The 285,091-nt window shown below is 39.6% G+C and overlaps 2 protein-coding genes and 1 long non-coding RNA gene across 14 annotated transcripts; 2 read left to right on the forward strand and 1 right to left on the reverse strand.

Annotated features, from left to right (window-relative positions):
• The first annotated feature begins 11,362 nt into the window (after positions 1 to 11,362).
• Positions 11,363 to 141,877, forward strand: ITGB6 (integrin subunit beta 6). Of its 10 annotated transcripts, none has more exons than XR_009351931.1 (19): positions 62,437 to 62,591; positions 62,701 to 62,776; positions 63,545 to 63,624; positions 66,537 to 66,741; positions 67,360 to 67,606; positions 79,683 to 79,848; positions 81,099 to 81,260; positions 84,096 to 84,191; positions 103,521 to 103,610; positions 110,558 to 110,692; positions 110,908 to 111,325; positions 115,983 to 116,205; positions 118,651 to 118,748; positions 123,591 to 123,710; positions 129,537 to 129,703; positions 135,777 to 137,660; positions 138,002 to 138,143; positions 140,267 to 140,336; positions 140,817 to 141,877. XR_009351931.1 is itself a non-coding variant. In XM_059167209.1 (18 exons), the coding sequence occupies exons 4-18, from the start codon at positions 62,716 to 62,718 to the stop codon at positions 135,873 to 135,875; spliced, it is 2,367 nt and encodes a 788-aa protein (XP_059023192.1). In that variant the 5' UTR covers positions 11,363 to 11,571; positions 61,561 to 61,642; positions 62,126 to 62,178; positions 62,701 to 62,715; the 3' UTR covers positions 135,876 to 137,939. The 10 variants fall into 10 exon arrangements, 4 of the variants coding, with proteins under 4 accessions (XP_059023192.1, XP_059023189.1, XP_059023191.1 ...); XR_009351932.1 differs by having other exon boundaries at positions 140,270 to 140,336; XM_059167209.1 differs by lacking the exons at positions 62,437 to 62,591; positions 138,002 to 138,143; positions 140,267 to 140,336; positions 140,817 to 141,877 and adding exons at positions 11,363 to 11,571; positions 61,561 to 61,642; positions 62,126 to 62,178 and having other exon boundaries at positions 135,777 to 137,939.
• LOC131827177 (uncharacterized) lies at positions 38,945 to 41,013 on the reverse strand. The gene is made up of 2 exons (XR_009351933.1): positions 39,929 to 41,013; positions 38,945 to 39,513 (listed from the first exon to the last, which is right to left on the reverse strand). It is a non-coding gene; the product is annotated as an uncharacterized LOC131827177 (long non-coding RNA).
• An 18,276-nt stretch (positions 141,878 to 160,153) lies between the features above and the next one.
• On the forward strand, positions 160,154 to 284,579 carry PLA2R1 (phospholipase A2 receptor 1). 3 transcript variants are annotated; one of them, XM_059167213.1, is made up of 32 exons: positions 160,490 to 160,569; positions 180,310 to 180,530; positions 185,706 to 186,089; positions 188,518 to 188,691; positions 199,545 to 199,718; positions 204,006 to 204,119; positions 204,652 to 204,795; positions 207,323 to 207,517; positions 208,790 to 208,947; positions 211,958 to 212,056; positions 217,066 to 217,178; positions 218,416 to 218,499; positions 232,541 to 232,713; positions 244,937 to 245,139; positions 246,872 to 247,017; positions 250,280 to 250,364; positions 252,558 to 252,690; positions 253,267 to 253,302; positions 253,790 to 253,947; positions 260,151 to 260,215; positions 260,469 to 260,572; positions 262,116 to 262,255; positions 270,483 to 270,600; positions 271,262 to 271,392; positions 271,744 to 271,891; positions 275,314 to 275,552; positions 277,094 to 277,262; positions 278,684 to 278,824; positions 279,342 to 279,458; positions 280,988 to 281,164; positions 283,460 to 283,492; positions 283,614 to 284,579. In XM_059167213.1, the coding sequence occupies exons 3-32, from the start codon at positions 185,807 to 185,809 to the stop codon at positions 283,826 to 283,828; spliced, it is 4,269 nt and encodes a 1,422-aa protein (XP_059023196.1). In that variant the 5' UTR covers positions 160,490 to 160,569; positions 180,310 to 180,530; positions 185,706 to 185,806; the 3' UTR covers positions 283,829 to 284,579. The 3 variants fall into 3 exon arrangements, with proteins under 3 accessions (XP_059023194.1, XP_059023195.1, XP_059023196.1); XM_059167211.1 differs by lacking the exon at positions 180,310 to 180,530 and having other exon boundaries at positions 160,154 to 160,569; XM_059167212.1 differs by lacking the exons at positions 180,310 to 180,530; positions 218,416 to 218,499 and having other exon boundaries at positions 160,154 to 160,569.
• Positions 284,580 to 285,091: the final 512 nt, after the last annotated feature.

A 285,091-nucleotide genomic window follows, 5' to 3' on the forward strand; every position in this document is an offset into this window, starting at 1 on the left:
TTAGGGGACGCACAAGCATATGAGTGCCAATATAGCAAGGATACGTAACAAAAGCATGACCTAAATAAAGAGGGGCAAGACCACCTAAACACTCTCTCCTGACATTCTTGTCATTTCCGCATTGCCAACCAGTTCCGTTTTTACCGATCAGAATTCACTCAGAAGCGGCTGCTTCCCTCAACGGTTCCTGTGCCTTCTGAGAGGTGAAGCTGTCAGGCAGACAAATGAAGTCCTCGGTAAATCTGTCATTGCCAGAATGGAACTAGGAGCAGATGTCCAAAGACTTGATGTTCCTTTGTCACTCCTGCTGTGAAAATATCGGAATGTGTAACAAAGTACTGTTTTGGTTTGGGCTGGTTAATCAAGCCAGGTGTAGGATATGTTTTAAATAGCCTCATTTTAACTTTGTTTACCCTCTGTCAGATGTTCTGCATATGCTAGATTGTGGATTTGCAAACACCTGTGTCGTTTTCTGACCCAACCCCAACCCCCACCAGAAGTTGGAAACTCTTTTTTATATTTATTACTTTCTTCCCAGAAGCGTAGGCAGGAATCCCATTATATCTGCTTTGTTATACACTGTGCTTCGACACAGACCTGAGGCCATGAAGATTGTTTCTGGCACTCTTGCCTCTTATTTTCTTACTTGAGAAATACTGAAGGAACATCTTTGATTCTCGCTATATAATTTTTTCCCTCGTGTTTAGTTCTGTCTCAAAGAGAACACTTTCTGTTTCCCTCAACTTTTACTCTTCCAGTGATTCTTTTGTCTCTTTATTTGGTTTATAATTTTTTAATATACAGAAGTTTGAAGCAATTTATAGGAAACACAAAAAGCACATTTAAAAACCAGTGCTTGGGGGGTGCCTGGGTGGCTCAGTGGGTTAAAGCCTCTGCCTTCGGCTCAGGTCATGATCCCCGGGTCCTGGGATCGAGCCCCACATTGGGCTCTGCTCAGCAGGGAGCCTGCTTCCCCTTCTCTCTCTGTCTGCCTCTCTGCCTACTTGTGATCTCTGTCTGTCAAATAAATAAATTTTTTTTAAAAAATTTAATATATAAATAAATTAAAAAATAAAAATCAGTGCTTGGGAGGTTAACAGTGAAAAGAGAAGGTGAGAACAGAATGTAACTCTGTATGCCAAAAGGCCTCCACCATCCCTATAGTCAAAGTGCAACAATTTTGAGTTTCCTAGCAGCCAAGATGTAAAAGGAGAAAGGCACATACATCTATAATTCTTGTCAATGGGAGCAAAGCCCACCTGATCCTCTGGAAAAAGATAATATTTATTAGCCTTGTATAGAGACTCCTGCAGGAGGCACTGGATAGTGTCCACCATATTCCTCTGCCCATACAGCAACACTTTACTCAGGCTGTTTCAGGTAGGGCCCCTCCACGAAAGCCAAGAACAGTATATCAAAGCACCATTCCATGAAAGTGACTCTGGAAGGCTGTAAACTTGTAATAAACATTCTCAGTTAAGTCTCCTCTCAAATGTTCTTGTGTACTTCTTCCCTCCCACCACGCCCACTGCTCGGATTCCGAAGTTCAGAATGTCTTGTGACAACACAAACATTCCAGTTGCTCCTTTCACTTCCACATTCAGCCCCTCAGATAGAAAACGATGCAAGCTGGTTGTCCTACGGCTTACTGAGAGCTTCTAGTGATCCCCACCGCCCTGCCAGGTTTCTTTCGTTTAACCTGAAGCAGCAGCGAGGATTCTAAGTCACTGGGCTGTACTCAGTCCTCTGGCAAGGCCTGTGACTTGGGAGGGAGAATCATGGCACCTTCCATTACCTAATACTGCAGCTTTCTGAGGACCCTCAAAAATAACAATGTGGGGCGCCTGGGTGGCTCAGTGGGTTAAGGGTCTGCCTTCAGCTCAGGTCATGATCCCAGGGTCCTAGGATCAAGCCCCACATCGACCTCCCTGCTGGATGCAAAGCGTGCTCCCTCTCCCGTTACCACTGCTTGTGTTCTCTCTCTCTCTTACTGTGTCTCCCTCTGTCAAATAAATAAATAAAAATCTTTAAAAATAATGTTTCTCTATTCTTCTCTTAGATGACCCCTGAGAGATGAGGAGAGTGCATAAGGAATTTCAGGGATGTTGAGGCACAGCCCTTTATGACCCACCATAAACACAAAATTTTTCATGTTTTTTCCTCAATTAGTGGGAATTTTGTGTTCCCCCTTATAGTTTTCCCATTTTCCCCCAAATGGTTGTACCATCCCATTCATTTATTAATTTTTTTTTTAATTGTAAAACACAAAAGTTGTGAGTACACTACAAAGAAGCTTTAGCCTGATTTGTTGGAGAGCAGCTTACCAACCCAGGGTCCACTGTCCTCTACAAACAAGGACATTCTCCTACATGACCACAATACAACCACCACAAGGAAGAAAATAACACGAAGACAGGACCAGCTATCCAAGCAACGTCTTTGTAATCAAAAGATCTGGTTCAAAATCATAATGTTGCAGTTAGGGGTCGTGTCTTCACTTTCCTTCAGTCTGAAGTCGCCCCTCCGTCTTTATTAGACTTTCATGAGTCCGGGAGAGAAAAGAAGATAATAGAATCCATTGCCTGGCATGGCCCTCCCAAAGCCCAATCTTTATCCGAATGACCTCTTTGTTGCATGTGCCCCTGTTGCCAGCCCTGCTCTTGTAACTTCGTCCCCTGCTTAAAATCCTGCACCAGCCTGCCATGATGAATGCCTTGCTCCCCAAGACCTCATTTCCCCCTCCAGCCACACCCCATCTTGATCTTTAAAATCTCAGAAAACTATACCCTACACCTTTGCCCCTTTTTGTCTGACTTCTAGAATATCCTCCTCCACGTGGATAACTCTATTTATCCTTCAAGAGTCAACCCAGTATCTAATCTTCCTGAGACTAATTAGGCAGATTGGGTCCCTGTGACTTCCACCCAAATTGAGAAATAAAATATGAGGCTCCTCTCGGACACCCTCTCCCCAGTGACTTTTCACAGCCATGAACCCCTCTTCCCACTCAGCAAGTAACACTACACACACTACAGAGGATTCCCCGCCTTGCTTTGCTTCAGGTTTCTGCTACCCAAATAGGCATCCCTAAAACCCACAGTTGGGCTTTGCCTGTATTTGAACCTCATGTAAATGGCATTGTGCATTAGCTATTTTGTTGTGTCTTGCTTCTTTCACTCAATATTATATCTTTCAGATTTCATCATGTGTTTTTGCACAGCTGTAATACATCGGTATGGTGTGTATTCCATTGCATGAACATACCAAAGTGTGTCCATTTTATTTCTGATAGACATGGGAGCCCTTTCCAATTCTTGGCCTAGTGTCAATGCCCTATGACAGAAATGCTCGCACCTGTCACTTGGCACATTCGTGCATGGATTTCTGCAGGGTCTATGCTCAGGAGTGAAACTGCTAGATCACGGGTATGCCTAGCTTCGGTTTTACAAGATAATGCCAAAATATTTTCAAAGTGGTAATCACAGACCCTAGGATCAGATGAAATAACTTTCTTACAAAGACCTCTAAGATTTCAAAAAAATAAATAAAAACAAACTAACAAAGCTAACGTGAAAGCCAGTAGTAAAAGCCCAGAGGGTCAGTGGGTGAGTACTGGGAAAGATCAGAAATCGGGGTGAGGAGCCACAGCTGAGGGGGTCCAGTCTTCACAGGCAGGGTGGGTGCTGGGACAAGGGTATGAGTAGGATAAATGGCTTCTCATGGTGAACGCTGAAAAAGAGCTTCCCTTCTTTCTACTGAAAAGAAGGAACTGGGCTTTGCCAGCAAAGCTGGATGCCTTGGATGTAGTGGCTTCCACAGACAACCATTGCCACTGGGGGACTCACTAGGCTACTCTTGGGTGGCACCCACATCTCCCCCATCTACCCAGTCCCACTGGCTCCCCCCCACCCAGGCCCAGTAGTAGCCTCCACTCCTGGCCTGACCTCAGGGAGCATGGGTCTCTCACAGGCTCGGCCCCTCAAGCCCAACGAATCCCTGCAAGTAGCCTGATGTTACCACCACCTGGGAGGGATGTGGAAATTCTTCCGACCCTCCACTCCTCATTCACTGACAGAACTTGAGAGGGTGGGGCAGATGGATGGTATGTCTGGACATTATTCTGATGCTGAAGCTGAAGGGGTAGCCGTATGTCCTCCTCCTGGCTGTATGGAGAAGTTGGGACCGTGTCTTCATCTTCTTTGGGTCCTTCCTTTTCCCAGCCCCACTCCCGAGCCTAGCAAAGTCCCTCACACACAGGGTACCAAGCCGGCCACTTACCCAAACAGCAACTCTATAGCCCCTGGGGACAGAGGAGGTACCCCGTCTTAGAACTCCGTGTGTACTGGTCTTAGGACTCTATACCGCCACCTGCCAGAAAATCATCAGAACAACCAGACAGCTCCACAGTGACCACAGGAATGTACTCCCCCAGAGTTGTTCTCACCATAACCCACAGTCTGTCTGTCTGACAGGTAAAAATCCAGGTTCTACTCAAATCTCATGTTTGCTAATAATTCCAGACTCTTAAAATGCAGTTTACCAAGAGATGCTAACAAGGAACAATTGTCTACAAGAACACTCATTACTCCCTTCAGGCGAGAGACCCACAAATAGTTCGGATCAACCAGAGACGCTGGCAAAAGGGGCTTGATTGATGTCCTGAAATGGCCAGTGACAGATGTGAATTTTGCCATAGCTTAAAGATTTTTTCCATGTGGAACTCGAGGGGCTGAGAGTTTGAAGACTAGAGTGGACACAAATCAACGTGTATCCTTCCAGTTGTCTGTGTGAGGGTCTGGGACAAAGGGACTGAGGGCGTGTTGACCAGGATGACCCTGAGCCCGGGTCACTGCACAGGGTCATGCAGGGTGTGTTTGGCTGGGGAGGGTACCTCCTCTGTCCCCAGGGGCTATAAGAGTTGCTGTTTGCTATGCACTGAAAGGATTGCTTATTCCATGGATGCCACCTTTCTCTCATTTGACCACCCACAGGAGATGTCTTTTTCTAATTCTCACAGGGGTAAGTGCTGTGCAAGACATTCATTGTTGCCACAAAGCCAAGCCTCATCTCAGCAGTTCTCTGAAACTAGCATTCCGGTGCTATCCTCATGGCTCATCTCACCATGACTTCTTTCCTTCCATGTTAAATTATTTATAACCCTATGGGGTCAATGACATTTCTGTTTTCTAAGCTCAGCACAGTGACTTGGTGAGCTGGGTGTTCTCTCTTTTTTCCTCCAATTTGTTCTTTTTAACTCTCGAGGTCCTAGAAGACTGACCTTGGGGGGAGGGGGCAGCATCAAGCAGGATCCCTGGCCTCTGGCTTCCTTTGGGTTTGGCCAATGCCAAGTCCCAGCAGAGAGCTGCTGGACTGGAGGGAAGATCCAGGGAAGCTTATTGCCCCGGCTTCCTCCGCGTGGGCCACAGGTTGGCTTGGTCCCTGTCATGGGTTGAATTGTATCTCTTCCCTCCCCCCATAATTCGTATGTTGAATAATATGTCCTGGTACCTCAGCATGTGTCTGCATTTGGAGACAGGGCTTTTAAAGAGGTAATTAAGTTAAAATGAGGTCATTGGGTGGGCCCTAATCCAATGTGATTGGTGTTGTCATAAGAAGAAATTTGAACACAAACCCACACGCATAAAGCGAAAGCTATGCAAAGACACAGGGAGAAGATGGTCATTTACAAGCTAAAGAGAGCAGCTTCAGAAGAAACCAGCCCTGCCAGCACCTTGAGCTCGCTTGGACTTTCAGCCTCTAGAACTGTGACAAAATAAATTTCTGTTGTAACAGCCAGCCAGTCCCGGTACTTTGTTAGGGCATTCTGAGCTAACTTACTACAGTCCCTCTACCAAAATCGCAGGGGCAGACCACACTCCTGCTTCTAGAAACGCAGTTCTCTCCCTAGGCTTGGGTCACCGCTCTGTCCCCAAGATCCCAAGCCTGGGGGAAGGAAGGAAGGTCTCCCTGCTCTCACTGCCCCACTGGTTTCCCTTTGCTACCCACCTTCATTAAACTCTCTTCAGCTACCTCATCAGCGTGCCCCAGGAGTTACTCACAGGAGCCTTGACCCATCTCTTGTCTCTCTCACAGTTTGCCTCAGTTGTTCCTACTGTGTAATCCTACCTCCTCAAAACACACCAGAGCAGTTCACGAGGCACTGGGTGAGGGTGAGATGGACCCTCTGCCACTGTACTTTGTTAAAAAAAAAAAAAAAAAATTGAAATCTATGATGACAGGAAGCTGTTGGAAGATGCAACACTGTGGTGAGCCTCGCCAAAAAGAAAGACTCCAAGTCTGGGCAACCCAGGTAAAGCTGACATTGTACCAGTGAGGAAGAAAGCAGCTGTTTGAGAAGTCCATGCTGTGGAGAGACTACTTAGCAAATGGACATTGATAATTGTTTCAGCCACTGTCTAAGTTTGTTTCTGAAAATAGTGCTTCCTCTGTGAGAAAATTCTGGTATGTACACATATTTAATATTGGGAAGTGGGATTTTTCTAAATTATTTAAAAATCATTCAAATGGATAATTTCAGAGGGCTTCAACCATATCTATCCCTCTAATTTATAATGTATCTATTTATAAAAATGTGTGTCAACTAGGCTCCCTTGCCTTCTGACTTTCTCTGGGTTTGGTCAATAAGAAGCACTTTGGATTAGAGAATAAGAGCAGTTGATTGATGCTAAGGAAGTTGGAAATTTATTGGTAAATTTTCAACAGAACCTTTGCATTAGCTGGTGTATGGGGCCAAAAACCCGAGTCACTGATGAAGTAATTACCGACGACAGTGTGCTTCTTGCATTATCTTTGGAGGTTGTCTTAGCCGTGAAAGTCACTAAAACTGGGGATTAAAATACACTTCGCTTAGACTCAGACTTCTGAATCCTTATCACCAACCTTTTCAAGTGACATATACTCAGCTCCGTCACATGTAAATATGAAATGAGCAGATGACATGAATAGTGTAGTAAAGCAAAAAGGTTTTTTTTTTTTTTAATACCAGGAAGAAAACACCGAACTTAATATTGTTTCATCTTTTAAAATTTTCTCTTTGTGTGTTTTTAACTAACGTATTACTTCAATACTACATGTATATTCATGAAAAAATAACAAGTCTTGGGAGTGTCTGCTTAAAATCTTTTACTGATTCTGGCGAACCATCCAGAAAGCTTGGAGACCACTTAGCATGAAAGTATAAGGGGCTGGAGAAAAACAAAAACAAACAAACAAACAAACAAACAACAACAACAAAAACACACCAGTGGACCCAGAATCTTAGAACTCCAGATTCACAATTCTGTTTGGTTGGAACCATTTTCAAGAAAACGAAGGGGGGAAATAGGAAAGAATGTGTGAGGGAAGGACAGCCAGTGCCTACAGCTTTCCATGTGAGCTAGGACAGTCCATTCATTTGGTTGAGCCTTGCCTCTCAGAGAGTTTTGGAAATATTTGGAATGTCGTGGGAGGCCCAGTAGTAAAAACCTAAAAGAAAGCCTTCCAAAAGCAACAGGCAAGGTCAGCCCCTCCCCGGCTCCACCTCCTGGCCAGGGCTGAATCCAAATCCACTTCTCAGCACTGAAAGATGCCCCAAAACAGTTTCATCTCCCTACAGAAGGTTCTAGAGGAAATTATCTGAATGCTTGAAAAATCCAGCCTTCTCTGCAATTATCTAAACGGAGCTGCTCAGTGATGTTAACAAGACATCCTTTCTACTATCCATATTCAGAGTCATATCTGTGTGAAATAAGTATTGGGGATTTGTTGTTTTGTCCTTAATGTCCATTAAACGGTGGTGTGAGCAGCTGTTAATGGGATTTGTCATCTAGGTAAGGTGAACCTATCTGAGTTTTGTTAAACTCCATTATTCAGCCTCCTTAGTTTACAGGAGACCTTCTAAATCTCAAGAACCTCCAGCTGAAAGGAATCACAAACTCCTTGGCCCAAGTCACACACTGGGAGGCCAACACTGGTGGACATCACTGTTGTACTCCATCCTGGGACCTCCATCCTGGGGTTTCCTGCTTTCCACCCCTGCAAAGAATAAGATGGCTGCATGATTGCAAGTCATTTTTCCATGACGACCTTCCAAATGGATACCAGGGGCATCCACACCCCCTCCGACCGGGAGGCACTTGCCATTTGTTCACATAGTACATTCCAGCAAAACTCAACTTTTCACTGTAAGCACACACTTTGATCCGTTTGGCTTTTTGACAAATGAAGGTGAGGGCTTGGTTTACTGAGGCTCGCCTACTCTCCGGTATAATGCCAACAGGTTATTGGGCCTTGTGGCAGGCTTGTCTGTCCTGTTCTGTCACCAGGGCAATTCCCATCTTGGCTGGAGAGCTGAGAGTGGAATTTTAAGTATGAATTTCCTTGTGTTTATTAGACTAAAGTCAAAAGTCCACATTCTGCTTCAGATATGCGTGAACAACTTCCACTGAAGTTACTCGTGTATATCTGAGTTTAGTTAAAACTCTCCAACACTCAGTTGCCACTAAATAACATTCCTCTTTAAAACAAACAAGCAAACAAACAACTTTGTAATGTGCCTGTGGGAGTGAGAAACAGCATGTGTCAATTAACCAAAAATTCACTGAGTTTGAGGAAAGGTTCAACTTTTAAAGGAACAAAGCCATTTGGACAGTCCTGTTCACTTCCACCTCTATACGTACCCCACGCAGCCTCTCCAGGCTTATGCTGGAGGCTCACTCGCCTAGACCCTCCTGGCTTTTAGGGGCAGCTGTGGAAGAGTGCAGCACACCCGCCTGGATTCAAGAAGCAAGGTCACGTCCTAGCTCTGATAATAGTTGTACAAACTTGGGCAAGTCACTTAATCTTGACCTTGTAAGGTTATTGTGTGAATTCAGTAGATAATGGGTGTTAAATTTGTTTTTTGGTTCAAAAGTATTTTGCCTGTTTTAGAAGGAAAAAATGTAAACAAATAATCAAAATCCCAATAAGGATGGAGGCAGTGGGGAGAAACGGAGAGTCAAACAATGGTAGCGCAAAGATGTGTTGGTATAATTCCCATGGAAGGCATCCACAGTGCACATTGCATTATTTAGATGCAATATTTAAATGAGTACGTAAAATTGTCTTCTTTGATCCAATAATTCCACATACGAGAATTTGTCCTAAGAAATACAAAAAATAATACTAGTAATGATGATGATGAAGGGCAACTTCTTTGTATAAACATCTTCTTTACAAGATTTCCTGTCACGGAAAACAACCTAAATTTTAAGCAAATAAAGGAATGTTTAAGCATACCATTACAGGCTTAGATGATGCTTAGAGTAAGTTCTTACTATGATAAATGAATTAAACAATGGACTCAAGGCATGCATTCTGTATGATCACATCCTTGTCAGAAAAAAACAAAAGCATTAAAAAGAGCCAGAAGGGAAAAGAGCAAAATCATCAACAGTAATGGGTAGAAGGAAGCCAGAAGTTGCTTTGGACAGGACTATATGAACTTTCGACCCTCTTTGCATTCCTAATACCTTATACATAGATGACACTCAGGACATACTAAGTATATTTTTTAAGTGCTCTACCTTAGCTCCTAATTAACTAATTAACACTCTGCTCAACTAACTTTCCAATTGATCAAAGCTTTACCTTAATTAGCCTTGTGAAATAGTTTTGAAATATTTTTCCCAGTGGTTTCTTCTTATTTTTCCATTCAGCTATCTGTAAGATCATAGACACTCAGGAACTAGTACATTTGGCACTTGGTCAAATAACGAGAGCTTGGATTTAGCCACTGAAGTATCATAAGGCGCAACATCAAAGGAATTTTCCAAAGTTGCTCCCTACATACAGCCCGGCCCATGTCATTTGATTCTCAAGAATGCTGAGCCCAGCAGCAGAGCAGCCGGGGATGAATGCCCGTGGCAGGGAGGCCAAAGCATGCATTTTCATCAACGGGAGAATGGGTACAAGCCAAACAAGGAACGGACGGTACACTTTAATGGTAGGTGGCAGTTTTCAGAGAAAACCTGTCAGTGTGTCATAGCGAATTATACATAAGGAGGGGGAAACAATTATTAAAACCTCCTTAATTTACAGAAATAGAATAAAGCATCCAAAAGAGGCAACTGTGTCTCCTCACAGATGAGTTTACTTAATGAGCAGGCTGAATTAAAAGCTCCTCGAAGGTTCCTTGGGATCATAAACGTTAGAAATGAAAGGTGGTTTGTAAATCTTCTAATCATCCACCATACACAAGACACACATTCTTTATAGACAAGAAGAGAGCTCAGAGACTTCAGGAATCTTTCTGAGATCAAATAGGCAGTAAACGGTAGAGTCGGGGTTCAGAACCCGGTCTCGCGGCTCTCTGTCGATCTTGTTTCCATATCACTCAAATGCCACATGGCTTGAAAGCCGCCAGACCTCCACCCACACCGCACAGTGTGGCACAACACAAAGTGCTTTGGAGACAGACTGAGGTTTAAATCCTAACCCTGTCACTTACTAGCGTGTGACCTTGGGCAAGCCAGCAAATCTTGAGAGCGAAGCCATCGGCCCACCCCAGAGTGCGGGGGTAAGAATGTAGTGAGGTAATGCATCTCCAGTCCTGAGCGGGGGGGGGGGGGGGTCTGGCCTCTCACGCCAGCTCTGTGAGTGGCACCTCGCAATACAGTCATATGACCTCCTTGAAGGCCAACCCACAGCCCCCCAATTTTGGCCTCAGCCTCCGAGGAAGAGTGTGGTCCAAACACTCCACCCTACTTCACAAAAGCGGTAGGGGTGTTGCTTCTCAGCTGTGCCCAACAGGAACAAATCCAATCCAATCTGGATGGTTTAGTGTTTGGCACCATCTTTAATACTAATCTCATCAGTTTTTATTTTCATTTTCTAGTTTCTCCAAACAAGCCATTTTTAGAGGTTGGCGGCTTGAAACCAGAGCTGCCAATAAGATAGACTTATCTTGAAAGCACCAGGATCCTTCTGAAGGAATATAAATATAAACAACACACACGCTACAGGAAAATCTGATAGGAGTTTGCTCGTTGGTTTGGATGCCAGCTCAGCTCCGAACTTGCCCTTTACTATTTTGGAGTATTAAAATCTATATGTGTTTCATGTCCCAGCCACCCTGCCATCCATTAGGTTTGAATGTCCTTTGGGGAATGAACTTGATCCCCGCCAGCCCCCCTCCCAACCCCGCCTTACTTTTGGTCTCTCTCCAGAGCAGCGAACATGCTGGCATAGTTCTACCATTTGTCAGCCAGAAGTCTGGTTACACATTTGCTCGTCAATCTAAACCTAACCTATTCTCATACGAGCACTTGGGGTTTCATGTAAATCAACCAGACATTCTGTCATTCACCAACAATATCTCTCCATAGTAGACTACACCAATGTGCCTCCATGAAATATTTCACTATGTTTGTGGAAGAAATATTCAAATGAACGTGCTTTTTCAGGAATGGTGACACCAGAATGTTCTAAATCTGTTCATTACCACAAGGATAAATGGTATTTCTGCCAAAGACTTGATAACGGGTGCAGTAATGCATCTCAGCACTTTCTGAAATTAAAGGTCTGCCCTGAGAGGTAAGTAGTATAATGCATGACTAACAACGCAAACCCAAACTTGGGAGCTAAGTTTTCCTTGTCCGTGTAATCGATCGTTTCCGACAGATGCTGCCTTAGGAAGTTCCTAACACTACTTCTAGCCCCTAGGTATTAACGTCCAGGTGAGGCTGACCCCCGGTTTGTAAAAGGGTGTTTCCTTATTAATTGAGCATGCTTTCTTGTGATTTTTCTTACATTTGAATTCACACACACTTTTCACAGCTGTACTTCAAAAATCTGCTATGGTTTAAGGGCAGTATTTCATGGAGTTATTAATTCATCATTAAGGAAAATATTTTAACATTAGTTGAATAGTGTCTTAAGCAGCTTTTTAAGGTACATGTTTCTGGTTATAGTGATTAATTTGTTAATTCTCTGAATAATGGGCAGTTTGACTCTGGCCTTCACTAAGTCTTTTGGCATTTTCAAGAGGTCACAAAGGAAATATAGAACTGGGAATTTAAACAAGAAGAATTATCAGTTCTCATCGAAATGTGCGTGACATTAGGTCAGTTAACTTCAGTGTTACTAGATGATAAAATGATGTTTTATGTAGACCTAATTCATGAGAACTATGGAAAAAATGAAAAGGGGAGCGCTGCCAGTCTAGGATATTTATAAAGAGCTCATTTTATTCCTATAAGTATCTGAAAATGCCTGGTATCATTACTATTCACTTTGAGCACTGGAAGTATGACTATCAGTGCTATAAAAAAAAAAAAAAATCCAATATCTTTGAACCGTTATCCATCCAAAGAATGCATCCTCTAAAATTAAAGACTCACAGAGTTCTATCATATTGGCTGTCAACATGCCTAAAATGGACAGAATACAGATTCTGATCAGAAAGTAATGGTTTTCCTTTACTGTTTTGGATTCTGAATAGGCTCAGCAGATCATAGTTAAAGTTTTTTAGCACTGGGTTTCAAACATAAAGTCACTTGGTCACAATATAAAGATTAGTGTGTACCTAAGTGAAATTCTGTCCTTGGGGAAATGCAGAAATACCCTCCTTCTCAGTCTCTTCGTTCCTGTGCATTCCGAGGTGGCCTTTTCCTCTATCTGACTTACGCCCTCTAGTGTTTTCTGGATGAAGAACAAGAACTAAAGCTCCATTTTTACACAAAAAACATTATTGCAATTTCTCAATATTTTCCCCAGTTATCATACACAAAAACACACTTACCACCAGATGTTTTGATGTGAACACTGAGTGACTGCAAGGATTTTTTTTATTTAGTTATTTTACAGAGGAAGACATCACAAATAGGCGGAGAGGTGGGCAGAGACAGTGGGGGAAGCAGGCTCTCCACTGAGCAGAGAGCCCAATGCGGAGCTCGATCCCAGGATCCTAGGATCATGACCTGAGCTGAAGGGAGAAGCTTCACCCACTGAGAAACCCAGGCACCCCAGGATTTTTTTAATCAGAGAGTCTCAAACTTAAATTCCTGTATTCCAACCTCCGCTCCCCAAAGCCGGTATTGACTTCTAATCTGTCAGGGTTACATTCCTTCTCTGCCTTTGAACTCTTATATTCTAATTCATTTTTATTGTGATAATCAGAAGGGGGAAAGAATCTCTAAAGAACTAAGGCATGCAAGCAGTCATTTCTTTGACATACGTTCCAAGAATAGAACATTGACGCTTTGGTTCTTCTAAGTTACCCAAGAGGTTCAAGGAGTTTTGCCTTAAGAGAAAAGTTATGAGTTTTTTTAAATAGCTTTATGGAAACACTGCATATATTCTGCCATAGAAGCCCTTAATCAAACCAGGAAGAGTATCTTCTTGGGAAATGTACTGTTTATGGGCACTTTTTCTTTACAGAGAAGAAAATATACTTCCAAAGCTGTCAGCTGCCGTTGCTGCAACTTTGGAAACCAGCCACAGCTGATGTGAGAGCTAACTATAGGCCAAGGTCATCTGGGGATCTCCCCAGCCTGCTTACAGAGGTGGCACCCATGCCTCATTGGAGTGCATGGGTTTGCCAGTCCAGCCCAGGGAGCTATTTTCAGTTGGAGTTCCCACAAGCAGGCCCTTGATCGTCCTTCATGCAGCTGGCAGTCACTTTTATACTTAACCATTCTCAACTATCATCTGCTTGATATACTGGCCTCTTTTCCCCTTTATACCATCCTGCCTGTTTCCAGAACCCCCAGAGGGGGTTCCTAGGTATGACCAATGTTAATATTCAAAGTGACCTTTACTGATCTTTGTTGAACAACTCAAAACTTACTGATGCATATGACTCTACTTGGTCAAATCACTTCAGCCAAGTGCCAGAGCAGGAAGCCCTCAGGCTTCCTGAGCTTCCCCCTTTAATGCCATCATCCGCCAGCCTCTAATCCCTGCTCTCCTCCTCCAAGTCCACTGTCACTACATTTCATCCACTTTTGCCTAGATTGCTGAAATAACTTTCCAACCAATCTCTTGCCTCCAACTCACCAACATTCCACCACTGGTTAGATTTCAATATTACAAATCAGAATACATAACTCTTTTTTTTTTTTAATATAAGATTTTGTTTATTTATTCGAGAGAGAGCATACCAGAGAGAGAGAATGCGAGTGCGTGTGCGCAAGCACAAGCAGGAGGGAGGGGCAGAGGGAGAGGGAGAAGCAGACTGCCCCCCAGTGGGAAGCCTGATGACGTGGAACTCAATCTCAGGACCCTGGGATGGTGACCTGAGCCTCAGGAGGATGATTAACCGACTGAGCCTCCCAGGGGCCCCTGGAGTGCGTTACTCTTCTGTTTAAAACCATTCCTTGGTTCCCATCACCTACCAGATAAATCTGATGCTCTCTAGATTAGCATTCTGCCTCCTTTTCTAGGCTCATCTCTTATCATTCCCTTCATGCCCTCTTTCCATCACTCCCTTCATCACATAAATACCTCCCCTCCCTCAAACCCATCATGCTCTCCCATGTCTTCAGATCTGTCTAGGGATCTTATCTCCATAGTGATCTTCTATATTTATTCCATCAAGATTCAGTTTGAACATTATCTTTTTGATGGTGCTTTCCCTGACACTCTCCCAAAGCTCCCCACTGAGCTCATACACACGTGTGTGCACTTGTCCCTCCACCTGTGATGCTCCATAGGCCACTGTTGACTCTTGGTTCTTGTATCAACACACACACACACACACCCCACAGACACACAGATTTTGGACTCTATAAGACTATGAGGCTCTTTATGTAAGGATATTATATTATTGATTTTTTGTGTGTGTTTCCAACATCCACAGCCATACTTAAAGCAGTATATACATTTTGTTGTATTAATAAAAATAAAAATCTCACAAACAAATCATCCAGTCACATTCAGAAAAGGGTATTTTAATTTAAGTCCTGTCTTTACCTATGCCCTTTGTTAAACAGAACTTGATTTAGCAGGTTTCCAGCTGAGTTGTGGTCTAGGGACCCATACCTGTGCTTCAGGAAAGTGCCAAGAGAAGAACTACAAAAATATTGGGGACCAGGGAATTATGTCAGAGGAAAACAGTCAGGAACAAGGATGTGCTAGAGCTGAGCTGGGCTGTGCTCTCCAATGAACACAGTTCAATTCTGGAAGTCTTTGGAACCAAAGGAGCTATTAAAATTGAGACAGACACCATGTATGGTTCATGCATATTGTATGCCTCTAGGCTTTCTCTTCTCTTACTTACATCCCTTTATCCTCTGTTCATCCATGCAAATTCTCAGCTTAGATAAAGACTTAACCTGGTAACTTTGACTACAAGATCAATTACAAGCATGGTTCTTACTTTTGCCTTTCTAGGTTAGTTGGCCCCCACTGCTCCCACAGAGTTCTTCCCAAGACAAATACTTCTTCAAGAGGCACCAAGGTTGAACTAATCTCTGCCTACCTTAGGTGATATTTGGGAGTCACAGTTTATGACCCACAGTCTTCTCTGTACCTGCTTGTCACACCAAGTATCAACATGCCTTAAGCTCTGCTCAAAACTCAAGCAGATGTTGATCCTTAGTAACTGAAAACTTGACTCCTAAACTCTTCTGGCTCCATATCTAAACTTCTCTTACTCTTCGTCTTTCAAACTTTCCATTTTTTCATTATCTTATTATTTTAAAATAAAGTTCCTAAGCTTTGCTTTATGTGCTGGAGCTGTGGCGTGGGCAATAAACGAGATGAGCACAGCCCTTCTCTCAAGAGCTTGCCGTCCAACGATCTCTCTGTTGTCCCTTGAATCTGACCTATATGTAGGAATCTGCCTATGTGCACTGACTATGCTCACGCCTGCCATCCCTCGGGGACTGCGTGAATTCTTATAATTCATCAAGATTCCATTCAAGTCTTCCCACCAATGCCTGGTGTTGTCTCTCTCTTACAGCAGGGCATGTTAAGAACTGGCTAAACTCCATATCTAAGGATGCTGTTCCAGTGATGATCTAAGAAAGCCTCTAGTAGTATCTCCAAGGGCTCTGTCATACCTACAATGTGTATCAATTGTAGATTTTGATACACAAAGAAAGGGCATGCTTACGCCTTATGTGAATAGCATGTGTGGGTAAGAAAGATATCCAACCACAGAATCAAAATGTATTCGTTATCTTTTGCTACATAGCAAACCACACCAAAACTGAGTAGCTTAAACAAGTATTTATTATCTTAGAGTTTTTTGAGTTCACAAATGCAGAAGCAGCTTAGCTGGGTGTTCCTGGCTCAGGGTTTTTCATATAGCTTCAGTCAGGATGTCGGTCAGGACTGTAGTCGCAAAGCCTTGATTTGAGTAGAGGATCTGCTTTGAATTGGGCTCACTCACATGGCTGTGGGCAGGAGACTTTGGTTCCTCACCATGAAAGCCTATCAATAGGCTGCACAGGCATCCTCAAGACATGGCAGGAACATCCCTCAGAAAGAGCAAGCCAAGAGAAGAAGGAAGTCACAGTTCCCTTAGGACTTAATCTTTAAAGCCACCCACCATCACTTCCACTTTATTCTATTTATTAGAAAGAAGTCACTAGGTTCCCCTGTACTCAAGGAGGGGAATTAGGCTTCCTTAAAGGAAGGAGTATTCAAAAATTTTGTGAATATATTTTAAAAACATGGAAGCTGCTAAAGAATCTTGAAGATTGGGGCTGTGGGCTACTTCTAATCCTAAGGTGTGAAAGACACAATTTCCTAGCAGTCTGAATGACAACTCTTATGAGTTTTAGTCAACAGAAGTCATTATTATAAGCCTGCTCCAAAACTCAATGAGATCCTAGGCCATATGAAAAACCAGATGCCATCTGGGGGTGAGGAAGTGAGTCATGCCTATTCTACTGTGTTGGGGTAAGATCAGAGCAGAGAGCTGTACTCACTTTGGGGTGTCACATGGAGGCACACACCGGGGCCCATGTGGGAGACAACAAATAGGGTGGTCAAGAAATTTCGAATCGTGTCTTATAAAAGGTTGTTGAAGGAACAAGAGAAGTTTAAGTCAGAGAATCCCTAGGTATGCTGTGGTCATTATGCTCAAGAACATGAAGAACTTTCATGTACAGGGATAGGCTTGTTCCATTCTCCTTGTGCTGCAACCGGAACCAGTGGGCTGAAGTCATGGGAAAGACACTTTGGATCGATGTAAAGAAGGCATTTCTAAAGTCGAAACTTACCTAAGGTGGAAGCAGCTACCTTCAAAGGTGACTGGTATTATCAGAGGCATTGAAACAGTCAGAGGGCTGACTTGGTGTGTAGGAGGAGGAAACTAGTGCAGTGGCCTTGCATAGAGATTATGTGATCTCACAGGCACTTTCCTCATGTCACTGTGGAGTTGTCATATATCTCAGCATGAAGTAAATTCATAGCAGTACTCAGACTCTGTTCTTCAACTGGATTGGAGAGCAAGGCATGTTTTTGGTTTTTCAAACAAGGATCACTCACTAGTTCACATTTCTTTGACTTGGAAATTTGGGCTGGCCTCAGCTGGTTGGTTCTTCTGCCAGTCTCATCTAGGCCAGATAGTTGATGTAGGATGAGCCTCACTCAGGTGACTGGTGGGTAACAAGTTGTCACTGGGGCTTTGAGCTTCTTTTTATGGTGCTTTCATGGATCCAGGGAAGCAGGAGCTGGTAAGCCACAATATGCCAATGATTTCAAGTCTCTACTTATATTATGTTTCCTAATATTCAATGATCAAAACAAGTTACATAGTCAAGCCCAGAGTCAAATAGATTTCTTGATGGGAGGAGTGCCAAAGAGGCCAGCACACAAGAAAGGTATTTATGATCATTTTGCAATCGACTACAGAGACCTTTTCAAAATTACCTGAATGAAGCCTAGATCTGATTTTGGAGACCCCTCTGCTTTCCTTGAGAATAAAAACTCATCCATTTGTGCATTACTCTGCATAATCCAGACACAGGAAGGGTGTTCTCTCTGTCATGGTGAGCCCAATGCCAATATGGAGTAACCATTACCCAACAGCCAGGTACGAAGAGCTCAGACCATACCTATGAGTGGACAAAATGGGGGAAACCCCAGCCTTCAGGAGGAGCGTCCCAACCACTTGGGGGAAACAGAAGGACAAAACAAACTTAAAGACATCTAAGGGACCAAAATAGCAACATACTCCATGACCTGTGTAGGGAAGAATGGTGTTTTTGAGGAATTTGAAGATGTATTCTGGGACCTCATTTTCACTCAGCAAAAGAGCAACATGGTGCTTAGTAAGTGGCAGCTCCCTGGTAATAATCCCCAAGCTATGCATCTGGACACAGTCCCACCACTTCCATGGAGCTTTTCCAATTGTTTCTTAACATTGAACTCTGCCTTTGGTGGCCATTTGAATTGGCACTTGCCCTACTGTTGTCTTACAGGAGAGTCGAAGAAGATACCTTTGTCTCTATTTAAAAAACGTAAAAAACTAAAGACAGACCAACAGGGCTGTGATTTTGTAGTGAAAAGACTATTCCTATGTATTAAATATACAAAGAAAATGTATCTGTGTCCAAAAAAATACCTTAAGGAGCTGTCATGTAACAGCTTCAACCTTCATCCATGCATGTTGCCTACTTGGCCCCTGTAGTCCTCTGAGTTTTCCACTCTTGATGAACAAATATTCACTATATTTTCCAAGCTAAGTCTTAAATAACTTGTAAGATTTTGCTTCTTTCTGTACCCTTGGCTTATAAGTGTAAAATGAGATGGGGAAGTTTTCAAAAAATATTTGATTGACCAAATGATAGCATGGAGTCAAGTTTTGGGGAGAAAATAAAGATGAGGGGAAAGGACTCCCTTCTTCATTTAGACACTGTTTTGGCAAACCCAAATGGCTGATTCACATCTAATCATTGTATTTTAAGCAGGGACAGCTGGAGCTTACTGCGTGCCTCCTGCCCAGTCTTGATTCTTTCTATGAAGGCAGGAAACAGAAGGGCTCTGCGTAGTGCAGTCACAGACACAGTCAGAGACAAACCACTGCCATGGAACGTCACAAGGAAAGGCTTGTTGACCCAGTGATGGCATTTGGGAACCACATGGAGGCACATGCTAAGGACCCTGGGCAGCAGCCCTCTCCCTTCATCTTTTGGGAGTGCAGGCTGAGGAACAAGGCTCCCTCAGTTTCCTAACAAATGACCTATTTCAGTGAAATAAGAAAGGGAGGGGTGCCCCACAGTTGGTCAGTCAGTCGTGTGCCAAACTGTAGCGATGTCAGTATTTCATGCCACTCATTCAGTTTCACAGAAACTCGCCCTGGCTTTTTCCCACCCGTTTTAGTAAGATTGCAGTTGTAAATCAGCAAGAGTGTCCTGGAGCCTCCTGCTTCAGGTGGCTTGTGGGGGGCAGTCTAAGAGGGAGAATCTTCAGAATAATTTAGAATGTGAGTTTAAGAGGAAAGGTCAGTTTTGCTACTTAGAACCAGAGAACTGCCAAACTTGGCTATGAGAGATGCTCTAAATGGAGCCTTGGCATTTGAATTTAAAACATCTTAAAAACACGGTAGTGCATACTTGTACTACCATGGGACTGAGTTTGAGTTCTTAGCTCTGACCTCTGAACATCCTCTAAACTGGGGAGGCCCTTTAATAAAAATCCTCTTTGGAGTGGTAAAATCCTTTTTCACTCTTAAGAAGAGTTCCATTTGTAGCTCCAAGAGGAACATAGGGTAGGTGTTGTTTATTTCCCACATCCTCCAGCCCCTGGCAACTACTTTTCTACTCTCTGTTTCCATGAGTTTGACTTCTTTTGTTTTTTAAAATTCCAGATGTGATGGAACTAGAGATTATATTGCGCTAAGTGAAGTAAGTCAATCAGAGAAAGACAACTATCATATGATCTCACTCATATGTGGAGTTTAAAAAACAAAACAGAGGATCACAGGGGAAGAGAGGAAAAAATAAAACAAGATGAAACCAGAGAGGGAGACAAACCATGAGAGAATTTTCACTATAGGAAACAAACTAAGGGTTGCTGCAGGGGTGGGGGGCGGGATAGAGGGATGGGGAACTGGGTGATGGGCATTAAGAAGGGCACGTGATGCCATGAGCACTGGGTGTTATACAAGACTGATGAATCACAGACCTCTGTGTCTGAAACTAATAATACATATATGTTAATTACTTGAATTTAAATTAAAAAATAAAATAAAATTCCACATCTGAATGATAACCATGCAGTACTTGCCTTTCTCTGTCTGACTTACCTCACTTAGCATAATGTCCATCTGTGTTGTCACCAATGGCAGGATCTTCCTCTTCCTCATGGCTAAATACTATCCTTTTGTGTGTGTATATATATATATATATGTGGGTGTGTCTGTGTACCACATCTTCTTTATCCATTCATCTTTTGATCGGTGGTTTCCACATCTCAGCTATTGTGAATAGTGCCACAACGAACATGGGAGTGCAGGTATCTCTTCACTATCCTATTTTCATTTCCTTTGGATAAGCACCCAGAAGTGGGAGTGAGTGCTGGATCAAATGGTCGTTCTAATTCTTGTTTTTCCTAGTCCTACCTCTTAATAACAGTGGCAAGGTCCTTTGGGAAGTAATTTAACCTTTCTGGGCCTTACTCCATCAGTAAGAGATGGAGTTCTTTAGGAGAGTAAATGAGAAAGAATTTTGTAAAGTGTTAAGAAGGCTCAGTTAGACACTGGATGGCCGGTCACTCTCCTGGCCTCTGCAGAACCAGGGCTACAGCCTACACGCATCCTGACTCAGCAGCTAGCCTAGTGCCTTGTTCACTGCGTTAGTCTGTATTTTCCTCTGACATCAGACTCTCTGAACTGAGGACTGGATTGATGTGAGGCACAAGTTAAGCAGAGCATGGATCTATCCATGGATAGTTGGATAATGGATAGTTGGATAAGTGGATAATTGGATCTATCCACTTCCTACTGCCCCTATTCAGTCTACCCTGCAGCTCCTCCAGATTTACATAATCCCCAGTAAGGCCCAGGCACAAGCAAGACTCGTAGGCATTCTTTTTATTTATTTATTTTTTTTAAGATCTTATTTATTTATTTGACAGACAGAGATCACAAGTAGGCAGAGGCAGGCAGAGAGAGAGGAAGGGAAGTAGGCTCCCCGCTGAGCAGAGAGCCCGATGCGGGGCTTGATTCCAGGACCCCGGGATCATGACCTGAGCCAAACGCAGAGGCTTTAACCCACTGAGCCACCCAGGCCCCCCATCAGGAAGCATTCTTTAATGGAAAGACACTAAAGCAGGAATCTATTATGGCCCCACTGTTGGGAAGCATGAGTGGGAAGGGCACGAGGGGATTTGGACACAATCCATAGATTTGGCAACAATCCACACATGTAAAATTCACTGTAACTCCCTGCCTAAAACTCTCTGCTTTGGCCCTGGCCCATACCCTCAGCAGACCTGCCTCTTCTCTGGGCACCAGATGAATGCTTCCATCTCAGTAGGGTCACTGTTAAGTTTCACCACAGACACATTTCACCCCGCCATGATTTCTGCTGCACAATATCTCTAAAGTCTTAAAAAGGACCCTCTATGGACTTAAAGAGGAAGAACACAGACTCTGGGGACAAAAGCCAACCCCCTTTTATAATTGCCTCATTCTTGGCCAGTCCCACGGTACCGTTTTTTATCAGAAGCCACTGGGATAGAAAGAAACAGCTCAAGTAATATTTAACTCTGCTCACACTGTTTGCTTTAATTATTAACATTTGGCAGCCAGAAGAAATAACAGCACTTCATCTAGACACTTAAGAAAGAAAAAGGAACAGCTCACACCCCAGCCTTTATAAAATGTTTGAGCAATCGTCTTGGATGGGCACATGCAGTCTTCACACATACCAGCAAACACTGTGAAGTGTGATGACTGATTCATTCACTGTGCAAATATTTATTGAACTGGCACCGTTCTAGGTGCTGGCAATACATCGATGAGCAAAACAGACAACAATCTCTGATCTTCTGGAGGTTATGTTCTAGTAGGAGGTAGAGGAGGCAAATATTCAACAAACATGATAAATAAGGAAATTACATGGTGTGTTAGGAGGTAAGAGAGAAAAATAAAGCAGGGTAAGAGGGATGGGAAGTGACGGTAGAGAGCGGGCCCATATAAATGGGGTGGTCAATGTTGGCCTCATTAACTGGTGACAGTATAGCAAAGTCTTAGAGGAAGAGAAGGAAGCCAAAAGTATCTGGAAAGTGGTGCTAGAGACAGACAGAATAGCCATTGCAAAAGTCCTGGGGTTGGAGCATTAAGTGGAGTGTCAGTAGAACATCAAAGAAACCAGTATGCCTAGAATGGAGCGGATGAGGAGGAACATACAGGAAATGAGGTCATAGAGGCAACAGTGACCAGAGAGGTAGGACCCTGTAGACTGATGTATAAGCTTTGTTTTCTTTAGAGAAATGAGGCCATTGGACCCTTTGGGGTAGAGTGATCTGACAGGATTTAAACGGATCCCATTCTCTATGATTTCATTATATGTTCAGGCAAGGTCACGGAGATGGACCTTTTGCCTGGAAAACAAGCACTCCCATTGCTTTTCCTCCAAGATGTTCAGAGTTGACCAGCTTCCTGGAGGATACATCAGTATCCTCGACAGAACGGAACTCCTCTGTGGCTCCCTCAGGACTCCCTGCCCCTCTGGAAGCAAAGCCCCATCACCTTTATCCCAGCCTCACCTAGAGATGGACAGAGAAAAGGAAAAATCTCTTCTTTCCCTGTTTGCAGCTCCCCAGTAATTCAGACCCCACCTAGCAAGAGCCATTAGAGCTAATTAACGACCCTCCTTTCAGTAGGTGTCTCCTCACTATGATTAATTCTCGGTCAGAGACAGAAAGCTTGTTCCATTATGGTTCTTTTTAAAAAATTATTATTATTCAGGCTTCTAATACTGGCATGAACTGCGGGTGAATTTTTGAAGTCATGTTACTTAGCTGTCACAACTAGTAATAGAAAAATTCAATTTATAAAGAATTAGGAGAGGCAGGAGAGGCACGCTCTTCGGTTTAGAACAAAGGAGATCAATCCTGACACAATGGCAGCATGACATCCGTGGACTTTGAAGATTCCAGCCTTCCTCTTCATTAATTAGAGAGAATCAAGAGTTCTGGTGGTTAATTATTTGCAGAAATCACGCTCTGCAAAAGCAGATGCCAACTCCCTCCAGCCGCCCCCAGCAGCGGCTCCGCATGCTAATTAAACTGCGTGTCAGTCCCAGGAGTCGTCTGGGTAGGCAAATACACACTTGGACGACCACTGCCCTCCGCCACCCCTCAGGCTTGGGCAGGGCCGTGGGACTTCCTCATGCGGGTACCCTGGAAGGCCGACCCTGTTCTGCATGGACTCCCCTGGATAGGTCGTGCTTTTAAAATCCGCATTCAGAAACCTAAGATCCAAGTCAGCTAGAATCTGCTCTTACAAAATGTGTGCTTCATGGGAGTCAAGGGGTCAAGTGTATTTGCCAACAGGATCCGTTGGTACTCTTGTGTTGCCCCCCACCACTGCTGCTTTGTGCCAGAGTTGAACAGTTTTCATTAAAAAACAAAACAAAGCAATTTCAGCTTTTAATGTCCTAATTACAAAGGTAATACACATCCTTTGTATCAAACTGAAGCAATGTGGAAGTGTACAAAGTAAAAAGTGAGGGCGCACACCAATCTCACCCTCCTGAGAACCATGATAAGGTTTGCAGTTTTGCGGCTTTCCTTCCAGAGTCTTCAGGCTGGAGTCTTTGAATTCTTTTCTGACCCATCAGGAACTGACGTCTTTTAAAATTATTATTATTAATTATTTATAATAAAATAATAAATATTAATAATAATAATAAAATAATAATTAATTATTTTTATTAATATAATGTATTATTTGCCCCAGGGGTACAGGTTTGTGAATCGTCAGGTTTACACACTTCCCAGCTCTCACCAGAGCATATACCCTCCCCAATGTCCATCACCCCACCACCCTCTCCATACACCCCTCCCCCCAGCAACCCTCAGTTTGTTTTGTGAGATTAAGAGACTCTTATGGTTTATCTCCCTCCTGATCCTATCTTGTTTCATTTTTCCTCTTCACATGACCTTTTAGCAACCCAGCTGCTTTTTCTGTACCCATGAAAGCCACCGCTGTCCTGCTTCTATGTTTCCACAAGATTCCGTGGCAGACTTAACACCAGGGCAAACTCAGCTCAAGAGTCTTGCCATTGGCCTTGACCACATGGACTGGCCATAAGAAAGCTCTGGCCACTTCATTGGGCGATCTGTATCTTTCTACACTGGACACGAGAGGTATATCAGACAACCCTGTCTTGGTGTTAGCCATGCATTGGCAACTAAAGATACTGAGCCCAGTCTTTAATTTGACAATGGATATTGTTGGAAAAAGAAAAGATGCACACTAGAAAAGCCATCAGCACTATTGAAGTAAACAGGTGCCTTTCATCTGCTCATATGCCAAGGGGAGGGAAACAGAATGCAATGCTGTTCTTCCAGAAATAGAAATGTTGCTGAAGTTAGCCCAGGAGCCTCATGGACCATGGATGAGGCAACAGACAAAGTCACATCTCTAACCTGCCTTCCCAGGCATCAATTTCTGGGGGAACATATTCAGAGGACTTCCTCTCTAAAGCTGAGCAGGCTGAGGCCTGTAGGGGTTTGGTCAGGATTCAGGAGAAGCTGCGGGCAGCAGAACGAGGTGGCTACCTGGCAGGCCTTTCCTCAGATACCCAGACCGCCCTGGGTGTTTTGACATTTGCTGGCATTAAGAACCTGTGGCCGCTTCACAGCCCATTTATTTATTTGAGGTATTTGAAACTCTCTCTGTGGGGCAGCTAAGGTTGTCATATTAGCTTGGCAGACATCAGACTTTCTCTCAGGTTACCACGTCATTCTGACCACCTTGAGGTTACCAACTCTAAACAGCAGGAAACAAGTTTTATCTACATCTTGATTATGGCATGTGTTAAAGTCATTTGTGATGATCTCTCCTCCTGGAAAGTCGTCTCCATGACGGCATGTGTTTTAAGCATTTGGGAGCTGCTAGCACCTAGCCAGAAATGGGGTATTGGTTTTGAACTCAGTTTTACTGGGTTTTTGTATTTGTTTGGTGGCAGGTTTTCTGTGGCAGTGGTGGTAATTGTTTCCATGTCACTTGGCACAAGATATGATGGTTAGATTTCCGTGTCATTTGGTTAGGCTTGGTTAGCACCCAGTTATTCAATCAAACATTAATCTAGGTGTTGCTGTGAAGATATTTTGGATGTAAGATTATCATCTACAATCAGTTGACTTTAAATAAAGGAGATTACCTTTAATAATGTGGGCAGGCCTTATCAAGTCACTGAAGGTGCTATGAGCAAAACTGGAGATTTCCAGCAGAGGAAAAAATTCTAAGTCAAGACTGCAGTATCAGCTCCTGCCTCCTGGGTTTCCTGGATGCTGGCTTGCCCTGTGGATTTGGGGTTTGCCAGCCCTCACAAGCATACAAGCCTAATTCCTTAAAATAAATACCTATATGTCTATATCCATATCTAAAACCTCTTACTGGTTCTGTTTCTCTGGAGAACCCCAACGGATAATGGATCTGTGTAGAACACACCATTCTTTCGTTGATTCCTTCATTCCTTCATTCATTTCTTCAGTTCACTCCATAAATATTTTTTTGAGTCCTTACAAAGTGCTCGGCATTGTGCTAAGTGCCAGAAATAATGGTCGAAAGAGTCCCAGATCTCGAAGAGAGCTTTTGTTTAAGGCAAGTCCAGGGCGGTGCTGGAGGTCTCCTAAAGAAATAAACCCAGCCTAAAATCTGCAGGAACTAGACACAGACGGTGAGTCACCTGCAGCTGCCATGGCCTGGGGCAGGGACAGAGACAAGAAGGAATAAAACATTTTTGCCCAGGCATTCAGGGCACCTGGTTTCACCGTGCCAAGAGAGAAAAGAGAGAGAGAGGGAGGGAGAGGAAAGAAAGAAAGAAAATGAAAGAAGGAAAGGAGGAGAAAAAGAAAAAAGAAGATGAAAACTCAGTGGGGAGAAAAAGAGATGTTCAGGGTGGTTTTTCTGGATACAGTCAACCTTAAGGATGAAAAAACTTTCTTCCCCTCAAGGTACTGACTCTCCAGAACTCCCCCGCTGGCTGTGATGGGATGACCTCACCATGACCTCACTTCCTTGTCAGGACCCCTGAGGATTTCTCCTCTGCCCAGAAGCTTCAGCAAAAGGCTGGCTTTGAGTTCTGTCCCTGCACCTTGAACAAGCCGGCCCACAAACAGTGCTTCTGGGCATGAGCAGGATGAGCCTTCATTCTGAAGATTGAAAAGCGGCACCTTTTAAACTGGCTTTTAAAGGAATATGCTATCCGGATGTCTCTAAGTTTCAGGTGAAAAAAAAATTTAAGAGAAAGCAGTGTGAAAGGGAACAAACCAAAAGATTCAAAGAGAAGCCTGTGGGAGGATTATTAACTTTCGTATAAGCCAGATCATTTCCTAACCAGGTGTAGCCCCTTCTAGCCCCAGCGCTCTCACTCACCATGACTCTCCTCCTCACTCGAGGACAAAGTAGCAAGAAGAGAAGTCAAGGCTCAGACGAGGCATCTCTGCCCCTGTCAGCAACCCAGGGTTCGGGCAGTACTGGGTGAGCCCACAGAAAAGTCTTTTGTGAATAAGAGAAAACTTTCCTTAAAAACTTGGACTGCCATCTGTCATGAGATGGTATTTTTTTTTTTAAAGATTTTATTTATTTATTTGACAGGCAGAGATCACAAGTAGGCAGAGAGGCAGGCAGAGAGAGAGGAGGAAGCAGGGTTCCCTGCTGAGCGGAGAGCCCACTGTGGGGCTCGATCCTAGGACCCTAGGATCATGACCTGAGCCGAAGGCAGAGGCTTTAACCCACTGAGCCACCCAGGCGCCCCGAGATGGTCTTAATCAGTATAGGAATCTACAGTGACTAGGATTTAAAGATTGCCCCCTGGGGTCTGGCAAAGCACAACCGTGTGTGGTGGACCTGGAAGTATCTGTGCTTCCTCTCTGGAGCTCCAGCACCAGGCCATGCTCGTTTCCCACACTTCAGGAAGCTGTGCTTGGGACTTGCTCAGTTTAGCTAAGAAGCATCCACAGCTTCAGATCTCTCCCTAAATGGGACTGAATCCCCCAGGGTCCTCCCTGGGGGCTCACTTGGGAGTTGGGGGACTCCAGAGCGAAGAGCCGCAGAGCTACCCACCTGGCACCAACATGTGGTAGAATCTTCCAGGTTCACAATCATCTTAACCTTGCTCGCAAGGGTCTCCTCTTGCGAAGAGAACCGCGAGTATCTTCCTGGTTAGTTATTTACCTAAGAATCTCAATAAACCTAACACTTCCTTGGCTGAAAAATAGTCAACTAATTTTGATGAAGTTTCATCAGCCAACAATGAAGCCCAGAGCTGTGATGGGCAGCCCAGACATCCCTGTTCCACGCCCTCTTCAGGGACTTGTCTGAGGGCAACAAACGCCCGGGCAAGGCGTGCTCCTGACAAATGATTTTTTTTGTACTGGCTACTTGGGTTCCATGGTCCCTCACAGCCTTGGCTCTGAGGAGACAGACCAGGAGAAACCTTCCGCGTAGGCTTGACTTGATTCATCTGGACTTTGTCATCATTCCCCTTTTTGGAGAGAGAAAAATGGTGCTCACTTCATCCTTGTCCTGCCCTCCATTACAGTGGTCTGTTCGTGTGATCTGGGGTGGAAGAGGATGCTTACTACTTTGAGAGAGACCCGACTCAGTGTTAAGTGGGCCCCTTTCCCAGGGGGCAGGTGTACTGCCGTCAAGCCCTCTCCTCTTTCCCACTGAGTCTTTGATTATCCACATTTCTCACTTGTACTGGCAGACAGACCCTTTTATTCTTTTATTTCTGGCCTGACAGCCTTGTTAGTAGAAGGCAAGAAAAGCTACTTGGGTGTATGTGTGCCCTTGGCAGATGCTGTTGCCTTTTCTCCAAATATTCAAGGCTGTTTTCTAAGCTTATCACCCATTCCCAGGAGAGGTCTTTTCCTTCAGCCATTCCCAGGCTTCTGGAAGGAATTGCTGTAGAGGAATAGCCAAAAGGAAGACTTTTTTTTTTTTTTTTTTTTAAGATTTTATTTATTTATTTGAGAGAGAGAAAAAGAGAACACAAGTTGGGGGTGAGGAGGGGCAGAGGGAGAGGGAGAGGGAGAAGGAGACTCTCCGCTGAGCAGGGAGCCCGACCCAGGGCTCCATCCCAGGACCCTGAGATCATGACTGGAGCTGAAGGCAGCTGAGCCACCCAGGCACGCACCGCCATAATGAAGACTTAACAAGTGGTTGGGAGAGAACATTAGGCGCTGGTGCCATTTTTGAGCATGATTGTGGATGCAAAGGCTGTGGGGAGGTGAATCGCCCACTAACTGGGTGATTGGAGATATCAATCATAATTCCTGCTTCATAAGGTTACTGAGAACTTTAAATGAGATAAAGGTGCATAACGTGCTTGATGCATAGTGGGTGCAAAATGAGTACTGGTTTCCCACTCTTAGAAGAGTTCCGTATAAACCCATGTAGCGTGCCTCACTTGAATGGGGTGGCTTCAAGCAGGGCCCCTGGAAACAGGCCCTGGGCTTGAAGCTCTCATCTGCCACTTACCAGCTGTGTGGATTCAGTGTATCTCTTATCCTCTCTGTGTCTTATTTCCCCACCTTTAAAATGGGACTGATGGCAGTGGTGCTTTCCTCAGAGGATCTTTTGCAAGGACTATTCCAGAGCAGTGCCAGGTATGCAAGAAGTGAAGACGTAAGTTGACTGTTACTATACTATGTTATTATGCTAGTGATTGTTATTCCATTTCTGTATGTGCATGAGTTACAACGCCATCTACAGTTTATTCCATACCTCACAAAGAGTCTCCCACACCAGTGTCGTCCAGGATAACACTCCGCAATTATGCGCTTCAAATTTCTAAGTTTACCAGGTATTCATAGGTGCTTTGTGAAAAAAAAAAAAGAAAAATAGATCTGTAGTTAAAGAAATATGTAATTCTTTGACTTAATGGTGTTAAACAGGTACTTTTACTGCAGGACGTCACAGATCATTTCACACGCTGACATCCTTCAGGTGGAGGTCTCTCCATCCTACAGTTCCTCCCAGACCAGTGTCACCAGGACACACTTTGGGAAGTGCGGGCCTAAGATCAGACAAAGAAAGGATGAATTCCCAGGGATGGGACTAGAGGAGATTATGCTGAGCAAAATAAGTCAAGCAGAGAAAGTCAACTATCATGTGATTTCACTTATTTGTGGAACATAAGAAATAGCATGGAGGACATTAGCAGAAGGAAGGGGGAAATGAAGGGGGGTACTGGAAGGAGAGACGAACCATGAGAGCCTGTCAAGACTGCCTTTTTAGAAGGATGTAGGTTTCTCATCTAGATATCCATAAAGAAAGGGAAAATGCGGGACACCTGGGTGGCTCGGTCAGTTGAGGGTCTGCCTTGAGCTCAGTTCATGATCCCAGGGGACTGGGATTAAGTCCCACATCGGGCACCCTGCTCAGCAGGGAGTCTGCTTCTCCCTCTGCCTGCTGACTCCCTGCTCTCTCTCTCTCTGACAAATAAATAAATAATTAAAATCTTTTAAAAAAGAGAGAAAGAAAGGGGAAATGTTTCCATGTCATTCAGGGATATTCGAATTGTGACAAATTCAATACTCTTGGAATTATTCGTTTGCTTGTTCTTGTTTATTTGTTTTTTAAATTAATGTTATAAATTATCTTTATGACTTAGGTTAGGAAATAGGATCAATATGAATATGAAGGTTTTTATCTCCTTCTTGCCCACAGAATATCTAAGGCAAGGTATTAATACACCATGTTGTGACGGAGTTTCACTCTTCTTGCAAATGGGAGCTAGAGAATTCTTAGGTCTTCATTGCTTCAGAGATAACAGAAAGAAAAGTATATAAGAACCAGGAGATACCTGGTCCTGTCATTATCTAGCTAAGTCATGGAGTCAGTCCCCTAGGACTGTTTCCTCATCTCTAAAAGGTGGACAATAAATCTGCTCTTCCAATTTCAATCCATTGACAGGAACAAATAGAGTAGAAATGAAATTGCTTTTAAGTCTTGAAAGAAAGACTTGAAAATCCTAGAAGACATGGTGTTATAAATTACCAAAAAGTTAACTCTGCAATATTAACATAATCTGGATAATTTGGAAAAGCTTGATCCTCTTACTTCAGCCAGGAAAGTCCCAGGTTTTAAGCAAGAGTTGAAATTATTCAGAATCTGCTATTTGTTTTTGAACCATTATCAATAACATAAGCAGGCAGCTTAAGTCTTAAGTGCTATAAAATATATTTGTAAAAGGAGAGGCCAGAAAGAACAAATGCTGGGTTGAGTGAATGCTAAGTTCCTATCTGCATTTTTCCTACAGTCAAGTTAGGTCATTCACACTTTAAAATTGGGAAGAGGGCCCATGTATTTCAAGTATGACCCTGATGGAAATCTTTCCATTAGAATAGAGAACTTCTCTCCCTGTGGGGCCTGACTCAGGTGTCTAGAATGTATGCTTGCTCATAAATAGCAAGAGTGTTCAGCACTGTGATTATTTTTCTCTACCTGGGTTGTTTGGAGAGTTCAGTTCACTCTGGGTAAATGATTAGTGTGTATCCTGGTAGAATATAATGTGTGAGGGAAATTCACGAAAGATATTAACCATTGGTGCTATTCCCCTGGCCAACAGAGACTAGTATGGGTACAGCCCATTCTGCTCTAAGAGTTACTTACACACCTGGCATAGTTATTTCAGGTCATCAGGGTTCTTTCTCAGAAGCAAACCTTAGGGGGCAGAGAGAAGACAATGTCTGTTGTTTTAAAATATCTGTGGATAGAGAATCAGGAACCCGACATTCTTATCCTGAGTGAGGGACAGTGTGACTATGGGTAAGCCACTTGTCCTCTCTTGACCTCAGTATCTCATCTATAAAGGGAGAGGATTCTTCGGCTGTACAAATGTCAAGAGACAATGCCAATTTTATAAGTACTACCTGTCCAGGTTGCCACACTTCTCACCGTGTGGACCTTATCTATAGGTAAATAAAGAAGTAGAAAATGAGGCCTAGTGGGCCAAATAAAGCCCTAAAGCAGATTTTTATAAGCTCTTTATAATAATTGTTTTAACGTTTTTCTGTCATTAAAAATCCTTAGAAATCAGAAGACATTGCATAAGAAAGTATATTTCTGGTTGCTCTTGAAAAATCAAAAATCTGGTTGCATTGGGCTCAAATCCAAATATGGCAAAAATTAGCTTGAGCTGGGTGAGGCTGTTCCCTATGGATCAGGCTTCTGTTTGCCATAGTCCCCACCACTCCCTAGTGATACCTATGCCTGGTCTCCTTTATGCTATCCTTCTGATCCCTTTAGACACTTGAAATTATGATCCTCACCCTAATATATCTCTCCTGATCCCAGATGCATTATTTTCCACTTTCAGGACCTTTTATGAAAGTAAATTTTCTGCGGAGAGATAGAGAGAGAAATCCTTAACACCCTCGTATAAAGTCAATGAGCAGATGATTGTTCTCCAGAGAGGAGGATCTCAGGGTCCTAGTGAGGAGGAAGGAGGGCTGAGAAGCTGGGAAATACCAGTGGAAGAGTAGAAGATCAGGTAGAGAAGTTCTGCAGAACAGAAATATCATGCAAGTCATAAATAAGAGCCACTTACACACCTGAAAAATTTCTACATTAAAAGAAGTAAAAAGAGGGGCGCCTGGGTGGCTCAGTGGGTTAAAGCCTCTGCCTTTGGCTCAGGTCATGATCCCAGAGTCCTGGGATCCAGCCCCGCATAGGGCTCTCTGCTCAGCAGGAGCCTGCTTCCTCCTCTCTCTCTCTGCCTGCCTCTCTGCCTACTTGTGATCTCTATCTGTCAAATAAATAAATAAAATCTTAAAAAAAAAAAAAAAAGAAGTAAAAAGAGATAGGTGAAGTTCTTGGGCAAACATACCCCAAATATCTTCATTGCATCGTGTGATCAATTTAAAGGTTATTAATGAGATATTTTATATACTTTCCACACAAAGTCTCTGAAGTCCAGTGTGTATTTTATACACGTAGCTCTTCATCATTCATGCTAGCCACATTTCAAGTACTTAACAGCCTCACGTGGTCATGGTTCCCATAGACGACAGCACAGACCTGGAGAACCAACTTAGCAGTGTTGCCTAGAGCTCTTGCTAGCTACGTAGCATTCAAAAGGGAAGCACATGGATTGAAGGCTCACTATGCATTATATGAAATACAAGTACAATTTGTTTTCATTTGTATGTCTCACTAAAGAAAGATAACTAGAGCAGAAGGTAAATACCATTGAAACGGTATCGAAACGCATCTCCTACTATTGCATGGTCCCACGGACTTCATATTTTTTAGGCTCAGTTTTCTCATCTCTAAAGCTAGTAATAATTGTATTTACCTTAAAAATTTTCTGTAAAATTTATGAAAATGTTTTACAAACTGTAACTATGGAGGTTTAACAAAAAGAACAACAGCTGTGTTTTTTTGAATGCTAGCCTCTGTGCTAGAAACTTGGCATGTGTTGTCTTCATCTTTTTAATATCTCTATCCAGTGGTATTATTATGCAGATTTTAAAAGGAGGAAACTGAGGCTTTTAGAAATTAAATATCTTGTGCGAACTCACATAGGTAGTGAGTGACAGAGCCAAACTATGGTTTTGAAAACAAATAATACCAGATTATATCTATGGTATTATTTATTCTGCATACAGAGCCAGAGCAAGCAAGGGAGACACTTCACTTTTTAAGACACTTTGGTAAGTACTTTAAAGATGAAAAAGCTGGAGCCTTATAATTATATCCAGGATCACATGTGTGGCGCATGTGTGGCACATGAATGGTTCTGGGAAATTTGGAATTGGACAGTCTCTAAAGTCATCATTCTGGTTTTAAGTCCATTGAACCTTCTGAGCGAAAGGAATCTTCTGATTATTGAGACTACTTTTTAATTCTAAAAAATGTAGAATAAGTCCCTTTGAGGTTGAACCTCTTCAATGGATGGAAATGAATGCATAGGGTTGGGAGGTGAATTTGTCACCATTGGGTGATTCTGCCCCTTCTTTCCTTAAATAACTTCAGTATGAGTCCGTCCCAAGTCATCCCATTTCCTAGGAATTGTGTTATCACTTCTTTAATAAGATGCTTCATCATCAATTATCTCAGTTCCAGCCTGACTCTTGCAAATATAGATAAGAGAAATGATTTGTCACCAAGTTCCTCCACAACTGTACACAGACTCTGTGTGAACTGAGGCATTGTTGCCACCAGAGAGATGTTGTTTCCACCCCAGCAAATGACATGAATTGTTAGTATCCGTTATTTTCAATGTGTCTTGGCCAAACCACCTTCCCAGGTGGGTCCCTCCTCCTGCATGCACACACTAATCCCTCCCTTTGTACACCCTGTTCCCACTGCCTGGAGTGTCTTGCCCTACTCTCTCCCATCCAAGTCATGTTTGTCTTTCAAGGATCATTTAGCCGAGGTCAGGATCCTGACAAGTCTATGCTGCATCTTTTCTATGTCTTCCAAACACCCTCCGCTCCTCTCATCTTAGCCCATCTCACACTCTACCATGTTTTGTCATGGAATTTGAATAGGAACTTAGTTCCTGTGTGTATTTTCAGCCAATTAGGTGAAGGTTTCTGGAAGACAGGGGCCGAAATTACACTTTAGCAGTGCTTAACACATTTTATTTACTAATTGCATATACTTATTCTGTACAATGAGACTGGGTCTATAATAGGTGTCTAATTTCTGTTGAATTAAATAAGTTTTAGATTTGAAAACCATATGAGAGTAGTTATTCCAGAGGTAACAAAGCTCTGCCATAATTTCAAGGTTTTTTATTGTCTCATTCTCCTTTCCTCTCTACCCCATCTCTGTAGACCTTGAATGTGAGTTACTAAATCTTGCCATATTTCCATTTTTACATCTGTTTAAGAGTACTTTGATAATGCTACTTCTTACTTACAATACATATTATTAATATCCTCAAGCAAAAGACTGAATTATCTCACAAAGTGTGTGATCAGCATAACATGGAAAGCAATAAAACCGGTATGGATATAGAAAAACTTTGCTCCAGGTGAAAATGAAAAACTAATTGAAAGCAATGACTCAGTCATCTGCATTTTTCCTGGTATAACAAAGCAGCATGAAATGTACGGTGGCCGTGGATAAATTCTTAAAGCCCTTCCAGGTAATGAGTAACTATGTGTGACTAAGACAGAATTAGGAGAAAGTCTCAGACATTGGGAGAAAAAAGTCCCCATGACTATTTAGTCCTGGATACTCCCAGTTCTGGGAAAGATTATTATGTCCTTAGCTTAAGTGACATCAGCATTTTTTATTTGTCAGTAAGTACCTGAAAGAAGCAGCTATTGTCTTTAATTTAAAAGAAAGAGCAATTATAAAATCCAGAGATCTGGAATTTCCTTGAGCTCCCTCAAGGTCCTTATTTCATACGTTTACCCTTTAGTGGGGATTTTCATATTTTCATAGAGATGTATTTGTGAAATCAGCAAACACTGGGACAGAGTGAATGTTGGCAAAGCAGAATGTCCTTCCAGGTCTAGGTTTTCAGGTCCTTAAAAGGACAGACTGAACTGGCAGTCTTCACAAGAGTAGGCACTCCGGTTTACCTTTAAGTTAAACAAATTACATTCCAATGTGAAGACTGTTATCACAAGTCCCCATGCCCAGCCCAGCTCCTGAACTCTCCCTCCTGCTGCCATGGATATTTTATCTGGTAAACAGAACTATTGGCTACTTCAATGCACTCGACATGCCTTGGGCTATTTTTAAGTTATCTGACTCTCTAGCCTGTGGAATTGGTTATGGTTTACTTCCAAAAGCTGTTTTTAAAAAAAAAATCTGGAACCAATTGATTCTTCTAGCAGATTTTCTCCATGTTTCTCCTATACCTGTACATACAGGGAGAGGGGGTGGTGGAAGTGAAGGAGGAAGGAAGAGAGGAAGAGGGAAATGCTCATGCCCCTTTCCCCTCTCAAACCTGGAATAAGCAACCCTCCAGATACTCTGACAACCACCCTAGCTGAGGCCACCCACATCCTAAGCTGGTAAGGGGCTTGGTTCCCTCCCTTGCCAGTTGAGAAATCCTTCTGGAGTCCCATCTTTTCCTCAGTCTCCACAGCCAATCAATAAGTACTGTCAGCTCTGGTCCCAAAGATCCTGAATCTGTCTGTGGTCCGTGGTCTGACCATAGTCACCTGGTCACCATCCTCTCCCATCTGTCCTACCATATCAGACTCCCATCTGATCACCCTGCTACTTTTTGCTCCTCTAAAGTTCATTCCTCCCACAGAAGCTTATATTCTCTTTTTAGAACATAAATCAGATTATGAGGCTCCCCTGTTTCAAATTCTAATTGCTTCCCGTTCTGCTTAAAACAAAAACCAAATGTTTCTCCTGCCTCGGTGAGCTCTCTACCCCCGGGTCTCTCATGATGACTGACTGACCTCTTATCGCAGCACCCTCCCCTTCCCTGGACATCTTGTATTCTTCCCATCATCAAGGCTCCCAGAGCATGCCTTCTATCCTTGACTGTGCTGTCCCTCTGCCTGGAACCCTCTTTCCTCTGATCTTCATATGGGTGGTGTCTTCTTTGCGCTAACATCAACTTGTGGTCACCTCAGGGAAGCCTTCCTTGGTATCCATCTCCAAAGGAGTCTCCTTGTCACCCTACCATATCATCCTCAAGCAACTCTCTGCAGAACACTTATCACAGTCTGATATTTTCTTATTTATTATTTTTATTTAATTTCTTTAACATTTCTCTTTCCCCACTAGGCAATCACTTTTTCACTCACCCTGTATCTCCAATGTCTAGGACAAAGCCTTTAAAGAGTAGGTGCTTTTAAGTAGATTTTGAGTAGATGACTAGACAAATAATAAATGTCATGGCCAGTAGCCATTCATTAATGGTATCTACGGAGCATCTACAGTATGTAAGGTTTTAACCTTGTATTACAATGACATGGCCAGTTTTAATTTAAGTATAAGCTTCACCACATTATCACATTTGATCCTTGTGGGAAACTCTGAGGAAATTAGGGGAAAGGAATGAAAGACACTTGCTGCCAAGAAGCTGTACGTTGCTTTCTGTCTAATGCCAGAAAAAAGAATACGCATGTTAGGGACTCAGTCCTTTCATTGTAGCAGAGCCAGCTAAGCCCAAGCAGATATCAGACATGTGAGACCAGGACCCACCAATAGTTTCCAAGCATTTATTTGCCTGGTTGATCTGCATCATCTTGTTTCTCAGCTGATGGTACAAGGAAGAGTTTAAAGAATGGGGAGGGACGCTGAGGGTGAAATGAGGGGGCCCAGCAGGGCTTGAACCCTCAGAAGGCAAGACAAGAGCCAGAAGCTGAGGTGCTATTTGCAGGAAAGAATTTGGGATCTTTGAGCACAAGTGGAAAAGCTTTGGGACTCAAGGTATAAAACATGGCCCAGGGTTGAGGGTGTTTTTCTTTCTCTTGCAAGGAATGAATGCAGTGTGCTCGCAACATGAGCAACAATGGCCAGGAGCACAGAGCTCAGCGGAGCTCTGCCCGTGGCCAAGGGCCGGGGGGCAGCTCTGGGGTGTTAGAACACAAGGACACTCTACCATTTCCCTCTGAGCAGTGCCAAAGTCCCAGGGTACTGAATGCACCTCTAGGCCACTGTAAAGTTCTGCATGGCCTCAGTACCCAAAAGCACACAGAGGCCCTGGCTAGCAGCCTAGCACCTTGTGCCAGGCAGGGCTAAGTCAGGGACTTGGGCCCTGTGCAGACATGTTTGCGCTCAGGGCACCAGCAGAGTATAGTTTCAAATGACCATCAAACCATGTACCCCCACGAGTGGCAAACTTTGTTTGAGTATACTTAATACATCCTGCAGACTTACCCCAAAAAGGAGGGAGACTTTGAGAGAGGATGCATGGAGGGCTAGCATGTGGAGCCATCAGCCAGCAAAATGTAGGTGAAAATATGGTCTAATTGGCCCCCACAGGCTGGTGAAGCCTGGGGACATTTGGTTACATACTTGCCAAGGAGGCTCAGTAAACAGGTTCAGACCTACTCATTCGGGAGGCAATTAAGTAACAATGCCAAGGGGAAGCCAAAGGCAACAATGGGCAGAACAATGGTTCTACTGTGGCACCCAGCCCTTTGTGGGCTGCTGGGGGCGGGGGTTACTGTCAGCCCACTGGCCACTCTGCCACTATGCTTAAGTAGGCATAATTAATTAACAGGAGCTAATTGTAATGGCTTCTGCCTAAGGGGTTACATGCTGCATAAGTTTACAAAATATGGAAAATAGTTTCCTTCCCTGCAAGGACACTGTCAGTCCAACAGAAAGGTGCCCCGGAATTGTAGCAAAAGGGTTCAATTCAGACTGGGTTTCTAAAGTTCTCTATTTAGGAGCCGAATATAAAACACATGTAATTGTCTTCCAAATCACCAGCCAGAAATTTAGCTCAGTATAACCTATGCATTCTTCCATCCTCAAAAGCCTCCCTGAGATCTGTTGCATGAGAGAATGGACTTGCAGCAAGAAATGAATGTTCTTTCTGACTTGGTAGCTCATTTCCAGAAGTGAAACCATGGAGGACAACATAGAGGAGGCACATTCCAAATGACATGGAGAAAATCAGTTCCTTTCCCATTAACATTCCCAGGAAAAAAATAAAACAATTCTGCTTTATAGAGCTGAATTCAAGGTAAAGCAAGATTTTAACAAAACAATTCTACCTGTGTGGTGGTCTAGCTGTCTCCACTACAGAAAAGATTCGCATGGTTGGTTTCATTCTGTTCGTTGGAAAGCTCTGTGAGTACATGTGAGCATACAGTCTGTGGGGCGTGTGCAATATTAACAGAATGACAGAAACCATTACAGTCTACAGCCACAATGGTGAGCACTATGAATGCCATGCTAAGCAACTAGAATAAAGCTCATCAATGTTCAGGATGAAGACTTAAAAACAATGGGCCTTGTCACCATCGAGCAGCCCAGGAAGTTTGGAATGGCCATGAAAGAAAGCCCTAGATCAGTGTGGGGTTGCGAGAAAGCTGGATGTTGTGCCTGAATAAGATAGTCATGTTCACAATGTAGTAGGTGTCTGCTGGAGCAGAGTAAGGAGCTCACAGCCATGTCTCATTTACCCCTCCCTACGGTCTCCCTGGGGCCACAAGGTAGACCATCTAATCACATTGTCCTATATGCAATCCAGGTAGGATCACCAACAGCTCAGAGAGTCTGCCTATCTCTGAGCTGACTTCACCAGTGAATCTCCCAGGGATTTTCAGGTGACCTCAGAAGGCCTTCAGATCGCAGCATCTTGGGGCGGGTTCGGTATACAATAATCATTACTTTGCATCATTACAACAGTTATGACCAGGAAGGGAATGAATCCTTTAGGAAACATGTCTATCCTTAAGGGATAGCCTATACTTCTAGAGAATTCAGGCAGCCCCAAGATCCTGACTTCAATTTCATATGACATATTACAGCTATCCAGATACCCAAGATGACTCTCAATCTCAGATATTCTGTTACCTTGCCTGGCGAGTACCTCCTGGGCAGCTCTCGTCAGGGCTTAGTGTTTGCCATGGGCGGGGAGTATGGAACTGCCCTAGTTAGAGAGCAAAGTTGAGGTTCTTTCCATCAACTGTTGCTCCCCAAATAATGGTGGCTCATCTGTGCCCATCACCTGGGAGCTGAAGGTGAGCCCTCACAGAGGCAGGAGATGGTTATGCAGACCCTGAGGATCCAGGTTTAGGAAGGAAAGGACCAAGTCAGTCAACAAGCCAGAAATCCTTACCCACTCTCCCTGAGTCGAGCCATGCTAAGCTTTAAATAAATTTAATCCCATTTTTCTCCCACCACTTTTCATTTTTATTTCTTGCAACCCATTGAGCCAGAAGCAGAATGGTCAAAACATTTCCAGTGAATCTGAATTTTCAGGGTATTCACAGTCCACCTGGAAGCAGCAGGAAGTGGGATTTATAGATCAGTGTTACCCGGCAGGCAGTTTCCCAAGCCTCAGCATTTGGATTTGTTTTTAATTAAATAAATGTGCAAGCTTAATGGGACTGGATCTCTGGATCCCTGGAGGTCTCCCAATAAATTGAGATAAGATCCTTAACCCAGAGGCATTAGCATCCCCTAGAAAGCCCCGACAGGTGGGCGTTTCAGCGAGTGGGAAGGATGATTGCAGAGTGAAGTAAATCCCTGGGAGGTCAGAAAGTTCTTGGCAGGCGTGGAGAGTACCACGAGGTACTATGAGGATAGAAGGAGAAGGTTCTCACAGATGAGGAGCTTTTCAGCAATGGAGAGGCAGCAGCCATAAAAAGCATGGCTCTTTCTGCTTGGGCTTGAATTCCGGCTCCTGTCCTCATTGGCTGGCCAAGAGGGGACTTGGATTCTCTAAGAGAAGCTTCCTGGTCTTAGAACAGGGATAAAAATAGTACCTCCATCAAAGCTTGCTGTGTGCAAACCTCGAATGGCTTCTGACTTAAGAGCCTTATCTGTCTACACCAAACCACAAAATTCTTCTACTCAAGACCCTCCAGTGGCTCCCATCTCATTGACCGGAGAATGCAAGTGCTCTCTGAGACCTGCAGGGGCTGGCTGTCCGCTGGCTCTCTCAACTCCACCACCTTTCCCGAACCCTAGGTCCTAGCCCCACTGGATGGCTTGTAGTTTCTGGCACACAGAGTAGCCTGACCTCCTCTCTCCTCAAACACTTTGAATAGGTTCCCTCCCCTCGAAGTGCCCCCATCCCCGTGCCAGGCTCCTCTCTCAGGATCATCTGAGGCGCCATGCCACCTCCATAGAGAAGACTACATTGACCACCTGGATACAACAGCCAGCAGCATTTTCTCCAGTGCTCCCTAAGTACGAGGGGAGGGAAGAACAGCAGGCTCTCGGCTTCCTCCACAGGTCTCCCAGCTTTTTCTTGGTGGTTGTTTCCAAAGTCTATGATGTTTGTAGATACGAAGAATGAAGTGGTGGTCTCAACCTCCAGTTAACATCTGTCATCCCAGCGGCTCGCCACTCCATGTCTCTTGCTCCCGAAGCTGCAGAGAGCCTCTCTGGCAGCACCCATCCTTGGCCAGTTTGAGTTTCTGCCAAGGTGGCAGCCAATGCCTGCTTCCAAGGCCTACGGTTCGCAGGGGCCAGAAGAGAACAGGGTGCCATGCAGAGAGAAGAAGGGCTCCTCTCCCAGACTCTTGTCCCTGGGCCCTGAGGCAGTTCACTGACCACGCCTCCCCTCGCTCACTGCTTCATTTATTGAGCGGTTTTATCTGCTTTGGCCATCTGCCCTGTGACCAGAGTTCAGAGTCCTCAAAACTGGATGAAGAATAAAGGACACACAGTCCCTCCACCTTCCTCTCTTTGTTCACTCCTCCAGCATTTCCCCCTCCAAAAGGAAAGACCAAAGCTCTGGTGCATTTCTACGACAGTGGAGACATATCCACATTTGTAGACAGATCCATAGCAGGGTACATGCATGAGGAAAGGGGGTGTCCAAGTAGACTTAAGAATGCCCACACGATGTCTTTATCCACGATAGAAGATGGCAGCCCTCCCTCAAGACACGGTTGCCATCTCCCAGACAATTGTCATAAAGAAGAGGCAGATCTACAATGTCCGCCATGAGAATTGCATTTACCCAAGATTAACACCTTCTTTCCAGTGCCTGGCACACTGTGCGCAGTCCGTAAAGTTCGACCCATTCCATTTGTCACGCTCGTCAACATCGGAGTCACAGTGAGCCATCAGGCCCCTCCCACAGCTCTTGGTTGTTTGCAAATAATCCTCCCAGCCTCTCTCTTTCTTCATCTACAAAATCAGAACAAGGACACTGGAGGGCAGAAGGGTCCCTCCTGGCCCCCAGACCACCCCCACCACGGTCCAGGTATCAGCCTGGTCCTCTGGCCCTGCACCAGGTGGCACAGAGGGGAGTCCGTGAGCCAGGGGGCAGGCAGGGGGAGGACTGGTGCTAAACCTGGCATTCCTTGTCCTCCAGGTTCTGCTGAAGAGCCAGCAAGTTAGAAGGGGCTCTGACTCCTGACTTGACGCCAATTATTATCAGCATGACTTCGGGCAAGTTTCCTAATCTCTCTTAACCCTAAGCACCAGTTACCTTATTCAGCAAAAGGAAAGAACAGAATTGACTTCACTCTACCGGTCAGGGCCCCAGCAGGAGACAGAAACACCACCAGTTATCTCAACAGAAAGAACAAAGCATAAAGAATTGTTGACTGGGTACAAACAAGGCTGTCAGTAAGGAAACGGAAAGTGTGGAAAGATACATCCAAGAGGTCACTGAGATAGCAAATGTGGGAAGTGGCTACCACCCTGGGGATTATTAAAACTTAGACACTTAAGGACCGAAGGAGAGCTCCCACGGGGCTGAGACTCAGATCCCTGAGCGGGAACACCGCTGGGCTGGCACTGGGGGGTCTCTGGATGGAGGTGAGGAGGCTGGTTCTGCAGGTCGCAAAAAGAGCAAACTGGATTTGTTACTGGACTGTGTTAATGGAATGAGCTCCACTGCCAGGGTGTGGAGGCGTCACTGGGGAGACACTGGAACAGGAAGCAGACAAGAAGCAGCAGGTCCTTTTCCCACCCCCAGCCTTGCAGCTTCCCTCTAGTGGCCCGTTGGCGGAGCCTACCATGAGGCGCTGCCAAAGCAGAAATGGGGTTTGTAGACTCCCAGCTTCAGCAACACAAACTGGGTAGAGATGGCCGGGTCTGGAACTCTGAGACATTAACTTAACAAATGGCCCATCCATAGTTGGGATTAATCAAACAAACAAACAAAACCATATATAATGTTTAGCCCAGGGCCAGGCACACAATATGTGCTAAATATCCTTATCCTTATCTTCCTCCTCCTCCTCATTATTATGATAGACAAATGGGCTTGGCAATTAGATGGAAGATAAGGCAGGGTCTGTGGTGGGTTGATTGTGAGACCAGAGATTAATTTCTGGATTCCTTTTTTGGAAGGATCACTGATTATAGGTGTAAAGGACAAACATGGTATCAAATATAGGAAGTCGATAAGTTAGTCATGTGAACTGACCTCTAAAATGTCCATCCCTCTTCATTCCCATGGCCCTGCATGACATCACACCCCCTTCACCTCTTTCCCAAATTCACTAATTCTTTTCTCCCACCTCCAAACACCTAAATCACTACTCCAAGCCCAGTGGTCATTCCTACTGACTGCCTTCCCATCCTTAGATTCCCGATGCCTATAGGGTAAAAACTAAATTCCTATGACTAACATTAGCACACTTAATGATCTGGTTTGGGAGCCCCAGAAATGCTACCTTCCTTTGGATCTAGCACTGCCCTTCCAACACAAAGTTCAGAATAGAAGAACGAGGAATAGCAAGGAAGTCTGGCTAGACCTCAGGAGTCTCCTCTTGGATGTCCTGACATCAGCTCTAATTCAGAATGTCAGGAAGAGGAATAATATCCCTTTGCTTCTCACCCACCCCTAAAACTTTAATAAGTGCCTCATCACAGCTGAGGTAACATCCTAATGTCCTCGGCTCATGAAGTGCAGCTCTCCTCTTCTTCATTAAATTAGCAACTCCTTTCTCCCTCTTTGTTCTCTTCAATATTGTCTTCTTTTATAGCTATTGGCTGTATCAGTCAAGTAAGGCTAAAATAAGCTGCAGTAACAAAGACAACCAATCTCAAATCTCAGTGGGTTTATTTCTCACACATTGTTTATTTCTTACACACATCGTATGTAGGCTTTGGGACAATGGGAGCTCTACTCTACTCCCTTTTCAATCCAGGATCTAGGTTTATGAAGCAGCTCCTCTGAGGAATACTACTAGTTCATGGTTAAAGGACATGAAAAGATAGTGGAACCTCCCAGTGGCTCTTAAAGCTTCTGCTTACAAGTAGCATGTATCACTTCTACTCAGATTTCATTGGCCAAAGGCCACATGGCTTCTTCTGAGCTCAGTAGAAATAGATATATGATATTCATTAAATTGAGGTCACTGCAAATCATGGGGCCAAGACTGACATCAGTGGTCATGAATGTATTAAAATTAGTATTTTGATCAATAAAACAATCGACTATACCATCTTCACCAAGGATCCTATCACCTCACACCTGGATTTTTAAATCTCAGGGGATGACTCATCCTAATATAATCTGGCCCCAATAGAAGTGTTCCCACAGATCCTTTGGGGTCTCCCTGCTTCTAGTGTTTCCATTTAATATCAAGAGTGAAGTGGCTGCCATTTTATTATTTCCTAAATGCTATTATCCTTTTGTCATTCCCTTGCTCAGAACCTGCAGCAGCTCCCTATTGCCATGCAGTTCCAATCTATATTCTGCAGCCTGATGTTCAAGGCTTCCATCAACTGATCCTCCCTTTAATGTCCAACTGCAGTAATGTAGCGATGCCCCCAAAAATAGATCCAGCCAGGGGTCTGATGCTTTTCTACACGACTACTCCAAGATTTTGCTTGTGGTATTAATCTTGCTCCTGCTTTCCATCCTTGCCCTACTCTCTCTTTTCCAACAAGTTTATATCTTCCAATTTCTTTAAGAGTTGTCTCAAATCTCATCTTCAAACACAATGCTCTTGAATAACTACTCTTCACTCTTTATCCTGCTCAAAATTCAGAATTACAGCTCAATCTATGTTCTGTTTTTATTTTCTCCTTCTGGAATCATTGCAAATTGCTGTGGGAAAAGACATTGTGGATTTTCTACTCCACGTATAGCACCTCTGCTGAATTTAGGCACGAGGAAATTAAGACTTAGGAAAAGAATGAACAGAAATGTCACTAATTTGCTGAGAGACTAAATGGGGATGGAAATTAAATCTCCTAGTACCTTGTTACTATTTTTCCCCTACACCAGTTTGTCTCTTTTAATTTATATCTATTTCTTCAACTAGATGATAATCTTTTTTAGGGTGGGGATGCTTCATTATATTATCTGTTTTGCAAGACCCTTGACAAATACTGTCTCTAATCTAACAACAATATTGCAGAGTAGCAATTATTCTTATTTTACCAATGAGAAGACTAAGTGTTAGGTAAGCCAAGATATGGGCCCAAATCACCAGTAAACGATAAAACCGTGTTTATTGAATGCCTACAGAAATGGTGCCAGATCTTACTTAAAAGAGATTAAAATACAATTTACTTAAAAATAAATGTCTCCACTTTAACATAGTTCTTAATAAATCCTAAAAGAGTAATATACTCAGGACTATGGAAATTTGTGGAGGACTGATATTGGGCCAAGGTATCAGGAAAGAGATTGGACTTGAGCGTGATAATTCAGGGTGCACAGAATACGTACAATCTAAGCCGATATGGTGGATGGGTACATTCATTTCCAGCAAGGATAGGGGTGTTGGCAGAAACTGGTAAAATGGGTCTTTGGGAAATTGGGAAAGACTTGTTTTTCAGAAACTATAGTTTTCATAGGAGAGTCACGTAGTATATATTATAACAAAAGACTGGGGCAAAGTAATGGAAGGCTTTGAAGGCTAGGTCAAGATTTGGGGGTTTTATTCTATATGTTATGGAAAATCTCCAAAGATGGTTGACTTTTAAAAGTAGTGTTTAATCCAGCGTGTATTATGTGAGGATGTAAAAAGGAATGAGAGAGAAAAGACCACTTATAGACCACTTAGAGTGGATTAAAGACCTCTTTAACCACCTACTTTTTAACAGAGAAGACTGACATGGGGGTGGGCAGGTTTTAGAGGCTGATAGAAATCATATCGTTGGCTCAAGAAATAGCTGTTGTTTGTGGAAGAGGGAGGAAGTTAGATAAGTAAAATACAGATTTGTTTTAAGTTGCTCATCCAATACAGTTTTGTTTCCATGAAAACGTGAATGGAAGTTGAGGGTACGGAAGCTAATGGAATATTTCCTTGAGATGGGGGGAGGTAGAGTCTATTCTTAGAGAGTTAAAAAACTTTATACCTCCCAATCCCATCTTCGCATTACATGGTCTTCAATAGTAATTCTTCCAATGAGTTTTTTGTTTGTTTGTTTTGTTTTCATTTTGCTCTCTTCTTTCATTAGTAAATTCACAGTTCAGTGAGCATCCATGTGGGGCTAAAATTGTGTTCTTTTCAAATTACTTGCTTCAAAGTTTATAATATTTCTTCTTTTTATAAACATTATCAGCAACTTTTTTTCTATACAATTATTTGAAAAAATTAAAATGAACCAAATTTATTTAACTTAACAAGATACTCAATTTGCCTGAACTTTAATAAACAAAAATGGCACTTCCCCAAATGGAAATATGGACCACCCAGACAAAGCAATGTACAATAGCTTAAATTTAAAATTTTAATTCATCATGGGGCGCCTTAGGTGGCTCAGTTGGTTAAGCAACTGACTCTGGTTTCATGATCTCAGGTTGGTAAGATCAAGCCCAGCACTGGGCTCCAAGCTCAGTATGACATCTACTTGAGATTCTCTCTTTCTCCCTATGCTCCATTCTCTGGCTCACACACTCTCTCTAAAACAAAATAAAATGTTAATTCATCAACTGGCATATGGAAATTCAAATGTGAATCACTACAGGTAATTTAATGAATTCATACCTACAATGAGAGTTTTTTTTTTTAAGTATAGATTGAATAAATATTGGAGTTATTACATATGCATAACCCAATACATTAATCATTGGAGTTATATTTTCTTTAAAAACTTCCTTTTTCTTTTTTTTTAAGATTTTATTTGTTTATTTGGCACACACAGAGAGAAATCGCAAGTAGGCAGAGAGGCAGGCAGAGGGGTGGGGTAAGCAGGCTCTCTGCTGAGCAGAGAGCCCTATGTGGGGCTTGATCCCAAGACGCTGAGATCATGACCCAAGCCGAAGGCAGAAGCCTAACCCACTGAGCCACCCAGGTGCCCGAGAACTTCTTATTTATAACTCCGGCATCATTGTTGGGATTCCCTTCTGGCCCTTCTCAAAACTTAGAGTTTTCCTTAACTTTGGGATTCAGAGACATCTGGAAGTATTGGCCTAAAGAACATCAGTGGTATCAAAACATAACTCCCAACTAGTAGACCTTAGTTTGGAAACTCCAAGTCATGCTCATTTTACCTTCCACGGGGCCAACTTGTACATTTAATTGAATAACCCAGGAATAATGATGTGGCCTACATCTGTGTATCTGATGTTTTAATCTCATTTTGGGGATAAAAAAAATGAAGATAATTTTGGATTTTGGAAGGTCTAGAAAAAGAGTCTTCAGCCTGCATGATGAATGCCGTTCCTTACTTAGGGGTTCTAAACTTTTTTTGTGTGGCATGGACCCCTTTGGCAGTCTAATGAAGCCTATGAATCTCTTTGCAGAAAAAAAATGTTTTGAAGTCCTAGGCTAATATATATATATGATTAGAAAATAAGCCAATTAGATTGAAACGTGGTTATCAAAATACTGAGAAACAAATTTATGTTATAGTAACGCATGTCCCTCTTTTTTAACACTTTAAATAATAAGGTCCAGAAGCAGGTCTGAGGATTCTATGATTTTGACACAATGACCATTTTTTACATCATTTTGTGATATCTGCTACAAACATAAAGTGATATGGAAAATATGTGTGATTTCTCCTGGTGAGAGTTAATGGGTACTACTAATATGACAGTGGTTTGTTGTCTACATTTATAGGAAAGAAATGTCTCATTAGAATCTGGGAATAGTGCAAATTTTTTTCCATTTCAAGGTCACAGACCCTCCCCCCTTAAGTTCTGTTAGTGGGAAGACCTTGGGTTAAGAACACCTATGTTAAAGGATTGTTTCTAAGTAAAACACAAGCTGCCAGGGATTTTACAGACCCCTACTCACGCAGCATGGAGGTGACCCTACTGTCACTCTGGGAAGGGGTCCACTGTGCTTGCTCACCACTGTAACCAGCCCCTAGCATCACGTCTCACCCAGAGCAGATGTTCATTGCAGATATATTGATTGATTGTACGAAGACAGAGTTGGAGAGATAATAGAAGAGATGGCACTTGACTTTTGAAAGTCCTTTCTGCCCTAATGTTCTGAGACTGTGGCTCTGTGACAAATGCAGAAGGAATTTCACTGAAGCCAGCTCTGAGGGCTATGGCTGCCAGAAAGTGACCGCAGGAGACAGTGCGGGGAGGGGGTAGAACAGCAATGCAGAACAGCAGGGGCGAAGTGGGCCGGGTGTTGAAAACTCAGCAGTGAGTCTTAACTCCATCCCTAAGATAAAGATCCAGATCAGAAAATGGGGCTGCCACATCCAGCGACCACAGAGGGTAACCAAAGGGCAGAGAAACAGCTGAGGCTGCCCAGCTGTTTTTGGGGGGTTTTTGGTTTTTTTTTTTTTCTCTTTTCTTTTCCTGCTGCATGTCTATCAGCAAGGGGAATGGACAGGAAATTCATTCATCAAGATTCTGGCTCATAATTCTCTTGATGAGGAGATTATTTGTAAGCCTAAAGTCTTTCTATGTTTCTGACAAGAGTCATTAGTGGAAAGTGTTGATTGAGGGTGCCCCCCACCTCTAGCCCCTAGAAAAGAAAGAAGGCCTAATTCACACAGCCTTGTAAAGCTCCTGTCAGGACAGTGTTGGAAATTAAGACAAACATAATGTAAAGCAATTGTTAAGGTTAATAATAGTTGTGAACTAGACACAGATGAATGAATTTATTTCAGTTGAGACATTTATTTATTTCAGTTGAGACAGTTAACACTTTTGTATTGGGGGCCCTCGCGTTAGACAAAAGAATAATAAAAATAGCTATTATTTTTCAAGTAGGCCTATCATGTATCAGGTAATTTATGTAATTCTGTAATACTCACAACAAGCCTATGTGCTTACTAGCCCCTGTAGTGGGTTAAATGGTGGCTGCACCAGAAGATGTGTCTACCTAGAACCAGTCTGTGAATGTGATCTTATTTGGAAAAAAGTTTTTATAGAGAAATTAAGGATTGTGGGATGAGCTCATCCTGGACTATTTGGGTGGATCCTAAATCAATGACAAAAGTCCTGATAAGAAGAGGGGATGATCCAGACAGAGGAGAAAGCTGCGGGCAGATGAGGTATTAGTGCCGTGGGTTGCTAACTCAAGGAAGGTCAAGGACTGAGGTCAGCCACCACAAACTAGGAGAGAAGTATGGAACAGACTCTTCCTCATAGCATCCAGAAAAAAAAAAATCAACCCTGTCAACATGTTGATTTCAGACTTCTAGCTTCTTGAACTTCAAGGGAATAAATTTCTATTGTTTCCAGCTTCCTGGTTTTCTCTAGGATGTGCTCTAGGCTCTGAGAATCAGGGAACTATTGCTCTACTGTTGAAAACTGCCCATGAGACCGTGGCCAATCACTAACTAGCTAAGACCTGCGTCAGGTATGCTCACCCCTCTACTGCCTGACCAGACGCATCACTTCAGTAATTCAAGTTGAAGTAATCCCATGAGGGTAATAAAAATTCAGTATGAAGGTTAATCCCGTGCCTGGAATCAGAGTGCCTGGATTTGAGGCCAACTTTTCCACTTAGTAACTAGGAGACCACAGGCAAGTTATTTAAACTCTCTCTGTGCCACATTTTTTTTTTTCTTTTGTATGATGGGAAGAGCTCAAGAGGAGCCTAAGGAAATATAACAACAGGTGTAATGTGGTTTCCTGTGTGGGATTCTTGAGCAGAAAGAGGACATTAAGTAAAACCTGAGGAAATATGAATAAAATATGGACTTTAGATAATAATAGCATATCCATATGGGTTTATTATTATAACAAATGTACCATAATAATATAAGATGTTACTAATAGGGAGTAATAGGGATCCCTGGGTGTGAGGCATATGGGAACTCTCTCTTCTAATCAATCTAAAACTGTTCTAAAATATAAAATTAAATTAAATATTGTTATTTAAATGGGGAAACTATCAGTACCTTGCCTCACAGTGTGAAACTAAATTTAGAACAGTGCATGGCACATTGTAAGGGCCATCATTTGCTACTATTGTCTTAGGATTCGTGTCAAGACCAAGATAATTTTGTTTCCCATGTTCCATGAAACAGGCTAAATAAGTCCCTTCAAAAGTGAGATAGATGGTGCTATAATGTTAGAGTAAGGTTGTCTGAAAATGTTGTTGCAATTCTCGTTTTATCTCACTCCAAAGCTAGGTGAAGCTAAATAAAGTCACTAAACATTCTCTTATACCTCAGTATTTCTTGGTTCTTAGATTGTCAAACTGATTTCTGACAACCATCTTACTATCTGCATGCAGTTCAAATGAATAATCCAGCTTATTTATCTGTGAACTAGAAAAAATACTTGTAAATATAGCTTTGAAACATGTCTTCAGGTGTTAAAAAAATGTTACTGGCTTCCCTGTTTTAAAAACATCTCTACCACATTTTACCCTTTCTTGGAAAATCAGGCAGACTGAATTATAGTGACTCTTCCTCTGCTATGTTGACACCCCACAAGGTAGTCAAATTATTCGTTTCTTATATATTCATGTAGATTCTCATCTCAGTGAAATAACATTTTTATTCCTGAACAAAACTGACCACTGTAGGAAGTGAGGCTTCTTGGGGTGCCTGGGTGGCTCAGTGGGTTAAGCCTCTGCCTTCAACTCAGGTCACGATCTCAGGGTTTTGGAATTGTGCCCACACCCAGCTCTCTGCTTGGCAGGGAGCCTGCTTCCCTCTCTCTCTGCCTGCTTCTCTGTCTACATGCGATCTCTCTCCCTCTCTGTCAAATAAATAAATAAAATCTTTAAAAAGGAAAAAAAATAAAAGAAGAAGTGAGGCTTCTCATGAGAATGATCGTGTTGAGGAAGGACGTCTAGATTCAAGCAGATTGTTCCCACCTCACCTGAAGCCACACATCCAAAGAGTTTGAGTCAGTAGGAAGGAAAGCAAGCTTGGGACAAAGTGTTGCCCACTTTCTCACCTATCCAAAGGAGAAAACGCTGTTGTCTTAGAGGAAACTACTCTTTTACACCTTCTGCAAGCAAGACAGGCTCAAGGGTCCACAGAAGAGAGCTTGAGGATGGAATGCCGTACTAACGAGAAATAAGCAAAGGGTGGACACAAGCCAGAGTGGGGATCCTCTGCGTCATAGGGGAAGTAGCAAGCAGTGTTTCATAAGGGAAACCAAACCAGGTCATTCAGTACAAAAAATATTTTAAATAACCAAGGTCAAGGCCTGGGTCTGAGTTTAGAGATTTATGAGTCATTACTACCCCAAGTTCTTATTCTGAACTGTCATATAAATGGACTCATTTTTTGGACTTCCCTGAGAAAGAGAATTTTCTCCAAGAAAACCCATCTTGAAAGGTCTTTGAATGAGATAATACATTCAAATTGCAGCAGGAAACCAATTCACCAGTGGATTCTTGGGAAATCTGACTATAATGCTTAAGTTTGATTCTGGATCTCCTCAACAGGATCTTAGGTAAAATTTCACAAAACTTTCAATATCTCTATTCTTTCTTCTGGCACTTCTGAAACTATTAGGTGGAAATGGATCTAGGAATGCTAATAAGTACATGAAGAAAAAAGGCTTTCCCTAAGCAAACAATTTTTTGTTTAATTGGCTTTTTAATTGTTAAACAAAGGTAAGCAATTTTCTTCACTGTGGGGCATCTTAAAGTGTTTAAAAGGTTAATGAACACTGTAATTTCTGATACAGGAGATTTGATCCTCTGCATTAACTAAACTATAGGAACATTTCACCATCAGGGCAAGGATTAACAGCTCTCTTCAGAACAGACTTTGAGAGGTAATACTGATACATTATTTTGATCTGAAGTCCATACTTTATTCAATGCCTCTTCCTCCACTGACACCCATAGAAATAAATCATTCTATTGGTTAACATTTAAATCCTGTCTTCCTCATCCTTAACTGCCCAAAGTTTAGACCCTACACCATCTCAAATTAATTTACACCATGCAACAAATATCCAGTAATCCACGAAGGTCTAGGCTGAGACCAGAGCCCACAACTGCCTTTTCCAGGAGTTCCTCTATTAATGCTCAAGATGTCATAATTTTATCAATGTATAGCAATATTTGCCAAAAAACAAACAAAAAAAACTCTCCTAAAATATTTGCAGCTAACACAAATTTTCTTCTACCAAAAAACTTCCATTACATGTGTTTTAGTTGGAATTTTAAAACTTTGAACTCCTTGATATGAAGAAAATTATTCACTACTTTAAAAAATGTTGAAATTATGGTTGAGCCCTCTGCTGTACTGGGCATCAGTTACAACCCTGCAACACTTTCCTCGGCTACCTGGCCCAGGGAAGGACTACTTACAGGCACAGCTTCAGCCAGAGAAATTCTGAGACAACAGGATGCAGGACAGATGGGCTATTTTCATAGTTCCTCAAAGTACCCCACATCTGACAGCTCACTCAAGGTGTATTTTGTCTGAAAGTAATCATGTCCAGCAATGCAGGGATTCATTCCTTCATTTAATTTATATGCCAGCTGAATTTGTTTGTTTTTTTAAAAAATTTATTTATTTATTTGAGAGAGAGAGAGCATGAGCCAGGGGAAGGGAGAGAAGCAGGCTCCCTGCTGAGCAGGGAGTAGGTACTGAATCCCTGGACTCTGGGATCATGACCTGAGCCAAAGACAGACGCTTAACCGACTGAGCCATCCAGGCACCATGAATTTGCTTTTAAAGACTTTTCATCTTCCTCCTTTTCCAATTTTTTTAAAGATTTTATAAGTATTTTTTAAAATTTTTTTAGAGATTTTATTTATTTATTTGACAGACAGAGATCACAAGTAGGCAGAGAGGCAGGCACAGAGAGAGGAGGAAGCAGGCTCCCTGCTGAGCAGAGAGCCTGATGCGGGGCTCGATCCCAGGACTCTGGGATCATGACCTAAGTTGAAGGCAGAGACTTTAACCCGCTGATCCACACAGGTGCCCCCCCCCTTTTTTTTTAAGATTTTAAATTTTATTTATTTGAGAGAGAGAGCAGGAGCTTTGGTGAGAAGCAGGACAAAGAAACAGACTCCCCGCTGAGCAAGGAGCCCAGCGCAGAGCTCGAATCCCAGGATCCTGGGATCATGAACTGAGCCGGAGGCAAATGCTTAACTGACTGATGACCCAGATGCCCCTCTTTTCCAGTTCTTTAGACATCACCATGTTAACAACATTTTGAATAGTTTGTTAGAATAATTTATTGGTTAGCCTTTTTAACAATTCCTTAAACATAATCATTGGTGACCATTTCTCCCAGCTTTTTAGAAAATAAAAACCTCTACTGTTGCAATTGCATGAATTACATCTTCAAGGTTAAAAAAAAAAAAGTCCAGAATCCTTCTATTTTGCAAGATTTTTTAAAAATTAAAATGTGCCCATCTCACCTGCCTTTTTACAGTGCCCTAATGAGGAATTATATTTTTAAAAAATCTGTTAGGGCAGACTCTTTCGCTATTGGAATTCATCCCAATGGTCTACCTATGCAGTTAGAGAGGACTGTGGGATCATGGGGATTTTCCAAGCTTTTTTTTTTTTTTTTTTTTTTGCTTCTCAAATGCCAAGACATGGAGAATTCAAGAGCAGAGATGCCAGCCAATCGGACTTTCACCAAGCTGAAGGAATGTTAACAATACAAGTATGTAGACCGTCTCACCATGAAGCACTTGCCTGCATTGTTCTGACCCTTCCTATTCTGCCACAAAACACCTTCTGCACAGTTACAATTATACATGACTGTACAGGTTATTACAGCCAACTAAAATGGACCATGACTCTTACTATGGGCAGACCTTATCTCTTATCTCTATGACATGTCTGGAGAAACCATTGATGATGGTTATCAAGCAGAAATGTTCATTATTCTTGGAGTCTCCCTAGAGCCCTGGATTCCTCTCCTTTCCTACACAAGACCCATTAGTAGATCCTGTCTATCTTGGAAGTATGTCCAGAATCTAACCACTTCTCACTACATTCCTTGCCCGAGCTTTCATCATCTCTGGCCTGAACTACTGAAAAAGCCTCTGATAGGTTTCCCTGCTTCCGTCCTTGTCTGCTCAGAGTGATCCTCTCAAAACATAAGCTATGTTATGTCTCACAAAACCCCATAAGAACTTCTCTTCTCTATCAGAATACAAATCCAGAGTCCTACCCATGGCCCACAAGGCTCTCCTGAGGAGCTCCTCACTGGCCTGCCCCAGTACCTTCTTAGGTTCACCCACTCTATCCAACTCAATCTTACCACCCACCTTGTCTGTTCCCAAATACCATGCCCTAGGACCGTATACTTGATCTTCCTCCAGACAGCCCTGTGTCTCTCTCCTTCACTTCCCCAGAGAATTGTGTCATTCCACGTTATCAGAGGTTCCTCTGGCCACCCCACCTCAGTCATTTCCTGACCCTTCACCATTCTTTATGTTTCTTAGCATGTACCACCGACTTAGCATATATATCATTTATCTTTGTTTGTGGGCTTATTGTCCATCTCTTCCAGGAATGTAAGCTCCGTAAGGAAGAGATTTTGTCAGTTTTAATCAATGCTGCATTTCCAGAACAGTGTTTGGAACAGAGTAGGATCTCCATAGAGAGTTGCTGAATGAGTATGTGAATGAACAAATAAATAAATCAGAATCCATTTTTACCAGTAATACCACTGCCCATTGCAGCCCCAGAAATAAGAAATGGTGCTCGTCAGAAAAAACATTTGCTTTGAAATGTTGGTGCTCAGAAAAACCCGAATTATATAATTAAATGTTGGTGCTCAGGAAAAAACAAGGAATCCTAACCTCTAGTTAAACTATTTGAATTATCTTTTAAAAAGAAAAAAAAAATACTTAGTTTTGCAAGCTGTGAATGAGTAAATCACTTTGCAATCTGTGTGTTCGTATGACTTCTTGCCATGCCATACCATTCACTTCATAGATGGGAAAAAAGGGCAGAAAGAGAGTTCTGAGTCAAGTTAGAATGAACTCCTATTCACCGAGATTTTATGAAAAATCTCATCATTGGAATTTGCCCACAAACTAAAATGCAGAAGGAGCTCAGTTCTTTAAGCGTTCAAAATTATTTCGAAAACCTAAAGTGAGTGAGTTTCCCAAGCAGGCCTCACATGCAAGACGGACATCAGACTTGCTAAGTGACAGCTATCTTCCTTGAACCAAGTGTGACTAAGCCCTGAACTTCAGAGTTGGGTGGAGAGGGACTGCCGCTGGAGGAGGAGGAGTTAATCCTGAGTCATTTCCTGGCCACAGGTCGTGCCTGCGACCGCCCTCTCCTGGACACAATGCCAGGCGTGGATCCTACAGGCAGGGTCAACGTCCGCTGAAAGGGCAAGGCAACAGGCTTTGTTTCGTTTGCTTTTAAGTGATTGTACCAGACTTCAGTCAGAGAAGGAATACAAAGGATTGTGTGATCCAGGACCACATTTCTGTCTCATTTCTGCTGGTGAATGATCCAAGGATGAACAACAAAACAAACCGAAAGGAAGACAGCTGGATACAGAGATCAAGATGGAACACAGAGTCTCGAGGTTGAGACGCAGACATGTCTTAAAGTTCCTTGGGAATTTCATTTCTTGATGAAAGCTGCTTGATGATTCTATGAACACCTTGTGTCTATCAGGAGGCAGTGGGCCTGGTGATGCTAAGTTTGGGTTGGAGGGAGCGTTCTATCTCCAAGGCTTTGCTGCCTGAGCAGCTCTGGGACACTGGGCCGTTTACAGAGCTTCTCATGCCTCAGGCTCCTCATCTGGTAAATGGAAATAAAGTAGTTCCTACTTCATAGAGATATTATGAAAATGAAATAAGGCAATATTACCAGATGTTTAATAGCGCCTGGCAAATAGGGAAGAGCTCAATAACACTAACTACAGTAAACATGAATCCTGAGTGAAATCAGAGGGGGTTCTCCATGAAGGGAATGAAGGCTCCTCTGAGGTCCCACCGTGTACAGGTGTGGGGGAGAAGCTGGGGGGCAGTAGGTAGCTCCAGCTGAGGGCAGAAAGCCAGATAACCATCGGGAAGCATTTCTGGTAAACTCCCTGCCTAAGGAGATATCTAGAAGAATGGGACTAGAATCTCTAAGCCTTCCGTAGTTTGTCATATTTTCTTTTCTTTCCTTCTCATTTTAATGATAATAGACCCTTTCATACCTAATTTATTTCCAGTTCTGCATTCCTTTTCTTTTTCTTTTCTTTTATTTATTCTTTTTTTTTTTTTTTTTTTTTTTTTTAAGATTTATTCATTTGTTTTAGAGAGCAAGCAAGCATGTGAACAAGAGGAGGGACAGCGGGAGAGGGAGAGAGAGAATCCTCAAGCCAACTTCCTGCTGAGCACAGAGCCTGACCCAGGACTCATGACCCTGAGATCCTGACCTGAGCAGAAATCAAGAGTTGGACCTTAACCAACTGAGCCACCCAGGTGTCCCCACATTCCTTTTCTTAAAGAAGGCCCCAAATCATATCATCTTTAGGCTTTTCACAACTGGATTCATCCCACAATTATATAATTAAATCTTCACCATATTCTTGAAAAGTAGCTATTATCTCCATTTCTCAGGCTGGAAAGTGCTCAGAGATCAGTGATATCCCCAGCAATATACCATAGAACCTGGAAGGACTGCAATTTGAACCCAGGTCTCTCTATATACAAAATATCATTTCTTCCCACTAGACCCAACTTCCTCCCATCGTGAGCATCACAAAGACTTCAAAAAGCGAGCTCCAGACTCAAACCAACCCCGTGTTCACAGCAGCCATTATTCACAATAGCCAAAAGGAGGAAACAATTCCAATGGGTATGGACAAAGAGTAGATAAAACAAAATGTGCTTTATCCACACAGTGGAATATTATCTCTGAAAGAGGAATGAAATTCTAAAGCATGTGGATGAACCTCGAAAATTTATGCTAAGTGAAATAAGCCACACATAGAAGTCTTCATTGTATGGTTCTACTTTTGGCCAGTTACCTAGAGTAATGAATTCATAGAGGTAGAAAGAAAGAGTGGGGGTTAGCGGGGGCCAGGGACACAGGAAGTTGTTATTTAATGGGTACAAAGTTTCAGTTTGGGATGATAAAAATTCTGGAAAGGGATAGTAGTGAAAGTCACAAAGCAATGTGAATGTACTTAATGTCAATGAATTGTACATTAAAAACGGTTTCTGTGCTAGATTTTATGTTATATATATTTTACCACAATAGAAAAAGTGAACTCGAGACTAGAATGTAAGGTCTAGGCCACTAAAAATTTCTCTAACATTTAATACATGTGGACATTATGCACCAGGATGACAGGAGACTGGTCCATATCCTCTTTAAAAGAATTTTTTTGAAAGCCTTGAAATATGAAGGCATCATTTTTCAAGTGGATACAAATGTATCCTGTACTTTGCAAATGACACACACCTGCAAGTCATCCATAACATGTTGCCAATGCCCTTCCCTGCATTGTATCACACAAATAGATACATCAGGGTTGGACCCTAAGACAAAGCACCCACTTCCGTCTTCTTTCAGCTACTCACTGTGAAACGTTTTCCTAGAAAGACAACTAGAGGTAGACCTGTCACTGGTACTTGAAGTAAAGCTGGGAACACAGCAAGACCATCCCCAAAGCTAGAAGTCCTCACTAAGGTCCCAGGGTTTGAATTGGATACCAGCCAGGTCTACTTAAGAGGGCTTTGAGGTGCCCTGGGGCTGGCCCTGCTGGGCTCTAGATCGTCACTCTCTGATGTTGAGTGGCTATGTCAGGAGAGACCCAAGCCAATTACAGTGAGTCAGATGGGTTCATATGGCTTCCTGAAGTCAGGGCTCAGCTGAGGACAGCCCATTGCCAAATCTCAGAAGTTGAGGCTCGTTGAAGGACAGAAGTGCAGGCGTGCTTCCCTGAGCTGTGTTACTCTACCTGCCCCCAGCTCAGAGCCTTTGAAGAAGATCAGACTTCTAGAAGGAGTCAGAGCCCCCAGGCTGGGGCTATGAACAATCGGGACAGTATAATTCTGTGAGCCTAATCAGCCTATATAACAATGTACATGGTGTGACAGGATCTTTTGAGTTTAAAGAATAGAGACTCGCTTGACTACCTGTAAGTAATGGGAATTTGTTTCAAGGATACACATTGCCCTAAAAGAGACAGGGTCCTGGGAGACCTAGGAAGAGTCAGGCCTCAGAGAGATTCAGATTTTATTTATTTATTCGACAGAGAGATCACAAGTAGGCAGAGAAGCAGGCTCCCTGCTCCTGAGAGAGGAGGAAGCAGGCTCCCTGACGAGCAGAGCCCGATGCAGGGCTCAATCCCAGGACCCTGAGACCATGACCTGAGCCGAAGGCAGAGGCTTTAACCCACTGAGCCACCCAGGTGCTCCCTCAGAGAGATTCAGTCTGGAAGGGCATTTGGGATCTATAGCAATTCTTAGCCTGGGCCATGTTCCTTTCTCCTTGACAGAGTAAGTTTGCCAACCTGACTTTGGTGTCCTGTTCTGGCCTCTGGGTCCCTTCTCTGCTGCTTTGACTATGGCACTCTTGACCCACCATCTCATTTTCTGTCCATTATAGCTTTCCTCTGCCTTGGGCCTCTTCCTCCTCATACCTCCTTGTAGCTGTTAATTCCTCCTGTCATCGACCCCCCTCCTTGAAGTCATGTTCCCTCCAAACTGAGTGTACTCCCTGCTAGCTTCAGGTCCCAATACCAAACCCCTGATTTTTATTTAGTCTTTCTTTCCCAGTTCAGATTTCATATGTAAAGGAACAGAGGTAATTAATCTGGGTGCCTTGGCTAAGGGGACACAGTTTTGTTTTTTTTTTTTTTTAAGATTTTATTTATTTATTTGAGAAAGAGACAGTGAGAGAGAGCATGAGCGAGGAGAAGGTCAGAGGGAGAAGCAGACTCCCCGTGGAGCTGGGAGCCTGATGCGGGACTCGATCCCGGGACTCCGGGATCATGACCTGAGCCGAAGGCAGTCGTCCAACCAACTGAGCTACCCAGGCATCCCAAGGGGACACAGTTTTTATCCAGGATACCTTATGGGCTGCTGGTTACCTCATGGAACAACTCGGGTCACTCCCTCCACAGGGGTACAGAGGATTGATACTTTCCAGGAAAAGGCACCAATTACCACATCTTCAGCAAGAAAGAATGTTTTTCTATACTTTATAGCCTGTAACAAATTTTCAGAGTGGTGCCAAGGTGAAAACAAGTGGATGGACATTTTCTTGTAGCATTGTTCTACTTTTTATTTTCTCTTATTTTTTCCCACCCTGCTTTTTAAGCTTTTTCTCAGCTTTCATCACAATCCAAGCAAGGGATACCTCTTCCTTCTCCTAATTGCATTTGTAGCTCCCAAAAGCATTCATTCATTTTCTTACCGATTTATTCATATCCATGGAGGGCATGCTTATAAGAGATAAAAGCCTAGACAATGAAGACATAAAATTCATCCACTGACTTGATAAATATTAATTCACTACCTGCAAAGTGCCAGGCTTACGCCATTTGCTGGGACTATGAAGATAACTAAGACACAGTCCCTGCCTGATGTATAGTAAGAATTCAGTGAATACTTGTTGGATAAGCAAGTGCCTTAAAGGAGCTCCCAGCTTCGTGGGCAAGAGACGCCAAGTATTAAGCAATTACAAGCAGAGTAAAAAAGGCTGTCTGGAGAAAGTCCTTGGGAAGAGGCCTGGAGAGACCACGAAGGTCCTCCTGTGGGCGCTCGTGTCTCCGCTGAGACATGGCAGTGAGCTGAGCTAGCCAGTGAGAAAACTGAGGTGAAGGTGGGGGGCTCCAGGCCCCACAAATGGCACAGGCAAAGGCTTGGAAGTAGGGCAGGGAATGAACCTCGAGGGGCTGCAATTAGAGACAAGGTATGTAAAGCCGGCAATGATGATTTTAAGACCTGGGAGGGAAGTCTGTACATGGGATGGTACAGGGTCCTCAATTTAAACACAGGGTCATGCTGAGCATCTGGAATTCCCCCAGGCCCTTGATGCTGCCTGTATCCAGTTGGCGGAGGGATAGGTAGATGGTCTGGACCTGGTGTGTACCACTCCCACTCATATTCCACTGGCAAGAGCTAGTCATTGGAATTCTCTTTAACTGTAAGACAGGCTGGGAGAGATAGTCCGACTGTGTTCCCAGGCACAAGAGATTTTTGGCACCAGTTAGAACCTTAGAAAAAAGGTTCCAGGAAGTGGTCACATCCAGAGTTGTACGGGCATCCTTGATCCCAGCTCATTGCCGGGAAGGGCAGTGGGCAGACAGACTACTCAGTGACCAGAGCATCACTAGTCTTTCCACGGTCCATCAGGTGCTTCAGGCAGTCTGGTTGTAAGATCTTCGCTTCCAAAATGAGATTTGACAAGTGCATGTTCCATCTATAGAAAAAGGTAGATTTCAAGTAGAAATTGTCAAGAACTATGAAGGCCTTGAGATTTTCCTTGCAGGCTAACAAGAGAGCTCATCACAGATTCATGGATGCTGGTAGACACAAGGGGTGCCGAGGTCAGAGATAAACAGCTGCGTAATTCACACCAATAGCGGCGGCTGGAAGGGCAGCACTTTCTTCCACCAGTTCCCCAAGGTCAAGTCCCACGAGGTGACACCAAGGGAAAGAGCGGGCACCTGCACATGTGATGGGCCGTGTTACAACAGAAGAGCCCTGAGTTTAGGGAAACTGAATGCTTTATACTGGGCCATAAGCATGCCTGTTCTAGAGGGTGACAAGATCTCTGTTTTCCAAAGCTGTAAGCAATCTTTTCTTGGCCTGACAGACCGTATCCCTTCAGACACCCTTGAAAAGAGAATCTAGAACAAAGGCAGTCAGCGCCTCTGCTTGCAAGACACGCAGAAATGTGAGAGATATTTGGAGAACTCTCTTCCAGGAAAGAGGTTCCTTTTTAGCCAGGAGTGTTCTTCAGCCAGCAGCTTTCTTTACCGGATCCTGCTCCCCCTGACCTCTAGATGTGGGCCCATCCCAGGCTCAGTTCTCAGAGCCCTTCCTTATCTACACTCCTTTCCTTGGGATCTCATTCAGGCTCTTCCCTTTAAATCCATGTTGATGATCCCAAATTGACAGTTTACCCTTCAACACTGCCCCCACTTCCAGACTCAGTGAACTGCCTATGTGGCATCCTCCCTTCGTTATCTTGTGGAAATCTCGAGCATAATATTATTGAGTCCCATCCTCCACAGGAAAACGGATCTTTCCCCAGCGTAACCCCTCTTAGGAAAGACTATTAGACATTCAGTTGCTCAGGCCAAGAATTTCTCTTTCTTCCGTATCCACGCCAATATTCCATGAGCCTATTCTGTTTTCTTTTCTTTTTTTTTTTTTTTTTAAGATTTTATTTATTTATCTGTCAGAGAGAGATAGCACAAGCAAGTGCACAGGCAGGGGGAGCGGCAGGCAGAGGGAGAAGTAGGCTCCGCACTGCCTGATGCGGGACTCAGTTCTAGCACCCCAGGGTCATGACCTGAGCTGAAGGCACATGCTTAACTGACTGAGCCCTCCAGGCATCCCAAGCCTATTCTGTTTTCAAATTATAACGTATGTCTGAGCACTGCTATCCTTCTATAGTACCATATCCTAGTCTCAACCACCTTGTCTCTTAGACAACTGCCGCAAATTTCTAATTGGCCTCCTACCATGTCTTCTCACCGTGCCCCATACATTCTAACCTCCGTGGCAGCCAGAGTAATTCTTTTCAAATGTAAATCATATAATATTATTCTGTTTCCAACCTTCCAATGACATTCCAAACGCATTTACAGTAAAATTCAAGGTCAAAACGACGTACCCTCTGAACTCTGCCACTAAATCGACCCACGAGGCTACCCTTCCTCTCCTTTCTCGTTCTCACGGTCTTTGAAAATGCTGAGTGTGAGGCTATCTCACGGCCTTTACACTTTGTTGCCCAAGTCAGTTAGGGCTCTGTCAGGTGTCAGTTGAGCAGAGAACTCTTCTTGACTATCCTAAATAAAATAACACACCCTCACTACCCCCCTTTCCTTTTAGCCAGCTTTATCATTTTTCTTCACCTTTATTACTGCCTGATTTTAAGCAGCAGCTTAGAGTTTATGTTTCATGAGTTAAGAACTTGGGTTTGTTTACTGACATATCATCTCTGCTTCTACAATGATACCTGACACAGAGTAGATGCTCAGTAAGTATTTGTTGAATGAATGAATCAACGGATGAATGAATGAATGGATGGATAGATGAAAACAGTTACTATGAGGTCCGAATGTAGAGACAATATCAGGGGCATAGATATTTTATGCCTCAATCTCTTCTTTAAGCTAAATCAATTGATTTCATACCGTGTTTTTCTCCCAAAAGGCTTATCTTTCAGCTCTTTAATAATTCTGGTTTCTCTCTACAGGATTCTTGCCATGTTCTTTCATGTTCGTGTGTATGATGGAGTTCAAAATTGAACATAGCCTTCTGAGAAGAACCTGAGCAGTCTATAATTAGTTTTCTCTCTCTCCACAGGATTCGCATGCTTGTCTAGAAATACACCTTTAAAAGCTAATCTCCCAGGACAAACGCCCAGCCACAAAGAAGCCTGTCCAAGGTCAGACAGTTTAGAGAGTAACAAAGCGAATATTTGATTCTTACCTGTTTGGAGTTTTTACAAATCCCCATACATTCTCCTGAATACATTGGGACGAATATATAATCAACCTCATGAATTTAGCCATAGATTGTATCTATTTTAAATTGGCCTCTCTTCCTTTTAACCACTGATTACCTGCAATGTGCCAAGTGGTGAGCTAGAGGCTGGGACAGAGAAAAGAGCCCTTGGTCCCTATCCAGAAGGACGCCAAATCCTGGGCACCTATGTGTCTGTTTCCATTGTTGTTGTTGTGAAGTTATCTAATCTGGTTCTAATTTCATTTTCATATATTATATTTATTTCCAATATCACTTCTTAATTAAGGATTCTATACTCATGGAAAGAATATCTTTCATCCGGTTTGAAAAGCAAGGGAGCACAGTGTTTTACTTTCCCTAGCCTGCCTTCTATTTTAATAGTGAAATAATTTTTATTTTTCAGAGTTCCTTTCAATTATCTGCGAAGGATTTAACAATGGAATACAGAAATCTCGGGTATATTCCTTTAGTTCATTTTTAAAACCCTCCTTACATATAACTTACATGTTTTTGTTTTATTTATCACCTTTACTGTTGCTACTGAATTAAAATTATTTTAGGAACAACTTCAGATTATATTTCCATTGCTTTTCTGACATTTTATTGGTCAACATTTCACTAAAGATATCAACTTTCTCTAGGATGCAGAGAGACTAAGAGAACTCCCACAAAAATTTCTACTGAATGAATTTCCCCACCTTCTTGGTGATTGTACACCTGCTTTCCTTATAAGGAGAACAAGGAAGTAAATCATGTTGAAGTTGCTTTTAAACACAGCTTTCCTTCTTTACCTGTCCAGGTAGCCTGTTTTCATTTCAGTCTTAATGAAAACTTTTAAATTTACATCTCAAGGTTCTTTCCAAAGCAGTGTAAGTAGTGTTTAACATTTTAAACCTCAAGAAAGAAAGACTTTTTAACGATGTTCAGCTTTGGTCTTATAACGCTGAAGGTAATTCATTTTTTAATCTGTCTGCACAGCGAGAACTGAAACGAATGGGGATCGAACTGCTTTGCCTGTTCTTTCTATTTCTAGGAAGGAATGATCACGTACAAGGTAAGACCCAAGCTCTCCGATATATTGCTTTCGTGGTACGCTTGACAAACCTGTCATTTGGTTCAGAAACTGTATCTGAAGTCATTTTTTATTTGATCTGTTCGATCGCTCGTTTGCCATTGAACAAACGCTTTAACATATTACAGGCAGAGGCAGGGCTGTTCCCACAGCTAATGCTCTAGGCTTCAGGTAAATAAATACAAAGGTTGCACAGGCATCTTAATGAGGAGAATTAAACAGCTTAACTGCACAATAGGGCTCCTTAATTCCTTAGTGACAACCGTCTTGGTTAACTTTTCTAGCTATTCTATCGACAGGGTCTTCCACTTAAGAGAAATAATCCCGAGAAAGAAAAACTTACTTTAAAAATAAAAAATCCATTCGTCTGTTGAATTAAAAAAAAATACATTTAAGAGAGACGCATTTTTTATTGGTAGCAAATAATTTTTAAAAATTGAAGTGGGGGAAGTGAATGAGGATAATAAACATAACAAGTGGTCCTAAGTTTGTGAAAGTTGAAGTAGTTTTGTATTTTAGGAAAAAAAGAATGATCCCTTTTGGCTAAAAAGACATATGTCTTCTCTATGGGGCAGACATGAAATATGAACTTTTTAACAAATTGCTAACCTTTTAAGGACTGATCTCTGAAGGCTAACATCAACTCTGATGTTGCTTCGTTCGAGCACATTAAGAACTAGACTTCTTTCTCGTAAATGAAAATGAATGTGAGTCTGCTGAATCCTTGTGTCTTGCTGGGTTTAAACACAGGTGGCTGTGCCATGGGAGGTGCAGAAACCTGTGAAGACTGTTTGCTCATTGGACCTCAGTGTGCCTGGTGTTCTCAGGAGGTAAACAAACCACCGCAGTGTGCTGGTAAAACTGCAGTTACGGGTTATGCGGCTTCCCTCGGTGATTGCTCTGGGAGTGTCCTGCCTTCTGTAGGGAACAGGAGTGAGACGAATAGGGAAAGGAAAATAAAAGCATCAATAGCCCACAGTGCCATTCATGTGATTACCTCCAGAAACAGCTTGCGGAGGTTGCGAATGTCAAATCATTGTGAAAATTACCTATCTGGGTTCCTTTATTTAACCTAATTCCTCTTGTTATTTTAAAGTCATTTCTCACTGGTTACGTGTCAAATACCAAGGCTCTGAGTAATCGGAGATCTTGGAGATGATATTTTCTAAAGTTAAATGTACATAGGGCTTCAATATCATAATTGCGTTCCATCTGGGAACCAGGATCCCCTGGGAACCACAGCTAGGCTCTAAGAGAAATCTTCTAGGCTTGGGGCAAATTTCACTGCTCAGACAGTATCCAGTTCTTTTTAAAAATTAAGCTTTCATGAGTTGGTGACTGTACCACACCAATGACAAAGCCTGAAACGGACATTCCTTATATGATCAAACTGAAAAGTATGTGAAAGTAATATAAGGGGTGGGAGCATGGGTAACAAGGAATCCCAAGTGACTGCCTCCTGTGGCCCTGAAGAACAGTCTGTAAATGATTCCTGGTAAGAAAGAGCTGCCTTAACTCTTTCTGGATTTAAAACAGTTCTCTACTGAATCTCATAAAGAACATCTAAGCGTAAATGAAAGCACACAAATACCAGGTTCAGCGAGAACTGAGTAACAGGCTCAAAGGGGAATAAGCCTGGGTGCCTGGCCCAGGAGGAAGGGGAGAGAACTATTAAGACTCAGATTCCCAGGCTGAATGTATTTCATGGAGGAAGGCCTCACAGTATGAACCAAGCTTACTCCCCCACTACTGCTTTGACAGATGGGCCATACGTAACTGTGTGAAAGAATTATGCTTTTTTTGAGCTCATGTATCAAAAGCAGTTTTGAGAATATACCAAGAGGGAAAAACCCATGTATTTTTTTTTATGTTGACTTCCTGCAGAAGACAGTATTAGTTGCACGCCAGAGACATAAAACAACAAATCAGTCTAACTGTAGGCCTACCTGTAGAATTTTTATTTAAATGCATTTTTTTAAGAATTCATTTAAGAGAGTTTCTTAAGTTACTATTGATAGTTTTACTTGCAGATGATACATATTAGCCAAATCACTGTTGATTTTTTTTTAAACATTTTATTTATTTATTTGAGAGAGAGAGAAAGTGTGGAGGAGCACAAGTGCGGGGGAAGGGCAGAGGGAGAGGGAGACTGGGACTGTGACCTGAGCTCAAGGGAGACACTTAACCGGAGCCACCCAGGCACCCTACGAATCACTACCAGTTTTTAAGGCCGCATTTTTCTAAATGCTCTCTAATAGTAGTAGTAGTTGAAGCAACTGAAGCAAAAAGTACATTAGGCCTCTGTTTAGAGCAGATTGAAAAAACAGGTCTAATGTTAACACCACCTCTGACGCGCCGGCCAGCACTGTGGTTACAGGTGGTAGCAGCAACACTTGCTGAGAGGCATCCTGAGGCCTTGTCAAGCCACTGTTTGCCTTGGACATATCAGAAGAAGTTACAGTGTTCGCGATGCTTAGTCCAGGGCCTCAAATATGCACGGGGCTGGCTGGCAGATAATGAGTTATATTGTAAAAAATCAATTTCAGGGGAGCCTGGGTGGCTCAATCTGTCAAGTGTCTGATTCTTGATTTCGACTCATGTCATGATTTCATGGTCATGAGACCCAGCCCCACGCAGGGCTTCACGCTCAGCAGGGACTCTGCTCGAGATTCTCTCTCTTCCCTTCTCCCTCTGCCCCTCCTGCCATGCACACACTCTCTTTCTCTCAAATAAATAAATGGATCTTTAAAAAATGAATTTCAGAAGAAATGTAATTTTTTTAGTTGGAGAAATAGCTAGCGTGGCTTAGAATTCTAAGAGATGAGGAAAAGCAATATGCACATTGGTTTGCTTCTTTTCAAGCATGCGAGTCAATAAGCCTCAGGCTTGACTTTGCTTAGAGCTAAGAGTACCTCTAGAGCAGCCTTGGCTCTCAGGTAAGACAGGTCAATGTTGCAAGGTTGTACTGGCCACATCTCTGCCTGGAAACATTCACTTCGCTGTCTCCTGGTAAGACACGGATCAGAAGGGGACTGGGAAACTTCTGAGTCCTAGACAGAAAGGTGGTGGCCCTTTTATGCCACAGTCTCTTTTGCTTCCCACCTCCAAATCTTGGAGAGAAGTTCTACAAGACCTTGAACTGAAACACTTTCAGACACGGAGTTTGAAGTCCCCAAGAGGCCGACTTCAGCGAAGTAAGGCTGCAAGAGTGGGGGTAATGAGGCATCCACGAATTAAACCTCAACAGAGAGCTAGATAGGGAAATGTCACCATCTTTTGCCCTTTCAGACCCCACAGGAAAGCCTGTCTTTGCCACCAGATTTGGTAATAGACATACTGAGAGCTACGACAGTCCCGGAGCCTATAGGTCAACCCAAACAGATAAACCTATGAGATGATATTAACTCTAGAACCCAACTGTTTCAAGGCTCTGGTCACGGCATAGAAGAAGAAGTGAACATTAAAAACAAAATGGCAACACCAACAAATAAAAGACTGTTAGGAGAATCCAGCTGAGTCTAGTTAAAAGGAGATTCCGATTTTACTTGGAATTTTACTGGCAGAATTCTCTGGTTATTCTGCTGAAACTTAATTTTAGACCTACAATTAACATCAGGCACATGGGAATATGATATACTGAGTATGGCAAGATACCTAACTAGCAAAACAAGCCAAAAAAAAATTTTTTTTTGTCCTATAAACAAATGGAGACTTGTCTTCTTTTTCTTTGTCTTTTTTTTAGAATTTTACCCATCCATCTGGAGTTGGAGAAAGGTGTGATACCCCAGCAACTCTCTTAGCTAAAGGATGTCAACTCACTTTCATCGAAAACCCTGTCTCCCAAGTAGAAATACATACAAATAAGCCTCTCAGTGTAGGCAGACAGAAAAATAGTTCTGACATTGTACAGATTGCGCCTCAAAAGTTGACTCTTAAATTGAGACCAGGTATGTTATAATTTCCAGGAGCATTGGCTCATGTAATACATCTCATGCCACATATGGTAATACCACTATTAAGCTAACATATCTTGTACCATCTTACATATCATTGATTATTTTGACTCAGATTTCCCATTCTGAAGGAAATAGAGAATCACTGGCCTAACACTTTTCTTCATTCACATCGGTCACTTGCACTCCAAACGCGTTACTAAAATAAGCTTATCTAATAGTAAGCATTTGAATTACTCAAATGTTGTTAAGGCTTACCTCACATTTCTTTAAGCGTTGTAATGTAGCTTTAAACTCCTCTTTATGTTCTTCTCTTTTGCTAAAACCACATACAAAAAATTCAGCTTATCTTCCATCTAAATGGATGCTAGCTCTCCCAAGGAGATATAAAATATCCTAACTTTTACCTCCTTCAGTAGCTCTAAACTCGCTGCTGAGAGATTCTCATGGGCTCATTCACTTGTAAACTTTACCAGATAGTTTATGAAATCCTGAGTATCTTCAACTTCAGTTCTCACTGAAATGAAATAGCCAGGTGACCCAGTAATTGGCCGCTCACGAAGAAGTCTCAATGTATTTTCATGGATTTGTTTTTCTCCGGGGGCTTTGCAGGCAGTGAACAGACTCTCCAAGTGCAAGTCCGCCAGACAGAGGATTACCCAGTGGACTTGTATTACCTCATGGACCTCTCGGCCTCCATGGATGATGACCTCAACACCATTAAAGAGCTGGGCTCTCTGCTTTCCAAGGAGATGTCTAAATTAACCAGCAACTTTAGACTGGGCTTCGGCTCTTTTGTGGAAAAACCCGTCTCCCCTTTTGTGAAAACAACACCAGAAGAAATCGCCAACCCTTGCAGGTAAGTAAATGATTCTCTGGCATTGTGGAACACTGATTTTCTGTAAAGATAGCCCCACTCTGAGCTGCACTTGGCAGGATCTTGCTAAGTCCCTGGCTTTTCCCGCCTGCCAGGTTGGATCTCAGCAGCTCTCTCAGTTGCCTGAGTTTCTTGAAACCAAGTTGACCTCATCTTAATACCCGGTTCTAGTCTTGGGTTCTTGTAGCATTCTCATGTCTGTCTTCCTGTGTAGAAGCTTTTTCAGGATGTGGCAAATTTGACTTTGTGTTTTTTAGACTTAGGGAAGCAAATTTTTCACTGTAGGTACCAATGGCCTGTGTCCATCCCAGCGCCGCAGAGATACTCTAGGCCCAAGGACCACCACTTTTTGAGGGTATTGGACAGTAATTCACACTTTCTCAAGGTATCTTTCTCCACTGCAATGACTTCTGCCAAAATAACAATTTGTGCAGCTTCGTCTGACATACTTTGGGAAATGCGGATTTCTCTTTCTGTTTGGAGAAGGACTTGGCAACCTTCATTGCTATCCAATTCGGTAGGAAATGAAGCATTATGGACCCCACTATACCCTGTTATTATCAACTGTTAAAACCATTTATTATCTGGATGATTGTCAAGGGCAAGTTGCTTTGTGATGGCTTACCTGTACAGTTTATGACATATTCAGAATCAAATTATTCAATATCTTTCTATAAAGATCTACCATTTGCTCTGTGCCAGACTCTGTGCTGAAGGTTTCACATACATGACCTCATTCAGTCTTCATAATAACAGCAGTTGAAAGCAGGTTTTATCATACCTATACTCAGAAAAAGTAACAGAGGCTCTGCCAGGTTAGTAATTTTCCCAAGGCTGCATGACTCATCAGTGATCTGTACCAAGTCTAGGTTGATCCCAAACCAAGGCCCTTTCTACTATGAATCTAGTGTAGGTGCAATGACTTTCCAAAACTATATTGACTTTTAATACTTGTATACACCTAAGGCATCATCTCTAAAAGACAAGCACCTTTATAATACCATTTAAAAACATTTCAGTGTGGTTCTTAACAATAATCTAACACAGTCAAAATAATTTCACCCTGAAAGGAATTCATCCCTGATTATAACTGTTAGAAACTGTGTTTGGTTGCAAACATCAGGGATAGTAGCTTATAAAGGGAGAGTTTTTTTCTTTCTCACATGAACGGAGTCTAGAGAAAGGCAATTCAGGGCTGATATGGCAGGTCTCCACATCAGGGATCTGGACCTTTTCTGCTTTCTGCTCTACCATATTGGCTCTTGGATTTTATCTTCAAGGCCTAAGGAGTTTTCAGGGATATTATTCAAAACTTCTTCATTGTAGGCAGAAAAGAAAGAGGAAAAGAGGGGAAGATCAATAAAGGGCACTGTCTCCCCACCTTTTATTTTGAGGTATAGTTGACATGTACCAAGATGCACACATGGAAAAGCTCAGACTGATGAGTTTTGACAGTTGAATATACCAACGTAATTACTACCTAAAACGTGATGTAAAACATTTCCATCACTTCAGCAAGTTTCTTTGTGTGTATTATAGTCAGTTCTACTCCCCCAGAGGTAATCGTTTTCTGAATTCCATAATTTAGATTGGTTTTTGCCTATTCTTGGATTTCATATAAATGTAATAATACAATATATACAAATTATTTCTGGCTTCTTTTGTTCAATATAATGTTTTTGAGATTCATCCGTAATTTTGTGTTTATCAGCAGTTTATTCCTTTTTGTTTTAAGTAATAGTCCACTCTGTATTTACTACACTTCACTTATTCATTCTTTCATTGAGGGACATTGGGGCTGTTTCCCACTTTTTGGCTATCATGAAAAATGCTGCTATGATTGACCACTTGCTTATAAATCTTTGTGTGTAGGTATGTTTTGTTCTCTTGGATAGATACCTAGAATTGGAATTACTGAATTGTGTAATAAGTGTCACTTTAATCCTTAAAGGAACTATCAAATTTTTTTCCAAAGTAGATGTGCCATTTTACATTCCATCAGCAATGTGTGAGGATTCCAATCATTCCAAATCCTTGATAACATCTAGTATTGTCAGTCTTTCTAATTTTAGCCATTCTAATGGCTGTGTATCTTACTGTAGCTTTAATTTACATTTCCCTAGTAACAAATGTTGTTGAGCATCTTTTCATGTGTCTTTCTCCCATTCTCATATCTTATTTTGGGAAGTATCTTTTCAAATTTTTTGTCCATTCTTAAAAATTAGATTTTCTTCTTAATATTGTGTCATATGAGTTCTTTGTATATCCTGGATAAAAGCTCTTCACCAAATCTATGCTTTATAAATATTTCGTCCCAGTTTGTGGGTTGTGTTTTTATTTTTGTAGTAATGCCTTTAGCCAAGCAAAAGTTTCTAGTTTTGTTGAAGTCTGGTTTGTCAATTTTTAAAATCTTTGCCCAACCAAATAACCCAAATTGTCTTCCTTTTTTGACTCTAGAAAATTTATGGGTCAAGCTCTTGCATTTAAGTCTATAATCTCAAATTACTTTTTTATGTTTGGAATGAGGGAAAGGCTTAGATTTGTCTTTTGTTCCCATGCAATTATCCAATTGCTCCAGCACTATTTGTTAAGCAAGATTTTCCTTTCCCCATTAAATTATCTTTATGCCCTTTTTAATAAGCAATTGAGTGCGTATGTATTAGTGTAATTCTGGACACTTCATTGTGACCCACTGACCCACTGAATCACACCCATGTAAACACCAATGTCTTCCTATCTTTATTACTGCAACTTTATAAAAAATCTTGAGATCAACAGTATAAATCCTCTTTGTTCCCCTTTTGTTTTGCTATTCTAGATACTCTGCATTTCCACAGAAATTTTAGAATCAGATTGTTGATTTCTTCAGAAAAACATGCTGAGATTTTGATTAGAATTGCACTGAACTCATAGGTCAATTTAGAGAGAATGGATATCTTAAAAATACTGAATGTTCCAATCATTACATATGACACACTTTTCCATTCATTTAGATATTGTCTTCTTTTTCTCAGAAATGGTTTGTCATTTTCAAGATAGATATCCCACACATCCTTTGATTTATTCCTAGGGTTTTTAAAAAATATTATGGTTAATGGGTTTTCTACTTGTTGGTTGAAAACATACAGAAACGCAGTTGATTTTGCGTACTCACATTGTATTCTGCAACCTTGATAAATTTTGTCATTGGTTCTAGTTTGACTTTTTTATAAATCCTAAAAATTTTCTGTGCACTTAATCATGTCATTTCTGAATAACAACTTCTTCCTTTTCCAGTTTATATACCTCTTCATTCTTTTTCTTGCCTTATTGCACTAGTTAGGGTTGTTTTAAAGTGGAGAGAGATGTCACTTATGTTTCTTGTGATTTTAGGAGAATATCTTCAACATTTCACCATTGATTATGTTGTTAGCTAGTGGTTTTTTGGAATCCTTTTATGAGATCAAGGGAGTTCCCTTCTATTTCTTTTTTGGGTAAAGTTTTTTTTTAATCATAAATGGATGTTGAATTTTATTTCCTCAATATAAGGAGTTTTGTCAGAAAGTTTCCCCACCTCCTTATATTTGTATCTCATTGGTAGACTTTGTTACATGGCTACAGCTAGTTGCAAAAGAAGCATATTGTTACCCCCAATAAAGCCAGGATTCTGTTAGTAGGGAAGGGGAAAAAATGGATCTTTCTAGCACTTCCAACAACACTGAACAAATAGATTTCTAGAGAACAGATTTATGCTGTATAATAAATAGTAAGGTATGATTACTGTTATCAGTTGTTTGATCACTTGTAAAGTGAAATAAACTTTGTTTTAACACCTCCTAATTATTTAATACAAAAGCATTTCTAATTCTCTACGCCCCCCCCCCTTTTTTAATCAGAAAAAGTCGTACCTGTTTAAAATCTGTATTATTTAGGTCTTAGGGTAGCAAGTCTAGCAGTGTAGTTTCATTTAGGATTTCAAAGTGTTACCTCTGTCTCAAAGGGCTTGTTTAAAATCATTCTTTCTGTCACAGGCCAGATAAAATGTAGGAATATGAAGTACAGTAATGACAGTGGGAAACAATGCTAAGGTATGTTGCTAGAGAAAACAACTAAAATTAACAAATAAATGGCTCGGCTAAGTGGGCAGCCCATCATCTAACAAGACCCTGCCTTTAATCAGATTCCTAGAAAAAAGAGAGAAGTTTGGCTTTTCAAAGCTCTGACTGCTTTTCATTCATGCATTCTTTTATTCATTCATTCAACAAAAATTTACTGTGCTCCAACTATGTACCAAACATTGTGTTAGGCATGGGGATATCTGGAAGAAAAAGATTTGCACCCAATCCTCAAAAAGTTGAAATTCTTTGGGAGAAAGCATGCAATATAGCATGTTGATATAAGAGCATGGGTTTGACAGTCAGCCCTGGATTTGGTTTTGATTCATCTACTCACTTATAATTTATAACTCACTTATAACACTTATAGATGAGATTTTCACCCTCAAAGCTTTAGTTTGGAATAACCAGAAGAATCACACACAGTGGTCAGAAGGATTGGGTGAGGTAATGAAGAATGAAGAATTTGGTACTAGCCTTGACCATGAAGTGCTCCATAAATGGTACTTACTAGCAACACCAACAGAGTGAAGTTAGGGGGAGAGCAGAGTATGGTATAAAATGTGGTGAATGGGGTCCCAAACAAGGATCATACAATTGATCTCTTGGAAGGTCAATATTTTCCTATTTCTTAAAAGGTATTGCTTTTATTCTTATTGACAAAACCACCATTAGTTGGGCACCTGGGTGGCTCAGTTGGCTAAGCAGCTCCCTTCGGCTCAGGTCATGATTCCTGGGTCCTGGGATCGATCCTGACTTCAGGCTCGCTGCTCAGCAAGGAGCCTGCTTCTCCCTCTCCCTCTGTCTGCTGCTTCCTCTACTTGTGCTCTCTCTCTCTCTCCCTCTCTGTCAAATAAATAAATAAAATCTTCAAAAAAAAAAAAAGACCATTAGTTAAAATTATAAATAACAATTTCTTTCCCACATTATATTTTTCCTTGCCCATCACATTCTTAATTCTTCCACTTTCTCTGTCCAGATACTACCTCCCAGACATATACACACCAAGAACTTAAATACATAAAAGTCAATCCTTTGATCAATCCAAACCTTATAATTATGGAATAAAATGTTCTTTAGTAGGAAGGCAATGAGAGGTAGGAGGAAAGAGTGTGAAGTTTTTCAGACCTGGGTTTAAATCATAACCTTAGACAAACAATTTACACTCTATGAGCTTGGTCTCTTCTCTTGTAAATGGAGATAATAATATTCACATCCTAGGATAATTGTGAAAACTGAGCTAGTTTAGAACATAACAAACAAGTGTTAATTTTCTTCCTCTCATCAACTCTTGGTATCTCTAGTTATTTTAAGCTGGAGTCCTCAAACTTTTAGATGTCAGGACTTTCTTACACTTCTAAAAATTAAGACCCCAAAGAGCTTCAGTTTATGTGGGTTATATTTATCAATATTCAGCATATTAGAAAAGTAAAACAGAAAATTTTAAAATAATTATTTATTGAGTCATTAATAATTACAATAAGAAACACACAGCACATTACTATGAAACTGCTACTATAAAACTGCATCTTTGTTAAAAAATAAATCTATTTTTCAAAACAAAACAAAAAATTGGGCACCTGGGTGGCTCAGTAAGTTAAGCCTCTGCCTCCAGCTCAGGTCATGATCTCAGGGTCCTGGGATCAAGTCCCACATCAGGCTCTCTGCTCAGCAGAGAGCCTGCTTCCCCCTCTCTCTCTGTCTGCCTCTCTGCCTACTTGTGATTTTTCTCTGTGTGTGTCAAATAAATAAAATCTGTAAAAATAAAACAAACAAAAAAATTAGCAAGAAGAGTAACACAGTTTTATGTTTTTACAAATCTCTTAAAATAGCTGGTCTAATTAAAAAAAAATGACTAGATTCTCATATCTACTTTGGCATTTAATTTGTTGCAATATTTGTTTTGGTTGAACTCCATGAAGAAAGTCAAACCTCACATAGATACACAGTTGGGAAACAGAAAAGCATTTGATTTCTTTTTACAATGTCTGTGGACATTCTTCTCTGAGACTATGTTCAACCTAGATAAGAGGGAAAAGCTAGTTTCAAAGGGTATCTGAAACAATGTCAAGGAGCTGTTCATAAAGCCATTGGTCAGTCTTGCACATTTTTAAAAAGAGATTATATTTATTTGTTTATTTGAGAGAGATCTTGCAAGTAGGGGGAAGGGACAGAAGGAGAGGGAGAAGCAGAGAAATCCAAGTTTACTGTGCTGAACAAGAAGCCTGGCGCAGGACTAGATCCCATGACCCATGAGATCAGACATGAGCTGAAACCAAGAGTCGGAAACTTAACTGACTGAGTCACCCAGATGCCCCGTCTTGCGCTTCTAATGGCTCTTTTACTTATGTATGTGATTTTGTAATATGCTTCAGCCATTTGGAAAGTATTGTTTCAGTGAATTGTGCAGATCTTCCAAGTTTCATGACACAGTATAAAAAAAGTCACATTTGTTAATTTCACCATAAATCTCATCAGATTAAATCTTGAAGTAATGACAAGCTATTGATTTCATGAGTAGCAGATTAAAGTTTTCCAAATTTTAAATTTCTAGTTACCTCAAATTTTATCATTGGCAACAAATACTGACAGTTGCTTTCTTTGAACTGACAGGCTTTCTTCATATTTAAGAACATGCCTGCTAAATACCCAAGTTGGAATAATAGTTTGGCTGTCATGTTTGGCATGTGAAACATGTCCAGGTAAAACCGTTCTATTAAAAAAAGGGCCAGTTCAGCTCAAACAACTGCAAAAATTTTTCCCCATTATAAACTTTCTACTTTGGTGCTACAGAAATGTTATATGTGTATTTACCGTGAAATATTTATTTATTTATTTATTTTTAAGTAAGCTCCATGATCATGGTGGGGTTCAAACTCATGACCCAGAGATCAAGAGTCACATGTTCTACCAACTGAGCCTGCTAGGTGTCCCAGGAAGAAAAAAAAAAAAAAAAAAAATATATATATATATATATATATATATATTTTATAAACATGTATTCAAGGGTATAGACTTATAAAATTAATAACTTTTACTGTTTTACCAAGCATAATCAAGTGCAATTAGCAATTTTGTTATGATGATAAATACTTGCCAGGAAAAATCCCATGCACCACTAGCCGGTTGCCAGCACTGCTTTGATCCATGTGAAAGGCAGCAGTAGCTTTACTCATCATTGCCTTTGCAGCATCAGTGCAAATGTCAACACAGTGAAAAAGACAAATAACATCTTTTATTATTATTAAAAAATAATTTGACCTGAAGGTCTCTCTGAAAATGTCTCAGTGACCTTTGTGGGTCTGTGCACCACATGTTTAAAACCTCTGTTTTAACCTAATCTCTAAAGCTTTTTGGAGTGGCTTGCTTTCTTTATCTTCCTTGGATGTAGAGTCACTAAAAAATTTTATTTCACCACGTAAGAACACTGAAGTGGCTTACGCTTTTAAAGAAATTTCCTTAGGCTGTTATCTAAGATGCAGTAACAAGAATATATTTTTCCATTGTCATGTTTGTAGATAGGTTGTAATGTACATTTAAAAATATTTAATAGCACAAAGGTCAGAGTTTCTTCCTCTATCGAACCCTGTGAGAGATTTCTTTCTTAACATAATTCCTCATGTGCTGTGTTTTGTTTGTTTTTTAATATGATACCAACAGTGAGGGATTCATTGTAGTTTTGCAAAAGAGGAAGCAGAACCATGAAATGCTTATATTTCTTATATGTACACACACATAAATATATATGAGCGTACAGAACAGTTTCTTATTGCAAAGATAATACAAGCCCATGTGAGAATGCAGACAAAAAGAGGAAGAGGAAAATTATTTTTAATCCCACTCAAAAAGATGGTGTTGTAGTCTTAGTTTTTGTATATTTATTTAAAATTCTAACAAAATATAGTCTTTTTTATATTGTGTTTTCTAATTATTCTGCATTTTAATGTAAATCTATTGTTACCTAGGTACTCAAAATCAAATTATTTTGTAATGAGTACCTACTTCCTTCAATTGCTATGCTAAGAAAGTATCAGCCAAATATAAGTCTCTGTTAGAAGAAGGACTCTGATCAAAACAGGGGAGTCTCCAACCAAAATTTCCTGGCATGACCCAAGTCTGACATTCTGCTTTGCTTTAGCTGCATGGGTCTCCCAGCCCATGAATCTGTTTACTGAATTAAACTAACTTTTCTTTCCACTTTCTAAAAAGCACAGAGTTCTAGTAGGTTCTATCTAGTAATTCTAAACCACAGAGTTCAATTTTTTACAAAAAGATAGGAATGCGAATTCTTTGGTTTCAAAAGATGCTCAAATGCCATTTTGGTCCAGTGTGAACAAGCCGACCCAAATAAAAGATTAAGTTAACAATTTCCAAGAACAGTTAGATTATGGGGACAGTGGCTCACCTCACATAGTTCCATACATTTTATCTCATGTAACCTTCACAAGAACTTCGTGAAGTAGGTAGTATTATCAGTCTCATTTTACAGATGAGGATACTGAGGCCCAGCAGTGGTAAGGGACTTGCCCAAGAATAAAAAACTATTCAGTCCTTTTATTCTAAATTGAATGAATTTTCTTCCAGCACACAACTGCACTAAATGCTAGCAGAGCAATTAGAACAAACACTAACTCATTGCCATTTAATAGGTAACAACTGAGAAAAAAAAAAGTAACAATTGGAAAAGGAAATTAAACCTCCTTCTCATATAATTCTTAAAATATCTCTCACATTTTAAGGTTGAAAAACATTTGACTGCATAAAAAGTTTTAAGGTATATATCCCCAAACAGCATAAATAAAATTAAAAGACAAACCACAAAGACAAAATGTTGATATTTTTAAGAGAAAAGTTTCTTAAAATTAAGTTAGAAAATAAAAACCAAGAAAATGAACAAAAGATATAAGTTGGCAATTGGCAAAAGAAGAAATACAAACTGTCAATAAATATGAACAAATGAGTGGTCTTAGTAGCAATAAAATGGAAATTAAAGATTAAATTAAGATGCCATTTTTAACTAATCAACTGGTATATTTTTGTTTTGTCTTGTTTATTATTTTTTTTTATATAACTGATACAATCTTCTTGGAAAGGAGTTTGCTAATATGGATCGAAAAGTAACTCAGCAGTTTCCTTTGAAAGAATCAATTCTAAGCAGAGATACAGTCTACAAAGGTGTATGCAGAAGGATCACTGTGTTATTTAATTGCAGAAAGATTTATTAAATAAATTTTTAGTAATAGATTATCAAACTGTGATACATCTCATACTATTAAAATTTATGTTATATTATTCTTTATACTCTTATATTAACTCAAATTTTCCTCGGTTAACATGTATGATTACTTTAATCAGGAAAAAAAACATGATTCTAGAGGTAGTGTTGATCAAATCTATGTTCTGTCCTCAAGTCTGTGCTAGACTCTGTATAAAATTAATTCATGTAAAAAGTGACAGTAATGTTTAGTAAGTAAGTACCTGAAAAGCACATTGTGCTGTGTACTTTGCATATTTTATCTCAGTCAGGGCTTACAATGATCCTACTAAGTTGATACTATCTGTGGTCAGCATTTCCGAGCTTTAGTGAAAGCTAATGCAAGATATTAAAAATAAGAGAATGAGATTGCCTTCTGAGAATTAAAGTTAAAAATAATGAGTCAGAAAGGAAATACAAGAAGTTCTCTAGAAGCTATAGGTTGGCGCATGGGCCCACCAGGTGAGGTGTCTTGGCAGAGCTGAAAGATTGAACAGGCCTGTAGGCTACTCATAGGAGGTTAGGGGAATGCCAAGAAAGAGCAGTCATGGAGGCAAGTATGGGCCATAACCATCCAAGAGCTTTAGCCCAGGCTTTTGCAGAGTTTCCAGTCCTGTCAGCTAGTAGGGCGTCCCAAATTTTTGTTAGCTGAGAATGCTGACTGCAGGTGAGGGAGAGCCAGATATGATCAAGGACATCCATTCTGGAGATGGTTTTCTTGGGACAACTTAGGCTGCTGAGATCTTCCAAATCCCCTTGTTCTGAAGCCTGAGGATATTTGGATTATGACCTACTTTCCATGAAAGTCTACCAACAGGAAGAAAATAACTACCTTTACAGACACCAGCATTTTGGTCCCAGGAGAGCTCCATTTCTCAGTGTAAACAAATCCATAGTCATTTTCTGATTTGTGTAGTTGATTCTCATCACTCATGGGAGTATTGCTCTACAAACTCTCTGAACACTGACTTAGCCAATGCTAAAACTGCTGCTCCGAGGGGAAACACAAGATTAGGCTCATGTGACCTCTGGCTATTTTTTTTTCCCAATTGATCAATATATATCTTTATTTTCTGTGTTTTTCTTTTTAAGGACAACTTAACACGTATTGTTGATTCATTAGCATTGTACTCACAGCCAACAACACTGTATAAGTCATGCCAGCACAAAGCTTATTTAACAGATATATTTTCTCTGTAAGGCCCATAACAGACTTCTTGCACTTGGGAACACTAGACAACAGCACTACACTTGAGGGCCATTCTAAACAGCAAAATCACCAACAAAAAGCCCAAAAATGAAAAAAAAAAAAAAAAAGAAAGAAAGAAAGAAAAGAAAAAGAAAAAAGGCACCAAATAGACCATGAAAGGACACTTGTTTATAGTTTGAGAGCTGAAGCAGAACACAGAGCCTTGTTTTACCTCAGTGAACCAGGTGACTCAAATTTTTTGCCAGTCTGTGTGTGTACATGAATGAATCAGAACATACGGAAGGTATTGATTTGGAGGTTAAAATAAATATTAGTGAGTATTGTGAAGAAAAAAAAGACTGACTGTATACTTCAGGCAGATGAACTTGGTGAACAGAAGCCTCAGTCTGAAAGATGCTCCAGCTTTCCTGTGCTCACAAGACAGGCTCCTGAACGTAGAAAGCTGTTCTTGTAGGTGTCAACCTGCTCTCTCCAGCTGGCATAGTGGAACCACACTGGGGGCCAGTCTTTTATCTCTGTACTTTTATATACATGTTTCTCAAACATTAGAATGCATCAGGAAGATTTTACTGCATCACGGAACCCATCCCTCACATGTCTCACTCAGTAAGTCTGGAAGAGTATCCCAGATTTTGCATTTATAACAAGTTACCAAGTGATGTTTGTGTGGCTGGTCCAGAGACTGTACTTTGAAGACCTCTGCTCTATACCATTATCTCCATTGTATAAATGTACACCCGAAGCTCAGAGGAGTGAGTAACTTGTCCAAGGCCTCATCCACAACTACTAACTGGCTTTCAGAATAAGATGTGGCTGAATTCAAAACAGCTTTTTCTGTTCAACTGCAATAACTTTGGGGCAGATCTCATCCTAACATGGTATTTCTCCCATATGTCAACTGTTTTAAGTGGTAGTTTTATTCCTAGCCAGGCCCACAACAGTCTGTTCAGTCATTGTTGAGTTGAGCTCCAGAACCAAGAGACCTGCTATGATTTGGGGGCCCTTGGCAGGCAGAGTTGGGAGTACAGGAAGGAGCAGAGTAGAAAGAAGACGGGTATCTTTCTCAATCTTGCTACAAGGTGACTCATACTTGATAACAGCTTAAGCTATCAGAATACAAAGGAATTGTTGTCATCAAAGAAACTTAATGGTAGATTTTGGTTGAGAAGCACTAGAAGGTAGTGATTACACACACACACACACACACACACACACACACACACACAGGAGTGGAGAGTCTGACCTGATTATCTGTTATCTGAGCTTGAGCCAAAATAAACACACAGTAAGCACTAAGTGGTAGCTAATACGGTCAATTTGGAAGGGGTAAGTGGGAGATGCTGAAACAAGCTTAACCGGGAGACTCACAGCCAAGTTCCCGAGTCAAGCACTTGAGGAAAATCCATCTTCACTTAAGATGAAGTTGCTCGGCTACTAGGTCCATTACTTGTGTGCTGTATCATATTTCATCAAGAACATTTTTACGTCTTACTTTTGCAGTAGTATTCCGTACTTCTGCTTACCTACATTTGGATTCAAGCACATTTTGCCATTGACGAATGATGCTGAAAGATTCAATGAAATTGTGAAGAATCAGAAAATTTCTGCTAATATTGACACACCAGAAGGTGGATTTGATGCAATTATGCAAGCTGCTGTGTGTAAGGTAGGCTGAGGGCTAACAAAAGTTGCATCTCTTATCAGCAAGTCTATTTTGAAAAGTTTAGATAACTATCTTTCCTTTAATTGCCATATTTCTACATTTCTTAAAACACAAAATTTCCAAAAATTTGTAATTCAGTCATGTTGAAACAGATACTTTTTTATGTCTGATATTCAAATGATCTAATAAAATTATAGTAGTGATGGGAAAAATTGTTTAAAACAGTAGTCATGTATGATTAATTTTCAGAGATCAAGATTAGATTAGTTTTTGAATTAACCTTGGTAAAAATAAAAATCAGAAGTAGAAATTACTGACTTAGTAGAAACTAAAAATGCTTTGTATTGGTATAAACTTCTACATAAATTTAAGATTATGATTAATAAGATTAGGTATCTATTGTTTTGAACCAACAAAATAGGTAGCAGAAGCTATGTTGTCCCTACAACAATGCAGGAACACCACTCCTCTTTGACAATCAGGTATCCAAGGGAATGATTTCCCTTCTTCAGATGATAGCTCTTCCTGGAAAATACAAGGAAACAGACAGGGCTGAAAGTCCTGGGAAGTGGGTGGCCGGCAAGGTATTAGGGAAGGAAGGAAAAAATAGGGTGGGTTGGCCATGCCAGGATGAGCTTTCCTTCCACTAGTTCTTGGACTAATATCAATTAAAGGGGAGAGCTCTACTAAGAAACAGCCAACAGACCATCTTAGAAAGCCATACTCTGGAGGTCATACTTTGATAGTCAATTATTACCTTTGTATTACATTTATAATTTTTGTATGGTATCAGTAGAAAGAGGAAAATGTGCTTAATTTTGGGTGACATTTTAATAAAACAGGCATCCTTTAAGCCCATTGTGTATTTCATTCTTACCAGTTTGCTTCAGCTTGGATTTGGGATAATCTACGACCTCCCTCATTCTCTCTCCTCATTTTTCGGGTACATTGAAATCTGGACAGTAAAAATAATTAGCTATGTACAAGTCAAGATCAACTGGATAGTGATTATAGTGGAACTATTTTTTCTGAAGCATAAATCATCTGAAAGTGTTATCCAAGAAAAAGCAACTGTCATAGAATTTTGTGTTTTTAATACATTAATAATTACCGATTTACAATAGATTTAAAAAGGTCAAGATAGATCAGCAATATAGTTTTCATCGTCTGAATGTATCCAATCATGATTGATCTGCTCTCAAGAAATGCCTGCCTCTATCCCATATGACCCAAATGTTTCTTTCTCACCGTAGGAAAAGATTGGCTGGCGGAATGACTCCCTCCATCTCCTGGTCTTTGTGAGTGATGCCGATTCTCATTTTGGAATGGACAGCAAACTGGCAGGCATCGTCATTCCTAACGATGGGCTCTGTCACTTGGACAACAAGAATGAATACTCCATGTCAACTGTCTTGGTGTGTAACCTGCACTCTACATGGTTTCCAGGGCTGCATGTAGGCAAATGAAACAACACTCACTACAACACACATCAGAATAACCCACATTTGGTAAAAACTGCACATTTTCTGCTTTGAGATGAACAAATTCCCCTATGAGCTTCCTACGGGAACACACACGGGGAGTGGTATGTGAGAAGTTTGGATCTACTATGGCTTGAATGACCCCAGAACCTCCTTCATTTTTCAAAGAGCCCAAGGTCAGTAAAAAGCAGTGCAGTTAGCTCATTCTGTTCTCAAAGACAGTTCCAGAAAGGGGGTCTGAGGCCAAAATAACAATCATCTAGGAGTTTTTGTGAATGATGGGTCCCAGAGTTGTTCCCCCTAATAATATCATACTTTTAGGCACCATGGTGCTTCATGGGGAACAGCTGTCAAGTACTGCTTGGCTGGTGTTTATTCACATTTGGCTTATTTTTGTCATATAAAATTTAAAATATTTTTTAAATGAGGGTAACATTAAAAGAAAAAAAAAAAAAAGCTCTTGACTTGTGCAAAACTTTCAGAGCTCTTTGACATACATGATCACATTTAATGTTCCCCAGAACCCTGGGTATCTAATAGTCCTTATAGGAACTGTGAGGCTTTCACACAATGTGCATGTGTTGTTCCCTCTGTCTGGAATGCCTTTCCCTCGGAGGCTGCTGAGAGACTCTTAATTATCCTTTAAAAGCCAACTCAATGATGACCTCTCCCAAAGAGCACTTTTTGACCTTTGCTGAGCCGCAAAGTGATCAACCCTCCCCTTACTCTAGTACATAGATGTCTTCTTACCCATCATTATATGGAAATGTGTTTGCTTATGTTTGTCTGTCTTTCTCTACTATGCATTCCTCGGGACCAGGACTGGTGTATAATCTCTATTTCCTGCCAGCACAGTACCTGGAACACAGTGGGTTTTGACTATGTATGAAATAAAATTAAATTATGAAGCAGCAACCTGGGAAGGTCATATTATCTCCATTTAACACTTGGGAAAATATGACACAGAGAATTCAATTCTTAAAATGACAGTGCTATAGAGATGTATGTGAGAGAGAAAGAGAGAATACTAATATCAGATTAGAAAAACTATTCTCTAAAAAAAGAATTCAGTGATATATATATATATATATGAATATGAATGGATGACATGGATCTCTTTTTATTTATTTATTTTATTATTTTTATTATTTATTTATTTTATTACTTTTTAATTACTTTTTCTTACAATCATTCAAATATCCCATTAATAGACATCTTGGAAAAAGCAGGATCATAGAAGCAAAGATGACTTATTGCTTAGTATGACTCTCTCATCTAATAAATGTTCAATTAATTGTTTCTCAATAAGTTGCTACAAATGCACAGAAGTCTTGGGTTATCTCCATGCTTGCCTACAGCACTGGACTCGGTTCCAGGGGCCACTAAACTATCGGACATGGTCCCTGGTCTTGAGCAGCACACACATAATATAACTGTGTGAATTAAGCCAATTGATCTAGGTCAAATAGAAAATGACACTTGTCCACTTATGAAGGGCTTCATGGTATGATCCTTGCTACAGCCCCACAGCAGCTAAAAGTACAAGAACCTGGAGATAGGAAGGGCCAGCGTAGGGGGAAGTCAGGCTTAAAGGTGAAGAATTCTTGGTGTTGGGGTAGTTAAAAAAGCATCTGAACATGTCAGACTCTGGAAGATTTGTATTATCTGGATTCTACTACTGTTTACCAATAAAAATCCAAATAAGATGGCAAGCGTGTATTATACAGCCAGATACGCAGTTGGGTCATTTACCTGAGTATTTTAGGCAAAATTGTACTTTTCCCTCAATTTGAATCTTGGGTCTAACAAAGATATTAGACAGAATTACTCCCAGACTGCAGAGAATATGTGAACATGTTAGTGTCCAGGAAGGATTATTTCCTTCACTTTGGCTGACTTCATGATCAACGTATTCTTAGTTTCATTGTTTTTAGGCTTCTTTTTCATTTGAGTTTCCTCTTTGTACATTATCCACATCTGGAGTCATACAACAGCCAAAGGTGCTGCTCGGTTTTTAACTTTGGCAAGTAGAGGCCATGTTCAAAGTTGATTAATCTATGCCTACTTTATTTTTTGAAAGAACTTGTATCACTTGGGAATGAATGTGTCAGTGGGAAAAAAAAAAAAAAAACCCACAACACTGTGTTGTCCTGAAAAAATATGGTGGGATCCCATAAAACTGATTAGTGACATCAAAACATCAGTAAGAACAAACCCGGAACTGGTGCAGGAATGTCTCAAATCAAATGGACATAGGAACTGTAGTGTATCATCCTTCAGCAGGCTGTCCTTTCTTCAGCTCTCAGCCCGCCTCATCCAATTCCAGTAGGAGTTTCTGAGCTACCTGAGTCCCCTGGGTCACATCTATCATCATCTATCCACTCCTCCCAAGACTATAACATTCTTTACACCTTGAGCCTGCTGCCAAGCGGCACTCAGAAGAATTGTGTCTCTACCCTTGAAAATATGACACACTATAAGTCTTTAAATAAATTCCAAGTGCACTCCTTAGAAGCAACAGACTATAACATACCACATTGCCAGGCACTGACTCTTAGGAATTAATTGGATTTACAAGATTCAGGCAACAATTATTAAACCAGTTAAGTGACTATGTTAATTGTGTATTTTTAAAATTATTATTATTTTTTTTACTTGGAACCAAACCAAAATACCAAACTCAGTATGGTATCTTTGAAAGAAGCATTCCTTTCTTTATTTTACATACTTGAATTAAGATGATACTTAAAATCTTTATGTCAATTTTAGGAATATCCAACAATTGGACAACTCATTGATAAACTGGTGCAAAATAATGTGCTATTAATCTTTGCTGTAACCCAAGAACAAGTTCATTTATATGAGGTAAGCAAACACAATTTGGGGAATTCCTCTGGGGAGATTACTCAATATGAAACTTTAACATGAACTCTGAGGGTTTAATGCATGGAACACCATTAGAAAATCGTGAACACTGACAAATATACTGGACACTTGGTAAAGTGGATTCAGTTACTGTTGGCAATTTAAATTACAAACCCAGGGGCATGATGGAGAGTGGGGAACAGATATGCTAGGACAAGAAAAAAAGAATTTGAGAACAACATGGTAAATTGTAAGGCACCAATGAATGGAGAGAACCTACCTAACAGAAATCAGTCTGTCTTCCCTTGAACGGTTCCATCTGACCAGGAGAGGGTTAGCAGAGAATGGGAGCAGAATTGACTTCAAACTTTCAGACAGCTATAGATCAGATGCATATATGTAGAGACACAATTTCAACCATTGAGAAGAAAGAAGTTGAAAGAAAAAACTTGTTAAATTGGGTCAAAATATATTTTCTCCTTCCTAGTAGCTGGATTTGCAGTTCGAGTTTGGAAACACCAGATGCAGAAAGGGAACTGTTTCCTTCGATGAGCTAATGTTCATAAACCACTGCCTAAACTGTAAAATGCATATGCAAACACAAAAGGTTTCTGTGGTTTCATTCCAGCCCATGAAAACAGTATGTCAGAATACCATGAATCAAAGTAGTAGCAAATGATTTATTGCTGAAGGCTGGTTTCACAGAGAAGTAAGGAATCTCCATCCTGGCCCCAAGAAAGTAGAGAAAATAAGTGTACGTTAAATTGTCTACATCTTCCATCTATGCAGAAGCTTCAGATGCTCCTAAGTTCAGAGTCTGATCTCCCCTTCCTTTGAAAGGACCTCTTAACTCTCTTGGTGACTTCACAGGGCTCGGGAAACTCTGAGATTATTTCACAGAATGATTTGATTAAATGCCACTCACTGCTGAGGACAGTATAGCCCATGAGCTTGCAAGGGGTTTTGTAGAAAGGATCCAGGAGGAGATCCTATCTTGCATTTTTAATGAGAGGAGGGTATTGTACTCCAGGTGAGATTGCCTTCTGCTGAAAACCAAAAAAGTCCTTGGCAATCAAGCTGCATACTCAAGGCCTTTGTTCTACTCAGAGACCATGTGGGTTCACCTGATCTGGGCATTTTTTTTTTAAGCTCTTTAGTATGTGATACTTGTTTCCAGTGGTTTTAAGTAGTAGAGCTGCAGTAAAGATTGTTAAAAAAAAAAAAAAAAAAACCCAAATACAATAGGGAGCCTATTCTGCCTTTGATCCTAAGGCTATAGTGAAAGGACCCCAGGGGTCACAGCACCTCCTCCTCAGCCGGTTCCTGTTTAGAAAGGGCAGGAGGGTTGCACAGAACTTTTCTTAAAAGGGGAGTCTGGGAAATACGATTGATGATCATGAACATAGTTGTCCATAAGTCACTTCCGTAATAGTCTTTAAGACTCACAACTCATTTACACGCCTCCTCAAAACTGCTATTAAAAAGACAGAAGAAGATGAAAAATAACCACATGGCAAAACAGAATCTGTCGGATTTAAGTTCGTTACACTGATGGTTCCCCTGTTGCAAAGGAAATGATCATTTCCAAGGAAAACACCAGATTAGAGCCTGCCTCTAATGTAACAGCAGGACATTTATTTTGCCTGCCTACTAATCTCATTATGAGGCGAATTTATGTTCTGTCATGATCTGTGGTCTTTACCATCCAGGCTCCACTAAATTCAAAAGGACATTGTCAGGGAGCCACGCAGCCGACCAGGGCAGCAGCCCACTCTATGACTCTGATGCTTTCTTTCATCATTTTATCTCTATTTTGATAGACTCATCATTTCATCTGCATTAGTGGGGGCGGAGGTGGCCGCTGGTCTAAAAATAATAACAGCAACATTGCACTTCCCTGAAGGCTTCACACAGCATGAAAATGCTGATCTCTTGTTTTATTGATAATGAAAACTGAAAATAAACCAATAATGGCTTGTGTTGCATTTCCATTTAAATCTCTTAGAAGGAGCCCTATATGAGCAGGTGCCCCATGCAACCTGATGTTTAGATAGCTGGCGATAGAAGGAACATATCTACTAACAAATCAGTGAAAAATAAAATCAGCAATAGTATAAATAAAGCAGCTAAGTTGTTGGGTCTATGGAAAGTCCAAAAGGCAATTTGCTTGGCCCAACTCTGTGTTGAGCACAGTTATGTGCATACACTCCAGGCAGGGGATGGCTCTGATTCAATGGTGGCCCCTCCTGTAGCAAATACGATTTATGTCGCCCATTCATAGAATGCAGGAAAAATCACTGGTTTTGGTTTTGGGTTGTTTTTTTGTTTTTGTTTTTCGAGAGGAGGGTAACTTAGCTAAAGATGCTCTGGACTGTCCAGATATGTAGCGTTGCTGTTCTTTGTGGTAACAAAGAAGAACAAACAATGGAAAGCATAAAGTAAGCAGTTTTGCCGTCAGTTCACTATGACTGCAACGTGCACCCCAGACTCCAGCAAACAGATGATTTTGAACAAACTTATTATTATGAATAGATGCCTGTTTGCCCAATTACAGGGTTCAAAAGATAATGATAGATAATAGACCGAGCAGTAGGTAGTATATTACATTCTAGTGCTAAACACCATTTTGAATCAGGATTCAATTACCTAAGCTTAGAAAAAATTTATCTTCTCTGCTGCTTTCAAATGTGTACTGTTAATTTACATTAAGATAGTATCAGGCTGCTAAAGCCCAATTGTCTAATTTGACTAGTCTTTTCTTCCTAGTGAGATATTGAGATAAAAAGCAATTAAATTAGCTTTCTTTTAACTACGTTGTCAAATCATATTATTAATCACCTGGGATTTGTTGCAAGACTTTGAAAAATTCTAATCTTTCAAAATGTCTACATCTGGCTGGAAAAGATGAGTTTTGTGAAGTTAATAATGATAATTATTATATAACCTACTATTTACAACATAATGTTGAAACTTTAGAAAGTAAACAAGACATTGGTAATGGACACCTCCAGTTTAGATGCTAACATCTATGACTGCTAATTGATGTCCCTATGGTTATTAGGACAGAGTGATGTATCTAAATCATAGGAACAGGGGACCCATACTCATTTTAATACCACCAAAGGGTCCTTTCCTCTGGAGGTGAAACACCCTCAATGATTGCCTGTCTGAGGAGAATGGTGGGTTTTGCTCATCTTTCTGTTTAGGCTATTTCTTGGTGCCAGTAGATTTTCATCTTTTGTCAAATTGGATGAAAGTTTCTAAATAGTAACTTGGAGTTTTATGTGGCAAATACCTGTCAAAGTTGAGGGAGCCCAAGAGCAGAAAGAGGGATGGATACCTGACCATTGCTACAATCTTCTGCAGTCCTGGCCATCCCCTCCCCCACCCCTTCCACCTTGGACTCAAATGGCCCCAGAGGACAGAAACTCTCTGCCATCACCCTTAGGACCGATCTGTTGGATAAGCTTAAGAGCCTTCTTGCTCAGTCGTAAAAGGAAAAACCCTGAACAAGTAACCCCATTTGACGATCACTGTTATCTAAGAACAAGCATAAAGAGTAGTCACAACATACTAGGAGCCTGATATTTTTGTGTAGTTTGTGAATATTATCTATCACATACAAGTTTCAATTTTTTTAGGTATCAAAAACTAACTTTTTTTCACCTCTTCTTTCCTTTTTTGCTTTGAGCTTTTCACTGCAGCAAGAGAGTTGAAAGGAGGCATAGAATTAGAGAGGGAGATAAAACAAAAATCGGACCCTTTTGCTGTCTGTTAGTCTGTTCTATTATTGTTTTGTTTTATAATGTTCACTACCGGAATAGATCAAAACAGTTTTGCTCTGATGAAAACCCCCTTTTCTCTGGCTTCAATTTTGACAAAATAAAAGGACTGGACCAGATGACCTCCAGCTTTAGTAGTCAGGGACTCTAAACCTGGTGGAGGTAAATCACCATGAATTCCAATGATCTACACACCAAGTTCAGGTAGCCAAAATATAGCTAATTTCAGGGCATGAACAAAAACACTTATTCTATCACCCCCATCCTGTAATGAAGTATTCCAAATTTGTGCTCTTAGTTGATATGAAATCATCTAAGAAGAAAAAGAGAACTTCTGGATTATGAGAAATCCCCACAGAGTTAACAAATTACTCTTAAATCAAGTGTAATGGAAAAGGATTTTGACTTCTCTTTAATTGATGGTATCTGGGAATAAAGACTGAGGAGAGCTAGCCTACGCTTTCCTCATTAATGAAAACAGCTTGTAAAGAGGGAGGATTTGGAAATAAAACTCATGTCCTCATATTATCAGGGCAAAGTTGTTAGAAGCATTTTCCACACTAATTAATAAATCACAACTGTGAAAAGTCACCAGTAGTTACCCTGAGTTTACACATAGTACTTCTAAAGAACTCAAAGGCTCATAAATCAGAAAATAAACACACTGGGTAAAAAAATTTAAAAGATTAAGATTTAAAGTAAGGTTTTAACAAGATGTACTATTAGGCCAAACCTTAGACAAATATAAAATGGATTTTTTTTTTAAGTTTTATTTATTTAAGAAATCTCTATATGCAATGTGGGGCTAAAACTCCTGACCTTAAGATCAAGAGTCGCATGTTCTTCCCACTGAGCCAGACAGGTGCCCCCTAGAATGGAAATTCAACACAAAGCCTAATTGTTTCAAAAATTTACACAACACCCAGAATGTCTAGCATATCATTAGAACCAATATGTTATTGATAGCAGCCATTTATTCATTCATCGAATATTTCATGAGAACCTCTGTTGGACCAGGCCACGCTTTCTAACTACAGAGGAGGGTAAGACAGAGTGACTGCGTTAAGAAGTCTCACAGAGCATTAACGGACCTGTAGACCAATAATTTGCCTAAAAAACAGGATGAGGGCATTTTAGAAGTTGTGTTCTGGACAGACATCCCAAGGCAGAGTTTTTCTGTGAGGTCAGAGTTTTCATATCTGTCCATGTTTTTACTTTTTTCTACTCACCATCTTTGTTAGGAGGGGCAGCAAATTAATTGCCTATTGTAAAACTAGCTTTGGTGTTAATAGTATGATAGCATTGGACTAAGCCCTTCACTTTATAACAATGGAAACTGAGAGCCAAAGATGTCATGCAGCTATGACTATGAGAATAATAGGGATGGGATGGTCTGCTGAGGGCTTACTAAGTGGTAGCTTAAGGTTAAGTATTTTAACTCATTTTATCATTTAACCTGCATGTTATGGACAAAATAAACCCAAATAAAATAAAAAATAACAATTAAACCAAATAAACTAAAATGAAATAAGTAATAAAAGAACTCAAAATAAAACAAGTCACCTGTGAGAGCCAGGATTTGAACCAAGGCACGCTGAGTCTATAGTCTTCAATCACTGAGTTAAGTTGCACTGGAACCTTGGCTGCTGTCCTGAAAGAGCCCACCAATCCCTAACTAGACAACCAGAGAAGCAGCCTTGTCAACAAAGTAGCCAACTATGAAAGTCGATGAGCAGTAAAAGCATAAATCCTAAGGGCAGAACAGAGCAGTGTCACAGATGAAGAGATGAGTACATAGAATTCTTGAAAATGGCAGAGTCCTTCAAAACCAGTGCACACTTCATCTCGGTCCTTGACTGTTTCTGTTAATTTAGATGAATACAGCAGTTTTACAATTTGTGGACTTGAAAAAAAAAGAGACATTGGGATTCTGACTTATGGGCTATTTAAGTTAAGTGGTAAGAACAGGTGACACAGCTAGGACACATCATGCCATTGGTCAACATATCCTCAACTGCTACTCTCTGTAGTAATCACCATCTGCAGTTCCAGCCAAAGGAGGAAAAGGGGACACACGGTTCAACAAAGACTATGGGTTTTGTTATGATGCTACAGTTCAAACACACAGAAAGATAGATTCATATAACGACACACACATGCCTACTACCCAACTATCTCAAATCTGAACATTTTGCCATTATATTTGCTTCAGGTTTCTTAAGGAAATAAGACATTCCAGATATGGTTGCCTCCTGGGTACCTGTACAACGCTAGCCCTACCCTCCTCTTTTCTTCCATAGAATTAATCAATTCCCTGAACGTAGTGTGTATCATACCCACGTTTATTTTTTGTACCGTAAAAAATCTATAGATCCATAAATAATTACATAATTTTGGCTTACAAGTTTAATTTCATGCTGTACCTATTATTTCTGCAATTTGCTTTTCAGCTCAATGTTATGTTTTGGGGGGTGGTTATAATGGTAAAATACACATAGCATAAAATTTACCATTTTAACCATGTTAACATATGCAGTGCTGTGACATTAAGTACATTCACATTGTGGTGCTCGATGTTATGTTTCTGAGGCTTATCCACAGAGATACGTGTACCTCTGGTGTACTCCGTTCCAATGCCTTGCGCAGTGCATTGAGTGTATGCAGTGCAGTATGCTCATTCTGCAACTGACAACATCAGATTGTTTCCAGTAGTGCAGCATTACAAAGGTTGTGGCCATACACATCCTCACACATGTGTTCTCCATTGACGATCCATGTCTAGAACTCAAGTCCTTGGCTCACAGGAAGTGGCATCTGCAAGTCTCCTAAGTGTGTCTAAACTGCTTTCCAAAGTGTCTGTATCAATGAATCTACCAGCTCTGTGGGAGTGTGGTCAAAAACAGGAAACAAAAACACCACACACTTAAGTTACTTTTTTTCCAATGACAAAATTAATCCAGGTTAGTTGCCAAAAAAAGAACAGAGGAGGAGGATACAGAAAAGCACAAAGAAGAAAATAAAGATCACTCATAAACTCACCACTTAGACACAGCTAACCATTCTTGACATTTTAAAATAACTCTTCTCCTTTTGTGCATGTATTTACATAATTTAACATAATTGGCATCATACTATACATATTAAGTATATTCAGATTTTTTGAGTGAATTTATACATTTATAGTCTTATAAAAGCATGAAAATTAAATTGTATTTAGTTGTATGTCAAACAATCACTTTTACTGACAAGAATCACATTAGATTAAATCAAGGTCATTCTACAGTATTCCAAATTTGTGGTTGCTGTACTTACAGGGTGTCTACTTTAAAATAAAAGCAAACTTGCTCCCAGGCACCTGAGTAGCTTAGTCAGCTTAGTCATTAAGCCTCCAGCCTTTGACTCTTAGTTTTGGCTCAGGTCATGATCTCATGGTCTGGGATGGATCCCTGTGTCGGGCTCCAGCACTCAGCAATGGGTCTGCTTCAGATTCTTTCTCCCACTCTCTCTCTCCCTCCCCTTCTGCCCCTCTCTCTCTGTGTGCCCGCCTGTGCTCTCTCTCTCAGATAAATAAATAAGTAAAATCTTAAAAAGCAAAAACAAACAAACAAAAAAACACCTTGTTCCCCTCCCCCCAGCAGCCCCAGAACATCCACAATTACACTATTTTTATATTAACTACCAGGTCGCTTTTTCACATATTTGAATGATACTTAGTTATTTTTTATATATTCATGTAATAAGCTTAATAGGACTAGCAAATTATTTCCAGTATTCTTTTTCTAATCCCCCAAAGTACCCTTTTGATAAGGACTCCAACATCTGTGAAACAAACTGTTTCTTCAAAGGCACCCCTCTCTACCACAAAGTGCTCAAAGCTCTGTTAAGTGTTCCACTCTATGCTTTCTCGGAGCCTCACAGAATTCTTATTTAACTCAGTTACCCATTTATACCCTGAAGCCCTACCCACAGCAACACTTGGCCACTCTGTCCATGCCTGCAAGATTGGCCCAAGTTACAGTGATGCTTAAAGGAAGCTCACCTTGGCTTGGATCACCAGACAGGAGTTTAACTACAACCAAGCATTCTTCACATGGTATAGCCTTTTACAGATTACATAGAGCATCAGGGTGCAAGGACAAGTTAAACTGACAGGCCCTGGGCATAGAAAAGTTTGGGAGTATTGTGCATTTTAATTTTATGCTTAATGACCTAAAAGAGCCAAAAATATGCTACAAGAGGTAACTACTAATTACAATATAGTTCAATATTTTCTTGCCCTTGTGGTATTGAATCTTCAAAAAGTAGACAGAAAATTCTTAAAGGAGAACATTTTGTTGAGCTTGAACATTTCGGGCACATTTTATTCACTTATTCAGAAGTCCACATACTTTTTTATAAGGTTGCCAGATTTAGCACATAAAAATACAGGATATTCAATTTGAATTTCAAAATAAACAAAAATAATTTTTTCTTAGTATTAGTATGTTCCATGACATATTTGAGACCCACACTAAAAACTTTGGAAATATTACTAAAAAATGGAAAAGAATAGTGTGTAACAATGGAAAAAATTAAAGAGGAGAGTGTAAGACTTTCTTCTATAGGCTTTTCAGGGAAGATCCCTTTCAAGAGGTGATTATAAGCAGCAGCCTAAAGGGTGAGGAGTTTTCAAGAGGAGAAGGCATGTGCAAAGGCCCAAGGCAGCAAAGGACTCAGTGCTCAATGTGTTTGAGAAACTGAAAAAGGGCTAGTCAGCCTGATGTAAGCTAGGGTAGAAGAAGATGCAGTGGAAAAGGAAGGCTACAGCTAGATACCTCAGTCTTAAAGGCCTAGAGAAGTAAACATGGTGTTAATCTACCAGCATCATGCATTCCAAAACATCACTTTTTTTTCTTGATTAGAAAATAGATATCACAGGGACGCCTGGGTGGCTCAGTTGGTTAAGCAGCTGTCTTCGGCTCAGGTCATGATCCCAGCGTCCTGGGATCAAGTCCCACATCGGGCTCCCTGCTCGGCAGGGAGCCTGCTTCTCCCTCTGTCTCTGCCTGCCATTCTGTCTGCCTGTGCTTGCTCTCGCTCCCTCTCTCTCTCTGACAAGTAAATAAAATCTTTAAAAAAAAAAAGAAAAGAAAATAGATATCACAGGTACCTGACCAACTAAGGACCCCTTATGAATTACTGGTGAACAGGGTTTTTAAATTTTATTTGATTGATTGATTGATTGATTGATTGAGAGATTGAAAGCACGAGCGAGGGGAGGGGCAGAGGGGGAGGGAGAAAGGATCTAAAGCAGACTCCTCACCAAGCACGGAGTCCAACGCAGGGCTCAAACCCATGACTCCAAGATCGTGACCCGAGTCAAAACCAAGGCTTAATTGACAGAGCTACCCAGGTGCCCGTGGGTACATAGGTTTAAAAACATAGCAAATTTATTTTCCAGATTGTCACAACCCTTCCAGGAAGCATCCATTTGGCAATAAGAAGGATGTGGCAGACTATTCTATAATGGATATTCTTAAACTTTGGTGCTCATTAAAATCACCTAGGAAGCTTTCTAAAAAATCCAGTACCAGGCCAAACCCTGATCTGATTAATTCAGTATCTCTAAGGCTAAGACCCAGTCATCATTGCTGCTTTTTTTCTTTTGTTTTGTTTTGGTTTTGGTTTTAAGTTCCTTAGGTGTCTCGAATCACTCAGGGAGCTTATTAAAACACCAACTCTGATTCAGGTATAGGATGGGGTCTGAGGTTTTGCATTTCAACTTTTTAAAAAAAGTTGAGGTATAATGGACATATTTCATTAGTTTTAGTTGTACAACAAATGATTCACTATTTGTATACACTCAAAATGATCACCATGATAAATTTAATTAACATCCATCACCGTACATACTTCCAAAAATGTTCTTTTATTTTTTTTTAAAGATTTTTATTTATTTATTTGACAGATCACAAGTAGGCAGAGAGGCAGGTAGAGAGAGAGGAGGAAGCAGGCTCCCCACTGAGCAGAGAGCCCGATGCGGGGCTCGATCCCAGGACCCTGGGATCATGACCTGAGCCAAAGGCAGAGACTTTTACCCATTGAGCCACCCAGGTGCCCCTAAAAATGTTTTCTTGTGATAAGAACTTTCAAGATTTACTGTCTTAGCACCTTTCAAATATGTAATACAGTATTGTTAACCATAGTTGTCATGCTATACATTATATACCCATGATTTTTTTATTTTAAAACTGGAAGTTTTACTTTTTGATTCCCCTTACCCATTTCATCCCCCCACCATCCCCTCTTTCCTCTGGAAACTATCAATGTGTTCTCTGTATCTGTGAACTTGGCATTTTTGTTTGTTGTTTTATTTTGATTTAATTGAATCATATGGTATTTGTCTTTCTCTGTCAAACTTATTTTACTTAGCATAATGCCTTCAAGGTCTAGCCATATTGCTGCAAATGCAAGATTTCTTTCTTTTTATGGCCAAGTAATATTCCACTGTGTGTGTGTGTGTGTGTGTGTGTGTGTGTACCACTCTTCTCTATCCATTCATGTATGGGTGAGCACTTAGGTTGTTTCCATATCTTGGTTATTATAAATAATCCTGTAGTAAACATGAAGGCGCTTATACCTTTTTTGAGTTAGTGTTTCTTTTCTTTGAATAAACACCCAGAAGTGGAATTGCTGGATTATATGGTAGAAATAAACCCACACATATATACTCAATTAATCTACCACAAAGGAGGTAAAAATATATAATGTCCCTTCAAGTTCTCTTCAAGAAAGGATGTTAGGAAAACTGGACGGCCACAGGCAAAATGATGAAACCAGGCTACTGTCTTCCACTACACACAAAAATTAACTCAAAATGGAATCAAGACTTAAATGTAAGACCTAAAGCTATAAAACTCCTAGAAGAAAACATAGGTGGTAAGCTCCTTGATGTTGGTCTTGGCAGTGATTTTTTGGATCCAACTCTAAAAGCAAAGGCAACAAACAAAAACAAAACTAAACAAGTGGAACTACAACAAACTAAAAAGCTTCTGCACAAAAAAGGAAATGATCAACAAAATGAAAAGGCAACCTACTGAGAGAAAATATTTGCAAATCATATATCCAGTAAGGGGTTAATGTCTAAAATATATAAAGAATTCACACAAGTCAATAGCAAAACAAAAAAGAAAACCCCAAAACCCTAAACAATCCAATTTTTTAAAAAATATTTTATTTATTTGACAGACAGAGATCACAAGTAGGCAGAGGCAGGCAGAGAGAGAAGGGGAAGCAGGCTTCCCACTGAGCAGAGAGCCCGATGTGGGGCTCCATCCCAGAACCCCTGGATCACAACCTGAGCCAAAGGCAGAGGCTTTAACCCACTGAGCCACCCAGGCACCCCAACAATCCAATTAAAAAAAAATGGGCAGAAGACCTGAATAGACACTTCTCCAAAGAAAACGTGCAGATGGCCAACCGGCACATGGAAAGATCCTTAACATCACTCATCATCAGAAAAATGCAAATCATAACCACAGTGAGATGTCCGCTCACACCTGTTAGAACGGCTATCATTGAAAAGACAAGAAGTAACAAGTGTTGGTGAGGATGTGGAGGAAAGGGAACCCTCTTGCACCGTTGGTGGAAATGTAAATTGATTCAGCCACTATGGAAAGCCATATGGAGGGTCCTCAACAAGTTAAAAATGAGTTTTTGCGTTTCTCACAATTTTCCAGATGCTGCTTCTACTCCTGGCCAACCCACCACACTTGTAGTAACAAGGGCTGATACCCCTTTAGAAGTCCCTGTATATAATCCTGATTTCTCTTTGTTGGTTCCCTCCATTGTGCTCCTCCTAGTCATCTTTCAAAGTTTTATCACCTGCCGTTTGGTCTGCAAAGCACATAAGCTGCTATGGACCCAACATTGCTTTCTATTTTAAAACAGCTCTGAAGTTTTGGGACTTGGATTTGCCAGCAAAGGTCTGCAATCCCTCTCGAAGAGCAGGGTGATCTTATTAAGGGACGATCTGAAGTCTCCTCAGCAACAAATAGGGTAGCGTCTTTGTTCTCTAAGTCTCCATTCTCCAATGCTTCTGTGTGCATTTGTTTGTCTCAGCACAGTCATGCACGGTGGGTCCATTTGTCTTCCCTTATCACTCTGTCACTGCTGCCGAGCACTCTCGTTCAGCTGCGTGCTACAGCTCCTTGGCTGACAAGATAATTACATTCCAGGGCAGACTGGGAGAAAGACAGGTAGTGCTCAAAAGTTCCGAAGCCGACTACCTAGTCATTGCTGGTGCAGACTTCAAGATCAAGCACCTGATCTAATTAGTACACTCCCTTTGCTGCCTGCCTGACTGTGGAATGCTGACGATTGAAAGCCTGAAGGCAAAGCAGATAGCATGCAACCCAGAGAGACAGACATTCATGCTACCTTGTGCCAGAAACAATTACATATTCTTTTTGGAATCTTGGGTGTCCTAGTAACACAGTCAAGCCTGGGGGTAAACTTTTGCATAATACTGGGAGCCCTGCATTTACCGATAATGAACAAGAGAAACGAGCAGAATAAAATCCCACAAGAATGAAAGACCTCACAGAAAGAAAACCTTCTGATTGCCTTCAGAAGGACTTATTTCAGCAAACCCAGCCCGCCATTAGCTCTGGAAGAAGCATACTGCTCAACAAAGCAAAGCATCACCAGCAAAGAGCTGTTTTCCTTTGACCAGATAAATAGCACAATATGGTCCCCCGGGGACCAAAAAAAAAAAAAAAAAATTGCTTCTATGCTTTTGCTACTTGCTACATTTCTTTCAAGATGTAGCCTTTCCATTTGAAAGTGATTATAGCCACAACCTTTTTCTTCCTTTCTTTTTGCTTCAGGTAAGAAAATGTTCTATATTCTCCAACCCACTATATATCAATACAAAGCATTATTATCGTAACTTTCTAATAAGCCTCACCCTTGATGGCAGTTGGCAGTTGCGCCCGTTCCTGCCATGGCCCGGCAAGGGCCTGCGGGAGCAGAATGAGCACTGGCTTTGGAGTCAAGATGTGTTTCTAATTCTTATTAGCTCTGTGATCCTGCAAGGTACTCCCTTCTCCAACCAAAACTAAGGGTTTAAGGGTTAAACAAGTCAAAAGAATCCTAGCAGACTGCAGGGGGTTGACTTGACTTGTATCCCCACAAAAGATATGTTAAAGTACTAACCCCTAGTACCTCAGAGTATGGTGTTATTTGGAAACAGGGCAATGCAGATGTCATTAGTTAAGATGTGATTGTACTTGAGCAGGGTAGATCCTTAATCCAACATGAGTGGTGTGCTTATAAGGAGAGAAGAGGCCCAGAGCTGGAAACCTAGAAAAGAGAACACTATGTGAGGATGGAGGTGAAAACTCAAGGGAATGCATCTCCAAACCCAGGACCATCAAGGACTGTCAGCAACCACCAGAAGCTAGGAAGAGGCGAGCACAGATTTCAAAGGAAGCGTACCCTGTTGACACCTTGATCTCGGACTTCTGGCCTCCAGAACCGTGAGATAACAAATTTCTGTTGAGTTAAGCCACCCACTTAGATATAGCAGCCCTGTGGACCTAATACATTCAGTTAATTTAGACTTATTTGTTAACATCTCTCAGGCTCACTGATGACATCACCAGACCAGAACCATCATTGCCAGGCACTTTCTGTCAGTGGCCTGGCTAAGGAATCTGGTTCTAAAGCAGAGCAGAGAATACCAGAGCAGATGAATCCAGCTCTTTCTAAGCTGGATGTCCACAGGCAAGCGAACTAAGTTCTCTGGGCTTCAATATCTTGGCAGTAAAATAGAGATAATAATGGTACCTGAATGAAAGTGATTGTGGGAAGAATGAAAGAGATGGAACTACCAGGTACCACAAATCTTAGCTCTAGTTCTTCTTTCCCAGATGATGGTGGGCTACAGGTGAGCTCCGGGCACCTTTAGGATAATCCACATTATGGGCTCATTGTACCAGAACAAAGAACTATATGAAACTAAGGACCTAAAGAGCAAGGTTGTCCTGTCCTATTAATTTCTGTTACTTCCCCAAGGCTGTCCCAGAGTGGCCACAATAACAGATGCTCCAGAATCCCTGGGTTTCCTGAGGACGTAGGTATCCAAAGGCAGGAGGTGCATGGGGAGGCCAGGAGGCTGGTGAGGACCTCTCTATCCCATTGTGAGGCCCTCTGAATTGGTGAATAGAGATCATGAGGACCTGGTCCTGAAACCAGCTCCTGAAGATGGAGATTCAGAAAGAAGCAGGCTGTGCTGTGAGAGCTGAGGGGTTTGCCAGTGTTTAGTTCCCCTGGGTCCAACGCCCAAGTAGAAGAAATCCAGGGAAGAACTGATTATTCCTTATTAGCCAAACACCTGAAAGATCTAAGACCCTTTAAGAATTACCTGTACTTTCTCTAATGTAGGTGACATCTTGATTACCAAAATCACCCTCTTGACAATAAGAATGAATGCCTCTCTATGCACTTGTTTGTCACAGAGCAATCGTACCTCATTGGTTCAGCTCTGTAGTGGTCAAACCACGGAGTGGGATTGTAGAGCCATAAACCATATTCTTATTCAACACTGGCAGCTCCTGCCAGTTCTCCAAAGTAGTTGTCCCAGTGTAGACGCCCCCTGAAAAGTACTTGAGAGCATCGTCAGTTCTTTTACAGTTTAGACGTTCTAGTTGGTGCACACTATTTCTCTAATGATTAATGATGTTGAACATGTTTGCCATACTCCTTTGCCACTTGCATGTCCATCTTTTCCAGATATTTTTTCCTTGTCGACACGCAGGAGTTGTTTAGATATTCTGGTGCCAAATCAGATGTATGTATTATACATATTTTCTCCCACTCAAAGGCCCCTCTTCACTCTCTTAAAGGCATCTTTTCAGAACAGAAATCCCTATTTTAAGTCCTGTTTATCACTCCTTTCCTTTATATAGGTAGTACTTTTGTGTCCTACTTAAGCCATTTAAGGGTGGTAATCACTGGGAAGCAGCACAGGGAGGATTCCAGAGGGCTGACTATGCTCTATTTCTTGATCTTGGTGTGATTACTTGCTTGTTTACTTTTTAAATATTCATTGAATACTATTTGTTTACTTTTAAATATTCATTTTGTATAGTTATTACTTGTAGGCTATGCATGTGTGTTATACTGCCATTAAAGTTTCTGAGAGAGAAAATGGACAAATAGTAGCTACTAATTGAAGATATACAAGGTAATGACTATACATATATATAGTGAGATATTACTGAAAATATTTGTGGACGTACTATATAACATCACAGGTTCTCAATCTCTACAAGCCAAACTTTGACTAAATGTATTTTAGCAAACAAACAATATTTAGTAATATAGTTTAAGACCAGAAATACTAATGTTGATTAATTATATAATATGGAAAGTAAATGGTGCTGAGCATAAAGTTCCTCCATATTAATGAACTTTTGCAGAAAGAGTTAAGCAAGCATAAAGCGTAAAGACAAGCAGCAGATTGGTTCTGCACATTCTTTACTAAAATGGCTACTAGCAGATAGATGGGAAGTCAACCTCTCTGCCCTCTGATGAGGGACATGTGTAGCATGCTCTGTATAAAATGGTGGCTCCTGAGTCTCAGGTGGTGAAGAGTCTTTGAGACCAAAGCAGAAATGGCACAACGGTAGGACAGAAGATAGTTCAGGAGGGTAACCATCTAAGACAGAAACCCACTCAAGATGTCCAGCAAGGATATAGTTCCCATATTCCCAGTGCATAAACCTGGAGATGAGTGAGCCCAACAGGAAGTGCAGTCAAAGCAAGAATGCAGGTCACATAAGAATGTCTCTTCTAGCACCAAAAGCAGCCAAGTATCTGCCAAGGTCCTTAGTTTGAGTTTCTTTGAAGAAAAAGCCAACCAGTAGTCTGCCTGTGGGTAGCTGGAGTGGCAGGTATGCAATTGCCCTCAACAAAGCAGGAGTACACACCTGAGAGTTTGTTCTAGCAGCCAGACACCAAGAGGCCCTGACTTTGGAGACATTCCTGAGAGAAGCCCAGAGCGCAGATGTGAATTCAGGCACTTTCCTCTCTATCCTTTGTTGCCTGTCCACTAAATGACCCCCTGTCCTCTTCTTTTTTTTTTTTTTTTAATTTAAAAAAATTTTTTTTAAGATTTTATTTATTTATTTAACAGAAAGAGATCACAAGTGGGGGTGGGGGAAGCAGGCTCCCTGCTGAGCAGAGAGCCTGATGCAGGGCTCAATCCCAGTACCCTGGGATCATGACCCCAGCCAAAGGCAGACACTTAACAACTGAGCCTTCCAGGCACAGAACCCCCACCCCCTGTTCTCTTCTTATCCTTCTTCCTAGACAAGGAGGAAATTTCTAAGGAGCAAATGCAAACTGTTGGACAAATAGGAAATCTTTTTTTGAGATGGGAGCGTAGTGAGCAAATAAATAGGGTTTGATGAGGGAAGTTTAGAAAACGAAGGCAATTGGTAAAAGCCAACTTTGCAAACACGAATAAGAAAAGTAACCTTGGGAACTCCTGGGTGGCATGGTAGCAGGAGAGGGAGAAAAATCCATAATTAGGATAATCCATGGGCAGATAAGAGGGAATTCAAGCCCAAGAAATTCAAGCCCAAGAGCTGGCATTTTTAATCACTCATAAAACATCATGTTTTTAGAGTTCACCATTTCTAATACCAAGAGTTATCTTTTACAGTCACGGTGCTGTAATTTATCACATCCAGGCATGCAAAATTATCCTTTTTCTAACACTAAACATGTTTAATCAGGACAATTTATAATAGCACTTTAGGGCTTTAACGAAAGAAAGGCATTTGACACATGATATTTATAGTAATCATAATAGTACAAGACTTAAAGTATAATTTTTTATAGCGTTAGATCAGGAAGCCAAATTGTCCATGTTTTCAGTTAATTATTTGCAATGCTTTTGGGAGGAATCAGCATCCAGAAATTAATTAATAGTTTTCCTCTACACAATTGTCAGAGTCATCACAGGGTACTGCTACTAGCTGCCAACTCCTTTGTACCCTTGCTCTAGTAGCAATCAGCAAAGGCGATTAATGCTAAACTACTTGTCCTAATAGCCAAATGGCAAATGTCATACCACATGCAGGTTCATAATTATGCTCTAGGAAGTAGATGGATTTGGCTGTATTAAATACAAATTAACCCAAAATTTAGAGGCTACTTGAACTAGTGCTTATGGAAAGTCCCCCTTATACCTTGGCCTTGGAGAAACCAGGGCATTTTACAAGGCTAGCAGTTTCGTGCAAAGCTAAGAGCCATGACATTCTTTTTCAGGAAGATCCAAACCTTTCTTCATCAAGCTTTAAAGTTTCCTTTTGCCTTCACTTTTGGGACCAGTCAAATTTACACACATTCCAGCTCCCCTTGAGTGAGATTCAAGTTCCTATTTAAGTATTCACTGTTAACCACAGGTCTCATGCTTCACGGCCCTTTTGACATGTGTTTATTTGAAAAGGCAAGTCAATGAACCGGTGCCTTCGTCATATTTGACAAGTTCTCCCTGACTCAGGGAAACAGAGTGGGGCCCACCTCCTATGGGCAGTGATGTGGGGCACCGGGTTATGAGAGGAATGTTACCTGGATTACTGTCCGTGACCCCTTCAAAAATGAAACGCAGTGTCAGGGCAGAGTGACAACTGATGCTTGTAAGAGTTCATATTTCCATCAGCTTCAAACTTAAACACAATCATAAACACTGAAATAAGTGAAATATTACAAAATCCACCAATTAAAAGCACCACCCATTTTTTCCACGTAAGAGTTGTAAAGACCTTGGAGTTACCCCAGGTACGCACCTCTAGCAAGTGCCTGAGCCCTCCTAGAACATGTTGGTGTTCTAACATCACCCTGGCTTCATTTGTTCCTCTCCTTTCCTCCCCTTGACCTGACCTGTTTCACTAATATCATGATTATAGCTACTAATTACTATTAATTCTAACTTAGTCTTCTAGTACATCTTCTAAGCTACTTAAATTTTCTTGGGAATAAGACAAGATACCATTATGTTTGAATTAGATGAGGTGCCCTAAATCCTTCACTCAAAACTTATTTCTCTTTCTATGTGACTTTTTTTTTTTTTAGATTTTATTTATTTATTTGACAGACAGAGATCACAAGTAGGCAGAGAAGCAGGCAGAGAGAGAGAGAGAGAGAGAGAGGGAAAAGCAGGCTTCCCGCTGAGTAGAGAGCCTGATGCAGGGCTCGATCCCAGGACCCTGGGATCAGACCTGAGTTGAAGGCAGAGGCTTTAACCCACTGAGCCACCCAGGCACCCCTCTATGTGACATTTTAATAAATTCAGTCATCCGTCTTCACAACACACAGCAACTCAGGACACCACAGTTGACAAAAAAAAAAAAAAAAAAAGAGTGATAATCTCTTCTTGACATAGCACAACAAATCAAGCCTACTTAATATGTGTTGAATGCAACAGTAAATGAATGAATGTGAAAACTGGTAGGTCAGTGATATCTTACAGCTTAACAAGGAGAAGATAGAAACTATTTAAAAACAAAGAAAAGAAGCAAAAGCATAGCAGTTGGGGACCACTCGGTATGAATGTGATCTACCCGTGGACTGTAGAAGTATTTGATGATTATAGAGCTATGGTTAATATTGATAAGTATGACTGTTGCTTCAAGAAAACAGTCCAAGTATGCTTGGGAATCTTTATTTAAGAAAACAGAGATGTGTACCATATCCTTTAAAAACTTTTCATTTGAAAATAAGTTTTAAAACATAAAACTTAAGGGAGGGGTAATTTTCAGCGGTCTGGAAAATTCCCTTCTTTGCAATGCCTCATTCCCTGGTCCTGCTTGATCCCTGGAGTGTTGCTGAACTAACATGAGTTCTCTGCAGGTGGGAGCATGCAGATGGTTTAGAGATAGGTTCTGACTGACTCCATTGTGCTGAGTGGACATCAGTTCCAGTCAACCCCAGCCCCACGGTGACATCCCCAAAAGACTGCTCATTACCACTAGAAAAGAGGGCTAACTGCAAGCCTCCAAATAACTCACTCCTTTTCACCATCAAGCGATTGACAATTAAAGACCCCTGGGTTGAAAGACTCGCAGAGCAACCTGATGGCAGAGAGGGGCCACTGTTGAACTTGGGTTTCCATAACATTACCAAAAAAGAGAAGATAGCTCCTGGTAGCACGCTCAGAATTTTTTGGACAAAAGATGTTCTGCAAATGGAAGACAGTATATACGTGCTATTATTATTTGAGACTTGACTCCAGTTGTGATATAAATCACAGTTCTAGACTAAGGCAACCACGCACACTTGATGTCCCCAATGGCAACTCTGGCCAGTCTGTTTCCCACTTGTGCACAGGAAGGAGCAGCAGGCAGGACCACAGTTTCAGGAGAAACACTGGTTTATTACCAGGATCCTGTTTCCCCCAGCCAGTTAAATAGAGGTGATCGCAACCATCAGGCTGAAACCCACACTTAACATTTCTTGATTATAGGGAGAAGATTGACTTATTCTTTTTTGTTTACAGAATTATGCAAAACTCATTCCTGGAGCCACAGTTGGGCTACTTCAAAAGGACTCCGGAAACATTCTCCAGCTGATCATCTCGGCTTATGAAGTATGATATTTTATAGTTGGCTTTTTTTTTTTTTTTTTTTTTTTGCATTTCTGTGGTATTCAAAAACTAAGATGTGTTTTAGGCAGTTAAATGTTCTCGGATTTGTTAGGGGAGGGAGTACTTATCCAAAGAAAATCTCTCTGCATTTATGCAGCCAAAATATCAATTTCGTTCTCCTTATTTGCAGATAGTCTTTCTGAAAGGTGAGGCAGAAAGTAGAAAAATCATAACTTTGATCATAAAGTTGAGGTTAGTTTTGTAATAATAACCAATAGTAAAATTTTAATTTTATTGAAAGGCTCCATGAGCTCTATGCTTAAGCTCCCCTCTTCTCTGCTTGGAAAAAAAAATTCAGTTTAAAACAGCAGTGAGTAACAGAACTATGTGGAGAACTAACTCCACAGGCTTCATAAGACTACCTCATGACTCAAAGAGAAAAAAGGCACCAAAGACTTTGTTGATTCTCTACTTTTGAGAACCAAGGAATTTTTCATTTTTGTGGATATATACATAGAGAGAGAGACATATATACATATGTTTATACACAGAGACATAATTTTTTTTGCCTTGACTTGATAAATTAGTACCAGAGGACAGCATTCCTCCCTTAAAATAAAATACATAACTATAGGGTTGCTATGTTCTCTTGCCTTGTCCCTATTTCATAACTTAATTAATCAATGGTAGATGGCCAGTTACCAATTCTTTTTTAAATTTTGTTTCCTAAGTACCATTTCCCTTTTTTGCTTTAACTTACAAAGAAAAAATACATACACGGGCCCATAGGCACCCGCACAAAGGTGAAAAGGAAGCTCTAAATTAGAACAGGAATGAAAAAAGTAAATTTTTATAAAGCAGTAAAGCTCCAATAGTTATTCTAAACAGCAGTTACATAATAACAAATAAATAAAATTTTAATTTTGGATGTTTTGAAATTATAAATAAATGACCTACATGCACTATATGCCAATACTTAACATATACTGACCCAGGTGTCCTTAACTAAACATTTCAGAATCATCGGGGAAGCTTTTAAAAATAGGTGTAGACAGATTCCATTCACAGAATCTTAGGAGAAATTTAAGGAAAAGAAGAGCTACACATTTTGAAAAAATACTCCCCATTGATTTTGACAGCACTCCACCAATTTTGAAACTCACCTTACAGGGGAAAAACAAGGTATTTCTTCTCAAACACATTTCCTCAGAGAACAAAATAATAGATGTGTCCATTAAAACGATAGGATGAGGTGGGGTTTTTTGAACTTACAGCCTCAGAAACTTCAGTTTTCTTAACTCACATCAAAAATTAACTACCATGTTAGCTCATACTTGAAATTCTTCCAGACAGGAAAGCTTGTCAACAAAATACGAGAAAAACCATTCTCCCTCTTATGCAGTAATTAAAGTTTTAAGTGTAGAATCAGATAAAATCACACGGCAATCCTCCACTGCATTAGAAGACACTCCATTTTCTTTAACCGAGAACGCTCAGAAGCATTGGCCACTAACATCTTCAAAGGATTTCAGCAAATTAGAAAACCATGAACGCCAAAAACATTTCTTCCTCTTGTTTGACAAGCTCCTTCCATGTCCCTGCTGACTCTGTCTGGGTTTCTGTCTCACTTTGTTTGGTCCCAAATCATCCACATAACTTATGGGTGATAGAATCAATGCATCAAACATTTAAAGTGCATCTCATGTCCTTATTTTACTATCCAAAAATATAAAGAAGTGTCTATTATTCTTCTACTATATAATCTTGCTCTGGAGTTACTTTATAACGTTATGATTCACTGAATGAAGTATGTGATAGCTCTTGGCACTAGTTCGAAATGTTTTTCTGTTCAGTTATTTTTAAATGTATTCTAAAAGGACATTAAAATTACGGGGACCCCGGGGCACCTGGGTGGCTCAGGCAGTTAAGTGACCAACTCTTGAGTCTCCGCTCAAGTCATGATCTGGCTCCAAGCTGGGATTCTTTCTCTCCTTCTGTCCCTCCCCCTCTACAGAATTTTTAAAAAATAAAAAATAAAATAAAATATGGGGATCCATCGAGTTGATTTCTTTTAAGTCTATAAAAAGATAGAAAGGGGGTGCCTGGGTGGCTCAGTGGGTTAAGCCGCTGCCTTCGGCTCAGGTCATGATCTCAGGGTCCTGGGATCGAGCCCCGCATCGGGCTCTCTGCTCAGCAGGGAGCCTGTTTTCTCCTCTCTCTCTCTCTCTGCCTGCCTCTCTGCCTACTTGTGATCTCTCTCTGTCAAATAAATAAATAAAATCTTTAAAAAAAAAAAAAAAGATAGAAAGGAAAGAGAATAGATTGAGAGAAAATACTTCTGACTAACTTCTGATGGGGCAGAGGTAGACAATGTTTGTTTATAATTAGTGGCTATGAATTTCAGCTCAGTGTTTTACAATGACATATTGACATTAAAACCCTTAAATACCAGATGTGTATTAATTTGACCATCATTCCCTAATTTTCTTTCTTTCTTAACCATGTAATAAAAGATACTAAAATATCAGTGCTCCCCCTGGCAAGCTCTCCTAGTGGCATTTAAGCTCCAGAAGGGAAGTGACTAGGTTTGTTTTGTTTTGTCTGGCTCATAGTAGATGCTCGATAAATGAGTGAATGATTGGATGAAATATACATATAAACATTTATGTCCTTTCTTTGAGAAATTCACATGAAAATATTCCTGGCCAAATCTGCAAGATGATATTCCAATTATATCAGTGTTAAGATTTCCCTTATTTTGGTCAGATTACATCACCCACTCTTCCTAATTTCAAATTCACAGACATGCAGGTCTTATCCCTCACTTCTTTTGCTCCTGACTCTTAGAGCCACCGCCTCTAACGTTACTCCTGCTTTACCTCCTGATGATTTCAGTTTCAGTATACACATATTCCTTCTTGTACCCTGGCTTCTGTTTCTTGAACTCTTCTAAAATGACCTTGTCCCCCTCTTTTGTCATACCTTAAACTTTGTTGTTGCTAAGAGACTTCTCTATAATCTCAGCTTCGTACAATCCAATCCCTGCCCACCACTTCCTACTTTTTCATCTCACTCTCCTAGTAGTGACTAGGAACTAGTAGAAATACTAGTTCCCCTAGTATTTCTTCCAACCCATCAGGATCTTCAATGAATTGACCCTACTCTCTCTCTCTCTTTTTATTCAAGTGACCCTACCTTCTCTTTTCAGTTCCTCACCCGCTTGATGTCCTCTTGTGCCTGGGCCCCCAGTTTAAATTCAACCATTACGATCATTCTGTAGAAACACCCTCACCTCCCATGCCCTTTACGGCTCCACTGGGGTTGCTTGGCCAGTCCTGGTCCTGGTTAATCCCAACTATCTATTTATCCTGCACAGCTGAACAGGAAGGGAAAAACCTACAATTGTGCTTTAAATTCATGATCATGGACCTCAGGAAGACCCTCGATGCTGCCCAGCAATCAAGCTATATATATTTCTCTAGGAGAGATCCAAGTGCAGATGTCTGGGAAATCAGTTGATATCTTAGTTGGCAATTTAGGAGGATAACCTGGATGCTCCTACACATACTTCACCAGTAGTTTTCTCCTTCTCAATTCATGGTAATCCCATGCTTCATGTTGGTAGGGCCAAAAAGCTTGTACTGATCTTTGACTCTCCTCTTTTTCTTATCATGCATATTTAATCCATCAGAAAATCATGCTGGTTCTGCCTTCAAAATTGCTTATAATTTGATCCTGACACTGCCTCTACTGCCTTCATCCTGATGGGAGCCACCATTTTTACTCACTTGAATGACTGCAAAAGCCTCCTAAATGCTATTTCTCGTTTCCACCTTTGGTTTCCTACATTCTGTTCAAAAAACAAGCAACAACAACAACAAAACACACACAAATCATATGCACACACCAGCCTTTTCCTTTAAAAATATTAAGTAAGGTCATAACACTCTTTTATACATACCCCTAATTGTTTTCTCATTTTATGTAGAATAATTGCCACATTCTTTACAACCACCCACAAGGACCCTACCAGATCTGTTCTCCTCCACCCATTACCTCTGTGACTTCACCTTCTATTACTCCATCAGAGAATTGATACAGTAAAACAACTCTAGACTCCTGGCTATTCTGTTTCCAGAGCAAGTCAGACATACTCTGGCCTTAGGGCCTTTGCACTGACTGTACCCTTTTCCTAAACCACTCTTTCGACAGATATCTGCATGCTGATTCCTCACTTCCTCAAAATGTAACCTTCCTACTGGATTCTCACTGAATCCTACTCTAATTAATTTTTTTAAAATCGCAGACTACACCCCTACACACAGTCTCTTAATCCTCATTTTCCCACCCTAATGTTTTACATAGCATTTATCACCTCTTGGCATGCTACATAATTTTCTTATGTATTATATTGTTTCCTCTCTGACTTTTCACACTGGCATATAAACTACAAAAGATCAGCTATCTTTGTGGGTTTTGCTTCCCAAGCACCTGGGCCAGTGTTTGGCACATCATCAAAGTCAATGAATATTTTCTGGATAAATAAACTTATAATGTAACTAGTTGAAACAGATTTAAAGAGTAAATTTTAGGGCACCTGGGTGGCTTCGTTGGTTGAGCAACTACCTTCGGCTCAGGTCACGACCCCGGACTTCCAGGATCAAGTCCCGCATTGGGCTCCCAGCTCCTTGGGGAGTCTGTTTCTCCCTCTGACCTTCTCCTCTCTCATGCTCTCTCTCACTCATTCTCTCTCAAATAAATAAATAAAATCTTAAAAAAAAAAAAAGTAAATTTTAATGCTAAATTTGCAGAATTTGAAATCTTAAGACATGAAAGAAATCATCTTTATGACTGAGAAATGACACTTCAATCGCTGATCAAGACCATATTTTAAAAAATCAGCCTTATGTCCACCTACTGAAGGAGTGATGATATGGGGCAAATGTAAAAGCAGAGAAGAAGAATGACTTAGAATTTAGTCAGCAACTTAGAATTTGGAGGAAAATAGGGTCATCTTACTAAGCTGTTGGCAAAATCATAGTCAAGGAAAATCTGAAGCTGAATATGCTTTTAAAATTCAAGGAGGATAGGGACTCAAATCTTAGATGTACTGAAGTATTACTCAACTCATAGTGTCTTACAATTTATTTTTATTGTTTTATTGCTTTCATTTCTCATCATTTTTTCCTCCAAATACAGACTTTGATTTTATAAAAGAAAGAGGAACAGACAAAGTCTACGTAATAACACTAGATTTCCCCATAACAAATAAATCTTTCTTCCGTTTTCCCTGACAATCTTCCCCCATGAAAGCCTTGCCCTTATCTCTCCCCTGTCATAACCTAGATATTTCATATCTAGTCCTTCTCTCTTCAATCTATGTCATCCCATTTACGAAGCACCCCAGGTGCCTGATCCCTGTGCCTCAGGCTACGGTGGATACAACACCCCATCTTTCTTGACTCCAGTCTACTTAACTCCTCACCTGGAAGTCTGACAGACCGAAAGTCTGTCCTGCACACACCTCCCTGACAACTTCCTTGCAGCTGTATTTTCAGCGGATTGGACCCCTACTTTAAAGCTATAGGGAATGATTCCCACAGGTCTAAAGTCATCTCTGCAAACTTCAAGACTCTTTGTTGTATGGTGTCTCCCAGCACAGCAGGAGTCTGGGCTGGATCTAAGCCCCAATTTTCCCCATTATATATCCTCGGGGACTGGGCTTTCTCTCTCCTGGTCCCTTCCCCCAAGACACCATTGTCATCCTGTCCACAGATCCACATCCAACATAGCCATTAAGGACTTCTAATACTTTAGCCTTCACTGACCACTCTTTTCTAAACTATCCCAAACTTGCGTCTGTATGACACAATTTTTTAAACCTAATGGTACATTCATTGACCTGTAAGTTGACTGCTCTACTTGGTGCCATCTTATTTGTTTTTTTTCTCATCAAAATGATAATCATCTTGAGGGCAGAAATCCTATCTTAAACTCATTCTCCAGACCCAAGTCTACATTAAATGTACAATGGGTACATAATAAATTCCAATATTGATTTTGAGGAACAGTTTCTCCCACATTTAATATCTCTAAAATTGGGATGTTTTATGATTAATGGTGTCTTACAAATGCGGGGTAGAAGTCACAATGTAGTATTCATTGCCTGCAAATATATGAAATTGGCCCTAACTCTCTATGTTGTTGTCACCTCAATTTGTTAAGTACACTATTGGTGCTATAGGTGTTGAGCATAATTGCCATTTTTAAATATTTTCAAAAAGATTGCACTATGATTTGATATTGAAATGAAAAGTTGTTGTATATGCAGCAATGTACCAAAACAGAGCAGCGGGTATAAATTCGATATCAGTGAAGCAAATATTCATTGTCAAAGGAATGACTTTAATTCGGCATTCTTGGCAAAGCAGAACCAGCTGCTTTATGGGACCTAAGAAATGATGATACTTACAAGTAAAGAAAGCTGTTGTTATATTGTGTTACTGAGATACAAGCAAAAAAAAAAAAAAAAAAAATGCCTTTAGATGCTAAGCAATGCTACTCAGGGCTGGAGAATTTGCCAAATCCCCCTGGAATGGGTAAAATAATTTTCAAAGCCATGATAGACTAATAGGATTGATTCATATGTTGCACAGAATGATCATGAGATATTTTGTCATAATGTCATTGTCATAAAATAATTGTGTAATTTATAATTGATGGCTTCTTAGACTCAATAAAACATGGTGTGTATATGTGCACTATGTGTGCGTGTGTGTGTGTGTGTGTGTGTGTGTGTCTTGCTGGCTATCTTGCTTGATTGATGGTATGGTGAATTTCTTTTAACCCCGATTTCATTTTATTCATTTGCAGTTTAATGAACAGGATTCACAGATTCCTCTGGTTGTATTTTCTTGTTGTAATTTTAACTCTTTATGTCCTAACTAAAGGAACTGAGGTCTGAGGTGGAACTGGAAGTATTAGGAGACACAGAAGGACTCAACCTATCTTTCACAGCCATCTGTAACAATGGGGCCCTCTTCCCACACCAAAAGAAATGCTCTCACATGAAGGTGGGAAACACAGTAAGTATAGGGTCAATAGATTGTCTGAAAAAATATTCAGGTAAGTCAGAAGTTCCCTTGTTGCTCCGAAGATAGATTTTTCCTTTTAAGAATTTCAAAAGCGATTTCAAAAATGTCCTAATAAATGATTTTGACAAAGCTGATCCCCATGCAACTTTGTTTCTTCCTATGTATTTTGGTGGATGGAAGAAGATAATTGGTATTTTCTTTTCCAGGCTACATTTAACGTGACTGTGAGTATACCAAACTGTGAGAGAAGAAACAGGCACATTATCATAAAGCCTGTGGGGCTGGGGGACGCCCTTGAAATACTTGTCAGTCCGGAATGCAAATGTGACTGTCAGAAAGAAGTGGAGGTGAACAGCTCCAAATGCCACAATGGAAACGGTTCCTTCCAGTGTGGGGTGTGCGCCTGCAACCCTGGCCACATGGGTCCTCACTGTGAGTGTGGGGAGGACACACTGAGCACGGAGTCCTGCAAAGAGGCCCCGGATCACCCCTCCTGCAGTGGAAGAGGTGACTGCTTCTGTGGGCAGTGCATCTGCCACCTGTCTCCCTATGGAAACATTTATGGGCCCTTCTGCCAGTGTGACAACTTCTCCTGCGTGAGGCACAAAGGATTGCTCTGTGGAGGTAGGCGTTGTCTAAATCCACCTCACATGGTAAGTGGGCAAGTGTCAAAAGGGGCTTTACATCCCTTGCACTTTCCACAGTGGTCTGGGCAGAGCAGGTGCTCAATACATATTTGCTGATCAAGGGAGTGGGTTAATCTCTAGACCAAAGGTAAGTGATCTTCACTTGCATTTTCTCTGGCTCTCACAATCTCTTGGGGCAAGATCTCTGCCAATTCAACTTACATCTTTATTGTTATTTCCGTCAGAATTTAGAAAGCAAAAAATGGAAACACCTACTCTTTGGTTATTACCCAGACTCCACAAAATTACCTGTAATCTGGACTCCATTATCTTCCAGACTTTTCTCGATCAGGCTTCTGGGTATTTTACCCAACTCTTAAACGCTTAAATGCCTATTACTTTGGAAAAATAAAAAGCTAGGCTGCTTAAGGAACATATTGCCAAGGACAAGGGACACAGAAACACTAAATGAACTTCCAGGGCCTTCATTCATTCCACAAATATTTATTAAATACCTATTATATGACAGATACTAGATTAGGCACTGGGTATAATAAAGATGAAAAAGGATATGTGAAGGCTATGGAAAGTGTAAAAATGAAGCACTGCTTGGAATATTTTTAAGCTCAAGAACATGTTTACATAGAAAAATACATGTTTTAAAATCCTTTGCATATGGAGAATCACTGTAGTTTAAGAATATGTTGCATATACTATGACTGTCATAAAAATCATTCTGATATATATCCATATATTTAAGTATAAGTATAATCTATCTGCGTAAGAATTGCAAACGCGTTCATGGGCTTTAAAATGATATAAATTTGCGTTACAACAGGAATATTAACTCACTGCTGAATTTAAGCTCCTAATGTCTCCCTTTTTCACAGTGTGTGAGCAGGCAGCTTTTCAAAACAGAAAGCCATTATCTTTAAAGAAAACTAAGAAAGTTATGTTTTCAGACCACAGAGTCAGGAACATATAAAAGAGACTGATTTTCAGGAAAAAAAGGCCTGAGAAGAGAAGCCTCAAAGAATTCCGAGCTCTTTGAACACGCTGTGATGCCCTTAGAAGCGCACCTCCATTTCATTTCTTTGCAGCGGCTCTCGCTACCAACAAGTTCCTCTGAGGTTGCCTTCTTTCTTCTCCCCAGAGAGTGAAAAATTTAGGGTCTGTCTGGATCGAGACACGTTTCTCCCCCCTTTCATCGGAGGTCTATTTCTTTATTTAATGGGTGTGTGTCCAAAACCACATCAGTTCTCTTCTCATAAGATGTAGACAGGACAGAGCCCAAAGCCAGAGGCTGTCTCCACATCTTGAAATGAATATGCTTGGCAGAGTCCCAGATTGCATCTTTAATAAAAAATCTTTTAATAAAAATATGTGCCCAAAACATTCAAAAACACCTTTCAGAAAAAATTCTACCTGTAATCTAATACAATAGGATAGTAGTCCAACCCCCACCTATATTTCACCCTTTAAATCTTAGATCCAAGAAGTCTAGAGCAGTGTAATCACTGAACTGTGCTCAGCAACATAGTTCTTCCGGTTTGTGGATGGTCTTTGACTTTACTTGGTGCCATGTGTGCAAATGGAAATGCACTCAGAAAGGGCTGACTTGGTCTCTGCATTGTAGTTTGGGAGGTCTGATAATAGGGCCTCTCTTTATATCAGAAACATTGATCGCTAGAGTAGTTCTATTTAGAAAACAATTATTTCCTCAGTTGGATGCAGAAAACTTCCCTAATGCCAATTTCCTTCATATTGAGAGTACCTTACTAATCTCAATTATTACTGTTTTTCAAAAGCTATTTTGTTTGTAGTAACATCACAAAGGATGTCACTGTATTATTAGTAACTTTCTTTTTGAAAATGCATAGTGGGGGCACCTGGGTGGCTCAGTTAATAAAACTTCAGACTCTTGATCTCAGTTCAGGTTTGATCTCAGGGTCATGAGTTCAAGCCTTGAGTTGGGCTCCACAATGGACGTAGAGCCTACTCAAAAAAAAAAAAAGATAAAAAATGGTTTAATAAAAGGAAGTACTATTATTCAAATTCAACAAATAGTTATGGAATACCTACTATGTGCCTGGCATCCTGCTTAGTGCAAGGATAAAATCTGTGCCTGGCCTTGTGGACAGACACTCTGTTGTTTGTAACAAAGGCCAGAATACGCTCCTGTTTTCCTTCTCATGCAGATCTCACTTCTGCAACAACTAATTTGCTCTGCAGTGCACCACTTCTCAGAAGGCCTATTACCACAATGTTCTTTTTCATGTAGCTTTTTTCATCCATCTGTAAATACAGATATAGGGCTCCATTGATTTATTCCTTGCCTGCCCAGATTCCATTGGTCTTCTATATTTTGATTTTTAAGAGATGGGAAACAGGCAGATGGCATTACAGAAAATACTTCCTGCCATTATACACTTACAGTTATCAGTCAATGGTATTCCAGAGAGACCTATCCCTCTGAAAAGAGCCTGACAATTTTTGTCTTGATCCTTGGTTATCATCTTGTTTCTACATGCAGCCATTGTGGAGGTTTTGCTCTTGTTTTTGTGGTTGTGGTTATACAAACAGGTACTTCATAAATGGTTCCTTGTGGATATCAATTAGCAGTGATATGGTAGATGGTTCTGGAAAGCCCACAGAAAGAAGGGTTTCTAAATTCTAACAGGAGCTCTTGGAAGAGTTCTCTAAATTTCTGCCTTCAATATAGAAATTTATCCCTATCACGAGAAAAAGGTTCCCCTTTATGCTGAGGGAGAGACAAATAACAATTGTATTTTAGAGGATAACTTAATGGGCTCTGTCTGCAGCAAGTTTCCATGCACCGCCTCCTTCAAGCTGCCTCTGCCCTAGGTTTCTGCAGCTTTGCTCTCCTTGCTCTCCTACCTCTCAGTCTCCCTGGTAAGATCCTTCCCTCTGATCACAAGCAAAGGGAGAGGGAGAAGAAAACTGCCCACTGAGCAGGGAGCTCGAAGCAGGACTTGATGCAGGGCCCAAGCCAGCAGTCACCCCGACGCCCCTCTCTGATCACATTTTCAATGCTGATGCTCTTCAGGGCTTTTCCCCTCTGCTTTCTCTACATAACCGGATCCACAACAGCTTTACCTGCCATCTATCTCTGATGGATCCCAAACCCAAACCTTTTGGTCTTTCTTTTCATACACACACACACACACACACACACACACATACATCTCTGCCTACTAGGATGTCCCATAGGCCCCTCAGAACTCAGTAGAGCCAAAACTGAACTCGACATCTTCCCTACCCAAAGCTGCTCTTCTTCCTCCGCTTCACAACAACCTATTTGTTCAACAATTAAGCTCCGTGCCAGGCACTGGGGATAAACCAGTAAGCGTGAATTGGAGGCTTCCATTCCAGGTCAGTCAAAAGCTGCCCCAGCCACTGAGCACCTCTTTCCTCTCCATTTCCACTGGCACCACTTAGGACCTCAGATCTTCTTGCCTCATTTGCTGCAACAAAACCCCCTCACCAGTTTTCCTGTCTCAGTTTGACCCTCTCTACAGATGCCAGGATATTTCTAGGCACACAGCTATTTGTTGAGGTCTCTACTTAAAATTCCATAACTTTCAGGATAACAGGTCTTTCTTTAGCCCATAAAGCTTTTCATGATGTGATTTCTGGCTTTCTGTTGACCCTTCCAACCCCCACTCCCGCCATCCTGCCGTCCGGCCACAGCTCATATGCACCTTTGACTCTATCTATACGAATCCACTGTGGGTATTAAGCGGGTCACAAGATTACAGACTTCTGACATTTACCTGTGCTTTTTTTCTTGGTTTAAAATGCATGTAACCCTCCTCTGTCTTCCATCTGTAGCATCCAAATTCAGCTCAAGCATCACCTCCTTTGGAAACATCCCCAAATCTCTGGTCTAATTTGGAAACTCTCCCACTGTTTGCATAACACTTAAGGCACTGGACTGTATTTATTACTGGTAGTATTTATTTGCCTGTCTCCTACTCTAGACTATAAGCTCAGTGACCTTATTTAATTTTGTATCTTCATGCCTAATGCAATCTTTGGCACATGATATATGCTCAATTAAAGTTTCTTAAATAAATGAATTTATTAAGCATTCACTATATGCCTGTAGGACATCTAATTGGTGAACGCAAAACTAGAAGATTTACACATTATCTCATCTGACCACAACTGCTGTAAGATTTTATTCCCTCTATTTGGTAGATGAGGCTTTTATGATCACTCGGCTTAAATGATGTAGAAGGAAGGCATTCCCCAGGTCTGTGCTGCATCTCTATCTTATGGCACCTTAATTAAAAACAAAAAAATTGTAAAAACAATTTAAATACACACACACACACACAAGTTGCTCTTATAGGCTTGTAGATTATTTTATTTCATCTGCCCATAAATTCTTTTTGATATAACATCAGGTAATCAGATTGGTCTTCAGTTAAGAGACCAGATCAATAAATATACACACTTAGCAACATTCGTTCCATAAAATATAACTCCTCCTAGCCCCCACACACTCACTTTTTTCTCATTTTTCTCCTTCAGTCTTTCTGAAGTGTTTAAAGGCAAAGGGAAAAGATATCCCTCCCCACCTCATCTGAAGTAGCCGTGGCCCTAAGCATCGCGGGGCATTTGTTTTGCAGATAACGGCGTGTGTGACTGTGGCGAATGCGTGTGCAGACCCGGCTGGGCGGGTGAGTACTGTAACTGCACCACCAGCACGGAGTCTTGCCTCTCGGAGGACGGGGTGCCCTGCAGTGGGCGAGGAGACTGCGTCTGTGGCAAATGTGTTTGCACGAACCCCGGAGCCTCTGGACCGACCTGCGAGCGTTGTCCCACCTGTGGCGATCCCTGTAACTCTAAACGGTAATGTCTCAACTTCCCTCCGTGTTGCTTTTGGTGGGTTTGTTCTGGGAGCATCCACCCAAACGCACAAAGCCACCAAGACCCTGTGATCCTCAGCCTGGAGCGTCCATGTCTCCCTTGCCTCTTTCTTTGCCCTCATTATCCAGGACCACAATGTCGCATTTCTGCTAGAGGCAATCCTGGGGAAGCTGAGCTGAGGTACCACACTGATAACATCAGATGGCCTTTCACTTACAATACCTGCCACACAGAAGGAATGCCACGGAGGGAGACTGATGGCACTCACACTCGGTGCCTTTTCAGGGGAAACAGACAAGCTTCTTCCTTATCTAGAAGTTTAGAGCCTGACCTTGATTCATTCCTCTCTATAGACTCATGGAAGCAAAAAGGCAGAAAGAGGATCATGGATTTCCATTTCTTCCCTCTTCTGTACTGCTCATGCTCTTTGGCACCTGTCTTTGGTTGTCATTCTACACAACTATTGTGTGTTGGGTTTTTTCTTTATACCATATGAACAGCAATGACAACAAAACCCTTTTGTTTTCCAGTAAAACACTATTTCTCTGGTTAGTAGCTAACTTCTCAGTGAAAGTGGGGGCAACATTTCTAGGTCAAGTGAAACAAGTCTCCAAATAGGCCGTGTTTTGACATTGCAGTGTATAATGTATTATGCAGCAAACATGCTTAAGCAGTTCATAGTTTCATTAACTCTATACCCAACATGGTGACATTTGCATTTCCAGTGTACATAAAGTAAGAAAATCAATATTCACTCAGTGGTTCCTCACCACTCAGGTGTCAAAAGTCCTCTGTCATTGTGTCTGGACATACACCAAGAGAAGTGTGGGGACATGGTTAGACTTACTTGAATGGAATTAAATGTAAAATGTCCTTTTGGGGTGTTTCTTCCATTATTTATCTATTAATCTTCTCTGTAAATGTGATTCAATTTAAAATGTAGGTTATAAAATATGAAGTTAACAGTCAAGGTAGTTTAAGTTTGAGGAATCAGGTAATTGCCTTGGTACTTAGGTTAGCTTTGAGATGAGTCCATTCTTCCATTTATTCATTCATACATTCACTTATCAAATGGGTATTAAGTACCTACTATTCACCGGAAATTGTGTTAGGCCAAGGGCATATAGTGATGACTGAAACAGTTACAGTTCCTGCCATCACAGGTGCTAAGAATCTAGCGGGAAAGACAGACATTATTTAAAGCAATTAGAACAATATCTGAGCTGACAGTTACAACAAGGGATATAAAGGGTGCTGTGGCACCATATGGCAGGGCTACCACACTAGCTTGGGCAGATATCATTGAGATGCATCAAAGGGTAGAAGGTTTTAAGGATTTCCACAGTGTCTAGCAGCCCCCTGCGAAGCCATTCTAAGTAAATATATAACCTAGATAAATGCAATATACTTGAAATGCAAAGGCAATTCCAGCCAAGACTTCTATCCCCACTCCCACGTAGACTGCTGCTCCTCAACCCTTCCTACAAAGGAACGCAGAGGCTTCCAGGGCAAGAGAACTAACCAGGGCAATTTCGACTGCGACTGGGGGAAGCCTGGGGTGAAGCATGGGTGGGGGAGGGGGGGAATGTTTCCAGTACTTAAAAGAATATGCATTTCCATGGCCTGGGGAAGAGAGGGGCAGGATGATACCTGGGAAAACTTTTGCTGTTTTGGGTTACTCCAAACAGAGACTGGTTGTGAAGTGATTTTTCAGCATAAGATTAATTCAGAGTCTGAGTTTTACTTTGCTGTATAGACATCATTAGAGAAGCTTAATTCTTACAAGGCTGTTTTCAGAAATACACTTTTCTGTAATTTTCTGTAAGTAGCGATTGTTTATTTAAAAGCCTGCATTAATTGGATCCAAGTTGTAACCTCTGCTGTTGAAAATACCCCTATAAGGCTTGGACTCATTCAAAATAGTTACAGACAAGTGAATCTTTAAAATAGTCATTCATGACATGTATGAAATCTTACAGTTCTTGTTAAAATACAGACCACTTCTGTTAGGAAATTCAAACTTTGTTTAGTCACTGATCATATTTTAGGAGCATAAACCCTTCTCATGAGAACGTAAAATGAATCAAACAATTAAATCAAATACCAAAATCAGTGTATCTTATTGTTGGGGGCTTTTTATTTGTTTGTTTGTTATTTAACCAATCAGAAGCAATCATTATAAATAAATGAGGATAGTAGCTATTATCAAGCCTGGCTCACAAAACACTGATTATTAAAGGGAATCAGAATAAGGCAATTTCCTCTTGAACATCACCCAAATATCTTTCTCAAAGTAACAAAAGGCAGCGCTCTCTATGAGACACTCCTATAGCACGAATCACAGTAACAGCAGTAAAGCAATACCCCAGCTGCATATCTGTTTTCCACTAACATGAACTGATAAACGCTACTGAATAACATTCACAGGAGCTGCATTGAATGCTACCTGTCTGCAGATGGCCAGGCCGGAGAAGAATGTGTTGACAAATGCAAACTAGCCGGTGCGACCATCAGTGAAGCAGAAGGTTAGACTTGTCTTAAATCGCTTTCTTTTCCTTTACATTGTTCTTGAGAGACAGGAACTCTGTGAAGGGCTTTTCAGTAGCTTGACCTCATTTGAACCAAGGCACTGGTTCAACATTAGTTTTTAAGAGTAAATGCATCCCATAAGACTAAAAACGTGATGGTTTGGGATACAAACAATTTAAAGTCCTAGCGATTCTATTTGACTTCAGCTCTGTTGGCAAGTTCACCTTTGTTTAACAAATGCAATTGTACAGAACTCCAGAATGTATGTATGTATATATATATATATATATATATACACTAAGACATATCTCAGGCACAGGGCATTTTATATATATATATATATATATATATATATATATATATATGTATATATATATATACATACACACACATACATACATATATATATGTGTATAATTATAAGAGAAGAAAAATTTTAAAATAGCTAAATTTTAACCCCTAAACCTGAAATCAGCCTTTATCATCCAATTGCCATATTTCCGGATAGGACAAGGTGAAGTGTCAGATGGGTTTCCAGACAGCAGCCCTGAGATACTAGGCAGGTTCTGGTTCATGGACATTTTCCCTCCGCTCCTTTATATGTGCTTTTACTATCAACTTCCACTCTTAACTCCCTGTCGCTCACCCCCCAAATACAAGAAGGGCTTGTGACCTTGATCTGCTAACCAAATTCTGCTCTTGCTTTCTCTCACTTGTCATTTTAAGATTTAATGACTTAAACTTAGATTCTTTTTAGTGGCAAAATGTCATCTCGAATATTTAAATCGGTTGTATTTTAGCTGGGAAAGCCACTTAAAAAATAATCTGTGAAGAAGATGACTAGCTCCTCCTCAAGGAACAGGCTGCGGGGGTTATTTTTCCATTATCCCAACCTCTGCATTCTCGTGTGGCTCAGGTAGAATGGCTGCTCTACACACATGAGACGTTACCAAGACATATCTCAGGCACAGGGCAAAATCAAGACAATTTATGACACTCCAAGATGTGTATCTTGAAGAAACAGACATGGAATAGAGAAATTAATCCACTTCCAAAGTGGAATAAGTTAGCAGCATTTATATTATTTTGAAAATTACCTACATTGTTTCAAATTTGAGATTTCTGACTGTGCACAGTTGAATGACCCTGTATGGAGAAGCATGATCAGTGTTCAAAAGACCCCTCGGCTGTGCTTTTTTTGGTGACTAAAGTAGATGTCCCAAATAACATAAATTAGGCAAGATGGTGTGTGCCTGACACTAATACTGAAAGTAGGAGGCAGTAAAAGCACGGAGGAAAGTAGCATTTGTGGACTGTCCACATTAGTAACTAGTTCAAAGTCAAAGCATATCCTCGGGCTTCATTTCATGGCCGTTGAGATATTTACCAAGTATTTCTAAGAAATGGCTAAAAATTGCAGAAAATGCCCTGCAAATGACTAGAACTCCATTCACAGGCAGCATGAGAAATTTGATATGTTGGGGGGTTGGGTAGGGAAAGAGGAGTAAACCTTGGAAACATGGTAAGTATTGAACAGAGAGTTGCTATAGTTAAATACACAGTTTTCTGAGGAGATTATCATAAATGCTTGGATTTGAGAGGAATACTGGGTCTCAAGGGGCATTTAAAATATTTGCATGATTCTTTTTGTGTAACTGAGTAAATTATCTTCAAAATAGGGAAATACAACTATTTCTAACTTAGAAACTGAAAAGGGTAACTGGATTCCTAATATCATTTAAAGCATTAACCTTGCTGAATTTGAGAGAAAAAAATATACTTATAAGTCTATGAATTAAAAAGTCACTTTTCCAATGAGGATTTTTATAAGCGCTATCTCAAGTTACTCACTCAGTTATGACATTGATCACATCGCCTTGAAATTACCATCACATATTTGGTCTTGCAAAGCGACTCTTATCAGCCCATCCTTCCCCCCAACAAGGACATGGAGAGTGAAGTAAAATAGCATAATTTCATAATGCAAAGACGTTATTCCTCAGCTGTGCTGTGGAGACTTCAGTGAGCATCTCTAAAGACGTGGTTTAACTTTACTCATTCCATTTTACTGAAAGTCACTTTTTAATTTGCCCCAAAACTCATGTACTCACAACATTATTACTCAAAGTGTGTTCAATGGAACACTAGTTCTGAAAATGTTAGATGGAAAACAGCACCCATGGTCATATCAGTTTCGGAAATGGGCAGCTAAGCTTTTTGTTTATTTCACGGGACTCCTGAAAAATCATGGATATTACATTACATGTATCTTCAGGAATTTTCAGGAGAGGCATAAGGAAGGATTCCCAAACTTCCTTGACCACAGAATCCTTTTCTTCTCTTTGGGAAACCATTTCCCATGAGAACTCCTGACTCGTCCCCAGAGCACAGGTCTTAAACACACAGTTGTTATAATTCTGTGGTTGCACGTACATGGTTTCTATTTCTGTAGCCTTCCTGGACCTTCCTAGATGCCAGCCTCTTCACCCCACTCTCACATTTCTTCCTTTCCTAAGTATAATTTCATGGACTACCTGAGATCTTATTTTCATTGTATTATTCTAGGGCAGCACTGCTGGCACTCATAAAGGAGGGTAAAAAAGAAAGGTCCATTCCTTAATGACCAACAAAAGAAAACCTTAGCAGCTAATTATGCAAATCTCCAGCCCAACCTGGACTCTTTCACTGCACATTCAATAATACCATTTTAATACTCAAACATGACAAAACTGGCTAAATCTAGAGTCATAACAGTCATGAAAAAGAGTGGTGAAGTCATTAAAGCAAGAAGGGAGTCATGACCCAAAGGTCATATTAACAGTTTTATGAAAACTTAAGTAATCCTGGAGAAGTAAATTAAGTCTCTTTGCACTTCAGTATAGCTATTTAAAATAAAATTAAAAAGCAGGATTAATATTACTGAAAGGAGTGTTATAAACTACCTATGTATTTTCTACCTGAGAACAAAGTGTTCCAGTAAGTAAGCTTGAGAGGAACAGAGTGGGTGTGCTGTCATGGGAGAGAGGGAGAGGGAGGGAGAAAATTTCACCAATAAGAAAAGGCATATTCTCCAAGACTTCATGAATCCTAGTTAATTGAGCAGTGTGGTAGGAGGATATGTGGTAAAGGCCATCTAAAAATGATCAAAGTATGATTATATATGCAGTGCTATCATATGACATACACACGAAATAACACAAATATCACTGATCTACTATTGCCCAGAGGTTCCTGAATGTCATAATCCGATCACCTTATTAAAAATACTGTTAACTCACTAAAATACAAGCTCTTGTACATACCACTGCCCTCTCAAATCAGATACCCAGGAGGGTCCCTGGAATCCTTATTTGAAAAAAATCCCAGGTGATTTAGGTAATCATAAACATTTGGGAATGACCAGATGAGAATGATTTAGAATTAGATTTCCTAATAGTCCTATGTAAATAGATGCTTCTAGTGAATTCATAAGCAATTTCTTCGCTTAAATCTATCATTTGAAATCCTCTCCAAAATGCTAAATGTTTTACTAGTCCCTTTTTTCATAGCTAATACAGACATTCTTCTCACAGACCCTGACACACATTTTTTAATCTTATAAATAAAATGCAAAAACAACTCAACATTCTTCTTTCTGTGGCTACCACATTGTTGAATGAGAAATAGCATATTATTTACTTTTTCTTTGTTAGAATCAAAGAAACATACAGATTCTGTATGTGTTTTATTAGAACTTTTAAAATTAAAAGTTTTATTAAAACTTTTATATTTAAGCTAATGAGAAAATGATAGGTCTAGCAAGAGTATGTCCAAGATTATCTAGGACAATCCAAGTTTCAATATTTTGACCCACGGTGTCATAAATCACTAATATTGGATCATATGTCAAAATTTTAGGTTAAGAGCCAACAGTTGTTCTGTTTACAGGTTCTGAAAAAAGTGTTTCATTGACCAAAAACAAGGTGTAACAGTATCATTACAAAGTCTTCAACTTAGAAGATTGGAGAATTTTAAGCAAATTTTTTTTTTTTAATTTGGAAAATGCTACATAATTCTGGCATAGGTACCAGACCACTAAAAATTCTAACATCTCAGATGGACCATTTTACTATATTTTCAATTTCTGTAGTGACATTCATTTTCTGTCTCTTGAATAAGCCCCATAAAAAAACATTTCTATTTGAAAAAGATGTGAGGAAAACTGGATTATGTTTGTGGGTTTTTTTTTTAATTAGCAAAGAGGCTATACCGAATGGTAGGCAAACTGTCAGCTGGATTCCTTTTAGTCTGGGGCTTACTTTCATCCTCCCAGTCCCTGAGTACATAACATTTCAATGTCCATTTTCTGATATTAATTGATATTTACTATTGTGACAATACATGGCCAGCAATCTTGACTGTGGGAAAGGCCCCCTTAGAAGTATCAGTATCAGTTTGGGCTGCGGAGTCTTTTTCTGAAATGTAATCTAGGTTTCCTCCCAGATGCTCTAAGGTAAGGGGAACATACAGCCACCTCATCACCATAATCAGGGCCATTCTATTCCCAAAACAACTAGGCACACCTGCCTTCAAGTACTTTCACTATTGAAATCCTGGCCCCCATCAGTTTGATAGGTGCATTTGATGGTCAGTCCTGACTGAGCACACCTGGAACTGTTCTTCTGGAACATGAATAGAAACTAAAACTTCAGGTGGTGGGGAAAATCCTGTGTTTTTCTATTCCTATTCTGCAGTGTTAGAGATTCCTATTTGCATATTAAAACTCAACACCACTATGCTTTAAAAATAATCTCTTTTGGAATCTCATTTAATCTAATGAATGACTCCTTTATCTGCAGATTTTTCAAAGGATGGTTCTGTTCCCTGTTCTCTGCAAGGAGAAAATGAATGTCTTATTACATTCCTAATAACTACAGATAATGAAGGGAAAAGCATCATTCACAGCATCACTGAGAAAGGTGGGTGGCATGCCTTCCATTGTCAGTGGTAAGTGCTACTACATGGGAGAGGAGGAAACAACAAGAAATACTTTCCAGGAAGGACATTTCCAGAATTTTCCCAGTGATTTAAATAGACCTGTTGAAAGGTTTGATGTGTTCCAATGTCTCTTTCTTAGCCCACATAACAAGATGTATTTGTACCAGTCATGATCACCTCTAAAGCTGGCTGATGGTTTGTAGAAAGATGCACTGATTAAATCCAATATAAGCATAAGGTATATCTTTAGGAAAGGCTAGCAGAAGGGAGCCTAACAGTCTGAAAGAATGAGATTTGCATCAGGCAAACCTTGGCTCAAATCCTGATAACATTCTGGAAGATACTTGCCTCTGAGTCTCTATTTCCTCATCTATAAGATTCTAAGGATTAAATAGAATGATACGCATTGCCAGTATGTGCCAGTAATGGGACATCAAGTCAGAAGAGACAGGAAGCAGCAGGTGAGGAAGGAAGGAAGTAATCCATACATAAAAGGACTCTGTGTCTTCTGTGGGTTTTCATCCATACCACCTCATGGAGTTTGCTTGGGGCTTGGGTAGCTCGCAAATAAAAATCTCATCTTCAGCGAAGGAGAGAGAGAAGTTTATATCAGAACAGAAAATTGTGGGAAAGGTACTTCTCTTGAGAAGTTTGAAATTTTAGTGAGTATCAGACTTACCTGGGGAGCTTGATAAAACACTTGCATCCTGTCTATCCTGAGTAAGCAGGTGTGATGTGTGGCCCAGGACTCTGCATTTTTTATTGGCATTTTTATTATTTTTTTATTGAGAGAAAGGGAGAGAGCAAGCACAAGTTGGGGGTGGGAAGGAGCAGAGGGAGAGGGAGAAGCAGACTTCCCACTGAGCAGAAAGCCTGCTGCATCCTAGGTCCCCAAGATCACAGCCTGAGCCGAAGGCAGACTCTTAACCAACTGAACCACCCCGGTGCCCCAAGGACTTGACATTTTAATACTATTCTGCTACAGATGGCTTCAAGACTTCCCTGGCTGTGTTCTTAGATATTCACTGGTGCCTCTTTTCTGTCTTTAATTAGTGATGTGTTTCTAAATCCTTCTGGCAGAAATGACAGCTGCATTAAATCAGATCTCTCTAGACCCTGTCAGCAACCTCCTCCTCCTCTCCCCAGAAGCTTGGAGCCTGGTTCTGCCCCAGACAATAGCAGCAAGGGCAGGCTAGCAGGCAGGAGTGTTTTGTTGTGCATGCTTGCTTATCAATGTGCCAACAAAATATTAAGTCCTGAATTTAAAGCCAAGAGTATCAAGCTGCCATCACTAAAGAGTGTAAAAACCAAAGCAAGACTAAAGTAACCAAAACGTAAGTTCAAGACATTATAAATCAACCAAGAAAATATGATTAGAAAAATACCACACTGCAGTGTTGAGGGTGAAGGAGACGTAGAAGTCAGCACGATACAAGATACAAGAGGTTGATTGTGAATCTTGGCCTTGCATTGCAGCTCGGGTGGACAGAGTGCACCTGGAGACTGGATCTTGAAAATCTCATATAAATCAACTTCTTTGAAATGCATATATACAATGCATTGTACAGGCCATTAGTTAAGGAAATTTAAGGTGATTCCTGCTGTACAAGGAAGAGTTACCTAATATAAAAAACCCGCCTCCTCATTACGTGTTTTATAAAGTCAGATTCTTGGAACTACACCCTCCAACCCTCTTTGACAGTGGCAGTAGATTTAGCAAGTTCTCCTGAAATAAAAGCCATTCCTTTTCATATGGATTCCTTTGTAGAACTTTTTTTTTTTTTTTTTTTAGATTATTTATTTGACAGAGAGAGAGAGATCGCAAGTAGGCAGAGCGGCTGGGAGAAGCAGGCTCCCTGCGGAGCAGAGAGCCTAATGTGGGGCTTAATCCCAGGACCCTGAGATCATGACCCGAGCTGAAGGCAGAGGCTTAACCCAGTGAACCACCCAGCTGTCCCATGGATTCTACTGGAAAAATGAGTTCCAAACAACAAAAATGAACTAGAACTATTTTTAATTCAGGGGCTTTTGTATCTGGTTGGTTTTGTTTTTATTTTTATTTTTTATTTTTACCTTTATTTGGGCGTGAAAGAGAAAGATGCTTTTAGCCGATAAGGGCCTCCTTGTTCCTGAACTGTTGGTCATTTTTTTGTTTGTGTGTTTGTTTTGGTGCTTCCACACAATCTGAGTGGCACATAAACATGCCATCCTTCTGAAAGCACTCAGACTCTGATGACTTTTTATTAGGGCTTTTTATTCTCCCTATGCTTTTGTAGTAGGGGAAAGCGAAAGGAAAATTACCTTCCCAAAGCTTAAGGGGAGTCACCTTATAGCTCCAAGGAGGCTTATCCCTGTTTATAGGTAGGCCCCAAGCTTCCAGGGGCCCTGAAGACAGAGCCTGTCCTAGAATCTGTAGGCCCTTCTCACAGCGCTCAGACCAGAGAATCCCAGGGTAGCCCATCAGACTCAAGGATAGGAAAGAGAAAGTGAAGGCTAAGGATTCCCGGGGTCCTACAAACAAATTTTAAAAGAAACCAAATGAACAGTCACCATCAGGGTGTGTGTGGCTGTAGGGAGAGCTTTGGCCGTCTTTTTTCTTACACCTGGAAGAATTTTCAGAGGAGAAGGGCCACATTCCTAAGAGCCACAGTCAAAGAATGACAGCTGGGAGCCTTCCTGGCAGAGATGTGGGTGTGGATGTCATACCCACAGGTCCCAACATGGAGGTTCCAGGCCCTTGAAGTCTTGAGGATAGAAAAGGAGGAAGACTATAGTTGTTGTAATAATAATAATAATAATAATAATAGCAGCTCTCATTCATTGTGCTCTTACTAATGTCATATGCCAGGTATCATTCTATGTGCTTTACATGCATTAATTCTTTTAGCATCCTCCATATTACGACCATGTAAAGCAAGTGTTGCTATTATTTCCATTTTACAGATAAGGAAATTGAGGCAAAAAGAAGTTTAAAAATATGTTGGTCTAGCAGTAATTAAGTACCAGTGCTGGCTGGGGAGATCTGGCCGGCTGACTGGGAGTCCATGCTCTTAACTACTGTGCTATACTGCCTCCCACTGGCTGTATGGTCATAATAAATTCCTGGCTCCCGAAAACATGTTGGATCAGCAGCATAAAAATGTTAAGCAAACCACACATGTAATTTTAAATTTTCTAGTAATCTCACTAAAAAGTAAGAATCTGGTGATATGGATTTTAGTAATGTCTTATTCAGTCCATTCTATCCAAAATATTGCCATTTAGCATGTAATAAATAAATTATTGAGATGCTTTGTTTTTTTCCATACTAAGTCTTCACAATCAATATGTATTTCATACTTAGCACACAACCTAATTTGGAAAAGTCACATTTCTGTGCTCAATATCCACATGTGAGAGAGATGGCAGATTGGCAGCTCAGGGACTCAGGACCCGAGAACTAGCTAGCACTGGCCAGGACTCGACAGGCAACATAGCACCCTGGTCCTCTTCTCCCACCTAGAAATATGTCGTCAGTCTGAGCATCTCAGGAAATACTAAACAGTGTAAACAGTAGACGTTTCTATTGTGTAATATCTGCTCTGGTACTTGGGTCAAAATCTTTTCTTAAGAAATGTAGAATATTTTAATGTGTAATATATTATCAATGTATAAATGTATAATGACACTAAGTTCTTAAAAATTATCTCTGCCAGGTTATGCCTGTTCCTCCTTTATTTATTCTTTACCAGGGAGCCCTCCTAATTCACATTCTGGCTGCAGGGTCTTAGCAAGCTTCATCTTGCTTTCCACAAGAACATGCTACACCCCACCCCAGACATTTAGTCTTCAAAGATGTAGCCAGTATATATTCTCACTGACATATGCCTGCCACTTTCTTTGCAGGACTGTTGCTAACCTCGTAAAAGCAGCCATGATTCATTTGCTATGCTGGAAACAGTCTTTGAATCTTTATACCATAGTAACTACTTCATTTGCTCCTTTACTTATTTCTGCATAATCTCCTTACATTTTTTTTTTTTAATCCAAAGAACAGAAGTGTGTGAGGCCAGGCATCATGCTGTTGTGGGGTCATTAGTCCTGCTCAAAATCAGATCAGTTATAGATCCTTACCTTGAAAGAAGCATGACTAGTCCTGTGTGTATAACTCTCCTTATTAAATATCTAAAGGCAATGAGAGTTAGGATAAACTAAGCATGATTCATTTCCTCCCCAGATACCACAGATTTGCCTCACTACTTGCAGAGGGAGGCAGATATTTAATGATAATTTTTATGTGGGATTTTTTTTTTCTCATGAAAGCAAGGGGAGAGTTTAATTATAATGTTTCATTAAGAAATGTATCGTCTCCCAGGAATATTGCAAGAATTATTAGTCATTCTGCTGTCAGTGAGGGAAGGCACTGTATAATTGTGAAATTATATTAATATCATCAATAGAGTCAAAATAACATTTCAGAGAATGTTCCAGTTGAAAGGACTCTACAGAACATCTAGTTTCCCAAACTTCCCCGAAAATAAGAATCCCTTGGGATACTGTTAATAATAAAAAATATCTGTGGCTCCATCTAAGACCCACTGAATCACAATCTCTGGGGAGGGATCTAGAAAGCTGTGAGTTTAATAAGCATGAGCATTTGCACGGTCTTATCCTCAGGGAAGTTAAGGGATTGCTGAGGTCCCACACCTTTGTTTGATGGTTGAGGATCCCGGGGCTCAGAGAGATCAGGGGAATTGTTGTATATCAGACGGCTACTATACATCAGAGGGCAACTGAACCCACCTCTCCTGACCCCAGTTCAGGAAATTCCCAGGACACCAGAGCACTGATTAACATTAAAACAAAACTAAAAGTCATCATTGTCGTCTGTCTATTAAAAAAAAGAAAGAGGGCACCTGAGCCTTCGGCTCAGGTCATGATCCCAGGGTCCTGGGATCGAGGCCCGCATGGGGCTCTCTGCTCAGCTGGGAGCCTGCTTCCTCCTCTCTCTCTGCCTGCTTCTCTGCCTACTTGTGATCTCTGTCTGTTAAATAAATAAATAAAAATCTTTAAAAAAAAAAAAAATAAATAAATAATTTAAAAAAAAAAAAAAAAAAGAAAGAAAAAAGAAGCAGCAGCAAGTAGTAAACTTCTTAGGAGGGTGGGTTTTATGTAAGTTTGAATATAACCTCCTAGACAGTTCATGTTTCAAGGAAATCCATGAAAAAGTAACATCGTGTGTGTGTGTGTGTGTGTGTGTGTGAATGAACACACACGTACGCATTTCATTTCGATTGTCATGTCCCCAGAAAAGACCATTTTTGTTATTAAACTGCAGTCTTTTTCACGGCCCTTTGTATATACCGTGCATTAATCCTCATTCTTGGATCCTAACTCTTTTTGGGTCAAGTATATATCCATTTGCCTTAAATAACCAAACTCTATCTTTTGTTCTCCTTTGTAGGACTAATAGGACTTTCCTTCAACAAGTAACTCATTTTTTTTTTTAAATACAGCAAAATGAAACATGTTACTATTTCCTTCTATCAGAAAAACATGTGGTTGGAAATTAAATGAGAAATGTTTTCTCTACATCACAAGATTTATTTGACCATCTATCCTTTTTTTTTTTTTTTTTTTTTTAAGTGAAGTTTTTAAGGCTCCATGCTGGGAGGCCCAGGCCTTGAACTTGGGAGGCCCAGAGCTTGGACTTACAGCCCTGGGATCAAGACCTGAGCTAAGAGCAAAAGCTGGATGTTCAACCCACTGAGCCACCCAGATACCCCAATTACACCATCTTCTTAATATAATTTTCTTTGTTTCCACAGACTGTCCAAGGCCCCCAAACATTCCCATGATTATGTTAGGGGTTTCACTGGCTATTCTTCTCATTGGGGTCGTCCTACTTTGCATTTGGAAGCTGCTGGTATCATTTCATGATCGTAAAGAAGTTGCCAAATTTGAAGCAGAACGGTCTAAGGCCAAGTGGCAAACGGTATGTAAACCCTTAGGGGCTATTCCTTGTCCAGGGGAGAAAGTGACTTGTGAAAGAGATAGATGTCAGCTTTCTTCCGCTCTAATAGAGAGTGAGAATGTCATGTTCTTCCCCTACCCCTTTCACTGCATCCCTAACAGCTATGGTTTATTTTCTGCTTTGAGGACAAAGGAACCTCCGTCCATTATCTGGGAGCTTGATAGTGCTCAGAGCAGGCATTTTTCTCAGTGCAGTGGGGATTTCCCCCACTCTGAAGAGTCTCATGAAGCTCCTTATAAGCTGCTTAGGGACAGCAAGGAAATACATTTAATCTTCATCACCAAGAGGAGCATTCAGGCTCCATTTGATAAAGCATAGGTGCTGTATCTAAATGCCTCCATAAATCGGTTGTGTTATAGCCAAAGGAATAATGTTTGTGAGTAGCATGGTGGTTCATGCCAATTTCCATAGAGATACTCATTACTTATAATAGGTCACCATTCCAAATTGAGAAGACTTTTTAAATACCATCCAGTTAGTTCCTCTGAATAACAAATTTTAAAGAGCTACCTGAAAAATACCTAACAAGTGTCAACCATTATTTATGTGTACTCCATAGATATAATTTATGTTTCTCCTCTTCACAGTAGACAAACACAAAACAGGACTCCAATTTTCTGTGTTTCTTTTCCACAGGACAGATAATTACATTTCTGGAGGGCCATAGAAACAATTTCATGGTTTTAATTTCATCTTTCTGTCTCTAATGGTGTGCCCAGCTCTCTAAAAGCAATTATCTTACATTGCTGATTCTAAATACAGTGATTTCACTGGAGAAAATATAGAAAAACACAATGTTCCTTTGAGTTCATCTGCCCAAATAAATGGATATTAACACTTTTTTCTTCTAAGTATATAGTGATATCTTCAGTTCTTAAAGCACATAGAATTTCTCTTTTGGATAAATTTGTCTTGATGAGAGACATCTATATCTTATACAGTTATTTTGAAGTAACCCCAACATATGGCACAGGGCATTGGACAGTGAAAATTTTCATCTACTTCATCTTCCTGTTAAAAATGCCTTTAGACACACAAGCAAATTCAGCGCATGGATCTTGTTTTGATTCTAATTTGAACAGCCCAACTATAAAAATACATTTCTTGGACAACTCTAGGAAGGATAATAGAGACTGGGTATTAGAATGATAGCTAGGAATTATGATTAATCTGATTAGGTAAAATAGTGGCATGATGACTTTGTTAGAAAATACCCATATTTTGGACTGAAAGGAAATGAAGAGTAGGTTTGCTTTGAAATAATTCAACCAAAGGAGAACAAAGGATAGTGAAGTAAATGTGGCAAAATCTTGATAATTGTTGAATCTGGCTGAGGAGTCTAGAGAAGTTTGTTATACAGCTTTCCTCTTCTTTTGTGTATGTATGAATTTTTCATAATTAAATAAGACCCTTTAAGAAAGTAAATTTGAACTTGCAATGAGATTATAACTTACCCATACATAACAAGGAAAATGTAACCTGATAGTTTCATTTGCTGACTTAGAACACGGTATTATAAGGCTAGAGTGCTGGGTCAGTTAACTTCAACCAATCTCCTGGCCATGGATGTTTTTAACTCTCACCAGCTCTCAAGAAAATGCTTGGCAATGGTCAAAAAGGGCAATCAGACAAAAAAATATAGTTAAGTTGGCACAAAGAACCATATGGCAGTAGTTGGTTGAACAATGCCAGCCCTGTGAAGTAGTTTGAGTAATCCCATTTTCAATGTAAGGAAACTGAGGCTCATAGAAGATAAGAGACTTCCCAAATGATTGGTCCATAGTGGAGCTGAAAACTGAACTGCAGCCTCTTCCAAGCACAGCCTTGACTCTCCTAGAAATAATAAGCAGGTGTTCTGCAAACAAGTATTTCGGCAATGATGTGATGTGTATCTAACCAGCACATTTTAATGTTCCCATACAAAGGCATGAATACTGACAAATGATTAATATCTTTAAAATAACATTTTAATTAACAGTTAATTTCCCTAAAACATGCATTGTTTTCCCTCAGGATGTAGAACATGACTGAAATTCAAATGCTGAATTTTTACTGTTTCTTCATCTAAAATGGAATTAAAAATAGGCATTAAACAGATAAAAATCATAAATGAAAAATATTATTCCCTTGTTAAATTGAGTTTTTTTGAATAACAAATATTTGATGTTCTTGACTACATAATAACTGGGTAATAATTATTCACTTGGATGCAAAAGAGGTTTAATTCAAATAATTCAATTCAAATTTCACTAATACATCCTATTAAAAATGTTATTCAGTACATCTATTTTTGGGGTCCTCAACTTGATTCCATTTTTAATTTAAAACCTGTTTCTTCCTGAAGAACTGAATTTGACTGGTCTTCAAACCCCAGGGGACCTCCAGGGTTGGTCGGGATCGTTGGGTCTCCTGACCCACAGGCCTCCATTGGACTCCAAAAGTGACAGAGCTCAGGACAAGAAAGAGCTTTGTTTCTTACCCCTTGAAACATTTCATCATATCTATAAAGAAAGCTTACCTTTTATTATACTTGTAAAAATAACCTCCCCATCCATATTCTTTATGAAAACACAAAGGGAAGATATTTAAATTCATCTTTGAGTAGACATTTTTTCTAGGATGACACATCATTAACCAGAGGCAAAAAATGTTCAGTCTGACATTTCTTGCAGTCATGGATTGATTTTTGTACTGTACTCAGAGAATCAGGTCTGTATTTGGCAGTTAGGCAATCATTAAGAGAGCTGTGGGTCATGACAGTGAGCTTTCTTATTACTACTTTTTTAAGCTCTAAAAATGTGCCATTGTGTTTATAGAATCTACAGCCTAAATTAGCACCCCCGGACTCCTGGGGAAATCAGCCTGGTCACCTCAGATCAGGGGGCACCCGAACCTTGTCTAAAGAGTGAAAGACTTCAGACCCATGGGAAAAGGAGACCCAAGCCTATATCTCAGCTGGAAATCCTCTGTAGAGACATTTTCACCCACAGGGCACTAGAGGAGACAGTATTAGACATTGCCATGCTTTTTCCTGCCAACAAAACCTGCTCTGAGCTTCTTCTCGTGAGTTCTGATCACCAGCTGAGGGCAGGAAACATGACTGCCTCCCAGCAATATGTACTTGCTCTTTCTCCACCTTTAAAGCCCTACCTTATACTCCTACTACAGCGGCGTCTGCTTCATCCATCGCCCCCAATTACCATGTCTGGGCCCTACAACTAGCTTTGCAAGAGATGCCCCTAAATATTGTAGACTTGAATAAAGTTGCTTCAAGATACAGAATGAAAACTGCACAATCAAAATTAATATTCAACTGAATGTCTACAAAATAACATCATGTATTCAGTCAATTACAACTTAAGTCAACTCCTTTATAGTGCATACTTAGTGTGGAATGTGATGCATTTTAATATGTTTGTTTGTTTTTTGTTTGAGAGAGAGAAGAGAGACAGCATGAGGAGAGGGGCAGGGTGAGGGGAGGGAGAGAATACCAAGCAGATTCCACACTGAGTACAGAACCACATGCAGGGCTCAATCTCACAACCCTGAGATCATGACCTGAGCTGCAACCAAGAGTTGGACCCTCAACTGACTGAGCCACCCAGGTGCCATGTCATGTCAAACATCATAATATGTTTGACATGATACGGGATAGGGCCCACAAGAGTTCCTGGTCTTATGACGAGCTAAGCTGGCCCTGCTCACACCCCATTTACTCTTCCAGAGTATTTTTTTTTCTCTTCCCTAAGTTTCCCCCTTCCTCCCAGACAATGCTCTACTTATCATCCCCAGCCTGCACTTATTTTTGCCATTTTTCCTCTTCAATTGAGTCCTTTATTTTTCCGTAACCAACTTAAACTTAATAGCTTGTAGTCTTTTTTTTTTTTTTTTTTTAAGATTTATCTATTTATTTATTTATTTGACAGACAGAGATCACAACCAGGCAGAGGCAGGCAGAGAGAGAGGAAGGGAAACAGGTCCTCCACCAAGCAGAGTCCAATGCAGGGCTCAATCCCAGGACCCTGGGACCACAACCCAAGCTGAAGGTAGAGGACTTTACCCACTAAGCCACCCAGGTGCCCTGTATAGCTTGTATTTTTAACCTTAATAGAATCCATACATGATTTTTGTTTCCAAATGAGACTCCACCAGCATTTAAGACCACATCACTCTCCAATTCCAAGTTCTTATAGCAGCAGGACTAAATAAGGACTAGAGCGTGCTCAGAATTATCTAGGTTGACTTCAGGAGTGGAAGAAGTATGGTGACTTGGCCTTCACTCATTATTCACCACTAAGGAACCTCTTTTCTGTTTACCCTCATTACTGAGATAGTATCTCTCCCTGAAGGCACAAGAACAAAGGTAACATGTTACTCAGTCAAAGGTCAGGCCACTGGCTCTGGACAACATAGAAGCAAATGCAAGAGTGATTCCTCCTCACAATAAAGACACTGAGGCAGATCCAAAGGTGACAAGTGGGGAGATGCCTGGGAATGTTTTTCAATTTTATTCAGTTCTTCCAAGAACTAAGAGAAATGTACTTGGAAAGCAAATACAATTGTGGTTTTTGAAGTCTATGTCTAGAACTTACTGCCATCTCTACAATTCATGGGTTAAAGTGACCAAATACAAGATTTAGTAATTTGGAAGGGGATTGGTGGTACCCAGAGTTCATACACAAGTAGAAATGGGCTTGGGAATGTTAAATGTAAAAGCTCCAGGGAGAGTATCTTTCTAACCCCCTCCAAAACTTAGAGAAGAGGAAATTCCAAATGCGAAGGAGAAGTATAAATCAGAACTAATAAGAAGAAGCAACATTTACTGAGCACTCGATATGTGCCAGGGTCTGTGCTAAAGTATGCTATTTCATGGATGAGGTTGGGCACTTTGGTAATGCCTCCTGTGGGTGAGGACACCACCACTCAGCATTGCTTAAGTGAGGTCATGTGGTGGCGCTGGGTTTGAACCCAGGCCGTCTGACATCCACCCCTGTGTGGTCAACCTTGGAAAGTGGGAGAGAAGAAACTGTACTTTACCCGGACATCTTGAGCCTGCCTGGAGCAATTTAACCAAAGGAGAGAAACTGGAGGATCAAGCTTGGCGGTTTGTTAAACACGACGGAGACTCAGGCCTGCTTGTCTTGGTGATGGCTCCTAGAAACACATCTACAACACAAGAAGCACAGCTGAATTGTCCAGAGATTGGCACAAATCCTCTGCACTGCCCCAAAGCCAAAGCCATCTTGCCCAAGCTATCTTGGGGCCTGCACATCTTCCTGAGCCCCAAGTTCCACACGCTAGTGCCTCGTGACTGTGTTTCACACACTGTTATTCTCTAGTAAGCTTATGCCACCAAATTCTTTTACCATCTAGAGCAGGCGTACACTGTCCTGGGGATCTTTCCTTGCTCCTCCAAGCAACTAGATATTTCTCCTGAATTTTAATCTCATTTTAGCAAGATTATCAGTGCCCTTGTGTGATACCTCCCACCAACAACACATCTCTTAAAGGCAGACACCGTGTCATTCACCCTTGTATGCTTCTACAAGTTCACTTCTCCCGTTTTTTACTTTTTTTTCAATTTATATTTCATTTTGGGGCCACCTATTGATTCATTCTATTTATTCAATAAATATTGAGTGTTTGCTGTTGGCTAGACACTTCTTTCAATTCTGGTAAAACCACAGTGAACCAAACAGCCAGTCTTAGTTTCTATCCATAAATTAGTGTGTTTTCAAATAGAGTAGGATTTTTACAATACATATAAGGCACTGGTCCTGCATATTAAAAATTTAAATGTAGAAGCATAAATTTTAAAATGCTAAGAGGCCTGGCTAGCTGAGTCGGTAGAGCATGAGACTCTTAAAATGCTAAGAGTATGATTGATCAAATTTATTCAAATGGCTTCCAAACTTGAGTCTGACTCTCTTCTTCTAGTTCATAATGGACAATGAAATTATTTAAATATATTAAAATCATGTAATAACATACTTTCATTTGAACTTCTTTTTTTTTTGTTTGTTTTTTGTTTTAGGGAACCAATCCATTATACAGAGGCTCCACCAGTACCTTTAAAAATGTAACTTATAAACACAGGGAAAAACAAAAGATGGACCTTTCCACAGATGGATAGAACTACTTCATGCATGAAAAAAGTCTGCTTCACTGATATGAAATGTTAATGCACTATTTAATTTTTCTTTTTTTTTGTTGCTTCAAAACGAGGTTGGTTTAAGATAATAATAGGTCATTTGGAGATCAGTCATTGTCTGTATGAAGGTTAGAGACTGTGTTGGCAGGTTCAAAATAATCAGGAAGAGAAATATCCTTAGCGAAGGGGTGACTTTGGGGATCATTGAGGAATACTAACACTGGTGCATTAATGTCTCAAAAAATCATCAAAATGACACAGGGGGGCCTTATTTGCATTTGAAAAATGTTTGAAATTAGAATCTCATTTGTTTCAGGAATATAGCTACCTGAAGTCTTTGTGTCAGCAAAGTCACCAAGTCCATATGCTCATATTAAATAATCGCACTTGTGAATTAATTCTAAACTTTTAGTAAGTATGCCCTTTCCTAAAGGTGGATTCTTCTAAAAATCTATGAAAAATGAGATGCTAACTTTTACTTCAATAGAGAGGATGCAATTCTTCTAATATCCCAAATGTAATAAGTGTTAATAATTTCTGTGGATTTGCATGTATCCAAAAGTCAGGTACACACACAAATAAATATTTTAGAAGAAGAAGTAATTTATAAGTTAGAAAGTAAAAAAAAAAAAATCAGTAAAAACAAAATAGTTTATTAATTAGATTATTTCTAATTACCTGAAGAATAAATTTCTACACTCAGTTTCCCTTCTGATCCTGAGTTTTCAAACCACTACTTGTCCCATATTTCTCAATCCATTTTTACTTAGTTTTATAGTCATCTATACCCTGGAGATGTCATATGAAAGTTTTAATTTCTTATTCAAATTTACTTTAAATGGTTAGATAATCAAAAGGAGCTCCAATAATGCAAAATGAACATGGAAGAGAATAACACTTTAAATGGCTTTAAAGAAAACACATCAAGAGTACAGTCTCTCATGACTAACAGGCTTTCTATCCATATTCGTTTCCATTTATACAACCTAACTTGCACATTTCAGCTGCACATGGTGACTATGCATCTTGTACTTACTTTAAAGTATGATTTTACTTGAAAACTCCATTTGGATAATTAGGGATCCATAGGTTGATTGAGGATATGGACTCCATAGAATATTATTTCCTATTAGTACTGCTTCACAGAGCACTGTCATCTTATTTGATAAGGAAGCTAAGCCTCAGAGAGTGAGTAGAAAAATTGGTCCAGAATCTAGATCTTCCAGCTCCAAGGTATTTCTTCTTTCCACAGTATGAGGCTAACTCTTTTTCCATGAAATGATGGAAATATTTGGTTAGTTAAGCAATAACTATCATTTGTTTGAAAATGTCCTGAGATGAAAATAGCATTCAAACTACTGGAGCAGAGGTGAGGTCTTGTATTTTGGTGCAGTGTTTATTATCTTTGAGTAAACTGACTGTGAAATCTTTTACTAAATGAATAGTTCATTATGAATGGAAGTTTCATTATGAATGGAAGTTTCAGATGTTCCACTGAATTGACAAAGATAATCTATGATGTTTCCTCAATTCTACCATATAGATCTGTACACATCTGATCACTTGGAGTCTTATTTCTTTTCTAGTTTCTGAATAACTCAGGTAAATCAGACACTTGAGGAATACACAGCTACACTAAAAGAATTACTAAGCAATCACCTTGGATACCTGAAGGGCAGATGTACCCGCCGTGTTCCTGACTGAAGCCCGGGGTCTGGGGAAAATCTACAGCAACAAAGATGTTGCAACAGTGATGATGCAACAATGGTATTCACCTCTACATGTGACATTTTTTTATTATTACTAGAATGGGATTCTAGAAAATATGAGTTTCTTTTGTGTGTATATTGGGGAAGGTAGAGAAGAATCTGCTATTTCTCTGAATACTGTTTTGACCCAAGGCTGGACCTTGAAAAGGCCAAAACATTAACAGTAGTACTTCTGTTCACTGAAGAGTTATATTACATGAAGATAAATGGTTTTTTTGTAAGTTGTTTTATTGTATTATGTGTTGACATAAATAAACATGGTAATTTAAACAATGAACCTTAGATGGATGATAATTCCTTTTATTTACTTGGTACAAAACCCTCTTCTTGGATTTCCAGATCCCTGTGTGACCTACTCTGACTACCTGCTTGTCTCATTCTGGGGCCAAGGGAAAGAATGGAAAGAGGCAGCTACCAAAGGCAGCAGACAGCAAGGAACTGGCTGCAGTTTGCTGCACAGTTACAATACCCACATCACGAGGTTTTTTGTTTTTGTTTTTTTTTTAAAGAGGCCTGGACATTATCCTACATTTTGTAAAATCAGTATTAGTGTTATGGGCCGAATTGTGGTCCCTATTCTAAAACTTGTATATGGAAGTCCTAAATCTCAGTACCTCAGAATATGATTGCCTTAGGAGAAAAGGTCTTTTAAAAGGCAATTAAGTTAAAATGAGGTCATTAGGTTGGGTCCTGGTCCAACATGATTGGTGTCTTTATAAGAAGAAGAGATTAGGACACAAATGTGCACAAAGGGACAACCATGTAATGACACAGGGAGAGTAAGGCCATCTACAAACCAAAGAGAAAGGCCTTGGAAGCAATAACCCTGCCAACACCTTAATCTGGGCCTTCTGGCCTCCAGAATTGTGAGAAAATGCATTTCTGTTGTGTGAGCCCTCCACTCTGTGATACTTTGCTATGGCAGCCCGAGCAAACCAATACGGGTACATAGTGCTACTTTTCTGGGCATCCATTTGGTAGATTCCATGGTGCCATGCTCCTTTTCTCAAAACTAAGCAGAGAGAATCCAGGGCTTACACAAGAAGCCAGCCTAGAAGAAGGCCTTTTCTTAGAAAATCTCTTTCCTTAAAAAAGGGTAGGGAACATCAAGTCAAGAGCACTCATACTCCAGGAGCGCCTGGGTGGCTCAGTGAGTTAAAGCCCACTTGGCTTTAACTTGGCTTTAAAGCCCCTTTGGCTCTGGTCATGATCCCAGGGTCCTGGGATTGAGCCCCACATTGTGGGGGGAGCTCTGCTCAGCAGGGAGCCTGCTTCTTCCCTCCCTCTCTTCCTGCCTCTCTGCCTACTTGTGATCTCTTGTCTATCAAATAAATAAATAAAATCATAAAAAAAAAGAGTACTTATACTCCAAAACAAAATCTGTGTTGTTGACAAAAGCTGGGGATATCTGGAAATCCAGAAACTGTTCCCATTTTGAATAGCCCTGAGAAAATTACTTTTCACCTTAGTTTTTCCATCTGCAACATGTTGGCCCTGCCTGTATCTTCCAGCATCTATACCATAGTAGATGCTCACTAAATTCATTCAGGCAGTATTATTGAGTGCTTATTATTATGGATACAGAAATGAACAAAATAAGCAGTTCCTGCACTTTTTGGTAGGGGAAAGTAGAGGACAGTAAACAAATGAATATCCAATATCGGTATGCACATCCCAGATCCACTTGTCCCCACCTATCCCCCAGGTTTAAGCTGATAGTCACCCCAGCACCAACTTATACAGTTCCCTTAATAGTAAAGCCCCATCTTTCCCCTAATTCCCCAAGTATTGGGGAACCACAGCAACTCCTGTGCCCAAGTCCAGAGTGCCTGCTGGATCTAGGTAATAAAACAGAAGTTTTAAAAGAAGAATGCAAGGTTAAGTCACTCTGAACATTAAGACACTGAGCCTAGGAAAGGAGAGGAAAGAAACAAAAAGTTTTCTTGGGTGGGCTTGGGGGAAAGCCAGGAAAGACTAGAAAATTTGGGAAGTGGGAAGAAAAAGTCTTTGGGGTAGCATTTATGTATGGGTGATGTTGAAAATAAGATATATGGGAATGGGGGTGATCAGCTGTTCATTTTGAAAATACTCATTTTTGTGAGCCTGCTGTTCCCCTGACTAAGGCAGCCTGTGGGGTTTCCCAGCAGAAGACCCAGCTCCAGGGGGGTTTTGGCTGAGAGTCCACATGTTTTAATCTGGTTCATGTCTCCCCTTTAAGACTCTTCAACACAGAACACATCATGCCCTGAAACACCCTGTGAAACCCCCCAAATGGCAAATGGCAACCCCCAAAGCAACCCAGGGTCTTCAGATTTGTTCTCTCCTTCACCTCTTTACACACAGTCCTGTAGGTACTTCCAGTACCAGAGAAAGCTCTCCTACCAATCACATTCTTTAACCATAGGAGAAAGCTGACCTATCAAAAGAGTAAATTTATTTAAATGTTAGTGACTCATAACAATTTTTGTCATCTTCGTTTCATGGAAATCTAAATGAGAAAAAAAAAAAAACAAAACTCCTTATTCAGAGGGAATGAAAAACAGGGATTGAATGAAATGTGATAAATAGAAATTTTCCCTTCTATTAAATTTTATTTTGTTGCAGCAGACTCAAGTCAGCACAACTGAGAAGCAAGGAACCTTAAGTTCAGGATTTCACAGTGGCTCTTTTAAAGGTCAGTTGGGCTTGGCTACTCTCGTAATAGATGAGCGAAGTTCTGGATGAGGCTCCTGCAGACAGGGGGTGGGGCAGCAGCCACCTAGGCCCACAGCTTGGGTCAAGGCATTAATTCCTTCGGTTCGTGGACCACCACAGGGTTAAATGCGTGTGTTAAATCTCCCTGTGCCTTGGAGATATCCAAGTGTGAATCAAAACTTCATCCTCTGTTCTCTCCCATTTGGCTGCACAACCAGCAAAGAGAGAGCAACAGGGGATGTATGCCAGGAGTTTTTGTCCTATAACCTGTCCCAGAGGTAGGCCCTGGGAGAGGCACTGGGCACGGGAGGGCACAGATTGGGCCCAAAGCTGCTCTTCCGTGTCATTAACAAATCTCATGGAGAGTCTAGTTCAGTTTGAAATTTCAGTCTGACCTTCACAATCTCTAGGTGTGTGTTTTATGAGGAAATTTACTGCTTAAATTGTTTTGTTTTTTCAGCTTAAAATGTATTTACATTCACAGTCCTTGCAAAACAGCTAATCCTGCTTCAGGTCAACATCTAAAGATGATACATCATGAAACTCTATTGTTTGTCAATAACTGGGGAGAAAGTCACTAGGTCAATTTTTTCATCCTGCGTAGGCTTTGCTATACCTACTGTATGTGTGTGTGCGTGCGTGCGCGCACGTGTGTGTGTCTTATTTTTAAAAACTACCTATTAAACAATTTTTATCTGTTTGTATATCTTGCTATATATAGATATATATACACCTATATGTATGAACATACATAAATGCAAACACACATATTTCTTATTTTAATAGGTAGATCTTCTTAGATTTATTTGAATCTATTACTTATTATTTATTTATATCTATTACTACTTAATAAATGTATCTATTGTTTCTTATTTTAACAGATGTGTCTTACTATCATTAAATAGCTTGCATTGTTAATAAAAATTGATAACACATACCGTTCCGAGTGCTTTATATATGCTAACTTATTCAGATGGTATGGTATTATTAGTACCTCCCATTTTACCTTATGGTATGGTATTATTAGTACCTCCCATCATTTAGATGAGGAAATTGAGGCACAGAGATCATAATAGTATAAACACTGCATTGGGATCATAAAAATTAAAATAAGTAGACTAGCTGTTATGTGTATTTTGCATAGTTTCAGTGTATTAAATGTCTATTTCACTGATTTCAAGAAATGTGTCAGATTTTAGACACTTTTTTACTAAGAAGATGGAATTGGAGAAGAAAAATAGAGAAGATTAAAATCTTTCTCAGCACACAAAGCTACTATTTAATATCCTACTCTTAGATTTAGGCAGTAACATGATGTGAATATATGTGTCTAACATCACCTGCTGAGAAGTTCACAGGGAAGAGCTAATAGTCTGATGACACCCCTGTCCTTAACCTGGTTCTATGTTGTGTCATTATTGCATATATTGCCCATATTTCCTAGGGTTCTTGTGAGAATTAAATGGAACAGCATATTAAAGAATTTGACATATTTGTTTAATAAATGTTATGTGAATGGTAGTTGTTTTTCATTAACTGAGTTCCTCCAATAATCTCCCTCTTAGAAAAAGAGCAGAGTATCCAAGCTTGGGGTTTAGATACGATTGGAAAACTATGACAAGTTTTAAGGAAAAACCATGAAGCACATGAAAAAGAAAAATATAGAAAGTTCTTTGATACCATGAGTTAAAGAACTCAGAATAAGGGCTAAATTATACACAAGAATGATGTTTCTGGGTAAATGTGGTAATGGCTTCTTAAACCAGCCCTTAAGAGAATTTTGTAGAGACTGAAGTCTGACCTGTAAGCTCTTGGGGCCAAGGCAATTCTATTGTGGTGCCCCCTTGGAAAGAGTGGGACACGGAAGAGAGGAGCTGCTTGTAAATGGTGCAAGGAAGATGGGCTCTACTGACCCAGAAGGCAGAGCATCATGCTGTCTAGTGGGAGTGAATGGCGGCATTGGAGGAGGTACTTGCCAGGGCTGCAGGTTGAGCAGAGACCTAGAGACAAGCAGTAGCCAGGAACATAGTGGATGATGGGAGACTCAGGTTGGACCTGAAGGCAGGTGCTCCGTCAGCTTACGCAGTGGAATGTGGAGCTGTGTTTTGGGGCTGGGTGTGATACCATGGAGAAGCAGCACTAAGAAGCTGCTTCTTAAGGAGCATGTAAGACACCCCCTGAGGATTTTTTGGATGCCAGAGGTGAGTTTAAATCTCAGAAGGGGTCGCTTAAGTCTTCCAGGTGCCATAGTGAAGAATACAGCCAACAAAATTCAGGTTTAAATGTTAAAAAGACCTGGGGAGGGGGGTGTGCTGCGTAGCTCAGTCGGTTAGGCATCTGACTCTTGATTTTGGCTCAAGTCATGATTTCACAGTTGTGAGATCAAGCCCTGTGATGGGCGTGGAGCCTGTTTAAGATTCTGTCTCTCCATTTCCCTCTATTCTCACCACCCTAAAAAAAAAATAAATGTTGGAAAGACTTATTCATATGTTATGGGTGCTGACACTTAGGTTTGGGACTAAGGATAGACATACTTGATATGCAAGTAGATGAAGGAAAAACCACTTAAAGCAACATTTCTCAAATTAACATTTGTGGCCCCTTAGAGGTCATTGTTCAGTTCTAAGAATAATTTCATAATAATGTATTTTAGTTTTTTCCCTAGCCCATCTTCCCAGAGGGACAACCCACAGAACAAACCACAGGCTTTTCTAAGAAATAGGAAGGCACTGGGAAAACCGGGGAAAGGAGTGGGAGAATAAGGTAGGTTGTGAGGACATAAAGGCAAAATCAAGAATACTAATGGAAATAATAAGGCCACAACTATTTATGACAAATAACAAACTCAAGTGACAAATACCAGATTTTGTTTTTTAAAAAAACTTGAACTAACAAGCCAAGACCAGTTCAGTTTGGGGCCTAGCCTTTTTTGAAAATAATTGCTCTTACTAACAAACAGGAATTTGCCTGAATAGAAAGTACAAGTCAAAACACAGAAAGATTTAGTAAAAAGACGCACAGGTTTTCTGCAGCTCACATAGATGAGTCATACAATCCCCTCAGGGCATACAATTAAAGACAAAGGACCAGGGAAAATCCAGGAGGCAGGGTATTTTATCACATTATGGGGAGTAGGAGAGTGTACAAAGTATGGCCATGCCGTCTGGGTGATCTGGGTTATGCGTGGCATAACTTTATAAGACACACAGAAAGGAAGTGTGCCATCCCCACAGCTGAAATTAAATCACTCTGGAAATGAAACTAGTAAAAATCCTTACACAGAGAGAATTAACCCCTTGTAAAAATAATCCAAGAGACTGTCTTGAAACAAATGATTCAGGAAGATTTGGATATCCACAAACAGAAAAAAACCAGATTAGGGCTGGAATGTGATTTCTGTAAAAAAAACGATGGAAGCTATTTTCTACTGTATGGTGTGAGGAAAGATAGTGCTAATGGAGAGCACTGATCTTCATGGAGCCTAGGAAAAGAAAGGTGAAGGAAAGTCCTGGTCATTGTTTTTCTCATACTGCCTAAAATGAATAGGAAGCTTTAGACACAGGCGTGTCCTCTCCTGGTGGGACAGCTGCTGGAGTGCAGAAATCACTAACCAAGCTTTTCAGTGAGAATGCCTAATGTAGCCTCTTGTCCTTCTAATATCTTTTCTATGAAATTGGGTTAAAACCTAATATCCCAAGGTTAGAATCATTTATAACATAAGAAGGTAGGTCTGAAGTGTTCTTCTCAACTAAAATACAGCTATTTTAGCCTAGGGACTTTAATAACATGTTTCTAAGATTTTGTATTTTAGTTTGGATGCTCAGATTTGATTTGTTTTTTTACACTTACTCATTGGTTCTGGAATATGCTCTAGATAAATACAAAATGCATTCTCACACACACACACACACACACAACACAAATACTCCTTGGGAAAAAAACAAGCAGAGTCATAAGGCATTGAAAAAAATGTTATAGTACAGACTTCTAGAGTTCCTTATGCTAGTCTTTATTTCCTCCGTTTCCTCATAAAAGTGAGTTTGGGTGTCAAATGCAGATGTGATTTAAAAAAAAATCCCTAAAAAATGAATGTGATTTCTGCTTCCAAAAAGTGGAGTAACAGGAAACAGATTTACTCCCCCAACAAAAGCAAACAAACAGAATACATCAAAGAATGGTTTTCAAGACACTGGACATCAAGTATTAAAGGATACCTGAGACCCAGAGTACAAACAAGGTGAGTTCTACATAGTCCTAGCTTACCTGACAGTTGTAGAACATTCTACCCAACAGCAGCAGAAGCTATTATTATTATTTTTAAATATACATGAAATATTTAGCAAAATAGACCATACTCTAGGCCATAAACAAATCTCAATACATTTAGAAAACCTCAAATCATACCAAGTATGTTCTTTGACTATAATGGAATTTTATTAGAAATCAATAGTAAAAAGATATCTGGTCAATCCCCAAATATTTGGGAACTAAACAATACACTTCTAAGTAACCCATGGGTCAAAGAAGAACTCAAAATGAAAGTTAGAAAGTATTTTAACCTGAACAAAAGCGTAATATATCAGAATATGTGGGATGCCCACTAACGCATAGTGGTAAATTTGTAGCAATAATGCCTATGTTAGAAAATAAGAAAAATCACAAACCAATGATCTCAGCTTCTACTTTAACCAGAAAAAGAAGACAAAACAAAACAACTAGGTGAGCAGAAGAAAAGAAATAATAAAGTGGAAATCAGTGATATAGAATACAAAAAAACAAAAGAGAAAATCAATGACACCCAAAGTTTCCTTAAGATAAATAAAACTGGCAAACCTTTAACAAGATTGACTGGGAAAAGAAAAACAGAAAAAAACAAGTTCTCAATATCAGGAATGACACGTGATATTTCTGTAGAGTCTACAGATAGTAAATGGATAAACCGGGAAACATTATGAACAACTTTATGCCTATAAATTTGAAAACCTGTATTGCCGCTTCCAGTCGGCGACGAGAGAAGAATTAGGCACAAACAAGTCAGCTGCACAAGACTGAGAGCCGGGGACAACAGTCGAAAAGGACTGCTGCCACGAGCAACTCCACAGTCTCACTTTTATTAGATAGAAAACAATAGTCAACAGAAGGACTGATGAAGGTCACGCGTTCGTCACGTCTTGCAGGCCAGCAAGGAGGAGGGTCAGGTTTATAGCTAACCAAGCACATCCAAAGGACTCAGCTAACTGATAACGAGCACTTCTGGGAAGAGAAAGGAGCGATCACGAAAAAGGGAAGCAGGCGGTTTCCGTTCCACCCTGAGCTGACCGGCTGTTCCCGGGTGCTCGGCTGCCCTGAAGCCGGCGGCGTTCCGCCCTGGGCGGGCCGGGCGGGCCAGGCGTTCCTGGCTGCCCGGCTTCGGAGAAGGGGCTGCGTTCTGCCCTGAGCAAGCCGGGCATCCCCAGCTGCCCAGCTTCACGGTCGTACATCGTCCTTCTCCCCAACACCTGTTGTCAGTATCAGTATTTTTTAAGGCCATATCTAAATGTGCTTGGCAACTAGTAAAATCCTCCAGGGGTTACAGTTTAAGTAACAAATTGTTCCGAGGGGCAGCAGCACTGTATGAAATGGGCAAATTCCTTTAAAGACAAAGAAAAATGGTTAAAAAAAGAGATAATCTGAATTTCCCTATATCTGCTATAGAAATTGAAAGCATAATTAAAAACCTTTCTACAATGAGGAGTGCCTGGGTGGCTCAGTTGGTTGAGCATCTGACTCTTGATTTCAGGTCAGGTGATGATCTCAGGGTGGTAAGATGGAGCCTGAATTCAGGCTCCGCACTGGGCCTGGAGCCTGCCTGAGATTTTCTCTTCCCCTTTCCCTCTGCTCTGCCCCCTTAAAAACAAAACAAAACAAAACAAAAAACCTTCCCACAAAGAGAAACCCAAGCCCAGATGGCTCCAGAGATAAATTCTATCAAATGCTTAATGAAAAAATTATTCTTTGAGGCCAGCATTAAGCTAATATCAAAACAAAAGACATTACAAGAAAACTAAAAACCAATACTCCTCATGAACATAGATGGAAAAGTTTTTAAACAAAATATTAGCAAGTCAAATCCAATGCATAAAAGGAAAATATATCATAGCTAAATGGGGTTTATATTCCAGTAATGCAGAGTTCATCTAAAATACAAAAATCAGTGAAATAATTCACCATATAAACAAACTACAAAGAAAATCATGACCATCTCATAAATGCAGCAAAAGTGTTTGACCAAATGCAACAACTATTTTTGATAAAACCTCTCATCAAATTAAAAATAGAAGAGAACCTCTTTAAGCTGATAAGAGACATCTATGAAAACCCTATAGTTAAGATCATACTTAATGGCATAAGACTGAATGTTTTTCACTCAAACCATTTCTATCCAACATATACTTCTAGTACTGGAGAATCTAGCTAGTGCAATCAGCCAAGAAATAAAATAAAAAGCATTCAGATTAAAAAGGAAGAAGTAAAACTGTCTTTATTCATAAACAACACCATTGTCTATGCAGAAAAATTTATGGAACCTATGAATAGCTAGTAGAACTAGTAAGTGGGTTTAGTAAAGTTGCAGGATACAAGATCAATATATAAAAAAATGAAATGTATTTCTATATCTGGCAAAAAATTACAGATTGAAAAATAATTAAATGCTATTTACAATAGCAACAGGGTGCCTGGGTGGCTCAGATGGTTACGTGTCTGCCCTCAACTAAGGTCATGATCTCAGGGTCCTGGGATCAAGTCCCACATCAGACTCCCTGCTCAGTGGAGAGTCTGCTTCTCCCTCTTCTCTCTGCTTGTGCTCTCTCTCCAATGAATAAATAAAAATTTTTAAAAATTCAATAGCATAAAAAATATTAAACACTTAGGGATAAATGTGATGAAAGATGTAAAAGAACTGTACATTATAAACTATAAAATATTGCTGAGAAAAATTAAAGATCTAAATAAATGAATAAGTATTTCTTATTCATAGATCAGAAGACTCAACATTGTTACGATGTCCATTCTCCCCAAACTGATCTACATATAGAATGCAATCTCAATTTAAATCCTAGCAGGATTCTTGTAGAAGTTAACAAACTATTTTCAAAATTCAAAGAGAATGCAAAAGACCTAGAATAGCCAAAATAACTTTGAAAATGAAGAACAAAATTGGAAGGCTGATAATACTTAATTTCAATACTTATAACACTACCATAATTAAAGCAATATGGAGGTACTAGTACAAATATAAATAAATAATTAACACATGGAACAAAAAAGTCTAGAAATAGACCTATATAGACAACTCATTTTTTATTAAGGTGAAAAGGCAATTTAGTCGAGAAAGGATAGTCTGTTCAAAAATGTACTAGAAAGATTGAATATTCATGCATAAAAAAATAAACCTCACAGTATAAACAAATGTTAATTTAAAATGAACCACAGACCTAAAAGTAAAAATCTTAAAATATGAAGCATTTAGAAGAAAACCTAGAATATCACTGTGACCTTGGGTTAGGCAAAGATTTCTAGATTTCAAAAGCACGATCCATAAAAAGAGCAAATTGATGAAGTGAACTTTGCCAAAATCCAAAACTTCTGCTCTTCAAAAGACAATGTTAAGAGAAGGAAAAAATAAGCTACTGACTGGAAGAGTAAATTTGCAAATTAGATCTGATAAGAAATTTGTATCCAGAATATATAAAGAACTCACAAAACTCAGTTATAATAAAACATCAATATTTTTAAATGGACATAAGATTTAAACAGATACTTCACCAAAAAAGATATATGGATGTTAAAAATAAGCACATGAAAAGATCTTCAACATCTTTAGTCATTAGAGAAAAGTAAATTTATTTCTTTTTCTTTTTTGTTGAAGTATAATTGACAAAATTGTATCTATTTAAAGTGCACATGATGTTTTGATATACATATACATTGTGAAATGACAAGTGTAATCAAATTAATTAACATAACCATCACCTCACTATTAGATTTTTTCTTTTCATTTTTTTCCTTTGACAAAAACATTTAAGATCTACTCTTAGCAAATTTCAAATATATAATACATACACTTATTAACTATAGCCGGCATGCTGTGTAAGAAATGCAAATTTAAACTACAATGAAATACTACTATACTCTATTAGAATGGCTAAAGATTAAAAGACTGCCATACCAAGTGTTGACCAGGACATTAGTTTCCTAGGGTTCCTAGAAAAAAGTATCACAAATTAGGTGACTTAAACAACTGTAATTTAATGTCTCAGTTGTGAAGGCTAGAAGTCCAAAATCCGTGTTGCAAGAGTTGGTTGGCTCCTTCTGAGGTTATAAGGGAGAAACTGTTCCATGCCTCTCTCCTGGGTTGTGGTGGTTTGCTGGCAATCTTTGCCATTTTTTTTAAGCTTTTTGATTTATTTGACAGAGAGAGAGCACAAACAGGGGGCGCGGCAGTCAGACGCAAGGGAGAACAGACTCCCTGGTGAGGAGGGATGCAGGGCTCCATCCCAGAATCCTGGGATCATGACCCACACTGAAGGTAGATGCTTAACCTACTGAGCCACCTGGGCACCCCAATCTTTGGCATTCTTTGGCTTGTAGATACATCACCTCAGTCTCTGCTTTCTTCCGCATATAATGTTTTCCCTGTGTGCGTGTTCTTTCTCTGTACCCTAATGTCCACTTTTCATAAAGACACCGGTCATAATGTCCTCATCTTAACTTGATTGTCTGCAAACACCTTATTTACAAATAAGGTCACATTGGCAAGTACTGAGGGTGGAGAGACTACAATTCAACCCATAAGAAGATATGGAAGGGGAACCTTCATGGCTAGGTGGTTAAGCTTCCCTCATCTCAGGTCATTATCCTAGAGTCCTGGGATCAACCCCGACATTGGGGTCCCTGCTTGGCAGGAAGCCTGCTTCTTCCTCTCCCACTCTCTCTACTTGTATTCCCTCTCTCACTGTGTCTTTCTCTGTCAAATAAATAAATAAAATCTTAAAAAAGAGAGAGAAGGTATGGAAGAACTGAAACTCTCACATACTGCTAATGAGAATGTAAAATGGTACAACCACTCTAGAAAATAATTTGGTAGTTTCTTTAAAAGTTAAACATACAACAACAATATCATCCAGTTATTCTACTTATAGGTATTTACCCAAGAAAAATGAAAAGATATGCCCACACGAGGATTTGTACACAAATGTTCACAGAAACTATTTATATGCTATTTATAATAGCATGAAATTGGAAACAATCCAAATATCCATCAGCAGGCAAATGGATAGATCAGTAGGGGTCTGGGATGAAGTGGGATGGCAAAGAGGCTTTACCAAGGATCACAGTGAAATTTGTAGAGATGATAGATACATTCACTATCTTGATTATAATAATGGTTTCATGGGTATACAGGTTTGTCAAAAATTCTCAAATTGTACATTTTAAATTTGTGCAGTTTTTTGTTTTTTTATTTGATCTCAATAAAAATACAGCAAAAGTCCTTTTGTAATTTTGTAACTGTATTCACAGGAAATGTATTTAAACTATTATTTAACCCATCAGTCCTAGTTAGGTTTCAGACCTTATATTAATAAATTGCTTTTTTCTAGTAACAAAATGCCAATAAAGCCATTATGCTGAAAAAAAAACTATATATTGATTCATAACCATAATGCAGAAAAAAACTAAGCTATATTCATAGGTTCCTGGTCATTTAGCCACCCATTCCTTACCCCTTTATAGAAATCCATACATTTAACAATACTGTGATTCCTGTTTCAACCCAGAAAAATAGGTAAGCTATGGAAAAGCCAAGTAGTGTGCCTTGGATGACTCCCAGGAGAACTAGCAATATCAAACAGGTTTGCCAATTTCCTACCGTTCTGTTCACTGAACTTTACAGAGTTTCTTCTCAGAGAGCTGCACTGAAGTCTCATATTTAAACCAGTTAAACCTAAGAAAGGTCGGGGAAGCCCTCTATCTACAAGTTCCTTTTCATAACCCCATGACTATCTCCTCTCTAATCCCAACTATCCTCCTTTTCTATCCTGAGGTTTAGCATTTTAAATTGGCTTAGAAATAAAACTTAATGGCAGGGCCTCTGGGTGACTCAGCTGGTTAAGCATCGGACTTGATTTCAGCCCAGGTCATGATCTCAGGGTTGTGAGATTGAGCCCACCGCCAGCACAGAGACTGCTTAAGATTCTCCCTCTCCCTTTGCCCCTCCTCACCCCGACTCTCCCTCTCTCTTTCAAATAATTAATTAATTAATTAATTAATCTTAACAATCTCTAACCCTGTGAGTGTACATGATAAGATTACCATGAACATACCAGAAACTTCTTTGTCCCTGATTCATTAGGATCATTTTCCCTATCTCAGAATGCCTGTCGCTATATTTCTGCAGGCCCAGTTGTACTGGCCTTTGGCTTACATTATTTCTCATCTTACAATAAACCTGTAAGGTAGGTTTTTATTGTCCCACGTATAGAGACGAAACTCAGCAAGATTATGTAATTTGACCAAAGTAACACAGCTAAGGAATAATAGAAGAGGGATTTTTTTTTTTTTTAGATTTTATTTATTTATTTGACAGACAGAGATGGCAAGTAGACAGAGAGGCAGGCAGAGAGAGAGAGGAGGAAGCAGGCTCCCTGTTGAGCAGAGAGCCCGATGCGGGGCTTGATCCCAGGACCCTGAGATCTCGACCTGAGCCAAAGGCAGAGGCTCAACGCACTGAGCCACTCAGGCATCCCTAGAAGAAGGATTTTTTAACCCATCAGTTCTACCCTGTTCTCTATCTGCCTCCTTCTCAGACCCTTACATACTCCTTCAAAAGGAGAACACACTCACAGATTCTGTCTAGATTTTTCTGGGAAATCTTTAGATGAAATTAAAAGGTGCAGCAACCCTTCTGTTTTGTTATTGTTTTTATTTAAAAGGAACATTGGTAATTACAAAAACTATCTTATATACATTTCAGAATATTAAATGGAATAGAATATCTAAATTACCAGAAAATGATTAATAGATGTTAAATAAATATAGATCACTCCCCAGCCTCTCCATTCAAGTTCTAGGAAAGGTGGAGCCCAAAGGTTGTCTCTGGTAGACAAACAGAGATACAAAACTTTGAGAAAGCTCTTCAGTGAACATTTCCTCTGGAGGGTTCTCCTCCTTTGACTGCGGATGTGTGCCCCTTTGCCTGCTTCCTCTGCACATCCTGTCCAAGGTTACAGGCAAAAGAAGGCAGAAGAAAGCATGAGCATGTAGAAACTAGGCTCTGCGCTGACAGGGCAGATTTCAGACATCCTGTGAACACCCAATGGAGACAGAGACTCAGCAGAAACACTCACGTGACTGGAGCTTTCTTTCTGGCTAAATACCACACACTGGGAAAGCCGTTAATTGAATTAAATTGATATAAATTGCTGCCTGGATTAAGGTGAAAAACTAGTTCATTAACTCACTCTGAAACTGGCCCTTAGCCCAATGGGTTGTCCCTTGTTTTCTCCCCTTAGTATTCCAGCCACTGCGTGTGTTATAAGTTAAAACACCATGGTGTTGCTAAATCACAACATACAGTGATATTTCTAACACATCCAGAAGACGTTAATAAATGGCTGGGGGAAGGCTGCTAAAAATAGATATTAAATGGGTTAGAAAACTTCTGTCTTGGATAAACCAACATTCCTTTTTATCCACAGTACAGTTTCCTCTTAATGAGATAGCTTATCACATGAGGTTAACAGGCAGCTCAAGGTAGGGTTTTAGCAGTAAGTCACTTGAACTCCCTCAGGTGCTCATCCATATATAATGACTACAGTAACATCTACCCCATGATGTAAGTGTTATGGGTATTATCTAACAATTGTAATTATATTTCACGAGGATTCACTATTTGCCAGATTATGAGTGTTTTCCATATGTTATGGAAAATGCCTGTGGCTCCATTTCTGGAGGCTCAGTTGTGCCTGGCACCTAAAATCCAACATAATGATAACAATAACAACCGCATTTGCTCTCATCCCAAGCATGTTCCCACAGGCTATGAATGGAGTGGATACTCGTATTATCCAGAGGCTGGGTGAGGTGCAATGACTTGGCATAGTCACAGAGCAGATTCCCACACAGGCAGAGTGACCACGAGCAAAGCCTGGCACCCAACAAACGCCCCATAAAAGACAGCTACTCAGAAGAAAGAAGGATGGGGGTATGGATTTTCTTTCAATCCAGCAAGAAACGAAATTAATAATCATTCTTTTTTGCCCAAAAATATCTTTTATTTGTTTTAAGTAACAATAATTCATAATAAAAACAACTTTGCTGAGTATTTACTATGTGTCGGCCATCGTTCTTTTTCAGTTTTAACTCATGTAATCTCTGAAGAAGCTAGTGACTAGTTTTATGCTAATTGTGCATAAAGGCGCCTCTACCAAGGCACATAGAGGTCATGCAAGTGACCCATCACACAACTAGTGAGTGATAAAACCAGAATCTGAAACTAAGAGTCTGACCCCGGATTCCCCACTCCATTCTTCCACTTGCCCCTCTGACACCGAGTCCTGTGTGACCCCCACCACCAGCATCAACCTTTCTCCTGTCAAAATCTTCAACTTCCTTGTATGTAACATCTCGATTGGGTAACACCATTTAAGATGAAGCCCAGTGGCCCCCTTCTCTCTGCACGTACCTGGGCTGTTGAGCATTATTAAGAAAATACGTAATCCAGTATAAATTCATGGTCCTTGACCACATCTGTGTCCCTGGTAATGCTCAGATTTTCCACTACATAGTCACAGCAGCTATCTCTGTGAGCATCAGAACTAGCCTCACCTCCTTTCTTTGACTACAGCTCTGTCCTCATTCCCAGTATATGAATTTCCCTGGTAGTTCACAGAGAAACTAGGACCTAGTGGATGAGAGGACTCTCTACCCTCAGCGTTCCTGGGTCTACAACCATTATTCCCTTCATTCCTGCTATAAAGGGAGGCATTGCTTTCCCTTCCAAAGTGAATCCTTTTACTCTTTGCTCCAGAAACTTCTGCCTGCTCAGGGACCTCACTCTGACATTTCCAGTAGCAGATACCTTTGACTTCTCCCTCTCTATTGGATCCTTCCCATCAGCATTCAGACATGCTCAAGTCTCTGACCTAAAAACTAACAAAATGGTAATAATAACAACTGCGTATGTTCTCATCCCCAAGCATGTACCCACAGCCCATTAAACTATTTCTCCTTCTCCCAGTAACCATGAACTGCTTGAAAAAACTGTTTACAAAGATGGGATCGGGAGGGAGACAAACCATAAGAGACTCTTAATCTCCCGAAACAAACTGAGGGTTTTGGGGGGTAGGTAGGGATAGGGTGGCTGGGGAGAGTATGTTCTATGGTGAGTGCTGTGAAATGTGTAAGCCTGATGATTCACAGACCCATACCCCTGGGGCAAATAACACATTATATGTTAATTTTAAAAATAAATAAAAATTTTTAAAATAATTAATTAATATTTTAAAAAGGAAGAAAGAAAGAACTGTTTACACTGGGTGGCTCTGCTCCAAGTCACCCCCAACCACTAAGGCATCTTGTGGCATCAATCACTAGAAGCACTCTCCTTAAGGTCCTAACTTAACTCCCTGTCCCTAAATCCAGTGCACATTTCTGTCCTGATTCCTTTGACCTCTCCAGAGTATATGAAATTGCTGATGGTTCTCTCCTTGAAAGACTCCTCTCCAGCTTCTAGACACCTAAGCCCTTGTCAATCTGCTTCTGTAGCTGTCCTTTAAATGCTCTTGTTCCCTCTGATTCTTTTCAGGTGTCTTCTCTTCTCTCTCAGTCTACAACAGTCACATCTATTCCCATGGCTTTAATTATCAATAACAGATGACCTCCAAATTTATGTTCCCATCCTGTTCCTGATTTTAAAACACATATATGAAACTGTCCCATGGATATTTCCACCTGGATGTCCCATAAGTCTCTCCAAATACCACATACTGAAATCCTACTCCTTCCCCAAACTTGTTTCTCAGTGGACGAGGCCACCAGATTGGCCATGCCACAAAAGAGATCATCATTCTTGTTAATTCCTCTCTCTATCTAATACACCTGATCTTGTTTATTCTTCCTCTTAAACATCTTGCAACATGTGTTCACTTCTCCCAGTCTGCTGCTGTCTCCTTTCTAGTCCAATCATGAGCCATCTCTTTGTCCAGACTCCTGCAGCAGTCTCCTCAGCCTCATAAAACGCTCATGTCTAATCCATTCTCCATTCTACAGAGGAATGTTCTCTCTAAAATGTAACACAAATCTGGTTACAGTGAAACCCCATAATGGTTTCCTACTGGCTTTAGCATGAATATTTTCAATGTGATTTTGGACCTAGCCTCAGCTTTGCTATTTTAGCTTCTATGTTTCCAGAACCTCCCACCTCAATACCCAATCTCTCTGCTACAAAATTTCCTCAGGTACTTTATGTCAACTCTCACCTCTATTCCTTCTGTCTAGAACATAGCTCAGCTAATTCTCTCACATTTCCATTCCCATTTCTAGGCAACTGCTATTCTGTTTTTGGTCACCATGGATTGGTTTACATTTTCCAAAATTTTAATGACTGATGTCCTTATAAGAAGTCCCTATGAAGACACAGAGAGATATACAGGGCAGGAGGCAATGGGATAATGGAGGTAGATTTTTCAGTGATGCAGCTACAAGCCAGGCATGACAAGGATTACCAGCAGCCACCAGAAAGAAGGATGGAAGAGATTCTCCTTCAGAGCTTCAAGAAACAACCAAACTTGCCAACACCTTGATTTTGGACTTCCAGTCTAAAAAACTCTGAAAGAGGGGTGCGTAGGTAGCTCAGTCGGTTGAGTGCCCAACTCTTGACTCCAGCTCCTGTCTCAGGATTCAGCGGGGAGTCTGCTGGAGATGCTCTCTCTTCCTCTCCCTCTGTCTCTCCTCCACCTCTCTCTCTCTCTCTCTCTCTCGGTCTCGCAACTAAACAAATCTTTAAAAAATAAAAATTTAAAAAATTTTAAAATGTGAGAGAATAATTCCTGTTGTTTTAAGCCACCCAGTTGTACTTGTTACGGCAGCTCTAGAAAACTAAGTAGCTACATGTTTTTTAACTTTTCAAGACTGACAGTGTTTTCCAAAGTGATCACACCATTGTGCACTCCTATCAGCAGCGTGTAAGAGTTCCAGTTTCTCCTCAACTTTGCTGACACTTAATATAGTCAGCCTTTTCCATTTTAACCACTCAAGAGGTGTATAGTAGTATACATTTGTGGTATAATTTGCATTTCCTTAATGCCTAATGGTCTTGAAAATAATTTCATACATTTATTTCCCATCTGAATATCTTCTTGGGTGAAATGTCTGTTCAAATCTTTTGCCTATTTGTTCCTTGGATTATTTTCTTATTATTGAGTTTGAAGATTCTTTGCATGGTCTAGATACAATTTCTTTATATGATTTGCAAACATTTTGTCCCAGTTGGTGGTTTTCATTTTCATTTTTTTAACTGTACCTTTTGAGGTCAGCTAAGTATTCAAGGAGCCAGTTCAGATGCCTCTCTTTCTTAGAAACCTTCTCAGAGCTTTAAGCCTTGATGAGTGGCCCTTCTAAGTACTTGTCAAGTTTCAGGAACATCCTCACATCATGATATGCATTGTATCCTATTATAATTGTTTGGCTACCTATTTGTTTTTTCTCCTAGAATCTAAGGTTCGTGCCCATGGGCAAGGACTCATTATGCCCTATTCTTTGTTGACAGAAGGTGCTTGCATTGGATAACTTTTCTCAACTCTCCAGAATCTCTGTCCATAGTTTTCTATCTTGCTCTGTGCTCTGCGAAGCTGACCTCTGTTGGCCCCTTGTCCACTGACTTCTGGCTGGGTTTTTCTGATGGGAAAAGAACAGAGTGTGGGGGAGAAGATAGAGCAGACTAGTCTCCGAGCGTCCTCTCTGACAAACCTTAGTTTGGTAGTAGTTGCTATCCTGTGCCATTGGGTGTTCCCTGTCTCACGGGTATAGCTCTCACAAGGATCCTGTGACTGCTCCCTGCCCTTGTTCTTTTAATCCCAGGTGTAGCAATAATAGCTTCCATAACTTGCTAGAAACTAGGTCTTCACCATCCTGTTTCGTCCCTTTCACATTGCCCACACTTCATAGTTCTTTCATTAGATCTTCACTATAAATCCGAGCCTCCCCATTTCTTGCTGAGAACCCGATTCCCTGATTTCCTGCTCAAAAATACTGGTTAATTTTGACCCTCACCATAACCCATACCTTAAGTGAATTTTAAATCCCTGAATTTTCTCCACTGTTTTCATTCAACATAATTCAGGTTCTAATGTTTTTCTCAAGTTTCAAAGGACTCCTTTGAACCTCATTCCCACCTCCCTTCATTCACTCATTCATTCAACAGAAACTTTTTGACAACTGACTAAGGACCAGGAACTATGCTGCCCTGCAGAATCACAGAGAAGGAAAATATAGTCAGTCCCCCAAAGAACTCACATTCAAGTGAGAGATATAATCAAATAACTAAGTCTAACTCAAAGTGATACTTTGAGCAATGGAGAGATATCAAAGGCCCGAAGGCACAGAGCTCTAGCCACCCCATTCCTGGCTGGGGTAGAAGACAACAATACAACAGGACCCACCTTCCCACAAATGAACCCCCTCAGGATGCCAGACTGTGCTAAGCACTGCACATACTTATTTAATACAGCAACACTATACAGCAAAAGCAAATGTTACCATCTGCATTTTACACAGAAGGAAACTGAGGCCAAAGGAGGCTAAGTAACCTGCTGGTAGGTGACAGAGCTCCTCTTTTAACCATTATGTATCACACACAAGATTAACATTATGTATCATAAATGTAACACACACACACACAAGACTGAGGTAGGGGGAAAAATAATTTTCTCCAAGGCTAAAAGAGCTCTTTGCCACGGATGTTCACCTCAAAGCCACAATACTTCAGGAAGAGATGAAAAACTAGCTCTTTTCTGAGTCTTCTAATTGTTGAATAGGAAATGTGGTGTCAGGAGGCCAGGAAGCTGTCATCACCATTCTTCATTACACTAATTGCTCTTAGATGAAATATGGTTTGTTTCCCCTTTTACTCCTGCTCATATTCATAGCTCTGCTACTTTGGAATATTCTCTCTTTGGGTCAAGGAAGGCTTTCTCCTTTTTTCATTATACAGAGGGTACAACTGAAGCCCAGGGCAGGTGACAGTCTCACCTGGATCCCACAGCCAGTGGGTAACCCAATGTTCCATTGACTAACTTCATTGGCCAGGACGCCCCAATAGCTGCCCTTTGCCCCAGCCAGGCCAATCTACTCACAGTTGCTTATACAAGCATTTCTCACTAAAACCGCTGTGGGTTTTTTTGTTTTGTTTTTGTTTTGTTTTGTTTTCCCCACAGCTTCTTCCCGTCCCAACACAGCCTCTTCCTCTGACCTTTCTGAATACATCTAACCCTGTATAATCACTCTGGCTCCTCCTGACCTCTCTCCCTTTTTACTCTCCCTGAACTCTCCTTCACCAAAGATTGGCAACACTATTACACTTTGCTACCTGGTTATGCATGTGGATTGCACTTGACAGCTGTAACTGATGCCAGCCCACTCAGACCTGAATCACCTACTTTGAATATATTCCCATAGCACACAATGTACTTCTGAGGTCACAGGAGAAATACTTCATGATTAAAGTCTCTACAGTCAGTATGATAATGGCATCCCTTTTCTGCATGTTTTCAGGCAGAGATGCTAACTTCTACGTCTAATGATGTGCTATTGACTCAGTACCCATACTGGAAAGTCTCACATTCTCTCAGCCTCACCTCTTATTCTAGCTGCCTCTGTAGTAGCCAGCCCTGCACAGGCTGCCCTAGCTGGGGCAATCTGACAGCACCTCACCTCTAGTCATGCCATACCTCTGTTGCTGTCTTCCCCTGGGCCTCTTAGATGCCAAGGCATAGGACCACGCTTAAAGCTCACCATTCCCTAAGAAATGTGCAGAGAAGTTAATAACGCTAGAATCAGCTTGCCCAGCAGGAATGGTAAACCTATAGGTAAATGCTTTCCTCTTTTCCTCAGGACAGACAGTTCTGAGGCCTTCGGAGGCTCCTGAAGGACTGAACACATGTTGCTACTGCAGTGGCCAAAGCAGTGGCTTTCCCTTCTTCCCTATTTCACTCTGGTCTTCAATCCCATTTCCTGCTAGGGATCTCATCCTAGGTTATGCTTTCTGGGGAACCAGGTTAAAATAGTGCATTCACCTGGTTGAGCTGCCATAAGAATATACCATACCTTGGGTGGTGTAAACAAGAGAAATTTATTTCTCACAGTTCTGGAGGCTATAAAGTCCAAGATCAAGGTGCAAAGTTCAAGTTTCTGATGAGGGTTCTCTTCTTGGCCCTCATATCGTCAGTCACCTTCTTGCTGTCTCCTCATGTGGCCACTGATCCTATCTAGGACCCTACCTTTAAGACTCCATTAAATGTAATTAACTCTTAAAAGCCCTATCTCCGAATACAATCATGAAATTTAGAGGTTTGGGTCTTCAACATATGAACTGGGGGAAGAGGATGTAATTCAGTCTAGGGCAGACACTGTTAACTCAGAAATGTCGGTTTGATCTTAGCCAATAAGCATCCGAGAAAGATCCTTTGAGATCCCTTCCTCTCCTTCTCCTTCTTCTTCTCCTTCTTCTTCTCCTTCTTCTTCTCCTCCTCCTCCTCCTCCTCCTCCTCCTCCTCCTCCTCCTCCTCCTCCTCCTCCTCCTTCTTCTTCTTCTTCTTCTTCTTCTTCTTCTTCTTCTTCTTCTTCCTCTTCTTCTTCCTCTTCTTCTTCTTCTTTTTTAAGCTCCCTTCCCCCCTCTCATGTCTTAATGACTCTTTAGGAAAGGTCTTATGTCAGCTTGTTCTCGTGAATATTAAGTGTTTCTAGTGTTCTGCTGGTGATTTATGGGAAAGTGGAGAGGAAACAAACCATGAGAGACTGTGGACTCTGAGAAACAAACTCAGGGTTTTGGAGGGGAGTGGGGGGCGGTGAGCCTGGAGATGGGTATTATGGAGGGCACATATTACATAGAACATTGGGTGTGGTGCATAAACAATGAATGCTGGATCACTGAAAAGGTATAAAATAAAATAAAAAGGGGGAAAAAAGACTACAGTTAGAAGAACTATGTTCTAGTCTTTTCCTACTTAACTCGTTTAGGGAGTAAGTTTTACTAGACCTAGAGCAAATGATTTTGCCTTTCCCCACCGCTTTTCTCAGCTATTAAGTGGGATAACAGCTATAATGTGGGTTAACCCAGCTATTTTGCTGGGTTGGGGATCCCAGGAGATGGAAAGTGGGGAGACAGCATTTAAAAAAGAAAAGGAGCTCAACTAATGGAAGAACGTTGGGGTACTTTGAGGGAGGATCCTGGTGCACCCCACGAATCTCCATGGTCCACCTTCCAGAGGAGGGGAGGTCCGGAGTACTCCCAAAGCGCCTGGGTTCAGAGAGTAGCTTGGTTTACTCTAAACTGCTTGCTGCCAGCCCTGCAGTGTTTACCAGAATCCGGGTGGTTTGCGAACCCAGATGTCAGACATCTGTCCCAGAGATTCTCAACTTGCTCACCCCCAACTCCTGTCGGCCTCCCCCAGGAAGGAGAGAGGGGACAGGAAGCGGGAGGAGCTTGCAACGGGCAACTCCTCTCACCCCTCCTCTCTCCCCACCCCTAAGTCAGGAATTTCTGGGACGGGCTGATGGTCCACCGCCTCTTCCTCCTCCTTCTCCAAGCTGGAGTGAGTAGGGCTGGGGAAAAAACTCCGCAACTTCCCGGTCTCCAGCCCAGAGCCCCGAGTGTCCGCACACTGTGGCGACAGGGACGACAGAGTGGGCCTGCGGGAGGCTGGGGTGGCGAGTTCCAGGGAGGCGTGGATCACCGAGCGGGCTGCGGTCCCGCCTCCAGCGCCGCGCCCCGGCGCTCGGGCTTTGGCGCTGGCTCCCCTCAACCATTACCCTGGGCGCCCGGCGAGCCCAGTGGTTAGCGATGCTGCTGCTGCGGTCGCTACCTCTGCTGCCTCTGCTGCTTCTGCTGGGGGCACCAGGGAGCTTCGCCGAGGGCGCGGTGACCGCGCTTACCCGCGAGTCCGTCCCGTGGCAGGGTGAGTGTCCCCCGGGCCAAAGAAATCAGACGCTCACAGCGGGGGCGGAGGTGGTTAAGGCAGAGAAGGAAGGGGTGAAACTGGGGGGCAGGAAGGGGTGAGAAGCTAAGGCGACTGTATTTATACGGTGGCCGCGTCTCCTTAGTCCCGAGAAGGCCGGCGGATGGGCCAGTCCTGCACCCGGAATGGCATTGCATCCCACTCTTCCTGGCCGGCATTCTACTCCTCCAGCCCCGCATCCTCCAGGCATCCGCGGGCAGCGGGGCAACAGGCCCGGCCTGGGCTTGAAGGCAAAACTTGACTAAGCTCTGGCCCGGGACCATTGCAAAATGACATTTCAAAATGATCATCTCTCAGATAAATGATGGCCAAATTGATGTCCCATTTTGTCCGCTCCCAAAGCAAACCTGGATGTGTGCCGCCACTTGCCCAGTGGCCCCGAGCCAGGCTTCCATCCTTCTGCTTCTTCAGGAAAGAACACCTAATCTTTTCTGTTAATACCTTGCAGACCAAATGGGGGCGTGGAGCCTCTGTAGGCCATGAACTGTGCAAACTGAAGCCAATCATCTTCTGCCTCTTACTTTCTCTCCTAAGACAAGTGGGTGTGGGATACCCAGAGGCCCACCGAGGAGTACACGAGATCGTTCCTAAGGCATCTGGCATGCCTGTGAGCCAGAGTTCCTTCAAAGTCACCCCGCAGCCCACGTGCACAGCTGGATCAAGTCACCAAACAGTTACTCAGCACCCAGTACCCAGAAGACCCACGAAAGCTCTGTAGTCATGAGGGGAGGGTATCCTGCGGGGCCCACAGCCGAGAATAACTACCTGCATGTTGCCTCTAAGGCAGAGAGGCCGGTGTCCCAAAGTGGAAGCCTCTCTGCGAGGAGGAGGGAGGCAGGGGTAAATAAACCAGCAGGAGTCTCCAGGCAGCCTCTGTCCTCCTCCACCTTTGGGAATGAGTTTGGAAAGAACAGGTAAAACAAGGTGTGATCCATGCCTGAGTTCATTGTTCTTTCTTTCTTTTCCTTTTCAACATACTCTGCCTACAATTTTGAGGTAATCTTTTCTGGACTGTATTCCCTAGCACTCCCACAAGGCTTTATCAGGGACAGGTTGAGTAATTCCTGCTCTAAAATGGCCGAAGATCAAAGACCTCCTAACCTTCTTGGTAAATTCAGTGAAGATGGTCCTGTGGGGACCATCTTGAGTGTCACTTGAGTGTGTGACACTTGAGTGTCACAGTCAGTTAAGCATCTCCCTTCAGCTCCAGGTCGTGGTCCCAGGGTTCTGGGATAGAGCCCCACATGGGGCTATCCCCTGCTCAGAGAGGACCCTGCTTCTGCCTCTCCCTCTGTCTGTTGCTCCCCTTGCTTGTGCTCTCCCCCTCTCTCTCTGTCAAATAAATAAATAAAATCTTGAGAGAAAGAAAGAAAGAAAGGGAAAGAAAAGAAAAAAGGAAAGGAAAGGAGGGTCTTATGGATGTACATCTGACCCCCTGGTAGGATCCATCTCCACTAAGAGTTTACCATACAGTGCTTACTCCTTTATATTTCAAAATGTGCCTGAGCACTAGCTATCTAGAACAGGGCAGCAGTCTGTAGGACAGAAGCTGTACCCAAGCCACACAGAGAAAATGCACCAGTGAGCCTCTGAGCCAGAGTTAGCACTAAGGAGCTAATCCTTAATATATGTAGCAGCAGACCCAAATCCTGGCCTGAGATAGTTTCTAATCAGTGCCTTCATCTTAGTGGTCAAGGGCAAACCATCTGCTACCTCCTGTACATTCCAAGTGACAGTTTGCAAATCTGAAAATCTGACATAGTTGGCAGAGAGATTAGTCAGGTATGAAAATGGTGTTATTGGTATTCCCTGAAAGTGTGGCATTGGAGACTGTGTGACACTGAATGTGCCAGTCCTTGCACAGGCTCCCTTCCCTGACTTCAATCACCCACATCAGTAAAAATTTTAAGTATAATCTAGATGGGTTTCTAGTATAATATAGAAATTGGGTTTTTCCTGTCTATACCAAGATGGAAAAAACAAATCTTAGCATTGGAAGGGAGCTGAGACAGCCATCATCTGAGTTGTTTCATCTGTATTATTGATTGAATTGATATGAATTACAAGCATCCCAGTCTTGGGAGGCAGCTGATGGATGCTCTTGTGCTGACTTTTCATTTACCAATAATTTTTGTGCCCAAAAGTCTATAGATACAGGGTCATATAATAGTCAAGTTCATGGTCTCTGAGCCAGACTGTATGGGTCCAAATCCTGTCTCTACCATGTACCAGCAATGTCACCTTGGACAAGTTACTTCACCTCTCTGTGCCTCAGTTTCTTCATATATAAAAATGGGGGAAATAATAGTACTTCCTCAAGTGTTGTCCTTTCATTTCAGTATCCCCACAGCACCATCTTTCTCTGGGCCGTCCAGACCATTCTGACAGGTTGACAGTCCTTTACCAATCATATACTGCCCTGTGCACAGCACTGTACTTCTGCACGTCTTCTGCTTGTATCCCACCTCTCGTGGGCTATCACACAGGCCTCGCTGTGATTCTGGAAACTGAGCTCTTCTAACAAGTGCTGCAACTTGGTAACTTCACTCACTTAAGGATGCCAGCACTGGGAGGGCAAGTGGGAGAATGAAGATGGGAGTGGGCACTCTGGGGAAAGGTGGACATAGTCTCAGTAGAAGTTGCTAAAGGAAATGATCGGAGACAATAAAAGAATTTTAAAGCTGTACTGAGAGCTGAAAATGATGTGAAATGGCCTCAACCAGCCAATAATAGAGACTTTCCTCAGCAGTACTTATCTCCCCAGGGGCAGGACTGGACGGAGACTGGGGCTGTCTTAGTCCTTCAAGACAGTCAAGGTAGGCTTTTCTGAATGAACAGTGACCAAGGAGGTTGGGGTGCTGATAAGCTGATAAGGTAAAGGTGTACGACCATGGAGACTGTCTAGAAGAAGACTGAACTAGGGTAAAGGGGTAGGGTCATCTCTTAAAATCCTGTGCCAATAGGAAGAGAGGTGAGGAGCTGAAGGCTTCAGTTGTTCATTCACTATCTGTTGAGTACTGTGTGCCTTGTCTCCCTTCTAGGATTGGATTCACCCACAAGTAATCCCTGAGACATGTATTTATTTCGATGCAAGTAGTTTGTTTGGGAGATGACTGTAGAAGACACAATGAAGGAGTGAGGAAATGAGAAGGGCTCAGTTTCACAGGAGCCCTTCTCAGTGACCGTGGAGAATGCAGTGGACCCACTGAGGGCAGGAAACAGAGGTATTCATCCACCAACTCCCATTCCTTCCTAATGCAGGGTCCCTCCTGGGGCACCAATCTCCTGGTCTCTGGCCTGCATGGAGCACTGTCAGGCAAGAAGACACAGAGAATCAGTCAGAAAGTATGAGAACTCTCTCAAGTAAATGACCTCTAGGGTGACGGTATGGATAACCAATGGAATCTGCTACTCACTCCCAGATTGGGGAGATATAAATATGAGCGGGATATGTCCTCAAGAGGCTGAGAGTCCAGAAACAGATAAAGAAACACAAAAAATTACAAAACAGTGCAGAAGACGTTACGATAACAGGGAATGAGCAAAGTTCTTAAGTAGGGACTTAAGTACGGACTGGCCTGAGGGGCTGTGGACTACAAAAGGGCATTTATTTTCCCAAAAGATAAGTAGGTAGTTGCCACACAGGCAACTTTCCTCCAGAAAGCACAGAATGTGTGCAAAGGCACAGAATCATGTATTAGGTAGTATGTCTGAAAGTTCTAGTCTAAGCTCTTTTGGATGAAAGAGAGATGTCCCACGGGAGGTCACTCAGGCAAGCACTAGACTGGGTATCAGGGCACTAAGATCTGAAGAGGGACCCAAGGACAGGCTCTCCTGTGAGGCCAAGCCTCCTGGGAACTGAGAACTGGCCACTGAGACTGCTTGCTGGTTCCTATTTGGTTCTCTTTCTCTAGACTGGTTTCTTTTGCTTCAACTTGCAGGCTCTTTCATGTGTAGCCCCCATAGCTTCCTTGGAGGAGTTGCCTAATTTCCTAAGAGAGGAGTCTGGCCACCTTTGTCGTAGCATGCTGGCCAGTCCCTGCACTCTGCCCTTGAATTAGAGGCCTTCCCGTGGCTGGTAGGCTGTGACTGTGGTGTGAGATACATACACGGATCTGCTCCATCAGAGGCTGTGATGGAGTAAATCCCCAGAAGAGGGTTTGTGGCAGGACAAGAAGTTGTGACAGATCTATATTTGGATGCATGCAAGAGATGAGGAAACGAAGAGTTTGGTTAGAGGAACTCTGCTTAAGGAAAGTAAATTCTGGTGGTATGAATTGAGTATTGCTGAGAAGAACCTCATGAGTTCAGACAAAAGGGAACCAGAACACACTTTTAAGTTTAGGAATGCCACGGCTGGTTTGGGACTTGAAGAGGGTAGTTATGGAAGGCAGCAAAGAGCCCCTGTGAGAGATTAAATCGACTGCTCATGAAGAAAGACATTGATGCCCTGAGCTAAGTCATTCATAGCAGGAATACTGAGAAGCAGAAGGTTTGGACTCAAGAAATATAGGTTAAAAAAGAAGAAAATTAAAAATAATAAACAGTGAGAGACATGGGAGAAAGGCAGAACAGAAGGGGCAGTGGTTATACAATAGAAATAACAAGTTTTGGAGGTGGATCCTTTCTTGGCAGTGACCAGGTAGAAGGTGTGGTTGTAGGTGTGGTCACTGAAGTGGAGGAACAGGTGGAAGAAGGTCCTTGGAGCAGAGGAAGTTGAGGAACACAGCATCCACAGCAATACAGACATAACTTGTGTAAAACAAAAGTTTCATTTTAAAAATACCATTGCGTCATGCAATGTGCTGCTACTCGTCTACTCTGTTCCATTCTACTTACTTTGATAATTGATGCATTGATAATCATGACCCTTTCATGAGCCATGACCCATGGTGGGCCAGAGTGTTAGGGCATCCGTGCAGAAGTTAAAGGCTTTGAGGTGGAGAGGAGAACTGCGAGCCTGCTGGCATCAAAGTCACAACGAATGTGAGGAAGAGGTCAGGACGGGACACCCCAGTGTTGAGGAAGGGAAGACTGTGTGTCATGGTGGAGAAGTTTCTGACAGAGGGTGATGAGAGCCACCATCTGGAGGCAGCAGTGGGGAGACGTGGTGACCCTGAGATTTTCCCTTAGCTTCCATTTCTGATACAACAGTAACGATGGCTCCCTTGACTGCTCCTCATAGTACCTAACATTTGAAGAATGATTACTCACATACATTAACACACTAAACCTTCACCACAGTGAGGTAGATACTATTACTACATACCCTTCTTTATGGATGAAAAAGGTTAAAGAGCTTGCACCAATAGGAACTTGAAAAATGGGAATCTGAATCAGGCACTCAAGCACTAATGCAAAAGACACCCCCCCCCCCCATAGCCTTGTGAGCTCATTAAATAGTTCATTCTGTATCTTGTTGTTTGATGGGAGCACATGATTTGATTCTGTGACAGGAGGAACAGAAAGCCAGCCTCTTGTTTTCTGCAGTTCCTCCTTTTCCAAACCAGTATATCTACATGTAAGAGTGAATATTTTCATAAAGCAGAAAAGCTATTGATTTTTTTAAAAAACATTGTAGGCAATTCCTACACTCCTGGGCAATGAGCCATTCTCCTAATCTAGAGATGTAGAATTTAAGTAAAAGCCTGATCAGATACTGGTTTAGCTGTCCTGCTCAGCTATCAATCACTCCCACCACCCGATTCTGTTTCTCCTGACTTCACCATCACCTCTCAGAATCTCTTCCACTTCAAACTTTTCTCATTCCAGCTTCTCTGGCTGGCTGTTCTCCTCATGAGCCTTTAAGAGTCATCATAGACTTCCAGTTTTCCTGGTGCTATACTTTTTCTCATTCAGCTTCTAACTCTTCCTATTGTTAGTTGGTAGAGTAACTGATACCACACAGTGAAGGTTCCAAGCCAATGACCAGAACAGTGGAGTCAAACTAAGGGCTCAGATGTCCCCTCATTTCCCTTTTCTTGACTTAAGAATTTGCTTATTTATATCTGGCTTTCTGAAGAAATGATTCCTTTGCTTTGCCTCTTCTAAACTCATCCCTGTGTGATGAATTCTCATATGATCTATCAAAGTAATATAATTGAGATATTCATAGACCCTTGCCTCCACTTTCTTTTAGAAATTATCCTTGAAAGCCTTTTAGGAGATGTTCCAATACAAAGCTAAGAACATAAATTATATATTTTTTAATTATTCATAGTTAAAGGAAATATAGTTCATAAAAGAAACAAAAGAATGCCTTATAAACACTGTATTAAGTCATTCAGGGGAAAAAATTTAATAAAAGGTTACTCAAGAAAAAGGGAGGAATATTATTACAATTTCTGTAAATTGGTTCTGTGATACAGAGCTAAACAAAACAAATAAGAGGTTTCTGCTTTCATGTGTGGCCACATGATTTTTTAATTTATAAAATTCTTTGAATACTACGGTTCCAAAGAAATATGCTACCACGCTAAGTGAAATAAGTCAGTCAGGGAAAGACAAATACCGTATGATTTCATTCATATGTGGAATTTAGGAAACAAAACAAATGAATAAAGGGTGGGGGAGAACAAGACAAACAAACAAAAGAAGAAACTGATGGTTACCAGGGGGAGGTAGGTGGGAAGTGGGTGAAATTGGTGATGGGGATTAAGGAGCGCTCTGCTTGTGATGAGCCCTGGGTGATGTATGGAAATGTTGAATCACTAAATTGTACCTCTGAATCTAATAGTACACTGTGTGTTAACTCACTGAAATTTAAATGGAACCTTGATTTAAAAAAAAGTAAATGTCTAACTTAAAAATATATTCAGCCTCCCAGATAATAAAAAATGCAAAAAAAAAAAAAAAAAAAAAAGAAAAGTTTGTTAGCATAAAAAAATATGCTTGTAAGAAGTTTTACTATTTCTGGCTTTTGGCTTTCTGCTCTTGAGAATTTTCCTTTTCACTTATGAAAATATAAGAGGAAATTCAAAGTGGTTGTCCAACGAAAAGCACTGTTGTCTTATTTGGCACTATCCGTGTTCAACATTAAGATCTGCTTTTCTTTTATTAAAATTTATAGAGTGATCATAGTGACTGTGGTCATCCTTTTCATGATCCTATGAAGCCAGTGCTATTACTATACCCATTGTGCAGATGGAGAAACCAAGGCAGTTACCGTTCAGCTTCAAGCAGTTCTGCCATAAAAGCAGTGCTCTGTTTTTTGCCAAAGTTCTTCTGTAGTGGTAGATTTGTTTAGGTAAGAACAGGGTGGGCTCATGGGCATGTGGCCAATGAAGACACACACAGCAGGGCATTGCACTTGGTGTTTAATGTTCTGTGGTTTAAGAGTCTTGTAATCCTTAATAATTTTAATCTCTGAATTTGTGCTTTAGGCATGAAAGCTCATGGGACAACAGAGCATGAGCCGGAAGCTAGAAGCCTCAGCTCAAGCTCAGTCCCACTTGTGTCACATCCACTGACGTACCACCCCCCCCCCCCCCCCAAGATCCCCTGGATGGGTTCTAAGCCGCTGCCTCCCCACTCCTACCCTCCATCTACTGTGCCAACAGACTGTGTTCAGGTTGGGAGACAGGAGGACTGGGGTCTGCTAGTGGAAGGCCAGTGGCATCTCAGGGAGGAGCAAGGCCCTGGCTATCCCCGCTAGCCTGACAGCAGCAGGCGTATTGCAGCAGAGGCTGCAATCCCTTGTAGGCTCACAGGAAGTGGAGATTGACTTGACTTCCCTACCCCAGGCAGGACACCACATTTTTATCTTACTTTGGGTAGCCAGCAAAGAAGGTAGCCAACCTGATCAGAAGCATGGGGACTCAAAATTTGTAGGCTGAATTCCTAAACCCCATTACTTCAGAATGAGACTGAAAGACCCGCGGATCCCCTTACCCAAGAATCCAACACTGCCACTGGATGCAATCAGCAAGAGGTTCTTTATTGTTACGCAGGCGCCTGCGGGTGGTCAGCGCGCGCCTGCGGGTGGTCAGCAGCTCCTGCTAGCTGAGCACACCGGGCTGGGGTGGTGCAGGATTTTTATGGACAAACAAGTTTCGGGAGGGGCTGAGCTGACTAATTGATAGTTTGAACAGGCATACTTGGCGTCAGTGGAGTGGATCAGGGGACCCACGTGCGAAAGCAGACTAAGCAATCTTACAGAAGCAGAACTGGCCGGTTAGCCCACGCATGCGAATGAAAGCACTATCAGGATATTGAAGGCCTGGTTACTATCAAGCCAAGGCCATTTTCCCTTTAATGAGGTCCTAACATAAAGACAATTGGGAGTCTCTCCTGTGAAATGTTACATTCCTGCTATCAAACATAAGGTAACTTCTTTGTTGTAAATCTCAAGGACATTTGCAAACCAAGGGAGACTCCTACCCTGCAGGACTGTGATTTCTGCAAGTTAACTATTTATAATGCTACACATATGGAGGGGAGCGGGTGAAGGGGGGGGGTGCAAGGCGCCAGCTTTTGCTTTGTCCTCAGCCAGCCTCTTGCTCCTTAGAGTTGAGGGTTTAAGCAATTTTTCATTTCTTAGCAAAGCATTAGAAGCATTATTATACAGAAGCCAGAAACAGCTGGGTTAAACACAGATTTTCGCTATTCGTTATCCTGTTATGCTGCTTGCTGACTCCCTTATCTATCGTCAGCTAGCTACAGTTTCTCAGTTAGCATAAGCTGGTTATAAAAAGAATGTTAAAACTTATAGGCTATAGTATAATTCTGACCTGGGGTCCTTCATTCCCCCCTTTTTCTTTAACATGGATATAATCTTATATCCATTCGTCTTGTTCCTGCTCTAAGCTTGTCCGGGACTCTGATCGTTTTAAAAGTTGGTATTGTTGTGTTAGTACCATAGTCTGAATTACGGACAAGCGGTCTTTAATGAACTGTACTAACCTGTTTTAGACACAAGGACCAAAAGTTAGAATTAATAACAGAATGATGAGAGGGCCTGTTATAGATGACAACAAAGTAGTAAGCCAAGGCGATCTGTTGAACCAGTTTTCGAACCATCCCTGCTGGGACTGAAAATCCCTTTTTCTTTGAGCAAGTCTTTCTTTGAGTATATCCATAGTTTCTCTGACTACTCCAGTTTGATCTGCATAAAAGCAACATTCTTCTTTTAAGGCGGTCAGGGGTGCCTGTGGAATGTCACACATATTATCAAGGGGAGTGGGAGGAGAGGGGGTGCAAGGCATCAGCCCCTTTTCCATTTTTAGCCAGCCTCCTGCTCCCTCATCATTTTTCCCCTGAACAATTTTGACTCTTAAATCTTTAAGGTGGTTGAAGGTGGAAGGTCTCATCTTCTGTAACTTCTTCCTGCTGAATAGGGGCGTAGAGCTGTCCCTACCTACTGAGGTCAACATTGATCAGTGGAGGAATGTATAGGGGAGTTACGAAAGGCGGAGGCAGCTGAATCCAGCGCTGACAGTGAAGGAGTGTCTTTGCGCGTGGTAAGGATCATCTGCCGTGGTTAAGTCATTGCAGCAATGGAGTCTCGGCACCAAGTAGAGAAACACTGAACAGAGCAACATATTAAGGTTAATGAGGTGATAAAAATGAGAAGCCCGAGAAGGAGATTTGGCCATAGTCCTCCTTCAAACCAGGAACTTAACCAATCACTAAAAGAGAGAGAGGGACCTTGTAGAGCCTTAATCTGGGCATTCATATCCTTTATTAGTCCTGTGATATTTTTGTGATAGTCTGGGATGTACACACAACATTCTGTCTTGATAATTGCACATGTTCCACCCTGGGCTGCTGTCCGGACATCTAAAGCCAACCTATTTTGTAGGACTGACTTGCGTATCTGTGACACTTCGGTATTAAGCTGGGAGATGCCATTTAGTGAATCATTGAGTGCCTTTGTAGTATATTTATTAAGGGCTTCTACATGCCACATGACATTCCCGCAGATGGAACAAAGATGGATGCTAAGTGATCATACCATTTAAGAACAGATCGCGTCCATCTTTGTTTCAAGTTGGGGAGATTAGCTGGAGTTGTAATGGTTTTAGTAATATGCCCATGAATCCAGGAAAATCCTAAAGTACAGCGACTTATCCACCCTGGAGGAAGCCAGGGTCACAGGTTGGCTCCACATATCCAGTGGGTTCCGTTTGGAGCTGGCCATCTAATGCCAGGTCGCCTTGCCCAGTCAGTAGCAGACCAGTCAGTAGCCTGGAGTACTATTACTTGGGAACACATTTCTAGTGAGCCATCCTAGACATCGTGTGTTATTTGCCCGAGTACCACTCGTATGATTCCTTTGTTCCCAGCATAAAACTGCCTGCTGACTGAGCTGTCCAATCGTGGGTGTAAGCCACAGATATGTATCTCAGATTTGATATATGCCATCCTTAGTATAGCGATAAGGAGGGTTTTGGAACTTAGGCCCATATTTGATTGGGGAGTTATGGCTTGATAGCAATCCCCTTTCTTCCAAATAGCTCCATGGGCATGTAGTACCAGGAAAGCACATTTGGAGTCAGTATAAATGTTAATTCTTAGGCTTTGGCAATTGCAAAGTGCTAGTGAGCACTATGGCACACCTAGCTTCTCTTATTATTTTTTTTTTTCTATGAAAACTACTGTCATCAGAAAACTAACTGTCATTCGTATTTTTAACAGGGGCATCTTAAATCTGGACAAATAAAGTAAGCAAGATCAATAACCTTTTTTGCTCTATAGAGAAAGAAGTACAGTGGTCAGGTTAACTAGGTTTAAAGTTTGACAAATTTTATTTTTGGCATATTTGTTAATGTAGCCCAGTATTTAATAAGTTGGCCTCCATCATCCATTGGTGGCTTTTGTCTTCTAAGACAAATCTGGACCTGATGTGACATCATTACAGTCAAGGATTGTCCCATAGTGAGCTTTGAGGCTCTTTTATAGAAGGGCTGTTCCATGCTTAGCTAAAGCATCTATTTGCAATTGCACCTCAACAGAGGTGGCCTCTAGGATAAATATGACTAAGGGATGAAACCAATAAGACGACCTTTGAGTGGTCCAGCCTTAACAATATCCTGATTACAGAGGATCATTGTCAAGTGGGAAAACTTGTCAAGAGATAAGGGGAGTCCCCCATACATCATACAATCCACTCATAAAGAAAGTGGGGTCATCCATTATCTCCATAAGTCCATAGTTAATTCTATGGAGTGCAGTATGCTGGCTTTTAGGCAATTTCATTATCCCAGCCACACATAAGGTGTTAGTTAAGTTATACAATTGTAGGGGAATCAATCCCATTTTCCAGTTGTTTAATCATGTGCTGTGGGGTCTGCTAATATCCCCACAAAATAATAAGATCGACTAAAGAAGCTATTGTGCAACTTCTCTGAAGTTTACCTCAAATTGTTTAGCTTAGGTAAACAAACATTTAAAGACAATCAAATCTAGAATTTAACATCCATAAAGGTGTGTTACTAAAACAATTTTTCTCTCTAAAATAACCCTCATTTATAGAGATAGCCAAATCAGGACTAATTTACTTGTGAAACAAGTCCAGTTTTGACAAACTTGGCCCATTATTTACATAAGCTCAGCAAGAACAGTTGAGTGTGATCATAAAGATCTTTTAGAATCTGCTTTGCTGGAACTTCTTATAAGGAATCTCTAGGTTGAACTTTTAGTAGCCTCTCCGGGCCAGAAGCCAAGCCCTGTACTTGCCATCAGGCATGCCTGCAATACCTGTTGATTTGGGCGAGTTCCTCTTCTGAGTTTCCGCACCTACCAAAGAGTGACATTCTTTACTCACCTGGTGAGGCTGCTGGGAACTCTGTAAGCAAGGTATCAGGCCAACAGTCAGTCCCAAGGGGCTTTATGGCTCCAGATTTCATAAAGTCAACCTTAGTTCCTTTAAACTGTCTGGTCATATCTGAGTCTTTTCAAATATGATATCCCAGTCAAAGCCTTGGTAAAATAACCAGTTCTCAATGGTGTCCTGTTAAAGGAGGACAGATTCTTATTGAACTTATGCAAATGACTGATTGCCATGGAAGAAAGAATACTTACTGAGACCTTTTGGTTTCAGAGGGTTCAGATAGAGAGAAAAGCTTGAATGCTTTGAGCACTTTTACAAATGAGCACTTATACATCTCTATAAGTTACAGATAACTTAAGAAAAAATATCCCTAGTCTGGAAGAGCAAACATTAGAGAGAACCGGCAATGTTTAAAATAAGACAAAACATTAAGAGACACAACACTATAATCTTTTAGTTCATTTAGTCCCATGTTACTAAATCTGGTGAATGCGGCTTTAGTCCGTTTTGGAAATTCTTACCTATTTCAGTTTTAGGATTTTCAAGTATATCAAATATCTGTATTTGTCCTGAAAGTCCTTTATAGGAATCTCCTTGAAGATAAAACTCATTTTACAAGAGAATTAAAACAATTATAAATGACAAAAACTCAGAATGGATATGGTTAGAGCTAAAGAGACATGGGAATTTACAATTTAGCTGCAAGAAAATCAGGTTACAATTTCTGTGACATATAACATTCCCATAATTACAATATCAAGCGATGATCTCTCAAAACATTAAAACTTTAGGAAGTGCGTAGAATCTCTAGAATAGTTATAGTATTTTCCCAAATGTAACCCAAGGTTTATCACTGGTTCAGTAGTACTTCATGAGCAACTTCATGTATCAAGGAAAAGCCTGAGTTAAAGAGATTTACAATTTAAATCTTGTCAACATTTGCTAAAACCTTAGAAAGTTTAAAAACACATGCGTAAATATAATTAGGGATGTTAAACACCTGATAACACAAAACATAGGAACTGAATTTTTCAGGCAGGCAAAGAGAAAACCATTTACACTTTTTAACAGATCAATTAGCTAAGAAAACTTTGCCCCTTTTAAACAGAAAGAAAACCAGCTTTTTATATCAGTGTCTTTCCCTTTTTTTATTTTACTTCTAAGTGTGTAGTCTTAAGATAGGAGTTTTCTGGGTTTCCCTCCTATCATGAATGATGTCGCAGACAAGGGAGGTGGGGGGGGGAGGATCTTTCCCCTGCTGTCCTGTTTGCATCCCTCACGGGAATTTAGGAGCGTCTTAGCTAAGGCCTATCCGCATAAACCCCGGACCAGGCTACTCCGTGGAGTAGATGACCGTTATGCCATATGACGCCCCGCGAGACTCAAGGTGCAGCCCACTCAGACTTGGTAGCCGAAGTGGTGGAGCCATACAGACACATTCACACAGTCAGGCACTCTTCAGATTCAAACAGGTTGGATACCCTCCCCTTCTGGGCATCTCTGGCTAATGGGAGGTGATCAGTCTCCCCTTTCATTCTTTACAGATTAGAGTGAGTTTCTATGGTTACAGGCAATGGAGGATGGTAACAGGGTGTTTTTGCAGTCCCTCAAGGTTGGGCTGCTTCCTTAATCTCTCAAGGCCAAATGGCCCTTATACTTGGAAGTATAATCTGTGTGGAGGCAGGTCAGGAGAGTGCTAAATCACCTTGGAGGCTGTTTTTCTTTCTTTTTTTAGTCTGTCCTGACCATATCTAAAATTTTTTTTGTGAAGATTTCCGTTCACAAACCTTCTACAACTTTCCTTTGCATTCAGGTTTTGTCCCAAGCCATTTCCTTCCAAACAACCATCTCATTTAGGACAAAATTACCTTCCCTTACCTTCAACAAAATGTATTCCCATTCCTTAAATCTTTCTTACATATCTCCTACTTTCCTACATAAAGTTTCCCTTTATTTCCATCAGTCTTAGTTACACTAAGCAGAACCTTGTATTCTTAGAAACACCTTTAGTTATTAACCAATTGTGAACTGTTACAACAGAATTCTTCAGGTGACAAATTTATGAATCAGTTAAGTGGCAAATAAGTTTACCAGCAGATTTAAATACTCTTAGTTTCTTTGCAGTAAGAAGTCAAAAGCACAAACCTACATTCAGTAATTAACGACTTAGCATTTTATCCTGTTTGGTTAAGACCTAGATGTCCACAATTTAATTCCATTTGTCATCCAAGCAAAACTTTAAAACTTTCAGGTTACCAAAGACTTTGAAAGCTACTTCAGCAATTACCCATTAGAACTTTGAGACACACAATTAACCATCAATTTAGTCATTTCTTTGCTAACAAATTTTAATAAATAACATGAGCTTATTTGACCTTCAGTAAACTTCGAAGTTTCACATTTACTGCTGATAACTTAAAAAGACAGGTCTTATCTTAATTAAACCAACAAACTTAACTTAGTTCCAACACTGATTTACGTTCCACCTAGACCCACTCCACTTTTAATGTTTACCTGAGACATGGTTGGGAAGATCTGGAGTGGGGGGGGGGTGTTAGGTCCAGGGGGTGTTCTTCTTGCTCCTTGACAGTGAAGAGAGAAGGAGCTGTGGTGTATGATCTAGAGGCCAGTCATGCAGGCTGCACACACGTTGGTACAGAAAAACGTAAGGGGGAAACAGAAGAAACAAAGTGCCGCCAGGAGGCAGAGAAAGGATTCCCAGTTTTGGAGCTCCTAAGCCCCAACAGAGGAGCAGACACCATGCTTTCCCACCAGCAAGGGGGGAGGGGTTAAGCAGTCTAAGTCAGGCCAGAGAACACAAGGAAACTTCCCGGAAACAAAGAGAGTTTCGGCAGCTGCTTGGGAATATTCCTTATAGTCTCTGTCTCGAGTGAGACCAACCCCAGTTGGCTCCAGTTATAGCCATTAACACGGGAAGTGAATGAGGGAGAAGCTCCATTTTAGAATCAAAGAAAACACCAAGGACAACGAGTAGAACGCACAAAACAATTAACAAAAAGGTCGCTGCGCGGTTTCGGTATGCTACCGAAAGCAAGGTTTCCACCGGCCCAGAGGAGCCTCGAGATCTCCCTGCGGTGGACAAATTCCGTCCAGGGCCGAGGGGTTCCTCTGGAACGGACAAACGGATATAACCCTCGGACAAATGAGGAGCTCCAAAAAATTGGGCCCCTCTGATCCCTGGGGCGTCCCCCAGGGTGGCAGGGGAGAAGTCCGAGCTCGTCAGCTCCTTCTCAAGCTGCCTACAAATACAATCCAACAACGCACGCTGTTGTACAAACACTATACCGCTACCTGCAGTATAGGTCAAACAGAGGCCTCACAAGACTAGAGACAAACAAGAACACGAGACTGGATACAAACGAGAACATGAGACAGGAGACAAGAATGCTGGCCAGCTTACCTCCCGGTGGGAGTCAGTTGGATCCGTGGGCAGGAGTCCGATGATCTCGGTGGAACCTCCAAATGAAAGACCCGCGGATCCCCTTACCCAAGAATCCAACACTGCCACTGGATGCAATCAGCAAGAGGTTCTTTATTGTTACGCAGGCGCCTGCGGGTGGTCAGCGCGCGCCTGCGGGTGGTCAGCAGCTCCTGCTAGCTGAACACACCAGGCTGGGGTGGTGCAGGATTTTTATGGACAAACAAGTTTCGGGAGGGGCTGAGCTGACTAATTGATAGTTTGAACAGGCATACTTGGCGTCAGTGGAGTGGATCAGGGGACCCACGTGCGAAAGCAGACTAAGCAATCTTACAGAAGCAGAACTGGCCAGTTAGCCCACGCATGCGAATGAAAGCACTATCAGGATATTGAAGGCCTGGTTACTATCAAGCCAAGGCCATTTTCCCTTTAATGAGGTCCTAACATAAAGACAATTGGGAGTCTCTCCTGGTGAAATGTTACATTCCTGCTATCAAACGTAAGGTAACTTCTTTGTTGTAAATCTCAAGGACATTTGCAAACCAAGGGAGACTCCTACCCTGCAGGACTGTGATTTCTGCAAGTTAACTATTTATAATGCTACACATATGGAGGGGAGCGGGTGAAGGGGGGGGTGCAAGGCGCCAGCTTTTGCTTTGTCCTCAGCCAGCCTCTTGCTCCTTAGAGTTGAGGGTTTAAGCAATTTTTCATTTCTTAGCAAAGCATTAGAAGCATTATTATACAGAAGCCAGAAACAGCTGGGTTAAACACAGATTTTCGCTATTCGTTATCCTGTTATGCTGCTTGCTGACTCCCTTATCTATCGTCAGCTAGCTACAGTTTCTCAGTTAGCATAAGCTGGTTATAAAAAGAATGTTAAAACTTATAGGCTATAGTATAATTCTGACCTGGGGTCCTTCAAGACCTTATTTGGAGATAGGGCCTTTATGGAGGTAATTAAGTTAAAATTAGGTGATTAGGGTAGACTATTTATATGACTGGTGTCCTTACAAGAAGGGGAAATTGGGACACAGAAATAAGCATCTAGAGTAGATGAAATGAAGGGGCACAGGGAGAAGACACCCATCCACAAGCCAAGGAAGGAGCCTGGAACAGAGCCTTCTCTCACAGGCTCAGATGGGGCCAATCCTGCTGACACCTTGATTATTTAATTCTAGTCTCCAAATCGGGGGCGCCAATAAATTTCTATGAAGTCATTCAGTTCGTGGTACTTTGTTATTGCAGCCCTAGCAAACTAGTCAGGGTCTAACACTCCCTCTACCATTGGAAGTTGTTTTTGTGTTTGTGTTAATTTCTATCTTCCAGTTAAGTAAATGTATATTTTTCTGAAATGGGTATATTCTTTTTTTTTTTTTTAAGATTTTATGAATTTATTTGACAGATAGAGATCACAAGTAGACAGAAGGGCAGGTGGGGAGCGGGGGCGGGAAGCAGGCTCCCTGCTGAGCAGAGAGAGTCTGATGCGGGGCTCCGCCCCAGGACCCTGGGATCATGACCTGAGCGGAAGGCAGAGGCCTTAACCCACTGAGCCACCCAGGTGCCCCATAAAGTAACTAAGGTAGATGAGCTCGAGTAAATACTTTTGTATTCAACAATGTCACATCCTTTCCTGGGTTGTTTTAGTTGTTGGTGGAGTTGTCCTCTGTTTCTGTTTGTTTTGGTGACCCAGTCTCTGAATCATATCCCCAGGGCTTCAACGGGCATGCATTTGTGAGGGAAGTTTAACTATGTTCTGTCTTACTGTGTCTTGCTGTAACTTGCTCTTTGTAGCGAGGCTTCCTGGGGACTGAGATGGCATATTTTCAACAGTCTATAAGACGATAACAGAGCTGCTATGAATAATGATTTTTATACCAACAATGTCTACTAGGTACTTTCAAGTTAAAGGCAAAATGATGGAGGGACAGACTAAAAGCTAAAGGAAGAGGAAGGTTTTCAACTCAGTTTAAGAATTCACTGGTAAGATACAGAGAGATAAAGCGAAGAACTTCAGAAGAGATGAGATTTTCTGCAAGGATCAGGCGCTGCTAAATGAGGATGGGGGAGAGGAAGGGACAGGAGGGGATGTGAGTAAGCAGAGAGTGGCAAGGACCGTCTAAAAGGGTTAACCTACTTCACACAGGGGTTGGTAACAGGCAATTTGAATCCCCACAAAACTGGGGCCAGTGGAGCTGATTAGCTGGGTTTCATGTTTCCCCATTTGAGAAGGAGTATTGTATGCCCCCGTGGAACTGGGAGTGGCGATTTGGGAAGATTAGAGAGAAAAGGGGAGAGAACACATAAAAGGATTTAGCAAGAGGGATCCCCTGGGCCTGTGGAGGTGATGATTATCCAGGTTCAGAAGCTGTAGGAAAATAAAGCAAGCTCAAAATCAAGGACAGTGCTAGGGCAGATGAAGAAACGGAAGTTCTGCAGAAGGATAAGGGAATATTTTAAAATGTAATTTACCCTTAGTTGATTAATAGAAGGCAATTGAGAGGCAGCCACAGGCTCTGTTAGGTGCTGTCAGATTAAGAGACAAACACCAAATCTCAGATGCATTTGGGGTAAAATGCAAATATTCACGCAGAGAGGGCCAGGAGGGACAGGCACACTTTCCACTTTGTTCTGCAGGACTGTTCTTTCACGTACAATGCACATGCTGCAAGCATCAGAAATTCCTTGCTTATTGGCTTGGAAAGTCATATTAAGAATCCAGATTTTCTGCATCATTCAGCCATGAACAGAACTTGATTCAGCAGTTTACAACATCCTTTCCTGCTACAGAGTAATCTAAGTAAGGAACACAATCAGATCGGAATCCACCATTCACTGGATAGGACAAACCCAAATTTGTGTAGCTAGAAAAGGTCAGTACATCTCAAGAGAGATGCCGCTCACCTTCAGATTGGTTGCAGGGGAGAAATGCCCTCTCTCCCCCACCCACCTTCTGGAAACTTCCAATGCCCAACTGAGATACAGTAGTCTCCCTTTTTTCACAGGGTATACATTCCGAGACCCCCAGTAGATGCTTGAAACCACAGATGGTACCAAACCCCATACATACTGTGGCTTTTCCTATATATACATATTTATGATAAAGTTTAATTTATAAATTAGAGACAGTAAGAGATCAACCACAGTAACTAATAATGAAATAAAATAACTAACAATATACTGTAATAAAAATTATGTGAATGTGGGCTGTCTCTCAAAACACCTCATTGTACTATACTCACCCTTCTTTTGCTAATGTGAGATAATTAGATATCTATGTGATGAGATGAAGTGAGGTGAAAGCCATAGGTATTAGAACATAGTATTAGGATACCTGTGACCTTCTGGTGACATATCAGAAGAAAGATCTCTGCATGACCATGGTTGACCTCGGGTAAACTGAAACAGCTGAAAGCAAAATGGAAGCTAAGGGTGGGGGAGGGACTACTGTACCGTCAGAACAGAAAGGAACCTAACTGATTCGAGAGATGCTGTAGGGCAGAGAGTGCCTGAGCACCAGCTGTGTGGGTGGGTAGAGGAGAAGAGCTTTAAATCCCGGGAAATGGGGTGGGAGATTGAAACGGGATTGTATTTGGCAAGCTGTGGCTTCCTAATAGCTTTCTTCAGCATTGCACTTGATGTGAACTGTGTGTGTGAACTTTTCCTTCCACTTCCCTTAACGTGGAGGAGCGCAGAGGCTGACTTTTTATGTGTAGTTGGATTACATGGCCACCATCATAATGGCATTCACTGAATATCAGAAAGCCCTTTGCTTGCCTAAAATCCACCATAAAAAGAGCATTTCTTTAGGAATTGTTTTATTGCTTGTTTCAAGTGGTTTTTTGTGTGAAAAGTACAGAAACCTCAACGAAGTCTTAGTGCTTCAAACTTTTTTTTTTTTTTTTTTTTTTTTTAATTTATCAGAGAGAGAGAGGGGGAGAGAGTGAGCACAGGCAGACAGAATGGCAGGCAGAGGCAGAGGGAGAAGCAGGCTCCCGGCTGAGCTAGGAGCTCGATGTGGGACTCAATCCCAATCCCAGGACGCTAGGATCATGACCTGAGCCGAAGGCAGCTGCTTAACCAACTGAGCCACCCAGGCGTCCCAAGTCTTAGTGCTTCAAACCTTACCTTATTCACTCACCACTTCAAACCTCCATCCATTTCTAAGAGAAGAAGTGTTTAAAGCAGAAGGAGGCACCCACGTCAGGTGGGGGTGATCCGAAGGGGTGCTGAAAGTGAAATGTCCTACAGGCACCTCCAGTCAGCAACGTTTAAACAGATGGATCGGACTGTAATAGTAGCCCTAGCCTTTAGACTCCAACCTTTTGGGTATCATAGGAATTGGCAGGCATTTACCAGCCAAATGAACGCTGAAACTAGAGAACAAGTCATTGCAACTACCTTTTCCAGAAGCCTTGTATTCTGTATATCACTAAATCTTATCTCCTTTTCCCCCTTTGAATTCTCTTTCCAGTGATTGGAGTCTCACCATTCCCTCCTTTCCTTTCTCACCACAACCAGCTGAATTGAGGCCTTCTGTCCCCTTGCTGGATCGTAGCAATAGTCCCCAGACCATGCTCCAGCTCCAGTGGTGGACTGTCTCATCCCATCTAAAGGAGGACTCCGCCAGGCCAGGAACTTGGACGTTTGTCTCACACTTATATTCTTAGCACCTAAAACACTGCTTGGCACACAGTAAGTGCTCAATAAAGGCTTTTGTTGAGTGATTCACCATGCCAATTCATCTTCACCATGACCTCAGTCATGCTTTCTCTTATTCTTTCTCATTGGAAGAATAGGAGACAAATTTTTGAATAAAATTCAACTTCTTCATAAAATGACCCCAAACCATCTCTTTCTAACTTTATATTCTATAACCACCAAAGTCTTTTATATAGGTGGGCTCTCTTCACCCTGGAGCTGATTATTTTTGTCACTTCTGAGCTTTGGTGATACTCGCTTTGTCCAGAATGCCCCCTTGCCCACCTCCCCAGCCATGCACCAATAGACCTCCTCCACTATTCTGAACTCCCTCTTTCTCTCTCTCTGCAATGAAAACAGACATCTTGCTTGGCTAGTTCATCAGTGTACCTCTGTGTGTGACAAAAGTTAGGTCTCTCATAAATGACTGTTGAATGAAAATGTGTGTGCATGTGGCATGTGAGAGAGAGATTGAAAGAGAGAGATTTCTCTGATAAGCCAAATTATCCCTCCTAGCCCTGGCTTCTACCTCATTGTGCTTATTTATATCTCTGACATCAAAATATACTTCAACATTAAGTTATAATTCTTTCTGTACATTTCATGATATACTCCCAGGGTTAACATTAATTCCTTAAGGGCAAACACTATGACATACATATTCTTCTTTCTGCAGGGTTCCTAACATATACCATACTAGGGACTGAAAAAAATCTGTTTGAAATTTTAAGTCACCTACTTCAAATTGTTTGGCAACAACCTGCAGCAGTTTATTTTCTACTTTATAGGTTATAAATTAGTGTATGTAAATAAAGCTAGAACTAGACCTATATAGTCCTTACTGAGATTGTGGATACTAAACTTTGGAAACAAAATGGATTTTTAAAAATGTAAAAGAATGATTCAATGAAATAACCTTTATAGTCCCCCAGCTCTAAAGTCCATGGTTCGAGTTTATGGGCAAAATTAGTCTCCAAATGGCATCATTCCTTCCAGTGATGTTCTCTGTCTCCTTCTCGGAAAGCGAGCAAAGTGAATGCATGTGCACACACTGTCCCCACTCAGAATGATCTGAGGACACTGAGGACCCATGTCCCCCTCACATATGACACTAGTTGAGGATCCAGTCAAGTGTTTTAAATTCTGGGCCATTTTCTTTTGTTTATCATCACTTGCCTTTAAGTGCTGTTTTTTTTTTTTTTTTAAGATTTTATTTATTTATTTGATGGACCAAGAAAGATCACAAATAGGCAGAGAGGCAGGCAGAGAGAGAGGGGGAAGCAGGCTCCCCGTTGATCCCAGGACCCTGAGATCATGACCTGAGCTGAAGGCAGAGGCTTAAACCACTGAGCCACCCAGGCGCCCCTTAAGTGCTGTTTTAAATGCAGTTATAATATTTTCTTTGGAACTGATGGAATTCCCTTCTTTTCATTAACTAGAATTCTCATGATTTCAGAAGAAATAGATATACTTTTAAGGGACAGATATTTAGGCAAGTAATTCAGCTCTCTGCTCTGGAATCCTGCACAGTGCCTACCACATGGTTAGCACTCAATGAATTCTTAGAGAATGTAGTAATATTCTATAGGTGGTCATGAAAAGATGACCTTAAACTTAAATTCCACATTTGATCCAGAAAGAATTCTCCTCCCATTTCTTAGAAAACTACATGTTATCCTGTGGGGCCAAAGGATGGGTCTAAAATGATCTCCTCCTCAAAATAACCCAGAAGTAGAAAGTAGAACCGCTGTCTTCCGTGGATTCTCCCCGCCCCCACCAACAGCATAAAAGTTAGCTTATAAGTTACTTCTAGTAAATCAATCCTTTCTTTCCTCTTAAACTTATAATTATGAAAGGAAGTATAATAACATTTTACTGCAAAGAGATTTAGTAATTCTGGCAGTACTTCATTAATCACTTAATCAGTGTTCAAGCAGAACTAATGTCCTTGGCATATATAATCAATCTTGATTCCTCCCACATTTGATTTTCATCCTTTCTGAAACCTGACCATAGACACTAAGGATTGGTGGCTTTTTTTCACATTGTGTTTTTCTTACAGACAACTCATATTTGCATATAATAATAATCAGAGTATTGATACCTACATTGGGCCTCCTCATAGTCTATGTGAAAGCAATTGTTTTCTCTTCAGTGAATTTATAGAGATTAATGGTGCCAGGACCAGATTCTATTATAGTTTAATGGGAAAATGGGATTGGATCATTTTTTAGCTTCCTATGGCATAGTATTCTTTTGGAGATGGCATATTTATTGTTATTGTTAAGCCAGAACTACTTGTTTATGATACATTCTGAGGAACTTTTCCAAAGCTACATTCTGAAGGCAGCTGGGCATGAAAACATATTAACACTCCAAAAGGGAGCAGCGTGGGATTAAGTTTGTCAAATATCTTCTGCTCCAAGGGTATTTTTATGATCACTGGTGTAACTATGGAAGCTCCGGTTCTAGCACTCCTTTTCTCATAACATTTAAAAATTTGAACATTTAAAAATGTTATTTATTCACCCAAAATTTTAGTGACATACAATTTCCATGTTGACTGACAGACCATCCATTCACTCACCCATACACTGCTTGTCAACATCATGTGTTTTTCTCTGTCTTTTAAGAGAACTGCAGTATAGACTTCACAGGTAGATACTAGTGTAGAAGATGAACAGATTAAGACTCTTAACTCATGACTGCACATATATTTGAACAAACAGACAAGAATTTTGTTTTCTGGCTTTTGAAGCATATTTATCCTTCATAAAATTATTTCATATTAAGTCTACACACACTGTATGCTGCAAAAGCTAGAGTAAAAATGAATTTTTCTGGTAATGATAGAAGTCTTTGGAGATGCTCAACTTAGCACTCTTCAGGTGTTCAATCAGATCTACAGTTGCCTCTGCATAATAAGAGGCTTTGGGAAGCCAAAGGGATGATGGTAACAATAATAACAACATCGACTTGCTTAAGTCTTCCTATGCCAAAGTGGTGTGTGATGTGCTGTCCATGGGTTAATTTAATGGAATGCTTTTAGTATCCCTGTGAGAGCAGTATCACACATGCTCCCAGTTCAAAAGGGAAAGGGGAGTCTCACTGAGATTAAAAATTTGCCCAGAGTTCCAGACTAGTCTGCCTGATTGAGAGCCCTCAACCACTCATCTGTCTACCCATCTTAGGTGTATAAACTGAGGCCCTGGGGGCTGAGATCCAGCCAGTAAGTAGGTAGCTATATTTGAACATGTATTTGAGATAGATGCTAACCTACCAAACAATTACAGTAAAATAATTATCCTTTAGTGAAAAATTAATGAAACAGTGGGCTAGCTAGAAAGTAATTAGTAGATTACAAAAGAAATTAAGGTGGACCTTCTACTCGGTCATGAAAAAGAGAGTTGGAGAAAAGGTTAATTATCAGAATCCACATCATATTGGCAAGGGATAGATTTGATCTTGAATGACTATTACTAATAGCCATATAGACATGGTCTTCATTAGGAAAACAAATTTCCTGATCTAAATGAAATCTCCCTAAAACCATTCATTCTCTTCCCTCACCCAAGCACACACTCGCTTCTCTTTTGCTCTGATATATGATGATCAAAGCAATTTTCTGACAACTAATTCAACTCCTCAAATTATGGTTATAAGTGAGGTTATCAATTATTAAATGAGGTATAGCTTTAATTAATACATTGACAATCTTTTTTTAAACAACATCATAAGTGATTTTGGGTACTGTAAGTCAGTTGTTGGCCTGAGGAACTTTGGAAAAAAATAAAAGAACTTTTACCAAAACAAAACACAGTCCCCATGAACTGATGCACAAGGAAGCTTGTTCTGCACTGTCCCAAATCTCTATAAGACCTCCTCCTGTCACACAACACAAATTGACCTAAGCCACAGCCATTTTAAGGAAAGCTGATAAGGTCCCTTCAGATTTTTAAAGAACGGACAGGAGGTAAAATATAAGAAGGGACCCTATCTAATGAGAGAACAAAAGAGCTCTTGAACCCGACCAGACATTCTGAGCTGAGGGACTCAGGAAACCAAGTCCTGCCAGCCTCTGCAGGTGCGACTATGTAACTACCAGCACACTTAATCAATATCAAGCATTTATTGAACTTCTATAATGTACTCACTACATTCTGGGCTTAGACTGAAGAAATTAGACAGGATTTCTACCTCCAAAACCCTATGAGAGGACAAGTTCATAATTGTATAACAGGCGTTTTCCAGACCAGTGACTTGAGGTATAGTCCGATAGCAGACAGGTAGCTAACACCCATGGGCACCACCAGCTCTTCCACAGGAAATTCACTTAGATCTCTTCTGGCTCCAGGGGGTTAGAGGCTCATAAAAGTGTCAGAAAATCCTACTTTCTCTAGATATCTCCCTGTGGCCTATGTGGCTTGGCCACTGCCATATTGCTCTGTCATCCCCCAGGTATCTTCACATGGTGCCAGGTCTGAGGTCATGTCCTGGGCATCCATCTATTGTTGGTCCCACCCACCAAGGCTGCTCTTGTGAAGAGGCCATCCCACAGCAAATGTCCCCACTTTTTCACTCCACGTGGACCCAGCACAGAGAACAAATGTGGAGAGGCTTCTTTCCCACCAGCATTGCATCTTGTATCAAGACACAAAACCACACTTCAATTAAACCCTTTTGTTTTTCTGTAGGATTTGATGGTAGAACTTTTCATTTCAGTGACCCTTGATTCAGCTGGTAGGTTTCTAGTACTCATGCACTTGCCTGAAGAAAACCAAAGGGACACCATACCTCTGGGCACACAGTGTCCCTTCCATTTAGCCCTGGGTAATATTATCAATCCCCGCTCTCTACCCAGTTGTGGTGCGCGCCTTCACCATAATACCACTCGCCCACGGATCAACCGGCAGCCTTTGCTACAGTACAGCCATGGAGGTCTTAGATCACTTTCTCATTAATTCCAACAAATCCATTTTGTTTCCCAGGAAACCCTTCTGTTTTGTGCAAAAAATGCTCTTCTGGTGGACCAGATCAACTCCAGATCTGTTCCACATGGCTATAAATTGTGACATATGGCAACATATAGACATGCTCTCTGGGATCCTCATGACAGTAGTTAATGATATATGGACGTTGCATGCCATGTTTTCTCTTTTGTTGTTTCAGATAAAGGAATATTTGTTATCCAGAGTGAAAACCTCAAGAAATGCATTCAAGGAGGCAAATCTGTACTAACCTTGGAGAACTGCAAACCACTCAGCGAGCACATGCTGTGGAAATGGGTTTCAAACCACCGCCTCTTTAACTTAGGGGGCAGTGGCTGCCTAGGCCTGAATTTATCTAATCCAGAGCAGCCATTGAGCTTATACGAGTGTGATTCCACTCACGTTTCCTTGAGATGGCGCTGTAACAGGAACATGATCACCGGCCCTCTCCAGTACATGGTGCAGGTGAACCACAACAACATGCTTGTGGTCTCAAGGAAATATCTTCACAAGTGGATTTCCTATATGTCAGATGGTGGAAGCATTTGTGAATATCTGCACAAAGGTGAAAAAAATAAATAAAAGTACTCATGAAACGTTATATTTAGAAGGTTTGCCCCTAAGTAAAGATTTGTAAATTATATTATATGACAGCACCCAGAGCCTGAAGGGATGTCTAAACACATTTTAGTTGCTTACTTGCTTATTATAAAGGGATTACCGGAGTCCTGGAATGGGCTTTCTATATGCTGCTAAAGAAGCAAAACTCGAAATTTAAAGATATTAGGGAAGAAACCACTTAAATAACTCTGGGAATCAGTGGAAAGGAGGAGAAAGAATAGAAGGCTGGAAGAGGAAAAAATAAAGGTGGGAAGAATAGGTCTTTGAAGTAAAGACTTGTCAGGATGGATAGAAGAACCTCTCCTGCTCCCATTTCTCTTGTTGTAGAAACTCAGCACCATGTGTGAGTGTGTCCACAGAGCACCTCAAAGCCTCCTCACTGGCATCCACATGATGGTTGTGGACAAGGCATTTAAAGATAAACCACAGACTACTGTCAGGAGCCATTGGCATGTGTCAAGGGGTGGGAAAGCATGTTTCAGGAGTGGGGGTTTTCCTTCTCCGTAGTTCTATAATTTGGGCATTTTGAGCAGAAAAAAAAAAGGCAAAGAAAATGGCATAAATTCTGAAACCTCAAACCAGTCTCAGATTTTGTTCTGTAGCTCTCTTCATTCACTCGTCCACCCTTCTTTCACGTAGTTATTAAACACTGACTATTTCTTGGGTACAGTGCTGGCCATTTAATTTACACAAGCCAACAAGACAGATGTGGCCCCTGACCTCATGGTGCTCTATAGAATTATGCCTTAACAAGAGCATATCCTTCTGAGAACTTTATACAAGTCCTGGGAAGCAGAGCAAGAGACTCCTAAGATCTAAAGCAAGACTTTCTTTTGTACCTACAATAAATGAATAATAAAAGAGCCAAGAGCAAGCCATTTTCAGGACTCCCTACAATAAGCAATTGCTGTAAGCTGGCACTCTGAATAGTCTTCAGTTCTAAGGAAAAACGTAATATTTTGCTTTATGTTAGTTTTTTAGCCATATACTCACATTCCTACACACTCAGGGGAAGACTGAATAGAAGTCAGGGGATCAAAATGAGAGGATGCATCCTGAAATACCGGTAGTTCCTAAACAGCCCAAACCTACAGGGCTGGCAACTTGGTGTGTGGTGTATGTCTAGCCCCTGTCAGCTGTGGCGAAGGAGGGAGAACCTCCACAGCTGGACCTTCTGCTCCAAGATCCCCTCAACTGAGGGTGGCCCAGATGCCCCTCCCCCTTGAAAGCCCTAGTTGAGTCATGCTCAAGGCCAAGGATACCTGATTATTGTAATACTCTGAGAGAGCAGCCAACAGGTCACCTCCTCATACTCCTCTCCTAGACTCTTGTAGAGGCCTCCTAGCTAGTCATCCCATTTCCCCCTCTCCCCATGTCGGTTTGGTTTGCCACACTACACCCTGAGTTACTCTTTTAAAATGGCAATCTGACCATGTCATTTTTCCATTCAAAACCCACTATTGACTTCCCACGATCTCACAGCAAAGGCCCAAATCCATAATGTGGCAGAGCTGGACCTCTGTGAGCTGACGCTCTAGCTCATCCCCAGTGCCACTTCCTTTTACACCTTCTTGCTCTTCCCCATCCACCCCCCACACACTCTTGTCACAGGCCCTCCATATTTGCTGTTCCACCCACCAGAACAACTCTTTTGCCAAGACTTGCATCTTGTCCAGTTCTTATTCAGAGAAGCCTTCATGGGCAGCCCTCTCTACAATAGTGCTCCTCCATCCTTCAAACACACACACACACACACACACACACACACACACACACAGCCGTTCTGTCTTCTGCCCTGCTTTGTTTTCCTTCATGGCACTTACCACAATCTGAAATTATATGTTTACTTGTACACTTGTTTTCTCTTCATCTCTCCCCTCTAGGACAGAAGCTCCATATGAAAGGGAACATGTGCAGGTTTGCTCTCTAGAACATCCCCAGTGCTAGGCACATTAAATGTCCAACAAATATCTGTTGAATGAATGAATTCATAAGTACCTATATAATTCTTGAGGTTCAGATGCTGATCCCTGATGTATTAGGGGGCCAGAAGGTATTTTAAGTAAATCTTCATTTAATTTTCCTTCTCATCCACTGATAAATATGTGTGCTACTGTGTGGGGGCACCATTGTAAATAAACAGGCAGGAAATAGGTAAAGAACCTGTTTATCAGCACGTGCTCTGAAGCCAGCACTTACCCTTGTACCTTCACATACACTAGACAGTGAGGCCCCAAGAATTCTCTGTGGAATAACAAGGGCCTTACCCATTGTATAGGATCTCAGTCAATAAAAAGCACATTCACTAAATGACAGTTACCAAAGATAAAGTTGACATATGCTTATATGACTTTGTCTTCTTTTTTTTCTAGATTTGTACACAATCAAAGGGAATGCCCACGGGACACCATGCATGTTTCCCTTCCAGTATAACCAACAATGGCATCATGAATGCACCCGGGAAGGGCGGGAAGATGACTTACTGTGGTGTGCTACAACCAGTCGATATGAACGAGATGAGAAGTGGGGATTTTGCCCAGATTCCAGTAAGAATAAAATCTAGTTTTCCCCATATGTCATGAATGAATCAAGCATGATTAGAAAGTTATCTGTATTTTTTTTAAAAAGCACCAGGATTGGTAGATTGAAGTCTGAATAAGCACTCTGATTCCATTTATCCAGATTTTGATTTTATGTTTGTTTTGCCTTGAAAAGACAATTCTGATGTATATTCTTTTTTTCCGCTTATGTTCAAAAGATGTTAATTAGCCATTCTTCATTAAGCTCAGTGCATAAGTAAGGATGCTTTAACCAGAATGAAATTATAACACTCCGTGCACTCATTAATCCCAGCTTCCGGGCAAAATATGTCAAAACAAACCTAAATGCATATAAAACTTGTTCTTTATTTCTACTTTCACCCCACCCCCTCCTATAAGCTGCCTTAATTTCTCCCATGTCCAGACTGCTTGTCTTGCCTATTGTCAGGTCCAGGGATCAGCTAGTCCCCGGTTGAACTTTCTAAAATCGCAATTGCCCACATTATTTCTCAACAATGAGTTCTCATCTTGAGTTCCCTCTTATTGCTCAATTTCTAGCTATAACCTCAAAATCTGACAGCTGCAATGTTCTAACTTTTTTTCAGTTAGTACTTTATTATTTCATTTTTATTTAGTGAAAAGTTTTCCAATAGCTGCTAAATAGTGAAGAATATTTATATATACCTTCTACTTTTTTTTTTTTTCTAAGAGAAGAGAGAGAAGAGGGATAGACAAAGGGGGAAGGAGAGAAAAAATCTTAAGCAGGTTCCATGTCCAGTGTGGAGCCCAACTCAGGGCTCAGTCTCACCACCTTGAGATCATGATCTAAGTTAAGAATCAGATGTTCAACCGACTGACCACCCAGGTGTGCCTATACTTTCTACTTTCTATATTCTGTATCCTTCACCTTGGTTCCTGCAAATCAGAGAGTATAGCTCCTACTATCTCCCCTTCCTTGCCTACCTCCCCTCCATATATATTGCCATATATATGACAAAATACAACAAGTAAATGTGAAACAGAAGCAAAGTGAAGAAACGAATTCCAAAGAATGTGATTTAGAAGTTATCTGTAGAATTGTTTTCTAATCTAAGAGCAAATTTGGCTTAGTGAATAAGAGAGTACAGGCTCTGAAGTCAGACAGACCAAGCTTGGAGTCTGTTTCCCTTCAATGATGAGATCTTAAATGTCTGTTTCTTTGTCATACAAATGGAGGTAATAACCTTTTAGGATTATTGAGATCCAATTTGATGATGCATCTAAGGTACATGTATTTCTGGTACACAGTAAGCTCTCACCAGAATTAGCCATTGCCATCAGCATCAACATATACCATCATCAAAGCTAACTTAGCCTTTCAGTATGCACTTCTGAATCAATGATCCCTTCTCTTTGTTGTCTGCCAGCACCACTAAGTTAGCATAGTGGGGAATATCAAGAGTGCTAGGACTTAGGACCCTTCCTTCAAAGAACTTGGTCTCTAGATGTAATACAGACAGATTTTCTCTATGCCAGAAAATACAGACTATATTTGATATGATATTCTAGAATCACCAGGGGGATAGTTAACAATACATATCCTGGCCCCTCTCTGAGAGATGGAGTGTGTCCAGTGTGTGGTACCCAAGCATCTGCGTTTTTGACAAGTAACCCAAATGATCCTGTTGCAGATAATTCTTTTTTTTTTTTTTAAGATTTCATTTATTTATTTGACAGAGAGAGACACAGAGATATAGGGAGCAGAGACAAAGGGAGTGGGAGAGGGAGAAGCAGGCTTCCCGCCCAGCAGGGAGCCAGATGCAGGGGCTCAATCCCAGGGCCCTGGGATCATGACCTGAGCTGAGGGCAGACACTTAACAACTGAGCCACCTAGGTGCCCCTGCAGATAATTCTTCATCAGACAATTCACAGTATGCAGATAATTCTGTACAACATACATCTATATGCTGATATTAAGACATTAAACAACTAATACGGTATGGACTATTGACCGATCCAAGTGAAGACTTTAACACAGAGGTTAGGGATCCTGAAGGCCCAGTGCTGGTTTTAACCCCTCAGTTTTTGGAGTGTGAGATGTGATGAAGGAAGAGATGCAAGAGAGACTGGGGAAGGGGCGCCTGGGTGGCTCAGTGGGTTAAGCGTTTGTTTGCCTTTACTCACGTCATGATCCCAGGATCCTGGGATCCAGCCCCACATCAGGCTCCCCGCTCAGGAGGAAGTCTGCTTCTCCCTCTCTCTTTGCCCATCCTCCCCACTCATGCGCGCTCTCTCTCAAATAAATAAGTAAAATCTTTAAAAATAAATACAAAGTAAACCAATACCAATAACATTAACATGTATTTCACTGGCCCTAATACCGGGGACATTAAAAAAAATTTTTTTATGTTATGTTAATCACCATTCAGCACATCATTAGTTTTTGATGTAGTGTTCCATGATTCATTATTTGCGTATAACACCCAATGCTCATTACATCATGTGCCCTCCTTAATACCCATCACTGGGCTGCCCCATCCCCTTCTCCCACTCCCCTCTGAAACCCTCAGATTGTTTCCTGGAGTCCACAGCCTCTCATGATTCATCTCCCCCTCTGATTTCCCCTCTTCCGTTTTTCCTTCCTTCCCCTAATATTCTCTGTGCTATTCCTTATGTTCCACATACAAGTGAAACCATATGATAATTGTCTTTCTCTGCTTGACTTATTTCACCCATAACACCCTCCCGTTCATCAGTGTCAATGCAAATGGTGAGTATTCATCCTTTCTGATGGCTGAGTAATATCCCATTGTATATATGAACCACATCGTCTTTATCCATTCATCTGTTGTAGGGCATCTTGACTCCTTCCACAGTTTGACTATTGTGGACATTGCTTCTATGAATATTGGTGTGCATGAGCCCCTTCTTTTCATTACATCTGTATCTTAGGGATAAATACCAAGTAGTGCAATTGCTGGGTCATAGGGTAGTTCTATTTTTAACTTCTTGAGGAAACTTCGTGCTGTTTTCCCAGAGTGCTGTACCAGCTTGCATTCCCACCAATAGTGGAAGAAGGTTCCCCTCTCTCCACATCCTCTCCAACATTTGTTGTTTCCTGCCTTGTTAATTTTTTCCATTCTAACTGTTGTAAAGTGGTATCTCAATGTGGTTTTGATTTGAATTTCCCTGATGGATAATGATGTTGAACATTTTTTTCATGTGTCTGTTAGCCATTTGTATGTCTTCTTTGGAGAAATGTCTGTTCATGTCTCCTGTCCATTTTTTGACTTGACTTTTTGTTTTTTGGGAGTTGGGTTTGAAAAGCTCTTTATAAATCTTGGATACCAGCCCTTTCTTTATCTGTTATGTCATTTGCAAATACCTTCTCCCATTCCGTGGGTTGCCTCTTAGTTTTGTTGACTGTTTTCTTTACTGTGCAGAAGCTTTTTGTCTTGATGAAGTCCCAAAAGTTCATTTTTGTTTTTGTTTCCCTTGCCTTTAGAGACGTGTCATGAAAGAAGTTGCTGTGGCCGATGTTGAAGAGGTTACTGCCTTTGTTCTCCTCTAGGACTTTGACATTTTTTTTTTAAAGATTTTATTTATTTATCAGAGAGAGAGAGTAAGCACAGGCAGACAGAATGGCAGGTAATGGCAGGCAAAGGCAGAGGGAGAAGCAAGCTCCCTGCTGAGCAAGGAGCCCGATGTGGGACTCGATCCCAGGATGCTGGAATCATGACCCGAGCCAAAGGCAGCTGCTTAACCAACTGAGCCCCTCAGGTGTCCCTTGACATTTTTTTTAACCACAATATTCTCCCTGAGGTTCTATGAAGAGCCCAGTTACCATCCTCTGTCTCTTGTATTCAATTGTGGTTTCCCAGGTGGAAGCTTGGGTATAATAGTGCTTGGGGATTTTCACCCCCCGTCGTCTTATAGCTCAGGAGCTTCTTCTGCTTGACAGCCTGCTAGCTTCCAGCTCTCCTAACCTGAACCACAACCAGCAGTATTTGTATAGTGCTAAATTACACTTCCAGTTTTCTTCCTTTCTTGTTGCTTTTGATCCCTGGTGGCCAACATAACTCAAAATGATGTGTTAGAGGCTGAAATCTAAGCAAGCTGATAGCTCTTTCCATGGGGCCAACAAGTGGCTAGGACAGAAAGGAGTGAGTGGAATAAAGTAAAGGTTTGTACTTCTGTATCTCATCTTTATTAATGGAAGTTGTTAGTATCTCATTGTAAAATGAGGCTTCCTTTAAAAAAATTGATTGTAAGTGAGCAAAATGTAAATTCAGTATTATTACATATATAAATACACTGGTAGTGAGAGATACAATAAAACCCCTGTCACTATTGATTTTCAGGAACAAGGAGATATATAAGAATCTCTCTGGGTTTGTTTAGAAGCAATTCAGGGCCATGCTAAGTCTCTCTTAATTGTGAACTTATACAGCTGGACACTCATGTTTAGTTAGTTTGAGATATTTTTAAAATATCAACCTCTGAAATAACCTCTGAAATGGTCTGATTGCCCTTGAACCTTATTCAACTGATACAATTATTTTATTAGAAACTTCAGTGCTATAACAGAACAGATTGGTATCAACATAGATATATGACTGCGAACCTTACCTAAGCCTCCCACATTGGTTGCAATGCTGTTATTTCTCTTTTGTGATACTGCTCTCTTGCTCCCCACAGTAACCATACCAACCTCCCTATCCTCCTCTAACTTCTTACCCTACCCCCCATTCTCCTTCCTGGTTCTCATCAGATGACCTTAGTTCTTACTCATAATGAAAACAGGATCCATCAGAGGGAAGTTTTGACAATTGCTCTTCCATAACCTCTAAGCCTACCTAGGTCTATACCCATCTTTTTCCCTCCCCCCGTTCAACCTTCTCTAAGCTGTATCTCAGTGTTTCTCAAAGTGTGATTCCCATTATAGCAGCAGCAGCAGCATTCCTTGCAAGTTTGCTAGAAATGAAAATTATCAGCAACACCCCCCAAACAACTATATCAGAAATGCTTGAAGTGCAGCCCTGCAATCTGTTTTAACAAGTGTTCTAGGTGATTTCAATGCCCACCATTCTACTGCATCCTTCTCCATTAGCAGTTAAACCTTCTTAAGTCTTTTTTTTTTTTTTTTTTTTAGTTTTTATTGAAATTCTAGTTGGTTAACTCGTATGGTAACTTTGGTTTCGGGTGTATAATTTAGTGACTCATCACTTACATATAGCACTCAGTGCTCATCACAAGTGCCCTCCTTAATACCCATCACCCATTTAGCCCATCACCCATTTAGATGGGCTAAAAGGGTGATGGGTATTAAGGAGGGCACTTGTATTATGGAGGGAGGATCAACGCTCAGTTTGATTTTTGTAGTTAAAAGTCTCTTACGGTATGGGACGCCTGGGTGGCTCAGTTGGTTAAGCAGCTGCCTTCGACTCAGGTCATGATCCCAGCGTCCGGGATCGAGTCCCGCATCGGGCTCCTTGCTTGGCAGGGAGCCTGCTTCTCCCTCTGCCTCTGCCTGCCATTCTGTCTGCCTGTGCTTGCTCTCTCGCCCTCTCTCTCTCTGATAAATAAATAAAATCTTAAAAAGTCTCTTACGGTTTGCTTCCCTCTCTCTTTTTTTTTCCCCTTCCCTAATGTCCATCTGTTTTATTTCTTAAATTCTACATATAAGTGATATCTTATGGTGTTTGTCTTCGAATGGCTTATTTTACTTAGCATAATACACTCTAGCTCCATTCACGTCATTGCAAATGACAAGATTTCATTCTTTTTGATGGCCGAGTAATATTGCATTATGTATGTATACCACATCTTTATCCATTCATCCATCAATGGACATTTGAGCTCTTTCCATAATTTGGCTACTGTTGATAATACTATATACATGTTATAAACGTTGGGGTGAATGTACCCTTTGAACCAGCATTTTTCTATCCTTTGGATAAATACCTAGTGATGCAATTGCTGGGTCATAGGGTAGTTCTGTTTTTAACTTTTTCAGGAACTTCTGTACTGTTTTCCAGAGTGTCTGCACCAGTTTGCATTCCTACCAAAAGTGTAAGGGAAACCCGCTCAAGTCTTAAAATAACATCTTAAAAATAATATATCACCTTCATAGCCACTTCTGTCTCCTGAAAACAGCCATGTCTTTTACTCTCCTCCCCCACCATAGATAGACTTCTCAAAAGAATTATCTATACTTTACCTTGCTTTCATTCCTCAGTCCACTGTCTCTCCTTGACTTCTATGACAATGCATGCCTGATCTCCATTTTCACAAACCATTCATTCATTCATTCATTCTCACAAATCTGTATTGAACACCTGCTATGTGCCAAGTTTGTGCTGGGATTGTAACCATGAACATGAAAGATGAAAGTCATATTGCCTGTCCTAATGAAGTTCACACTCAAGTAAAATACCCAAATTAATATATAATGTTTGATAAGTGCCACTTTAAAAAAAAAAATGGTGTTATCAGTAAGAAATCTAATTTAAATTTGTAAGTCAAAGAAGGTTTTTCTGAGTATGTTGTATTTAAATCTCTAGTCCAAGAGATGAATAACAGTTATCAAGATGGAAAGTGAGAGGATGAGATATCCACCTAGAGGTGCATGGTCCATGGGAATGGTCAGCACTAGGTTTATAGGCAATAAAGGAAATATATTATTTGAATAGAACTAAAAAATAATAATAAAACCACCTACAGGTCAATCTGCTTTTAACTCACCATGCACATGCACTGACAGTTCTATACTGTCATGTTGCATGATAAAATACTCTCACCTGTCCAAGGGTGACTGCTTCCCTACCTTCACCCCCAGTGTGCCACTAGCCAAATATCTGAAGACTTTGAGGAGGGAAAGAGGTTACTAGGAAAGACAATGTGGCAAGAGCACAGTCAGAGAAAGAGGAGCAAGATGTTTAGGAAAGGTTGGCAGAGGCCAATTCAACCAAAGGCATGATAATTCAAGGTGCTCTAAAGGTAAAGATTTACCTAATTCTGACCATAAATGGAAGCTATAATGGGATCTTAAGCAGTGATATGATAATGATTTAAATATTTTTTAAGGATCACTCTGAATTCTTTATGATAAATGGCTTGGAAGAGAGCAAGAAGGAAATCCTAGAGACCAGTTATAAGGCCCCAGAAGTAGACTCAAGGAGAGTGGTGACTTGGGTTAGGTAGCAGAAAGTGGGTTGGAAAATAGATGTACTGAAGATCTAATCTGGAGATAGACTGAACAGGATGTGGTTCTCAGGAACACAGCTGAGCTGAAAAATGAAAACGTGAAGCCTTTTATCACTTACTGTAGGATATAAGCAAGAGCCCCAAATGGGAGGAAACACCAACTTCTCTTGCTCCGTTTTTCCTTATGGAATGGCACACTGGTCAAGGGTCAGAAGGATCAGCACAGACTGTTGAGAGAGCCCTCAACAAAAGCCTCTTCAGTTTTGTGGACTCTGGGGCCAAGGGTTTGTTGAAGGGGAAAAGCTGGGAGTGGAAAAGGACTGGGTACTGAGTCAGAGTGGTGAAAAGTGTCTTCAGGTTTCCCCCTCTGACACCCCCCAACCTCAGTAGAGGTAACCAAAGAGGATGTCATTCCAAGGCCTGAGAAAAAGAGGCTTAGAAATGAAGGAGCCAGAGCTAGGAAAGTGAAGAGCATGATGGGCGAGGGGGCCCTGAATCTTTGACTGAAACTCCCTCCAGAGACTTTAGTGCACTGTCTATGAGCCATGTCTGATATGGGAAGGGAGACTCCCCCCCATGAGGTCTACCAGATAAAGCCTTTGTAACTGACTGTGATGAGGCCTGAAAAACCACATACAGATTTTTTTTTAAATATTTTATTTATTTATTTGACAGACAGTGATCAAAAGTAGGTAGAGCAGCAGGCAGAGAGGGGGGAAGCAGGCTCCCTGCTGAGCAGAGAGCCCGATGCGAGGCTCGATCCCAGGACCCTGGGACCATGACCCGAGCCAAAGGCAGAGGCCCAACCCACTGAGCCACCCAGGCACCCCTCACATACAGATTTTTAACCAGGAGTTGGATTTCTCACTGGTAAGGACAGACCTGAAGAATAAGCGAGAAAATTAAGTGTTAATTAAGACCCCAGTTTTCTGATATGCATAGCGAAGTTAATGGAGATACAGATTTGGAAGAAACAATCAAACATTCAGACTGGGACATGTTATATATCAGTCAATCATGTGAGATGTAGACTAGGCAGTTTAGACACAGAGGTCTCTATATACCTGAGAGTTGTAGTAAAGGGACTTAGAGGAATGGGTTAGATAGTCTAGAATTTGTGTAGAATAGAATGAAAGGGGACTCAGAACCAAGTCTTAAAACCTCAATATTTAGTTTGAGCAGAGAAAAATGAACCAGCAAAGGAGACTGAGAATAGGCAGCCAAATTGGTAGAAGGGTAGCCAGGCATGTAAAGGCAAGAAAAGAGAGTACATCAGCCAACCCAGGGAGCTCAACTTGCCAAATGCTGCTGAAGGGCTTGATTTAACAAGATCTGAAACTTAAGTGTTTGCTGGACTTGGCAACATGGAGATCACTGATGGCCTTACCAAGTATACTCTAGTTGCCAGATTGAGTGGGTTAGAGTAAATTTAAAAAAAAAAAATAGAAGAGGAGGGAACATTTTCCAATTCATTCTATGAGGCCAATATTACCTTTATACTGAAACCAAACGAAAGCATCACAAGTAAAGAAAACCATATTAGAATCAAGAATATGTTTAAAATGCAGGTTCCTGAGTCCTACCCCAAACTTACTAACTCAGAATCTCTGGGACTAAGAATAAGAAATCTGCATTTTCTTCACAAGATGACTAAATGATTTTTAGGCACATTGATATTGTAAACACTCCCCTGCCCCTTTCTTACGGCCTGAACTGTCTTGTCAGATGAACAGGGCTGAGCTGATGTCTGTCAGCACTCACTGTGATGTCCGTCTCAGGGATGGCCAAGCATTTTAACTGAGACAATCTCTAAGGATTCATTCTCAGTGGGGAAATTTCAGACACCAAGGCAAGATGATTATTAAAATATTCCTTCCCCCTTTATTTTCCTTTCCTTCAGTTTTACTTGGTGATAGTTTTGTCTTCTGCCCTCCTTCAATCTTCGATCCTTTTATAAATACATGTATCAGTCTGAAAACTATATAGACAATTTTAGATTATATGTGGTTTAATAACTTTTGGTTAACTAACTTAGTTCTGGGGAAAGCAGGTTGTGATCAGACATGAAAACAGACTTTCTACATTCCCAAGGGAAATATCTAAGTATTAAGAGGGGGGAAAAACAAAAAATATTTTATTGTCAAATAAGTTTGAAGTATAACCAAATAAAAATTGAGCTGTTTCTTTACTACAGACCTTCTCAGAGCCTTTACTATGCTATTGTACATTTTGAATTTACCAGGGGATGTTATTTACGCATTATGTCTCAGCTCCTCTTGAAGAGTTCATGAAGTTGTCTTACTCTGTAGATTACGCTTTGGGAAATACCATTCTAGATTTTAGCAAATTGCCTGTCCATCAGTTACACTCAGGATGTAGCATGTTTCACATTTTCTACATTCTGCAATTCTTTGGCTGAGTTTGATTTCAGGTAATTACTTAGGTTGTTTATTTCACCTTGGGATTTGATTTAAAATTTTACCAAAATCTTTTATGCTAAGCAAAATAAGTCAATCAGAGAAAGACAATTATCATATGATCTCTCTGATATGAGGAATTTGAAAGGCAGGGCGGATGGCTGTAGGGGGTAGGGAGGGAAAAAATGAAACAAGATGGGATCAGGGAGGAAGACAAACCATAAGAGACTCTTAATCTCAGGAAACAAACTGAGGGTTGCTGGGGTTTGGGGGAAGGGATAGGTGGCTGGGTTATGGTCACTGGGGAGGGTGTATGCTATGGTGAGTGCTGTGAATTGTGTAAGACTGAAGATTCACAGACCTGCACCCCTGAAGCAAATAATATATTATATGTTAATTAAAAAAAGAAGAAGAAGACATGCAAGTAAATGAAATGCATTTTCCGGGATTGGATCCTCAACTAAAAAATTTCTTTAAAGGAGATTATTGGGAAAATTGGCAAAGTCAAAGTATAGATGTCATATCAGATAAACTAATATCAACGTTAAAAAAAATAATAAAATTTTACCAAAATCACCCAAACTAGGTCTTTATGTTCTGTTATTTCAGTAAACTTCAAATTTCAGATCCATGTTTCCCACTTCATTCAATTTACTTTTAAGCATACTATGCAATGTTTTACAAGTACATTTTGCTTCTCTTCCTTTTGGTTGAAAGAACTTTATCTTTAACTGAATATCAGTGTTTCTGTTCTCAATGTTTATTTAAACACTTGTGTTCATTAGAAACTTATATTTCACCTATATCCCTTTTATTCCACCTAGCATTTTGGTATTTGAGGGGGAAAGGCTTTTTGAAACAACATTTGCATGTGTCTCAAATACACATTTAAATTCACACAGCTTTCAGTATAAAGTTCTAAATGACTGCTTTTTAGAGAACGCAGATGCCATTTTTGCAAATACTTCTTTTCTGTTTCCTTCTTTTAAAAATGCCTTCTCTTATTTCCCAGAAAGGATGGGACCTTCTTTTTTGATAACTTCTTAAATTTCCTTTAAATCTTGAAAGAGTTGAACCATAAAGTGCCAGTGGAATAACAATTTATATTTCATCATAAAGACCTAATCAAGAATAAATAAGGCACTGAAGTTTTAGAGGTTGAAGTTGGAATCATTCCATTCAAATTCATCTTAGAAATGCATTGTTGTATAGATAAGTTAAGATTATAGTTAATGTTTTAATGGGCTTTGTTTTCAGCATCCTCAGAGGTGGGTTGTGATGCCATCTGGGAGAAGGAGCTCAATTCACACATTTGCTACCAATTCAACCTGCTTTCCTCTCTTTCCTGGAGTGAGGCACATTCTTCATGCCAGATGCAAGGAGGAGCTTTACTAAGTATTGCAGATGAGAATGAAGAAAATTTCATAAAGAGTAAGTAGATGGATGATGTACCCTGATATTAATGCAATTAAAATGACCTTTAATAGTTATGTCCAGGTAAGCAAAAATACATCTTGAAAAAAAATCCCTTAGATAATGTTTTCTTTTATTAGTATGGTGCCAACTCACACCCAGAATTGTGACCTGTCCCCTGGGCCATTCCACTGGCACCCAGACATATCTTCCCTATTTTCTCTCCCTGGGAGGAGAGAAGATGAGTCCCCAGCAAGGAACCCAGGACAATTTGCAGCTCTAGCAGGTGGATCTGGGAGACTTCCAAATTTAAATACAAAATTCTGCTCTGCTGGAGATCTTAGCTATTCAGCTTCCATTAATAAATAATTAAGTCATTTATTAATGAAACAAAATCTCACCTATCAGTGAATATGCACAGATACTAGGCCTTCTCATGGATGTCGAAGAATTTAAAATTTGGTTGGAAAAGCAAAAGCACACACATGTTAGCTAACAGTATATGACAATAATATGTCAAAAGAGTTGTGCCAAGAGGTTGAGTCTTGGGTTTTACCCATCACCTAAACTCCCCTCTTACTTCTCCTTTATAGATTAAATCTGTTTGTAGGTATGTTTACACAGCTTTCCAAAAATTTTTAGAAACATTTGAAAGTATCACAAAAATGAGTAACGCTTATCAAAAGTTTCTGACTTTTTTTCAAATTTTATTGCACGTGTAGCACATATTTATTCTAGAATAATTTTTAAATTTCAAGTATATAGAAAGAAAAATATTCCATAATTCCACAATCCAAACAGAACCATGTTTTTCTGAAAAAATATATAAAGGCATGCGTACATATATTGTATATATGAACAATAGTTTTGAATAAATGCATGAATGATAGGAGCAGGGACCACAGAACCATCTGGTTGGGTTGGACTCCTTCCTCTACCACTTCCCAGCAGAGTGACCTAACCTGTCTGTGCATCAAATTCCCCCCCATCAAATGGAAGTAATAACAGTGCTACTTGTTGGCAGTGTGGATTACACGTTATGATGCAGGCAAAGTCTTAGAAGGGTGCCTGGCACACATAACAAACATTCATTTTGTGTTAACCTTTTAACAACTACACACGCAGTTTGATAATATGCTTATTTCATGTACCAACATATAATAAGCAACTGTCTATGTCTAAAAATAGAGACAAGCATCATAATCTTTAGTGAGTACATAGTATTATAGGTTAGGAATAATATATGTATCTAGCCTCCTATTATTAGATAGTGATAGATAAAATTATTTATTTTATTTTTATTTATTTGTTGCTATCATAAATCATCCCTGCACTTACCTTTGAGCCTAGATCCCCGATTATTTCTCTGTAAGTTTGTGAAGTAGATTCACTGGGTGAAAGAGGAAGCAAGTTTTGGAAGTCATTAATACTTTGCAGAAGAAATATAACAAATGCTTGAACAGCACAAGTTTGCCCCTTTGCCCACAGACATGCAAAAGTAGGAAATTATGGTCAAGACTGATTTGAGTGAGTCATACTTCAGGAAAACACCAATTTCCAATATCATTATTAGCCTGTAATAGTTTTTACAGAAAATTTTTCATAGCATGTATGAATTATCATTGTTATCTATCTTGACTGTCAGGATTTCTAATAAGAAGGTTTGGACTTAGTCATCAAACTTGAATAACGATGAAAGAAATAAGATATGTCAGAGACTTTGATTTAAATACCACAATTCTATAATTAGATTTCAGGTATTGCTTAGGGAGACAGAAGTCTATTCATAAAGATGGAACTCTGTTCTGACCAAGATATTTTTTAATGATGATCAGTCTAGTTTCTTGCTAATCACTGGTGAACATTAATTAACTATGATATAAGAAATTATCTAAGCTGTCACAAATGCCAAGAAATATCCAAGGGAATTTAGGTTTGAGTTTATCACTACAAAATTGTGAGCCAATTTAGTTGTAAAGCTAAAGAGCTGTTTTTGCATATTGCATGGAGCGCTGGGTGTGGTACATAAACAATGAATCTAGGAACACTGAAAAAATAAAATTAAATTAAAAAATAAAAATATAAAAAGCTGGTTTTTTAATCTTAAACACAATTTATAAATTACCCAGTGATTTTTTTTTTAAGATTTTATTTATTTATTTGAGAGAGAGACAGTAAGAGAGAGCATGAGCGAGGAGAAGGTCAGAGGGAGAAGCAGACTCCCCGTGGAGCTGGGAGCCTGATGCGGGACTCGATCCCAGGACTCCGGGATCATGACCTGAGCCGAAGGCAGTCATCCAACAAACTGAGCCACCCAGGCGTCCCTACCCAGTGATTTTTATATGTATTGTTAAGTGATATGTGTATTGTCAAAACAACTGTACAGAGACCATTCAAAATAACTCTACGATAAGAATAATTGCTATTTAAGTATTTTCATTAGGTTATTTGAAAATATCACTTGACACTGATACAAAATGCGAACATTTCTCTATCTTGTCACTCCATCTTCCCTGCCACCTCTTGTCATCATGATACCCATTGTATGATTTAATCAGATAGTGTTACTGAAGGGACTAATCAAATCAACATCAGAAAGAGACGCTTGTGTAAATGCCAAGGAGTTTTTGGAAGGGTGGGACCTGTGAATGATAACGCTGTTTCTGTTCAGGGATTTCTGAGGTCTCAAAATTATAAAGCCCCTTTTTCTCTTTCCTAAGTGGAGTGGATTCTTTCAGTTTTCCACCATTGAACTGAAAGGCTCAATCACAGAGGATGCTTAGGCTTGTCATGTGAATACAATGATCTTTATAATCTGGGTGATCATATAAATTATGATCCAAACTGAGAGTCTTCTGAGAGTAAAAGAGGCTGTGAGTTGTAATTATTCTGAAACTACCGGCTAAACTGTAGGTTTTCCTGACAAACTGGGATAGTTTTGGACCCTATTCGTAAGTCAACTATCAGGGCCTGAGTCTCAGGCAGGGCCCCTGCATCTGACTCAAAATATATTGGATTCTGAAGCAGATGAACCATGAAAGGAAGAGAAAAATTCTCCCTTTTATAGATTAAAAGATTAAATGGCAACATTTGAAAGTGTCATGAAACTAGTCCCTTTAACTACTTTTCTGACACTGTTTTCCAAAATTTGTTCTATAATAATTTGGGGGGGGGGGCTTTTAAAGGCTGTGCTTTAATTTTTTAAAATCAAAATAATTGAAATATAATTGTAGACCATAATATACACCAGGTAGATTCTTTTGAAATTATTGTGGCTTTCTTTTTGGCATTATATATGATCAGTTTTGGTGAATCCATTCTCTCTTTGGGCAGCCATAATCCCAAATCCAGAAACACTATTAACATTTTAATTTAGTAGATTGCATTTTACCCTCATGTTAATAAAACTTTCTAATTATTTTAAATACTTAAAAAGCATCATAGACAACTGTAAAATATTTTTTATCCAATCGGAAAAATAGCCATCCCTGAATTTACATCACATACTTCTCCCTGGTTGGCTTTCTACGTTTCGGGCTGACTTTTTTGTTGTTTTGTTTTCTTCTGTTTTCTTTTATGCTAGAATCACTTTTTAGAATTCAGACAAGCCCCCTCCCTGCTTGCTTTAGCGTACTTTCTTAAGTTTGAGGACTTGCCTCCATTCACCAGCAATACTTACCTGCTTTTCTCTTCCTTGCCAGGTCCCTAAAGAAAAGCTTCTTTACATTGTTCAATTCTTTAGCTGTGAAATACTTCAAAAATATTGAAAAGTGCAGAAAATTTTACGTGCACACACATACACCCATTACTCAGATTTAACATTACTTCTTCCTGTTCCATCCTTGCTTGGAGCCTATGGTGGCCTCAGCAAGCTGGAATCCTGGACCTTCAAGCTAAGGCTAGAGTGGCTTTCCTGTACATGTCTTCCTCCGCCATTTAAAACTCTTAAGTGCAGGAGCTCACACAAATCAGATGGTCTCAATCAAATTCACAACCATGTAGTCTTGGGGGATTGAGGATCATTGAGAGGCAGCACTTCCAGATGCTTCGATTAAAGCCTTCACAGTCAAAGAATTGCTTTTGGTGAGCCTTTAGGAAACTTCTGTGTTTCTCAAGATGGCAGAGGCTGACTCTGTTACTCTGAAGCTTCAAAGTGGGGTTTAGGAGCACTTGGAACCCTTTGTTATGAACTGGAGTTCACTTATGACTGCGTCCTTCAGGAATAGTAAAACGAGAAAGAAGTGTAACATGGTGGGGAGGAGGTTGTTTGCGTATGTTGAAACTTGGTATTTCTCTTCATTTCAGAGCACTTGGGCAGTGAAGCTGTGGAAATGTGGATAGGTCTGAATCAGCTGGATGAAAATGCTGGTTGGCAGTGGTCTGATAGAACACCGTTCAACTACCTGAACTGGAACCCAGGTACCTGCTTTGTTTCTTGTGCCTTCGACAGGTGGCAATATTCCAACCCCTTACACAGCAGCTATTTCTCACGTATCTATGAGTCATGTTATTTCAAAAGTGGTTTATAAACATTTTTAAGCTTGCCTGAACTCCCGGTAAGGCAAGATTTTCCAGACAAGAAAATGGAGGTCAAGAAGGTAAGCTATTTAGCCAAAGTTGCAGGAGGATTGGGTTAGAGCCAAGACTCCTGTCCACTGTTTTACAAATAGCAACAAATTGCCAAATATTTCTCTAAAACAATAAAATCAGCTCTTGCTACCTTTGGGAAATCATTTCATTGTCATGTACGGACTTCAACTGCAAAATCATAAATATAATATAACATCTTACAGGATTTGCCATACATGCCAAAGAGAAAGTCTATCTCCTTGATGTTAAAAACTACATTTATATATATCGAATATATCATATTTAAATAAATAAGATGACACTGATATATATGAAACTAACTGATTTTGCCTCTGACATTAAACATACACTGTATTTTCAGAAATAAATTTTGAGCCATTTGTTGAACATCAATGTGGAACATTTAATTCATTTATGCCAAATGCCTGGAGGAGTCGGGATTGTGACTCTATCTTGCCTTATATATGTAAAAAATATCTAAACCACACTGATCAAGAAGGGATTGGTAAGTGTTTTTACTTTAAGTTGTTTTTATGAGTTGCTTATCTGTCCTCTGAATCTATTAAAATTCCTTTACATTTTTGCTAATAATTCATAATTTAGGACTAGTTTTTATATTTATATAAATAAACATAGGCAAATAGATAATATCTATTATTCCAAAGGCACCATGAATTTAAAAAATATATTTTTTAGTTTTCCTAAATTTTTTACTAAAAATCAGAACAAAATGACCTAGACATTGAAAACATTGTCTGCTTCTTTTTTTTAAAAAAGTTTCCATTCTGGGGTTCCTGGGTGGCTCAGTGGGTTAAAGCCTCTGCCTTTGGCTCAGGTCATGATCCCAGGGTCCTGGGATCGAGCCCCACATCAGGCTCTCTGCTCAGCAGGGAGCCTGATTCCTCCTCTCTCTCTCTCTCTGCCTGCCTCTCTGCCCACTTGTGATCTCTGTCAAATAAATAAATAAAATCTTAAAAAAAAAAAAAAAAACTTCCCATTCTTAGTTGTTCTGCGTGAGATAAACAAGATAAGCTTTCTTTTCTATTCTAGCTTTGAGCTTTATTTATGGGTACCTTGGAATTAAATATAAATTAGGACATGGTTTTATAAAATTCTTTTACTTCATTGATCCCTTAGTACACTCTGAATCTCTTATTACCCTCCTCCTTGAACTGACATACAAACTTTTATATGCAACAAAGCCTTAAATACCACCTAATTACAATCTAATACCTGAAGCCCAATTATTGGTTTTTAAGGTCTAGTGGCTCTTTTTTAGTTTCTGTGGGAATTAATGTCTTCACTCAGAATGTAGAAATAACAATATAACCATATTTAAAAGAATCATTACCAGAATAATTAGAAACAGCTCCAGATTTCAAATAATGAGCTGAGTTATTCTTTCTAAATATTATTCCCTACAATCAGATTTTAACTTTCATTTTCCTTTAAGTGGCTAAGCCCAAGGGTGGAATAAGGGAGTGTAGGGGAAAGAAGCGTTGTGCCATTTTTTTATGTGGAGTTTTTTTCATTTATGTCAAAAACATGCTGAAATTGCTATCGCTCTTCGTTTTCCATCCGTTCCTTCTTCCCCTGTCCATTTCTTCCTTCTTCACTGTTTCTTTCTTATGCCTTCCTGCCATCCTTTTTTTTCTCTGTTTTATTTACTCTGGATCTACTCATTGAGATCCAAAGACCACAAAGGAGGGTAATGAAGCTGTTAGTTTGGATTATTTTCTGTTCCGCCAGGTTTAACAGGTTCTTTTGATGAACTACGTTTTCAGGATCCCTAGGCTCTTTGCTTGTCTCCACCCCTGCTTTAATCAGAGAAGCTCCTCTTTCACTTTTTATCTTACCCATAGAGTGAAGTTTAAAAGTTCCGTTTTTAAAAGGGGCTCCATGACTATATTTACTTAGGGTTAAAACCTACTGGAGTAGATGACACCAAAATGTTCTAACATTCTTGGACTGTGATTCTAATTGCTATCAGCATCCCAGAGCAATTTTAAAACAATGTCTCATTTCCCAAATAGCCCTGGAGTTATGTCTAACTAAATTAGTGCTTGAGGGAGGCACTCAGTTGTGGTTAATAAAATAAAGTAAAAATGCTAATCACCAGGTTGAGGACAAGATCCTGGAAAGGGAGAGCCAAAATTTGACATGTACACCATCACCTCCCCTTCCCGTGCCAAAGCATCATGGCACTATTTTCCTGTAAGTCTAACCCAGTGTCCACATGAACCCAGAGGGAAAACACAGACACTTAGACTAAACTAAAGGTGAAAGCTATTTGTCATCTCTGCTCTGGAGGAAGTAACCTCCAGAGATTTTCAAGCTTTTTCTCAGTTGAGGATAAATATCTGCCCCCACCCACATACTGTACATAAAATCTTGGGAATGCCATTTAAACTGTTTTTCATAATACTCCTTTTCCAGTGTTAAAATATTTTTTTTTTAATGCAGAACTCTAGGGGCGCCTGGGTGGCTCAGTGGGTTAAAGCCTCTGCCTTTGGCTTAGGTCATGATCTCCGGGTCCTGAGATTGAGCCCCGCATCAGGCTCTCTGCTCAGCAGGGAGCCTGCTTCCTCCTCTCTTCTCTGCCTGCCTCTCTGACTACTTGTGATCTCTCTCTCTCTGTGTCAAATAAATAAATAAAATCTTAAAAAAAAAAAAAGTGCCTTAAAAAAAATAAAAATAAAAAATAAATGCAGAACTGCTAAATTTTACATCTAGCCGCCCTCTAACTCTTCACTTGGCTTGTGTAACCTTTTCCAAATCTCTTTACTTCTGTGCCTTAGCTCATCTGTAAAATGAAGCACTGAGATCCATTAGATCCTAGATCTAGATCTAGATCATATATTGAATCCTTCTCAACTCTGAAGATCTAGATAGCTTATATATCATTGTTTCATGTGTCTCTGTTTTTCATATTTTTAAAGTAATCATATGTTGATGACAATTTATCTTAAGTCTAATAAGTAAACATTTTAAAAATTGTGGAAAATGACATTATGTTTTGTTGGTTTAAAAAGAAAAAAGTGCCTGGAAATATTATGCAACACACTGTGAGCCTGGCTGGAATCCCCACAGTCATAACTGCTATAAACTTCAGAAAGAAAAAAAGACCTGGAAGGAAGCTTTGCATTCTTGCCAGTCTGATAACAGCACATTGATAAACATGGCTTCATTAGCAGATGTGGAGTTTTTTGTAACCCTCCTTGGAGATGGTAAGTGCCAAATGTCTCTGATTTAAGAGGTATGAATATAATGTAGTCACTATCTTTATTAGTGGAGTTGAAAAGAAATCAAGCTATTTAAAAGTGATTACTTATGGCATATATATCTCAAATTTCTAATGAATATCCAGGAGTGCGAATTCATTAGATTTTTACAAAATATACACTCAGAATTTTTGTAACACCTCACATATGCCAGATATATTAGAATTTTTTTTTTAAGGGGCAAAGATCATTTCCAGAAACTTTTAATAAAAGAACTTAAACCTGTAATTTAGCCTTATGGTCACTACATAGCAGTAGTGTGCTGTGGTCCTGTGATCTCAGCAATAATGGAATTTCTGAGATAAATAATTGAATTTTAATAACTTTAACGAGTGAAAATTTATTCGGTATGGTGGTTTTCAAGCTCTGTGCCACATTCAGGAATTCTGAGCTCCTAGGCCTCCACCCGCCTTTTGCCCATCAGAACCATTCCCCCCACCTATGTCATATATATGCCATAGGATTCTGCTAAAAAAACATTGAAATCACTGGAGCTAGAGTATTTTTTTTTTTAATGAAAAAAAATCTCCAGAGTCTACTCTGGTGACCTTTTGAAAGTTAGGTTTTAGTTTAGAGTGAAAACAAAAATCCTTCTCTTGTCACTTTTTCTCACCTCCTGCATTTGAGATTAAAAGAATCCTGTGGCTGCCTCTGTCTCAATAGGGGCACTTGAACATTTCTCTCAGCCTCCTAGGGTCTTTTCACCTTACCTGGGCTGTCAAACTTTATTTACTTTTCTAGCAACCCCATTGCTCCCATTTTAATGCTTCTAAGAGTTCCTGCTCCTTTTTTCTCATGGCAAAAAAAAAAAAAAAGGCAAGAAAAAATATATTGTAAAGGGCTGTTTTTTTCTTTAAGTGCCCTTTTCCTAATGCAGTTGACCTTGCTATTTTTCCTTTCTCTAGGCAGAGGTAAAACCATACTGTTCAAATCTACTTTTCATATAGTAGCAGAAACTAATTAGAGTCCCAGCAATCTGACTTGCTTTTAAGCTTTGTCCTTGCATTGGCTTTAGATCACACTCTGTCCCACTTCCAACGTCTGTGTCAAGCAGATGGGGTAGTATAGGGGGAAAAGATCTAAGTAGGTATTGTATACCAAGACTTAAACAGCTTTTATTGCATGAATGAATAAAGAAGAAATCATTTGTAACAGGCTCGGTGTGTTATCTCCTTTGCATATAATAGGATTCCTGTAATTTACATTTATCTCTTACAGAAAATGCATCAGAAACATGGATTGGTTTGAGCAGCAATAAAATTCCAGTTTCCTTTGAATGGTCTAATGGCATCTCAGTCACCTTTACTAATTGGCACATACTTGAACCCCAAATTTTTCCAAATAGAAGCCAGCAATGTGTCTCAGCAGAGCAATCTGTAAGTTGGTTTGTCTGTTTAATGCTCACTTGAGGACCATGTTCATCAGGGGTTTGGGCTGTGGCAGAGATGAAGACAGATACAGTCCCTGCTCTTCCTGGGGCTTATATACTAGGCAATAAACGTGTGCACACAGGAAAAACATGGTAATTATATTTGTGATGAGAGCTTTGAGGAAATACATGACATAATGGTGAAAAACTTGGGTTGGGGCTGCTACTTCAGACAGGATAGTCAGGAAAGGCTCTCTAGGAGGTGATGTTTAAGCTGGGACTTGGGCGGGGGGTATCCCTCTTGAGGAGCAGGGGAAGAACATTCTAGACAGCAGGTGGCAGATGGTATAAACACCCAAAGGCAGGATAAGGGCTTTCCACGTTTAATAATAAAAAAGAAGACCAGAGTGGCTTGAAGGTAAAACTGATGAGAGGATCATAGAAGAGGGGGGAGGAGGAATCCAAAAATGTGAGGCTTATAGGCCTGCTATAGAATGACGAAAGGGCTTCAAGGAGATGAAGGGCGTGGTTTGATTTACATTTTAAAAAGTAACTGTGGCTGATACATAGAGAGAGATAAGAGAGAGGAATAATGGAAGCAGAGAAACCAGTTTGGAGGCTACTCCAGTGTTGAACTGGGGTAGTGAATTTAGAGACAAGCAGAGAAATTCAAACATCCTTTGAAGGATAGGAATTGCTGCTAGCTTAGATGTGGGGTAGGTGTTTGGCTTGAGCGACCGCCATGTTTGTGGATGATGGTGCCATTGACCTCTATGGTGAAGGTGTGAGGAGACAATCTGAGGTGTCAGGAAATTACTCTAGGGACTGATGGCTTTTAAGCTCCATTATCCGATTAACGTTAAAGGATTTCTACAGTGTGTGTAACCCCATTGAAAACTGACTCAGTGGAAAATCTTGTTCTTTTCCTCACGTGTATATAGCGGTCCCAGTGGGCTTAACATCACATTTATCTCTATGCTGTAGTCTTTCATTTATCTAAAGCATTGGATTAGATTATACAAAATTAGTTTAATCGCAAGCCATGTGAAGCATTTATTATATTTAGAATAGACTTAATCTCTTTGATCAGATAGCTACTAACCTCACCATTTGAGTTTTAAGTCAATAGGATTTGGTAGGCATTCTTACTCTTTCCTACCATCAGGATACTATACCAAGTGCAGCTTATTAAATGTTACTTAAGTAGCTTGACAAAGTAACTGCCAACCAAACTCAGAAAAGTTCTAAGCACTTACTCTTATGGCCCATTTCATTGTATTATCTTTTAGGCTGTCTCAGATATGCTCAGTAACAATTTAAATGCTAAGGTTGTTCTCAAGTCACATTTGAAGAGGGACAATGAGCTCTCTAAATGTTTGTCTAGGGTCTAACTGCTAAAAGCCATCACTGTTTATTCTATAATATTTGATGCTTTATTGGTTCATTGGTTTTGAGATAATTAAGATGACCTTCATTTCCTACCAATGGTCTCCTTTTTCATTTGATAGACACCGGTATTTCACTTAGCATGTTCACAGAACAGGAGCCAACAGTTGGACAGAAAAATGTATTTTAGAGAGTAAGGACAGGTATTAATATTACAGAATGTGTCAGAACAATGCTGCTATAAGTGTGATATTTGTGTCCCCCTTTCGGGTTGCTCAGTAGCTCCTTAAATAGTAGATGCATAAAAAGTAACATTTATTACCTTGACGTAGAGCTCAATATGAGTATAATTACTATAATTAACAAGTTACCTAAGCGTGGTTGATGCCTAATTTGAATGTGAGAGACTACGAACCTGTTTATTCATTCATCCATCCCTCCAATTGTTATTAAGCAACTGCAGTATGCCTGACACTATCCTTTGGGTGGTTTGCTGGAAGCCTGGGCAGGGGGGCGCTCCAGAGCTGTTCTTACAGATGAAGGACAGTATTCATATTCCCCTGAAACCCTGCTTGCCTGAGATACCACTTAAAATTTGAATTGTATGCTTTTAGCCTAAAGGTCTGATTTGTGTTAAAATAACAAATCCTTTGGGAGGATAAAATTTTAATCTGTTAGCAGTTATTGTATTTCATTATTAATGTAGGATGTTAGAGCAGCCGTCTGCAGAACTAGAAGACATGAAAGTATCTGCCTGTCATATAAAGAAGAAATGGAGCAGGGCTTTGGAAAATTAGTAATAAAGAAGGACATTGTGGCTTAAACACAAAGTTCAGCTATTATAATGTTATCTAGGGTAATTCATCGTAGTTTCCAGGCATTCCCCCAGCATCAGGTTTATCCATTAAATAACAAAGTATTCGGTTTTACACTTAGAAGTGATTAAAGAGAAGAAGCAGCATTCTGACTTGGTCACATCCAAGTTATTCTCAAAGCGCGGTCCCCAGGTCAGCAGCATCGACATAACTGAAACCTTGTTAGAAATGCAAATTCTTAGGTCCTACCTAATCTATTAAATGAGACACACTAATATGAGGCCTAGTCATCGGTGTTTTCGTAACCCTTCCAAATAATCCTGGTGCACAGCAAAGATTGAGAATCGCAGCTCTAACCCATCCTTTTCAAAGAAAAATTGAGAGCAGCTTAATGTAAATCCAGGCTGAGCCTGGTATTAAATCCCAGTTCCAAATTTTACTGACTGTAGAACCTTATGCACATATTAAATCCAACCTTTAAAATGGGAATAATAATGCCTATTTCATAGTAACATTGAGATTATATATGACAATCACCCAATATTGAGCCTAGCACACTATCAAGAAACATTAATGGCCCCTCTTCTCCTGCCTGCCAATCTGGGATTGCGTGTCTTAGAATTGTTCATAGTCAGGGCCTCCCACTCCCATGGAGAGAGGGAGAGAGGCCCTTCTAAGGACCACACAAAGTCCTGACTCATTACCCCATCCTGAAACACTTACCATTAATCATATTTTTATTCAAAATAACTGATGTTGTCTACCAGCATCAATCATGACGTGTATTCATTCATGTTGTAACATTTTTCCACTTAGGAGGGACACTGGAAAGTTAAAAATTGTGACGAAACACTTTTTTACATTTGTAAGAAAGCAGGCCATGCCCCTTCTGACACCGAATCAGGCTGTCGAGAGGTAAGTGCTGCTGATGTTTTGTTCAGTGTAGTGAGTTCATAACTGGAATAATTTCTTCAACAGCAACTTAAAGTGAATCCCTCTCCCTCTCACGCCTGCCTTTGCTTCCTCCTCCCTCTCTTTCCCCCTCTCTATCTCTGTTCTTTCTTTCCTTCCCCCACCTTTTTTCTGATCTTGCACAGCTTTTTTTTTTTTTTTTTTTTTTTTTTAGCAAACCAAGCGATTATCAGCTAGGGCCATATGAAGGATTTACAGCTGCAAAGGATTGTTGCTCCTTCAGTCTAAACTACTTTTCTTTTGAAATTATAAACCTAAATGATTCTGTTATACCATCTGTACAAACAGTGCCTGCCATCTGATGCATCTCACAGGTGGTTTTCCTACTCTTCCAGTGAAGACCCTCAGAGTGAAAAGAAAAACATTCCTTCGATGGAGAGTGCACTTTTGCACTAAGAGTGCTGCCTTCCATTTCTCTCTTCTTAAACTTAAATATTTGAGTAGAGTAATGGCAAGAAGTGCGTGTTTGCAATATATTTATTATTTGGGAAAGAGATAAGAAAAATACTTTCATATTTTCAGTAATAAATGATTCTTGGTACTTAACATACTTATTTTCAGTACTTAAAGTAAAAAAATACATAGTACTTTAGATTCCGTTAAAAGGTAGACTTCTGTTTTAAATTTCTTAAAATACATTCAATATCCTGCATTAAAGTTCTCAACACATGCTCTCTCTCTTTCACACACACATACACAAAACCAAGGAATTTGGGTTTAAATATTGGAGATTTGTATGCATCTCAAAAACTTCCCAAACCTGGATTTTTATGCAATTTTTAATTATTTTCTCTTCTAATTCAGTTATTTATGTTTTTACTCTTCTAATCCAATTATTTATGTTTCAATGAAGTGATAACCCATCTTTCCAAGAAACTGCATTTTATTCATTAGTCAGTGTGTAAACATAATGAATTACTCTTCATCCTCTAGGTCAATAATACCTATGCCATAACTGACATACTACCAAACATCATATCTAATCATTATAATTCCTGAATTACTTAGAGCTGATTGCTGATCTAATTTCTATCTGATCAGAAATATTGAAAAAAAAAATATGCCTTACTATGGTTTTTCAAGGCAACTCAACATGTTGCATTTGTTGAAAAGGAAATTAATTTCTTAAACAGCAGAAACAGAACTGACATTTTATTCAAACATTTGTACACTGCTTAATAAATTTGAAGTTCAGAGCCAGCTCTCTAACTTTATGATGAAAGTCCTGTTAATTTCTTTATGTATCAATCTGTGAATATGGTTTCAAAAGTTTCCTTTTCTTTAGCCAACTGCTTCATGGCACTTTTCTAAACAGTCTGTACATGCAACATCAACTTAAAAAATATTTCTCACAGGGGCACCTGGGTGGCTCAGTTAGTTGAGCATCTGCCTTCAGCTCAGGTCATAATCCCAGGGTCCTGGGATTGAGCCCCACACTGGGCTTTCTGCTCAGCGAGGAGCCTGCTTCTCCCTCTCCCTCTGCCTGCCACTCTCCCTTCTTGTGCGCACGCTCTCTCTCTCCATGTCAAATAAATGGAATAAAATATTTTTAAAAAATAATAAAATATTTCTGGGCGCCTGGGTGGCTCAGTGGGTTAAGCCGCTGCCTTCGGCTCAGGTCATGATCTCAGGGTCATGGGATCAAGCCCCGCATCGGGCTCCCTGCTGAGGAGAGAGCCTGCTTCCTCCTCTCTCTCTCTCTCTGCCTGCCTCTCTGCCTACTTGTTATCTCTCTCTGTCAAATAAATAAATAAAAATTAAAAACATATATATCCTTTAAAAAATAATAATAATAATAAAATATTTCTTACACCACACATAAAAATAAACTCAAAATGGATTAAAGACCTAAATGTGAGACTCCCAATCCATAAAAACCCTAGAAAAGAACAAAGGCAGTAATTTCCCTCACACTGATAATAGAAACATTTTTCTAGATATGTCTCCTAAAGCAAGGGAAACAAAATTGGAAGTAAACTATTAGGACTACATCAAAATAAAAACCTTTTTCCAATGAAAGACACCATCAATAAAACAAAAAGGCAACCTACTGAATGGGAGAAGATATTTGCAAATGGTATATCCAATGAGAAGTTAATATGCAAGATACATAAAGAACTTCTACAAGTCAACACCTAAAAAAAAAAAAAAAAAATCCCCAAATAATCCAATCTAAAATGGGGCAGGGGACCTCAGTAGATATTTTTCCAAAGAGGACATACAGATGGCCAAAAAACACATGAAAAGACCCTCAACGTAGCTCTCATCAGGGAAATGCAAATCAAGACCCCAATGAGATATCACCTCACACCTGTCAGAATCTCTAAAATCAAAAACACAAGAAATAACAAGTATTGGTGAATATGTGGGGGAAAAGGAACCCTCATGCACTCATGCACTGTTGATCGGAATATAAACTGGTACAGCCACTGCACAAGATAGTAAGGAGGTTCCTCAAAAATTAAAAATAGTTCCTCTGCTGGGTATTTACCCAAAGAAAACAAAAATATGGGGCACCTGGGTGGCTCAGTGGGTTAAGCCTCTGCCTTTGGCTTGGGTCATGATCTCAAGGTCCTGGGATCGAGCCTGTGTTGGGCTCTCTGCTCAGCAGGGACCCTGCTCCCCGCCCCCACCCCAATGCCTGCCTCTCTGCCTACTTGTGATCTCTCTCTCTCTGTGTCAAATAAATAAATAAAACCTTAAAAAAAAAAAAAGAAAGCAAAAATACTAACTTGAAAAGATACATGCACCTCTCTGTTTATTGCAGCACTATTTACAATAGCCAAGATATGGAAGCAACCTAAATGACTATCAGTAGAGGAATGGATAAGGAAGATGTGGTGTATACACACACACACAACACACAGAGGAATATTACACAACCATTAAAAAGGATGAGATCATGCAATTTATACTAACATGAGTGGACCTACAGAGTATAATGCTAAGTGAAATATAAATCTGAGAAAGATAAATACCATACGATTTTACTTACATGTGGAACCTAAAAAAAATCAATAAACAAAAAAGCAGAATCAGACCTATGAATACATAGAACAAACTGGATGGTTGCCTATGGAGGTGGCAGACAGTGTTGGGCAAAATGAGTGAAGGATAGTGGGAAATAAAGCATTCCAGTTGTGGAACAGATAAGTCACAGGAATGAAAGGCACTACATAAAGGAGGAAATTTTTTTGGTAATTTCAAGGCAAAAAAAAAAAAAAAAGAATTTTTTCCCTCTTAGTTTTTTGGGGTTGTATAATATGAGCAATTGTTTCAGTACTGGCTGTCATCACCATCATGTAAAATGAAATGGTGCCTCATAGACAAAAGATACTCACAGATACAGTCAATTATTCTTCCCAATTTCATTGTGTGGACAAAGGCTTGTAGTAAAGAGGCTTTGTTTTTCTGGTTATTACTATGCCACAACCCCCCACCCCCCACCAATTTTCTTGAGCCTGTTCAGTACTCAGATTTTTTACTTTACTAAGCAGCCTGTGATCTGAAAACTACTAATGAAGAAGGAATACTTTGTTAGAAAGGTCAAATTGTCAGCCTTCCTCTGCCTGTCCTTCCAAATACAAAAGCAGTCTAACCTCCAACCCCATCTGGAGTGATCCAGGGGGTTCTGGCTGGAACTGTCAACTACTCACACAGATAAGGTTATGGGGAGAGGTTAGAAGAATGAGTTCAGAGCCCATCCTGGCTGGCTGGATGTGGAACTCCTGTGGTCCACACCTCATTTAATATGTTTTGAACTAAAATAGCTGAGTTCTAAAATAAGGTTTACTTTAATTTACTACAAGACTGAGACCTTTTATAAGAAATATAGCAGAAATCATTTTATATCTGATCAAAATCTGGCAAGTATTGGCATGACACAGAATAAAGTGTATTTTAAAACTCATGAATGCAAAAAAAAAAAAAAAACAACAACAACAACAAAAAAACCTGGTGAACACATAAAAATAGATAGATGCAAGAGATGTGATTTTATAATATTGAAAGAAAAAGGACTAAAATAACTCAGCTGAAGTACAGAAGACTAATGAATGCATGTCTCCTGTAGTATATGATTTTAAAGAACAGAGCCACCCTTCATTGCTCTCGGGGCGGAGCCATGGAGCTACACATTTATCATTTTTGTTCAAGTGCCAAAGCTTGCTTTCTTTCTCTCTCAAAGGATAGCCAGTTGATTTTAGAATTTTATACACACACACACACTTTAGCCAGTTTCTATTCAGAAATATTATGATGCAGCTAAGACCATCCTGGATTACATTAGAATTGGGTTCCAGACCAGCTTGTCCACTGGCTTGTGACTTTATCCAGTTCTCTAACCTCGATGAATCTTAGTGGGATATCATGAAATAAGCAATAGGAAAGAAAGTTGAAAAAATATACACTATTATCTAGATACATATGTCTTCATTGCTCATATTGAGTTCCTGGCTCTATTTAAGATCTCTGCCTGTACTGTGTCCCTTTGATTCTCAGAACAACTCCGTAGAACACTATTATTATCTTCATTTCACACACGGGAAAATTTAGACATTTAGAGACTAAATAAAGCTTCACGGTAGTAGAGTCAATATTCAAACCCATGCATTCTGCCTTCAAAGCCAACATTCTTAATTGTTACCATCCTGTAGGAACCATGAAATTCTGTAAGTCTGAACAGAGAGAAAGAAAGAGAGAATCTTGAGTGAGTGTCCCCTTTATTTTCATCTGTTTTAGGTTTTTTAAGATTACAGGTTAATTAAAACTTTTAGGTTTTAATCATTACTTAAATATAGAAGTGTCTGTAGCTAATGGCATTATCAGATAGGATACATACAAAGATTTCAAGAGAAAAATTCAAGTTTTGACTTTTGAGTGAGAAAACACAAAAACTGATTTTGCTCTTTAAATCAGATTATGTCCTTAATTTTCTTATTTCATTTTTTAAGGGATGGGAGAGACATGGTGGATTCTGTTACAAAATTGACACTGTCCTTCGAAGTTTTGACCATGCCTCTAATGGTTATTACTGTCCTCCTGCCCTTGTAACCATTACGAACAGGTAAGATAGAAATTTTCTATCAGAAACACGACTGTACTTTTTTGACAGCAGTGCTCCTGGGATGATAAAACCTAGCCATAATCAGTAACTTGTCAAAATCTAAAGTGTACTGTACATTAGAGTATTAAATTCTTTAAATTATTGATTGAGATGAATTTAAATCATATAACATTATTCTTAAATCAATTTGTGAGTAATAAAGAGCAAATTTAAGATGACTTTTACTTTCCATAAAGCTTTATTAATTATTTAGCTTTGCTAATGTATTCAATTGTATTTAGATTTTATCCAAAGGCTTATATTGAAAACAAAGTATGTTATTTAAAAATTATGTTTTTAATGTAGTATGTGTAAGTAATGTGGAGTTTTTTAAAAGTATAGCTATAATACATTATTTGTTAATAAAAATTTAAAAATTTTTAAAAATAAATTAAAAATACAACGTGATAATGCATGTCAAAGGCATAGTACGTGGCTTTGGCTATGGACTCAATAAATGTGAACTCTAACTGAAAAAAAAAAGTATAGCTAAAATGTGGAATATTTTCAAATGCTTCCCCATTGCTTCTTAGCTCTATATTTGCTTAGATGTAGACTTCTCTGTGCACAGGTGTCTTCTCCATACTAAGAGAGAGACTGTGTCCTTTTGACACTCCACAGAATTTGCAACATAGTATAGATTTGTAATAGGGAATAAAATACCAACCCCTGAAGTGACCCGAGTGTCACTAACAATGCCAGGAGAACAATAAGGGAAATTGACTCCTCCAAGCTGAAGACAGAAACAAGGTAGAACCCTTCAGTAATTGCATGGGAACTTATACCTGCAAAGCTAGCCACTTGCTTTTTTACTGAGGCCACTGCCTTTAGAAATATCCACTGAAGCCACGGAAAGAAGACAATTGACACTAGGGTTTCATCCAGAAACATTTCGGACATAGGTCTAACCTGTAGGAGGAATTATTGCTTTCTCTCCTCTCCTTGCAGAGGAAGTCAACATTCAAAGCCACTAGTGTTTCCTTCCTCCTCTTACCTCTCCCTTTGCCAGTCTTTCCTTCCAACCTGCACAGAATGCGCGCACACACACACACACACGCACTTACACCACTGGTTGACAGCAGTTGTCATAATAAATTGCCTAGTGAGACATTTTGTGCTCAGGAGACGCTTCCTTCAGGAATAGCACCACCCTTGATGTATCTCAGTGTTGTTCTGGTTCTACCTTCCTTCTTCCCAGCTGCCAGGCAGAAGGAAATCTTTATCTTCAACTTGATCACCCACCCAAAACGTTTCAAGAAGACCTTGGGTTAGAAGTCCTCCAGTAAGTGAGCCAATATTGGGCTTTATTCAGGAGCCTGATCAATGAAGCTATGCTCTTTTGTTAATTATAACTTAATTACATTTTTCAGTGAAGAAAATAAGTCTAATTGTTTCACCTGTTTCTTAATCTTTTCTTTTTTGTATGTAATATTCATTGAATACCTGTCACATACCTGGCAGTGTGTAAATTATTTTTCATAAGCTATCTGACAATGCAAAAAAACAATAGTCAGGCATTTATTAGAAAATTATTTATTAAACATCTATATTGCAAGAGGTACCATATTAAATACTGGCATGTTGTACAAGAGAAATTAAAGTCATGGTGTAATTGTCCAGGTGCCACTTGCAGGCCAGGAGCTAGAGATAGAACATAGAAATATAAAACAAGTGAAGAAAGTAGAAGAACACAATAAATGGATAAATTCAAAGTTACATTACAGGGACGCCTGGGAGGCTCAGTCAGTAATGTATTTGCCTTCACCTCAGGTCATGATCCCAGGGTCCTGAGATTGAGTCTTACATCCAGCTCCTTGCTTAGCAGGGAGTGTACTTCTCCTTCTGCCTGCCACTCCCCCTGCTTCTGCTCTCTTTCTCTCTCTTTCTGACAAATAAATAAATGAACCCTTAAAAAAAAAACCAACAAAGTGACATTACAGATAACGTATAATGCCATAGTGACCCAGTAGGGCAGGAATCTGTTAGCATTCAAAGGATTCATTTTCTAAGAATGGAGACCTCCCACAAATAACAGAAAGTGTCTGGAAAAAAATCTCCTTGGCTTCATTTCCTCCAAAACTGGATACAAGAGTATGTTATAAAACATTTGTTTCTTTGATAAAGTGTATTTAGTAGCCAATACTAATGTACGACCTAACTCTAAAGCAAACCTATAGCATTGGTAAGTTTTTTTTCATTCTGTCAACAACCTTGTAGGCCCACCCAGATGATCTTGTGCTAGTATGCTACTCAGTGAACAGTCAAGCTCCCGCAGTGCTCTCCACTAGCCCCGGTGAGGCATCTCTCCCAGACAGTTGCCACGCGTGTACACTGCCCTGCAAACACGTCTATACCCAAAGCAGTGATTCCAACACAAGACATGCAGGTTGAGGAAAGGAAGGGCCCCGTGCTTTCCATTTTTATTCACTCAGACTCCATCAGGTAAGAAACAATGACCCACACTCCACTCCACTCTTTGACTGACAAGGCACAACAAAATTTTTCAACACCATCTCTTGTCAGAGAAGGTTGGGCAATAAACGGAAAGTTTCCTCAGATTCAGGAGTGTCCACTTGCTGCCTTGGTAATCATTTTTTTCCATTACTGATTTCCTGTTTGAGTTAAGACACTTCTGTCACTCACCAGTGCTCAAGCTTATAGTTGCTAATTGATTTTCCACTCTTCTGCACAATTGAGAACAGATTTGATGGGCACAATTAGAACCACCTGCTACAGATTACTTATTTCTTTTGTTATCAGTCAACTGCTCCTGGTCTAGGACATTTAACACTTTGTGGAATAGAGAGAGGAAAAAAAACAGACCCTTATTGGGGAATAGCAGAATGTTATTTTCTTGATAATGGTTACAAAATTTTTTCAGGCCTGGACACTACTTTCAGATAGTGCATAACTGCAAAACTTGAGTTCCAGAGTTATCATTATGATGGATAATCGTGTAAATGCATATGTATCTAAATCTTGAATCAATCAGCCATGGAATATTTGGCATAAAATAATCCAAATAACATGTAATTTTTTGCATTTTCCCAAAAGTAAGAAATCCTGCAGTATCTCATTTTCTTCTAGGTTTAAATATGCATTATCTCCAAGCATTTTTACAGCTGTGCTATTTTCCTGCAACCACCATATTCCCTAAACACTTTTGCTGTTAATTATTTATTATGATAAAATATGTTGAACATAAAACTGATCATTATAACAATTTTTAAGTATACAGTTCAGTGGCACTAAGTACAGTTGTATCATTGGACAATCATCACCACCATCCATTTCTGTAACTTTTTCATCTTCCCAAACTAAAATTCTGTACCCTTTATTTTTTTTTTTTTAATTTTTTATTTTTTATAAACATATATTTTTTATATACATATATTTTTATCCCCAGGTCTGTGAATCACCGGGTTTACACACTTCACAGCACTCACCAAATCACATACCCTCCCCAATGTCCATAATCCCACCCCCTTCTCCCCAACCCCTTCCCCCCGGCAACCCTCAGTTTGTTTTGTGAGATTAAGAGTCACTTATGGTTTGTCTCCCTCCCAATCCCATCTTGTTTCATTTATTCTTCTACCCACTTAAGCCTCCATGTTGCATCACCACTTCCTCATATCAGGGAGATCATATGATAGTTGTCTTTCTCTGCTTGACTTATTTCGCTAAGCATGATACGCTCTAGTTCCATCCACGTTGTTGCAAATGGCAAGATTTCATTTCTTTTGATGGCTGCATAGTATTCCATTGTGTATATATACCACATCTTCTTGATCCATTCATCTGTTGATGGACATCTAGGTTCTTTCCATAGTTTGGCTATTGTGGACATTGCTGCTATAAACATTCGGGTGCATGTGTCCCTTTGGATCCCTACATTTGTATCTTTAGGGTAAATACCCAATAGTGCAATTGCTGGGTCATAGGGCAGTTCTATTTTCAACATTTTGAGGAACCTCCATGCTGTTTTCCAGAGTGGCTGCACCAGCTTGCATTCCCACCAACAGTGTAGGAGGGTTCCCCTTTCTCCGCATCCTCGCCAGCATCTGTCATTTCCTGACTTGTTGATTTTAGCCATTCTGACTGGTGTGAGGTGATATCTCATTGTGGTTTTGATTTGTATTTCCCTGATGCCGAGTGATATGGAGCACTTTTTCATGTGTCTGTTCGCCATCTGGATGTCTTCTTTGCAGAAATGTCTGTTCATGTCTTCTGCCCATTTCTTGATTGGATTATTTGTTCTTTGGGTGTTGAGTTTGCTAAGTTCTTTATAGATTCTGGACACTAGTCCTTTATCTGATATGTCGTTTGCAAATATCTTCTCCCATTCTGTCAGTTGTCTTTTGATTTTGTTAACTGTTTCCTTTGCTGTGCAAAAGCTTTTGATCTTGATGAAATCCCAGTAGTTCATTTTTTCCCTTGCTTCCCTTGCCTTTTGCGTTGTTCCTAGGAAGATGTTGCTGCGGCAGAGGTCGAAGAGGTTGCTGCCCGTGTTCTCCTCAAGGATTTTGATGGATTCCTTTCGTACATTGAGGTCCTTCATCCATTTTGAGTCTATTTTTGTGTGTGGTGTAAGGAAATGGTCCAATTTCATTTTTCTGCATGTGGCTGTCCAATTTTCCCAGCACCATTTATTGAAAAGGCTGTCTTTTTTCCATTGGACATTCTTTCCTGCTTTGTCGAAGATTAGTTGACCATAGAGTTGAGGGTCTATTTCTGGGCTCTCTATTCTGTTCCATTGATCTATGTGTCTGTTTTTGTGCCAGTACCATGCTGTCTTGATGATGACAGCTTTGTAATAGAGCTTGAAGTCCGGAATTGTGATGCCACCAACGTTGGCTTTCTTTTTCAATATCCCTTTGGCTATTCGAGGTCTTTTCTGGTTCCATATAAATTTTAGAATTATTTGTTCCATTTCTTTGAAAAAGATGGATGGTACTTTGATAGGAATTGCATTAAATGTGTAGATTGATTTAGGTAGCATAGACATTTTCACAATATTTATTCTTCCAATCCAGGAGCATGGAACATTTTTCCATTTCTTTGTGTCTTCCTCAATTTCTTTCATGAGTACTTTATAGTTTTCCGAGTATAGATTCTGTGTCTCTTTGGTTAGGTTTATTCCTAGGTATCTTATGGTTTTGGATGCAATTGTAAATGGGATTGACTCCTTAATATCTCTTTCTTCTGTCTTGCTGTTGGTGTATAGAAATGCAACTGATTTCTGTGCATTGATTTTATATCCTGACACTTTACTGAATTCCTGTATAAGTTCTAGCAGTTTTGGAGTGGAGTCTTTTGGGTTTTCCACATATAGTATCATATCATCTGCGAAGAGTGATAATTTGACTTCTTCTTTGCCGATTTGGATGCCTTTAATTTCCTTTTGTTGTCTGATTGCTGAGGCTAGGACCTCTAGTACGATGTTGAATAGCAGTGGTGATAATGGACATCCCTGCCGTGTTCCTGACCTTAGCGGAAAAGCTTTCAGTTTTTCTCCATTGAGAATGATATTTGCGGTGGGTTTTTCATAGATGGCTTTGATGATATTGAGGTATGTGCCCTCTATCCCTACACTTTGAAGAGTTTTGATCAGGAAGGGATGTTGTACTTTGTCAAATGCTTTTTCAGCATCTATTGAGAGTATCATATGGTTCTTGTTCTTACTTTTATTGATGTGTTGTATCACATTGACTGATTTGCGGATGTTGAACCAACCTTGCAGCCCTGGAATAAATCCCACTTGGTCGTGGTGAATAATCTTTTTAATGTACTGTTGAATCCGATTGGCTAGTATTTTGTTGAGTATTTTCGCATCTGTGTTCATCAAGGATATCGGTCTATAGCTCTCTTTTTTGGTGGGATCCTTGTCTGGTTTTGGGATCAAGGTGATGCTGGCCTCATAAAATGAGTTTGGAAGTTTTCCTTCCATTTCTATTTTTTGGAACAGTTTCAGGAGAATAGGAATTAGTTCTTCTTTAAATGTTTGGTAGAATTCCCCCGGGAAGCCGTCTGGCCCTGGGCTTTTGTTTGTTTGGAGATTTTTAATGACTGTTTCAATCTCCTTATTGGTTATGGGTCTGTTCAGGCTTTCTATTTCTTCATGGTTCAGTTGTGGTAGTTTATATGTTTCTAGGAATGCATCCATTTCTTCCAGATTGTCAAATTTATTGCCGTAGAGTTGCTCATAGTATGTTCTTATAATAGTTTGTATTTCCTTGGTGTTAGTTGTGATCTCTCCTCTTTCATTCATGATTTTATTTATTTGGGTCCTTTCTCTTTTCTTTTTGATAAGTCGGGCCAGGGGTTTATCAATTTTATTAATTCTTTCAAAGAACCAGCTCCTAGTTTCGTTGATTTGTTCTATTGTTTTTTTGGTTTCTATTTCATTGATTTCTGCTCTGATCTTTATGATTTCTCTTCTCCTGCTGGGCTTAGGGTTTCTTTCTTGTTCTTTCTCCAGCTCCTTTAGGTGTAGGGTTAGGTTGTGTACCTGAGACCTTTCTTGTTTCTTGAGAAAGGCTTGTACCGCTATATATTTTCCTCTCAGGACTGCCTTTGTTGTGTCCCACAGATTTTGAACCGTTGTATTTTCATTATCATTTGTTTCCATGATTTTTTTCAATTCTTCTTTAATTTCCCGGTTGACCCATTCATTCTTTAGAAGGATACTGTTTAGTCTCCATGTATTTGGGTTCTTTCCAAACTTCCTTTTGTGGTTGAGTTCTAGCTTTAGAGCATTGTGGTCTGAAAATATGCAGGGAATGATCCCAATCTTTTGATACTGGTTGAGTCCTGATTTAGGACCGAGGATGTGATCTATTCTGGAGAATGTTCCATGTGCACTAGAGAAGAATGTGTATTCTGTTGCTTTGGGATGAAATATTCTGAATATATCTGTGATGTCCATCTGGTCCAATGTGTCATTTAAGGCCTTTATTTCCTTGCTGATCTTTTGCTTGGATGACCTGTCCATTTCAGTGAGGGGAGTGTTAAAGTCCCCTACTATTATTGTATTGTTGTTGATGTGTTTCTTTGATTTTGTTATTAATTGGTTTATATAGTTGGCTGCTCCCACATTGGGGGCATAGATATTTAAAATTGTTAAATCTTCTTGTTGGACAGACCCTTTGAGTATGATATAGTGTCCTTCCTCATCTCTTATTACAGTCTTTGGCTTAAAATCTAATTGATCTGATATAAGGATTGCCACTCCTGCTTTCTTCTGATGTCCATTAGCATGGTAAATTCTTTTCCACCCCCTCACTTTAAATCTGGAGGTGTCTTCGGGCTTAAAATGTGTTTCTTGGAGGCAACATATAGATGGGTTTTGTTTTTTTATCCATTCTGATACCCTGTGTCTTTTGACAGGGGCATTTAGCCCATTCACATTCAGGGTAACTATTGAGAGATATGAATTTAGTGCCATTGTATTGCCTGTAAGGTGACTGTTACTGTATATGGTCTCTGTTCCTTTCTGATCTACCACTTGTAGGCTCTCTCTTTGCTTAGAGGACCCCTTTCAATATTTCCTGTAGAGCTGGTTTGGTATTTGCAAATTCTTTCAGTTGTTGTTTGTCCTGGAAGCTTTTAATCTCTCCTTCTATTTTCAATGATAGCCTAGCTGGATATAGTATTCTTGGCTGCATGTTTTTCTCGTTTAGTGCTCTGAAAATATCATGCCAGCTCTTTCTGGCCTGCCAGGTCTCTGTGGATAAGTCAGCTGCCAATCTAATATTTTTACCATTGTATGTTACAGACTTCTTTTCCCGGGCTGCTTTCAGGATTTTCTCTTTGTCATTGAGACTTGTAAATTTTACTATTAGGTGACGGGGTGTGGGCCTATTCTTATTGATTTTGAGGGGCATTCTCTGAACCTCCTGAATTTTGATGCTCGTTCCCTTTGCCATATTGGGGAAATTCTCCCCAATAATTCTCTCCAGTATACCTTCTGCTCCCCTCTCACTTTCTTCTTCTTCTGGAATCCCAATTATTCTAATGTTGTTTCGTCTTATGGTGTCACTTATTTCTCGAATTCTCCCCTCGTGGTCCAGTAGCTGTTTGTCCCTCTTTTGATCAGCTTCTTTATTCTCTGTCATTTGGTCTTCTATATCACTAATTCTTTCTTCTGCCTCATTTATCCTAGCAGTGAGAGCCTCCATTTTTGATTGCACCTCATTAATAGCTTTTTTGATTTCAACTTGGTTAGATTTTAGTTCTTTTATTTCTCCAGAAAGGGCTTTTATATCTCTCGAGAGGGTTTCTCTAATATCTTCCATGCCTTTTTCGAGCCCGGCTAGAACCTTGAGAATTGTCATTCTGAACTCTAGATCTGACATATTACCGATGTCTGTATTGATTAGGTCCCTAGCCTTCGGTACTGCCTCTTGTTCTTTTTTTTGTGGTGAATTTTTACGTCTTGTCATTTTGTCCAGATAAGAGTAAATGAAGGGGCAAGTAAAATACTAAAAGGGTGGCAACAACCCCAGGAAAATATGCTTTAGCCAAATTAGAAGAGATCCAAAATCGTGAGTGGGGAGAAAGGGGATAAAAAGAGGTTCAAAAAGGAAGAAAGAAAAAAGAAAAAAAAAAAAAAAAAAGAAAAGAAAAGAAAAGAATTTTTTTTAAAAAAGAAAACACCTAAGAAAAATGTAAAAAAAAATATATATATATATATTAGATAAACTATTAAAAAATCGTTAAAAAAGAAAAAGGTAACAGTTAAAAAAAAAAATTTTACCTGAAGGCGAGAAAAGAAAAAAAAAAAAATGAAAAAGAAAAAATTAAATTAACTGCAAGACTAAAAAAAATCACAGGAAAAAAGCCATGAGTTCCGTGCTTGGCTTTCTCCTCCTCTGGAATTCTGCTGCTCTCCTTGGTATTGAAACCGCACTCCTTGGTAGGTGAACTTGGTTTCGGCTGGATTTCTTGTTGATCTTCTGGGGGAGGGGCCTGGTGTAGTGATTCTCAAGTGTCTTTGCCCCAGGCGGAATTACACCGCCCTTACCCGGGGCCGGGGTGAGTAATCCGCTCGGGTTTGCTTTCAGGAGCTTTTGTTCCCTGAGCGCTTTCCGTAGAGTTCCAGAGGACGGGAATACAAATGGCGGCCTCCTGGTCTCCGGCCCGGAGGAGCCGAGAGCCCAGGGCCCCACTCCTCAGTGCGCCCTCAGAGAACAGCGCCCAGTTACTCCCGTCTGCCTGACCTCCGGCCGCGCTCCGAGCTCACCGAGCCTGCGACCGGTTCAAGGTAACACCGAGCTGCGAGCTTACTGTCGGCTCTGTCTCTGTAGCCGGCTTTCCCGTTCCTATACCCGCAAGCTCTGCGACACTCAGACACCCCCGATCCTTCTGTGACCCTGCGGGACCTGAGGCCACGCTGACCCCGCGTGGGCTTCGCCCCGGTTTAGCCTCTGGAGCGATGTCCCTCAGCGGAACAGACTTTTAAAAGTCCTGATTTTGTGCGCGGTTGCTCCGCCGCTTGCCGGGAGCCGGCCCCTCCCCCCGGGGTCTATCTTCCCGTCGCTTTGGATTCACTTCTCCGCCGGTCCTACCTTTCAGAAAGTGGTTGTTTTTCTGTTTCCAGAATTGCTGTTCTTCTTCTCTTCGATCTGCCGATGGATTTTCAGGTGTTTGCAATCTTTAGATAAGCTATCTAGCTGATCTCCGGCTAGCTGAAGCAGTCTCAGCTTGCTACTTCTCCGCCATCTTGACTCCTCCAATAAATAAAAATAATTCTGTACCCTTTAAATAATAACTCTCTTACGTGCCTCGTTAGCGCAGTAGGTAGCGCGTCAGTCTCATAAATAATAACTCCCCATTTCCTTCTGCCCCCACTTTTGGGCAACAGTCATTCTACTTTTTGTCTCTATGTGGTTGGCTGCTCTAAGTTAACACGTCAGTGGCATCATGAAGTAGTTGTGCTATTCTATCTGGCTTATTTCACTTAGTCTAATGTCCTCCAGGTTAATGTATGTTGTAACATGTGTCAGAATTTCCTTCCTTTTTAAGGCTGAATGATATTCCATAATATGTATATACCACATTTTGTTTATCTATTCATACAATAGATATGAGATGCTTCTACCTTTTGGTGGAAGTTGTGAAACATGCCGCTATGAACATGAATGTACAAATATCTTTCAAGTCCCTGGTTTCAGTTATTTTGGGTAGTATATCCAGAAGTGAACTTTCTGATATAATTCCACTCTTAATTTTTTGAGGAACAACTATACTGTTTTCCATATTGGCAGCATCATTTTACAATCCCACCAGCAGTGCTCAGGAGTTCCAATTCTTCCACAAGCTAGCCAACACTTGTTATGTTGTTTTTATATAATAGCCATTCTAATGGGTATGAAATGGTATCTGATTGTGGTTTCAACCCACACTTCCCTAAGTATTAGTGATACTGAATGTCTTTTCATGTGCTTTTTGGCATCTATATATCTTCTTTGGAGAAATTTTTTTTTCCAAGTCCTTTACCTATTTTTTAATTGGGCAATTCATTCTTTGTTGTTGAGTTGTAGTAGTTCTTTATATAGTCTAGTTTTTAATCCCATATCAGATACATAATTTGCAAATACAGTCTCTTGTTCTGTGGGTTGCTTTTTCACTCTGTTGATGCCCTTCAATGTACAAAGTTTTAAATTTTGATTAAGTCCACCTTATCCATTCTTATTTTGTTGTCTGTGCTTTTGGTGTCATATCTAAGAAATAATTGCCACATTCAATGTCATGAAAAGTTTTCCCTATTTTTTTCTAAGAGATTTATAAGCTTAGCTCTTGTGTTTAGGCCTTTGATCAACTTCCAGTTAATTTTTATAAATCATATGATGTAAGAAGAGACCCAGTGTATTTTTCCGCAGGTGAATATCCAGTTTTCCCAAAATCATTGTTGAAAAGACTGTGCTTTTCCCGTTGAACGGTCTTGGCACCCTTGTGGAAAATTATTTGACCATATATACAAGTGTTTATTTCTGGGTTCTCTATCTATTCTGTTAATCTGTGTCTGTCTTTATGCTGTACCACACGGTTTTTTATTGTGGTACTTTCAGTAAGTTTTGAAATCAAGAAATGTGAGACCAACTTTGTTCTTTTTCATATTTGTTTTTGATATTTGGCTTGAAATCCCTTGAAATTCCATATGAATTTTAAAGTGGATTTTTCTACTTCCCTTTATTTGGATCTTTAATTTCTTTCAACAGTGTGTTGTAGTTTTCGGTGTACACGTTTTTGCCTCCTCAACTAAGTTTATTCCCAAGTTTTTATTTTATTTTTGATGCTATTATATATAGAATCGATTCAGATTCTTAATTGTTAGTGTACAGAAATGCAACTGATTTTTGTGTGTTGACTGCATCCCGAACTTGACTGAATTTATTAGTTCTAACACTTTTTTAATAGAATCCAATTACCTTTCTTTTTCATGTATTTTATATATTTTTGAAGATTTATTTATTTATTTGCGGGAGACAGAGCACCCTCACACACCCACACGCATGTGTGCATGCATGGACGTGGGGAGGAGCAAAGGGAGAGCATCTTCCAGCAGACTCTGCAGTGAGTGTGGAGCCTGATGACCTGAGGCTCAATCTCACAACCCATGAGATCATGACGTGAGTGGAAACCAAGAGCCAGACACTCAACCAAATGAGCCACCTAAGCACCCCTCACTTTCTTTTTAAAAACGTATTTTTAGTTGTCCTCTTTAAAATTATGCAATAAAAACATTCTTATTGGTATAAATTCAAGCAAGCCAGAAGAATATAAACTAAAAGTGAACATGCCCTCTCACCTGCATTCCTCCTCCCTCCCAAACAATCCCACTTCTCTCCCATTCACAGTTAACAAAAGTAACTGTCATTAACAGTTTGGAATTTTTTATTCTAGGTATATTTTTTGTGTGTATGTTAAGTATCTTCTCTAAGTCTATATTCCTCTTCTAGTCTTTTGAGACAAACAACAGCCAAAAACCGAATATTTCTAGTTCTTGAGGAACGCCACCAAAAACTTTTTGTGGCAATAATCATGATGTATGTTTCCCATTTTGAAACTACTAGTATTTTATTTCTATTCTTTATTTAAAAGAAAGAGAAAGAAATTTCTCATTTTTGTATTCATTCCACAATAGAGTAAGTTATTCGAATATGGTATTAAAAATGTTATCACCTGTGTTATTAAAAGAAATCCTATTGTAATTATTCAGCTCAAAGTTGAAAACTTCCTAAGTGGATCACTATAGTGTAAAACTACCACTATTATTTTTAATTGAAATAAGCTCTCTAGTGAAGCTACATCCATTCATTATTTTTTCAATCTCTTATTTTAGGTAACACAAACATAATCATCAAGTACTGTTGTCTGCTAAGTGTTGTGTTATTCACAGACAAGAAACATCTTTTTTTTTTTTTTCAGCTACATTGGTCACTGGCTAAATGGATGAAGAAATATGTTCAGTTAGAGATTCAAATATACAATATCTCCTTTTGAGGTGTGCATTTTGAAATGTAAATTTTATTTTGAAATGAAAAAAATTTCAGTGTATCCAAAAAATAAGTACTGCTGCCTTCAAATTGCACTTTTAAAATTAAAATGTAATGTTTAGCACCATGAGTAACAATTTCTCATCAAACTGATGGAAATTCAAGATATATTTTTGTTATTTACATTGAAAATGCACATTTGATTTCTTAACTTCTTTAAGGAGTTCACTGGAAAAAATTTTTTTCTAAGCTTAAGAATTAATCCTTAGGGGCACCTGGGTGGCTCAGTGGGTTAAAGCCTCTGCCTTCGACTCGGGTTATGGTCCCAGGGTCCTAGGATCGAGCCCCGCATGGGCTCTCTGCTCGGTGGGGAGCCTGTTTCCTCCTCTCTCTCTGCCTGCCTTTCTGCCTACTTGTGATCTCTGTCAAATAAATAGATAAAATCTTAAAAAAAAAAAAGAATTATTTCCCTAAAAATTTGATGTTATAAGTAGTTACACATATGGAAAGTATTTTAACATTTGTTTTTCTAAAAAATAAAAATGTTTACTTTATTGAATTCCTTGGATATGTTATTCTGATTCAAATAAAAATATAAAAACATGTATTTATGGTTACTTTTTGCTCCTTAAGTCACAATAACGTTTGAATTACATAATCCAGTGAAACCAGGCAAAAAGTTCAAACATAAAAAAATTCTGGAATATTCTCAGATGAAGAATTCTGAACACAAGGCCAAAATAGACTTTAAAAGATCATCTGTTCTATTACTGTAAAACCAGAGTTTTCACAACCCTTTTAAGTGTTTGGAATGAAATAGTGAGTGATAACAAATATAAAATGTCCTCTCGTTTCTTTATCTGTTGGAAATAGACACTCAAAAGGCTGCATGCTGTGATCTAGACTTAAGTTCTTAGAATATATGATTTAAAAGAAAGATATATTTGCTGAATTTCTTTATTAACAATGATATCTTCTAAACCATACCAAGAAAACTAGGGTCCTGATTTTAAGGTTTTAGGATATACTGTATGAGTATTATAAGCAACTACTTAAAAAACACTTGCCAATTTAAGAAGCACAAGGTGTCTATTGTTTTAAGCAATCATTATTAGTGATAAAACAGCGAATCAGAGTGGACTAAATAAAATCAACAGGGAACAAAAGCAAAATGTTGTCATAAATAATGGTACCAGTGGCCACGTTCCTCTCTATTATCCAATAAATGCTGTAGTTTCCTCTCTATTATCCAATAAATGCTGTAGTACAAGGTAATGGAAGAACCAGCATTATCCCCTGGGTTTAGAACCAGCACAGTAATGGTGGTCTGGCCATAGCCTCCATGATGTAGTGCCTCACTGGCCTCCTAAGACAGCAGTTAAAGCATTGGCTGGGCACGATAAAAATGTTACTCTGTCTCAGAGAGGAGAAGGCAAAGCAGATCCTAAATTGTGAGAGTGTGAACCACTGGAAGCATAAGGAAAATTACGATAGCATCTAGACAATGTTTAGTTTTATGTACTTTCCTTTAAAACACATTTACATAAAATTCTGCCACTGCAATCTGGTTAAAAAGAACTTTTCTAATTTCACATGTGTGCTATTTGGATTATTAATAGAGTACAGAAAATATTTACTAGACCATAATAAAAATCCATATGCTCTGCAAAGATGAGTGTCATGGGTGACTAAGATCATTAAATGTTGGTAGTGATATTCATAATGATTAAAATTTTTACTTTTTCTGTGCTCATTTCTCCCCTACCCCACATTTCCTTTGAGGCTCTTCTATTCTTGAATGACCCCATGGATTTCGTTTCCCTTAGCAACGTAAGGATGCATGGTAACTAAACAATTCCAGAATTGGATGAAAAAGTCTAATTTGCTTTCTTAGGTTTCCTGGGTAATTTCATCAAGCCTACCCTTTCTCACTGACTCAGCACTTCTGGCCAAAAGTTACCACTGTTTGAAATGTGTTTCTTCAAAACTTCAGATGCATTGGAAATAAATTTTTCAAGATAGATTACAACTTAGCTTAAAATTTCAATGCTACTTAAGTTTCAATACTCATATTTTTCTACTAAATATTCATGTGGAAGCATATATACAAATTTTCCAGATTCTACTTTTGATGCATTCATGTTGGGAAAGGGCGACTGCCACCAATCAATGAATACTAATTCTTTCAGTTGTGTGGGGAAAATATTAGTGGGTGCACATCCTTGGATTAGTTCCTAGGGTTTTAAATTTATCTTCAGTGAATGTGTACATCTGAACACATTTGAATAAGCCAAGGACTCCATGTGCTTGTGAATAAACCGATTTGGGAGACATAAAATAACGACTCCAATCTCTGTTCCATTCTCACCAGGCAAGTGTGGTGGGTGGGTGCATGTGAACTCCATGTTGGCAATATTCATTCCTCCTCCCCACTGCCAGTTCCCCCATTGCACACACATTATGGCAAGGTATGTGATATGTGACCTAATTACAAAATAGAGCACATGCTGTGCCAAGAAATCTATTGCTAGCTTGATGGGCTTTACCACCTATACTCCGAAAGTGGAGCTGGACTCTATTCCTTGAAGAATTAAGCCTTGTCTTTGAGAGTCAAATTCTCCTCACTCATCTATTTCTGGGAATTGCACAGACATTTGGCATGTATTAGTAATGTCTGGGGTCTTTGAGTGTTTTTCTGCTCCATGTTCTGAAGAATTCATCAGAAAGAATTACTCTGGTGCCATTCTGTGTACCTCATTATGCTTTAATGACATTTTTTTATTGCCCAGAAACCTACTATAACCATTTCCTTTTTCCGTTTTTAAGGTTTGAACAGGCTTTTATTACCAGTTTGATCAGTAGTGTGGTAAAAACGAAGGAGAGTTATTTTTGGATCGCTCTTCAAGATCAAAATGATACAGGAGAATACACTTGGAGAACAGCAGCAGGACAGAAGTCTGAGCCCGTGCAGTACACACACTGGAATGCACATCAGCCTCGTGAGTGGAAGGGATTGTAATACCACTCCTCTCTCCTGTTTTCTTTGACTAAAATTCCTTCCATCCATGGTCCACCTCCTTTGGTGCTTTCTTGATGTTTTCTTTATGCCTAAATCAACTAAAACAATTACCACAGGTTCCCAGGAGGTGACATGTAGCTGGTCATTTTTAAAAGTATAATGCATGTGACATTTGACAGGTTCAAGGTATAATTTTTTTAAAGATATTTATTTATTTATTTATTTATTTATTTGAGAGAGAGAGAGCATGAGAGGGGATGTCAGAGGGAGAAGCAGATTCCCCATGGAGCTGGGAGCCCAATGTGGGACTCAATCCTGGGACTCTGGATCATGACCTGAGCCAAAGGCAGTTGCTTAACCAACTGAGCCAAACAGGCACCCTCAAGGTAGAAATTTATTGCTCAATACCACGTATGCCTTTATTAGCAAGAAGTCCAGATTCTTCCTCTTAAAGTCTTTTCCCCATCCTTCCCCCTCATTGTCCAAGAATCTCAGGGGCTTACTCAGTCCAGAATAGTCTATTATACTTCAAAGCACAGTGAATGGGCACAAATAGGCAACTCTATCAGTCCAGTCACTGCCACTTTGCTGTGGAATTCTGACCCATTACTTAGGTAACATTCTTATTAATCCATCTCCTCCATGGACTTTGGTGGTAACTTAGCCAGGATTTCAGAGTTAGACCTCTAGTAGCTCACTCTCAAAAGCTCAGCTCTAGATCCCAAAACATGAAACTGTGCCAGGTTAGTTAGTTCCAGAGAAACTAATGTCTTCAGCCACAAGTACACTAGACCTACCCCCTGTAGAGCCAGCTTTAGGTCTTTAGGTCACCAACCTAGACTTGACACCCCTTTACTTCAGCATGAGCTCTGATTTGGATACCTTGCTCCCTTTTCCTTGGGGTCTCAATCAGGGCTACGCCAAGAAATAATAGACAATAAGTTACCTCTAAATTTGTTTCTGGAGGAAAGGTCAGGGAGCCTCAGGCTCTTCCCTGAGGAAAGGTGGATATTATAATACTATCAAAATAGTTTTCATATATCAAATATGTAATAGTAATTTGCCAAAGGACAAAATATACCGATTAAAAGACAGAGATTGTCAGAACAGATCAAAACACAAGACACAACTGTATGTTGACTACAAGAAACCAACTTTACATATAAAAATACATGTGGATTAAAAGATAAAAGGATGGACAAAGATATACTTTGCAAATGCTAATCAAAAGAAAGCAGGAATAGCTACATTTATTTCACAGAGAAGACTGAAGAATAAGGAAAGTTTTCAGGGATTAAACAAAGGGATATTATATAATGGTAAAGGAGTCACTACTCTAAAAAGACATAACAGTCCTTTATGTGTATATACTTAACAGCAGAGTGTCAAAATACATGAGAAAAAAAATTGATAGAACTGCAAGGAAAAAATAGATGAAGCTACTATCTTCTAATAGATAAATCTACTATGACAGTCAGAAATTTTAATACCTCTGTATCAGATATCTATAGACTACTTATCCATCAACAGCAAATTATACATTCTTCTCAAGATCACATGAAATGTTCACTAAGGTAGACCATATTCTGGTCATAAAACATATCTCAACAAATTTAAAAGAATGGAAATTATACAATGTCTTCTCTCAGGCCACAGTCAGATTAAACTAGAAACCAATATCAGAAAGATAGTTGGAAAATTCCAAAATATTTAGAGATTAAACAATACATTTTTACATAACACATGGGTCAAAGAAGAAATCTCAAGAGGAATTTTAAAACATTTTAAACTAAATAAAAATACAACTTATCAAAATTTGCAAGATGCAGAGAAAGCAATGTTTAAGGGGAAATTTAAAGCACTGAACACATATATTAGGAAAAAAATATCTAAAATCAATAATTTAAGCTCCTACCTTAGGAAATTAGAAAAAGAAGAGAAAATTAAATCCACAGTAAGTCAAAGAAAATAAATAATAAAAATTAGAGCAGGAATTTAGTAAAATTGAAAACAGACGCTCAATAAAGAAAATCAATTTTTAAAAAGTTGGTTCTTTGAAAAGATCGATGAAATTGATAACCCTGTAACCAGACTAAGAAAAGAGAACAGACACAATTACTAATATCACAAATAAAAGAGGGAGAAGCACTACAGATCCCAGAGATATTAAAAGGGTAATACAGGAATATTATGAACAACTCTATATCCAAAAATTTGATAACCTAGATGAAACGACCAAAATTCACACAAGAAATAATCAGCCAAAATTCACACAAGAAGAAGTAAGCTATTGGAGTAGGCCTATAGCAATTAAAGAAATTGAAACAAAAATTCATAATCTTCGGAGCGCCTGGGTGGCTCAGTGGGTTAAAGCCTCTGCCTTCAGCTCAGGTCATGATCCCAGGGTTCTGGGATCGAGCCCCGCATCGGGCTCTCTGCTCAGCAGGGAGCCTGCTTCCTCCTCTCTCTCTCTGCCTGCTTCTCTGCCTACTTGTGATCTCTGTCTGTCAAATAAATAAATAAAAATCTTTTAAAAAAAAATTCATAATCTTCCAAAACAGAAAACACCAAGTCCACGTGAGTTCACTGGTGAGTTCTACTAAACATTTAAGGAAGAAATTATGCCAGTTCTCTACAGTCTTTTACAGAAGACAGAGCAGAGGGAATACTTACTGTCTCTTTCTGAGGCCAGCATTACCCTAATACCAAAATCAGACAAAGACATTGCAAGAAAAGAAAATTACAGACCAATGTCTCTCATGAACAGAGTAGCAAAAATCTTCAATGAAATATTAATAAATTGAATCCAAAAATGTAAAAAAGAATTAGACATCATGACCAAATGGGATTTATACCATCTTACAAGGATGATTTAACTTCCAAAAATCAATTAGTATAATCCATCACATCAACAGGCTATTTTTAAAAAGTCACATGATCATATCAATAGATGCAGAAAAACATATGACAAAATCCAACGTCTGTTTGTCTTAATAACTGTTAGCAAACTAGGAATAAAGGGGAACTTATTCAACTTTATAAAGAACATCTACAAAACCCACATATACCATACTTAATGGTGAAAAATAAAAGCTTTCCCACTAACATCAGGAACAAGGCAAGAATGTTCCTTGTCAGCACTTCTTTTATTTTTTAAAAAGATTTTTATTTATTTATTTATTTGAGAGAGAGAGAATTTGAGAGAGAAAGAGAGGGAACACAAGAGGGGGGAGGGTCAGAGAGAGAAGCAGACTACCTACCAGGGAGCCCAATGCTGGACTTGATCCTGGAACTCCAGGATGATGACCTGAACCAAAGGCAATCCCTTAACCAACTGAGCCACCCAGGCACCCACAGCACTTCTTTTAAACAGTGTAGTAGCAGTCCTAGCTAATGCAATATGACCAAAAAAAAAAAAAAAAAACAAGTAAAAGGCATACAGATTAGAAAGAAATAAAGCTTCATTCATGGATGACAAGATTGCCTACATAAAAAATCAGAATGAGGGGCACCTTGGTGGCTCTGGGGGTTAAGGCCTCTGCCTTCGGCTCAGGTCATGATCTCAGGGTCCTGGGATCGAGCCCCACATCGGGCTCTCTGCTCAGCGGGGACCCTGCTTCCCCCTCTCTCTCTCTGCCTGCCTCTCTGCCTACTTGTGATCTCTCTCTGTCAAATAAATAAATAAAATCTTTTTAAAAAATCAGAATGAATCAATAAAAGATCCCTTGAACTAATAAGTGATTATAGCAAGATTGCAATAGAAAAGATTAATGAATAGAAGTCAATTACTTTCTTATATAACAGCAATGAGCAAGTGGAGTTTAACATTAAAAACATAGTATCATTTACATTAGCACTACCCCAAATTGAAATATTTATATATAAAACCTAACAGAATAGGTACAAAATCTATATGAGGACAAATATAAACTTTAGTGAAATAAGTTAAAGAAGAACTAAATAAAAGGAGAGATATTCCATGTTCATGGATAGAAAAACTCAATATTGTCAAGACGTCAGTTTTTCACAAAACTATGGTTCAGTATTATCCCAATAAAAATCCCAACAACTTATTTTGTGGATATCAACAAACTGATTCTAAAGTTTATATGGAAAGGCAAAAGACCCAGAATAGCAAACTCCTTATTGATGTAGAAGAACATAGTCAGAAAACTGACACTACCTGACTTCAAGACTTACTATAAAGCTAGAGTAATCAAGGCAGGGTGGTATTGGAAAAAATAAATAAATAAATAAATAAGACATATCAATAGAACAGAATAGAGAGCCCAGAAACTGACTGATAGGAACCATACACCTAAATGTAAATCACAAATGCATAACACTCCTAGAGGATCACATAATAGAAAACCTAGATGACCTTGAGTAAAGTAATGACTTTTTAGATACCAAAGGTACAATCCATGAAAGAAACAATTCACTAAAACTAAAAACTTTTGCTATGAGAAAGACAATGCCAAGAGAATGAGAAAATAAGACACAGACTAAGAGAAAATAGGAAAAGCCACACTCATAAAGGACTGATATCCAAAATGTACAAAGAATTCTTAAAACTCAACAATAAGAAAATGAAAGACAAGATTTAAAAATGGACAAAAGGCCTGGCTGCTGGGTGGTTCAGTCGGTTAAATGTCTGCCTTCTGCTCAGGTCATGATCACCAGTGTCCCTGAATGGAGCCCAGCATCAGGCTCTCTGTTTAGTAGCAAGTCTGCTTTTCCTGCTCCCCCTTCCTGTACCCATGTTTACTCTCTCTCTCTCTCTGAAAAAAATAAATAAAAACTTAAAAAAAAAAAAGAAGAAATGAGATATCAAACCACTGAAAGACATTTAATGAAACTTAAATGCACATTATTAAGGGAAAAGGGCCAATTGAAAAGTCTGCATACTACATGATTCCAACCATATGACATTCTGGAAAAGGCAAAACTATGGGACAGTGAAAAAAATTACTAATAAAAAGTGGTTTTCAGGGGTTAGGGGGAAGTAGAGATAAATAGAAGCACAGAATATTTGGGAGGGAATGAAACTATTCTATATAAAATATAAATATATAAAAATATAAAAAGTGGTTTTCAGGGGTTAGGGGGAAGTAGAGATAAATAGAAGCACAGAATATTTGGGAGGCAATGAAACTATTCTATATGGTACTACAGTGGTGGATATATATGATTATACATTTGTCCAAACCACAGAATGTACAACACCAACAATGAAATTTAATATAAATCATGGATTTGGGGTGGTAATGATGTGTCACTGTAAGTTTTAACAAATGTACCATTGTGGTATGGGATGTCAATAGTGAGGAAGGTTTTATGTATTTGGGACAGGAGGTATAAGGCAAGTCTGTACTTTCCACTCAATTTTGCTATGAATCCGAAATGCTCTAAAATATACAGTGTATTATTTTTTCAAAAACCATACTTTTTAAAGATGCCTATAAGATGAAATTAAGACAAAATACATATTTTTGCGTATAAGCATTGGTTTAGGAAATGTGTACAGAAAAGGGTGACTTTGCATGGCTCTAAACAAGAAACATCATAATTCAGTCAGTAAACAACCTTCTCAAATTCCACAAATCTATGAATATTCTTAAAATGAAGAGACTAGTGAAGTTCCATGTCACACTATTACTGGGGGAAAAAAAGCTCAGGTTTCATTTCTAATATACTTTGGAATTTTGTTAGTAATGTCTATACCTGTCAAAACAAATTAATACGTTTTGACTAGACAAAATCTTGGTTTTTAATGTTATCTTCCTTGGGGCATATTTGGATGTCTAAAATCTGGAACTGAAGCAGAGCTCCTTGTCATTCATAAGTTTCTGCTATAATTTATTTGAGTGGCACTACTCTTTTCCTGTTCTCCCTGAAGCAAAAATAATATCATGATGCTCAGTTTGGCTGCTCATGCTGACTGACACTGAGTAAATTGTCTCTGAATAAGATGAAAATGTAAATCATTTTTTGAAGAAAATAGCAATATAAAAGCCTCTGTGTTTTCTTTTTTCTTTTAAATTGCAGTTTGCAGAAACACCATCCTAACTCACATTTTTTCTCCTGCCTGTCATGAAAGTATCCATTAACTTGGTCCCCATGTCAGAATCCTAATCCAGCCCAAACTGACTATATAAATTGACCACTGAACAGGAAGCCTGCTGTTTTTTATAAACTTAGTCAAGACTCTGTCCTTATGTCATATCATCAGAATATTCCATCTATGGTGGAATTGCAGTTCTGTCACTTTTTTTGACTTTGTATTATGTTCCCCAAATAGTGTAATGACCCACCATATACCCATCACCCATGTCATCCATTATGAACTCATGGTCTATCTTGTTTCTTGTGTACCCTCACCCACTTCCCATATTTTGTCACAGCAAAGCCCAGACATCATATTGTTTCATCCACACATATTGCGATATTATCCCTAGAAGATAAAGATTTCTTTTTAAAAACATGAATATAAGACAATTATCACAACTAACAGTAATTAACTATACCTTCATAACATAAATCTTTAGTTAATGCTGAAATTTCTAAATTATTCACAAATATTCATAAATATAAACTGTAAATGGACTTTACAGTTTGTTTGAGTCAGGATCCTAAAAAAGATTTATACATTGCAATTGGTTGATAGATCTCTTAAAGTCTATTTTAATCTCTATGTTTCTTTCTTCCTTATCCCCTGCCATTTTTAAAAAATTTTATTCGCTGTGCAAATGGGTTATTTGTCCTGCAGCTCCCTACAGTCTGGACTTTTTGATTTAATCCCTGTATGTTGTTTAATATCTTCTTCATTTTCCATAAAATTGACATTTTTTTAAAGATTTATTTATTTATTTATTTGACAGAGAGAGATCACAAGTAGGCAGAGAGGCAGGCAGAGAGAGAGAGAGAGGAGGAAGCAGGCTCCCCGCCGAGCAGAGAGCCCGATGTGGGACTCAATCCCAGGACCCTGAGACCATGACCCGAGCTGAAGGCAACGGCCCAACCCACTGAGCCACCCAGGCGCCCCGACATTTTTATTTTTAAAAAGTTAGAATCAGAGGCATTATTAATTCAGATTTTCTTTTCTTTTCTTTTCTTTTCTTTTAGAAAACCATTTCATAAGTAGCTGTGTCTTCTATCTGAAGGCACGTAATGTTCACTTTTCTCCCTTTTTGCAATGTTAGCAGCCACTAATGATCAGTGCCTAGATTCACTGATTCATTAGGGGGTTCTTCATAGCTTCATGTCTGGGATATTTTTTTTTTAAAGATTTTATTTATTTATTTGACAGACAGAGATTACAAGTAGGCAGAGAGAGAGAGAGAGAGGAGGAAGCAGGCCCCCTGCCCAGCAGAGAGCCCAATGCGGGACTCGATCCCAGGACCCTGAGATCATGACCTGAGCCGAAGGCAGCGGCTTAACCCACTGAGCCACCCAGGCGCCCCATGTCTGGGATATTTTTATGAAGACATAGTTTCCTGCTATTTTACTAAAACAGCAATAGCAAAGAGACTGTGGCACTTGGTATTTTAAAAGAAGTAACTCTACAGGTAAAATAGGAAAATGAATTTTTATCTATACTAACTAGCAGCACTCATTAAAGGGGGAGATGGGGCCTTTCTTATTTAGGGATGCAAATGCATTAGAAACTAAGATGTAGTTTGTACTTAAAGATTCGATATAAATGGAGGCTATAGAGGAGAGGAAAAAAAAGTATGTCCATTCTTGTTAAGACATTCAAACATCTTTTCCAAGTTATATTACAGTTGCATAGTTGTCTGTAAAAAGAAGGGGAAACACTTTGAGATCATTATTTTGCATCTATCTATTACTCAGGCTTTGTGACCAAAGTTTTGTTTCTAGATCTAGATGCTACTGCAGAAAAGGTGTGTTTCACTCATATGGGGTAACTCTAGAGCATCTACCCCAATTGTCCCAAGTCAATAGAAATCTTCTGCCAATGACAGGGAAATTGGGATCCTGGGAGAGCAAATCAAATCTGTTTTTCTTGAAAGTGACTCCACATAGCAAGGAGAAGCCTCTCCAGCCATCAGATAGATAGGTGGGTCCAGTTTAAGGCTTTGCAGAGTTCTGAAATGAACCACCACATAAATGGGAAAAAACTTATTCTCATTTCTCATTTCTGGGCACTCTTTGGAGATTTCCATATCTTTTTATAATGTAAGTAACTGTCAGAAAAGGTAAAAATGGGATCATAGATCTTTAAGAAAATGCTGTGGGCACACACAGAAAAGAAATGTGACCAGGGGAATGAGAGGGAGGTCCTTGGAAAAGGAGGAACATAATTAGAGGGGAAGATCCAATCATTCAACAACTATTCATTGTATGCCTGTCTACTGTGTTTCTTGACATCGTCTCATGGTAGATTCAGCTCAATCTGTTTTCAAGTTCTGTATCAAACCCTCCCCACGTGGCCTTAGACAAGTTACTAAACGTCTGTGCCTCAATTTGTGCATTAGCAAACTGTAGATGCTAATATCCAGCTCAGAGTTTTTGAAGCTGAATAAAGAAAGACCATATAAAATGCATATACAGTATATATCAATATATACCATTCCATGGAATCTACCCTTATAGCATCACTTTTCTGCATGAAGAAGGAAAAAGGGGCAGAGAAGGAAGGTGGATAAGGCACAAGCTTAAGAAGTAAGGGTGTGGGGCGCCTGGGTGGCTCAGTGAGTTGGGCCTCTGCCTTCGGCTCAGGTCATGATCTCAGGGTCCTGGGATCGAGTCCCGCATCGGGCTCTCTGCTGGGCAGGGGGCCTGCTTCCTCCTCTCTCTCTCTCTCTCTCTCTCTGCCTACTTGTAATCTCTGTCTGTCAAATAAATAAATAAAATCTTAAAAAAAAAAAATAAGAAGTAAGGGTGTGAAAGGATTTTTGCAGGATGGGAAAATAACTAGACAGACTCAAATAAAATGATTGTCCAGAGGCTCTGAAGGCCCAGCTACAGTTCTCTCCTACCCTGAGGCCACAAATAGATTTCATTTGTCTACTTTCAGGTATTTGACCAGAGAGCTAAAGGATGGAGGCTTTCCCAGCTCAGTTCAATTTATATGGTTAGATAGCTTTGCCAAATGGAAAGGACTAGAATAGTGAATTGGAATGTCTTAATCAACCTAAAGTTATCCCATTCATGTTTCATGGAGAGACTGAAGGGGAACAGAGGGAGGGTAAGGCAGGTAAGGAGAATCAGTTTAAATGTGAGATTCACCACTGAGGAATAAGATGATAGTTTTTTCTTCTCCAATGGGAAATGAGTTATTGAATTTGAGAACAATTTCTCGGGGAGAAAAACACCCTCCACTCTTTCCCACGCCCTACCTTTATTGTTTGGCTTTTGCAAGCATACCCACAATACAAGATTATAAATTCGGTTTATATCTCCCTTAGCCCAGTCTCCCTTTATTACACCACTTTACTGCTTCTTTGGGGCTGAGCCTCTAAAATTTGGGTCAAATGTTCCATTAAGTTAACCACTTTAGAATACCAATAACACTCCTACAGCACTTTTCATCTTCATAGCAGTTCACAAACATCTCCTTCTCCACTAATGAAGATGAGTTGAGTATCTATAGTATCTAAAACCAGAGCTATTTAATCATTGTCTGATGTGAAAAAGTAAAAACAAAATGCAAGACCAACAAAAAAAAGTATATTATTTCAAACTTGCTGATTCGAACTTTTAAAAAATTCTCTGAGCATGCAGGCAGAACTCCTGCCACAAAACCCAGCTTTTGTAATGAAAAGTCAAAATAAGAACAGAAGCAACATCTTGGGGATGGTTTTTAGCCCTTCCTATCTTTCAGGGTGCTTTTAAATACATTATCCTGCTTGATCTTCACAAAAACCAGAGAGGAGAAAAGGAATTATTATCCCCACATTTTAGATAAGGGTTTTTGTGATTAATTAACTTGTTTGAGTTTTGAGTTACTAAGTATTTGTACTGAGACTAGAACTCCAGACTTCAGGCTCCAACTCAAAAGTTGCTGGGGAAGGAAGGATGGAGGCATTGAGAGGGAGTACCTATTTACCCTGCTCCTTCAACTAAAACAATCTTATTGGCATATTACCTCTGGGGCTTCCATGTGGATTTTCACAGTTCGACTTCATTAGGACTTCATCACACAGAGTATGCGGCATCTCCTCTATTGTTCATGACCAGCTAGATTGTGAGCTGCATGCCAAAATTACATTGAACAAGTGCTCGCTTCAGCAGCACATACACAAAATTACATTGAACAGGATTGCAAATCTCCATTCCTGGAAGGTTGCACTTACACACTATAATCTTTCTCCTTTGCGTGGCCCCCAATCATTTATTCAGCTTTAACACAAACTAGCTGTTCTGGCCAATGGAGCAGACTGATGGCCTTTGTATGGACCAACTCTTTCTCTTGACTTCCTTCTCTTCTATGCAAGTATACTAGTCATGTTTTCTTGTTTACTACTGATCACTTTCACTTTTGTGGGTCTCTTTGACACATCAGCATGGACACCCACACAGGACTGTGACCTTCTTGCTGATGGCTGTGATGCATGGTGTCTAACATGGGACGTGAGCTCAGGATTGTTGAAGACACAGACACTGGTTCTTTAGCACCTTTATTCATTCTCTTTTTGCACAAATTTTTCCAACCCTTTAAGAGAGGCTCTTTGTATGTCTTCCTCTGTCTTCTTTCTTCTCACTCCCCCTCTCTTTATCTTTCTGTGAGCATAAAATAACCACCCATTGCTGACAAGGATAAAGCCAGTTGCTCTGTATGGGGAAAAAAAAAATTGAAGCCATTCCTTGTGAAGGAAATTAAGCAAGACAAATATTTAGTACCAAGTGACTATATTTTTAAGTGCCTTCAGGCCCCAAGTCATCAGTCTTCAGATGTTCCATCTATAATTGTTTTTGTTTTTGTTTTTTACCAGCACCCCTTGAAAATTCTTTTCTCTTTTTCGTCCTTCAGAATTCAGTTCAAATGTCACTTCCTGCAAACCCTTTACTGATATCCTGAGGTAGTCTCTATCACCCCTTCTAGAATCTCCAACAGAAATCTGAACTCTAGTATAGTACATCAACATTATGTTCAATGCAACTAAATGTTTGTGTCTGTGCCTCCTCTGTGCTAAAATAAGAGTTGAGTTTTGCTTGTTTTATTTTGCTTTGTCCTTCTATCTCTAGTAGCCAATATACAGAATAGGCTGATGTGTAGATATAGAGGCTCAATTTTGTTGTTGTTTAATTTTATTTAGATAAATGAATAGTCACTTTGGCTTTAAGAAAAAAGGTTCATTCTTACTCAATTTGTATTCTGTTTTTGGAATGGGATTGTTTTCTACTATTCACTGAAATTTGAGGTATATTTTTTCACTGTCCTATGAGTTATACAGATTTGATGACAAATGAACTTCTTAACATTGAAATTGTTTCTATGGAAAAATATGGTTCATTTTCCAGTATGTTCAAACATACACAAAAGAATAGAGCTTCATTCAGAACTAGATGGTCTTTCCCTTTTCCTTAATGTCTGCCTTTATTCTAGAGTTTCACCCCATACAGAATTATCTCATTCTCTCCAGTCTCCCATGGTTTGTAGTTTGGCTTTCTGTTATGTACCTTGCAATCTGCCTCGAATCCATCATTTATGTATCTTCCCTGTCAAATATATTTCTCATAGAATAACCACTATGCATTTTTCATTGTTGATTTTTCACAATGGGCTTTCAAAGCACAGTATACAGAGTAAGTGTTCAGTAAATGGTAGGCTGAATTTTTCTCTGCATAGTTAGGGGAAAAAAAGCTCCATAATTGAAAGTAGAGGAATGTTGGCATTTGCTTGAAATATTGGGGATTTGATTGAATATTGGGGATTTTTTAGTCCCAGGTTGAACAGTGCCTAGTTTCCTATCATTTGGCATCTGAGCTCCAAAGGTCTAAAGTCCAGTCTCCACAGTCTCTCTTCCCTCACTTATCCATCTTCTATTCTTTCTCCAAAGACAAAAAGAAAAGAAATGAGACAGTCCTGTTAAGAAAGCTTTCTTTTTCATCTTTCTTGTTCTCATGTGGGTGCTTCATTATGAGATGTCAATTGTGCAACACTCTAAAGACCTGTCTTCTAAGGACAAAATGTTCTAGTCATTCTGGTATTCAAAAGTGTTGTTTTCTGCTTTTAGGCTACAGTGGTGGTTGTGTTGTCATGCGAGGAAAGAGTCCGCCTGGTCGCTGGGAAGTGAAGGACTGTAAACACTTTAAGGCAATGTCCCTGTGTAAGCAGCCAGTGGGAAAACAGGAGAAAACGGAGCAGGAAGAAAGATGGCCATTTCACTCCTGCTACTTGGACTGGGAATCAGAGCCTGGGTTGGCCAGCTGCTTCAAGGTGATGCCAAGGGTACCGAGGCATTCTCAATGGGATGAACATTATTTCAGTTTGGTCCATGTATCCCAAATATCCCAAATTCCCTTACTCCAGAACAGTGCCTGGCACAGAGCAGCTACTTAATTTATGTTGACCGTTTCTGTCTTTTCAGTTATATTCCAAAATAATTTTAATTCAAAAGACTGATGTATCCCTGGAGATACTGAGGCTCTCTTCTTGAAGACTAATGTCAAGGCCCCAGTCAATATTTTTCTTACTGCATAGTACCAAATGAACAAGGCAGATGTTCATTGGGTATTGAAATGGTACAATTCCATAGATTGTAAGAAAATGAATAGTCTTTGTTATGGAATAGTACCATTCTGCTGCTAAAAATAGCTTTTGCAGCTTGCCAGACACCTGAGGATCAAACAAATTAAAACATACAGTTGATATATATGCATGTGTTTGTATTTATACACATGTGAAAAAATGTGTGAAGAAACATCTTTTTGCATATCACTTTTAAATCCTAGATATAAATCAGTACTTACAATCTTCTTGTCATGAAACATCTGTGAATGCATTCAATTTAATGTACACATGTACAATCCTACAATAAATTCATCAGGTAAAAGTGATCTCACAAAGCAGTAATTTAAACCTTAGAAGTGAGCAAACTGAGGCAGCAAGATGAAGTGATCTGCCCAAGATCACCATCATTTATTGACAGAGTTGGAATAAATCCCTGGTCTTGGGACCCCCATTCCAGTGTTTTTCCTACTATATATGACCCTGACATGTCAACAAATGTATGGTATTTTTGATGGGCATGGTGGTGGGATTGATGAATTTTAAGTGATTCAAGAAAGGGTTCCCAGAGAAGGTAAGTTTTGACATATAATTTAAAAGATGGAAAGGCTGTGCTGTGGCCCGCAGGACTGGGAAAGCTATTCATTCTGGTCACAGCAAATCAGAGTCTGGTGAAGCCTGGCGGCAGGGTGCCTGCCTAGCATCAGAGACACTGGCATAATGTCAGGCAGTTAAAAACAAGGAGGGCACAGAGGCCTCGGATCTGGAGTTCTGTGTTTTGGACCCTCACCCTTGATCCTATATAAAGTCAGAAGTAGACTGTTCATTTGATAGACATCTTCCAGCTACTGTGAAGACAGCTGAGAAACAGCAGAGAATTTAGGCACAGCAAAGACCCAACGACCTTAGTAATATACCTGCCCTAGTTCCCAGGTCTCATTTCTCATTCCCTACTGTAAGTCAGCCAGATTCATGATCATTCCACCAATTCTAATTTGTCTGAAGGCAATCTGGTGAGATAGAAATTCATGGGCCCTTGAAGCAAGGAGCACCAGATCTGATGCGAGCTCTGCCTGTTTGTAGCTGTGTGACTAGAAATTTGTAATCTCTCATAGCCTGACCTCATCGCTTAACAAACATTTATTTAGGGACATGTATATGCCAGTTACAGGAAATTTAGAGGGAAAAAAAGAGTCCTCAAGGACCTTATTTATAAAATTGAGCTCATTATATCCTCCTCATGAATTTGTTGTGAGAATAAAATGAGATAGTTTTATGAAGCATAGACACATTCTAGTTCAATAAATGTTATTTCTCCCTACTGGGTCAAGCTTTTAATATAGAATAATGACAATTATAATACTGTTATTTTCTTGTCCAGAATTAAACAGCCTCACCTTATCCATGATAGTGTCAACTTTTTTTTGTCCTACTAAACCAGGTATTTCATAGTGAAAAAGTCCTGATGAAAAGAACATGGAGAGAAGCAGAAGCATTTTGTGAAGAATTTGGTGCTCACCTTGCAAGCTTTGCCCATATTGAGGAAGAGAATTTTGTGAATGAGCTTTTACATTCAAAATTTAATAGGTAAATACTTGTTAATTTTGAAAAAATGTAATCAAATTTTCTATTTCCCAGTAATGACTTATTAGGAATGAGTATCCCAGATATTTGTTTAAAATCTCAAGTATTTGTTTTAAGCCTAAAACCAACTAGCCATTAGTTGTGAAAGAAAAATATATACATATGGTCTTATATTTATATTGCACCAAGTTCTCATTCCATAAAACAAAGAACAAAGTGGCAATCGTTTTGATATTTGAAATCTTTCCTATGTACCTCGAATCAGAATTTTAGAGCTTTTCTGCCAAACTCAAATTATCTAACCCCATGATTTTCAAAGTGTTGTCTGAGGATCCTGAGAGTCCTGGAACCCCAAGACCAGGAGGGGACCAAGTGGGAAGAGGCCCTAATTCCATCACTGATCACCAGCTCCACTTCTGCTTATTTTTTATACAATAGAAGTCCATGTAAGATTTTGTTTGGGAAAAATAAAAAAAAGTCCCACTGATAGAAAAAAAAAAAAAAATTCAATCCAGGTCCTAATTTTACATTTGAGGAAATAGGCATTCACTTGTCAGTATTGATCTTGTGAGTTTCAGAATCTTGAATTACATGGAGTTAGAAAATTAATTTAATTTAAATTTGAAGAAATGTAGAAGTCTTGTGCTACCTTTTATCCAGTGCAAAAAATTCCTTCCACTATATTGCTGTGGTCACCTACTATCTGCATAATTCCTTTCAGAGTGCTCCTTATTTGGGAGAAAACCCATTCCATTGTTGGAGGCTGAGTTCAAAGATCAACTTTCTAGTACAGAGCAATACAGATCAAGTGGACTGTATTTTTGAATATTTGAGGACAGCCATTATGTTCTCTTTTAGTGAATCTTCTCATCCACTGGCTTCTTTATCTCAAATGTTCTTGTCAGTTAGCATACATTTTTGGACTATCTCCCATGGGAGGGGTACTTTTATATTGCAGAACTGGCTAGAGAACGCAATAGACAAGACAGACAAAAGTCCTGCCCCAAGGCAGTATGGTTCCATGGCTCTATACATTTATTTAATAAAAACAAATGTAACACCAGGTACTATGCTCCAAGCTCTGGAAATCTGGAGTCTCAATGAAACACTTGCCTGAATTACAGAGAAAATCCCAAACTATTTTTTGAGGAAAATCCTGGCCTTCCCCTTAAGTTCCCTTTAGGACACTCCAAATGAAGATTAATATGCAATTATCTATCAAACTATTCATCTCTAGTCTCTACAGTAATGACCTTAACAGTAGGAGACTTTGACAACATCTCCCCATATGAGTCTTACAGAGTACTGTTGGGGGAAAATGGTCAAATATGTTTGCAAAAAAAGGCACAAACCTGGATATTTGCCATATGCTTTAGCATTGTAAAAGCTTCCAGAAGGAAGCCTCAAGCCTCTTTTTTTGAGGACACTTATCAACATCCCATGGAACTGTTAGTCTCTGTGGGAAATGCTGACCTAAACCATGTTTCCCAAATCTGGCTGATTCTCACACTCATTTGGGACACCTTTTGACACGGAGCACTCTGGTCTCACACCAGAGCTGCTGAGTCAGATTCTCTGAAACTGAAGAAAAGTTCAAGAGGCTTCCTGATTATTGGACTGGAAGTCTGGTGTGGGGCCACAGATTTAAGGGATATGGGATAGTCTCCATCATCCTAAGTTGTAACTTTGCTTCATGACTTTAGCCCCTTGCAAAACATCCTTTCATACTTGAGCATAGTGAGGTTTGCTATATGAAATACCCACAAGCAAACTGCTTCCAAATTTGCTGTAAAATCAAATATCATTCTGTCGTTTCTATTTATGTAAGTTCACACTCTTGAAATTTCTTGTGGAATTTAATTCCAAGCATCTATCAAATTATTAATCTTTAGCACTTAATCAGAAAAGCTGTATTACTTTGTATCCAGACTTCCAGGAATTTAACAAAATCTCATGCTTGATTATAGCAAATAAACCAGTTGTCATAGTAGCATGCATGCTGCTTCTTATGGCACTGCTTTTAAATTTCTATTTTATTATTTATCATATTATTAAAAATTATACAATTACAGCAAACTGATGAAGAGAAAATTAATACCATTTAGAAGCCAATACATTTCAGAAAAAATGTAGAACTCTGAACTCAGTAAGGAAAGAAATAAAAAGTTCTCAAGGCAGGAGAGTGATAGGAATTCCCAGCCTAGGTCACGGATGTTAAGATACCTGGCTTAACCTTAAGGCAGCACTCTCCCCTCCACAACCTTGCAAACTGTAAATTGCAATAATGGCAATCACCAACCGGGCCCCAATGATCTCACAGATTTCTAAGTCATATTTTCCTTTCATTTGTATTGTTCAGGCACAATAGCTCACATATCTGAGAAGAGGATGCTTCAGAATAGGCTTGCTTCATTGCACTAACGAAAATAAAGCATCTGTCATGACTTCTGAATCTTTTAAATCTTTAATTCTCCAAATTATTCTCAGAAAATTATCTTAGTGAGATGGTTCATTGTACAATTAGACTTTATTGGTTGATTTATTGAGTACTCTGTGGTTTGATGTATTTGTCCTCTGCCTAATTGGAGGAAAGATGGTTCTCTGTGGGGATTCTCACCAAGTCTAAACCAGTGGTGACTACTGAAGTTAATCTACTGTGCCTTAGACTGATTTGCTGCGAAATTATTTATGTTGGGATCTGAAAAAACAAGAACCAAAATCTGCTGTGTACCTTTTGTTAAAGGGGGTGATAGTAATTAACTTCCAAAGAATATATGAACATTTGACAAAAAAGCAACAAATCGAAGCATAGGAGAGTGGTAAATACACATAGCAAAGTAGTAAAAAGTCCTCTAGGGAAAAAGACCATCCAAAATTTCTTACCAATTTGCTTTCATGTGTTCTTATTCTGCTTAAAGTGTGTAGCCATTCCTAATGAACATGAGAAAGCAGTGTTCTCAATATAGGCTAACTTCTCCCCCAACTGTATGTCGCCAGTGAGCACACCATACAAGCCAAGAGAAATAGGAAGCCAGGCTAATCTTCTCTACATTCATCTCATAGCTCAGGTTTTGCATATAGGAAATGCTCAATAAATGTTTACTGACTGATCAATCCTGCCAGGAGTATCAGCTGTTTCCTGTGCACATAAATACTTCAAAATATTTCTTAAGCCTATTACATTATATTGTGAATTCAGTAGGAAGAGCCAAGGGTTTGGTTTTGTTTTGTTTTGTTTTGTTTTGTTTTGTTTTTCTCTTCACAGGACAGAAGAAAGGCAGTTTTGGATTGGATTTAATAAAAGAAACCCACTGAATGCTGGCTCGTGGGAGTGGGCTGATGGGACTCCTGTAAGTTTTTCCAAACTGAAGACAAGGAAGTGAATTCATTAAGGGGGCCCTGGAACACTTTGGTCAACCAACCAAGAGAACCTGGAAGTAATGACTGTATTTCCTGTGACTCAGACCCAGATCAAAAACTGTACCAGATCTTGGTACCATAGGAGATATTTCTGCAAAGTCCTGAGAAACATTCACTAACCATATAGTTCTGAGGCCAGCTGTAGAATCTCATCCTAGAAAGGAATCAAAATCTCCAAAACTCCCCAAACTATCTCCCAAGTGAAAAGTCTTGAGAAAGAAGCAACTATTGTTTAAAATAATATTGGGCTTTCTTTACTCCACCTTCCCTCTCTAGCTTAGCACCTAATTATAGGAATGTGGGACCCTTGTCCAGATCACAATGAAAAGAACCATTTTGGTTTACCTCTAAAAGGTCAGAAATGCCAGCCTTAGAAATACCTTCTCTTTCTCAACCAGAGCAAGTTACTCAGCTGGGGGGAAAAACTTGCATTTCTTTCAGCCTCATACTTGTAAAAGCCTCTGTGAAGGAAAGATGGAAGTCACTATGATATTTTTTTTTCATATGCAATGAGGAATTCTCCTATTTTCCTCAAGATGATAGGGGGAAAATGAAGCCGTATCCCAGATTAAAATGAGATCCATCTGAGGACACATGCAAAATCAATGTATTCAGTTACACCTGTGAACTAGGAGGCCAACAAGAGATAGCAGTGAGCACTTAATGAAGCTCCTATTTATTGAGCCCAAATTATATTGCAGACAAGGGTTGAATGCACTGCCGCATGATCTCATTTCACCCTTATAATGATTCCATGCAGTGGTTATTAGAATGCTTACAGAGTTTGCCTAAAATAATGCATAGGAGACCCAGCCCTCCAAAGCCATGATGCTATATCTCCTAGCTGGGAAATATCAGCAGCCAAACTTAGAAATAGTAAAGATCAATAGAGAAAAATGCTCTCTAGCCCCACTAGAGAAAATTTATGGCAAGGATCTGTGGAAAACAATATGTGGAAAACAAACATAATAAGGATATGCTAGTTAAACATATAACATATCACACACACACACACACACACATACACACATAAACATTTCCACCTCTGTTCCATCACTGCTTCTCTGAGAAGGGTATCAGGACCCGAGAGCAAGAAGAGACCTTAGAGATCACATGCTCCCTCCATCTACTATGCTATCAAAGAAACTGAGGCCCAGAGAGCAAAAGAAACTTAGCAAGGCCCTCCTGCGGCATAAATGGCAGTCACCACATGGCACAGTTGGGTAGTTAATGTCAGTGTGGCACCTGGAAAATGAAATGTGATTTTATATAGAGGTTGAGAATGCTTCCTTTTGTTTTAGTAAAACCATCTTATTAGTGATTGAGAGGAATAGACAGTTTGGTTCAGAGTAAAGTTTGGTTCAGAGATAAAGCCATGAAGCAGTGCATGGAGTTGCTCACTACTACTCCCTACAGAACAAAACAAATCTTCAAACTCCCACTATTGTCTAAATCTGAGCTTACATATTTTTAAGTTAAAGGAGTTGTTGTGCAGTTGTGTACGTGTTTGAGGAGGAGTATAAATGTTTCAAATATCCTCTTTTTTCCAAAGTTTTGCTCCGGTTTTACCTGTGGTCCATCCACTCTTCTGTCAGGTAGCCGTTAAATCATTGAGATGACCAAATTTTTATTTACCATCCCTCTCACATGACCAAACATGGAAAGCTTTGGATAGTTTCTCAATTAAAGCTAGCGATAATTTCGAATTTAGTGATTAAAGACTAAAAGCTTAGTGTATATGCGAAAGAAATCTACATCACAGATGAGACCCAAATCTGACAGATGAGAGCCTTCCAGAAGTTTACCCAGGGTACCAGGGCTAGCCTGTTGTGGCCAGTGAGACAACGGTGAAAGTTCGGAAGCCTGGGTCTGATTTGTTCCTTCTGGAGAAAGGAATTGCTTGCCTCTTTTTAAGAAAAAAAGCATCTTTAAGGAAAAATGCTAGTTTGGTTAGTTTGTTCTTCACAAATGTGGACCAATCTTTAACTGCAATCTTATCCAGACATTTCTTAAGCTTCCTCCAGAAGTCTGTGGTGATTTATTTACAGAGATGTCTCTTTTGATCTTTTGAAACTTTTTGTGGGGGATCATCGTTAAGAAATAACAAACTTCATCTGCTGCAGGTTGTCTCTTCATTTTTAGACAATACTTATTTTGGAGAAGATGCAAGAAATTGTGCTGTTTATAAGGCAAATAAAACATTGCTGCCCTTGCACTGCAGTTCCAAACGTGAATGGATATGCAAAATTCCAAGAGGTAAAAATATTAAGATCTTCACTATATGTTGCTTTCTAATAATCTGCAGCACTTTTCCAAGTGAAGAGTTACAGAATCTAAGATTTAAACATCCTGGACTACAGTACCAACAACCATCGTGACAAACCAAACTGAACCATTTTAGCAAAGAATGTCTTACAAGGGAATGAGAAAAGTAACATGAGAGCAGTATGCTAATTTAATTACTAGGAAATGAGGATAACCAACTCTATTGTGGAATATGGTATTTTTCGCGTACAACCTGGAAGAAATGTCACTGTGACATTACAAGCAAACAAAATTACTTGTCAAATGAGTAAGTGAAAGAACCTAACGCCATTTGTGACACAGAGTAGGCCCTTGACAAGTGTTCGCATCCTTTCTTCTTTAACCAGAGGCTTCTTGTGAGCCTTCTCTTCAAGTGTGAGAACTAACCGTATTTCAAACAGCACGAAGTACCTGGAAATGGTCTCTTTAAAAGCAAAGTACAAAATACCATGTTTAGAGCTGAAGTAATTCAGAGATGGCGTCCTTGTGAAGAAAGGTCACTCAAGGTGATTTGCTTTCACTTTGCAGATGTGAGACCCAAGATTCCACCCTGGTATCAGTATGGTAAGAACTATCCTGGCAATTCTTGAATTTCTAACTACGTGCCATTATATACCATTATATACCATTATATACCATTACTTAAGTCAATCTAGAACTGATTTGTTCAAATTAATTAATGGTCAAATTAATAAAAGTCATTAAATGATGAAAGATTTATATTATAGCTTAACACTGTTTTGTGACACGTGATTTTAAAATATGCTTTTATCCCAGATCTTGCAATACAAATGAAATTCCTTAGATGAGAAAAAACAAGAAAATAAGCAAATTATATGCTTAGTAAAGTGTGTGTAAATATACTTACTTATGCATAACACACATACACACACACACACACACACACACACACTTTTTTTTTAATGCTAAGTGACCAAATTACAAATTTAGGGGTCAGTCATAGCATAGCCTATTTGTCTGCATTATATCAGTCAATGGATTTTGTATCATTTGCATTGGCTTTTGTTTTTTTGGTTTTGTTGTTTTTCAGATGCACCCTGGCTCTTTTATCAGGATGCGGAGTATCTTTTTCATACCTATGCTGCAGAATGGCCCTCCTTTGAGTTTGTTTGTAGCTGGCTGCGTGGTGATCTTCTCACAATTCATTCTGCACATGAGCAAGAATTTATCCACAGCAAAATTAAAGCGGTATTTAAGTTCAATTAACCATGAGAAATTCAGAACTTAGCTCCTTCTTGTCATTGGGGGGATTTTTTTTTTTTAATTTGAATTCAGACATACATTTAAGTTTCATTTAAAGCCACAGATTTTTGAGAATTAATTTTCTTCCTGTCATAGGAATTAAGAGAAAATAATGGAAACACAGCTTTACTATGTTGGTCAATCATTTCACTTACCTTCATTCTCTATTAGCAATAGCTCTATGAGCAACAGTTATGAGTAAGTAGAGTTTTATTGCTTTAATGAGGCTCGTCCAATCATCCAACACATACTTATTCAGAGTCTACTCTTCTAAGGGCTGGGGCTCTATCAGTGATTAAAATAGACCAAATTCCTGCCCTAAGGGAGCTTATACTCTAGTCTGGGAAGAAAGACTGTAATCAATATAGTCCATAGCATTACATAATATTTTATTAAAAGATAAATAGATAAATGCCATGGAGGAAAATAAAGCATAAATGAGGGACAAGGTGTATGTGGGGCGGGGAGGTGGTGGGATGGTTCATGTGCATGACTATTTCAAAGTTGAATTTTACTTACAATAATATAGTACTTTTTTTTTTTAAAGATTTAAAATCTTTTTTTTTTTTTTAGATTTTAATTTTTTATTTTTTATAAACATATATTTTTATCCCCAAGGGTACAGGTCTGTGAATCACCAGGTTTACACACTTCACAGCACTCACCAAATCACATACCCTCCCCAATGTCCATAATCCCACCCCCTTCTCCCAAACCCCCTCCCCCCGGCAACCCTCAGTTTGTTTTGTGAGATTAAGAGTCACTTATGGTTTGTCTCCCTCCCAATCCCATCTTGTTTCATTTATTCTTCTTCTACCCACTTAAGCCTCCATGTTGTATCACCACTTCCTCATATCAGGGAGATCATATGATAGTTGTCTTTCTCTGCTTGACTTATTTCGCTAAGCATAATACGCTCTAGTTCCATCCATGTTGTTGCAAATGGCAAGATTTCATTTCTTTTGATGGCTGCATAGTATTCCATTGTGTATATATACCACATCTTCTTGATCCATTCATCTGTTGATGGACATCTAGGTTCTTTCCATAGTTTGGCTATTGTGGACATTGCTGCTATAAACATTCGGGTGCATGTGCCCCTTTGGATCACTACATTTGTATCTTTAGGGTAAATACCCAATAGTGCAATTGCTGGGTCATAGGGCAGTTCTATTTTCAACATTTTGAGGAACCTCCATGCTGTTTTCCAGAGTGGCTGCACCAGCTTGCATTCCCACCAACAGTGTAGGAGGGTTCCCCTTTCTCCGCATCCTCGCCAGCATCTGTCATTTCCTGACTTGTTGATTTTAGCCATTCTGACTGGTGTGAGGTGATATCGCATTGTGGTTTTGATTTGTATTTCCCTGATGCCGAGTGATATGGAGCACTTTTTCATGTGTCTGTTTGCCATCTGGATGTCTTCTTTGCAGAAATGTCTGTTCATGTCCTCTGCCCATTTCTTGAATAATATAGTACTTTTAAGTCTATAAAGACTCAGTATTCAGAAAATTATAAGGAGTGGTTTTCCATTTCAACTTAAGATAAAGACTTGGACAATCTTTGAGGAGCTAGGCCAATTGGAAAGGAGAATACAAAACCTGTTAAATAATGAAGCAAACTACCAAGGAATAGTGTACGTTTTCAGTGTATTTCTTCAACAGGCGCTTATTGAGCATAGGTATGTGTCAGGCATTGTGATATTTGTCAAAGACCTAAACATGTCAAGAACACAAAAATAAGACAGAGTCTCTGTTTTTAAAAAGCTGGAAATAATTGTAAGTGAAAAGGGAGCAACATGCACAAATTATCAACACATTACCAAGGGGGGAAACTCACTCCCATTTTCCCTAGGAAATCTCTGAAAGTAAGAAAAAAAATTTTTTTCTTTTCCATAATTTAACATTATTTCACAATCGCCAGGAATCCTTTCTTGAGCTATCATCTTTTTACATTTGTAAGTTGATAGTTAAAATGAAACTGTATATTTAAAGCATCCTTGGCATGTAAGAGAAATGTCTTCCCTTACAGCTCATGGACCTTTTCCATTTCTATAATCCTGTTTGATGCATAGACAGTCTGCAAGGTGCAGGTAGGTCAGGACTACTACTGAGTTGTAACGGAAAAAGCTGAAAAACAGGGGTGTTGGGTGACAGCTCCACAGTCCTATAGAGTCTCAGTGATAGACCAACCACAAAAACAAGATACTCCCCACTATTAGTTTGTGTGCTAAATTTTTTTACCACTCTTCCTCTAGTATAAATGGAACACTCAAGCCAAATCCATTTTAAGCATCTGCATGTCAGAAAATATGTTTGTTTCTTTAAAAAAACAACATTCCTAGTAGCAATAACAAGACATCAGGTCAATGTCTGAAAACCAGTTCATCCATCGATAGGACAAAGTGCATGTCTCAAATGGAACTGATTTTTGGCCGATACTTATAATTGTGTCTGGCACTGCACTCAGTACTAATATTTAATGGCATTCAATCTTTCCAAGGACTCTCTGTGGGAAGTCTATTATTAGTACATTTTACAGTTAAGGAAGCTAAAACTCCAAAGAGGTGAAGCAACTTGGTTACTTCCACAGCAGCTAAGTGATAGAATCTGGAAGTGAACCCAGGCCATCTGACTTACAGGGTTATTTAAAAACCTTCTGCTGGCAGCAGAACGGCAGTGTAGGGGGAATATAAGAGCACAATGTCTTCGTTACATAAATATCAAAAAGAGTTCTAAAATCCCTCTCCAAAAGATGGTGCCAGCTCTGTAGACATGAGCAATGAAACCTTCTTTAGATCTTTCCAAGAGAGCTTAGCTCCCCTAGGAGTATCGGCAGGTCTCCTCTCTTCACCTTTCCCTGAATTCACTCTCCCAATTATTAGTGGTTGGCAAGCCAGTGAGGATGGCAGGGTTAATATCTCCTGTAGAAGGGAATAGTAAAATCCATGGGTTTAGCTGTTTGAGAGCTACTGCCACGACCCTGGTTGAGGACTGGACCTAGCTGTGATATCAAACCAGACAAACCTTGTGGTGTCTTACATGGCAAAATTGCAACACAGTCTGTAACCATGTTGATACAGAACGCTCTGTCAGCATGATGGGTGAGCAGCTGACTGATCTAACACCACACTGTACTACAAAAGAAAATTACTGGATGGTTTTAAATGTGTAGACTGGAAAGGGGCAAGGGAGCTACGGGAAAAGGGTATCAATTTAGAAAGAAGAAAGCTGTATATTCCCAAAGCAGTTCTTATTATCACATAATCTATGGCTGTGTTAGGTGGTAGTAGTGACATTTATGGTGACCATTTACACTTCATGAGTAAGAAATTCCATATCAATGAATGTTCTACTAGAATGAATCTGCCGAGAAATTCTTTTTATTCCAGGATGAGGAACTAAACATGTAGAGATCATACCACTCACTTTTGTGGCATACTTATCCTGTGAGTGCAGGAAGAATCAGGATAGTAATTAAATATTGTTTAAAGATTTTATTTATTTGAGAGAGAGACAGAGACAGAGATAGTGAGAGAGAACATGAGCAGCAAGGAGAGAGAGAGAGGCAGACTCTGCTGAGAAGCAAGTCCAATGCGGGGTTCAATCCCAGGATCCTGGGATCCTGCCCTGAGCCAAAGGCAGATGCTTAAGCTTGACTGAGCCACCTAGGTGCCCCTAATTAAGTATTTTTAGTATTACATTTGTGTTGTATAGTTTCCCTATAAAGAGTAGTAACTCAGAAATGTGAAAAGCAAAAATAGCATTTAGTTGGAAAATAAAAGAACTAACTATTGAAAAAGAAAGCTGGGTGCAATTTTTTAAATCTGAAGCAGATTTTTTTAAAACAAGATGTTTCTGTCTTGAAAAAGTGGTTAGTCAGTATTTTCTCTTTGAATAACAGAATGCCACAGGCATGATGAGAGTGAATTTTTTGAGTACTTCTTTTTTGAGCTGTCATTTTGGGTAGATTCAGCCAAAACAGTAAAAAGCCATAAGCACTTTAGGAGTTGTTTAACATGAACTGCTAGCCAATTAATCCGCTAACATTTTTATGCTGCATTGTACAATATTTGCATTTCAAAATTGCAAGTCCTTCTTATTTTAATTTCATGTCTAGGGGCACCTGGGTGGCTCAGTCACTTAAGCAACTGCAGTTGGCTCAGGTCATGATGCCAGGGTCCAAGAACTGAGCCCTGCATCAGTCTCCCTGCTCAACAGGAAGCCTGCTTCTCCCTCTCCCTCTGCACCCTTTCCTTGTGCTCTCTCTCTCTCTCTCATACTGTCTCTGGCATAAATACATAAAATCTTTTAAAAAATAATTTCATATCTAAATACTTCTAGCAAAAATATATCAAATATATTAGTCATCCTCCAAAATACAGTGTTTTAAACCCTTAAAATAACTTAGTTTTGATTATTTTTGATGGAAACATTTGAACATATGACAGGTTACTCTTCCTTACATTATTTCATAGATCAGTTACTTCATAGATTATGTTGCCTCTTGCTGTATTTTATTTTTTAATAAGTATTCTTCCCATATGATGCTATCTATAATGACAGTAATAAAATATAGTTCATGTTATGAAATCTGTTGTCATATTACATTTTTTATATGAAAGAATATTAATCAGTCTTTTTTTTTTGTAATTTGATACCTAAGCTAAAATTTACAACTCCTATATTTTTCACCACGGATTCTTTTCTCACGCTGGAAATCTTCTAGCTTGTCCTTCTAGCTTGCGGTTCTATTCCGTATCACAACAGGTTGTGATGGGCCATGTGGAGGATCACCATGCTGTAATTGAGGTGGCAATAAATATGTCACTTAACATGTAGTAGTTATAATTTCTCTTTAGAGGTCCTTAATTGGGGCAGTGAACAAGCGGGCCATGATTTCCACTATTGTAGCACATGAGACCTCTTTAGATTGAATGAAATTGTTGTGGTTCTCCCACTGAGTTCACAGCCAGTCTCAATGGACCCATTCCAAAGTCTGACAATGGGAATCTAAATTCAGCATGTAAGAACATGTCCATGAAACAACACCTCAGGGATCCCAAATTATAGCTGTTCCATCTTGCATTATTCTCAAATTGCTGGTATAGCAGACAGCCACACTGTTCAAGGAATAAAAATATCTGTTTATAAATTAAAATGTTAGAAAGCTATTAAATTCTGTTGTATGATGACCCAACATTCATGTGGAAAAAAATAGATATCTTAACATGTATTCTCCAATTTTTACAGAAGAAATGAAGTATGAATTTAAATATACAATGCCTTCAAATTAACAGGTTTTTAGCTTAAAAATTAAGTTACATTTCACATACACACAATAAAGTATATTGATTTAGAGGTCTTAGAAATCCTTACTGATTCTTCCTCTTTTATAGGTAAAGAGGGAATTTCAATTTCCTGGGTCATAAGTCCAGTATTACATTTGCTGAAATGTGTGTGTGTGTGTGTGTGTGTGCACGCACACCTGCGTGAACATGCTGTTTCATTTTATACTTTATTGCACTGAGATCTGTGTGATAAATAATGGTACAAAATTAGTAAAATATAGAAATAATTTTCTGGTTGTTAAGCAGTGGAAGTTCTGTAGTATTCCTTTGTCCTATCTTGTGTCTCTCTATTAAAATGGGGAGGGTGCTAATACTCAAGTTTAAAAGCTTAACAATCAGGCTAATGCCAAAAATTCAAAATCCTTTTTACTATTGATGTCTTGGTGCCTTGAACTGTTTTTCGAACAGTGTGACATATGCAGTGAACTATAAATCACTGAGATGAGAAACCACTGAATATTTAGTCAAAAAAAGGGAGTCCACATCCTATTTTACTTTACAAGATTACTGTTTAAAGCCCTATTTGAGAGTTAGAAAATTTACTTTTAAATACATCGGGAACGTTGTAAGAAAGATTTTCAGTATTTGATTCCAATTTCCTACATAATGAGGGGGGACTATTTGGAAATAATGAAGTTTCGGGTTCTCTCAAGATGCTAGGCCTTAGTGTACTCTTCTTTAGATAATTGAGTAAAATACTGAAGAATAGAAAGCTATTAACAGGAACCCCATTAATCCTAATAGTGAAAAGGGAAAACAAGTAGGATAAAAGCTGACATTTTCTTTTTTTTCTCTTTAATAGCTATCAAAGTTTGGTGTAAATTGGTGGATTGGACTTCAAGAAGAAAAAGCCAATGATGGATTTCGGTATGAAACTAGATCAATTTGCATTTTATTTTGTTTGACAGGTTTTATTTGCAGAATGATTGGATGAGATTTTAGCGATCAGTTGTTGAGTAGCCATCAAATGTTATCTTTAACTTATAAATTTTCATTTCTCTAAACAAAGATATGAGTATCTTTTTAATTTAATAAAAATTACCCCAGAACTCCAAGAATGGTGTTGGAGATTAAACATACGGAATAAAAGAAGACCCTAAAATTCTTAATTTACCTACAGCTGGAGAGATGGAGCGCCAGTAATATACCAGAACTGGGACGAAGGAGGAGAAGGATCTACGAATAATCAGAGCCAGAGATGCGGCTTCATTTCATCCATAACAGGTTATTTTATTTATCCATTTTGAGGTTTATAATACAAACTGAAAATTTTCAGAAGGCTTAAAGTTTCCATTTCATTGCATTAGTTCAGTGAGAAGGTTTTGTTTGGCTAGCTTGCTTTTTAATTGAATGTGGTGAGTTTCATTAGTCTTAAGTGTTAAGGATGGCCATTCCTACAGTTAATTCCAGCATTCATGTTTTTGGAAATGAATTACAACCAGACAAGTCATTCCTCATGCACCAGAACAGCACCAGAAATAGACCGAGTGAAACTGGTCAAAAATATGCCTGATAGATACAAGCCTCTAAAAAATTTCAATATGGGCCCATTTTAAAAATCTCTTCTTCATGATTCAGTTATAATTGGCCAGAACCTTAACCCCTTGGAATTTCCTCCCACTTTCCCATTTAAGAAAAATTTTCATTGAGTTCAGTATTTTTTTAATACTTGGCACTAACTGCTTTTGCCATAGAACACCAACTACTTGCAGGCTGTATTTAGAAATACATGTACCTTTAAGATGGGTTTTTAAATTGAATTCAGTCCATCAGTACAGTGTTATCCATCCCACTCTTTCTATCCTATAAAAGGTAATTATGTTCCTGACCTTTAACGGATTTATAAGGAACCTGTGCCCCAAATCAGGAGAGGGATAAATATGGAAAGCAATCCTTAGTGTAAGGGTTTCTGCAGAGAAAAGGAAAAACCACGTTGTTAATCAGCTCTCTTTTGCCAGCAGGTGTCACAACAGCCTACACAAAGGCTGTTTTGTGATTCTGGAAGACTAGAAGCTACTTTGCATTAAAAATAGCATTCCAGCCCCTCCTTCAAAATGCCAACATTTTTTGGCTTATATCCCTCACACTAGAAAACTGAAACTGCCTTTGCAATTTACATGCATCCTTGCCCTATTCTGGGATTTATAGCTTGAATGCTAATGAAATGCATTCTATAACCTTTACTCTGAAAATAGAACTCTTCTAAATTAAAATACATTTTCCAGGAGGCTAAGGACTTTGGGATATATCTTCCTGAGGGCATGTATATGTATGCCTGGTTTTTTTTAAGAGCCAGTGTCAAAAACTGCTTCTTTCTTAGAAGTTACTGAGTTAATTTTTCAAAACTGTGTATTTGCTAAAGAATTATAAATTAGAAATGATCATTTATGGTTTTAGAATATTTTTTCTCCTTATATTGAAGTTGAATATTTTAAAACAAAAATATTACTCTGCATTCTTTTGTTAATCAAACCAAATATTCTCAGGATTTCAATCAGTTCTGTGATTTCAACTGTAGTATTTTGGTTAGTTGGGGTTTGTTTGTTTGTTTTGCATTTGCAAAATTTCTACATTCTTGAATTAGATTTACTGATTTAGCACCCTGCCCAGTTTGTTCTTATTGTTAGAGAACTCTACCATTAGGAGTTTAGTTGAATTTCTAGATTAAAGAAAGTATGATAAACCATCAGCAGTCATAATGTGATAAAGAACACCTACTAAGAGCCAGCATTGTTCCATGTCATTTCTAACCCATTTACTCTTCTAGGACTATGGGCTACTGAAGAGTGTTCCGTTTCTATGCCTAGCATCTGTAAGCGAAAGAAGGTTTGGATCATAGAGAAAGAGGAAAAGACCCCAAAACAACACGGAACATGTCCCAGAGGATGGCTATATTTTAACTATAAGGTAAATTCTTTTTCAAAATGTTGCCTTTGTTTCTGTTTTTTAGATGTTTATTTTAGAACATAATCAAAGAGTGGGTGTGGCTTTGAAAAACCAGGAGTTGTCCATTAGGACCTGGAATTTTTTTTGGTCACAACTTTCAAGATAGAGTTTTCAGTGTAGGTAGGAGCAAACCTCTAGGAATAAGGAAACAGCCGTGGCACTACCCTTCATTGGTATACTTAGTTTTTGCTATTGACACAGTCATTCATTGTGCTGTGTGACTGTTTCTTTAGGCATGATGCATGTGAGCCTGTGTAACTAGGCCCTGCCCCCAAATGAGCTGTCAACTCCAGAGGGTACAGTCTGCATCTTCTCCTTTTGTGTCTTCCCTGCCTGGAGCAGGCACAGAGCTCCGCCCCGCCTTGTGAATTGACCCACTAATAACAGAACTCAGTCAATGTCATCTTGAGCCTCATAAAGCTGGTGCTTCTATGCAGAATTGAAATTTTTTTTTAATTGCCAGTGGGGATATTGTAAACCAGATTTATTATTTCTGATACTGCCTCCAATTAAGGCCAAAACTTTCCCTCCACTTCTTATGTTTTATAATAAAATAACTTTATAGGCCTTAGGTGGAAGTAATTAAAATGCATCCCAAATTATAAATATTTCATTCTTTGATAATGGAAAAGCCCAAACTGTGTCATAATTTAATATGCTAATAAGAAATTGCTCTTTGACTGTGGACAGTCAGTTTTCAATCCATATGTTCAGTTACATGTGGCAGAACCTTTTCTCTTCTTCGTGAACTTCTTCTCATTGTTAATTTGTGATATGGGGCCATTTGGATTTTACATGCATTTGATGAGCACCTAATATATATTTGGCATTGGCTTTTTTAAACTGTGGTAATATTCACATAATATAGAGTTTACCTTCTTAACCATTTTTAAGTGTATAGTACAATAGTGCTAAGTATATTCACATTGTTATGCAATGAATCTGCAGACCTTTTTCATCTTGTAAAACTGAAACCCTAAATCCAATAAACAATAACCCTCCATTCTCCCTCCCCCAATCTCTGGCAACCACCATTCTACTTTCTGTTCCTAGTAATGTAACTACTTTAGATACTACAGATAAGACATTATTTATCTTTTTGTGACTGGTTTATTTTACTAAACAGATTGTCCCCCAGGTTCATCCATGTTAGAGCATATTGCAGAATTTCCTTCCTTTTTGAGACTAATATTCCACTATATGTTTATACCATATTTTGTTTTTCTACTCACCCATTAATGAACATTTGGGTTTCTTCCACCTTGTGGCTAAGAGTTTTTCTAGGTGATCATAGATATATATCTTATTTTATTTAATCGTTTAAATACACAGAATTGTTATTCCCTCTTATATATAAGAAGACCAAGAGTAATAACATAGTGTGCTTTTTCTGAAACTTCACAGCAAATAAGTGTCAGGTTGAGAATCAGCTTCAGGTTTTCTGACCTTTGAATCTGGTAGTCTTGTCTCTTTCCTACAGTTGTCATTTCATAAGAGAATTTAAGAATTAGCCCCATGACACAATCTGTGGCACTATGAGATATCTTCTAAAATATAGTTGTTTTCTAAAACTTTATGGTATTGAGATACATTTTTAATAGTATTTTCTGTCTGATTCCTATTTTCCCAAACTATAAAATCTACCAGTTATACATTTCAATATAAAAAATATAGGAAGTATTCAACAGAAAACTAAGTTTTGAAGATTTTATTTATTTAATTCACAGACAGAGATCACAAGTCATACAGAGATCACAGGCAGGCAGAGAGGGGGGGGGAAGCAAGTTCCCTGTCGAGCAGAGAGCCCAATGCAGGGCTCCATCCCAGGACCCTGGGATCATGACCTGAGCCAAAGGCAGAGGCTTTAACCCACTGAGCTACCCAGGCGCCCTGAAAACTAAGTTTTGAATTAAAATCTTTGACAATTAGTTCTCTTTAAGCTATTCTACTGTGGTAGCATATATTTAAAATAAAATTTTTTAATGTACAGTTCAGTGGTATTAATTACATTCACAATGTTGTTCAGCCATCCTCTTTATTTCCCAAATTTATCATCATCCCAAACAGAAACTGTGTAACTATTAAGCAATAACTCCCAATCCCTCTCTCTCCAGCCCATGATGAGTTCTAATCTGTTTCCTATCTCTGAATTTGCCTGTCTAGATATTTCATATACGTGAATTCATATAATATTTGTCCTTTTGTTTCTGGCTTATTTCACTCTGCATAATGTTTTCAGAGTTTATCCATATTAATAGTATGTATCAGAACTCCATCCCTTTTTATGACTGAATAATATTCCATGTCATATTTTCTTTTTTCTTTCATCTGTTGATGGACTTGGGTTGTTTCTACTTTCTGGTTATGGTGAATAAATCTACAGTGAACAGTGGCATTCATATATCTAGTGAAGTCCCTGTTTTCACTTCTTTAGGGTATATACATCTAGGAATGGAATTGCTATATCATATATCAATTCTATGTTTAACCTTTTGAGGAAACAGTAAACTGTTTTTCATGTGGTTAAACCATTTTACAAGCCTGCCAGAACTATATGGTAGGAATTTCTTCACATATTTTTTTTTTAAGATTTTATTTATTTATTTGAGAGAGAGAGAGCTTAAGCGGGGGGAGGGGTAGAGGGAGAAACAGACTTCCCCACTGAGCAGGTGTCCTGGCTCGGGGTTCAATCTCAGGGCCCTGGGATCACCACCAAAGCCAAGGCAGCACTTAACAGACTGAGCCACTCAGGTGCCCCTTCTCCACATCTTTAACACCACTTATTATTATCTTTTTTATTATTGCCATCCGAGTGCATGTCTAGTGTTATGTCATTGTGGTTTGATTTAGACTTCCCTAATGGCTAATGATACTAAGTATCTTTCCATTTGCTTATTGGCCACTTGTATACTATCTTTGGAAAATGTCTACTCAAGTCCTTTGCCCAGCTTTATTTGGGTCATTTGTCTTTTCATTGTTGAGTTGTAGGAGTTCTTTATATATTCTAGATATTAAGCTCTTATCAGATGCATGTTTTGCAAGCATTCTCTCCTGTTCTATAGATTGCCTCTTCTAATGTCCTTTGATACACAGATGTATCAAATTTTAATAATTTTATTTAAAATATAATAAAATAAAAAATAATAATTTTATTTAAATTTTAATGAAGTCCAATTTATCTAATTTTTCTTTTGTCATTCATGCTTTTGATGCCATATCTAAGGAAAGGTTGCCAAACCCAAAGTCATAAAATTTTATTTCTTATGTTTCTTCTAAGAGGTTTACAGTTTTAGCTCTTATATTAAAGTTTTGGTTTATTTTCAGTCAATTTTTGTACCTTGAGACTATTAGAACAGATGCATCCTAGAGTGCTCTATATGGAAAAGCCACAAAGGAATGCCTAGCTTGTCTCAAAATCACACTTTTACTACAGACAGTGAGCAACCCCGAAGTATGAACATGACTGTTTTAGTTACTAATCAGTATTTCTCCCATGTGTAAAAGAGGATATTTTAAGGAAATTCATAGCAAATCAAATCCTTGGCATTAGAGAAATAATTCTCAGAAACTCTCAATGGTTGTTTTTGGTTCAGAACTTGTTTATTATCCTCTCCCCAAACTTCTTCATCTACACAGCTGAACTCCAGTCCATGTTTTCTCTTGTGTAAGCATATTGAGTATGTATGTATAGAGGCATGGTAGCAGTTGATGATGGAGCAGACTCAGGGCAGGAGAGCAAGTGAATGCCTCCTTTGAAAGGAAGAGAAAGGGGCATGAGTAAGGCACAAACATGAACACAAGAGGAGAAAGACTTTCTGAAGCAGGATTGGAGCAGAATTAAAAATCCTTGTGTAGCTCAAAATTTAAAAAAAAAAATCTTTATTGATAACTAACGGCTAGATTAGTAGTTCACAGCCCTGATCAAATATTTAGAATCAGCCTGTGAGCTTTTTAAAAATGTCAAGGTGCAAGGGCATCCTAATGATTCTGATTTAATTAATCTGCATTGGATCTACGTACCAGTGTTTTTTAAAAGCTCCCTCAGTTATTCAAATGGGTAGCCAATATTTGCCCAGCAATGCAACAGTTGCACAGCTTAGTCTTTGAATCATTCAGAGGATTTGACTACAAAATACTGTCACAGCAGGCTACCTGAAAAAAGAGATCTTTCCCAGGGTGAGGTTTCAGGTTCCCCAAGTGTCCTCACCCACCGGGCCTTCCCCTGCATTAAGATGGCTCAAATCCCACCATTTGCTTCTCACACCTTTGCCTTGATTCTTTTTTTTTTTTTAAGGGCAGTATTTCTGAGATTGCCTCATCTGTCATCTACACCTTGGAATAAGTGGGCTTATCAGATCATTAGAAAAACTGATAATAGGAGGATTGAAAATGGAGAGAAGGAGAGCCCCGTGGGGATGGCTCCCTTGATTAACAAAGTTAAAGAAGGAAAACCGCGAGGTAGCAATGACATTTTTCACATCACAGTTCTTTCGCTTCTTTTTTGTCATTTTCCGGGGAATACTTTTGTTTGTTTGTTTGTTTTTTCTAAGAAAAAAATCCTAGTTAGTTGACTAATTATCCACCTCTAAGAGTTTTAAACTCATCTACCAGAAGTTAAGCATCTTTTTAATGTTTCATCAATTATCTCCTCTATGTTTGATAATATATGAGTCTTAACCTGGAATTACCCCTAAAAGAGTGAGTCATCTAAGACACTTGTCACAGCAGAGCTGTAAGCAGAAAAAATTCTAAGTGTGCGTGTGCTTGTGTGTATAGTAGGTTAACTCTTATGCTTCTACTCACATATTTTTTAAAGATTGATTGATTGATTGATTGATTTGAGGGAGAGAGAAAGAACAGGAGCAGGGCTGTGGGAGAAGCAGACTTCCCGCTGAGCAGGGAGCCCAATGCAGGGCTTAGTCCTGGGACTCTGTGATCATGTCAGCAGAAGGCTGACACTTAACTGACTGAGCCACCCAGGTGTCCCATTCACATATTTTTATACAAGGACCTGGATTGAGTGCTAATGGCTGCTTTGCACATCTAGTTTGGAATTAGCCAAAATGCACAACACAGCTTTTCCTTTAAAAGATACTCTCCTCTTTTCTAAAAAAAAAAAATGTATTCACATTATCATTCATTTAACTATGTTGGATATTGATAATTTGATGGTAAGGAAAAACAAACAAAATCCCTTCTCTTTTGTAGCTTGCAGACTAGAGGGGGAACAAACATTAGCAAACCAATCAGGAGGGTGACTCTATAACTGTAACACATGCAATGAAAGGGAGTTACATAGTTCTCTAAAAGTTTTTAACAGAAGAACCTGACTGAAGTAGTCAGATGGACAGGAAGCATTAAAAGCAGGGAAGTACAGGGTATACTAAAGTCCTGTGGTGAGAGGGAATGGACCTATTGAAGAAACTAAAAGAAGCATAGAGAACTAGAATGTGAAAAGTGAAATGAAAAAGAGTTTCTGTTTTTATCCTAAGAACAATAGGAAGCCCCTCAAGGATTTTAACTAAAGAAGAACACACCAGGACTAAGTTTTGAAAAGAATCATTCATGCCACAATAGCAAAGACAGATGTGAGGAAGGCAAGGATAAGGAAGGTTTTAAGAGTGGTTGGGAAGCTACTGTAATAATCCAGGTAAGAGAGAAGGAGTTTGGGCTAAGATAGAGAAGGCAGAGACTGTGATGTGGCAGCAGTGGGAAGAATGGGAGAAGGCTCTGAGAAATGGGATGTATATCTAAATGGTAATTGAAACATGGATGTAAGGGGAAGGCAAAGAGCTTCCCAGGTTTCAAGCTTATATAAATACATGGCTGACTTTGCCAGTCAACATCAGTAAGAACACTGGAAAGGGACCAAGTCTGGGGGAAAGGTCACAAATTCCACTTTCAAATTTTGAGCTGGAAATGACTTTGAGATTAAAAAAAAGAATTTTATGTTCAAAACTTGTTTGCAATACAATAGGCTATCCTTAATTCCCGGTGATAATAAGAGATGTGTTAAACTTGATCACATTTTGCAAATTAGTTAGTAAGTAAACAATTTAAAATTAAGAGTGCTGTACTTCATCTTACTGCTTTGCTTTAATTACTAATCACACCATTTCAAACTGTGTTAGTAAATATGTGTTGGGGTTTGTTTGGCTTTTTTTTAGAAACGATGAAGTTGTGGTAATAGGAAATAGTCAAGCTAGTAAATGGTGGCTGAGGCAAACACGGGGGGATGGGGAGTAAGAGGGTAGGGTAGGGGAGCATATGTGTGTTTTCTGGAAAGATTTATTGAGCTAACTGAACCAGTGAGGTTCATTGGTATTTATGAATGGTTCATTAGTGTGACTATCTGAACACAAGGTGAATTCACATTAAATGATAAGACTGCCTAATAATTAGTGTGTGCCACTCACTGGACTTTGTAATTAGAGAAAAGAGACAAAATGAAAGGAAATAGATAAATGAATAGTTGTTATAAAATTAAAATCCTTTAAAGCCAATTCCCTTTCTTTGTGAAGCAAACAAGGTAAAGAGGACCAGAAGAATTGGAAATGTACTTCTTCTGTTAGTTGGTAACGCCAGGCTACATCAGTGTTTATGGTTTTTATCCTGAAAAGAATAGACAATCCTTAAGAGTTTTATTCATTATGTATGTATGTATATATGTATGGAAAATCCTAATAGTTTTAAACTGGAAAGTGACATGATCAGGATTGTGTTCTGAAAAGAACCTGGGCACTACTGACATTTGGAGCTGGATAGGTCTCTGTTATGAGGGGACTGACCTGTGCATTACAGAATGTTTGGCAGCATCCCTGTACTCTACCCACCAAAAGCAAAGCTCCCTGCTGGAGCTGTGACAACCAAAAATTTCTCCAGACATTACTGAATGCTCCACTTTGAGAATCATTGGACTAAATCTAGAATGCCTGAGAATGTCATTTGACAACTACTTAAGGGTCTGTTGGCTGTTATTATGTTCCATAAATATTTACTGGGGAACTTCTTCGTTGTGATGTTCAAAGAAGAGTGAGTCTCTCTGCTATTTAGGGAGTTTATGATGATGGGGAAGGATTGGGGGACTGAAATATAGAAATTAAAGGATGAGGAAAGATGTCTTTCTGAAGGAGGATGGGGAAGGATGCTCTCTCAAGTGTGGGCTTCCACACTAGCCTAGAATTATCTTGTAACTGGAGTTTTCTCAGTGGTGAAATCTTGAGATCTAACCTATCAATGACTGGGTTTGCTTGTGTTCATTGATAAGAGAATAGTGCACATGGAATATCCTTTGTTTACAGTCTCTCCTGACTTCTCTGGAACTTTGCCTGATCTCCTATAGCCTTTCTTTTCTCTCTCTCCCTCTCCCCTGACTCCACCTGGCCCTATTAACAAGTTTAAATTTCTCTGACCCTCCCTGACCTGCCCAGTAGTTACTGTTCCACTTCTCACCCCATAATGACAAACCCGGCCATGCTACAGACATGATTGTCTCATGAGTAACAAACAATTCTCACTGCCAAATCCCACAGCCTTCTTTTTATGTTCCATTGACACTATTGGTCACCCTCCTTTCTGTTTCTCTGTCCTAGGTTTCCTTGGGTCTGCCCTTGCTTTCCTTCCAACTATGCTCGGGGTTTTTTTTTTGTTTTTGTTTTTGTTTTTTCTCTTTTCTGACTCTTCCTTGTGGACTTACAAACCACACAGCTAACTCAAGGAATTAATGAATTTAAATATCCGATGTGGTTTGATTCCCTAGTATTCCTCTCTCATTTAAAGTGAAGAAATGTTTTGTAGATAAAATTGAACTAAGCTGTTAATTGCTACCTCCAAATTTTTTAAAAAATTAAGTCTACTGCTATACACTTCGCAATCAGGCTGGCTCCTTTTTAAAAGGAATACTATTTTTCACTGAGCAGAAGACATTGTTCTGATATCCTGCACAACAAAACACATCTTTGCTTCTGTTCCTGCTGGATAGAAATGCATGCAAATATTGACTTACCCTAAAAGCTGGTCCTCTGTTTTACTTTCATACCTTTGGAGCAGCTCAAAGAAAAAAAATGAGTCATTTCTGCTATAGAAGATTATAAAGAATTCTGAAGATTGATCCTCAGTGTCTTTGGGAGGTTTTTAACTCTTTTAAAAAAATATGGAAATGAGTGCTTTTTTTGATGTTTTCCAAAAGTGCCTTTTGGTGAAAATCTCCAAAGACCCAAGTGATTGGAAGAACTGGACATCCGCTCAGGATTTCTGTGTTGAAGCAGGGGGAACACTGGTCACCATTGAAAATGAGGTGGAGCAAGGTAGAGTACTCAATGTTCAATCAGGAAAAATAACCATTTTTATTCCAATATTTATTTAAATGTTCCTCCAAATACTAATATTTCCAAATCCACATTTGAAGTATTATATTACTGATGACACATAAATTTTCAGTTTAACCTCTAAGGCTTATATCATGACATCTGTAAAAGTACAGATAAACTGCTGATTTTTGGAAGCTTTTGTCTCCCCAGTAGCAGTGGGAAAAAATAACATACTTGTCATCTTTATTAAATGGCTAAAATAATCTGAGGTATATTCTTTTATAATTGCATGATATAATTTTAGATCCCTTTAGATTTACCTGTATGCTTGTATTTGGTATTTAGGCAATTGTATACTTCAGTTTAAGTATAGTAGATAAATCCTCTTTTGTTTAGAAAGGCACTGAATGAACACTGGAAATAGTGTTGTTAATGATATGATGAAATCCCAGGTTTTGCCAGCTAATGTGTGTCAATTTAAACTGAAACACATGTGAAAGAGACTGTATTACCTTAATAAGAACAAAGTAACAAATTCCTACATTTGATTGGTAATTAAGTTTTGCTGTCATTTAAAATCACAGCTATAAACAGAATTCAATGATTACCCAAATGGTTTATATAGTATTAAATTTGATAATGTATTCATATTTTTCAGCTTTCATTACTATGAATCTTTTTGGCCAGACCACTAATATGTGGATAGGGTTACAAAATGATAATTATGAAAAATGGGTAAATGGAAAGCCTGTGACATACTCTAACTGGTCTCCATTTGATGTAATAAATGTAAGTTTTCAGATTTATTTTTTAGAAATTATTTAGCAAGAGATCCTATTTGATACTTACTAAAGTGTTCTTTTACTTCCTACACTTTACAGGCATAAATTTTTATAAGTCTGTTATCAATATATTAATTTTAATAATGCAATTACATGTCATTTTCATGTGTTCCATTAATGTAATTACTATCACAATAATTATTTATTTTGTAGGTTATGAAGTGATCTATGACCAAGTTTGCTAAATGCAAATAAAGCAATAATAGTGTTTGAATTTTTTAAACTGTCCTTAATAAAAATGCCAATGTTATAATGCTTTATGTTACCATTTTTTGAGAACATATGTATCTTTTTAAAGATTCCAAGTCATAACACCACTGAAGTTCAAAAACATATTCCTCTCTGTGCCTTGCTATCAAGTAATCCTAATTTTCATTTCACTGGAAAATGGTATTTTGAAGACTGTGGAAAAGAAGGTCATGGGTTTGTTTGTGAAAAAATGCAGGGTAAGAAATAGTTGCTTTTTTATTCCTTTCATCTCTATGCCCCACTCTTCTCTTCTATATTTGTTTTACATCGTATATAACTGTCATTTTCATAGCTAACAGTGCCAGGCACTTACTTTTTGAGTTTTACATATAATTACTCATTTAATCTCCACTACCCCAGGACCCTTTAGTGGGGTTCTAAAGACTACAGAGACCACTTGAGAGATGACCACATTTATACATCCATATTGGCCATATTAAAAGGCTTTACTGTTTTGTTCTGGGTTTATGAGTATATTCGGGTAATGAAAAAGACATTAAGAAGATGTTGGAAAAAAATCAGTGAAATAAACAAATATTTCCTGCTTTCTTGGAAACCTAAAAATGCTGGTGGCTAAATTGCCATCCATTGACCTAAAATGTTAGGCTAAAGATGTGGCTAAATATGGCATGTTTCTAGAGCCAATGATCAGAACCCCCAGTGAATTTTGGCATGAAATACAAATACCATACTATTACACATAGTCAGAGGGTTGATGATCAAGGCGGATGCACTATAAGTGACCTTAGTAATAAAAATTAAAATAGCTAGAACAACAACAATAGCTCGTATCTCATGCTTTCACATAGTGCAAGGCTTCCCTGTACCATGCTACTCTAGAAGACCATAGTTTGTGGCAGGAGCTGGGTGGAACTCTGGGCAGCCTGTTGTATATATACTTACTTGGAATATTAATTATATCTCTTAGTGTTACATGCATGTGAACTCTTTAATGCACTAAGTATCATCCCCAGAAAGGCAATTGCAGGAAGCCCCATTTCCTAATTCACAGTTATCACTTAAACATAGTAATAGTCAGGAACTGAAAGAAGATACCCAGTCAGTTATAGCAAGAGTATTATGAGAAGAGTCGAGTCTTGTAGGGAAAGAAATATCATGCACTCACACACTTATGATATACCTGCCACTGTGCCTTGGCTTCAGAAGCATTAAGGCAAAAAAGTAGATAAAAGTCTCCCCATTTTATAGATGAGAAAGTTGAGGCTTAGAAAAAGTGAATAACATATCCAAAGTCTCTCAGTTAAAGACAATGATTCTATTCTATGACCTTGATGTTGATCTCTACTTTAAATTTTCCACTTCTTTAAACTCTGACCACTTTCTCTCTCTGATATTTTTGGGACTAACAATGTATATGTTCTTTTGAATATAGTATAAAGTAGCTGTGGTTGAGAGCATAGGCATTGGAGCTCACACCCCTCCTTCCCCACCTCAGTACATAGCTGCCAGTGAAGTTTCTTATTGTCTCTGAACTTGATTTCCACATCTGTCTAGTGGGATAATTACTGTCTCACAGTCTTTCTCTCTCTCTCTCCATATATATATATATAATGCTTAACAAGTTGCCAGCATACTAACAAATGACAGTTGTGTCTATTATTGTTTTAAAATATTATTTAACTACACAAATTTTTGTAGCCTACAATAAATGCCCAATTCTGCTCTGCTTCTTTACTTGCCATATAAACATGTGCTTACATTGGACTTATAGCCTAAAGTCTAACTGCCTGAAAGATAAATATGTCCATATAACAGGGAGAAAAGGACAAAGTCAAGAGCCCCAATCTGGGACTTGGTTTCCAATAGATATTTCTTTTTTAGGTCAATGGATGGCAAAATTATGTTGCTTAAAATCACTATGTCTTAAAGTTTGATGAAATCAATTACAATGAGAGCATTTTATATGTGTGAAAATACAGAGACATAATGGGGGAAACAGTTGAATTGGTATTTAGGCCACATATATGAAAAACTTCAGTTACCTTAATCTTACTAATTATTATCATTTTTAAAAATCTACTATGGTATTATAATGGGTTTTTAAACATTTTTATTTTTTAAGATTTTATTTATTTGTCAGAGAGAGAGAGAGCACAAGCAGGGGCCCGGCAGGCAGAGGAAGAAGCAGACTCCTCACTGAGCAAGGATCCCAGTGTGGGACTCGATTCCAGGACCCTGAGATCATGACCTAAGCTGAAGGCAGCCAGTTAACCAACTGAGACACCCAGCACATCCCTATACTATACTGGGTTAAAAAAAAATAATAATTTTAGACTTGGTACATAGGCTGGCAAACAGACCTCTAGTAAAGAATAACCAGGTATAAACGTGTACTCCACAATTTGGTTGGCAAATAGGTTAATTTCACTTTGGTTTCATAAAACGTACTACTATTATGTTGAGGTCACATTTTCAGGTAAAAGTCAAATTCCCATTTTGCCATTTTGACTTGGCATAAAGAATCAACATTTACTGAGCACCTGTTGTGTTCCAGGTACTATACTCCAAATACTGAGTTCCAATAAGTGCCCTGTATGGTTATCTCTGAATTCTATCCACAGCCCTCTAAGGAAGGACTTATTCATCTCTTACGAACAGAAATTTGAGATTCAGAGGGATGACATTTCTTCCCAAGGTCACTTAGCCCTGTGTAGTCAGGACTAGCATTGATTTTCAGGTCTTCCATCCTATCCACACCTCATCATGCTCTTTTTCAACCCCAAATGTAATAAAACCAGCTGGGAAGTATCCCAGCCACCTTGGATCAGCAGTTCAGAAACCCTTACCTTGTTTTTCTGTTTAGGATTTTCTAAAACTAGCCTATCCTTGTACATAATATAGTAAAGAACAAAAAGACAAGTCCACATATTAAAGAGGGAATACCTTGCATGTAAAAACACAGGCTTCACTGTCACCTAATCTGTCACTCATGAAAAAGAAAGCATTACTGATCACGTCTGGGGAAACCTTGCCTTCTAATTTGTAAATCTTGACTCTGACAGGTGACATATTAATAGTAAGTCTTTATGGAACTGTGTATATTTTAAGTGTTTATTAATGTAATTTTTAAACTTATTTTTAGAATTTATACATGTAAACATTAAACATGATAACAACTATCATGCAATCTCAAATTTAATAAATGGTGGTATTTGATAATATATACTTGTAAAATTATGTTTGCAACATTGTATATGATGACATAATATATGTCAGTATTCTCTTAGTAAGTATTAAGTTCTGCCAGAGCAGTATGTTAGGCTGGGTGTAGGCAGTGGGATAAAACCTGCCTAAGGAGATCATTTCCATCAAAAAGTGATCAGTTTAAAAAGTGACAATAAAAAAAATAGGAGATCTGGAAATGGTTAACTATATGTGTATACTTTTAAAGCCACTTATGGATTAAATTTCCTAACTGTTCTCATTCTTAAGCATCACCTATGCTTTCAGGTATTATCCTCATTTTGAAATAGCTCTGGGACGGAAAACTCTGATATTAATCACAAAATGGGCCATTATGACAGGGATCCAAACTAAGCTTTGCCTCCCCACTTTTTCAACCAGATGCTAAAAATGACTTCTGTTGTTCTTGTTCTAGATACCTCTGGACACAGTGTAAATACATCTGATATGTATCCAGTCCCCAATATCTTGGAATATGGGAACAGAACTTATAAAATAATTAATGCAAATATAACTTGGTATACAGCAATAAAAACCTGCCTAATGCATGGAGCAGAATTGGCCAGCATTACAGATCAGTATCACCAGTCCTTCCTCACTGTTATCCTCAACAGGATAGGACATGCCCATTGGATTGGACTATTCACTGCAGATGTAGGTATCTTAAATTCCTTGGAACCTCCCTGCATAAGTAAGTTTCATATTTTTTTTCCAAAAAAATTCCCAGAAACTACAGTAAATGTAACATTTAAGTAATTGGTTTATAGAATAACTACTGGCCAACTTTATGAAGAACCCATGACTACAAATTATAGGTATACACCTTTTTAAGAGTTTACATCCACTTGCCTAATTTCTGGGAATGAATGCCCTTCAAAGATTCTCTGAAAATTTCTGAGCATCTGGGGATCCTGCCTCATGTGGGCAATGGAACACATCTTAAACTCAAGTACCTGCATTTGAGTAATCTGTTGCATTTAAGAAATCCCCAAGAAAAATGGATCATGCTTCCTGCCTAGAAATGTGATTATTAATTAATTCAGTACCCCCTTGGAATTTAACATGTAGGTTTTCTCTCCCTCTAGGGATGTATTTTGGAAAGGAAGACATTTTTAGTTTTTTCTTTTTTTTAAGTAAAAGTATTATGTGCTCAAAGTAGTGAAAAGTAAAATCTATCTATTCTATCCCAACCTCTGGTTCTACTCCACAAAGAGAATCACTTGTAAACAGTTTCTTATGCATAATTTAGAAACTTTCTACATATGCACATATATATATAAAAGGAATGAATATCTATATCGTTTTTTAAGTAAAAATGAGGTCATACTACATGTTCTGTCCTTAAACTTGCTTTTTGTTTAATATACCTGGTACAGCTTTCCACGCGAGCACATAAAAATCTAACACATTCTTTGGGATAGCACTACATAAGGATATACCGTATTATTCTCCCCTGAATAGAAATTTGGGATTTTTTTGCAGTTTTTCACAACTACAATAATACAAACATTTTTGTGCAAGTTGGATAAATTTCTAGAAGTGAAATTGCTAAGCACATTTTAAATTTTAAGAGATAGTGCCATATTGCCCACCTGAAGTTTGTATTGACTTACATGCCAACAACTATGATGTCATTTTTTCATATCCTTATCAATACTGGGTGTTGTCAAAATTTTAATCCTTGCCATGGGGATAGGCAAGAGAATGGTATTTTACAGTTGTTTATTGTATTTTTGCATAATAGAATGTTTTAACTTCATTTAGTCACTTTTGCATTATGGTCTCTGGATTTTGTATTGGACTTGAAAAGATTTTCCCCACACCAAAAGGATAAAATATTTAGCCAAGTTCTTTTAGGCACTTATGTTTTCAATTTCATGTGTGCATCTTTGATCAACCTGTAATTTGTGTTGGTGTCAACAACAAGATATTGATCAACTTCACTCCGATTGCTTACTGGAAAGTTATTATGGTAAGAAACTAAGGATTCCCAAAGCCAAAAACAATATTGTTATGACAGATAATTCTATTTCTTTTTGTCAGGCCATATTCACAAGCTGTCCTAGACCCCCTGAAAAAGAAGTCTAGATGTGGAAATATAAATATATGTTTGAAGTAAGGGCTGCTCAAACAGCAGTGGGCAAAGCCACCAGCAGTCCTAGCAAAAAAAATGATGGCTCCATTTCCCTCCACAGAATGGTCTTAATTTTGACTGGTCTGATGGGTCCAAATCTTCCTTCACTTTTTGGAAAGATGATGAGTCAGCCATCTTGGGTGACTGTGTTTTTGCTGACACCAATGGGCGCTGGAGTAGCACAGCCTGTGAGTCATTTCTTCAAGGAGCAATTTGTCATGTACCTACTGGTAGGTTCAATTCTATTCAGCTCAACAAAAGACATACTGGGAACCTACTGTGTGCAAGGCACTGTGCAAAGCAGGAGCTATGAGTAAGAAGTATCTGCCCTCAAGAAGCCTCTGTTTGGTCTGTTAGTTGATGTTCAGACACATAACTATTATACCAGGCAGGGCTACCAAATGATGGAAAAGAGGTAGCAAGTGTTGTGGGGGTTAGCAGGAGAGAGAACACATCTTACCCACTTGAGAATAAATAGAAAGACTTCTTGAATGACATTACTATGGGGACTGGCCTTGAAGAATAGATGGGTGGTAGTCAGACAATGATGGGACATGGAGAAGCATTCTGAACAGGAAAGTTTGGGCAAAGACATGGAAGGAAGAAAGGATTGGACATGTATAAAGCAAAGCTGGTGTTGTGATATGCCTGCGTGAAGGGTACCTGTAAGGAGAGATGAGAAATCAGGCTGGAAACCTGCATTAAGAGCATGGATGAAGGAAAAGGTAACTCTGCTTCTAAAACACCATAAAAGTTATCCTTCCCTTTTCATTAGTCTTGCATTTATTGAGTACTTAAGAAGTGTCGGGCACTAGCTCATTTAAACTGCTTGTGTAGGGACACACTGGTTGGATGAGTTAGTAGAGCATGCAACTCTTAATCTCAGGGTCAGGAGTGTGAGTCCCATGTTGGGGGTAGAGATTACTTAGAAGAAAAAAATTTTTAATAAATTTCTCATGTAAGAAAGATGTTGTTGTTAGCTCTCTCTTTATAGATAAAGAAACCAAAGTGTGAGGAGGATAGGTAACATGCCAACAGTCATGCGCAATTAGGATTTCAGCATGGATTTGACTCTCATGCTTGACCACTAAAGCAACATCCACCTGAATTTTCCCTTAGTTATGTATGATGTTTTGTTATGCTATGTTATTTTCCTGAATGCGTTATTTTCCTGAATGCATTATTTTCCCTCATAGGTTGATTGGCAGGTAATGATTTGCTAAATCTATAATATTCAGCACTGCACAGAACATATTTTGTACATTTGGAGGTGCCTCTTACTGACTTCATTCAGTTTCCAGTATTTCTATGAATCACATCCCCCAGTTTTTCCAACTTTAGGATATCCTTTAGGATACCAATTATAAACACAAAAGACAGCCACCCTCACCCATGCTGCACCCAAAATAAGGCTAAGAAATTATGCATTCATATACCCTGTTATGTGTAGGTAACGATTATTTCTGCCAGAAATGCTAACAACCAGTCTTGCTTTTATAATCATTTATATTAAACCCACTCTTTCTGAGTATTATCATGAAAATCTCATTACACATATTTATCTTAGTCTGTCATAGAATTTAATGCAATGTTTATCTTAATAAATGAACCCAATCACCACCCTAAAATCATAACTGATTTTTGTTCATAGAAACAAAACCATTTGGACACCCAGAGTTGTGCTCAGAAACATCTATTCCCTGGACAAAATTCAAAAGTAATTGCTACAGCTTTTCTACAGTCCTAAACAGTATGAGTTTTGAGGCTGCTCATGAATTTTGCAAAAAGGAAGGTAATTCTTTTGTGATGGTAAAATGCTTTCAATGCATTCCTTCTTGACATTTCAGTAAACAATGTGGTTTTCTTCATTTGTCTGACTCTTTAGTGACTTTAGGAACAACCAAAAAAAAATTGAAAAAATAAATACTATTGAATTTGCTTGTTTGGGGATGGTTTATTTACGAAATTCAATGTCCAGGACAGAATTTTAAAACCTAAGATGATGTTTCAGAATACTACACTTTCCCAAGAAAATGTTCCTTTTGAATGCATTTGAATTATAAATTTTTAAAGTTTCCTAAAATTAACATTCTATGCTTTGACTCTTATGTACAACCTTGTGTCTTTTAATAAATGTGGCATAACTTTTAAATTTCTAATCAAAAATCACTTATTTACAACAGAAATTTTCACTCTGCAAAGACTGAACTTTACAAATCATGATATAGGAGACATTTTTTAACTGTATTTTTAACAGTATTACACATAAACACAAATGCTTGCTTATATATTGCTTATCTCTTTTGTAGGGTCTAATCTTTTAACAATCAAGGATGAGGATGAAAATTCATTTCTCCTAGAAGAGCTTTTTGCTTTTGGTTCTTCTGTCCAGATGGTTTGGTTGAATGCTCAGTTTGATGGTGATAGTAAGTGATTTTGGTAGAGAAAAGGAGAGGGCATAAATAAATACATGGTGGGTGGTCAAGGTTGATGAAAATGGCAACTGGAAACTAGAAAGCTCCTCTTGGAAACAATAACATGAATCCTAAAGCTATTTCTTCCAAAGACAATATTGCCAACCCTTTGCTATATACCCTTGGGTCTTTTGAAATAATCCCAGAATACTAAAAATGAAAACAAGCAAACAATAAGTTTATCTTACACTTACCTTCACATCATGAAGATTCTTGGATGGAAACTTGTGTTCACAGACTTGGTCAGAGACAATAAAACCCTATTTATTTGAAAAATACCCAGATTATTCCTCAATGTTATAAAAGCACAACAGAGTTATAGAAGTGTTTCAGGGATAAATTGTGCCATTAGAATTACTTGATTCTCATAAAAACCAGGGTTTGTGATCAAATGAGAGCATGACCTTCTTCTCTCTATGTAATTGATGGTTGTTTAAAGTATTTGTAAAGATGCTGTGAAGTGTGTAAACCCGGTGATTCACAGACCTGGGGATAAAAATATATGTATATAAAAAATATATGTTTATAAAAAATAAAAAATTAAAAAAAAAAAAAAAAAGTATTTGTAAAGAAAATTATCTTAATTGGTATGGAGAACTTATTACAGTGGTATACCAAGGGGGAGGGTGGGTCCACTCTGATAAGGAGGAGTGTTTCAACCACAGACATTGTTTAGAATTTCTAGTCCATTGTGATAATAAAAAGATGACCAACTTTTAGTTCCTTTTATTGTTGGTTTTATTTTTTTTTTAAAGATTTATTTATTTATTTATTTATTTGACAGACAGAGATCACAAGTAGGCAGAGAGGCAAGCAGAGAGAGAGAGGAGGAAGCAGGCTTCCCACTGATCACAAGTAGGCAGAGAGGCAAGCAGAGAGAGAGAGGAGGAAGCAGGCTTCCCACTGAGCAGAGAGCCTGATGTGGGGCTTGATCCCAGGACCCTGAGATCATGACCTGAGCCTAAGGCAGAGGCTTTAACCCACTGAGCCACCCAGGCGCCCCTATTGTTGGTTTTAAATCCTTTCAGACAATGCACCCCCATTATTGCTTACACATGGATGGACTCATTGCCCCCATCCTTCAGTACCCCAGTGGCTTGCTTTTTAAAGAAATTCACTGTAAAATTATTTTAGAAAGTGAGCTATTTTGCAATGATATAGGAGTTAGGACTGAAAATTTCTTTAAATTGGTTATAATGATAGGGAATATTTTAAAATCAAACTGTTACATTTAGAAAGATGATATTCTAAATGAACTAAATTAGAACAATATATCTAAAATAAATAGAAAGCTGTTCATAAGGCAACTTTACTAATACCTGCCTTGTGACATTGAGTTCATGACTGTACCTAAGAGTTGCATGCGTCAGATAAAGAGACAATCTCATTAACTGAGGAGCAGCTTTTTATGGCTCACTCCAGTCTTAGTATATTTGATCATTGTACATATAATTCATAGTAAGTCAACAATTTTTCCACAGATGAAACCATAAAGTGGTTTGATGGAACTCCCACAGATCAGTCAAACTGGGGCATTCGGAAACCAGAGATGGATCATGTCAAACCCCATCTGTGCATTGCCCTAAGGATCGCTGAAGGAGTATGGCAGTTATCCCCATGTCAAGAAAAAAAAGGATTTATATGCAAAATGGAAGCAGGTGGGTAAAGCCAGAGGGTAATTCTTCATTTTGATTCTACCCTGACTAATGTTGACCCACCTCTATAGCGTTTAAAGCTTTGAATATCCAAGTGTTCAGGGAGTATTCAGATAGAGTCTAACATTATCATCTTGTTCAACATCAAACAAGTCAGAGGGCATTTCAGCTCCTTGTTTCTCTAATACGAAGGAAAAAAAAAATCATTATAAAGACAATGACTTTCCAGTGTCACCCTTGCTGTTAATGGGCAAAAAAAGGAGTTTAACCTCAAAAAAAAAAAAAAATGGAACTAGCAGTGTTAACCAACATCCCTTATTCTGGCAACCGGTACTCGGAAATTTTAAGATTAATCTTCGGTCCCAGAAAAAATAATCTAGGCTTAGGTATTCCTGTTGTAGGTAAGTAGTTGTGATTCTCTGTTGCTAGCCATACTATATGACAAAAGTCATATTTTAACTTTGTCTTGAGCTACATAGTTTGCGGTGATAAAAAGAAATAATAATTTTAGAAATCTAAGCCAGAAAATTCTAGTCAGTTGCAAACAATACAGAGATTTCTAAGATAGGATGTTAACAATGATGATTAATAGTAGAAATGTGTTTTTTAATAATAATCACGTTTCTAGATACTCCTATTGCAGAGAAGGAGGAATTGGTGTGGTCCCGGCTGCTGGTGAAGGTTTCCGAGAAGAGATAAGGTTTTAGAATCCCAAGAGATAAAGAGAATAGAAAAGGGAAGGCATATTTGACAAAATCCCAGTATGACTGGAGGCAGCAGTTGAGAATGAGCATAGAGTCAAGGGCTCACATTGGGTGGTGATGGGAATAAAACTGGGCAGTAATGTAGGATCCATTCACAGAGAGCATGAGTCTCAAAAGATGAACTTGATGGGGAAGAAGACACAGAACCCCTATGTGCTCTGTAGACACATGCAGTGGAATCACACTCATCCAGATGTAAAGGGAGGTGGTTGTAATTTGAGCAATAGAACTAGGAACACGAGGAAGGAAAAATCGTCAGGTTTCTGTGATCTAATTAGACACTGGGGCTGAATGAAGGAGAAAAAAACTGGTAGGTATTGGCACGAGCATTCAAGCCCCAGTAGCCTAGATAGCAATTCTGTGTGGAAAACATGACTGAGCCTAATAACTAGTGTGCCCAAGTGATCAATAGCATTTAATTTTAAAACCAAATCAGAAATACCTCATGTCTGCACAGGGCTGTAAATCTTCCTATAATATAGAGGACACCTGTTTCATCCCTCACAGCAACTTCCTAAGGCTCTGGAAGAGATATAATACTCCCTTTTTACAGATGAGAAAAGCACTGGGGCTACATCAAGGATCATTTTCCAAATATTCTGACTCTACAGCCTTCTGTATCTGCCCACTGCCTGCATCCAGAGAATAAAAACTCTTTTACAGCCTTTCTTTAAAAAGTATCTTCACACAGACACATAATATATGTTTTCAATTGTATTATGAAAAAGTGTGCAGTATTATGGTTTTGCTGTTGGTGACAATGTTTCAAGCCTGTGAGAGTGAATGGGCAGAAGTACTGCACCTAGGCGCTCCTCCACTCACAACCCCACTGATCTTCTTCTGAGTTATTCTCTACATATTTCTCTGGATCTTTACCTAGATTAGAAATAGCAGAGCTCAAATTTATAGATAGAGTCTACTTGAAAGAGACACTTTTCTACAGTAGAAAGTCCTCAAACAGGCAACCTCCAATTTTTTAAGTGGAGGAGCTATTATTCATTTCCTGAGATTCTTGAGATAGCAAAGGTGAGAATGTGATGATTTTAAAATCCTTGCATGGGGCTAAGAGAATATCATTGCTGGACAAACTCCATCTCAGATCTTAACAAAACTTAGTTCCTTGCATGCAGGGACTATATTTTATTCATATTTGTATTGCAGCACAGTGCTGAGACTGGATGGAAATTTTTCAGCTTAAAAAAAAAAAAGCAGGGTATGTGTTTGTGAGCAATAATAATGATTACAATAAATCAGGGGTCAGAAAAATTTTCTTGTAAAGGGCCAGACAGTAAATATTTCAGGTTTTGGGGGCCATATAGTCTCTGTCATGCTGCTATTGTAGCATGAAAGCAGCCACAGACAACACATAAATGGATGAGTGTGGCTGAGTTCCAACAAAACATTATTTATAAAAACAAGCACCAGATCTGATACATGAGCCATAGTTTGCTAATCCCTGCTATAAATAATAACATAATTTGCTGAATTAAAAGAAAATTTTCATCTCAGTTTTTTTTCTTTTGTTTTTGTTTAGATATTCATGCAGTAAAGGAGCATTCAGGAAAAGGTAGGTTTGAACAGTACAGAACATTTTGATTTCTCCTAGAAATAATATAGAAAGTAACTATGAGACAGTATCTATCTTAACTCATTGTTATTGAACTTTTCCTTTTTTCATCTTGTCTCAGGACCAAGTCACAGTATTGTACCTCTTGCAGTAGCACTCACACTGATAGTGATTCTGGCACTTTCCACACTTTCCTTCTGCATATACAAGCACAATAGAGGTGTCTTCAGGAGACTTGCACAGTTTGGGAATCCTTACTACCCTACAACCAACTTCAGCACAGTACATTTGGAAGAAAATATTCTCATTTGTGATCTTGAGAAGACTGACCAATAACAATGAATTCAGAGAATGCCACAGCCCTAATGATAAGTAAAGACAGGAGTCTCCCCCGCATTTTCCTTTACAGACCAGAGGCCACTATAATTTGAACTGTGTCACTATTTTAATTATTCTTAAACAAATCAGATGGGTGTTGATTTATTCATTTCCCCAAACTGTGATCTATTCTTAAAATGGGGAAATTATACAATGGTTACTAGTCAGAAAACAGGAACTATTAAAAGTAACTCCCTATTGAAGACTCTCAAACCAATGTGAATAATAAGTTTTGTATTACTATATTTCTACTGAAATTTTAAAAGAATTTTCAAACTAATCTTATCTATTCTGACATTTACTCACACTCATTCCATTAAAAAAGAGAGGAAATGAAACAAATTATAAAACACTATGCTTGTATATAAGATGAAAAGTTAAAGTCATCTGAGAGGTTTCTTGTTTGTTTTTTAAATCAGTTATTTTAACATCAGGGTTCAGAAAACTAATTTCTAAACTTAAAACTCACATATTCTGGGCTCTAACCTAATATTTAGGGTGATATTTGTTTTTATTATTTCTGACTTCTCAAACTAAAGAAGAAAAATGACCTGTCTTTAAATAGGAAAGATCTTAGTTAGCAACACACTTGCATAAGCAACTAAATAATGTGGCCTAAAACCTTCAATTAATAAATGATGACTGTGTTTGATATTTTAAAATATAGATAAGCTTTAAATAATTTATTAAAATTTCACTATTATTAAGACTCATGGTCTTTATTAAAACCAAAGGTAAAAAGTAATCCATAACTCTCCTAACAACTGAAAGATACAAAATATAATTTAAATCTAAAGGGGAAAAAATGAAAATGTGAAATCCAGTACCACTAGAACCGCACTAGAAAACATATTGAGAAGTACTAAATAAATGACCCTCCAATTATAATCTAGCTACCTTTGCTATATAAACAAATTTATGTGAAAGTATTCTATTTAGTAAACTATGGTTCTTAAGAACCATCTCTGTTTGCGTTGGACTAGTCAGTGCAGTTGATAAATAATGATCAATAGCATGACACTGTCCATAAGTGAAATATAACAGATTTGACTTTCCTTCACGAATTTCTCATCATGGAAAAGTGACTTCATAATCAAAAGTTTAAAGTTTACTCATTACCTAAATGTTCATTTGCATTCCTATTAAGAACCAAGTGCCATTCTAGAAATTGGATGTATGTATTGGGGTAAGCAAATTAATGAGAACTTGTTTTTATATCAC

Source organism: Mustela lutreola, chromosome 3, assembly GCF_030435805.1.
Source record: "Mustela lutreola isolate mMusLut2 chromosome 3, mMusLut2.pri, whole genome shotgun sequence".
NCBI lineage: Eukaryota > Metazoa > Chordata > Mammalia > Carnivora > Mustelidae > Mustela > Mustela lutreola.

What these genes read in the sequence shown, in the direction of transcription:
- ITGB6 (XM_059167206.1), top strand. Translation starts at nt 62,547, where the DNA reads ATGAAAACTTTTAAATTTACATCTCAAGGTTCTTTCCAAAGCAGT. An exon ending in AAGGAATGATCACGTACAAG is followed by an intron (nt 62,777 to 63,544) that starts GTAAGACCCAAG and finishes GTTTAAACACAG; the next exon opens with GTGGCTGTGCCATGGGAGGT. An exon ending in ACATGAAGGTGGGAAACACA is followed by an intron (nt 110,693 to 110,907) that starts GTAAGTATAGGG and finishes TTTCTTTTCCAG; the next exon opens with GCTACATTTAACGTGACTGT.
- PLA2R1 (XM_059167211.1), top strand. Translation starts at nt 160,455, where the DNA reads ATGCTGCTGCTGCGGTCGCTACCTCTGCTGCCTCTGCTGCTTCTGCTG. An exon ending in TTGTGAATATCTGCACAAAG is followed by an intron (nt 186,090 to 188,517) that starts GTGAAAAAAATA and finishes TTTTTTTTCTAG; the next exon opens with ATTTGTACACAATCAAAGGG. An exon ending in TCCACCCTGGTATCAGTATG is followed by an intron (nt 253,303 to 253,789) that starts GTAAGAACTATC and finishes GTTGTTTTTCAG; the next exon opens with ATGCACCCTGGCTCTTTTAT.